This window comes from Thermobia domestica, chromosome 16 (assembly GCF_964235325.1).
Source record: "Thermobia domestica chromosome 16, izTheDome1.hap1.1, whole genome shotgun sequence".
NCBI lineage: Eukaryota > Metazoa > Arthropoda > Insecta > Zygentoma > Lepismatidae > Thermobia > Thermobia domestica.
Window position 1 is genome coordinate 5,939,743 of NC_137469.1, and position 288,358 is coordinate 6,228,100.

A 288,358-nucleotide genomic window follows, 5' to 3' on the forward strand; every position below is an offset into this window, starting at 1 on the left:
TCCATCGAGATAGTTTTAGATGCTCTATCGAATGGATGCTCTATCAAAATTGAAATATTCGCAAATAACAGATATATATATATATATATATATATATATATATATATATATATATATATATATATATATATATATATATATATATATATACAGAATTCAGCAACTTTTTAAGATCGTTGACAATTTTTTGTTAATATTAAGGGTATAATAATTATAGTAGAATAACGATCAAATATTGTTTATATTAATGTTAACCATATAATAATTATAATGAAGACAATGATTAATTACTTTTAGACTAAATTTAATGGTGTAATAAGTAGAACAAAAATAGGAACAATCATTGTTAATACTAGTATGTAACCTATAATAATTCAATCTAAGTTAACAATCAATCATTATCTATATATTATAATATAATCACACAATGATTGACATTCAAATAATAAGCAATCAATCCTATATTAATATTAACACATAATGATCGATATTCAAATTTATTTATTTATTTATTTCATAAGGACAACACAACAGGCATAATGCCCACTTATATGAACATAATTATTTAACATACACTATTATACATATATTATTATACATACAAAAACATAAGTAGTTTAATTATGTAGAAGTTATTGTCTGACAATTGTTTTGAACTTGTTTTCGGACATAATCATTATATCTACTATATGAAATCTAACCTTCCATTATATGAAACACACAGAGGAGACTTATGTAATATTTTTGTTCTTGCTTTTCTACAATAGAATGTGCCAGTGTTTGTTGTTCTAGTCTTACCTGTTGGGACACGTAATAACCTCCTAAAACTAATTCTGGACAATCAATTTTACTGTTTAAGGTGGATCACCACCCGGAAGTCTGTACATATTTTAGCTCATTGTCTTAACTACTGCGCAATGAAACGTTACTTATTATAAATGTTGAAAGATAGAGTAATGTTTCAGCTACAGCACAAGATATTGATTCATTTGGTTGTGTCTCCTGATATCGAAAAATGTAACAAATAAAAGAAAATATTTGATTCGTTTTACAGTGAGCACACAAGATAGCATTTGCTGTAAGATCTTACTAGAAGTGCCCAGTTTTAAAAAATGTTTATTTGTATGTGTAAAGTATTTTAAAGTAAGGATCTTATTACAAAATAGATATATTGTTTGACCGTTTTTTCATGTTATGCTTCATATTTTATTTAAATATTAATTTACATTTAAGGAAATAGATTTTGAGAAGAAACTTGCACAGAACGCCATAATGCTTTGTTGCCAAATTTGTACGTTTACTATAGTGGTCACAATAAGAAAATACCTGGGTTCTAGCATTGCAGTTCGAGAAGCGGAATTGCGATAAGGGTCGAAAACTAATTTCTCTACTAAGTATCCAAACAGAATTCCATGATTACTTCCTTTATTATCTGGCATCAGTAAACACTTGACACTATCTGGCAACGCCACGTTATTCAAGCAACGTTTAGCATAGCACTGAGAACACCTAGTGATCCACCTTAATAATTTATGTAAGAACAAGAGATCAAAAACCCGTCTCTTTTTTTCTAATGTTTGAAAACTAAAATTCGTTACTAAGTCTTCATAGGGGACATACTTTGGGTAGAAACCGGTTTTCTTGTGTATAAGCATTTTTAAAAGTTTAAGCTGTATATTTTCTATTGCATCAGAGTATTTAGTGACATTTAGTGTCCAAGCAGTTCAACAGTATTCTAATTTTGACCTCACATACGAAAAATATAACCTTTTAAATATTGATTCTTTACAGAAATAACAATAACTAGAAATAACTATCAATTAAATTCTTTATATAATCACTAACCTATAACAATTGGTTTTATTTTTTTTCTTTTTTTTCTGGTAGTTTGTCTGGTAGTTATATAGATAGATTGTGATTTGTTTGTTGAAAATAATATTGTAGTTCTAAATTGATATTTAAATAACAGTCAATCATTGTTTATAGTTATCATTGTTAACCGTATAACGAGAGATATTTAAATAGTTGTCAATCTTTCTTGCATTATCGTTAACCATAGGGTGTATACTAGTAATTTATATTCAAATAAAAGTCAATCATTGTGATTATCACTATTAGCGTGACATTCAAACAATATTCAATCATTGTCTGTATTATTAGGCTATTATTAAACTATATCAATTGAAATTCAATTAATATTTAAACACTATATTTAATAGATATTATTTTTAAGATTTTAGTTTCACACATTTTGCATCATACATGCAGTACACTAGTTATTATCTGTACATACACATACACACACACACACTTTAACAAAATATAATTATCAAATAATACATTATTGTGATAAGCTTTGCAACAGCACTTTCAAACTTTCGCCTAGATTACAAAAAAAAGATCTCCTCCAGTTCCTTACCAGAGGGTAGCGTTCCCAAAACTGATGCAACGTTCCCTCTTTGTACTGCCATACTGATGCGTTGTAGTAGAAAAGAGATTGCTCTAGCGTCTCCTGACGATAAATAAATGCAGTGACCGACTTCTTTTATAAAGTTAAGGCCTTCGGGACCCCATGAACCACCTGATTCGATAGCTATAGCGATTAATATTTAAATGTATTTAGGTTAGCACTGATAACTATATAATAAATGTAATTCAAATAATAGTTCATAATTGATCTATTATTATTATTATTATTATTATTATTATTATTATTATTATTATTATTATTATTATTATTATTATTATTATTATTATTAAGCGTACAATAATTTAGAGCAATTTGTGACTATTTGTATTAATACTAACCTTACAGCAACTTATATTAAAATAATACATTGTGTTTATTGTAATATCACGATTACTGTATTCTTTATGTTACTCTGATGTGCATTTAAAATAAAGTTAGGGCAGCATATGCGTTCTGACGTAAGTCAAACTATATTTTGGTTTAGTTGCTGATTTTGTACAAAATATGTGGCCCGAAATGTGCTTTCGGTTACTTGAACAGTCCTAGAATTTTGTGATTCATTAATCTCTTATATCTACAAAAGAGATCCATAAAATGCAATGAGCTGCTGCGTACAAGAGGTAGAGATAAGCTTTATGACACACTTTGCGTCACTAAAAGGTTTTGTGTTTGGGTGTTCAAGAAAATATTTGAAACCAACTAATAATTTATATAAACAACATGTAATTTATAGGAAGTATAGCATGCTATAAACACGTTCATACCTATATGAATTGAGGGATGGACATCAGATGTATTTAGTGTTGCTTATGAAAGAAGACTTTTCTAGTCTCGTCTCGATTTCTCGTTTCAAAATCGAGACCAAAACTACATTTTCATATTCAAGACGAAATGAGAAACAAGGTAATTTTTTTTCTCGTTTTGGAGACGAGAAATTTCTCAAGTTTCGTGAGGAACAACTAGTTTACCCAAATATTTGATCTCAAACACTGTTTTAGTCTTATATGATTCATCGTATAAAAACTATAAATAGATAAAATGATGGTACGATAACACAATGGAGAGAATTTATCAACGTTTAAAGATACAAGTCATTACACAATATAGTCCAATAACGAATATGAGTTAAATGTTGTTATATCTCAGTCCTCGTGGACCTCCCGTGACACTGAAGAATTCTGATAACTTCTAGATGAAAATAAAGACATAAATTTTGTGTACATAAATTTATGTACACTCATGTCCAAAATAATTGTCGCATATCTATAACTGTCTTCTTCTAAGAATATAATTTAAAAATGATTTTGCAGGGTACTTTTAATACTGATACTATGTGTTTAATCGGGAAATGTATATTTGTGGTAAATTTCATAGGAAAAGAATCATAAATATGAAAATTAGAATGAATAAAACAAAATGTTGGTAAATGGACAAGAAAGTTTTATTTTCATTTTATTGTTCTTATTTACTGCTCTTTTGACATAAAATTTGTCACATATATGTCTTTGCCGATTATACACATACTAACATTATAAGAAATACCGGGTGAATTCGTTATCAAATTATATTCTTACAAGAACATATTTATAGACATGCGACAATAATTTTGGACATGAGTGTACATAAAAAACGATTAGTGAAAATCTTTAAGAGAATCAAGACACCACAAGAAAGGATTAGTGGAAAATCCAGAGGATACGAAACGTACAAAATTATGAGACGAGACGAGACGAGACGAGGAAACACTATTTCTTGTCTCGTTGGCAACACTAAACAACACTATATCGGTTAGTTCGGCACATTTAGAATTTAATTAGTAAGATTTTTGTACCTGCAGCGATGAACTTTCGCTTATCTTAACTCATGGAATTGGTTAGTGGGTTTACGAGCGGAATTTCTGTTCTTTTTCTTCTTTCTTTCTTTAACACCAATACTTCTAACAGCATGAATCTACATAATAAAACGTTTGACGGCCGACCGACCGACAAACACCAGCGAAAGGAGATGAAAATAAAATCCAATTCCCTATTTCTCCAATGCTCTACCCTCCTAGCCTCACCCACCCTGTGTGTAATATGTGGTCACCGCCCATATCAGCTTGGACAATGGGAAGAGTGTTGGATTTCATCCGCCTGCCGCTACAAGAAACCCTGTTAATTAAAAAAATAAGAGAGGAACGTATGTCTGCTCAGCAAGCAGCCTCTTCCCGAATGACGAAGCACAAATCGGGGATCCATTGACAGAGAACAAAAGTTAAGAGGGATTGAGGGACGGGGGGAGGGGAAGGGAAATTGGATGCAAATTGAAAGGAAGTTACCAGATAAATCTTCAGTTTAGTTTAACAAGAATAACTGCCGCCATTCATTTTTAACCCTGAGTTCCCTTCCGTGAAACGTGATGGTTAAAGCGTTGTGTCTTTAGCGCTGATGGTTCTGGTTTTGATTCCCGGTTGTGGTACTCAGAGACGTTTTCATAAAGGGGGGGGGGATCCGTGACATGAAATACTTTGGTCATCACACCAGTAGCTCTATCAATCTAAACTATTTTACTGGCAACATATATTGGTTTGTTAGAACAATTCCTTTTCTCGTTTCTTTTTGCTTCATTCTTCCTATTTTTTTTTCATTTTTGGTTTCAAAGGGAGATCCGGAGCTTCTTTGGGGCTAAGCGGTTAGCGTACGCGCCTTTGGAGTGAGAGACATGGGTTTGATTCCCGGTATGAGGTCTTGTGGTTCGAATTCGACATCAATCAGTAGGTCCCCTCTCATATAGCCTTTCTGCTGAAAGGGACGTTAAACTCAAAATCAAAATCAACTCGAAGGGAGTCCAGACCCCCCTTGGCTACCTGCCTGTGGTACTGAATTGCCTGAATTGAATCAGAATCATTTAAAAAGTAACGGGGAACCTCCGGTGCAGAGAGACAGATTGTATGGCATAAAAAGAAATCTATTATGCAGTTAAGCAAAGTTGACGTCTGAAAGCTACGCAGTGTTGTTCCCAAAACGAGAAATTTCTTGAATCTCATGGGCAATGCTAGTTCACCCAAACCTTATATTTCAAACATTGTGTAGTGTTGCATAGTTCATAGTAAAAAAAACTATAAATTGATAACGTGATTGTACGAAGACAATGGAAATTATTTCGTTGCACAATATATGTACACACTGGAATAGTAAAAAATATGGTTTAAATGTTGTTATATGTTTTCTTCGTGGAAATCTCGTAACGCAGAGGCACTCTGTTAGGTTCTAGATGAAATAACAGTAGTAAAAATATCTGGGTATAAATTTTGTAGATAAATTTATAAAATGAGACGTGATTAGAAAGAATTCTTGAAAAACTGAGACGAGACGAGACTTCTATTATATTTGCGAGAAAAGAGAAATTGTCTCATGTGCAACACAATTTGAAAAGCATACGTTAAAAATAATTGTATTATAATTACGATTATAGAATGATGACTTGTTAAACTTTTGTCTTCAGAGCTATTATTTCTATTATTGCAGAGTCTTTGGAGGCACTTTGTGTTCTGTTTAACTATGAGACGCCAGCTTTCCTTAACAGCACAATAGTTTAAGAAAGAGTTTCTCAAACAAAGTTTTATTCTAATTATACCGCTACTATTAGAATATTCTAGAGATAATCGCATTTTCTATCTTTCGAAAGCAAATATATATATATATATACCTTAATATAGTTAGGAATTTGAAGTTCTAGTTTCAACGATAAGAACGAAAAAGTTGCAGATAAGGTTGCCAACTAGTCGGTTTTTCACCTGCTCGGCCGGAAGTATTGCTGTTATTTTGGTTAAAGCCAGTGGCCGGTTCAAACTTCTTACCAGCCCCTTTATGACCGTTTTTTTTTTCAAATTTGTTTCTGATTCGAAGCAATTTCATCTAGTCCGAACTATATATTTAAAAAGTAATTTTCATTCTGTACATCCAAAACTTTCACCATCTATCAACGATTAGTATATTTTGTTCATCTGTTTAGATAATTTTAAAGAGTTGACAAAGGACTGTATCAGGGAAAATTTGAAATTTATTTGTAAGGAATTTTATACATTTATTGAGAATGAAAAAGGACTTCTTCTAGTTCAAGTATAAGTTTAAAGACTAAATTTCATTTTGTAAATCCAAAATTGTCACGTAAGGGTTAATATAGGTCTACTTTTGTTCATCTGTTTCGATTATTTTTAAAAAATGGCGGTTACTGGTAAATACAATAAAATGATCAATACCGATTTCAGTTTCTCATTTATAGCACAATGTATCTATTAAGCTTATTAGTGAACGTACTAAGGATATGCAGAATACAGGTGCTAATGCACTTGTATTCACGATAGTACATTTCCTTCCCACGGATGAGTCCGAACAGAGATACTTCACACTTACACCTATATCATAAAGAATTTTGAAAGTTCCATTTTTTTTTTTTTTTTCAATTTTCCAGAGTTGGTAACTCTAGTTGCAGAAAGCAAAATAAATCTTGCATATACGTTTAGTAACAGTGAAGGAATCTTTTTTTTTTTTTTTTTTTTTTTTGCTGTATTTGAAATGCGAAATAAAGTGAACACAGGTAAATTGTCAAAATAAAACCGAATTTCACCTAATACAAAAATAAAATTACGAAACATAATTATTTAAATCAATTAATTTTAATCAATCAATCAATCAATCAATCAATCAATTAATCTTAAAACTGTGATGTCTCAAGAGCAAAATCTCGGAAGAAAATGTGAAGGAATTAACAATTTTATCCTTCGAGAAGTCAGGACACGAAATAAACTCCATGATCAGTAAAAAGTGAAGCATAGAAAGGTGTATCCACTTGAAGCAAATAATTAAGCTTTTTGTTTGTTTGTTTGTTTGTTGTTACACAAGTGCAATTTATGCTTGTGAATGTTTCTTTGTAGAATTCTGAATGGGGCAGGGAATATATATATATATATATATATATATATATATATATATATATATATATATATATATATATATATATATATATATATATATTCTCTATTTGTAAGCAGGGGCGGATCCAGGGAGCAATCGGAGCGATCGTCCCCCCCTTCATCAGAAGGGGAAACTTTCTTATTTTGTATATAAATAAAACCCATTACAAAGTTTGGAGCTCTTAAAAGTAGCTCTAAGTAGCAGTATTACACCCCCTCCCCCTCCCCAGAAGTCCGTCCTGGATCCGCCCCTGTTTGTAAGTGAACTGCACAACATATTAAACTATTTTCTGTATAAGTGAACAGTTTAAAGTTTGAAGTATTATATATATAAGAACCAAGAAAAAATATTTATTCCTGAAAAATAACACCGAATTCAGGAAGAAAATAAAACTGAAGTTAAAGTGAAAATAAAACGAAAAGATCTGATCATTACTTACAGATAATAGTAATTAAAAATGTTATTTTAAAGATGTAACTATACAGATGTTAACATGCACTGAATTCCACTATATTCTATTTTAAAAATATTTTAATTAAAATTACCTCATATAATTTTATGTTGATGTTAATACAAGAAAATAATCATACATACTAATTTTCTTCTTTCAACTGAATGTAATTTCCAAGTTTTGTTTAACATACTGAACTCTGGATTATGATACCAGTTCGCAATTCACTTGGATTTTAGTCGTTCTAGCTTTCTTAGACTACTGTTCGATCTAAAGCAGTGGCGTCATTTGAGGAGGGTACGGAATGGCAATTAACCTGCTTACTTTGAGTTATACGGGGTGTTTCAAAACAACACCGATAACGTTTGGGAGGTGATTCCTGACACCAAGATAAGACAAAAAGTATAGACCAACCTGGGCGCACAAATGCTTCTTTTCGGAGTTATAGACTGCCGAAAATATGAAGAAAATGAACTTTAAAGGTCCATAGTTCCAAAACTATGGGACCTACCGTAGCCAGGTCAAGACTTCACTTAGGAAATAATATGTGCGCTATCCAAAAATACATGTTTCATAATCCTAAGGTACTCACACAACAATCTTTATAGAGGGAGTTTGGCTAAGGGCGTATAATTTGAAGTACTCACTAACTATCTCTATAGAAATTGTTGCTGAAATACCACAGGATTCTGAAACTTGGATATTTGGATAGGGCACACACTAGTTCCTAAGTGAAGTCTGGAATCCATTATGGTAGGTCACATAGTTTTAGAACTATAGACCTTTAAAGTTATTTTTTTTTCATGTTTTCGTCAACCTATAACTCCGAAATTAAGTATTTGTATACCAAGCATTAAGGTTGGTCTATACTTTTTGTCTTATCTTGGTGTCAGTAATCACCTCCCAAACGTTGTTGGTGTTGTTTTGAAACACCCTCTACATATGTTTATTAAAAATATGGCAATATACTAGTAAAAAATGTGATGCCCTACATCTACTTATATGAATGAACAATCTTGTCCTATTCTCCCCTCCCCCCATTCCTAAGTAAAACCTAAAATGAACTTCTAATCTATGACTGGTATTATCCACGCAGTTATGGTTGTTGGACCACCACGAGTCCGCTCCTGTCGTCCCTGTTATTCACACAGTAGTGGTAATGGTTGCTCAACCACCGCGATCTTCTAACTTCACTGAATCAAATACATCTTCGACGCGATCCGAACCACTGTGAATTGAAGGAACCATATGATATAATGTAAATAAAAACCGCCCAACCACCGCGAATCGTAACTATCAGCGGTCGGATTTTCAGGCCGCACCGGTTGGAGATCCACACCGCCGTGAATAAAAGCACTCATCTGACTCAATGTAGTTATAGAAAACGCGGCGACTGAACAACCACTATCCGGAAATACGTGGATATTTCCTCCAGGCTTGAGAGGACTACAAGGATGGACCTAGAGGATCACTTGTGCCACGCGAATCAGTTTGAGAAATGCTCGTTTAAATATTATTCACTTAGTATTTCAAGTACATTTACAGTGGAATATTAAAATATGGTGATGGGTCATTTTGACCCATCCGGTCCCTCTAGTGTTAAGAGAAAGCAATGCTTTGGGGAAATTGGAGCAAATTAAAAATATAGTGTTGTCAATTGCATCGAGTATTTTTCGTGGAAAACATTGCCGGCTGCCGGACTCGAATCTCGGACTACACCATTGAAACCTGAAATTTTGAAGCAACAACGCCATCTAAACTTCACCCGATACTATAGACATCCCGAAGTTATTATACCTAAATGATATTTGATGACAAATAATCTTGCTAACTCAACAGCAGTTGAGACCACAATGGCTTAGTTGTAGAGCGCTCAGTTCTGGTACATGAGGTTTCTGGTTCAACCTCAGTTCTCGCCAAGTAGACACACACCGTCTTCGTGGGTTTCTTCCGGTTCTCCTGTTTCCTTCCACTTTCTTAATTCCACTAATTCGTTTATTATCATAATTATCATCGTATCCAGTAGCCTTGGAACATAACAGTGGAAAATTAAACTAAAAAAAAAAAAAACTCAATTGTCCCAAAATTATTTCCCTCAAAACTTTGATACAGAATAGACTACTAAATATTTAAATAACATTACGTAATTTTCATTTTTAAATTCAACGACTACGCAACTTATCACATTAACAACCAATGATAAATGGTTGCTTAATAGTGCATCATTATCGTTTTCGTGTGAAACTCGCCTCCCCGCCCGCCAGCAAAAAGTTTTTTTTTTTTTTTTTTTTGTTTCTTTTTAATGAGGGTCCGTCAACTGGTGCAAACATCGTGTCACACAATGGACGAGCAATGTTTTCGTTGTCAACTTTGAATGATTTGTGAGTAGTTACAATCTTCATTAAAAGAGCTTAAAAGTCAATGCGCGATTTCTACCCAATGCTTTAGTTTGTTAGAGTTTAATTTCACGTATGTCTCTCTCTCTTTCATACAAAACAGAACATATGAAGACCATAAATCTGAAATGGGATATGAGTTAAACATACATTACACATTCAGTCTCCCGTTCATGCATATACATACATTATTTCTCTTTCTAATGGGTTTGCAAGATATATAGAATAAATTGAAGCGTTAACTAGGTCCGATATGGAAGCATCAAAATACCTAAACACAAATCACATATTACTAATGTATCCCATAATTTTTCTAAAAAGAAATCGCATTTGAATCAAACACTTCTCTCTCTCTTTTTTTAAAGTAAATTTTATTAAATCATTTTAGCTTTAGCTCTTTTTAAAAATTGTTTTTAATTTCAATACATTTTGAGGCAGATAATTTTTGAATAGATTACTTCTGAGCTGTAACTTTTTCACTTAAAATATTCAAAACATAAAAGAAATAACATTATTGCGTTTTACGTTTATTTTTACACTTCCAAATGTAACATTAAAAGAAGATGTTAAACCGAATTAAAAGTAACTATAAAAGATAATCATAGTGTCATTGTTTAATAAGGCAAAATTACGTATTTGCAGGATGCTTTTACATCTGACTTTTACAGTGCACTACGAAGATTGGTCACGGAAATGTTTGTCAGAATAGGTGCCACACAGTCAAGCACGTGCACAGAATTTTATTTTGGGAAGGGTTCGAAGAATTTGGGAGGTCCAAATTCAATATGAAGATCAATTATATCATTTTTTTAAAAAAAAGAATCACTCCTAGAATTAAGACTAAATTTACAAAAATGTCCAAATTTCGGGGGTCTTCAGACCCCCAGGGCTGTAAGGTTCGGAAACTTGGACATTACGAAAGAAATATTTAGAGAGCTTCGAAACGTGGTGTTGGAGGAAGATGAAGAAAGATAACATGGACAGAGAAAGTGACAAACGAAAATGTTTTAAAACGGATAGGAGAGAAGAGGACACTTTTAGCCAACCTCCTTCGTAGGAAGGCCAATTGGATTGGACACATCTTACGAAGAAATTGCCTTCTTCATACCGCCATAGAAGGGAAAATTGAAGGAAAGCGAGGAATAATAATAAGAAGAACACAAGTGACCAATGATTTGATAAATAGAAGAAAATATTGGGAGCTAAAAGAAGAAGCTGAAGATCGAGAAACGTGGAAGAAACATTTCCATGCCAAAACCTAAAATAATAATAATAATAATAATAATAATAATAATAATAATAATAATAATAATAATAATAATAATAATAATAATAATAATAATAATAATAATAATAATAATGTACTCTATATGTGGCAAAATGCACTGTTTAGTGGCGTTATTTCTTCTTTTATAACGGTGACACGCATACCCTTTATGCATATACTACTTTTAATGAGTTTGCGATTGTGGATAAAAATCGTTCTTCTTTGATTTAAAGACATCTTTGTTGTGTTTGCAAGTACACATTGTATATACTTAAGGTTAAATACATTGAAGTTTTATCTAAAATTAATATTTCACAGGCTTATCTTCTAATTCTTGTTCGAAATTAAAATTAGTGGGTTTGTTGTGACAGAATCTAAACCTCACCTTTTGACAGTCTGCAACTCAGGCATCGAAAGTTTACACAAGAAAATATTTCACATGCCTACTAAGCAAGACAAGATCAAACTCTATACCAAGATCAATAAAGTTCTGTAGATGGCGCACGATATATACGAGGGTGTTTCCAAATAACCCGGCCTAGCACTAAAATATAGCACCACTAATAAGCAGTTAATGGCATCTATCTATGGAAGAAATAATGTATGAATTTCAAGTATCTACAGTGATCGCAAGGAGTCGTGAAGTTTGACCTAGATCTAAAAATTTCACCACCCAATAGCACACGAAGGTGCAATATAAAAAATAAAACACTATTGAAACACTTTTAATGCAGATGTTGAAGGGAAAAATTGTTGAAATAGTGTTCATAAAGTGTGCTTCGCTAGTCCAAAAGCGTCAATTCTCTAAAAACGCTATCTAGTATGGCATATTTAAAACACTTCGTCTCGGCAGACAGTTCGAAAACAAAGTGTTGACATACATTTTGCACATTTTGTACATACATCTGCGACATACTTGGACAACACAGTATCTACAAGGGGTAAATACGTATATTCATCTGGAGATGTTCAAAGGATGTTAGTAATGTGTACAGTGTTCTAATGTGTCTAAAAGTAGTTTCTGTATTTCTTGCAGTCTATGTCCCGGTCGTCAATCCAAAATCTGTGAAATTTTGCCAGTGTCGTTTTTGGTGTTGCACGAAAAACATCTCCTGATCGTGCACTGTTGTCAGACTGAAGCTAACATTGTCATTTTGCTTATTTTGTTGTTAATGTTTTATATTCTTGCTAGGATTATTGTTACCGTTTATTCGAATAATTTTTAGTGTTCGTCTTGTAGTTCGTTAAACACTATTTCTGTCGTTCGTTTGCCATATCTTCTAAGTTTGACAACATGTTATAGTGCTGCCAAAATGTCTTCAGCCGTGGCAAAAATTCGAACTAAAGCTCACACCTTCGACACACCTACGCGTTGAGCCAATAAGAGTTCAGCTGTTGCTAAGCGAGAGAACCTTGCAGCCGTCTACGCCAAAGTGAGTGGAATTCCTTCAGCCGATAGCAGCGCTTGGAACAGTAGACTAGATATCAAGTCAATGTGATATATCTATAGTGCACTTAGTTGTTTCACGTGTTCTCAAGTGTACGTTAGGAAGGCAGCTCCAGGAATCGTGCCGAATTCTCCCGATGTATCCCCCTTTAGTACAAAGTAGTTCTATGATTGATATTGGGCCGAGATTTCACGTGTATTCGCGCTCACAATAGCTGCATTTATTCGTTGCCTTCAGTAATTTGTTTAACTCGCAGTGAGTTGACTGGTTCTCCAGTTCACACGGCTACTGTTCAATGGGTGCTCAATATTCTCAAAGCTACGAGTATTTTTTACTTGAGCCTTGGCATCAACAGCCGTGTGGACTGAAGTATTGTCATATGGTACCCGACCTTAAGGCACAGCAGCTGATTAAAATCACTGCCTTTAACGAAGAAACGCAGCAAGACAGTTGAAACTGATACATTATTTCTTCCATAGATGGCACTATATGCCATGAATGGTTTATTACCAGTGGCGCATATTTCACTGTAAGGCTGAAAAGTTTTGGAAATTCCCTCGTATATTCTCTCTAAATTGAAACTCCAAATTTGATTATCTATAACCCGAGAACCAAAAGTACATATACACAGAAACATATTTTACATATTTCTACATATTAAGCATGTCAAGGTCTAAATTGAAACAAAATTTGATAAATATCTGCTGGGCTCTGTAGACTGCGTACGATATTCTACGTCCTTGTAAGTTTTTTTTCTGAAGGATGAAACTCTGTCATCTAAAAAAATAAATAAAATTACAATTTTTTTTAAAAAAAAAAACTTCCAATTATTTACACAATACTTGGAAGTTAATTTTGTATAAACAGTTAAGAAGAAAAAAAAGGTTTAATTACAATAGATGCATGCGATTCATATAGAAGGTAGCTATTCTCACGGCATAAGCTGAACTTGAGTGGATAACGAGGTTCCATATTAAAAAAAAAAAAAAAAAAATGATTAATGCGCGGAAGCGTCACTTGTTTAGCTGAAAGGATTAATGATTTTTCTTCTGGAAAAAAATAAAAATACCTAAGTCATTAAGACAATGAGAAAAGGACGTCAGATATTAATACATCAGTCATTCGAAACTAGCAAGGAAGATGGTTAATATAAAACACACACACACACACACATACACTATGTAAATAGAGATTAGAGGGGCCGCGGTGGTCATACTGGTAGAGCATTCACCTCTGGTGCATGGGTCCTTGGTTCGATCCCAGCTCAAGCCAAGTGAGCTTTGTGATGGACAAATACCGTGTGCTTGGGTTTTCTTGGGGTTCTTCCATTTCCTCCCACTTTCTTCATTCCACCATTTCATTCATTTCTCATCATCACCGCCTCCATTAGCCTAGCCGGCATAATCCTGGAACTTAAAACTTAAAAGATTTCGTAAATAGGGATCCCAAAGATAAATAACCGTCCTATTCATCCGATAGTTTTGGAATTTTAACCTCTTGATCCGTGTCCTTAGTAAATTTTTCTGGGACGTCTGAAGTGCCGATTCTCTTGAAAGGGGACTTTATATAAACACAAAATTTCCTGAGACTCCACTCCGCCAGTTATATATCGAGAACACTCTTCCTTTCGGGGATTGTGTAGACTATTCTTCAAATAATTTGTGAAACCCCCCTTCAAATTTCCATTACTCCATCTTGCTTAAAAATTCTAAATATAGAGGGAATGTCTGGTATTATGGAGTAGTTGGTAATATGAGACTTCTGTGCGCTACATTCAAGCGGGGGGGGGGGGGAATATCTACTCTTGCATGTATTAAGTTCTCCACACTCAGTGTTTGTAAGTTTATCACAGTGTGCAGTATAGTTCTGACTTAAAATCAAAAGCTCGATTTATCAATATTCCTAAATGAATGTGTTTTTAAAATGGAATCATATTCGTATTTTACCAATAATAATTTTATAAATAGTCTAACGTTACAGCGTTACTCATATCTCTCATAAAATTCCTGAAAGAGTAATTTGTTGGTGGGGGTGAGTTTGGTTCTACGAGTTTCTAGAAAACGGCTCAGTGTTGTTTATGTTTCGTAAACTAGTGTCCCTAAGCACTTTACAATATGAAATTCGTTATTCTTCTGAGAAAATCCGAAAAGTAAGATTGCACAGGAGACGAGATATTCTCCTCTGGTCTCGATTCTCTTCTCGAAAACTATTTGAGAAAAGTTTCGTTCCCCACAGTCTCCTTGGTACATCATTGTAGAGTATTAATAATTGCATTTCATAACACAGTGAGACCCTTAATAATGCATTTTAAAACGAACTATGAATGTGGTTAGATATCGTTTGTCAATGTTTAACCTCGTCTAACTTCAACATCGTAGACATTGAGAGACAGGTCTTATGAAGATTCCCATACACGTTCAGAGCACAAGGGAACCAAGTCCAATTATCAATGCTGTGAGAATAGGAGACATACAGTTTCTGGAAAAGTGATGGAAAAGTCAACATTCCTTTTTACATTATGAGAGCTATTGCAATATCTAGACAGACACACCACACACACATACATCCCTCTTCACATACATCCTTCGGCAATCACACTATCCGAGGAAAGGGAAGGGAAAAAGACCTGTGACTATTATATTTAGGGATGCACACGAGACGAGTCGAGACAGGATTTTCCTGACAAAATTCGAGTCGACACACGGCTCTTCCAATAGAGAAATATACATTTTTCGAATCGAGGCATCACTTTTACAGCACATTTTCAAGACGAGACAACCACAAATCTTGTCTCGTGCGCATCCCTAATTATATCAGGTAACACCGTGGCATTTGCCTGCTGTGAATGCGGAAAATCCAGGAAAAAACCTCACTCAAAATGGCTGGTCTGAAAAAGCTTTTACAAGCTTTCGACCGAGTTTCCCCACTGGGAATCGAATATGGGACCCCTCGCACGGAAGGATTTTCAGATATAAATCTTAAAGAAGTGTCCACAAAATGACCAAAAGTGGATTTGACTCTTTTGTGTATCAAACGCACCAATTATGAGTATAGTTTGTAAAGAGTATTGCTGTCTCTATAGAACTCTCACGTCTTGTTTAAGCGGTCCTTGGTTTGATCCCAGACGCTGAGAGTTTGTGCTGATTTTTCCTTTTCTATCACATTCTTCTTCCCCTAAGTCTTCAATATACATAAGGAGCACAGTGGCTCAGTGGCAGAGCCCTTATCTCTGTTGTGTGGGGCCCCTGGTTCGATCCACGGCCAAGTAAATTTGTGGTGGGCAACATTGAGTCCGTGGATTTTCTCGAAGTGCTCCCGTTTCTTCCGACACTCTCATTCCACAAATTCCTCCATCATCATTCACTTGCCTTAATCATCCGTCTCCCTTAGCCTAAAGGGCATAATCGTGAGATGTTAAACTGAAGACTTTTGTTTCATTTCATTTTATTTCATATACCTTCCATGCATTAAGAGGCTTCATCGCGGCGAAATTAAAATACCGCAAATTTTACAGTAATTATGTGGTATCTTCAAATTGATAAAAGATAAATGAAATGTGGAACCAGAGCGCCCTAGACAATACTACTTTGCGTGAGGTACCGTTATCACAAATCACCTAGTGGCTTTTGGTTTTCAGCCGTTTAGAAACGCGAAAATAAATGCCGATTTTCTAAATGGCTCGAAATCGAAAGCAGATAAGTAAGTCGTGATAACGGTATCTCATGTAAAATGATATTGTCTAGGGCGCTCTTGTTCTACATTTCGATTATCTTTTATCTATTTGAAAATATCATATAATTACTATAAAATTAGCGGTATTTTAATTTCATCGGGATGAGGACTCTTAACCATTCTTATTCTCTTGCCAAAACAGTATAATTGTGAGACGTAAAATAAAATATGTTATTTCATGCATATATTTGTACTTTATGGTAGCCTATAAGTTCCATGAACTCTCTTGACAAGATTTGTCTGCAGGCTATGATCAATCAAGCAGTGACATCAACAAGGAGTTGGTGTTATCAGTCTATCGTATTCTAATTGATTACGATAAACATCGTCCCGCGGTACACTTCCTTTTCTACTTGAATGGGAACCAAAACAAATAGGCGTGTATATCCACACAGACAGCATTTCAAACAAGTTAACGATATAAAAAAGCAAGCAAGAAAAAAAAAAACAAGCTAGCTCTGTAGGACAATCGATCACATAATCAAAAGATAGATTGCGTGCATTAACACTAAAATCACGTGATTTTGATTAATCTTAAAATCGTGACAAGGAGGCGTGTTTCAATGGGAAAGGCCAATGGAATGCGTGAAACTCGTACCGTCTCTCAACCTGTGGGCGTTTCTTTGGAAGCTCTGTAGGCGCGGCTATATCATTCAATTAAGGCTACCATGACAATTCCACACGTCACTTTCAACAATAAGATAGAGAAAAAAATAAAAGGAGAAAAATATAATAATGGTGTTTCGTAATATCGCTGCCATCTTGATTTGCCGGATCCTATCGTAAAGGGATCTTAATTTCAGCCGCATTCTATGCTTTCTAACATCAAATATCTTTCGCTGGCTACAAATTATTTTTTTAAAAAATCTTTAAACTAATATTATTAAACTTTTTATGTAATTTGATAATACGATTAGATTTTTTTTTTTTTTTTTTAAAAAAAGATCTTTCTGAGCTTCCTTATTGGTTGGGTTCTTGAAGGTTTTAACCTGGCTTAGACTATATGGAGAGTTGCGCTTTTTCTTATTTCAATGACAGTCTTTGGGTGGTCTAGTGGATAGCATCTTAGGCATCAGATTTTCATATTTTCGTTGAAGAGATGAGGGCAAGAGCACTGAATGATGATGATGATGATGATTATTATTATTATTATTATTATTATTATTATTATTATTATTATTATTATTATTATTATTATTATTATTATTATTATTATTATTATCATTATTATTATTATTATTATGTGAACCTGCTTTATTTGCACAGCGTACAGTTCTAATATGAGGGTGATTCTCCTTTCCACTTCTCACTGTATCTGTGCAAGTCCTTTTACGAACACAAGTAAAGGACAGGAAGACTTTCAAAGGGAGTGAATTGCTATGGACAAACATATAAATGTAGTACAATATTTTAATATGCAAAATGTTGGGGAGAGTTTGTGGCAAACTTCGATAAGTGATAGATGATACCAAATGCAAATATTTTTTCCCCTTATAATTCCATATCCGAGTACGCCTCATTGTGGGTCCACAAGCCTTCGGAGTTGCCAGCTTGCAATAAGTTTTGTCATTCAGATTAAATCAAAGCGCCTGAAATGTCCATCAACCCGCTATACGTAGCTCCTCTACTGGTTGCCTTCCACAAGGATATCAACCTAGTTGCAATGTTAAAACTAATAGGGCCAAAACGACGGCTAAAATGTGCAATAGAAAAATAAAGACAAGATTTTTTTTTAAAAAAAAAATTGAAAATCGACTAGCGAAAACGGCATGTTTTTAGCACTTGTGATTTTCGAGATCTTATTTTCGAAAGGATGGGGGAAAAAATGAAATGAAATCTTTAAGTGTAACGTCCCATGGTTATGCCGTTTAGGCTAAAGGAGACGGTGATGATGAGTAATGAATGAAATGGTGGAATGAAGAAAGTGGGAGGAAACGGGAGAACCCCGAGAAAATCCACGCACACGGTGTTTGTCCACCACAAAGTTCATTTGGCGGGGGCTGGGATCGAACCCGGGAACCCTAGAATCAGAGGTGAACGACGGTGATAATGAGAAGTGAGTGAAACGGTGGAATGAAGAAAGTGGGAGGAAACGGGAGAACCCCGAGAAAACCCACGAGCATGGTGTTTGTCCACCACAAAGTACATACGGCTGACCAGGGATCGAACCAGGGACCCCAAGCACCGGAGGTGAACACTCTATCACTGAGCCACCGTGATCCTTTAGTTATCACAATTTTGATATGAAAACTAGTCTTGTCTTTGTCACAAACAAGTTCCTTATCATTGGAGGTGGAAACTTTTTGTTTCTAAATTTTAACAGATGTAGAAGGAAAATCAAAAAATAAAGATAAAAGAGCTAAGTTTAGTTGCACTGGAATTGCAAAGTGATATATTGAGATCGAAGCTCGATATTGAATTCTATAAAAAGTATTACTATCTTCCCTCTGCAGATGTGTTTGCTTAATCTTCTACAAACATAATAGAATATTATTTCAAGAAACAAGGCACAACGAGATTGTATTTGTAGTGTTTAGGCCTTTTTGAGTGCGTGCACTTTTCCTTCCTTTCGTTGTTTATCATGGATTAGTATACATAAAATCGTGGCTTTTAACATTTCTTCTTTCTGGAAAAAGGGAGCTGCAAATGTAATTACATGAAGCATTCAAATTGCCTACGGCCGGCCCTGGTTGTCGGTACAATTCCTCTTTAGTGAAAGCAAACAAGAATAAATTAGCCAAATACAATCTCAGTGCATCTTTGGAATTCCTTTGGAACTTACTTATTGGTCAGAAAACAGTAACGATTTGGAACGGTGTATAGAAGACAGAGAGCACAATTCTATGAATTGTTACAAAGCAAGAACTTCAGTATCTGATTTGCTTTGGCCATCATTTGATTCACTTTCGATGACTCATGACTTGATTTTATGAAACCCTACGGAAAATAGCTGTATCCTAGGACAGTAGCTAAACTAAAAGTGTTAGTGAAGTTCTAAAACTAAAGCGAAATGAAGTTATTGAACACAGACGTTTCCTAGACTTTCTGATATTGTGGAGCCCTTCTATGAATTATAATTTTCAGCTGCTCCACATGAAATCAAATATGATTTGTGAAGAAGTGACTTTCGTTTCACAGTGTGAAACTACTGAAAACTTCTAACCTATGCACATTCAATGCCTAAACTTGAAGTAATACATCTATAACAACTGGCTTCAATAGATTAACAACACCAAAGATTGAATCTGTTTTTCTTTTCTAACGCGAAATTCATATCAAAAAGCCATTATTTGCTATTCCTTAGTTTTTTTGTTCTACGGTGATAAATGTTGAAACCGAACATGGTTAATTTGAACTACTTTTGTTTTGAATAGAGGCTTAAGGGAGGAGATGGAATCTATTCTTGGTATGCTGAATTGATTGCAAAATACCACATCTCTGTATATCTTATTGTTTGTGTTCTATGGAAATCTATTGAAACCGGCAGTAATAGTAAATTTCAACCATTTACGGTTTTGATGGAGTGATGTGAGTTCTGATGATATACTCTCTTGAGATTCTGAATTGATTGCGTAAGAAAAATTGTCGTTACCCATCAGCATTTTCGTTCCATCGCATTTAATGTTGAAACTGGAAATGGTTAATTTGAACCACTTCCGTTTCGAATAGAGACTTCAACGGAGGAGATGAAATCTATTCTTGAGGTGCTGAGTTAATTGCAAAAAAACCGCTTCTCGATACCGCTTATACTGTGATACCTGTCGACAGATCGATGGACGGACGGACGGTCATACAGTACAATACTGTTATAAATGGAAACATCAGTGGCGACTCGTGCGTTGAATTTTAGGTGGTGCACAACATATGACCTCGCCGTTTTCATTATTATTATTATTATAAATAACAATATTATTATTATTATTATTATTATTATTATTATTATTATTATTGTTACTATTCTTAATGTTAATAATAATAATGACAATAATAATAATATTACTAATATAAATAATAATAGCGATTTCTTCATGGCATTCTTCAAGCATGCAATGGAGAAGCTCATTTTATATCAAACGCACTTCTTTAAGAAAAGATTATGTTGACAATAAAACGAAAAGTTATTTAGCACAAATAAAAATTGAAAAATATTGAAAGGAAGTTGGTACAAACATGCAAACATTAAGAGAAACCGCCACTGGGAGATACTCAGAAAAGTACAATTATACCGGTTAGGCAGCCCCCTCCGCCATATCTTCCGAATTTCACCAAAATAATCTCAAATCATTTGTGTAAAAGGCAATTTTAAGGTATTAAAAAAAATTAAATTACTTTTGGAAGCCTCTCTAAACTGCAGCCCTACCACCCCCACTGATTGGCAGCAAAATATTCTCAATCGTTAGTACATCATTTTTGCACAAGAGGAAGAGTAAGATTTTGACTTATTTAGTTTAGGCACCAATTCCTCATTAAGGCTGATTGGCTCCAAAATGGTCTCAATCGATAATGTATCATTTGTGCACGTTTGTGGAACAAAAAATCTCGTTCGTGAACCAAAAAAAAAAAAAAGTGAAATTTTGATGTATCTCTTTCGAGCACCAACTTCCGACTCCTACTCTTGGGTCTAGCCTAGAAGGACTAGATGATTGGAGCCTAACTTGCAGTATCCACAGTTCTCTAGTTGATGATTAAAAACCAACTGTAATAATTAATAAATAAACTTATTTATTTACCTACACAAAGGAAGACAGGTGTCATACTTCATAAATTTTTCATAATGACACAAAACATGCAGAATTTGCTCTCCATGATGCTCTGAAAAAAACTCTAATTTTTCGATTTTTCTTTTCTATTTGGACAAAGCAATGGGAAATATTTCCCAAGTATGCCACCACGATTATGACTCTTGATTCTAGTATAGAACGACGAGAATGTTTCGAATCAAACTTATAGCTCTTCGGCTACAACTTAAAACAAACTGGCAATAATAATAATAATGCACATACCTATTTACATACACAAAACATCAGGGGAGGGCATATCCGAGAAAACTTGTCCAAATGGAACAACATTTGCAGAATTTGCTCTCTATGATACTCTGGAGAAAAATTAAAATTTATTATTATTAATTAATTTTTTCTTTAAAAAAAAATTAAAATTTTGATCCTCAACAATTACTTAAAGATATATGATTATATGGAAGCTTAAACTACCGAGGTGGAATGTTTTCTGTACTTCTGAAGAGCTTCACCCCTGGAAAACAGTGTTGCCATATTGTAATTATTTTTCTATTATCACATGTATTTTCCCATTTATATGATGTTAACGTTTAATAATATTTAAAATGAATTAATTACATATGTTGGAGATCCAATGCAGACAATTTGTAAAACTCCTGTATTTTTCTTTTCCTCTAAATACCTAGGTAAATAAATATTTTTTTCACAGACGCCGACTGAGAGGCCTAAAAGATCATCTTGCATCACAGACTACTGAAATAAAATAATGGCCTACTCTGCCAGATAACACAGAACTGGTTTTGGGGACACTGCGTGCTGTGCATAAGTCTCCAGTGTTTGATCCAGTATGCTGGACGTGGCTGTCCGATCCGTCAGAGCCACACGCACAAGCCATATATTGTCCCGGTCCCTGGTATACATTGAGATCTGAGTAATGGAATCCAGCATATTTCAATATAGTTCCTTACTAAAACCATGGAATCCATATGCACTGCACTGTGGCCGCGTTTCCTTCAATATGGACACAAATGTCGTGGAAGGACAAACCATACTCGCCATACACCACTATTAGTACGCTATCAAAGGAGGAGACCTCTGAAAGGACTGCTGTATTTGACGAGACATCTTATGACCGTATGCACGCACTCATGTCACACCAACCTTTGTCTACCACTGAACCATGTCTCCTTAGCCGGCCTCCGCTTGCTGTCAGCAGAGGGTATTCCCAGCGCCTCCGCTGCTTCAAGTCGCTGTCGCGCCAATCAATTTTTTATCCTTTTATGCTCTTATATTTTGGAAATGTTGACTTCCTACGACGTCTCCATTTTGATGTTGCACTTTTTATGACGAGCAGTATATTTTTAATATGTACAAGATTATAAAGTGTTGTTTCCCACAGATATGTAATGGCAAACAGCAGCAGATGTTTAAGAGGCTTTATCAGAGGGAAATTAAAATACCGCTAAATTTATATCTTATGTGATATCTTCAAATAGATAAAAGATAATCGAAATGTGGAACAAGAGCTCGCTAGACAATATTATTTTACATGAGAAACCGTTATCACGACTCACTTATCTGCTTTCGATCTCCAGCCATTTAGAAAATCGGCATTTATTTTTGCGTTTTTCTAAATGATTACAAACAGAAAGGTACTAGGTGATTCGTGATAATGGTACCTCATGCAAAGTAATATTATCTAGCACGCTCTTGTTCCACATTTCAATTATCTTTTATCTATTTGAAGATATATAATTACTGTAAAATTAGCGGTATTTTAATTTCGCAGTGATTAAACCTCTTAACAGCTCTTCTGAAAATTTCGGGATAAACAGTCTTAGGTTGGAACTGCTTCAGTGTCCAGTGATGGTAACGAAGGAAGCAGCATTTTGAACGTCGAATCTGAAAGACACCTTGATAAGTTGTTCTTTGACAGGAAAAGTCTATATTCCAAGTCTAGAAAGAAAGTCTTCATTCAATGCCCCTCCCCCTTTTTTTCAGAACAAATCAGAAAATACGTATGGTTCTAAAATGCTAATGACCTCAAATATTGAATCATACTTTCAGCAACACCACTAGAAAGGAGTTGTTCACTGAAATCTATGAAATCACTCCATGTGTGAAAGGAATCGCATTTTCCTTTCCCCAAACAGTTGCACATCAAATTTAACTTCTTGATTGTTTTCTTTGCCTTCTCCTAGGCAGAAATCACCGTTCAAATGTATCTCAAAGACTCGAGTAAAGAATACTCAAGACTTTAAAAACAACCGCCGAAGAAATAAGAGACGACATCCACATGAAATCGTTTAAATTCTGTGTTAATTCACACATAGAATTGGGGGTTCAGAGTACAAGAGAATTAAGTCCAATCAACAAGGTTGTTAGAAAAAGAGACTTAAATTCTACACATGGGGGCGCGGTGGCTCAGTGGTAAAGCGTTCAACTCCGGTGCTTGGGGTTCCTGGTTCGATCCCAGCTCGCGCCGTGTGGACTTTGTGGTGGACAAACACCGTGCTCGTGGGTTTTCTCGGGGTTCTCCCGTTTCCTCCCACTTTCTTAATTTCACCATTTCATTCATTTCTCATCATCACCGTCTCCTTTAGCCTAACCGGCATAACCGTGACGTAAAACTAAAGATTTCATTTAATTTTTTAAATTGTATACGGTCTGTTTAAATATAATGGAAAAGTGAACACTGCTTTTACATTATAAGAATTACGTATTTACATTAAAGAATTATTTACAATATCTGGACATAAATATTTTAAGCTGTGAAAGGAGCTTCAGGGAGAGAAATTAAATATGAAATATGTTAAAAAAGACCAAAAGCTGGACTTGATTCCTTTGTGCACTGAACGAGCCAAATTAATGAGAAACGACCTTATTTCGTCAGAAGCTCAAACAATCGCATCGGGACCTTACCCCTGAGAGAATCAACGAATTCACAGTACGATTATAATTGTGCTTGTCACTTGCTACTTTATAACAAAGAGCACGAAATAACAAACTGTTAAGAGGTATAACGACCCACAGTTCGTATATTTATGTATAACTAAAGCTACTGATTTTCATTAAAAAAAAAAAAAAAACATTTACACACGGCATCATGATATTACCTTTTATTGTAAGATATGATACATTAAGCTTTTTACACACCTTAAAAATTGTACATATAGTGTTTACAAGATGGATCCGCAATTAACCATTATTTTTTTGTGTTGCTATGACAACCAATTTCACATCGTTGAATTACTATATTAACAAAAATAGCAACGTATAACAACTGAAAAGGAGAAATTACATCTATATCCTCTTTTTTACATGTTCTTCTTCCTCCTTTCTTAAAGAGCTTGAGCATAATTTAAAAGTGAGTTTTGCCCACAAATACAAGTAAGGATTGAAATACAAATATAACTACAAGTATCGTTGTAGAGGAGGGTCCCTAAAATAAATTGATAGTTTTACTGACTCGCGAAAAGTGGTTTTCACTTTGGAGGGCTATAGTGTGTAGTTAGTTTAGTTTATTAATCCTAATAAACATGTTGCACCACATGTTGCTTGCGTATTAATTCCTTAAGAGTCTTCATCCCGGCGAAATTAAGAAGAGAAAAACCTCACTAGTCCCAGGACCTTCCAAAAGGCAGAATACTTAATAATAATAATAATAATAATAATAATAATAATAATAATAATAATAATAATAATAATAATAATAATCTCTAAATTAGCCATTTCCCACTGGCCGATGTATGACGTAGAAGAGTGGTTTTACAATTCTCAGAAAACCAGAGAGAAGACGATGAGGAAAGGAAGGGAGGAAATGACGTAGGAGAGGAAGTGTTGGCAGTGTACGCGAATCAAAGATCTACGAGTAATATGACTACGAAGGCACCAACCACATTATCGATTCTCTATTTTGTCTATACCAGTCTGTTTTCTTAATGTCAGGTTATCTGACAGCTTCTTCTTATCTCACTCAGAAGATGAACACTCTGTGACGTCACAGAACTTTTAGTTTAAAATAACTGCTGTAAACTAGACTATATGGTTAGGTACATCTTTCGGAGCAAGGTCATGGGTTCAATTTCCGGTGAGCTCTCATGTGGTTCGCATTCTACATTTACCTGTAGTCTGGTTCTGAAAGGCATGATAGACTTTAACCAATAGTGGCGTATGTAGAGTTTCGTAAAGGGGTGGAGTTCAAGCTAACAAGTTCATGTCACTGCAGGTGTTGTTTGTATATTTTAATATGGTAAATGTTTATCTTTGCAAAATATTTTGGTCAGGGGGGGATTAAAACTCAGCACTTTCATTCAGGCCCTTATTCATTAGGGAGCATGCGGGCCGGCCCCCTAAATTTTTACTGGTTCCCCTAAAATTTTCACGGTAGACTTGCAAATGAACTAAAATATGGTGAGGAACTATAATATGGTTGGATCGGGCCCCCATAACTTCTATTGGGCTCTCCCTGCATTTTGGGGCTGACTACAGCCCTGTTCTCCTTGGGTACTCCAATGCAACCAACTAAACTAAATAAACAAAGAAAAACAGACATGAACACAGAAAATCAATAACTAAAAATGAAGTAGAAAATATGGAGGTACTTGTAATTTATATAGGCAATAAGTAGATATGCCTTTATAGATTAGCGGCATATTTCTTTCTATAACCATGATACGATTGGCAATTATCGCTTCTAGTTGTTGGACGTATCTATTATGCGTTGATTATTGTGTCAGAAGAAGTCATTTTTCAATGTTCTCCTTAATCAGATGGGTTATATATCTTTTATCATAACGTATCCCCTATTTAAACCCACACAGTTCCCCACAGTTAATAGTGTTTTCGTAGCGTCAGAGACAGACAGCTATATTATCGTCGAAAAGGATAAAGATGAGTTTTTTTTTCATTGCGTACATAAAAGAATGCACGGAAGAGAGCTCTATCATAAAGGAAAATTGCATTATATTATATCGAGATAAACGCTATATTGATATAATGTTCGCTAAAACAAATTATTCACATAACAAATATAGCTATGATTCTTCAAGATTACGCTCAGAACGCGATAAATTGCTTTGCTTGTTTCCGTTCCTGATGACGGGAATAAAATTGTCCGTTTTCCAATTACGATTCTTATATTCGGTTGCTTGCTTTGTTCCATTTTCTTATTATCATGGTAAGACTTAACACAAGTGCTGTGTTATTTCTTTCTTGTACAAAGAATTATGATATAAGTATATTGCGTTCGTAACGATATCTGTTAACACACTATCTCCCTTCTAATTTACCATCTACGGAGCGTCACAGTTGCTAAGAAAACATGCTTTTACGAGATAGTAGAAATAATACGATAATGTCATATTCTTTACTTTATCGCTAGTTTTTCATACATTTTTTTTTATTATTTACGATCTATCGGAACATTTTTTTTATCCCACACAATGGTTCTGAACGTGGCAGGCGGGGGGGATGGAGGGGGAGGACATGAAAAACAGAGCAAATTTAGGCGAAAGCTACTGATAAAATAAAGTGTGGAATTATGAAAGAATTGTATCACTTGTACTAACCATCGGGCGGTGGTCCAGTGGTAGAGCTTCACCTCTGGTGCTGGGATTTTTGGTTCAATCCCAGCTCGCGCCAAGTGTGCCTTGTTGTGGACAAAAATCATGTGCCTGGATTTTCTCGGGGTTCTTCCGTTTCCTCCCACTTTCTTCATAGCACCATTCCATTTATTTCTGTCCATCACCGTCTCCTTCAGCCCACACGGCGTAACAGTGGCACATAAAATTCCAAGATTTAATTTATTATTATTATTATTATTATTATTATTATTATTATTATTATTATAAACTCTAACTAACTAACTAACTCTATGGCCTATGGAACCCAGAGGTTCAATACCGCGTTCACAAAAGCTCTCCACTGACTTCTATCCTTAGCTAACTGCATCCAGTTTCTACTTTGTATTCCAATATCTGCGAGATCCATCTTAATATTGTCCTCCCATCTGCGCCTAGGTCTTCCTAATGGTCTTCCAGTCAAGACGTTGAAAGCGTTTCTACTTTCTTCCATTCTAGCTACATGACCCGCCCACCTAAGCCTCCTAGACTTGACGACCCTAATAATGTTGGGTAAACCATATAAATTATGTAGTTCCTCGTTATGAAGTTTCCGCCATTCCCCATTCCCGTTCCTCTTGGGTCCGAATATTCGTCTCAGGATCTTGTTCTCAAATACTTTCAGTCTATGTTCTTCCCTCAGAGTAAGTGACCATGTTTCGCAGCCATACAGAACTACAGGCATGATTATCGTTTTATATATTTTAAGCTTCAAATTCCTCGACAGAATTCGGAACGACAAGAGATTTTGAACCGAATAGTAACACGAATTTCCTGCTTTTAGTCGACATTTAATTTCTCCGTGAATATGATTTTCCTCTGTTAATATTGATCCTAGATATTTGAAAGTATTCATTTTAGCAAAAGTATTATTTAATATTTTAACGTCTCCACAATTTGCCGTATTAGGTCCCGACGCACTTCCATGAACTTAGTTTTCTCTGCATTTACTTCTAAACCCATGTCCCTGCAAGCGTTTAATAAGATCTCTGCATTTCTTTCTATTGTTCTCCTATCATCCTCTATTAAATTTACATCATCAGCATATGCCATAACCTGGTGAATACCGTTCAACTCTAAGTCCTTGTTGCTATCTTTGATTTTCCTTATAGCGTATTCCAGAACGAAGTTAAATAATAATGGCGACAACGCATCTCCTTGTTTCAGGCCACTTTCGACGTGCAAGCTCGTGAACAAAAATTTTTCTACCCTGACTTTACTTTGGGATTCATTTAAACATATCTTAATTAATCTAATTAGCTTTCTCGGTATTCCAAGTTCTGTAAGAACGTTGTATAATGTTTCTCTCCTAACCGAGTCGTACGCCTCCCTAAAATCAATAAATAGTTGATGTACCGGAGTATTGTATTCCCACTTTTTTTCGGGTATTTGGCAAATTGTAAATATTTGGTCGATAGTTGATCGATTTTGTCTAAATCCGCACTGTTAATCTCCAATAATTTCATCTGCGTATGGGGGTCAGTCTTGCTAATAGAATATTTGAAAGGATTTTATAGGATGTTGACAGAAGAGAAACCCAGGAATTCCTATATATAAGTAGATCTATATTGTTATAGCGATGTTTTGTTTTTACGACATTTTCGCCTGTGAGTTTTGGCTAATTTTGGATGCGAGGTTTCGGGAAGCCACGCGAGATTTTGGATTTTGGGCAGTGATGTTTGGGCCGCTAGATTTTGTCCGTGTACCATAAAATTAATTATAAAATAAAATCTGTTGTTGTTTTGTAAAAGTTTTACAACCAAACTCCTTATCGCTAGTCTAGTGTTTTGTGTCCTTGCCTTTGGTGGACGAAATGCGGGGTCCAATTCTCGGCGGAAGTCCCTTGGAAACATTTGATCGCATTAAAGACAGTTCGAATTCTACTCAAACTGAAACTCAACGTCTCATATAGCCTCTGTGGTGAAGAGGGCTCTTAAACTTCAAACCAACCAATTTTTAAAAAATGAACGATGTCTATAGCTTAACATTAGATGACTCAGTGGCGGATCCTGGGGGGGCGATTGCCCCCCCCCCCAGAAGAGGAACGTTTTTTTTTAATTTTATATATGAAACCCACCCCACAGTTTGAAGCTCTTAAAAGTAGCTCTAAGTAGCAGTATTACAATCCACCGCCCCCCAAAAGTACGTCCTGGATCCGCCCCTGAGATGACTATGTACCAAAGCTCATGGAGACAGTTATGATAATAATAAGTGCAATAGTGGAATGAAAAAAGTGAGAGAAAACGTGAGATGCCCGAGAAATTCATGCACACGGTGTTAGTTAATCACAAAGTTGTCTTAGCGGGAACTGGGATCGAATCTGAAACCCCAAAATCCAGAGGAGAGTACTCCGCCACTGAGCCACCGCGGTTCCTAGTCAAATCTCTTGTTTTCAAATGGTTGACATATGGAAGTTCGCCACGGTGAACACGAGTTAGATTTGCAGTAAGAGGACATGTGGTTGAATTCCAACATTAAGCTATAAGCCCACGTCTTTTTTAACCTTGGCGCTGAAAACAAGGGGTAAAACGAATCTATGCTAGAAAACGAATAGATTAAAATGCATATGTATGAAAATGCTAGAAAAATTCATATGTTTGTAGGGAGACCTTTCGACAGTGAGTTCTCGGAAACCATAGGCTCTAGGAAAACGCCGTTTTCACTGCTCGATTGTAAATTTTGTGTAGATTGTTCAGTTCTGATTGAATATTTAAAAAGCATGACCGTTTTTTCTTTATTGCATTTTTAAGGGTACACTGGAAGTGTGAAAATTTTAAAAAATAAAGCACCATATCCTACGAGTTATACATTCCAACAGTACATATTTGTGTACAGGGGTTGTATATCTCTTAGGCGTTTGTTTCATATCCAAATTATTATGAAAAATTAAATATAATCAATTCTCCAGTCTAAGATGCGTCTTTACTGTTTGCAGAGTTTTTGCCCAACTATCACTAACATAATTAATTGTGTGTGCAATGTACGAGTATTTGCTTATTACATACTGCATGCAAGAAGAAAGAAAACACTGATCATACATGAATTAGAAACTTCAACCGGAAATAGACTCAAATCTTGCAAACGGTGCGAGCTATTGAAAAAAAAAATAATCGAAAAAATCACCCCTTTATGGTACCCCTTGCCGATTTTTATTAAGATGCCTTTCACTTGTGTCTGTAGAAAAAAAAATAAAGGGACATGTACAGATGTTGTGAGGAATGACGGAAATTTATGCTCGTATATGAATGATGTGCTGTGTAGAGAGCACACGCTCAGCTAGTAAATAATAATAATAATAATAATAATAATAATAATAATAATAATAATAATAATAATAATAATAATAATAATAATAATAATAATAATAATAATAATACTTGGTTCACGCTTGAAGTGGGAGATTCGGATCCTAAACTCACATTTCCTACAGTATTCGTGCTAACATTTTCCTAAACAAATGAGGAACAGCAGGTAAACAAAACTTATAACTTTTAACCAACCTAATAGTAAGGTTAAGAAATTAATTATATCCACTTACCTTAACCACTATTCTATGAATGAGCTTGAATAGCCTTCAATAAATGCTTCCTCGCGTGATCACCGCCAGGGGCCTGTGAATACGTAATTAAGTGGAAGCCCTAAAAAAGAAGAGGCACTTCTCTGGAAGAAGCAGGTGATACAAAATAACCATCATCCATTCCACGAGACACAAGATCTTCATTAGCAACTAACATGTCAAACGGGTCTCTTCTCTGCCGTACGTTGCGTTCCTAACACACATTTATTATCTTGAATAAGAGAAAAAAGTATGTTTCTTTTTTTTTTTTTTTTTTTTAGCTAAAACAAAGCATTGGCAAAATCAGAATTTATTTATTTATGATCTCAACAGGTGTTCAATACTTCTTGATTTTGTTTTGGCTTTTATGACAGAGTAACAAAATAATAATAATAATAATAATAATAATAATAATAATAATAATAAAAAGAAATAAGATATGATCGGGATTTCACCTTCATAAATAGTACAAAATAATTCTGCTTAGATATTTTCTTAGAATAGTCGTTGCCTTCACGAATCAAATGAAATGAAATGAAATGAAATCTTTGAGTTTTACGTCCCACGGTATGCCGGTTAGGCTAAAGGAGACGGTGATTATGAGAAATGAATGAAATGGTGGAATGAAGAAAGTGGGAGGAAACGGGAGGACCCCGAGAAAACCCACGCACACGGTGTTTGTCCACCACAAAGTTCACTTGGCGGGAGCAGGGTTTGAAGCCAGGACCCCATGCACCAGAGGTGAACGCTCTACCACTCAGCCACCGCGGACCCCCCCCCCCCCATCAACATCTTAGCCGCTGTGAAACACCACTTTCTGTGAGAAGAGTAACGTGAAGCAATGCTGGGTCTGATTAGAGGAAGATAGGTGATCGCTCGTGCTCACCAGACATTGTTGCGATTACTGCGTCCACCCACGTCGTGAGGACAATTGGGAAGCTCCTTGAGAAAGAGAAGTAGCGAACTCCTGTCTAAAAAGCCATTAGCGGCGAGAAGTGCCGATGTGCTGACCAAACATCACTCTAAAGACGTGAGTGCCATAACCAGACGGTAGATAACTGGGAGTCTAAAGGCTGTTACGCCAAAAGTTTATTTTTTCAATTATTTTAGCTTATAGTTGACTTAATGGTTTATTTCCATATATTTTGGGTGTACAGTGGCGAAGTGGTAGAGAGATAGAGTTCTCTCTGCTGCTTGGGGTTCCATGGTTCGATCCCCGACCAAGTAAATTTGTGGTACACAACATCGGGTCCTTAAATTTTCTCCCACGTTCTCATTCCACTAATTTTTCCATCATCATTGCCTTAATCATCGTCTCCCATAGCCTAAAGGGCATAATCGTAGGACGTTAACCCTTTGGGGATCTTGGCTTTTTGGGCTATTTTTGAGACTTTCAGTCAAGCAGCTACTGCATCGTCACTATTTATCCTAGGATCATGGTTCATATTTCATTCTCTTCAGAATAGAGCTGGCTTTCAAATGGTACTACTTGCATGCTCATACCATATACCAGAAGCGGGAAAAAATTGTCAAAGTCAAAATTTCGGAGGGAAAATATTTTTTCTCGAACTTTGGCCCCCCTGGACCCCCCCTGTGTGATCGTAGCCATCTAAAAAAAATCTGATAAATAGTACTTGATATACTGAATGTTTGTGCGAAATTTCAATCTTCTACGTGAAAAAATAGGCCCGTCAGAAAAAAATTCCCTAGCATGCCCCACTTTTACCCTATACAGAAGTATATTTGGATAAAAATTCACTGAGACGGCCCTAATTACCCAAGAATAATAATTCGACCATCGTTCTCTTTAGAATGGAACGGCCTTTCAGACAGTATGACTCACGTGGTCCTATCGTGTATGTGAGGCGGGAAAATGACGAAAAACGGGATTTTTGGGGTAAAAATATCCCTTTTTTTAACCCTTTGCCCCTCTGGTTCCCCCCTGTTTTAACACTGACATCGGAACAAAAAATCTGGTAAATACTACTCGGTGGACTGAATGTTTGTGCAAAATTTCAATCTTCTACGTTCAAAAATAAGCCCGCAAAAAAATAATGAACATAGGCTTTAAAAGGGAAAAAATACATTTTAAGATTATGACATCATCACCTCCCATGTCTGGACGCAGGACGGTCTGAAGCCATACGTAATGCCTTCTACAATGTCTCTGGACTTGAAAAACAAAAAAAAAAACAACAAAAAAAACCGGACGAAAAAGCTCAAATAGAAGAGAAATAACGCAATGTACCATGAAAAACGCGTATGGTACAAAATGTACCATAAGATTCCCAAAGGGTTAAACTGAAAGATTTCATTTCATATTTACATATTCATATTAACACACCTATTCTTGAGACGCTGAACGCATTTATTTATTTATTTATTTATTTATTTGAGTTTAATTACCCACAATTATGATCGGACTTAAAGGAGACGCTCATATGATGACTTAGATAAAAATGGTGGAATGATGGAAGGAAAAGAAATGGAAGACAAAAACCCACGTACACGATATTTGTCCATTACGAAACCCACTTGGCGGGAGCTGGGATCGAACCAGGGATTCTACACGCCAAAGATGAGCGCTCTTGCACTAAACCATCGCAGTCCTCTGAATACATTTTTCAAAAATACTAACATATCTATATATTACCACTATATATTACCAGTTTACTTTATGGAGATAGATATTGAAACCGGAAATGGAACATATTTCTAGCACTTCCGGTTTAACTCCTCTAATGATAAAGTTGAAAGTAGAAGCTGTTGCTTCTTGTTATCCGTGGCCGTATCTGCTCTATAATGACCAATGTGGAAACCGGAAATGATTGTTTTCCATAACTTCCTGTTTGAAAGGCAGAACATTCAACTTTTTCTTGGGATACCGAATCCATATAAAACAAGTATTTCTTGGTATCCCTTATTGCTTTTGTTCTGGTACTTGTTGACAGACAAACAGACAACCATAGTTATGTAAAGAGTGGTCTATTAAAAATCACTTGCTCGAACGCCATCTGTTAGCAACCGGCTGAACTACGTCCAAGCTAACGGGGAACACGTGGTCAGCACGCTGTGTCGTCTTGTCTCTAACAGTCATCTAAGGATGTTTCTAGACCCATCATGACTTTTATTCATGTAACTCCCCAGTTTGCCTCACGACGTTACGTGGAGGCCGAAAATTGGGAGGCACCGGCCGGTATTCGAAGCCAAGACCACGCGGACGTGAGTTCAACGCTCTAACCACCACAGTGTCCCATGTAAAGAGTGGTATGGAAGTAATATATATATATTTTTTAAAAAAAGTTAATTCCATGATAATAAAAATTTCCTTATCTGCTACAATCCTCCCGAAGATTCTAGTGTCTTTTAAATCTATTTGCTTTATACAGTCAAGGTAAAATGGGCTAAATCGACAACTTTTAACATAATGGTTTTATAAGTGCAAGATTTCCAAGAATGATTAAGGTTAAAATAGAACAGACGAGAACTTTAAAAAAAAAAAGTCTATGCACAAAGTGTTTTAGTACATTAATGCATTTTTCTATATCATAACAGTAGAGTATAAACCATGTAAAAAAAAAAAAAAAAAAAAAAGCCTCTTATCCTGGGATAAGGAACCTTAAGACCATCATAATGATAAATAGTTGACTTCCTATTATTGTCTTTTTAAAAAATGAAATAAAACATTTTTTTAGAATGCACAGTTGCATGTTTATTTCACATTTTTCTTCTTATCTTGAAAGAAAATCCTAAATATTGATAATAACAAAATGGTTCACGTAATGCAAAACTGGACTTTGAACTGATAAGAATTTCTCAGAAAAACAGAGCAGATAACGATTTCTTTATATTTCTCGGTATCATACATTACTCACAATTTGAAATTTGCATAAACTAATTATTTATAATAAACCGGACGACAACTAAGATCGTTGTCACATGAGACAAACTAACATTTCAGCGACAGATTCATTTTACCATAAATTTAGATGGTACCAGTGGCGGTTCCAAAATGCTAGAAGATAGAAATCACATCAGCAGTGACAGCGAAACTAGTTTCACCTAAGGATGTGCACGAGACGAGTCGAGACAGGATTTTCCAGACAAAATTCGAATCGAGACACAACTCTTCCAATAGAAAAATATATATTTTTCGAGTCGAGACAATACTTTTACAGCACATTTTCGAGTCGAGACAGTCATAAATCTCGTCTCGTGCGCATCCCTAGTTTCACCCCACTCCCTTGCAAGTTCCTTCCTCGGCTTTTGGGTACCTAGTGCTTCTTTTTGCTCCGAATAGTTTCTTTAAATTCTGATGACAGATAAAAACATTACAAAAAGAAATGATAACAAATTTGCCATTGTATAATCACATATCCAGTAAACATTTTATATACAGAGTTATTGAAGTTAGTTTTAAGTACTTTACTCGACATATACGATAGAACTAAAGCTATTGAAGACGTAGAAGGGGAGAAAGGTAGCTCAGTGGTAGAGCACATACTTCTGGTCTTTGGGGTCTCTCGTTCTATCCCCCGCCAAGTAAGTTTATGGTGGACAAAGTGGTGCTATTTAGCAGGTTCGCACCGGTTCCATAGAACTGCTTGTTAAAATATTTCGAATTCGCAGAACCGTTTGTTATACCCAGATATAACACTGAATTTTACTGAGTTATACCCGGAAATAGTCAATTTTAGTTTCGATATCTTTGTTTTTGGAACTTCCTACAGCTACAGGGTTAAACATATGATCTTTTAGAACAAGGAATAAGCGATTATTTCTTAATCTCAAATGCTCAGATATCAAGAATGAAAACTGGGTTCACATGAGTGTGGTGGTGAGAGTTATTTATATTTGAAACGCATATCATTATCAACAATTGTCGATCCAATGCTGGAGTAAGGTCTTTAGAGTACTTTTTGGCAACCATCTATCTTGGATAATTTGTTTCCTAGATATTCGCAGTGCTACCTAATTTCGTCACACTACATTGTATTAGGATGCTGTGTAGGTTACTACTTCTCACTTGTCGTATACAGTAAAATTTTTACTTTTGTCTCCTTGTATGGATTGCCTCTTAAGAGAATTATATCTATCTACCTGTCAATCTACTCTCTCTCTCTCTCTCTCTCTCTCTCTCTCTCTCTCTCTCTATATATATATATATATATATATATATATATATATATATATATATATATATATATATATATATATATATATATATATATATATATTAGATGTTTCAGAATCCTAAGGTACTCACGCAACAATTTTTGTACAGGCACCTCACTAACTACCTCTATAAAAAATGTTGCGGAAGTACAGCAGGATTCTGAAGTATGTATTTTTGGATAGAGCACATATTAGTTCCTAAGCGAAGTCTTGACCCAACTATTGTAGGCCCCATAGTTTCGGTGCTATGGACCTTTAAAGTTCATTTTCTCACGTTTTCGGCAGCTTATAACTCCGAAAGGAAGCATTTATGCACCCAGGTTGGTATATACTTTTTGTCTTATCTTGGTGTCAGGAATCACCTGCCAAACGTTGTCGGTGTTGTTTTGAAACACCCTGTATATATATACAAATAGAAAGATTTCATTTTATATTTGAAGACTAAAAGTGGTTAAAATGTAAGTACGAAAGAAACTATTTTTCACATTAAAGTGTCAATGAAAAATGCTAAAAAGTGAAAAGTGCTTCTTTCCAACTACTTCGAGGCCTACCAGGCACTTCTCACAATTATCACATTCTGCAGTACGTCTCATTTGACACTTCAATGTTGGTGTTTGCATTTCCTTAACACTTACATTGTTTACCGCTTTTAGTCTTCGTTTATTAGCTTATAAAAATTTATTCTATGACAAACTTACTAGTTCCTCAATTGCAAACATGTGCTTCAGATTTGCCAATAATACTTAATACAAGGCTAAATTTGAAATTCCTTTAAATGGACACACCAGCCAAGCATGACGTAAAATTTACGCTTAGCTAAGCCATATATAAAGAAACAATATCTCAGGCTAACATTTAAGTCTAACGTGCATCGCTTTTCCCGCAGCCTTTATTCTTACATCTGGTCCAGGGATGCAAACAACCACTCGCCCGGGGAAAGTGGTTCATTGCTGCGGGCGAGTATTTAATATCATACCGAAGGTAAATAAATGATTTCTATTGTGGTATGTAGGCTAGTAGCTTTTTTTCTTGGGCTAGTAAAATTTTGTTGTTTATTTGCATCCCTGATCTGGTCTAAGCGTATACAGCTTTATCACCAAACATTGGGGTTTCTCATGCCTGGAAAATAATTTAAATGACTTTTCATACAAAAAAAATGCTCGTTATACAGCGTGGTCCGAAAGTGGGCTTACCCCTAATTGGTGTTTTCTGACGGTTTTAGGTTTTACCCACATTTGTTTGGTAAAATTGCTTGACATTGTCTGGCAACATTGCTATCCATGTTCATTTATTTTCTGCTGTTTTCTGTTTGATAACAGTTATTTGCAGTGAAGTTGTGGAAAAGGTTGTGCATCTTCACCAACTCCCTTTGCCTGGCCTCCAAGAAGTCCCGATCTGACACCAGACAATGCTCTCTGGGATTTATAAAGCAACAAGTAAGAAATACTCGATATCACACAATGCAGGAATTACGAGCAGCTGTGGAACACGCCTTCACTCTAGTGACTCCGGAGTATCTCCGCAAAACATCGGCGAGAACTTGGCGCAGAATTCAGCTGTGTTATTACATGGATGGTGATCATACCGATAATTATGACTCTTAAGACTTCAAGGTAACTGTGTAGAGACATTCTACCATAACTAATACTACACTGTTGAAACTAAAGGGGGGTACGCCCACTTCCGGACCACCCTGTAGATCAATGTTACTGTTCAATTATCCCAGCATCCCCAATAGTGGTCAGATATCATCATAAACACTCTCCTTCCAGTTTGGCTGCCGGGAGAAGTCAACAGGAAATTGAATGTTTACTGTGAAAAGGAGTTGGAAATAAAACAATGAAATGAAACCTTTGAGTTTTACGTCCCACGGTTATGCCGGTTAGGCTAAAGGAGACGGTGATGATGAGTAATGAATGAAATGGTGGAATGAAGAAAGTGGGAGGAAACGGGAAAACCCCGAGGAAACCCACACACACGGTGTTTGTTCACCACAAAGTTCACTTGTCGGGGGTTGGGATCGAACCCGGTGTCACAGGGATTTTTTACCCCTGGAAAGTTTTACCCCCTGGAAAATTTTACCCCCTGGAAATCTTTACCCCCTTGTCGGTTTCTGGTAACTTCAAAGGAAAAGTCAAAAGTCACATTAAAAATTCATATAATTGAATGTGATCTCTCAGTGTATGCACTCACTTTGGTCAAGATGGCTTTAAATCCGAAGATTTGGTAGGGGGGTAAAAATTTCCTAGGAAATTATTACCTCCCTGTCGGTTATTGGTTACTTCAAAGACAAACTCAAATGATACATTATAAATTGATACCACTCTGTAGTATCTCATAACAGACACAGTCACTTTGGCCAAGATGGCTTTAAATCCGAAGATTTGGTAGGGGGGTAAAAATTTCCTAGGAAATTATTACCTCCCTGTCGGCTATTGATTACTTCAAAGACAAACTCACATGTTATATCATAAATTGATACCACTATGTAGTATCTCTTAACAGACACAGTCACTTTAGCCAAGATGGCTTTAAATCCGAAGATTTGGTAGGGGGGTAAAAATTTCCTAGGAAATTATTACCTCCCTGTCGGCTATTGATTACTTCAAAGACGAACTCAAATGTTATATTATAAATTGATACCACTCTGTAGTATCTCTTAACAGACACAGTCACTTTGGCCAAGATGGCTTTATATCCGAAGATTTGGTAGGGGGGTAAAAATTTCCTAGGAAATTATTACCTCCCTGTCGGCTATTGATTACTTCAAAGACAAATACAAATGTTACATTATAAATTGATACCACTCTGTAGTATCTCATAACAGACACAGTCACTTTGGCCAAGATGGCTTTAAATCCGAAGATTTGGTAGGGGGGTAAAAATTTCCTAGGAAATTATTACCTCCCTGTCGGCTATTGATTACTTCAAAGACAAACTCACATGTTATATCATAAATTGATACCACTATGTAGTATCTCTTAACAGACACAGTCACTTTAGCCAAGATGGCTTTAAATCCGAAGATTTGGTAGGGGGGTAAAAATTTCCTAGGAAATTATTACCTCCCTGTCGGCTATTGATTACTTCAAAGACGAACTCAAATGTTATATTATAAATTGATACCACTCTGTAGTATCTCTTAACAGACACAGTCACTTTGGCCAAGATGGCTTTATATCCGAAGATTTGGTAGGGGGGTAAAAATTTCCTAGGAAATTATTACCTCCCTGTCGGCTATTGATTACTTCAAAGACAAACTCAAATGTTATATTACAAATTGATACCACTCTGTAGTATCTCTTAACAGACACAGTCACTTTAGCCAAGATGGCTTTATATCCGAAGATTTGGTAGGGGGGTAAAAGTTTCCTAGGAAATTATTACCTCCCTGTCGGCTATTGATTACTTCAAAGACAAATACAAATGTTACATTATAAATTGATACCACTCTGTAGTATCTCTTAAAAGACACATTCACTTTAGCCAAGATGGCTTTATATCCGAAGATTTGGTAGGGGGGTAAAAATTTCCTAGGAAATTATTACTACCCTGTCGGCTATTGATTACTTCAAAGACAAACAATAATGTTATATTATAAATTGATACCACTCTGTAGTATCTCTTAACAGACACAGTCACTTTAGCCAAGATGGCTTTAAATCGAAAGATTTGGTAGGGGGGTAAAAATTTCCTAGGAAATTATTACCTCCCTGTCGGCTATTGATTACTTCAAAGACAAACTCAAATGTTATATTATAAATTGATACCACTCTGTAGTATCTCTTAAAAGACACAGTCACTTTGGCCAAGATGGCTTTAAATCCGAAGATTTGGTAGGGGGGTAAAAATTTCCTAGGAAATTATTACCTCCCTGTCGGCTATTGATTACTTCAAAGACAAACTCAAATGTTATATTATAAATTGATACCACTCTGTAGTATCTCTTAACAGACACAGTCACTTTGGCCAAGATGGCTTTAAATCCGAAGATTTGGTAGGGGGGTAAAAATTTCCTAGGAAATTATTACCTCCCTGTCGGCTATTGATTACTTCAAAGACAAACTCAAATGTTATATTATAAATTGATACCACTCTGTAGTATCTCTTAACAGACACAGTCACTTTAGCCAAGATGGCTTTAAATCCGAAGATTTGGTAGGGGGTTAAAAATTTCCTAGGAAATTATTACCTCCCTGTCGGTTATTGACTACTTCAAAGACAAACTCAAATGTTACATTATAAATTGATACCACTCTGTAGTATCTCTTAACAGACACAGTCACTTTAGCCAAGATGGCTTTAAATCCGAAGATTTGGTAGGGGGTTAAAAATTTCCTAGGAAATTATTACCTCCCTGTCGGCTATTGATTACTTCAAAGACAAATACAAATGTTATATTATTAATTGATACCACTAAGTAGTATCTCTTAACAGACACAGTCACTTTGGCCAAGTGAGCTTTAAATCCGAAGATTTGGTAGGGGGGTAAAAATTTCCTAGGAAATTATTACCTCCCTGTCGGCTATTGATTACTTCAAAGACAAACTCAAATGTTACATTATAAATTGATACCACTCTGTAGTATCTCTTAACAGACACAGTCACTTTAGCCAAGATGGCTTTATATCCGAAGATTTGGTAGGGGGGTAAAAGTTTCCTAGGAAATTATTACCTCCCTGTCGGCTATTGATTACTTCAAAGACAAACTCAAATGTTATATTATAAATTGATACCACTCTGTAGTATCTCTTAACAGACACAGTCACTTCAGCCAAGATGGCTTTAAATGCGAAGATTTGGTAGGGGGGTAAAAATTTCCTAGGAAATTATTACCTCCCTGTCGGCTATTGATTACTTCAAAGTCAAACTCAAATGTTATATTATAAATTGATACCACTCTGTAGTATCTCTTAACAGACACAGTCACTTTAGCCAAGATGGCTTTATATCCGAAGATTTGGTAGGGGGGTAAAAGTTTCCTAGGAAATTATTACCTCCCTGTCGGCTATTGATTACTTCAAAGACAAACTCAAATGTTATATTATAAATTGATACCACTCTGTAGTATCTCTTAACAGACACAGTCACTTTAGCCAAGATGGCTTTAAATCCGAAGATTTGGTAGGGGGGTAAAAATTTCCTAGGAAATTATTACCTCCCTGTCGGCTATTGATTACTTCAAAGTCAAACTCAAATGTTATATTATAAATTGATACCACTCTGTAGTATCTCTTAACAGACACAGTCACTTTAGCCAAGATGGCTTTAAATCCGAAGATTTGGTAGGGGGTTAAAAATTTCCTAGGAAATTATTACCTCCCTGTCGGCTATTGATTACTTCAAAGACAAATACAAATGTTATATTATTAATTGATACCACTAAGTAGTATCTTTTAACAGACACAGTCACTTTGGCCAAGTGAGCTTTAAATCCGAAGATTTGGTAGGGGGGTAAAAATTTCCTAGGAAATTATTACCTCCCTGTCGGCTATTGATTACTTCAAAGACAAACTCAAATGTTACATTATAAATTGATACCACTCTGTAGTATCTCTTAACAGACACAGTCACTTTAGCCAAGATGGCTTTATATCCGAAGATTTGGTAGGGGGGTAAAAGTTTCCTAGGAAATTATTACCTCCCTGTCGGCTATTGATTACTTCAAAGACAAACTCAAATGTTATATTATAAATTGATACCACTCTGTAGTATCTCTTAACAGACACAGTCACTTCAGCCAAGATGGCTTTAAATGCGAAGATTCGGTAGGGGGTAAAAATTTTCCAGGAAATTATTACGTCCCTGTCGGCTATTGGTTACTTCAAAGACAATCTCAAATGTTGCATTATGAATTGATACCACTCCGTAGAATCTATTAACAGACATACTCACTTTGGGTAAGATGGCTTTAAATTCGAAGATTTGGTAGGGGGGTATAAATATCCTAGGAAATTATACCCACATGTCGGTTTTTGATTACTCCAAAGTAGTGCTCTGAAACGCGTCTCGGGTCGGGTTACGGGTCTGGTCGGATCAGGTCAACTCAGGTCGGTTTGTGGGGTGGGGTCAGTCGGGTCAGCAAGGGTCGCGTTGTCGGGTTAGTCTACTCGGGTCGAGTCAGTCGGGTCAGCTCGGGTCGGGTCAATCGGGTCAAGTCGGATCGGGTTATCGGGTCGGGTCAATCTGGTCAGCTTGTGTCGGGTTATCGGATCGGGTCAATCGGGTCAGTTCACTTTGGTCAACTGAGTTTAGGTTGAGCTTAAACTCGGCTGCAGTCGAAAACTGCTGTTTTTTACTAGCTGCCTAATTGAAAATAGCAATTTTCTATTGATTTTATAGAAACCATAAATATATTTTGAACACTTGAAGCTAGTACTTTTATGGTAAATGCTTATTTTTTTAATTGTGTGTACTTTAATTTTTAAATATGGAAGATTGATTTTTCCAATCGACTGTAATATTAATATCTACGCCAATATGGAGTCTGGATTTAGAACAAAACTAGAAGTTGTTTAAGTAAGGCCAAAAGAAAGATTGGATATGGACGACCAAGCCCAAGCAGGGCTGCGGTGGCTCAGTGGTAGAGAATTCATCTCTGGTGCATAGTGTCCATGGTTCGATGCCAGCTTGTGCTAAGTAGGCTTTGGGGTGGAGAAACGCCGTGTAGTGGGTTTTCTCGGGATTCTCCTGTTTCCTCCCACTTTCTTCATTGCACCGTTTCATTCATTTCTCATGGTCACCATATCCCTTAGCCTCGGTGCAGAATCTAGGGACCTTAAACTGAATATTTCATTTTATTTCACCAAGCCCAAGGACATCGATACAAGAACAAGATAAAGATTGGATATGCAAGACGAATTGCATAGTAATCTTGCTCTTGGCCTTCTTTTGGTGATCACCAAGTAGCGATGAGCGTATTTTCTTGCTTTCCGTATAGTATGAAAGACCATAATCAAAATCACACTTGGTCTTCATTTGTACCGATGAGGCGAGCATTCTTGGCTCTTATATAGCATGAAAGACCACCAAGACTACGAAATGCAGGACCAATACTTGACTGCAAGACAAAGAATAAGACGCAGTATTGATGACCAAGACCCAGGGAGCGAATCGTTTGAATTTTATTTGTAGGGCTGAAAGTGATGAAATAAAATTAGTACTTTATAATTAAATATCATACTGTATTTTTAAATTTTAAATTACAAAATTCATTTTATGTATCTTGTTACGTGCAACTATATATACTGTAAAATACGTTTTAATTACCGAGAAAGAAAAATCAAAGTAGCACGGGTCCCGGAATCATAAGAACCTATTTTGGAATGAAACTTGAAGGGTTGGAAAAAATCACAGGTGTTCTCCTGTTTCCTCAACCCTTATCATTGTAATTAAACGATTTCCTTTTGTCTCCGCCAAGAGACTCTTGCTACTGCATTCCGAGAAGACCCCCTGCCGTCCGAGCAGGTGAGAACACTGACCTTGAAGAAAATTTTCGTCACATAGAACTAAAGCAAGAAAAAAAATATTTTTTTCCCACGTCGGACGTTGATAATAGTTATAAAAAGAAATAACCAATCCTCAAAAGTGCCAAATATTCATTAAAATGCATATACAAATCCCCCGTTCGATCTAGCTAGTGGTTAACGTGTAAGACTTCGGTACACGTGGTCCGGGCTTAATTCCCAATGTGAGTGCATTTTGGCGTTCACCCAGTGTCGTGACCATAGTGCTCTCAAACAGATCGGGTTGACCCGACGCGACGCGTGACCCGACCCGACCCGACTCGGATCGGGTGAGCTCGGGTCGGGTTACGGATCTGGTCGCGTCGGGTTGTCGGGTCAGGTCAATCAGGTCGGATCACGGTTCGGGTCAGTCGAGTCTGGTCAGTCAATTCGGGTCACGGTTCGGGTCAGTCGAGTCTGGTCAGTCAATTCGGGTCACGGTTCGGGTCGGGTCGGTCTTCAACCCGACCCGACCCGACCCGACCCGTTGAGAGCACTACTCTAAAGACATCAAATGTTACATTATAAATTATTACCATTCTGTGTTGTTCGTTAACGGAGGCATTCACTTTGGTCAATATGACTTTATGTCCGAAAATTTGATAGTGGGTAATATTTTCCTGAGATATTTATACCGCCTGTCGGTTATTTGTTTACTTCAAAGATAGTATCAAATGTTATATTATAAATTGATGCTACTCCGTGTTATTTCTTAACAGACGCAATCATTCTGGTCAAGATTGCTTTATGTCCGAAAATTTGGCTTTCCGGTATTGTTTTACCGAAATTAGTCGGTATTGTTTTCCTAGGAAATAATTGCTTTTCATGTTTTGCACGTGATTTGCTGTCTGACGAGGGTGTCTTAAGAAAAAAATGAAATGAAATCTATTAGTTTTACGTCCTACGGCTATGCCGGTTAGGATAAAGGAGACAGTGATTATGAGAAATGAATGAAATGGTGGAACGAAGAAAGCGGGATTAAACGGTAGAACCCCGAGAATGCCCACAAGTACGGTGTTTGTCCACCATAAACTCCACACGGCGCGAGCTGGGATCGAACCAGTGATTCCAAGCACCAGAGGTGAACACTCTACCACTGAGCCACCGCGCTCCCCAGGTGTCTTGAGATGGTTGCAGTGTCAAAGTGGTAATTTCTATTAATTGTTTTCTTATTATATCAATGAAATTTGTATAAGTTGCTCTTCAAGAGGAACAATTCAAATCTTACATATTAGCGGCCTAGTATAAAAGGAGGAAGAAACTTTCCTCCGAAACACTGCACTGTTAAAAAATATTTCATAGTTTCGTTCGTGAAAGCAGCTCTTGACTTGTTCTACTAGTAATCGAGATTTAAGGATTTAGTAGCGTCGAAAGGAAAATATTGATTTTGAAACTCGATTTTACTCTTTTGACAGTGTGGAACACGTAGGAAGAAAAATATATAGAGAATAAACAATCTTTTGAAACAAAGGTAAGTAAATCTAACTTTAAATTTTGTTATTTGCAACTGAGAAAGCAGACTTTGATTCCAAAATATAACCTAGTTTGCAGTGTAAAATATTAGATATTAGTTGCCTTATAATCTTGATAACTACTATTACACAGTTTATAACATAAATGATTGTAAACATAAACACATCTTTCAATTAAAAACAACGTTGTTGCAATTTATTCCTCTCTCTGTCCCTATATACACATGGTAGACAATTTATCGTGATCATCCGCTATAACGGGTTTAGACAGAAATTCACAAGTGTTGCCAACCAAATATAAATTTATATTTTTTCAAATGGCACTACGTCAGTTTATTACACATTTCTAACCATGTTAAATATAAACTTAAAATACTACTTTTATTAATCAGTGTTACAAGTTAAAGATATTATGGTATCACAAACATCCGAAGTTTGGAAGCCTCTAACGCAGACACAGCCCAACAGAGATGCACAGGATAATATAGTTCGAAAGAACTTTAGCGCTGAATATCATGGTCATGGTATGACGTTTTTCGAATGAATAGAAACGAAGTTACAGGGGTTGAAAATTTGAATTTTTTGAAAGTCTTTATTTACAAAAATCTTAAGTAAATATTATATCTAGTTACATGTGTGGTTTGCAAGGAACGTTCAAATTATTTTACCGTTTACAACACTTCGATTTCTCTAACCGTACCGGAGATATAATAAACATTGATGAAGTTGTCAACACTGTTGAAAATGGCGTAGCTAGCTAGTGCGAGCTAGCCACCAGAACAACGTACAAGGCTTGTAAAAAGAAGATTCTCAAGTCGTATGTACAATCGCTGAACTTAGAAACTTAAAGCTTGGTCAGTACATGGGATCTGAGACGTGATATATCACAGAGAATCGATTTTTGGAATTTCAAAGCGGAAGCGAAGAATACGTATGAAAATTATCTTATAAAAACGTGTACATTTTCGAGGTCTATTAAACCCGAGTCATCAAATTTGGTATTTCAACATCTCCTTTAAAATTAAAATAAGTTTTAGCTTTCTTTATATATTACCTCCCTATGAACTTTCGAAAATAAAACCATCCTTCATCGTCCCCAAAGTGAGTGCGTCTGTTAAGACATAAATCGGTATAACATCAATTTATAATGTAAAAATTTGACCTTATCCTTGAAGTAGCACAGAACCAATACAAGAGTATAAGCACCCCTATAAAATTTCTGATATAAAGACATCTTACCGACAATCAGTACGTCTGTTAAGAGATAACAGGGTATAATATCAATTCATAAAATCATATCTTGGCTAAAGTGAATGTGTCTGTTAAGAGATATTACAGAGCGGTACCAATTTATAATATAACATTTGTGTTTGTCTTTGAAGTAATCAATAGCCGACAGGGAGGTAATAATTTCCTACGAAATTTTTACCCCCCTACCAAATCTTCGGATTTAAAGCCATCTTGGCCAAAGTGACTGTGTGTGTTAAGAGATACTACAGAGTGGTATTAATTTATAATATAACATTTGAGTTTGTCTTTGAAGTAATCAATAGCCGACAGGGAGGTAATAATTTCCTAGGAAATTTTTACCCCCCTACCAAATCTTCGGATTTAAAGCCATCTTGGCCAGAGTGACTGTGTCTGTTAAGAGATACTACTTAGTGGTATCACTTTATAATATAACATTTGAGTTTGTCTTTGAAGTAATCAATAGCCGACAGGGAGGTAATAATTTCCTAGGAAATTTTTACCCCCCTACCAAATCTTCGGATTTAAAGCCATCTTGGCCAAAGTGACTGTGTCTGTTAAGAGATAATACTTAGTGGTATCAATTTATAATATAGCATTTCAGTTTGTCTTTGAAGTAATCAATAGCCGACAGGGAGGTAATAATTTCCTAGGAAATTTTTACCCCCCTACCAAATCTTCGGATTTAAAGCCATCTTGGCTAAAGTGACTGTGTCTGTTAAGATATACTACAGAGTGGTATCAATTTATAATATAACATTTGAGTTTGTCTTTGAAGTAATCAATAGCCGACAGGGAGGTAATAATTTCCTAGGAAATTTTTACCCCCCTACCAAATCTTCGCATTTAAAGCCATCTTGGCTAAAGTGACTGTGTCTGATAAGAGATACTACAGAGTGGTATCAATTTGTAATATAACATTTGAGTTTGTCTTTGAAGTAATCAATAGCCGACAGGGAGGTAATAATTTCCTAGGAAATTTTTACCCCCCTACCAAATCTTCGGATTTAAAGCCATCTTGGCCAGAGTGACTGTGTCTGTTAAGAGATACTACTTAGTGGTATCACTTTATAATATAACATTTGAGTTTGTCTTTGAAGTAATCAATAGCCGACAGGGAGGTAATAATTTCCTAGGAAATTTTTACCCCCCTACCAAATCTTCGGATATAAAGCCATCTTGGCTAAAGTGACTGTGTCTGATAAGAGATACTACAGAGTGGTATCAATTTATAATATAACATTTGAGTTTGTCTTTGAAGTAATCAATAGCCGACAGGGAGGTAATAATTTCCTAGGAAATTTTTACCCCCCTACCAAATCTTCGGATTTAAAGCCATCTTGGCCAAAGTGACTGTGTCTGTTAAGAGATACTACTTAGTGGTATCAATTTATAATATAACATTTGAGTTTGTCTTTGAAGTAATCAATAGCCGACAGGGAGGTAATAATTTCCTAGGAAATTTTTACCCCCCTACCAAATCTTCGGATTTAAAGCCATCTTGGCTAAAGTGACTGTGTCTGTTAAGAGATACTACAGAGTGGTATCAATTTATAATATAACATTTGAGTTTGTCTTTGAAGTAATCAATAGCCGACAGGGAGGTAATAATTTCCTAGGAAATTTTTACCCCCCTACCAAATCTTCGGATTTAAAGCCATCTTGGCCAAAGTGACTGTGTCAGTTAAGAGATACTACAGAGTGGTATCAATTTGTAATATAACATTTGAGTTTGTCTTTGAAGTAATCAATAGCCGACAGGGAGGTAATAATTTCCTAGGAAATTTTTACCCCCCTACCAAATCTTCGGATTTAAAGCCATCTTGGCCAAAGTGACTGTGTCTGTTAAGAGATACTACTTAGTGGTATCAATTTATAATATAGCACTTCAGTTTGTCTTTGAAGTAATCAATAGCCGACAGGGAGGTAATAATTTCCTAGGAAATTTTTACCCCCCTACCAAATCTTCGGATTTAAAGCCATCTTGGCCAAAGTGACTGTGTCTGTTAAAAGATACTACAGAGTGGTATCAATTTATAATATAACATTTGAGTTTGTCTTTGAAGTAATCAATAGCCGACAGGGAGGTAATAATTTCCTAGGAAATTTTTACCCCCCTACCAAATCTTCGGATTTAAAGCCATCTTGGCTAAAGTGACTGTGTCTGTTAAGAGATACTACAGAGTGGTATCAATTTATAATATAACATTTGAGTTTGTCTTTGAAGTAATCAATAGCCGACAGGGAGGTAATAATTTCCTAGGAAATTTTTACCCCCCTACCAAATCTTCGGATTTAAAGCCATCTTGGCTAAAGTGACTGTGTCTGTTAAGAGATACTACAGAGTGGTATCAATTTATAATATAACATTTGAGTTTGTCTTTGAAGTAATCAATAGCCGACAGGGAGGTAATAATTTCCTAGGAAATTTTTACCCCCCTACCAAATCTTCGGATTTAAAGCCATCTTGGCCAAAGTGACTGTGTCAGTTAAGAGATACTACAGAGTGGTATCAATTTATAATATAACATTTGAGTTTGTCTTTGAAGTAATCAATAGCCGACAGGGAGGTAATAATTTCCTAGGAAATTTTTACCCCCCTACCAAATCTTCGGATTTAAAGCCATCTTGGCCAAAGTGACTGTGTCTGTTAAGAGATACTACTTAGTGGTATCAATTTATAATATAGCACTTCAGTTTGTCTTTGAAGTAATCAATAGCCGACAGGGAGGTAATAATTTCCTAGGAAATTTTTACCCCCCTACCAAATCTTCGGATTTAAAGCCATCTTGGCCAAAGTGACTGTGTCTGTTAAAAGATACTACTTAGTGGTATCAATTTATAATATAACATTTGAGTTTGTCTTTGAAGTAATCAATAGCCGACAGGGAGGTAATAATTTCCTAGGAAATTTTTACCCCCCTACCAAATCTTCGGATTTAAAGCCATCTTGGCTAAAGTGACTGTGTCTGTTAAGAGATACTACAGAGTGGTATCAATTTATAATATAACATTTGAGTTTGTCTTTGAAGTAATCAATAGCCGACAGGGAGGTAATAATTTCCTAGGAAATTTTAACCCCCCTACCAAATCTTCGGATTTAAAGCCATCTTGGCCAAAGTGACTGTGTCTGTTAAGAGATACTACAGAGTGGTATCAATTTATAATATAACATTTGAGTTTGTCTTTGAAGTAATCAATAGCCGACAGGGAGGTAATAATTTCCTAGGAAATTTTTACCCCCCTACCAAATCTTCGCATTTAAAGCCATCTTGGCTAAAGTGACTGTGTCTGTTAAGAGATACTACAGAGTGGTATCAATTTGTAATATAACATTTGAGTTTGTCTTTGAAGTAATCAATAGCCGACAGGGAGGTAATAATTTCCTAGGAAATTTTTACCCCCCTACCAAATCTTCGGATTTAAAGCCATCTTGGCCAGAGTGACTGTGTCTGTTAAGAGATACTACTTAGTGGTATCAATTTATAATATAACATTTGAGTTTGTCTTTGAAGTAATCAATAGCCGACAGGGAGGTAATAATTTCCTAGGAAATTTTTACCCCCCTACCAAATCTTCAGATATAAAGCCATCTTGGCTAAAGTGACTGTGTCTGTTAAGAGATACTACAGAGTGGTATCAATTTATGATGTAGCATTTGAGTTTGTCTTTGAAGTAATCAATAGCCGACAGGGAGGTAATAATTTCCTAGGAAATTTTTACCCCCTACCAAATCTTCGGATATAAAGCCATCTTGGCTAAAGTGACTGTGCTGTTAAGAGATACTACAGAGTGGTATCAATTTATAATATAACATTTGAGTTTGTCTTTGAAGTAATCAATAGCCGACAGGGAGGTAATAATTTCCTAGGAAATTTTTACCCCCCTACCAAATCTTCGGATTTAAAGCCATCTTGGCCAAAGTGACTGTGTCTGTTAAGAGATACTACAGAGTGGTATCAATTTATGATATAACATTTGAGTTTGTCTTTGAAGTAACCAATAGCCGACAGGGAGGTAATAATTTCCTAGGAAATTTTTACCCCCCTACCAAATCTTCGGATTTAAAGCCATCTTGGCCAAAGTGACTGTGTCTGTTAAGAGATACTACAGAGTGGTATCAATTTATAATGTAACATTTGAGTTTGTCTTTGAAGTAACCAATAACCGACAGGGAGGTAATAATTTCCTAGGAAATTTTTACCCCCCCTACCAAATCTTCGGATTTAAAGCCATCTTGACCAAAGTGAGTGCATACACTAAGAGATCACATTCAATTATATGAATTTTTAATGTGACTTTTGACTTTTCCTTTGAAGTTACCAGAAACCGACAAGGGGGTAAAGATTTCCAGGGGGTAAAATTTTCCAGGGGGTAAAACTTTCCAGGGGTAAAAAATTCCTGTGACACCGGGACCCCAGAGGACCCGGGCACCAAAGATGAACGCTGTACCACTGAGCCACCGCAGCGAGTTGAAAATAAAGTAAGATTATAATGATTATTAGTTTAAAACATACAAGTGATTGCTAATGTTATGCTGCTGGAAAAGTTTATCTTATGAGACTTAAACATGAAATGTACCCTTTGGAAACTATACATATATTGTAACTTTACGTTAAAAGAATAAAATACGTGGATTCAGACTTGGATCTACACTTTAGCTTCGAATCCGAACCACCGTATTGGCTTCAAATTTAAGGCTTTTCCATCGAGAATCGAACTCAGAACCCTTACACCATTAATAAGAATAAGAATATTGAAGGTCAGATAGAAAAGAAATTACGCACTGTCGAGAAAAGTTTAATTCTTAACTTTCTTGGGTTTTCGCGGGATTCTTCCGTTTCCTCCAACATTCCCCAGTAATACTGCCGGGGAGATGGTAATTTTTTGTTTCGTGTCAGAAACGAGACGGGAACTATATTTTTTAAAAATTTGTACAAGACGAGAGGTAAGGCAATTCTCGTCTCGTTTTAAGATGAGACGAGACATTTTCTTGTCTTGTCGAGAACACCAATTCCAATTCCACCGATTCCCTCGTATCGCTTTCGTTATTCGTTGGTCTTCTTTAGTCTACAGGGCAAAATCTGAGGCGTAAAACTAGATGTAAATGTAATTTTTAGCTTATTTTTGCTTTGTTAATAAAGATAGGGCAACCATTAAATTACCAGTTGGAATTTTATATGGTTTGACATATCATAGAAATAAGTCGTAGCATACAAGAAAAGTCTATGTCCAATAAAAATATTGTAACCATTTTACCAAGCAATGTTATCTTTCCAGATCACTCTTCTGAAGCGAAAGAGAGAGAGAGAGAGAGATTAATGGTTGATGGACAGTTAGATGATGTCCAGCAAAGACAGTTAGTTATTTCTGCTAAGCACGCAGGCAGTCGAGAATATGTTTCGGACACTTTTTTCTTCTTCTTTGTTACTTTTGTAGACTTATTCTTTTTATTTTTTTTTTTTGGTTGCTTGTGGTAAAAAAATAAAAAAGAACATAAAATGATTGAAAACTTTGCTTAGTAAATGGGCTGTCATAAAACTGACTACACGACATGTCAACTGTTGCTACCAGCTTTTCTTTGAAACACAAACGAAAGATGCGTGTCTGAGTCACATTATACACAACCTACCTGCTACTACAACATACATAACGGATAAAATATATTTCGCAGCTAACATTATTCTAACGACGCCTTCAATAGAGAGAGGGGAGAATTGCCAACTACAATGTCTTTTCAATATGAAAATCATTTTTAAAAAATGGCCTGTCAATTCTCTTGAAATCTTACGCCTAATCATGATAATCTCGAGTCTTCTACCATTAAAAGCTAGGATTACTTGTCAAAAGTATTCAAATGGACAAGTATTGTACTTCTAATATTAGTCTGTACCACAGACCGATCCAAGCGGGGGGGGGGGGGAGCGAAAGATTGTTCGAACCCCTCTCCGCAAGCGACATAGGCACCAGTGTTGCAAACGTCCGAAGAGAAGGAAAACAAATTGGAATGAAATCTTTGAGTTTTACGTCGCATGGTTACGCCGACTTGGCTAGATGAGACGCTGATGAGGAGAAATTAATGAAATGATGGAATGAAGAAAGTAGAAGGAAACAGGAGAACGCCGGTGGGTGGAAACAGGAGAACCACGAGAAAACCAACGCACACGGTGTTTGTTCACCGCAAATTTCACTTAGCCTAGCTCGAGCCCACCACTGACCCCATACACCAAAGGTGAACGCTCTACCACAGAGCCACCGCGGCTCCCCGAACTTGGACTCTGTCGGGATGTGGTCACACCATAGGATTCGGTAGCTGGTACTTGTACTGGTTGAATGTGAGCTTGCCTTATTGACGCTCTGGCACCATGCCTAGAAGCCGCAACCGGCAGCAGCTCGTCAGGACGGGGCGTGTGAAATGTGGCGGTAGACTAATCTCCACGTAATATCCCTCGAAAATGGAAATAATTGTGTGTAATTATATACTGTGAACTACTTTCTTAATTACGAAATTATATTATAGTTTTGTCTGGAATAAATTATTCTGTGTATAAACTAACTTATTCACTTAATGCACATCTTTTCTCTGCATTTATCCCTAGATGCCTAAAGACCATAAGTGGAGTTAAAAAAAAAAAAAAATAGCACTACAAACTTTGAATTCCCCTGCGAAAAATCCTGTGGACGCCCATGGTTACGGGTGATGTTTTTTTGGAGAATACAGTATAATTGCGAACATACTGTTTCATTTCATTTATTGAAATTACAAACTAAGGATGTGGTCCCGTGTACTGTGGTCGGTAACGCTCTCGCCTTCAGCGTGAACGATCACGGTTTCGATTACCGGTGAGGGACCTCGGTCAAAAAAGTGTAAAACGGTTTTTGAGGCCAGCCATCCTGAATTAAACAGCATCACAAACCTCTTGGCATTTGAAGGCGGCGCTCCAAGTTCCCTTTAAATGCTGCTAGCAAATGAGAGGCCAGCGGTATAGCCACGTTTATTTTGTACACATCCACGTCTATCCCCTGCCACCTGATCGCGCTGTAGTTTGTCTGCTTAGCCATAGCCACACCCCTTTACCACTCGACAACATCGCGCCAGAGCTTGCGTTTTATTCGTTTATCTGAAATGCCAGGATGTTTGTCACAGGCTTTAGGTATTCCTCGGTTTTACTCATTCACACCAGGCAAATGCCGGGATGGTATCTACCATATAGGTCCCAGGCTGCTGTTTTCCTTCCCCAATCCTTTCTACCTTCCCTTTCATCGGATAGTGTGATCTCCGAAGGACATCATCCCTCATATGTGACGGGCTAACATGGCCATAGATGCCGAAAGCACAGCAACCTAAATCCTAAATCCTACAATTTAAAGATAGTATTTCCTTCTCTAAGCTTCAAATACCATCACAGTTAGCAACGCTGTAATTTATTTATAGACACGTGTGTGATTTATGTATCCTGATAATATATTGTACTATGTATGTCGTTTGCAGTTTACATATATAGCTCCTATATTATAGTAAGAAAAATAATGAATTTTAGCTGAACTAACGAAATAATGATGTCCATAAGTAATAAGGAAACAGAAGTAAAAAAAAAAAAAAAAAAGTTTCCGGAGCGTGACATAGTCCTTCATTCCACATATATTTTAGGTTTATCTTTTTTTCTGATCTCGTATGTACATTTTCCAGTCGTGTGACAGCCTGATGATTAAGTAAATATCAACATGTAAGCGTAGAACATACCTGTAAGAACATTGTATGTATTTAAAAAAAAAAACAAATATAAAAATGCATGATAAAACAATATAGATTTTCGTCAACATAAGCATAGAACAATGTTTTTTTTCTCTCTCTCTCTACGAAAAGAAAAAAGTGCAAAGCTTCATAAATCTTCGCTACTAACTTAAAGTGTTTGTTTCCAGACATATGAAAACGTCTGGTGGTCTGTAACTACGTAAAGAGCTTGGGTACAGTCCTTTTAAGTACATGCAATGTGCTTGTTTTTGCAAGTTGCTCCTTTAATTTTTGGCCTACAATTTCAGGAAAATATATTTGCGTTTATAAGTGCAATTACACAAATAATAATAATAATAATAATAATAATAATAATAATAATAATAATAATAATAATAATAATAATAATAATAATAATAACGAAATGAAATATTTCAGTTTAACATCCCACGAGTAGGCCTTTAGACTTAGGGACACGATGATTAAAGCAAGTGAATGATGATGGAAGAATTGGTGGAATGAAAAGTGGGAGGAAAGGAGAGTACCGACCCCATGCACCAAAGTTAAGCGCTCTATCACTGAGCCAACTTACCTTCAATAATAATAATAATAGGGCCTACGTACAAAATTATTATTACGTCTTAGGAGGGTGACAACCAGGGGCGTACGCAGGGGGTGGGTCCTGGGGGTCCGGACCCCCTGAAATCCCGACTTTTTTTGTAAATGTAGTCTACTTTTAGGGGCAATTTTAGAAATTTTCATATAATTTAGCCTCAAATTGTATTTTGACGCCCCCTCCCCGGAAACGCTTAAGACCCCTCCCGAAATAAGTTCCTGCGTACGTCGCTGGTGACAACAACTAAAAACGAAATCACTAGGCATGCTTCTCATCTCATACTAGGGTTGTCATCTTTCCAAAACAAAATGTATAAGATCCTTCATGCAGTTTGCCACGTTTCCGAAGCAAATATGTAGTAACATTTCATGCAGCTATTTCGGGGGAATAAGAATAGGGTCTACTATTGAGCTATCAATTACTATTGTCTAATGTTTCTTTTTCCACAATGATGTGCTAATATAAGTATTTCTATAATGAAACGCTAATAATACATGGAGTTTCAAAACAACACCGACAACGTTTGGAAGGTGATTCCTGACACCAAGATAAGACAAAAAGTATAGGTCTAGACTAATCTGAGTGCACAAACGCTTCCTTTCAGAGTTATAGGCTGCCGAAAACATTAAAAAATGAACTTTAAAGATTCATAGTTCCAAAACTATGAGATCTACCTTAGTCTGGTCAAGATTTCACTTATTAACTAATTATTATATGCGCTATCCAAAAATACATGTTTCAAAATCCTAAGGTACCCACACTACAATTGAATAGAGAGAGTTCGGCTACGGGCATATAATTTGTAGTACTCACGAACTACCTCTATAAAAATTGTCGCTGAAATACCGCAGGATTCTGAATCATGGATATTTGGATAGGGCACACACTAGTTCCTAAGTGAAGTCTTGATCCGATTACGGTAGGTCCCATACTTTTGGAGCTATGCACTTTTAAAGTTTACTTTTTTTTTTCTTTTTTCGGCAACCTATAACTCCGAAAGGGAACATTTGTGCCCCCAGGTTGGTATTTTTTGTCTTATCTTGGTATCAGAAATCACCTCCAAAACGTTGTCGGTGTTGTTTTGAAACACCCTGTATTTGTATAATTGATAAAAGGAAAGTGAGACAATTCATATTAGACAAGGCCTGTAAAATATTTAATTTGAATTGCAGTTTAGCGTCCCATTCAGCAGCGAGGGTATATTCTATTAGACGTGAACCTACAGCTTAACGTGGGACCCGAACCAGATGAGCTTCCGCCGGAAATTAAACCCTGGTCTCGCATAGACCAGGGATGCAAATTGTATTCCAAAACTACGGTGAATTGCCATTAATACACATAGTCTGATAGGGCTACGTCACGAGAACACAAGTTCAAAGGGGTAGGGGGCCCCAAGCACACTTTCATGGATGATCAATTAAAGCGCCAACAAGGCTTACACAGAAAAATACAGAAAAAACAAGGAAACAAAAACCAAGATCAGTGATTACCGCAATATAATATCTGAAATATTCTTTAATATAATTAGGTTTAAAAAATCTAATCATGAAATCTCAACATGAAAATCTAGAACAGGGATTAGCAAACGATGATCCGCGGCCAAATATGTAGCACTAGCACCACCACTTTTTATCTGACCTGTGGAATTCAGTTTGGGGTTTGATAACACTAACTTGTGTGAATTATTTGTAATGTGGTTCTCCAAAAAGAAGTTTGCTGATCCCTGATCTAAAGGATTACGTTATAACTGTACAAAATGAGAAAACGAGAAAAAAAATCAGAAAAACGGTAGTAATTAAAAGGTGAGGGAATGCAAAACCTGTATACCGTCTCTGCTAGGTATATATTACAACATAAAGTAGAATTTTATAGAAAGGACAGTCGTGACAATCCAAAGAGAACTTGGAACAGCATAGAGTCAAACGAAGAAGACCCATTTCTGCAGTGATGAACCACCAGTTTTCCTAACCCATAAAATTTTTAGACTATATTTTTTGAGCTTCTATTTGAAAAAAAAATGAAATCGTTGAGTTTTACGTCCCACGGTTATGCCGGTAAGGCTAAAGGAGACGGTGATGATGAGTAATGAATGAAATGGTGGAATGAAGAAAGTGGGATGAAAGGGGAGAACCCCGAGAAAACCCACGAACACGGTGTTTGTCCACCACAAAGTTCACTTGGTGAAGACTGGGATCGAACCCGGGACCCCAAGCACCAGAGGTGAACGCTCTACCACTGAGCCACCGCGGCCCCCTATCTTCTATTTGGTGTACGGTACAGAATTATTCCATGCAATCTTTTTATTCGTGGTTCGTGTGTAACATTGTATTACGTTGTTAGTGCGTCTTATGAAACTAGCGCTAATTAAATTCCAATTGTAGATCATAAGCTTAGAAGTTTGAAAGCCGACCCAGTGAACAAGATCGTGCATTGCCTGTAAATTATTTATAGCTAAGCCATGCACCATCCTCGTCCAACCAAAGCAAAAGCATCGAGCGCGAAGCCAGCGTAATCCCTGTCCATGTTTGGATTAACAATGAAGCCTGTCAGATGTCAGACGACTGGACGGGGATCGAAGATCAACTGCATGGATGATTGTGTCAATTAATACCCAACACACGAATTGATTAACAGATTCACAACTTTTGAGCTGGGAGAAAAAGAACACAAAGAATCAGCTAGCTCTTAATATAGACAGACATGCGAGAATAAACAGGTTTCTCTATTCAGCTAACTGTAACTGAAAGCTTTTACGTGTCAGAATTAATCTAAATTGGAGATTAATCTAATAGAAAAATAAAAAAGTCTCTACAATTATTTACTTTACATTATTACGTATTACTCTCATAAATATGATTGATGTAATATACATATCCCATTCTTACACCGATACTTCTCACACTTGCTAAGTGCACGACGCCTACACAGTTGAACCACGATTTTTTTCTTGACGTCGTTCAGTCATAGCATAGGCGTGGCCATCTGGGTCATAACCCTTGTCCGGGTCAGTCGAGGTCTCTCTTCTTAGACACGACGGCCCAGAAGCAACCGAAGTATTACCTTTACAGCGTTATTTTGGAATTTTATAGTTCCTTAAGAGGCTTCATCCCGGCGAAATTAATATACCGCTAATTTTACAGTAATTAAGTGATATCTCCCAATAGATAAAAGATAATCGAAATGTGGAACAAGAGCGCCCTAGACAATATCATTTTACATGAGATACTGTTATCACGATTCACTTTTCTGCTTTCGATTTCGAGCCATTTTGATAATCCATTTATTTTCGCGTTTCTAAAAGGCTGAAAACAGAAAGCCACTAGGTGACTTGTGATAACGGTATCTCATGTAAAATGATATTGTCTAGGGCGCTCTTGTTCCACATTTCGATTATCTTTTATCCCTTGGGAGATATCACTTAATTACTGTAAAATTAGCGGTATTTTAATTTCGTCGGGATGAAGCCTCTTAATAATGAGTAGAAGCGCTGACGAAAGAGAAGGGGGCTTATAGGAAAACTAGGCCAGAGATTGCTTCCATCAGAATTTTTGGGGAAACTAAGTTTTCATTAATAAAAGTAGTTCGTACAAACTGGTAAATGGTAAATTTAGGAATAGAAATATAAATTTTGGAGAATGGTAAATTTAGGGGGAGAATGTTGAATTTTAAGGAAAGATAGGTAAAGTTTTGGGGAGAATTGAAAATTTGAGGGGAAAGGTAAATTTGAGAGAAGAGTGATTTATTAGAGGGAAGAAAGGTAACTTTTGAGGACAATAGTCAATTTGAGGAAAGAAAGGTAAATTTTTGGGCAGAAAGCTAAATTTGGAAGAAAGAAAGACACTTTTTGGGAAGAATGTTAAATTTGAGGAGAGAAAGGTATAGATATAAATTTGGAGGTAAGTAAGAAAGATATATTTTGGGAAGAACGGTAAATTTGGGAAGAGGAAGGTAAATTTTGGGACAAAAAAGCAAATTTGGACTAAAAAACGATACATTTTGGGAAGAATAGTAAATTTGAGAAGAAATAAGTAAATTTTGGAGCAGAAAGCTAAATTTGGAGGGAAGAATGGCAAATTTAAGGAAGAACACTACATCTTGGGAAGAATGGTAAATCTGAGGGGAGAAAGATAAAGTTTGGGAACTAGCCTAATATCTTCTACTAGACGTGGACAAATTTTAAATGTTCCATCCATTACTATCTTTTCGTTTCTTTCACTTTACGGTGTGCTTCTATACCAACCATCTTGACTTTCTCAATAATTTATGAAATAATTTGTTTGTTACTCTACAATTTGTATATGTAATTACAATTTTACGATGGAATCAATTTCTCATCATGTAATACAGATATCGTCGTACTTCTGGTGCAATACAGGCTTTCCACAAACATATACAAACAAACCTCTCATTCTGCGAAACAGGAACACACTCATTGGATTATAATTTTGTTTTTCGAAATATAGCAATGCTGAGCATGAAAATCCAGTTTGAACCTCTTTCTGCGAAACAGGAACATACGCAGCGGATGCCAGTAAATTATAAATCAAATAATAGCTATTTCTAATTTTACGTACCTCTATTTGTGATTTGATTTGATTTTTAGTTTAGCGCCCCGTTCAGCAGCGAGGCTATATGAGAGGTGGGTTTACAGATCGACTTGGAATCCGAACCACATTAGTTCCCGCCGAAAATAGAACCCGGGCCTCTCACATCCAAGAGCCTTACTCGTGCTAAAGCATACAGATGATTAGTGAAAATGAATGTTTATAAGATAATGTTGCAGGAATGAGAATTCGAAAAAACTCACGGACACAGTATTGTCCAACACCACTCATTTGACCTGGTATCGAACCAAGGACCCATGATACCAAAGGTGAGACTCTGCCACTGAGCCATTAGCAAATTAGAGACCATTATTTGCTTCCCCTCACCTTTTAACCAATGTACTGGTTCATATGACATGTAGAATACCTGATATCTTCATTAAGAATGTGTACAGGACACGCATCTTACTCTAATTAAATGAAGGTGTCACTGTATGTAAGTTTTTGTTTATTAAGGGAATTTCTTTTACGGTAGGTTTCATAGTTATATAGACTTCTTAATGCTGGTATTCTTTTTTCTCAGACACATTTTTAATGTATTCTTTTTTCGTTCTGTTTTGTAACGAAGAATGCATTTCCTTTAACGCGGTCCTTTGTACAAAATATAACAACCAAGAAATGAGGAAAAAAACTGCTCTTTGAAGCATGCTACACGTCTTTTCCCCTACTCTTGGCAAACGTCTGCCTCATACTCAAGCCCTCATCAAAAAAGTCCCCCATTCGACTGAGAAGGAAACTTTGACAGGCGGCTGAAAGAAAACTCAGTGGTTGCCAAGCGACCAGTTAAGGAAAGCTGATATGATTGGTTGTCTGCTTAGTGCGGGGGTGGAGTTAAGTCTATTTCAAGCATTTCGAGGTTGTAGGAGGAGGAGGGGAAGCACGAAATAGTGGTGGGAGTCGCTAACTGCGAGGGAATGATTTGTGCCATTCTTACAGTACTCTGTAAGTATACGAAAACTCTTTTTTATATATTCTGCTTCGAAAGCAAGTTAAAAAAAAAAAAAAAAAAGAGAGAGAAAGAAGTACAAGATCCAGAATGAAAAATAGCACAAGGTCCCATAAAAGTTATGCTTATTTTCTTGGAAGTGTTGGGAGCTTGCTGAGCCCGTTTGATGAATGTTAATAAAATGGTAACAAGTCATTCCCCCCTTTTTTTGTGGACAGCATGTTAGAAAAAAATGGTAGACAAAAAGAGTCACTTTTTGTTTTATTCAATTACTAGCTGAAATACCCATTTTTCGCATGGGTCAGATGAAACATCTATATAAACAAACTGAACAACGAAAGGAAAAATCGGTCATTTTCTAATACTTTTACATATGCCGGTTAACACCCCCCGAGACCCTCTAGTTCGAATTTTGGAAAAAGAAACGCCTCTGGGCTCTAGCTGATGAGGGCTGTATTTGGAAGTCAACGTCTGTGGGAGTATCACCATTGATCTCAGCGACCTCGGAAACTATAGATTTGACACTAATATCGATCATTTTGGATTATTTTTCACATGGCTCGGTAAACGCCCCCCTGAGACTCCAGTGGCTCGAATTTTGAAAAAAAGGTTTCGTCTTGGTATGGGACCTTGACAAAGGAACCCGTGATCAAAATTTGGTAACTCTCAGTCCGCTCGTCTGGTCCCCAGGCCGCACACAGACAAACTCTTTACTTTATTTATAGTTCCTATTAAAAGATCAGATTGAAAATTATATATATATATATATATATATATATATATATATATATATATATATATATATATATATATATATATATATATATATATATATATATATATATATATAATTAATTTCCGAACCAAAATTAATGAAACCCCCACCTTCTCTCGTTTTAATTGAAGAGTTCACCTTTATCATTTAAGTAAGTTTTTATTTAAGTCCATCTCCTCCTTTCTTGTGAGGTAAAAGGGATTTTTTTTCAGGTTTTCTTGTTTTATCGCGATTGATAATCAAAGTCATAACAAGTTTCTTATTGTTCGTCAATTCTTTAAGTATTTCCAGTGTCTCTTTCTTCTTTTTACATTGCGATACAATAATAAAAATTTATCAGGGTGAATTTTTTGATATTATTGATTATTTTTTGTTTATTGGTGAACATATGGTAGCTGTACTGATTTTTTCTGGTGTTTTTTTCTTTTAAAATACAATTTACTGTCAATAGGGTAGTTAGTGATAGATAGTTCCGGAACAGTTCATTCCAACGAATCCTGTTCTACAATGAAAGGATTGCATCTCTGCAAGTGAACCGGATTGACTTCAGTTCAGTGAAACCACTGCAACGGCAGACCCTATAGCTAACAAGTCGAATTATACTGATATAACCAGTTTTGAACTCAGGCTGTTATAACCGGGAGGATCTGCGGTTCTTTAAAGGAAAGTAGTTCTCCTGTGAATACATTCTGGAACTGTGAACCATGGAATTAATCGTGAAACCAGCCCAAGTCCGTTAGTTGGGTCGCCAGGGGAAAAAAAATGAAATGAAATCTTTGAGTTTTACGTCCCACGGTTATGCCGGTTAGGCTAAAGGAGACGGTGATGATGAGTAATGAATGAAATGGTGGAATGAAGAAAGTGGGAGGAAACGGGAGAACCCCGAGAAAACCCACGCACACGGTGTTTGTCCACCACAAAGTTCACTTGGCGGGGGCTGGGATCGAACCCGGGACCTCAAGCACCAGAGGTGAACGCTCTACCACTGAGCCACCGCACTAGTGCGTGGGATCTCTGGTTCTATTCCCAGCTAAGTGTAGGGTGGACAATATCGTTCCCGTGGATTTTCTCGGCGTACTCCCGTTTTCTTCCACTTTCTCATTCCACCAATTCTTTCATTATCGTTCACTTGTCGTAACCTCGTCTCCCTTAGTCTAAAAGGGCATAATCATGGGACGTTAAACTCAAAGATTTCATTTCATTTTTCCGTATCAAAAATAATTTTATCGTTTACAATTATTACTATACGTATAGGAATCAATATTGGAACCGGAAGTCCTACTATTTCTTACTACTTCCGGTTTTAGTAGAATAATAAGGTTCATATGAAACCTTCGGATACTCAATCCACATTTTTTTTAAATATACATATGTCGCCTCCAATTATCGTTGTCGCTAAATAGCAAATAGTTTCTAATATCAAAACCGGAAGTAACAGTAGGTTTGTACCATTTCCGGTTACAATACAGGAGTAAGTTGGAGATTTAAGCTATTCATGTGGTTCTAAATCCTGCTTCTCGCATCTATATTATTGTTTTTCATTATGATTATCAGCGTTAAAATCAGAAATGAAAGTTTTCCCTATTACCCTTTTCAGTAGAGATATAGGTGTAGATAGAGCTTATTCCTGAAACTCAGAATGCACACCAAAAAGTCATTACTCACTATATTTTACTCTTTTCGCTCGATGGTGATCAACACTGTAATACCCTCACGTGGTCTGTTTTTGTAAACTCCAACACTTGCTTTAATTTGCTTAACATAACCACGTGCTTTTCTATTACAAGCTACATGAATCAAACGACAGGAATCTTCGTCACCACTTAGTCGTGAAATAAGAAAAGGAACACCTGCGCCACTCCTTCTAGGAAGAAGGTATATTTCTATATAAGATTCCTAGCATTGCCTCAATCGACATCCATTTTGTTTGGTCAACTCCTCCTCCCTAAGCTTACTTGTAGCTCTGAGCCCACCTAGCTTGGCTGGAACTTTATGGATCAACGCCTCTCTTAGCTTGACTCGAGCTCTGAGAGACTCCTAACCGCAACCACCTAGTTTGCCTGGAACTTTGTGGATCAACGCCTCTCTTAGCTTGACTCGAGCTCTGAGAGACTCCTAACCGCAACCACCTAGTTTGCCTGGAATTTTGTGGATCAACGCCTCTCTTAGCTTGACTCGAGCTCTGAGAGACTCCTAACCGCAACCACCTAGTTTGCCTGGAATTTTGTGGATCAACGCCTCTCTTAGCTTGACTCGAGCTCTGAGAGACTCCTAACTGCAACCACCTAGTTTGCCTGGAACTTTGTGGATCAACGCCTCTCTTAGCTTGACTCGAGCTCTGAGAGACTCCTAACCGCAACCACCTAGTTTGCCTGGAACTTTGTGGATCAACGCCTCTCTTAGCTTGACTCGAGCTCTGAGAGACTCCTAACCGCAACCACCTAGTTTGCCTGGAACTTTGTGGATCAACGCCTCTCTTAGCTTGACTCGAGCTCTGAGAGACTCCTAACCGCAACCACCTAGTTTGCCTGGAATTTTGTGGATCAACGCCTCTCTTAGCTTGACTCGAGCTCTGAGAGACTCCTAACCGCAACCACCTAGTTTGCCTGGAATTTTGTGGATCAACGCCTCTCTTAGCTTGACTCGAGCTCTGAGAGACTCCTAACTGCAACCACCTAGTTTGCCTGGAACTTTGTGGATCAACGCCTCTCTTAGCTTGACTCGAGCTTTGAGAGATTCCTAACCGCAACCACCTAGTTTGCGTGGAGCTTTGGGAGACTGCAAACACTCTTTGCTTGCGTGGAGCACTGAGAATCTTAACCCACCTTCACTCAACTTGCGTATAGGTTTGTAGGGATCCTTCCTTTGGCTGCATGGAGCCTGGGACAACTTTTCTACGCTAACTACTTACTGGATGTTATTTGTCTTAGGATAACACTTATAATGATTCTGTGTTACATTATTTTATAACTTCAACTTTGGTAATAAAAAAAAAGGTTATGAGAGAAGAGAGAATCTCGACTGTAATTTGCTCTTTTTTCTACTTTAAGAAGGTAACCTTACAATATTGAAACCGGATGTAGTAGAATACTGCTACCACTTACGATTGTAATTAAAAAATAACGGCGAAGATGTAGCAGATTCTTACGTTATTAACTTGATATTATGAAACCTCTTTTCTCTCTGTTTATTACTGCTTATCAATAATAGCATGATCCATTTACAAATTTTTCGTTTCTACTACTTCCGGTTGACATACGAGGAATAAATACACAATTCAAAGTTTTTCTTCAGACGCCCAATTGATTTTAAGAGTCCGCTTCTCAACACTTCTTACATTTTTTGTTGCATGAAGATCAATATTGAAACAGGAAACGGTTAATTTCAACAACTTCCGGTTCGAATAGAACTTCGACGGAGGAGGTACAATTTTGGGATGCTGAACCGATTTCAAATAACAGCTCATTGATATTTCTCACCGTTTTCATTATATGATTATCAATATTGAAACCGGAAGTACTTGTAAATTTCAACCACTTCTGGTTTTAGTAGAATGTTACTTGTGTATGGTTACCATTTTTAAGACGCTGAATCGATTCCAAAAGGACACATTGTCACTACCTATTACCGTTTTCGTTCTATGGCGATCAACGTTCAAACTGGAAAATGATGATTTCTTTCACTTCGGGTTTGAATTGAGAGTTAATGCAGGATATGAAACCTTTTCTTAGAACACTGAATAAACTCCTCGCGAGCACCCCCATTTCTATTTGGACAGCGTACGTACCTTTGCCGTGGGAGACCCGGTTCGATTCCCGGATGGGGCTCATGTGGTTCGAATCTAACGTTAAACTATAGATTGAAGTTAAAATCTATACCAAGAGCAAAAGATGAATTACACCCATCCCATTATATCTATCTATCTATCTATATATCTATCTATCTATCTATATACAGAGGCGGATGCAGGATATGATCAAGGAAGGGGCTAAACCATATTTTGCCGTTTTATCCAGTGTAAAGCAGGATTGAAGCTCATTTTATCCAGTGTATATCTCAGCGTTAAGGGGGAAGCTATAGCCCCCTTGGATCCGCCACTGTATATATATATATATATATATATATATAGATAGATAGATAGATAGATAGATAGATAGATAGATAGATAGATAGATAGATAGATATAGATATAGATATAGATATAGATATAGATATAGATATATAATATATACACATTTTCTTTCATTTTCCTCATCCATCTATTCTGCATGAAGTATCAGTAAAGAAAAAGGTACTGGTTTTACTTCCAACCAATTTTTTTTTTTTTTTTTTTTTTAAGATAGTGTTTCAAGATAACGTTTGTAAAACTCATTCGGTTTCGGTACAATATTATTCATATTTTGTTTGACTTTTCTGTAATATCCAGTAACTGGCATTAAAATTAGTAAAAAATAAGCGGTAAAGGACCCCTTGACACAAGGAGCTCAAAATAGAAGTTTCGAATTTATGCAAAACTCAAAACTCTGTTGCTATCAGGAAGATGTGGGGTTGACACATCATGAAAAAATATAGTTTCCGAAATAAAGAAATTATCATGGCAGACAGGGGCAAAATATAAAAGTATTTTTTAAAATGAAGTATAAGGGAGACTATATGTGATGAATGGATTTTGTTTAGGTACCTTGGGTTCAGCCTAGAGAGCTGGATTTTGGACAGCGTGTAAAGCATAAAAAACGGCAAATAATAGTTTGAAACAACGGTGGAGACTTTCATAGTTTCCAGCCACTATGGCGGACAAAATGTAAGAAATTGAGCATTGTTATCCATGGAGATGCGTAGCAGTTGACACCAATTAAAATTAATATTTTCTTCGGTTTCTTGTCGTACGCATAAAATATAACTAATTGACAGCAAACCAAACGAAGAAAGCGAGAACATTTTGTATTTCGTATGACACATGGATGAAACAAAGTTAAACTGACTCCAGAAATGCATATAGTTTACACCAACTAAAATTAGTATTTCTTTGAGATCTTGTTGTACACATCCGACTAATCGAACTCAAACCAAACGTAAAAAAAGGAAAACATTGTATAATCCTTATGACACAAAGATGAAACAAAATGACACTGACTGCAAAGATGTGGAATACTTCATATCAATTCGGTGCTGTCAAACTCACAAGTCTTTGGTGTCAACGAAAAGATTATTTAAATGGGCAGCAGGAAAAGTAAATGGTACCTGCCTATTGCCAAGTACCATAGAACAGAAGCGATATGGGAACAACAACCAAGCACTCCAGTTGGGCACTTACATTACCAACTAGTAATGGCTTTTGACCCAACCTGGGTGTTGTCAAATTCTACGAAAAGAACGTAACGTAAGGACTGCACATGTCGAAACTGTATTTTAAACCTCAAAATGTTGGGAGCAATTGTATTATAAAATAAGGCGAAGTTACCATAAGTTTTCGTGTGTTCAGTCTCGTAGGCCTGAGCATTCTCGATTTGGTAGATATCTAATGCTATTTCATATAAATCACCTGCAGTTAGACGAAGAAATTCAGTGAGTGAAGTAGCATCACATTGGCGTCTAAACCTGCGATGTCTGCCTAGCAATGTCTCCCGAATCAGTAAGTTTTTGTTGCAGATGATTTGGCAGATTAGTACGTAATAGCATAATAGCAACTTCTTCTTACATTTCGTCGGAATCTTTACGGCGAACTGGTTTTCTATGGCGCAAACAATCAGAAGATGTTCACGAATACGTGTCAACGCTGCTACGGGAGCTATTTGTCAACAATTTGAACTTGTGCCCATTTTGGCCTCTACTGGCCATCTGCTTTTGGATGTGAAAGATTTGCATCTGCTGCTTCATGTTGTTTTGAACCCTTTTGAATAAGAGCAGGCATGTTGGCAAGTATTCCTGCTTCCTGCAATACAGGTATGGAATCCCGAAATCCTCGATCGACCAGGACGCAGTCACCAGGCTCTATGAAGTCATGTAAATTATTAGTAGCATCTCTGAACAAAGAGTTGACAATGTTGGCATCATTATTCGCACTAAGGAATGGGCCTATAACATCGACAATAAACTCAGATGGTATGACAATCATTATTGGCTTTGCAAAAGCACGACACTTTTGTACACTGTATAAGCACCTCTGAACACTGTAATTATTTGACTTTTCAGTATATATGTAAATACCATCCATAACTAACACAAGTTTATTTGTTGGAATTTCATATAATTGTCTACTCCACTCCGGAACTTTGGTGAGAAGGAGACCACGATATATGATTTTAATCCCTAGAATAGTGGGAACAAACTTTTCTACCAAGACCTCGCGAACAGATTGCAGGGTTCTACATACACCACTTTCGTTTTTGTATTTAAATAGTGCAGCTAGAAAACTGTCTGACAAATTAGGTCACAGTTTCATGAGGAGCATTGCCAATCTGCTATCGACACTCGTGTTGGCATTTGGTCACAGAATAATGTATCTGGTTCTATTGGGAGAGCTATGTTAAGTCTAGAAAAATGTGTCTGATTCTATTGGAAGAATTATGCCGTGTCTCGAAAATCCATCCGTTGTATAGGAAGAGCTATATCTTGTCTGGAATTTCGTCACCAAAATTGTGTCTCGTCTCGTCTTCTACAACCCTATGTTGCATGCTTGTTAAGTAACAAAGTACTACCCAAAGAACTGACGAAGATGCATAAACTATTCGTTTTTTTACACCAGTGACAGCAAATAGGTCATTGTCCGAAACACAGGTGACATCAATGGCGTATGAACAGGGTTCAGTTTGTACACCATAACCAATCATATCCGCTTTAGCCGAAACAGTTTCGTCACAAGCACCACTAGCCACTGGAACTTCCTTAAGTTTCTGACTTTTCTCCACATTTTGCACAGAGATAATTAACTTCCGCTACAAAAAAGAAAGATTTCTCAAGCGAACCACGCAGGCAGCTTACGGCCTGTAACTCCATTTGACCTACAATGGCTCGTTTCCATTTGCCTCGAAACCATTTTCTACATACTCCACACCCTGATGGCCGAATACTCGCCATTCTTACAACAAATGTTTCAAACAATTGTACGAAATGAATCAGCGATAGAATATCCTCGGTAACTGACGGTCATATCACAGCAATGTCACTCTGAAATGGCCATTTTCAGATTGAAATAAATCAAACGCATAGTCCTGTAAACAGACATAAACATTCTGTAGCATTCCTCTACATGTAAGCGATAGCACAAATACGATTCGCAGTAAGTAAAATAATCGACCGAATGTGTATTGGTGGTTTTCGTTGCTCCAGTTAATTACGTTGCACTATCCTCTCTTCCTACATTAGTTATACAACACACTCCTGCGGTGATGATGTTACTGATCTGATGTTATTCTGCCCGAAGGTAGGTTTTTGGTCCGAAGGTTCTTTGCGAAAGATGAACCCCACTTCAACATTATTGTCTGCTACATGTTCTATACGCTGCACGTAAACATTCTCGATTTATCACTCTTTGTGCTGCATAGTAGCTGCAAACTATAAAAGTCTCCACCGTGGTTTTTAACTGTTATTTGCCGGTGTTTATGCTTTACACGCTGTCCAAAATCCAGCTTCCTAGACAGAACCCAAGGCACCTAAAAGAAATTCATTTGTCACATAAAGTCTCCCATATACTCCATAACAAAATATTTTGATATTTTGCCCCCGTCTGCCATGATAATTACTTTATTTCGGAAACTATGTTTTTTCATGATGTGTCAGCCCCATACCTTCCTTATAGCATCGGAGTTTCGCAAAAATTCGACACTTCAACTTCGAGCTCCTTGTGTCAAGGAGTACTTTGTCGGCAATTGTCTTGTTCAAGTGTATATTTGTCCTTCATGTATCATTACGTGTATGGTCCAATTGTTTCTTTTCTCGTTATTAATGAAAATCCACAAAAATGGTTTTGAGTCTTCCTGGATATTATTCTCTACTTTCTGTGCAAATTATTCGAATTATTAATTGATTATACTTTTTAATTTCCAACGTAATTCAACAAATTTTCTGTACTGTAATGCGAATACTTTTGTCGATACTTTTGTTTTGAATAGTGTTCCATGTAACTGGTTAAAAGTCGGGCGGGAATCCTTCGACCAAAGTCCCGCGAAAGCTAAGGCTGCCTATGCTGAGGTTTAATTCTTGTGGAAGCGCATTAATTTAATTTCACAATAATTCCTTTTCATTAATCAACTATTTCCTTTAGCGTAAAGAGTATAATCGTAGAACATTAAACTAAAAGAAATTCATTTCGCATTTCTTATATTTCAGTAGCCTACTATTGATTAAGTCCAAAGCCAATTTCAAACCTTCCTAATTTGTTTTAACGTTATCACTTGACATTTTCGTTTTATAATGGGCAGTACTTTGTTACTTAAGGAGCATGCAACATAGGTTGCGAAAGACGAGATGAGACAGAATTTTGGTCACGAAATTTTAGACAAGACATAGCTCTTTCTATACAACGGATGGATTTTCGAGACACGGCATAATTCTTCCAATAGAATCAGATACATTTTTCTAGACTTAACATAGCTCTCCCAATAGAATCAGATACATTTTTCTGGACTTAACATAGCTCTCCCAGTAGAATCAGATAAATTTTTCTAGACTTAACATAGCTCTCCCAGTAGAATCAGATAAAATTTTCTAGACTTAACATAGCTCTCCCAATAGAATCAGATACATTTTTCTAGACTTAACATAGCTCTCCCAATAGAATCAGATACATTTTTCTAGACTTAACATAGCTCTCCCAATAGAATCAGATACATTTTTCTAGACTTAACATAGCTCTCCCAATAGAATCAGATACATTTTTCTGGACTTAACATAGCTCTCCCAATAGAATCAGATACATTTTTCTGGACTTAACATAGCTCTCCCAATAGAATCAGATACATTTTTCTAGACTTAACATAGCTCTCCCAATAGAATCAGATACATTTTTCTAGACTTAACATAGCTCTCCCAATAGAATCAGATACATTTTTCTGGACTTAACATAGCTCTCCCAATAGAATCAGATACATTTTTCTAGACTTAACATAGCTCTCCCAATAGAATCAGATACATTTTTCTAGACTTAACATAGCTCTCCCAATAGAATCAGATACATTTTTCTGGACTTAACATAGCTCTCCCAATAGAATCAGATACATTTTTCTAGACTTAACATAGCTCTCCCAATAGAATCAGATACATTTTTCTGGACTTAACATAGCTCTCCCAATAGAATCAGATACATTTTTCTAGACTTAACATAGCTCTCCCAATAGAATCAGATACATTTTTCTAGACTTAACATAGCTCTCCCAATAGAATCAGATACATTTTTCTAGACTTAACATAGCTCTCCCAATAGAATCAGATACATTTTTCTGGACTTAACATAGCTCTCCCAATAGAATCAGATACATTTTTCTAGACTTAACATAGCTCTCCCAATAGAATCAGATACATTTTTCTGGACTTAACATAGCTCTCCCAATAGAATCAGATACATTTTTCTGGACTTAACATAGCTCTCCCAATAGAATCAGATACATTTTTCTAGACTTAACATAGCTCTCCCAATAGAATCAGATACATTTTTCTAGACTTAACATAGCTCTCCCAATAGAATCAGATACATTTTTCTAGACTTAACATAGCTCTCCCAATAGAATCAGATACATTTTTCTAGACTTAACATAGCTCTCCCAATAGAATCAGATACATTTTTCTAGACTTAACATAGCTCTCCCAATAGAATCAGATACATTTTTCTAGACTTAACATAGCTCTCCCAATAGAATCAGATACATTTTTCTGGACTTAACATAGCTCTCCCAATAGAATCAGATACATTTTTCTAGACTTAACATAGCTCTCCCAATAGAATCAGATACATTTTTCGAGACGAAACATAGCTCTTTCAATTGAAACAAATATATTTTTCGAGGCAGAACACTTTCATGACAAATCTTCGACACAAGACTCCTCAACGTTTGCCTTATGCGAATCTTTTTATTCAAAATTTCGTTATTTTCTATTTTTGCCAGGCGAAACCAAAATGAAAGTTCTGAAAATGTCACGTGCATTATGATTTAACGAAGCTAAATTGAAATAATGTTACCACTAATAAATAAAACCTTTCTGTGGATAAATTTATGACAGAAATGTATGGGAGCAATCTAAAATAATATTGTAAATGCTGTAGTGGTGACACGAAGCCGTAATGTTGAAGAAATAAATGCTTTGTTTTTCCTCAACCTCCTGAAGATAATTTATTTTACTAAACGGAAAACTTTTAGCGATTTGGGAATTTGAAAAGATTACTTTTACTGTTTTTTCTCTTTTACTCTGATAGGGATCCAGGCATAATCTATTTTAGAATCGAAGTCTCTAGTTATCTTCATTATGATAATTCAGACCTTTTGTTTTCGTAAACGAAACACATACACATCTATCTTTGCTGTAACAATTCAATCCATGGCATGTTAAAATCCTGTTTACAAACTATTCAACAAGAGTATGATGTGTATATGTATTCCCCGTGAGTTGCTCGCTCCCGAAATTTCTATTTTTCTTTTGTTTTTTTTTCTATTAATCTTCTTTTCGCGATAAATATTCACACTTAGCTTATCTAATCCACAATCCGGCCAATTCCCCCCAGGCACAAAACGGCTCCCAACACCCCTTCTATTGCACATAATTCCCCCCGCTCTCCCTCTCTCAAATGCTGTTTCTCCCTACTCCTATAAATGGAGTTGGTCCCAGCATCTATGTAATTAACATGGACGCGAGTCATTCAGCGCTCAAACATTAATCCAAAACCTTCGTCTATCCTCCCTTCACCATTGAACATACACCTAACCACCTCTCTCTCTCTCTCTATTACGCATCTATTCCCTTCCCTACCAACCCCAATAAGGGTCTAGGGATGAGGCATAAGTGGGGGAGAGGCATTGATCTCGGCTGCCCTTATCGCGAAAGTTGCGAATCTCTAGGCTCAACTGCATAATGTTATCGACATTGGTCGGAGCATGTCAAACAAGCGTTTAGGATACCATGGGACCTATAGCGAAGGCCTTATCACCACCACACATCTATCATTATTCATCGCTTCAGGCAAGCATTAGAAGGGGGAGGGAGCTTTGGGGGTGAGGAATTGGTTATACACTTATATATATAGATATAGGTTATACATATATGTGAGTAATAGAGAAGAAACCTGTGGGGGAGAAACGGTAGCCTATACGAGAGATCAAAATCCTCTCCATCTCTGTAGTCGACCGTTTCTGAACGATGCAAACTTTATTCTTTGTAATGTTTGAAACAATGCTTCTGTTTGTTACCCTCTGGTCTCTACATATAGACTATGTATACACACATACACAAAATTTGTCTCCCTGCGTAGCTATAAGTGCATACACACTGTTTATTAACAGATCATATTTTCCTAAATAGTATTACAAAAAAGAATGTATGGTTTTAAATAAACATTTATAGAGAAACTATGTTTATGTTTCAGGTATGCAAGCGCAACACTTTACCCTTGCATTCTAAATTAAATACTAGTTACCTTATACACAAACCATAAAAACAAATTACACATTTATATATTTGTTAAATTTGGGTCAAATTATATTATTTATCCTTATAATATGCAACCCAAATTGCGCATAATATCTTTAAAATATGCAACCCAAATATCACTATTATGCTTAAACCACACCATTTTAATTATTATACCAGGGTTTCTCAACTTAGGGGTCGCAAAGATAAACGGAAGATATAAATATAATCAGAATCTAATACCGGAAAGTATTTTTAAATATTATTTTGAATTTTGTTCTGATAGGATGGGCGGCGATTAGGGGGGCAAAGGGGGCAGATTCCCCCACTTTTTTGAAGTAACCCACTTTTTTGATATGTATAGTTTCATTTGGAAATGTAAAGTTTTTGTATGTATTACTGGTTCTAGAAAAAAATATGGTACCATTTAATATTTGCCGTTGCGTGAGTACGTATTAATTATTTGTCTTCCCGTGTAGTTAAGAAAGCTATAGGAATTGCGTTTTAATTGCCACGGAAAATGGTCCAAAAATTAACCTACTGGAGTACAACAATTTCAGCGTATTTTCACTTCTTACAAGGGCTCGATATGTTAGTCAGCCGCTTTGAAACTAAGTGACATAACATTTTTCAAAATAAATAAATTTTAAAAAAGTTATTCTTTAATTCCACAAAAATTAACAGTTCATAAGGCGTCTTTTTCTTCTTTCTAATAATAAGGATTATTGATTAAAAAGAGAGTAATAAGAAACAACTTGTACCTTTTCCATTGTTTTGTGCTGTAACATAGGAGTGAAGTGGTGTTTTTAGGAGTGTACGAGTTTATATACAATTGAATTTAGTGAATTCAACATAATTCTAGGTTTTAGGATTATTTTGGATAACTAGAGTGTGGGGCGTTTTAATTCACCTGAATGTATGCATCTTTTGCTCCAAATATTATTATCAACATTTTATTTTCGAAAATCCGCAGTTGTCGTTCTTGTATTCGTGTTATGGATCAACTTCCACATTCATACAAAATTGGGCAGATTAAGCTCTTATTGATTTTAATGTTTTCGATATTTGTTAAGACAATAAAATGTTTTACATTAGGGTAAACTTTAGTACATAAATAATTATGCAATACTTTTCTAGAAGACAAAAATTAAAAACAGCAATTGTTTGTTACTCGGGATTGATAGCTATAAGGAACAGCAGTGCTTTCTCAACATAAGGTGCGAACGAATTAACGTATTAATTTAGAAAAAAAAATAAAATGAAATCTTTGAGTTTTACGTCCCACGTTTATGCCGGTTAGGCTAAAGGAGACAGTAATGATGAGTAATGAATGAAATGGTGGAATGAAGAAAGTGGGGGGAAACAGGAGAACCCCGAGAAAACCCACGCACACGGTGTTTGTCCATCACAAAGTTCACTTGGCGGAGGCTGGGATCGAAACCGGGACCCCAAGCACCAGAGGTGAACGCTCTACCACTGAGCCACCGCGGCCCCGTACTAATTTAGAGTTTACACGATTCTGTTTATTAGAAAAGCTTCCCTCCCTGTAAAGGTGAACAACTGACTTTCCCCTTCTGCAGTGGTAAGTGGTGGGAGGCAGGGGAGTTTCCTATCAGGTTGCCTGGAACAGACTTTAATGAGAATTGCATATTGAAATACCAGAAAAATACAAATGCAACAAATCCTGTATATTGAAATACAACTAAAATTGAAAGCTAATGAGATACCTGAGCATGGTGTGATTTCAATAGTGCTGCCCGGCAATGTCCGGTTCAATTTTTGTGACGCATATTATCAAGCCATTTTCAAATAATAAGCAATTTCTTGTCTTTGCTTTTAATTCTTACCATGGAAAGAAAAAACATTTTCGCACAGGTACGATATAGCAAATGGAATGATTACTTTTAAGAGTCTTCATCCCGGCGAAATTAAAATACAGCTAATTTTAGAGTAATTATGTGATATCTTCAAATAGATAAAAGATAATCGAAATGTGGAACAAGAGCGCCCTAGACAATATTATTTTGCGTGAGGTACCGTTATCACAAGTCACTTATCTGCTTTCGATTTCGAGCCATTTTGAAAATTGGCATTTATTTTCGCGTTTCTAAACGGCTGAAAACGGAAAGCCACTAGGTGATTTGTGATAACGGTACCTCACGCAAAATAATATTGTCTAGCGCGCTCTTGTTCCACATTTCAATTATCTTTTGCCTATTTGAAGATATCACATAATTACTGTAAAATTTGCGGTATTTTAAATTTCGCCGGGATGAGGCCTCTTAAAGCAGCAGATACCAGACCAAGATATGCTTCTCTCCTCTTCAGCCAGAACTTATCCAAGTCTTCGTTGCATAATACCAGTAGCAAGGACCTTGTAGCATGATAATTCTATTGGATGGTCAAGGAATTGTGGACTTAGATCAACTACTTTGATGGCCTCTTCAATGAAGGGTTTTAATATCCATCTTGAACCAGCACTTTCATCATAGTTACTGTTACTGTATCCACTTTATACAAGAAATGAATTGTACTGTTATAGAAATAGATGGATATCGTGAGATCTCCGCAATAGGTAGTGCCTATATTAAATATCCCACACAAGATTACTACAAACTAGAAATCATAAAGGGGTCACTGTCAAGAGGATGTGATAAAATGGGGGTCGTGGTAGGAATTAGGTTGAGAATCGCGGACTTATATCATTCTTGAGATATTTATACCAACTTTTGCATACATTGATGGATTAAATGCTTGTCACATTGTACAGTTGTTAGCTGTATAATTGGGCTATTTACATAAACTTTATACAAGGGATTAGGAAAATTGAAAAACCTTATGAAAACTATGCCGCGGCATCAAAAGACCGTAGAAACACTGATGCACGTACACTCATGTCCAAAATTATTGTCACGTGTCTATAAATATGTTATTGTAGGAATAAAATTTGATAATGAATTCGCCCGGTATTTCTTATAATGTTAGTATGTGTATAATCGGCAAAGACATGTATGTGGCAAATTCTATGTCAAAAGAACAGTAAAGAAGAACAATAAAACAAAAATAAAACTTTCTTGTCCATTTAGCAACATTTTACTTTACTCATTCTAATGTTTGTATTTATAATTATTTTCCTATGAAATTTTCCACAAATACATTTCCCGATTGTACACATAGTATCAGTATTAAAAGTACCCTGCAAAATCATTATCAAATTATATTTTAACAATAAAACAGTTATAGATATGCGACAATCATTTTGGATATGAGTGTACCTAGCTGGAAGTGATTTCTTCGTGGTCAGTCTATTCAGCCCCTTGCCTTTTTACTACACGTTGAATGTTTATATGACAGTGAGAGAGAGAGAGAGAGAGAGAGAAAGAGAGAGAGAGAGAGAGAGAGAGGCACTAAAGGGAGAAGACGTAAAAAAAACGGACTACTATCTTCTCCTGGATTAGATAACATCTATTCTCTCTCTACAGACACAGCTTCCCGTTTCTTGGGTGGGAATGACGCGAAGGGAGGTCTTTTGCGACTCTGGCGCCAATTTAGACGCCGAAACGACGAGACGCCGTTTCCTCTTGTGTGGTTCCTTACGAAGTGTGAGTTTCTTCGTCGCTTCTTCTGCATTTTCAGGGTAAAAAGAACACCTCAGCAACTGTTGTTGCACATTAAGACATGCACAATGCAAAGCCGTTTTCTTTTTCTGTAATGTGTTGGAACATTCAGATTCTTAGAAAACAGTGCGTCAACAGTAGTTAACATAGGGGAACTTCCACCAGGGCTAAGGGAGAAAACATATTATTATTATTATTATTATTATTATTATTATTATTATTATTATTATTATTATTATTATTATTATTATTATTATTATTAGTAGTAGTAGTAGTAGTAGTAGTAGTAGTAGTAGTAGTAGTGGTAGTAGTGGTAATAGTAGTAGTAGTTGTAGTAGTAGTGGTAGTAGTGGTAGTAGTAGTAGTAGTAGTACTAGTAGTGGTAGCAGTAGTAGTAGTAGTAGTAATAGTAGTAGTAAAAATAAAATGACATATTTCAGTTTAACGTCCCATGATTATGACCTTCAGATTACGGGAAACAATGATGATGGAAGAATTGGTGGAATGGGAAAGTGGAAGGAAACGGGAGTACCCCCGAGAAAACCTACGGACAGGATGTTGTCCACCAGAAACTTACTTGGCTGGAGATCGAACTAGAGACCACACGTACCAGAGGTATGCGCTCTACCACTAAGCCACCGTGCCCCCTTAGTAGTAATAGTAGTAGTAATAGACTACTACTACGGTGATCATGAATGATGAACTTAAAACTCCTGAAGGCTCATCGCCGCAGAACCAATTTCTTATTTTTGGATTTTATCCTTGGCCAAACATTTCTAGTCTGAAATACTATTACACACTCCCTCATCTTGCCTTATGTTATTCTTGCAATGTCTTCTGGTCTATCCAAAGGTTCATTCTTACAATCTTTTAGATTATAACTTGGTGTACTAGAACATATTTTATTTGCGAACAGTGTTGTCCGGTCTGAACTCTGTTATTGCTATGTGCTTCGCGTCTTGGGCGCAGAAGACCTGGGTTCGATCTCCGGCAGAAGCTCGTCTGGTTCGAATCCTACGTTAATCTGTAGATCCACGTCTCATATAACGGCATTGCATTGTATATAACTCTCTCTTCAACCGTTTGATCACCAAAACCAGTCATTTCTAAATCAGTGCTCTACGACGTCACAGTTTATTTGCTCCTCTTGTCAGTAAATTAAACGGAAATGAGAAGGAGCAGACAGAAAAACTGGTGTTGATAAAGACAGTGTTAACAGATAAACAGTATCATTATGCTAATACACTATTCGTGGATTCATGACTACTTGTATACTTTCAACAGTTGTTTGCTCCATTCTCCTACTTAATTCCTCCTGTCCTTTGCTGTACCTGTTTCTCTCTGTCGTTTCTCAGGTGATAAAAATATGCTCTTATATCATCCATCGGCCAATTAAAATAGATTTGTCTAAATTCAAGAAATGGTTTCCCTACGAGACCATAATTTTTGAAACACTCTGCTTTTCTTCTTGTTTGTCATTCAGCACAATAATAAGAAAGTCCTGTGGTAGCACCCAATCCTAACCTGTACCACTGGCTTGCTATGCCATGTGGTTAGCGCGTAGTTTTTGATGCGTGTCAGGGCTGGATTAACCATTAAGCAAAATAATTACGTATGGCAAGATATCCCCCCCACTTTAGAAAATTGAAACAATGACTAGGTCATTCGTTTGTACTACTTTTGTACCGCTTGTAACGAAAATATTTTCGTTTGTACCATTTTCCTTATAGGGTTACTTGAGAGGTCAACTGGGGGGGGAGGGGGCTATCTTGGTGCTAAGATAGCCCCTCTGTATCACAGCACAAAAAATTGAAATACACCATTCCGAAGCAAATCGTTTGACCGTTTGTACCGAAAAAAGTTTTGTTTGTACCCTGATAGTTTTCGAGAAAGAGGGGATGACATTTGGGGGGCTACCTTGGCGCCAAGATAGCCTCCCAGTTGACCTCTAAGTAACCCTATAAAGAAAATGGTACAAACGAAAATATTTTCGGTACAAACGTAGTACAAACGAATGACCTAGTCATTGTTTCAATTTTCAAAAGTCGAGGGGCTATCTTGGCATATGTAAATAAGTACGCGCTTTGGGTATCGAAGGGAAAAGAGGTACGGTAGAAATTTACCATATCCGAATTTACCATGGTTCATGGGGCATATGGTTCAATACTGATAAAGGAAGATGGTAATGATGATTAAGATGAAAGAAATGATGGATTGAAGAAGGCGGGAGGAAACGGAGAAATCGCGAGGAAATCCATGCACACGCTGTTTGTTCACGACAAAGCCCTACTTAGTGTGAGGTGGGATCGAACCTGGGACTTTGGAACGCTCTACCGCTGAGCCTCCGCGTCACTTTGACTAAAGGACATATCCTAAGTGGGGTAGGAATTCGTGATTTCTGAGACAAATAGAGTACCTCACGGGATTTTATCAGTACACTTTCGTTAAAATTCGTTATTAGGGTGGAGCGAAAAAATCAAATTTTCGAGTATCGAATTCTAATAGGGCTCACAAGTTGCGTATCTGCGATGTAAATCAATGGGAACATAACGAAAAAAATTCAGATCTTCAGTTCGCACAAACGGCCTAAAGTTTGAAAAAAATGACAAAAAGCACCAAAATTTACCTTTACGGAAGAAATATACAGATTACTTTTTTCTTTCATTTCCATAGCGTCCAAGTACTTTATTTTAGTTGTGTGAGGTCATGTTTGTTAATAATTCGTTAATGTGAGTGATTTTATACATTTTATTTTCATAATCCCAGCTCCTCGCCAATTTCTAACGTTTTTCCTCATGAAATGGTCCAGAACTCACCATGAGGAAGTGCCTGCAATTCGAGTTCCACCCACATCCTACACAATTCTCTTATAAATTAGGATGTGCTAAATTATATTGATTTAGCCAAGGACACTGCCCTAAATTCACATTTTTTAAAATCAAATTTTCGCATTGTGAGCCTTGACAGCAAAGTTGTTCTAATGTAGTCATCTCTGTTCTCTTGTCCACACACTTTTCCTGAGGCTCTGAGACAAGTTCGACACAACTTTCAACTTCTTGAGTATGGCATCAAAAATTTAAGAAGTAAAACTCATGACCAGATTTGTCATACATAAGTGATAAGATAAGTTTCTGTTGTTAAGCTTTCGAGCACTGGAGGGGGCGACAGCTTTTCCAATTTATCAGTTTACTGTAGTCCGTGGCATAGTTTTACAAAACTAAGTCTGTGTCAAAAGTGCGACGTTTATTTTAGACGATACATTACTGTTGATCTCTGCACGTTCTCCGTAGTTCGCACTGTCCACTGTTCGCATGACCTCTATATCCCACATCCAACACACTCCCAGTCTCTTCAAACTTCTTCACTCAAGTCAATATGGTATTGCGAGACTGGAACCTTATAATGTCGACCATTTAAGTTTCTTCTAAATAAAGTTGCACTTGTGACACAGACTTAGTTTCGTAATAACTACAAACTGACGTAACACGATGTTCTGCGCTCCAATGCCCCAATGCAACTGACCATATGACATGGCTTTCTTTCCTCTTTCCGTTCCCATCCCGCTAACAAATATAAGTTATCACGACTGCCCAATATTTAAGTATGAAATGTGTCAGTCGGCTCGGCACCACCCTGTATATCTTCAAATCATCCTAATATCTTACATTATTTAATATATATTATATACATTAAAATCTTACATGTTATTAGACACATTATCAGTTACCCTTTTATTTCTTTAAACCATTCTATGTTGTATTCATTATTTCGTAATAATAGTAATAATAATAATAATAATTACAGAATTATCTTAATAAAATAATTCTAAAATCCATCTGCTATTTAATAACGATAACACACACATTTACATACGTATATATATATATATATAAGGAAAGAGAGAGAGAGAAAGTAAGAAAGAAAGAAAGAGGCAGAGACAGACAGACAGACGGACAGAAAGAGAATATTGCTTAATAATAACACACGTTATCATGCACATTCTGAGAATTATCTCTTTTAAAAATTCTAAAATCGATTTACTTTATCTGGGACATAGAGGTGAACTATGCCAAGTCACTTTTTGGCCGAAACTGAGTTATATTTTTTCTTACCTAAAACGAAGGACACAAGGAACGTTTTGAGATGTGGACAATTGGAACGGAGAAAGTGAACAATTTTCCCGTCAATAAACAATCGACAAAATATTGTCTTGAAAACACTTTTTCACTTCTGTGAAATTAGTATTTTATGACTTATACTATATTTTAGTTCTCAATCCCAGATATAAAGTTAGTGACATAATACTGTATTACATATCTTGGAAAATTAGGCCTTTTTTAGGATTGTAATAATTTTTGTAGGTATTGCCTGCTTCTATTTCTCTTAAGCTCCCTTCGTATGAGGGATGTCGTCTCTCGGCCATTACACTACCCAGGCAAGTGGGGAACGTAAAAAACAGTTTAGAATTTTGGGCACCATCCTAGTATTTGACTGGTGTGAATTGAAAAAACTTCACGCACGTTGCCTGGCCTTAAAAAAAAAGCTTTTACACCTTTCCGACCGAGTGTCCCCACCAGCAATCGAACCCGAGAATGCTCACACCAAAGACCAGAGCATTAGCGACTACGTTACGCGATCCAGAACTTACGTCTTTTATTATCCTTTAGAAATCTCCCTGAATAACAATATTCATTATTACATATACTACGCATTATAGTCACATAATTCTTACTGAGAAAAATCCGTTATCTGGACAGTGGTATATTGTACAAATATAAGGAATCCATATGTTTACTACAGAATTCTGTACGTACCATATGTTATCCATATACTACATACGGACTGCTTTTTACCCCCTTAGATGTTACATCATTCCGCTGTAGGATGGCTGACATCTAACAGTCTTCCGTATATTATATACGTATCCGTATGTTACATACGTCAGCTATATGTTATATACGTTCATCTGCATGTGAGATCCTGACTGCCTATAAACAGTTCTTTGTTTTATACAGAAAGTACGTATATATTGAACACTTATACAAAAAGTATTATAAAACGTAGTTTCAGTTACACGTTTGCAACAGAATATTACCTACATATAGTCATACGTTAAGTCCAAAAAAAACTACAGGATTTACGCATATATCCTACCTATTTCCGTACGCCACATACGTTTTTTATCTGTGTAAAATGTACTGTATATGTTATTGAATACCAAGACTTATATTACATAAACTCCGAAAATGGTTTCTAGAAACAGAAATCCATACATTACCCACAAACATACTTATTACATATGATTGGATAATATGAGTTTCTAAGAACAAAATCTACCATAATTTTATGAACTGAAAAAAAAATAGTCAGGGAATAAGAAAAACTGACCTATAAGATTGTCTTTATTCAAGAACAGAGGGGAAAAATAATAAAATATACTCGATGCAAGGAAGGCCCAAATGATGATGACGTCATAAATTTAGTTCTTTTCCTACACAGAGAGACAGAGAGAGAGAGAAATATAAAAACTTTATCTCAGTGTTCTTACCTCGTGGAGATCTTCTTTTATTTCCTGTTTCTGCCTGTCCGCCATCTTTAGTTATCATCATCTCATAAGGAAGCAGAGACGAGATAGAGATGTTGATGTCCTCGAGAACAAGGAATTATGGGTATATGTTTCAGTGGCGGGAGTGTGCTAGGGAAAAAAAATAAGAAAGTGAAATGAGAGTAATATAATGTAGAGTTAGTGGGGTTAACAGGGGGGAGTATATAAGGGGAGGGATTCAAGAAGGAGCTATAATAATTTTATCTTAACAGTTTCCCAAGAAAGAAAGGAAAAAATTAATAGTGAAAGAAGTTTGTAGAAGGGGAATAAAATGTATGCTTGGATTTTTTGATAATGTTTTTTTTCTTAAAAGCATTTCTCTAACTCTTTTTTTGATACTTTTTTGATTCATTATTCTTTACGAGTTGTCAGTTTTGTCTTTCTGTTTCTTTATCGATATGTTTTCTTTTTTATTTTATTTTATACCATTTCGTAATAACACTTACCATAATTTTTTAAAAAAGTTGACTTTACATTGGTTCTGGCAACTATGCTTACTAGACTGTTATTTCACTGTCGGAACACATATTATAATCACGCTCGATCCTAGGCATAGGAGCTAAACACGGTTCTAATTGGTTGAAGTTATCCGTTTCTAGCCACGTAGCATGATATAACACAAATCAAACGCCACATGCTGTTTGTTCTCGTGGCCGAGTATGCTAGCACACGGGTTAGTAATAAAAGTTGCTTATGGCGTGGGTTCAAACCCGGTCCAAGGAAATATATAACACTTTTATCATTAAAATAAAATAAAAATAATACGCATTGGCCCTTGCACTTAATATATAATGCATAAAAAAATATTTATCTACTTATGTTACTAAACATAGCTGAGCGAGCATCAGCGAGTGAAGGGAGTTAGAAGCCCCGCAGGACTCGTTTTGTTCCACTTTGACCCCTATAATAATACCACGTGACATTACGTCACATTCGGGTGGATTTACTCGGGTGATGTAAATCTACCCTCATCCGCTTCCTTGTGACTTTTAAACTTAAAACAGTTGGCTAGAGTAGCGCGTGAAAAATGCGTCTAACAGATGACTAGGGTAGCGCGTGAAGAAAACAGATGGCTAGGCTAGCGCGTGAAAAGTAACAGTTGGCTAGGGTAGTGCGCGAAAAATGCGTCGGTAACTGGTACCATTTTGCTACTCTTTTTCTTTTTTCGTAAAAGGGAGATTTTTTTTTCAAATGATGTCACATCTATGCCTTACTATTATCCACCACCATTTTTTAAAAACATGAACTAATAATACTGGAAAACTGTAATACATGGAATAATAATAATAATAAACTGGACTATTATCTGGTATCTCTCCGCATGCCTTGACACTTAAAAAAAAAAAAAATGTCTGGTGCAGCGAAAGTACATAGCTGTGAATTTTATAGTAGTATAAAGATTGTAAAGCCTTTGGCTTAATTTCTCGAGGGCTGCAGCTAAAATATTGATCAGAGTAGGTAGTTCTTCGTTTTGCATTTTTGTTTTTCTGTTTTTTTTTCTTTCTTTAAAAACAATAAAGAGCAATATTTAGAAAGTTTACATTTTACATACTGCAAATTGTTCCTGTCGTTTATTGTTTTTGTTGCGGTGATTATTTTGTTTGGAAACAATTGTTTGCGTTTGAAATTCAGGTCTCTATAGAACAAGCAAAAGCAATACTTTTATAACAGAGATCTAAATAATATTTTATTGCGTTTCTTAGTATATATAGGTGTTATATGAAAGAAAATCTCTATAATCTCTCGTGGTTATATCCAGGAGCGCCATTTCAGATTTTGCTTGGGGGGCAAGACCCCTTGATATAAGTAAAATTTCGCGTTTTTCACTGATTTACTTCTATTCTATTGATAAAATCTATATACATCTCAAACTCAGGGGGGGCAAATGCCCCTCCCTGCCCCCCCCTAAATGACGCCCCTGGTTATAGCATGTAGATAGTACAAGGAAAACCAAAACCAAACCATTTGGCATAACAGCCCATTTGTGAGCCTAAGCCTCCTTCAGCGCCATCTGCTAGCGAACGGCTGAACTACGTCTAGTCTAGCGACGAACAGGTAGTCAGCGCGTTGCATAGCCCTGTCTCTAACAAGGATTATCGGGAGCTTTCTAGACCTAGTGGTCATCACGTCTTGTTTTCACGCGACTCCCCAGTTCGCCTCACGACGCTCGGTTGAAGCCAAGAATTTTGAAGCATCGGCCGGAAATCGAACTCGGGGCTACGCGGACATGAGTCGAACACCTTAACCACTTGAATACGATGTATTAACAAAGAGAGCTAATAAAATTATTAAATATTTATTCACAAATTTTTGGAATTGTATTAATGAAAGAAAACAGGAAAAATTCAAAGAAAATTTAGAATTTAGATTTCTGGGCTTTCGGCATCTAACACCATTTAGCCCTTCACAATTTGAGGGATGACGTTCCTCGGCGAGCACACTATCCGGAGAAAGGGAAGGAAAAAAGGATTGGGGAAGGAAGGAAGCGGTCTAGGACCTATAAGTTAAATACTAGGGATGGCCACAAAGTTCCGGTTCTCGGAGATCCGGTTTTCAGAACCGGTTCCAGAACCGGATCTTTGGAACCGGTTCCAGACCTGGATCTGAAAACCCGGTTCCAGAACCGGATCTTAGGAACCGATTCCAGACCTGGATCCGAAAACCCGGTTCCAGAACCGGATCTTAGGAACCGGTTCCAGATTTGGATCTGAAAACCCGGTTCCAGAACCGGATCTTAGGAACCGGTTCTAGAACTGGATCCGAAAGCCCCCAAAGACCCGGAAAGGAGGCACAAAGTTCACCTTCAAAAAAATGCAAAGAGGACCATGCACTTGTGCCTTCCCCGCCCAGACCCGCTTGTGCCCCCCCCAAAAAAAAATGTTGGTCCACAGTGGGTGTTTAGCCAAATGAGTTTGCCAGTTTGCGTGTTTAACCAATGAGTTTGCCAGTTACCCAGTTTATTTAGCCAAATGAGACAAGCGGCCGCCGCCTGGGCGCCTGCCTGTCGCTTCCACTATTTCATCTAGCACACTGTTCACAGCCTGCTCGGGTTTAGCGTAGGGATGGTCACAAAGTTTCGGTTCCAGCGGAACCGGTTCCGCGAAGAACCGGTTCCAGACCTGGATCCGAAGAACCGGTTCCAGACCTGGATCCGAAGAACCGGTTCTAGACCTGGATCCGAAGAACCGGTTCTAGACCTGGATCCGAAAAACCGGATCTGGAACCGGATCTTCTAGAACCGGATCCGTTCAGACCCGAAAACTGGTTCCATCAGGAACCGGTTCTGGCCATGCCTATTAAATACCATTCCGGCATTTACCTGGTGTAAATTAGGAAAACTCAGGAAAACCTCATTCAGGGTGGCTGGCCTGAAAAAGCGCTTTTCATTTTTTTCCACCTAGTGCTCCCACCGGGAATGGAACCCGGGACCACTCGCACCGAAGGCGACAGCATTAGCGATCACGCTACACGGGGCCACCCAAGGAAAATTTTTATGTGCACAACGTTGATTACAAAATACACTTGAACTGATATCCATTCCTTATCACAGTGATTCATTTAATGACGTACACAATTTATTACTAGCATGATAAGCGTTTGTTTAAAAGTTGACAAATTACAGTTTTAGAGTAAATAATAACTGTAGGTTATATTTAATTAACCATACGGTTTCCAAATGATATGACGACTGTTGCCAAATTTGATAAGAAAATCAATAAGACGTTAGGAAAATCTGAGGGTGAAGGGTTGTGAAGAATATGGGATGAAAATAAGTGTTAAGAAAGACAAAAGTCATGGTGATTGGGACGTAGCAGTGTGTGTCAGAGATAGAAGTAGAAGGGAAGCAGAAAGAACAGGTGACTAACTTACGATACCTGAGTTGTATTATTAGTGATGATATGAAGTGTGAGCGTGAAATAAAAGCAAGGATAGGAATGGCGAAAGAAGCCTTTCGGAGGAAGAAAATTCTATTTCGTTGGACCATGAATAAAAAGTTGAGAAAAAGATTCATAAAGTGCTTCGTGTGGAGTGTTATACTGTATGGAGCAGAAAAAGTGGACGTTACGCAGAAATGATGAAGGACGATTGGAATATTTCGAAATGTAGGTGTAGAGAAGAATGGAGAGATTAGCTGAATCGAGCGCAAAACGAATGAGAGGGTCTTAGAGATAGTAGGGGCAGAAAAGAACAATTTTAGATATTATTAAGAAGAGGAAGAGAAACTGGTTGGGACATGGTTAAGAAGGATCTGTATCATGAGGAACGTTTTAGAGGGTATGATGGCTGGAAAGAGAGGGAGGGGCGAAGGAGACTAATTATAATTAATGGACGATATCAAAACAGAAAAATCGTACATGAAATCCAAGAGGTTAACGGAAGACCGTGGAACATGGAAGCTTCTGTTGTGGTAAGTGAGCTGCCAATAATGGCAGAATACCTATGATGATGATGATGATATCTCCCTTTAGGATACGCATTCAAATCAAAGTGCTCCCCACGAGATATAAAGCCTAACTTGAAGTAGCACTAACTACGTTCGAAATTCTTTTCAATCGTTTTTGCGTGGTCACAAATCAACAGAAACACTTTTAATGTGGCAAGGAAAATTCTCCCGCTTAACACGAGAATTTTCAAAAACGCTAGGATGCGATTCCCTTTATTTTGAATGAGTACTTTATATATGCAAGTGATTTATCGGTACTTTATAAATGTTCGTTAGCGTAGGTGATCTATTTAGGCGATCCTAAAGGTGTATGTTGCCACGCTACATGAATCTTGTAGCTGTCATAAAAGAAAGTCTTGAAACCCTACCATATTTCACCATGTAAATATAGTCTTGAATGGGTCATACAACATTATTTTTCCATCTTGCAAGGAGTTAAACCATGTGCAAGTTTCTGGGTCGTCTTGCTTGCTACCTGCTATCACCCTTGCGCTGACATAAAGGAAAAACTAGTTTCGCCGCTTGCGAAACAACGGATTTTTTTAGACAGGGAGGAAAAGTGCGCCAAAATACACGTTTTTAATGAGGAAGTTCACTATTTGTCCACTAGAGTGCAGTGCTGCATGGGTGGAGACACCTTTCTTGCTTTCAAGAAGTTGCAAAATTTAAACAGTAAATAGAAAGATTAAGAAAGATGCAAGGTTTTTCTTTTTATGACAGCTACAAGATTCATGTAAAATGGAAACCTGCCATAATATATGGGCAATGAGAAACCGGTTTCCCACGTATTCCTATAACTTCTTACGAGTACTTATGGACATCATCCTTACTGGTTAGACTACCTGCACTGCTGTTGAGATTATCGGTGTTCAGGATACAAAGTACTAATCTGTTCGTGAGATATATAACATTAAAATAAAACTAAATAACTTTTTATTGAACAAAATTGAAAGACCTATCTTTTTTTATTATTATTTTCAAATATTCATTCATCTTACTATGCATTCTTATGGAGGTAATTATAAATTTCATCCTTCCAAGATAGACTATCCGAAGTGCTGTTGAAATTAGCCGGTTAGTATAATGTTCAGGATGCAAAATACTAACCAGTTCGAGGAATATATACGTAACATTAAAATGAAACCAAATGGATTTACTCTTACCATATAATTTCGTTCATCCAATAACATCTCTAGATTAGTGTTTGTCTCATCATTGGACTTTTTTCCCTTTTTAAGTGAATAATATTTAGTGGCGGACATAGAAAGTAAAAACTGGGGGCGCAGCCAGAACCCAGACTATGATGAATATATCATGAGCTTATACAAATCATTTCAATTTGAAATCCGTTTCCGCACTTCGTTAGCAGAAACTAGAAATAAAAACGAATCATTCCTTTCACCAGTTACAATTAGATATGAAATATGAATTAGCAATTTGTAGTCATAGATAAGGTAGGTAAAGAAATCGTATCTGTTTGCCAATTGACTTACTATTTTTCATGTATTCTGCGGAACTTTTAAATTAACTCTGTCCCGATGGACATTATGGACCTCAAGTAATGAAAATGAAATCTTTGAGTTTTACGTCCCACGGTTATGCCGGCTAGGCCAAAGGAGACGGTGGTGATGAGTAATGAATGAAATGGTGGAATGAAGAAAGTGGGAGGAAACGGGAGAACCCCGAGGAAACCCACGCACACGGTGTTTCTCCACCACAAAGTTCACTTGGCGGAAGCAGGGTTTGAACCCGGCAACCCATGCACCAGAGGTGTGCGCTCTTCCACTGAGCCACCGCGGCCCTTACCTCAAGTATTGTTTAACACATTGCCTAACAGGAACACTGCAACTAAAAACTACATTTAATATTTCAAAAATTTTTCAATAAAGAATAAAATTCAACACTTACTATAAACCTTCAAAAATACATATAAATAACAGCTTCAAATATTTTGTTACTCAAAAACTGGTGGAGGGCTAGGACCCCTCGGCCCCTTGCTAGAACCAGCACTGATAATATTGAACAATTTTAAAAAGAAAAACCATGTAAAAAAAAAAGTAGTGAGAAAATGACGAATATATATACTAAAGAAGATAACAAGATTTGATCGTTGGTATCAACCAAAAGAAGACCAAAAAGGAGATACGTACACAAAAGTGGTTGAGCCGGACTCCAGCTGTTTTAGGTTTATCTTGGCGGGCGCAGGTGAGGCAGTGTGTGCTAACAGAAGCGCTGAGGAAGGAAAAACGTGATAAATTACTTAGTCAAAACCTTTAATTTACTCTCAGGTGGCCTTTATCACCTATTTTGTATGTAGATCGACGCATGCAATAGCCTGTTCTTATTCTTTACAAAGTTTTTTTTTTTTAATTTCTTTACAGAGTATGTAATAGTAAGTAGCGGTAGTATTGGAGGGGGTAGAGAGGATAATAGGAAATTAATGATGTGTTTATTGTTCTGATGACTACGAATCAAAAGTATTATTATGCTTATACACTCACAAGCTCTCTCATTCAACAATTTGCAATTTTATGTCATCAAGGCAGATAAAAGACAAGGACCATTTAAAAATAAAATGAAATAGAACTCACAATGATACATGTTCAGTAGGTATAGAATTGCTAATTATAGTTCGCAGAAGAATGAATATATTTGTGTGTCTATGTGTAGGTAATATACAACTGGCCTTCAAGTGTGTGAGCTTGTGTTTTAATATCCTGAACTTAAAACAGAAGAAAATATGATAATTGGATTTGAAAGACTTTCTACGAAGCCTATTAGAAAAAGAAAAGACCTGTATACACTGCGAAAAAAAAGTACGTGGTGCATGTAAAAACGTAGGTTACATGTGTAAATCCTATAGATTTTGGACTTAACATACAGCAAACGTATAACGGAAAAAGTATATTTTATACGCACATCCCATATAAGTGTTCCGAATAAACATACTTTCCGTATGAACGAAAAAACTGAATATTTGGGCGGGGCGAACTTCAAGAAATGTAAACAGAAGTTTTTGCCTCTAGTTCTAAAAGTTGATACAGGTAAAGATAATTTCATATGTAAAATTTCAGATTTTTATCTTTTGATTTAAGGGTCCCAACTTTGAGTTAATAATGAAGTTATTATTGGCATATGATAAAAAGTAGTTTTTTTTCTGTTCAGTAGGTTTATTGTTCTAAAACATGCATTATTTTTTTTAAGAAAGAAGTATTACTTAATTATTTGCTTTCAGAAACGCATGCTTAGTATCCAAATTTCCGAATTTCCTTCTTGATTCCTCGGATGAGCAATCATTCCATGTCTGCCTTTATGACCAAACACTTTTGTGGAAACCCTGGAAACTTCTTTTACGACTCGTTCAACTGCTTGTGGATGACATTAAATTCCTGTAAATTCCAGTGGTCCTATTTCAATCTTTGCCAGCAATTCTTCATCTGACATTGAGTTTACAAGTGAAGGTGGCGTTGTGACGGAAGCATCCCGATCAATCATCTTGTAGTAGTTTTCTGCTTCGAGATGAATCATAATATTTGATTTACAAAATGTTCTCACTCCAGCTTGATTGGTCGTTCTTGCAACAACAATCTTGTTTACTGCATCTTTTCTTACTTCAATGTCTGGATCTGCAAGAGCTGCAAGAAGAATATTTTCACTCTGGGCAAAATAATAATTTAATTTTAGAAATCTTATTGCAGCTTCCTTCATCTCACTATCGGGTAAATTTCTAACTTTCTCCAAAATAAAATAGAAGTTACGTGATCCATCAGTGCAGTTGGAATGGGTTTTTATCTCGAACCAACTAGGAGCATACACTCTAACGATGTAGGTTACAAGCTGCAATAGGTTTTTGGATGGATTTCTTGTGCTCATGAACAAACGAAGGGTTCGATTGGCGAGCGTCAACCACCTGGCGTGATTAAGGGAACCTGGAGAAGCAGTTTGTAAAAATTTTAAAATATAACAGCAGCATCAGCGTTGTCCTTTCCCTTTTGTACTGTAATGCAAGCCTTCAGCAAATATTTTTGATCAGCGCTAAAGTCTTTTGTGATATTCACACAAAATTCCTTGACATTTCCAGTGACGGGCTGGAAATCAACTATTGGAACATTCCGTGGATCAAAACTTAGCATCTTTCCGATATGCCCCGAAAATCCATTTGGACCAGTTGTTTTGCCATCAATATTTTTAAAAATTTCTCTTAGTGGAAGCTCATTCAGATGCAATATACAAATGAGCCACTGTAAAGGTCGATTTAAAGCTGTTTCCAGTCGACGTATAATTCCAGAATGTTTGCCGGTGTTTGTATTTGTTCCATCACATACCACAGCACGCAAAGTAGCTGTCGAATACGTGTCACGTATAACAGAGAGTATTTTATTTGAAATATCTTCTGCTTTGCCACTTTGTGGAGCAAGATGATCCACGTATTGCTCACTAGGATATGCAATAATAACGTAGTGATCCTTCTTCTTTGTTAGTTGTCCTCCATCTGGTCCAAATAGTCTGGTTTCATCTATGCGCCCATCAAAACCAACACAAATTAGCCTGCGCGAGTCAAACGAACGAGATTATGTTTGTATCAAGTTTTAGGATAAAACTGCGTTAATTGCATCGAACAAACATTTATTTTAAGCAAAACAAGAGAAAAATGAAAATATGTATAAACTATAATTAAAATATGTGGTAAGGAAATTCTGCAACTACACGCAAAACCTTTTGTTTTACAAAAATACACTGACATTTGTGGTGCCATCTAGCGAGAAATTGGAAAATTACAAAATAATAAAATTACTGAATCAAATTCCAGTTGCGACAAGTAGAAGTGTGATTTTTTTTTTTTTTAGAAATCATACTGAAAGTGTGCTTAGCACATGCATAAGCAGCGATCTTCATTAAATTTGCATCAATTAATTTTTTTGCCCCGCCCTACTGTATATAGGAGGTCAGGATCTCACATACAAATGGACGTATGTAACAAATAGCTGACGTATATAACATATATATGTTTGTAATATATTGAAGACTGTTAAGAGACCCATAGACGCAGACACATGCATGAACGAACTTTGCAACATGAATGAAAAATGATAAAACCACAGACGGGTTGATCGTGTATGGCCTAATTCACGCATGTTGAAAATTTTCAAAATCTTCTGTAAACATACATGATGGTTTTGCTGTTCTTCCTGCATGTTTACCATGTATGTGCTCGCTCATGCAAGTTGGTTGTTTTATATTTAGGTCCGCCAATCACAACAGCGAAAGAAATAACGTGACTCTTTCCTCCGTAATGCCAAGGTCGTTGAAGATGGATGTTGGACAGCATGTTGGTACGTGTGTGGGGAAAAAATTCTTCCAACATGCATGATGAAACAAATCTTTCATGTATGTCGGTCATGCAAGTGTGTGCATCTATGACTCCCATTAGATGCCAGATATCCTGCAACTGCGTGATGTAACATCTAAGCGGGAGAAAGAGCAGTATGTAGGTAGCATATGGCTAACGTATGCTCCGTACTGATTTCCTGTATATTTGTAGAATAAGGATCCTGTATATTTGTACAATATACCGCTGTCCAGATAGTGGATTTTTTTCAGTGTACAGAGGCATACTTTGTTTAGTTGCCTGGGCAGGAAATCTAATGACATCATGTAAATATCTGAAGAAAGCACAATATTATGTACTATTTCCAATGTTTCTGTCTATGATTATTCAAACTGTGGAGTTATGATTAAGGACCTGAAAGTACATACAAGTAATTTTATATGTGTTTTTTTTTTCTAGTAAGTAGGCCTACACATGCTTTCAAAGCGACACACGTTATATTTTAGTGTATCCAGGGTCGAATCGAGACGTTTCTTGCTACCTGGTACGATGGCTCAGTGTGGAGCGCTTATTTCTGGTCATGGGTTCTGTGGTTCGATTCCCGGTCAAGTAAGTTGGTGTGGACAACATCGTGTCTGCGGATTTTCTAGGGTTTATAACGTTTTATGTTATATAATAGCCCTGAGTTCGTTGTATTCAAATTATAGAAATATTTCAAAGGTAATTCATATACCAATTGTTCAAATGATAACACAAGAAATCAAATTTATTTGAACTACCGTATTTTTCGTAGATTTTCTGCATCTAACTTATTATTTTTAAAATTATTCTTCTTTATAAACGATCTTACATACATTCACTGTGGCTTCGTCATATACTATATACAGAGTAGCCCAAAAGTAGGTACCGTATACATTACCGTACTGATCAACTCATTGCATTTTATATGATTTCTTATTGTTATCCATCAGGTAGACTTAGTTTCTTTATTATGTGTTCTTACATACATTTTAAGCTCGGAAGAGCTGAAGCAAGTATATAAACTAGGATGTTATATTTGATCAATGCAGGGATATATACCTACTTTTGGGTCACCCTGTATAGAACTACCCTGAAAGAACAAGTTTCTACATGTTTGACCACGAAGAAAAATGATACCATACGATACAGACCAAGGAAACGATATCATCAGATACGGACCATTATCCTTAATAACATATACATATTTCTACAAGTTATCGTTACAGGATACTTCTGTTTCCTCCCATATTCTCATTCCACAATTCTTCCCTCATTATTCACTTGGCTTAATCATCCACTTTCCTTAGTGTTAAGGACATAGTCGTGGATCGTTAAACTGAAAGATTTCATTTTATTTGGGCCCAAGTTATTTCCAGAAAAAGTCCGGGAAGCGATGTCAAAATGTGAAAGGGGCCTGCACTGGGACTAAAAGATGCGTCTGGCACAAAATTATCATGTAATGTATTTTAGCTTCAAAGAGGATAAGAAAAGGGCCCCGGAAATTGTACCTGATGAGAATCTGGTTTGGGTGGGAAAGAGGAAGTTCAGGCCTATATCATAAGTATCTGGTACTCATTTCTTAGTAATTTCATTTTAGAAAATGAATATTCACTGCAGATTTTAATAACCATTATTGAATGAAATATCCTCATAACGATATTCAAATTACAAAATACTCAAGATATATGCTCAGCGGCGTATTTAGGATTTTGTTTCGAGAGAGGCTTGAGAACCAGTAAGAAGCATTTGTGTTGTACGTATAGTGCCAAAAAATAATAATGAAACTATTTCGGAGGAGCTTGAGCCCGATAGGTACTCCTCTAAATACGCCACTGTATACGCTCATTAGTATACATATAAGAGTAAATTTTAAATTTTATTAATGTATGCACCAAATTACTTTAATATTAATTCCTTAAAAATGCGCCACTTATAACTTAGCAATAAAACTAATCGAGGTTAAATAGCAATTTTTGTTTAATGGGACTGTTTGTAACAGGAATTACAAAATGACAAAGTGCGAAATTAAACTGAGAAATATAACAATTCTGACAAGTAAACCTTACGTTTGGGTGAATCGAGTTGCTGACTGAGACACATATGAGAAAGTAGTACTACATGTGGTAAGTATTTCAGTGAAGTTTTAGGTGCGAAGCTCCAGGGGTTTAGGAGATACAGCTACCAGAACATCACATGGAAGTACAGAATAGTTGGAGTAAAAACAACAGTTGGAGGTAAAAGCTCTGTAAGACATCTTATAACGACAAAAGGTGAATAACAAATATATTGGTACATATTAGGACTAGGGGGAAGTCATATAGTAAGGGTATATCTGACGGCGGCCATCTTGAAATCCGCCATTTTGAATTAAGGTTAAGTTTTTTTAAATAGGAATAGGGTCATGTGATACATGATTTAAGGCGCAAATTTAATCAGAAGAACAATGGTGACGTTAATTTTGATTTACGCGCAATTGGTAAAAAGTTACAGGGAAATTAAATATTGTTGCAGCATATGTATTAGTCCTTTACCCCACCTTGTAAATTTTGTGTTAATGATAATAATTAAATAAAAAGCAGGTGGATAAATATTAGGTCTATGGTAAGAGTTGCCTTGATGGCGGCCATGTTCAAATCTGCCATTTTGAATCAGACAAAAGTTTTAAACAAAACGTATAACAGTGACACCTTAAGGAATAATACATATGCTGCAACAATATTTCATTTCCCTGTAACATTTTACCAATTGCGCGTAAATCAAAATTAACGTCACCATTGTTCTTCTGATTAAATTTGCGCCTTAAATCATGTATCACATGACCCTATTCCTATTTTAAAAACTTAACCTTAATTCAAAATGGCGGATTTCAAGATGGCCGCTGTCAGGTATACCCTTACTATATGACTTCTCCCTAGTCCTAATATGTACCCAAATATTTGTTATTGACCTTTTGTCGTTACAAGAGGTCTTACAGGGCTTTTAACTCCAACTGTATGAAGACTATTCTGTACTTTCATGTGATGTTCTGGTAGCTGTATCTCCTAAACCCCTGGAGCTTCGCACCTATAACTCCACTGAAATACTGACCACGTTTAGTACTACTTTCTCATATATGTCTCAGTCAGCAACTCGATTCACCCAAACGTAAGGTTTACTTGTGAGTTATTTTCTCATAGTATTTATATAAAGTATTCGGATCAAGTATTATTATGATTGTCTAATATTTTAACAAGTCTGTAACTCCTATTTTAACAGGACTATTAACGGTGACACATATATTCCTAATAGTGACACAGATACTCTTAACAGTGATAGACATTCCTATGGTGACATATACTTCTAACAGTGGCACGTAGGCCTATAGTCCTAATAATGACACAGATACTTCTAATAGTGACATACATACTTCTAACGGTGACACAGATATTTCTAACAGTGATATACATACTTCTAACGGTGACACAGATACTTCTAACAGTGACATACATACTCCTTAATAGTGAAACGGATACTCTTAACAGTGACATACTTGTAATAGTGAGACACATACTCCTAACCAGAGATAGCGTGGGTCAATGAAACTTGACCCATGACCCATTGACCCACCATCCATCGTGACCCAGTACCCATAATACCCCCTCCGATTCACCACCCACCATGAACCACTCTGACCCACCAAAACCCATCGTCATCAACTCTGACCTATGATCCACGACCTCCTCTCCACTGACTAAAGAGTTAACACTTGTAATAAAACAAGGCTGGGGAATTATCACTAATCGGAGTTTGAATTTCTACGGTGAATCGCTTCAGCACGGTTCTGTTACAATACCTGTGGATTTGACCTTTACAATATAAAATGGTAAAGTGTATGTCATTGGCCAAATTATGATGAATTTCAATTTAATTCTCATATTTATAATTATTTCCTTCTTTAATTCCAGGTACTTTGCAGTGGAAAATACGACGAAATTTAAAAGTCTCAAATCAAGGTAAAGTAGACCAACGTAAGGAAAGAATAGTGTAAACTTTTCCATATAACTAAGCATACCGTATAAACTTAAAATTTCCACGTAAATTAAGCTTACAGTACAAATTTTATGTCTATTTTCCTCACAACTTTATGACTTGATTGTCTTGTGTTCTGAACACTCCATATAATAAACACAAGCTTCAGCAATGCAAAGCACTGTATTTTTTTGCTTCTCAATTAATACTTGTTTCAACTAATATCGATCGTTTTCGATTATTTTTACAAATCAAACCACTACCAGTTTCTCATATATAAAAAGTGCCTCTTTCGTAAGAGAGAATTTAAAAAATATTAGGATACGTTCCGCTTATTTTCAATAAAGAGTTAATATTCTGGTCGAACGGCTTGTGAGATACTCAATTCTTTACCAAAAAAAAAAAAAAAATCAGAACCCACTCCTCTCTTAGGATATGTATTATAATGAAAGCGATAGAATGACATCTCAGTGGAGATTGAGGTCTAACTATATATCAAAAGTTATTTCATTTAGCTATAGCATTTGGCCGTGATGACCACGCACGCATAGTTACATTCAATTTTTTATACCTAGGTATAATAATTCGTATATTAGAAGTGGTTCAATAATATTTTTCCCAAACTAGTTAGCTTCTCTAAAAACTCGACAGGCTTTGTCTCGAAAGCCAAGTAGTAAGTCCTATTGCTATTATTACAATTACAAATATCAATATTCAAAAGTACTTGGAGTTCTTTTTTCACTTACGAGATATACTCATCCCACAAGGGAACATTCCGATTTGGTGAATTCAACTGCTGAAAATGATTGCTAGCACTGGATTCAGCACCGAAAGAAACAGAAAAAGAGGGTAGCAGACCGTATACAGGGTGGGAGATAAGTGAGGGCAAAGTGCGAAAATAGAGCATAGAAAATGTCTAGAAATGGCATGTTAGTCTTGAAACGAGAAGAGGGATTGAGGTCAAATGTTGGATATGAGGAATGCATGTAGAGCTCCACTGAATAGTCATAATGTGAATCATGCGGGACATCTAGAAAGCCGCCATGTTGGATTTAGCGCAAGAAGAATATACGGGAAAGAGATCATGTGGCATATGGCTCTTGACGCACACTTGTCTATTGAAACCAATAGTGGTCAATAAATTTCGAGATCTCTGCAACAGGAGTCGTTCCACGCTATGGCAACATAGCAATACTGTCGTAAAGGTGACGTGAATGAGGAACAACCACAAACATGAACGAGGTCACTTTCCGGCCAACAAGCGTTCCGATCCACCTAATATTCGTTCATATGCTGGTAAAAACGCAAATATGACCAAATACAACCAGAAAGAATTCATGACTGACGTTTTCTGGCCTTTTATGCAGCATATAAAACTTTTGCTCCTCGCTGATTCATGGAGAACCAACAAAGATGAAGTGTTGGTGCAGAAACCGAACAATGTTGAACTTACCCGACTCCTTATCCCTGATAGTGGCACGTCACTCATTCAACCGCTGGATGTGTTCTTCTTTCGTCCGTATATGAATTTCGTAAAATATAAAATAGACACCGTTTTTCTGTCTCTGACTTCAAAATACGACAACGGGACAACTTCATTAACTTGCAATCATTCACCCACTTCCAGTTTACAACACCAAGGTTCCAAGCTATGATTAGATATACTTTCAACAAAACTGGATATTTGCAAACAGCACCTGGCGCATTCATGACACTTGTCGACTACTGCTTCAATTTCAATACCGGAGACAGCTGTGACGAGCCCAATTGTCCATCTTTATCGTTTTTCAAATGTACACATTGTAGTTTCCATTTTTGTATCAACTACACAATCATTCTGAAGTTCCATAACAGTTATCATTAAACAGAGGTCTCAAACTGTATTGACCACTATTGATTTCAATAGACGGTATGGTCAAGAGCCATATGCCACATGATCTCTTTCCCGTATATTCTTCTTGCTCTAATTAATCCATGGCGGTTTTTCAGATGTGTCCAATGATTCACATTACGTCTATTCAGGGGAACTCTACATGCATTACTCATATCCAACATTTGCCTCAAGCCCTTTACTCGTTTCAAAATTAACATGGCATTTCTAGACATGTTCTACATTCTATCTTGGCACTTTCCCTCACTTATCTCCCACCCTGTATACGGTTTGCCACTAAACACCCTCTTTTTCTCTGTTTCTTTCGGTGTTGAATCCAGTGCCAGCAACCATTTTCAGCAATAGAATTCACCAAATCAGAATGTTCCCTTGTCAGGTAAGTAAACAGAAACAAATGAAAAAGGAAGAAAAATCAAGGCGTTAAAACAAAAGTAAAACGTAGACCCACTAGTGTTCAGAAGATCTACAATACACTGAGCAGAGTGGGTCTGTGGATTAGGGGATCACGGTGGGTCAGATTAGGTCATGGTGGATCGGTGGGTCAGAGTGGGTCACAGTGGGTGATGGGTCGCAGTAGTCACGTCTGTTGACCCACGACCCACTGACCCACACACAAATATTGACTCACTTAACCCACTGATCCACTCCATCTCTGCTCTTAACAGTGACCGACATACTCCTAACCGTAACACAGAGACTATACTTTTAACAGTGACACAGATACTGCTAATAGTGACACAGAAAGTCTTAAGAGTGACATATACTCCTAACGGTGACACATGGTCTATACTTCTAACATTGACACGCATACTCCCTACAGTGATACGTATTGTGTTTGTAAAATTCAGAAAAAAAAACTTAAGGAGTATAAAGAATAAACTCTGATAATAGTGACTTAAAGATTATTTTGACTGTACTTTTATCAGAGAAAACTTAGGGAGTTGTAGGAAGGCGTGGTTCCTAATATATTCTTCTGCATACATTCTTGTTTCGAAGTAATATGATGTGTATATATAATTCAAATCTTCTAGGCTTGTAAAACAAATATATATTTTCTGATTATTTTATTTTATTTTTTAAGTTTCCGACTCCTATTTTAAGGACAGGCTACTAGCCATACAAGTTGGATATAATCTCCTATATGTTACTTGAAATGGAACTACCCTCGAATCTTCAGAATCATTTTGCACCCTTGTTCTAGAATCTGAGCAACCAGATTGTTAAGTTGGTATAGGGCTTAACGTTTTTCTCGAGCATCGAGGCTTTATAAGAAGTACATCTATAATTTAAGGTGATATATTATGTAAGTATTGCCACGAGACGAGACATTTTTCGTGTCTCGTCTCGTGTCGTAAATGCAACGAGACACGAGACATGAACCCTTCGAGACGAGACACAAGACGAGATGAGCACATATTTTCGAGACGAGACATGTTTTGCACGAGACGAGACAACCTGAAGCCTCATCTCGTCTCGTCTCGTGGCAACACTAATTATGTAAACATGAGCTCCCATTGGGAACCAAAGGTCAGTATTTTTTTTTTACAATTACATTGATTCATCAATATACATATATCCGATACATTGATAGTTTATATCGTTATAGATGGAAATATCGTTTTAACGTTCCAGAAACAACCACAAGCAATATACCAGGTACTGTTAACAATAAAATTTTGGAGGGAAATCGACAGGAACTTATCTATTTTAAAGGGAATCATCCCAGCATTCTCCTGACAAAACTGAAGAAAGATTTGGAAGAATCTTAGGAGAGCTGACGGCGAGATAAGAACGTGAGACTTTACATTTTCGAAGCAAAAGTGCTAATCATCCATCATCCATTATTTGGAAGTATCTCAGTATATTCGACAACACTTTCTGCAGGTGGGTTCTCTCCAACCTTTCTCTCTTCGATGATATTCTCCAAATTATCGATGCAAACACACATGTCACCATATGCAAATTACTACGTTCAACATCAGATGGTTCTTCTGTTACAAAAACAAGGCATTTCGTTTTAGGCTGTATTAATTATGCTTCTTGAGTCCTACAGCACTAAAAAACTATTTAGAGCCTGTGCATCCTCTACATAGCTGCATCTAAGAGGTCTTTTTTTTTTTTGCTGGAGGGTAAACATTAGGTCCACGAAGATCAAAGGTTGTTCAATATTCCAACACCTGCTTCTGTAGCTAACGCAGTGTATTTGCGATTCCCTCTAAAACACAGATGATAAATGGGAAGGAGAAGGGACAAACAGGAGAAAAGAATTTATAAGAACATCATCTTAAATATAGGCTACTAAAACAAAAAAAGTAATTTAAAAATTATATACATTATCATTTATTCTGTGATGTTAATGTCTAATTTGGAAACCTCTTCATGTTTTGCCCAAAAGAGATGATTTTCTTCCCCCTTTTTTGTGTTTAACATAAGGAAGTATATACATAATCAAGAGTTGGTTTAATTATGTTTTTAATATTCAGGTAACGTAGGAAACACACGCGCGTTTGTGTTATATACACATACACACACACACTCACACACTCACATATGAACGCTTCGTATAGGCATGTGTTCTCACATATCAACCTCAATGGCTTTAATTGACCTTAAGCAGCAGTCTCTTTGGAACTCGAACAACGTCGCAGACCCTTTCACTCGGGTTTACTTTCCAAGGTGGCTTCCGATAGCAGTAGTGGTTCTTTTTTAGTTAATATGTGATAGTTTTAAATATTGAACATTTCGAAGAGAATTTGTGGAAGGTTTACGTATTTCTTGTGGTAAGTGCAGTACTTTTTTTTAAAAAAAAAATTGTGTTATTTTTCTTGTCTGTAGTATTTGCCAATGAGACGAAATGAGAAGGGACTCGTCTTGCCTCATAAATTTTTGCAACTTTCGTATCGTCTAGATTTTCAAAAAAAATCCTTCTCGCCTCGTCTCGAAAATATCTCGTCTCATTTTATAAATTTATGTTAACAATTTTAAACTGTTTGTTTTTCTTAGTTTCATTTGAATGTTATCAGAATCTTCCGGTATCACGAGAAGTCCGCGAAGGATGTGATATAACAACAGTTAAACCATATTTATTATTGGTATATATTGTGTAATGACTTTCGCATCTTTTAAACGTTGCTACATATACTCTTCATTCTGTTCGTAGAATCACTTTATCAATGTGTAGTTTTTATACTATATACAATGTAAACTATTTAAAACAGTGTTTCAGATGTTATGCTTGAGTTGACTAGTATAATTCACAAGACCAGTGAAAATTTTCTTCTCGTCTCAGAATCGAAACGAGAATTATAATAATTTTAGTCTCGTCTCCGATTTAAAAATGTACTTTCGAGACGATACATTTTTCGTCTCGTGGACATTACTTGTCTACGGTAGTCATATTATAAAAAAATTCTTTTAGTATGCACCAAAAGATGCATCTTTTAGTAGGCCTACTATCTCGTACGTCTAGAACAGGGCGCAAAATTTCAAAGTTAGACGCATTCGCCAATCCAAAAATGAAAGTCTGCAGTACCTCTCACGTACGAATTATGAGAGGTCCTCTTCCCCCCCGAGTCTTTAGTTTGACAAAGAAAGAGATTATATCAGCGCATAAATTTTAGAACCAGACAAATAAATTCAGGATACTCAATTTTGAATTGGACAATTCATATACATGTTAAAAAATATACTACATGTTTGTGTAACGCTCTTTCTCTCCACACTGAAGTACCAGTTGTCGATTGCAGTTTTCGGATCAAAATCCTTATGTGACGGGCCATTGATGGAAATTGTCAGCAAATCATCCAATAAGGAAGAGCGAATTACAACAGTGTGAAGGTTTCACTTTCCATGTCCGTTGTGAAGACTTTATATTCCGTCTTTTCTCTCACTCAGTGACAATTTATTTTCGTGCGAAACAGAAACTGCGCAGCCCTGTGAGTTAGACAGGAACTATTCCTATTGAACACTGGTCGCCAGCTCTAAATTTTTAGTCGCCAGTGGCGACCGGAAAATTTTGCGCCCTGATCTAGAAGGTATACAGTATTCTCATTGCATTGTCAAGGGGCTCAGTGACTCAGTGGAGATTCATAAATCATGAGACAAAAGCCATCGTGGGGTGAAGTCAGGACTTTTTCCAGAAAATTTTGTCCTGGTGTTTAAATCAAAATATGAGGGAATTGTACTGCGAAACTATTACATATTTGCTAAAGAATATATCCTGCATAAAAATAGCATGTAATCGCAATTGAATTTATCTTTATTCCTAAATAATCTAACTGCTATTTACAGAAACTTTTACTTAATGGGAAAGTTTAGTGCACACTGTGATTTCTGAAGATTTGAGAACAATTATTATTAGGCATTTAATAACATTTTCGAGATACCTTCTACGTTACTTTCTACACTTTTTCAAGTTCGTTATCGCCTTTAAGTGTATTACTAAAATTCAAAACAGGGGCAGGAAATATATTGCCAATTTCTGTTCAAGTCAGTGACGGATCTAACCCGGGGCCAAGGGCACCTAGCCCCCTTTCAGTCTTTGAGTGACAAAAATAATTTAAGATATTAGCCTATTTCAATATTTTTGAAAGATTGTAGTAAGCGTTTATTGAACACTTCTAGGATAACAGTATAATAGTGAGTTGTATATTTATGTCCATCATTTTTATTTTGCCCGACAATATCTAACTTAAATGTTAATTACAATTCTTTGCCACATAAAGCATCATGTCTTGTGACTAATCTGTTTAGCTAGCGTACCTGTAAATGCCTACAATTTATTAATTGCTAATTCGTACGTATTGTCTAAGTATATACTGGTGAAAGGAATGATTCGTTTCTTATTCTTAGTTCCTTTTAACGAAGTACGTAAACGGATTGTAAATTAAATTGATGCGCGTAAACTCATGATAAACCTATCATAGTTGGGTTCTCGCTGCCCTCAACCCCCAGTTTTTACTTTCTAGATCTACCACTGGTTCAAGTCCATTTAAATACCCTTTAAACCAGTGTAGCTCCTAACTGTGAAGATGAGACATCTTGTGCTTGATGAAGTTTCTCTTATAATATCAAAACATTACGTTGTATACATTTTTGTTACCGTTCACCAAGCATTGTTAGGGTCATCAAATCTAGGATTCTTAGGTGGGAAGGTCATGTAGCCAGAATGGAAGAAAGTAGGAATGCTTTCAAAGTCTTAACTGGAAGACCAATCGGAAAACGACCATTAGGAAGACCTAGGCACAGATGGAAGGACAATATTAAGATACAGTAGATCTTGCAGAAATAAGACATACAAAGTAGAAACTGGATCCAATTGGCTAAGGATAGAAGTCAATGAAGAACTTTTGTGAACGTGGCATTGAACCTCCGGGTTCCATAGGCCATAGAGTTAGTTAGTTAGTCAGTTAGTTAGTTAGTCAGTTAGTTAGTGCATACCTTATTCATAACTATATCAAATTAATATTACAGGTTCAGAAGGTCAAATAGTGGTTTAATATCAGTGTGCTTTTAAATCGAAGTTTATTATGCAAGTATGTTTACTAGGTATTACTCCATTTATTGAAACAAAACAAAAACCCAATTACAATATTCATCTTTCATGATATAATAAATTCATAATTTCACATTTAAACCTCATAAAGCAGTAATTATAAATATCTATATTACTTGATATTTTTGTGAGTCTATTGCAGGTTATATTCATCATATGTGGTGATGGCTTATGTAATATATTTGCCCGTGTTTTTGTACAATAATAGAAATTATAATATTCTATGCATAGTTTTCTATTTGATACGTTTATTTGAAAACTCCAAAGCAGTTTCTTGCACACAAGAATGTCCATCTCATACAGTATAATGGTCTTCTTTACTTAACGGTTGATTTCAAAATTCCTATTTTATGAATAAGAATCTTCAGTTCTTGGAAAAGAACGTTTGTTTGCTTGTAAACCCAAATATCTCAGAAATTTAGATTTTTTTTTTTTAATTAATGGGTTTGCTTTTGTATCTGGGTTCCTCATGAGCATCGCGTATTCAAAGCTTGGAGCGTACTTGTAAATATTAAAACCTTCTGTAACAAAACTTAATTTTTCACGAAGTAAGAGGTTTGTGGTGGACAACCACCATCTGCGTGAGTTTTCTCGAGGTTCTCCTGTTTCTTCCTACTTTCTTCATTCGAGTATTTCATTCATTCTCATTATCACCGTCTTCTTTAGCCTACACCATGGCATAACCGTGAGACGTAAACCTGATATTTATTTTATTTCATTTATTTATTTATTTTATGAAATTTGGACATATCAAAAGAGCTGACGAAGAGAATTAAATAAACTGAAACCACTAAAATCCAGACTCATTTCAAGGAAAAAGGAAGCGTACTTCCGTTATAATTCAATGGACTGAAAATTCAATGGCGTAGTTAACCAACAGTATTAATGACAATACAATAAATCATCTTAATAATGTCGAGTATCTATGACATTCCACTGATTTATAGCGGGAAAGATTTTTCTGCTTTCGTTCGAATAAGCTGGAATTTATTGCTTTGATTCTACGAATAAAAATAGAATTTTATAGCATGTAACTTTAATTCAAGTAACATTAAAATTTATGTATTGCATAAATTCATTTTGGAAAGACAACGGACATTATAACTAGATTTAAGCAAGAAATCAGTAAAATCATTAAAATTTCTAGGGAATTTTAACAACAATAGAAAAATAATTTTCTATGTAAATCAATGGGCTGAGAAAATAAAGGTAGCATAGGTATTCAGCACTGAATCAATTCCCTAAGTTGTCCCCTGCACATTGCAGCCTCGTATATATGAGACGGTACAGGTTCAGTGATGTCCTGTTAGTGGGACTACGCTCTAAAATTGAACATCTTTTAGTGAATACCAAAGCATTTAAGCAAGACTGAACCTCATTATATTTGTCATTAGAATACTGGCCTTTCAGACAATCTACAGTCAACTGGAGCAATCTAGATTTACGTAGTTTATAGGATAGGACAGGATTTCTACAAAGAATCAACATTTATTAGGTTATATTTTTCGTATGTGAGGTCAAAATTATAATACTATTGTACTGTTTGGACACCAAATGTCACTAAATACTCTGACGCAATAGAAAATATACAGTTTAAATTTTTAAAGAATGCTTGCATACAAGAAAACCGGTTCCTACCCAAACTATGAACATTTAGTAACGAATTTTAGTTTTCAAACATTAGAAAAAAGGAGATGGGTTTTTGATTTGCTGTTCTTACATAAATTATTAAATGGTAAAATTGATTGTCCAGAATTAGTTTCAGAAGTATTATTACGTGTCCCAGCAGGTAAGACTAGAACAGCAAATACTGGAACATTCTATTGTAGAAAAGCAAGAACTAACATATTACATAAGTCTCCTCTGTGGAGAATGCTTCATATAGGGAAATGATTAGATTTCATGCAGTAGATGTATTTAATATTCCGAAAACAAGTTCAAAAGAATTGTCAGGCAGTAACTTCTGCATAATTAAACGACTTATATTTGTGTATGTATAATTATGTATGTATAGTAGTACATGTTAGATAGTTATGTACACAATACGATAACTGGGCATTAAGCCTGTTGTGTTGTTCTTGTGAAATAAATAAATAAATAAATAAATAAAATCTTTAAGTTTTACGTCCCACGGATATACCGGAAGGCTATAAATAAATATAGAATGTGTATGTAGTCGGCGCATACATTTCGAACTAGGATGGCCTTAATTTGATCCTCTCAAATATGGTACGTTTCGTAAGAGTAACGTGCAATATATTAAAAAGTGAGAATTTTATACTGTGTCAACTTCGAATTTAAATTACATTACTTTCTAAAAATTTTGAATATAATTCAATTACAGTACTTGTTCTCTAGTAATTTATATTGAGTTGGTCAATCATTGTCGTATTTTCTATTGAGTTGGTCAATCATTGTCGTATTTTTAATTGAGTTGGTCTATCATTGTCATATTTTCTGTTAAATTTGTTAATAAATTGTCGTATTTTCGCGAATATACTCACTATATTACAAGCAATTCTCAAATCCCACGAGATACAGCATCACTTAATAGGATTAAAACTAAACATACAATATTAAATATAACAACTGAAAATTATTTTATTGTTTCTGATACTTCACAACAAAAGAAAGCTAGATCTTCGTCACGTCCTAGAGTAATTATTTTCATGGTTAAATATTTCAAGGATAAAAGCAGAGGTAACTTAAGGACAGTTTAAGGGATTTTCTTTGATCTATTTACTTTACAATAATCTTTGTTAAAACGAAAAGTAATTACTTTTATGCCTAAAGTTAATTCAAGCATAAAATCTAATGATAACTTAAGGGTATAGAGAGTGTTCTCTAAAAAAAAAAAAAAAAAAGTATCTGATACGTTACAATAAGAAATATTCTATGTTTGTTAAAACCTCGAGTAATTACTTTTATGGCTAAAGATAATTCAAGTATAAAAATAACTGAGAGGCCTAATCACTGCGAAATTAAAATACCGCTAATTGTACAGTAATTATGTGGTATCTTTAAATAGATAAAAGATAATCGAAATGTGGAACAAGAGCTCGCTAGACAATATTATTTTGCATGAGGTACCGTTATCACGAGTCACCTAGTAGCTTTCCATTTGCAGCCATTATTATTATTATTATTATTTTTTTTTTTTTGCTAGCCGCGGCTAGCCACCCGTGCGAGGGTTACGCCCTCTATGGGAAGGTAGATGCATGGGAACTGATAGGAAGAACAGTGGGAGTTGGTCTATGTGATATTTGTATACTGATATGTGGATGGTGAAGGATAAAGAGAAAGGAAATGGTGAAACAATGAAGGAAGATTGTGGATTGCATTTATTATTTATTTATTTATTTATTTATTATCTCACTTTTCGGAGGGACATTGTGATCTTTGGATCACAATCATGAAGTGATGATGGAGGTGATGAGCATGATGTGATGAAGTGCGATACACAGCATACACAATACAGGGTTATGTTAGTGGACAGATGCATGTTATTCTTCTCGCTTGGGGGCTACTCCAAGCATTGATGAAAAGACAGCGGGAGCCCAGATTAGTTACAAAGGAGTTACTGTGCGAATGATGGACATATGAAGGGTGGGATGACGTCGGCCTTCAATTCTGCGGCTAAGAGGAGATGATGGTGATTCGGAGGAAGAGTGTAGTGATAGAGGGTAAAAAGCAGCGCCAATGGTGTATGGAGAAGATGGGCACGAAGTGGAAAGTCGATGTGTGCTGTCATTGTATCGATGAGGAGTGGGTGGTGATCCTCAAGACGAGTGGTGATGTACTTAAGACGGAGAGACTCAAGATGGAAAAGAATATGTGGAAAGGTCATGCGTTGATAGAGTTCATATGTCGGACTGGGTAGTTTGATTCTGTAAGCAATGCGCAGTGCATGTCGTTCCAATATTTTCAATTTATTGTAGAATGAGAGTGGTGCGGCAATCCAGGCTAGATGAGCATATGTGATGACCGGACGTAGAAATACTTTATAGGTATTGAGTACAGTTTTTGGACTGAGACCCCAAGTAGTGCCAGTAAGACGTTTGAGTAAATTAAGACGATTGTAAGCTTTGGTGGTAATGTGCTGCAAATGGGCCTTCCAGGTGAGATGTGTGTCTAAGACAAGTCCTAAATATGTTACTGTTTTGCTGAGTGGAAGACGTGTATCGCTGACTGTGAGATGAAGGAGCTTGGAATTTCTCTGTACTTTTGTGCGCTTTTTAGGGTGTAGGAAAACTATAGTTTGTGTCTTGAGAGCGTTGATCTTTAAGCGCCACACTTTACACCATTGGACAAATGAATCTATGGCGGATTGCATAGAAGTATTTAGTTGATGGATGGTTTTGCCCAGCGCTAAGAAGGCGGTGTCATCTGCGTATTGAAAAACGTGTATATTATCGGGCAGAGTTGGAAAGTCGGCTACATAGAGAAGATACAATAATGGAGAAAGAGACGATCCTTGCGGCACACCAGAATGAAGAAATATTGGATGAGAGAAGGTATGATTAATGGTAACATATGCTAGGCGACAGAACAGGAAATTATATATGAATCTGATGTAAGTAAGAGGAAGACGAAAGTTGAGAAGTTTATAAACAAGGCCATGGTGCCAAACCTTGTCAAAAGCTTTTTCAAGATCAAAAAGAGTTAAACAAGATGGCCAGGAAGTATTATAGTGATTTGTGATGTAATTGAGAAGGCGGAATAACTGATCATTAATACTGAAATTTGGACGAAAACCTGCTTGATGTGATGGTAATAAATTATATCTGGAAAGATGTGTATGAAGACGGTATACTAGAATCTTTTCTAAGATTTTGCTGAAGACTGGAGTCAATTGGATAGGTCGATATGAGGAGACACAGTCGGCGGGTTTGTTGGGTTTGAGAAACATCAGTACCTTTGAAGTTTTCCACTGTAATGGTATATAGCCAGTGCGGAGGATGAATGTAAAGATGAGAGAAAGAATATATAATACTGCGTATGGACTTTCCTTGATATGTCGATATGAGATGTTATCAGTGCCAGGTGCGGTGTTTCGTTTTCGTGCAATAGCTGTGCTAATATCTTCTGGAGTGATGGGCTTTGTAAGAGGACGTGATGTATTAAGCGGGTGAGTACTGTTTGGCTGAAGATGAGGTGAAGAAAAGTCGAAGTGATCCACTGGGTGATTGCGAACTGGATGTTCAGGAGTGAGCGGTGTAAAGATATCTTGGAGATAAGTGGCGAAGGCGTTTGCTTTGTCCAGATCAGAGTCTAAAGGCGAGTCATTGATGATGATCGGGTATGAAGTTTTGGTATATTTGCCAGAGAGAGCATTTAGCCGTTTCCAATATCGAGTAGGATGAGAGGTTTCGGAGAGAGAATTGCAAGTTTTGATCCATTGTCTTAATTTAAAGGCTTTAACATAATTGTGAACAGTGCGCTGGAGTGCTCTGTGATGTCTAAGTGCCTCTCGATTTCCTGTGCGAGTATATTCACGGAAGAACTGACGTGATCGTTTTACCATGGCAAGATATTGTGGTGGAAGTTTAGGTTTGTGTGGTGCATATTGAGATTGAGGTATATATTGTGCAGATGCTTCATTGATATGATTGGTGATAGTCTCTATTGATTGGTATAACTCTGACTCTGTTGTAGGAGGATTTAGGCCTTCGAGATGTTCAGTGAGGTATGTTCGATATTTCTCCCAGTCCGCTTTGTCATATCGAGGAATCATGCGAGGTGGGGGTGCGTCGAGAGGTTGGGGGTTACGGCATTTGATACTGAGTTTTATGGGCACATGGTCACTCCCGAAAGGATCAAGGACATCTATAGTGGAGCGTGGCGTTACAGAGGCAGACGTGATAGCGATATCGGGTGTGGTATTTGATTCAGGTCTGGTTGGTTTAGGTAGGTGATGAAAAGTGCCCGTCGTATTGGTGAGAATGAAATTCAAAAAATGAGTTTGGTCCCTATTGGAACGACTATGGAAATTGATATCGGCTAGAATGATGTAACGCTGAAAAGTGTTCGATATGTATTGAAAAAATGACAGAGGAATTGGATGCCCTGGGCGGACGTAGATAGTGGCCACTGTAATATAATCGGATTTGTAGTAAAGAGTGATTACTAGATTTTCTGGAAGGTTCTGAATTGCTGGAGTGTGGATACGATATGGATGTGAGGTGAAAACCCAACAGCTACCCCGCCATTTGCCCGACGTGCTGGTAAAGTATTGTCCTTGCGAATGATCGTATATCCTGGTAATTTGCATTTCACTTTGGGAGTCAGATGTGTTTCGTTAAGAAGAAAAGCATCGACTTTCTCTTCGAGTAACAGTTGTTCAAATAGTATTTTGTGGGTGCAGAGAGAGCGTATGTTAGCAAACAGAAAGATAATACCCATAATGTCCATACTGAGATGATATTTAGAAGGTTTGTGAAGATGGGAAAGTATGAAAGTAGGCAGTTGGACCATTGTAAGTCGCTTGGAACTGAAGATGGAAGACTGATTGAGCAGCATACTGGACGTGTTGTAGAACTAAGGGACGTGCAAACGGATGGATATTTTGTAGAGTAAGAGTAATGAAGGCAAGAAGCTGTTTAATAGTAATTGGTTGATCAGATGTGCTGGGTTCGGAAGTTTGATTCTGTGCGTCATGTATTCTAAGTGGAACTACTAGTTCAGGTTTGGCTTCTTCTGGAGTAGGTTTGGCTTTGCATTTATAGCTATAGGCTGGATGACGTTCATGACAGGTTGAGCACTCAGGTGGCCGTTGCATATTTGGACAAGAGCGGGTAGGATGAGGGCCACCGCAGTAGCCACATTTAAACGGATTTACGCATTTAGGCGTAGGATGAGTGTATTCCTGGCATCGATCGCAGCGTATGGGAAGAGGAGGCGATGTTTTGGATGGTTCCACTCTATGTCTTTGCTTGTATATGAATGCTCCGTGTTCAAGCAGGTCGTCAATAGTTTCCTGCGACTCTGTCAGTACCCTGACCATATAAGTAGCTCCTTGATTATTTCTAATGCGTATGCATTTTTTGAAGGTGTATCCCTCTTGGTGTAGTTCCTCTTCGATTTCTTCGTCACTGTAAGACGGATCAACACCGCGGATGACTACAGATAGAACAGGAGTTCGTCTCGGTGGTGGCATTTGTTTCTTACGGTTGTCGTTCAGTTTTGTGAGTTTTGCTGTTTTTCCAAATATCTCAAAACTATGTTTGTCTCTGACTGTTGTTGCGAAGTTAGGTAATGGCGATTTAATAATGTATCCGTTTTGAGTTTGAATGATCTGTGTGATTTCTGAACGAGGTCGATATTTGAGAAGTTGCTGGAGTAGAAGTTTGGTGTTCCGGAATTTCGGATCGTAATCCTGGAGTAGAAAGTTATGAATTTCTGTCTGTGGTTTCTGAGGAAATTGTTGAATGCCATCAACAATCATTAGGCGAGAGCTGTCGTCTGAACTGGCGATGCTGATATTGTCATCATGATGTTTTTTGTGAGGAGGAAATTTTGGATTAGTTGCTGGGTCGCCGTCGATAGGATTACCCACTAATCCGCGATCGTGATCTGAAGTGATAAAAGCGTCCTTGTAACTTTTGCGCTTCTCTACTTTCGTAGAGACAGTAGAAGCTGTAGGAACTGCAGGCGGAAGACCAGGATGTTGTCCACTGGCCATAGTAGCCGGACAAGATAATTTCCAGAACGCTGTGTATGTAAGTGTAGCAGATGTCTATTGCAGTACAGATGATGTGATGAGTGATGAATGATGAAGCAAAAGCTTCCAAAAATTAGTACACTAATGTGTACGGTAGTGCAGCCTCCACTCGGGTGAAACCCTTGATCTCTCTCACTCTCTCGCCCAAAAACTGAGAACTGCCACGCTTGCGTCCACAAACGCGTAATATTCTCAGCCTAGACTTGACACTACAGAAGTGCCTCTAGTGAGAAAGCTGGAAACCAGCTAAGTATGCAGCCATTAGAAACACCGATTCTATAAATAGCTGGAAATCAAAAGCAGATAAGTGAGAATTGATAATCGTATCTCATGTAAAATGATATTGTCTAGCGAGCTCCTGATCCACTTTTGGATTATCTTTTATTTATTTGAAGATATCACATAATTACTGTAAAATTGGCGGTATTTTAATTTTACCGTTAATACAGCATTTATTTGTAATAATTTAACATTAAATTCTTGTTATGATTTAGAGTAAGTTGCTGTTATGGCTAAAGGTAATTCAAATCTAAAAACAAAGGATAACTTAAGAACAATTCAAGGAATTAACATTTTTATTTTTATTTTTGATACTTCACAGTAAAAGAGGATTATATCTTTATTATAGCTTGGAATAATTTCTTTTATTACTATAAATCATGTAGGGGTCTCTATAGCAAAGGACAACTTGAGGATATTTTAAGATTTTTTTGATACCTTATACGATGAGAGAATTACATCCTAACTATACATAAAACTACATGAACTTACAAATTAAAGAGGTATTTCCGGTTGACGTGGAAAGTTGAAATTTGGCATGACTGTAGCTTTCTGGGGCTAACCGATAAGAAAAATGCCAAAAGTGAATATTTTTATTTTTTAAAGAGTCTAAATGAGTGATGAAGAATTTCCCCATGTTATTTAAATGGGTCATCTCTGGACTTAGGTTTTAAGTGCTTGGAATTGGAATAAAACCTTGAAATTCGGTATACTTGTACGTTTTCGTTATCATTACCTAAGTAAATCAGTAAAAATAAAAATTTCCAACTTTAGAGTGGTTTTATGGTGAATTGAAAAATCTTTCCTATGTTATTTATAAGTGACACCTTTTACACCCCCAAATTATTGAACACTTCCTGTAGGTCTACAATGATTAAATTTGACATGATTGTAGTTTTTTGGAACTAACCAACAGAGAAATTGCCAAAAGTGAATATTTTTAATTTTTAGGGGGTCTAAAGGGGAGATGAAGAAATTCCCCATGTTATTTAAATGGGCCTTCTTTTGGACCTATAATCTCATAGTTTAGGTAGAAATATACTTGAAATTATAATACAAACATGACATTCGGCATGCTTGTACGCTTTTGTTATCATTACCTATGTCAGTAAAAATAAAAATTTCCAAATTTAGAGTGGTTTTATGGGGAACTAAAAAACCTTTCCCATGTTATTTATATGGGACGTCTTCTACACCACAAAATGTTTAGGCACAGGATTAGAATGATGCACTTTAGCACGATTGTAGACTTCCGGGGATTAGCCTACAGGAAAATTGCCAAAAAGTCAATATTTTTAATTTTTAAGGGGTCTAAAGGGGGATTAAGAAATCCTCATGTTATTTAGATAGACGTTTTCTTGGGATACAAAATCTTATCTTTTAGATAGGAAAATAAACTTGAAAATCGGTAGAATTGTGGGTTTAAGAGGTGCAAGGCCGTAGGCCGAGCAAAGGCGGGGATGTGGGGGCGAAGCCCCAGCTGGGCAAATTCAGGAAATATGAAGAGCAAATGCATGAAATTCACTGTTAATGCAAAGGCTGATACATAAGAGATGCGAGGCCGTAGGCCGAGCAAGCGCGGGAGTCTGGGGCAGAGTCCCCAGGTAGCCAAAGACTAGTCTTTATTAAAGCTGGGAATAATTACTAATTCAAATATAAAATCAGAGTATAGCTTAAGGATATTTTATCAAATTTCCTTTAATACATTTGTTTCTTGTTATTTCCACATAAGAGAAGATTAGATTTTAAGGCTTGGAGTAATTGCTATTCTAGCTAGAGGTACTTTCATCATAAGAACGAAGGACATTTTAGGAAATTTTCTCTAAGGTTTCCGCAATCCCACTTTTTGAATTTTGGTAAATAATTGAGAAAAACCATGAACAACATCAAGGACGTAGAAAGTGAGGTAGATAATATCAGCAAAATGCTTTTGTGTGAATTAATAATTGTTTTCAATACTTTTCGCATAGTTGAGGGTTTCTGAACATGCGAGTCGCAACCCCTAAGGTGGTCGCGAAGATAAGTGGAAGAGATAAATATAATTAGAATCTAATACCGGAAAATGTTTTCAAATATTATTTTGAATGTTGTTCTGATAGGCATATTTTTGTTTTCATACATAGTGTTAAGGACAACAAAAAGTAGGTTTACTAAACATTTTCTACAGGGTACGGAGTTGTCAATTTAAATGAAAGAGGTACGATATGAAACTAATGAGAACTGCATATTGAAATACCAGAAAAATACAAATGCAAACAAACCTGCATATTGAAATACAATTAAAATTGAAAGCTAATGAGATACCTGAGTATGGTATGATTTCATTAGTGAGGCAATGTCCGATTCAATCTTCGTGATGCTCATTATCAAGTCATTTAAAATACTCAATATATATCTTTTTTTAACAACTGCCAAAGACTTTTAAAACCAAAATTAGAAATCACTTTATTTTTTTTTTATCATATGACTCAAAATTAAGGGAGTTATGAAGTTTTGAAATTTTCAAACTGCCTCCATTTTGAAACAGTATGACGGATCGGATTCGATATTTATAATATGAACAAACTGACCAAATTTGGTTTTAATCCATTCGCTTTTAGGGAAGTTACTGTATCCACTATATACAAGAAATGGATTCTAATATTATAGAAATAAATGTATATAGTGAGATCTCCGCAATAGGTATATTAAATATTTCACACAAGCTTATTACGAACCAGAAATTATAAGGGAGTCGCTGGCAAGAGGATGTGATAAAATGGAGGTCGTGATAGGAATTAGGTTGAGAATCACTGGTAAAGTTTATAAATTTGTGTGGCTGTTAATTATGACGTCATGAAATGCGCACCCAAATTTCCGGTCTATAAAAAAAGTTTTGTTATTACTTAATTTAACAGCAATTTGAAGATATAAAATCTACAGTTTTGGCCTTGTTCATTGTGTTTGTTACACACATGTATATAATTAAATATTGCGATCCCAGTTCGATTAGAGTTACTTTAATAATCACCAAAACTTATCACTATAATTATTGCAATAAATTAAACAATTTTTGTTACTTTTAAACTTTGTGTTGCTTTAAGAGGCTCTATCACTGCGAAATTAAAATACCGCTAACTTTACAGTAATTACGTGATATCTTCAAATAGATAAAAGATAATTGGAAAGTGGAACAAGACCTCCCTAGACAATGTTATATTGCATGAGTTACCGTTATCACGAGTCACCTAGTACCTTTCTGTTTGTAGTTATTTAGAAACGCGAAAATAAATGCCGATTTTCTAAATGGTTGGAAATCGAAAGCAGATAAGTGAGTTGTGATAACGGTATCTCATGTAACATAATATTGTCTAGGGAGGTCTTGTTCCACTTTTCGATTATCTTTTATCTATTTGAAGATATCACATAATTACTGTAAAATTAGCGGTATTTTAATTTCGCAGTTGCAGAAATTAAAAATGCACTTCAATCACTTATGGATTTCTCAGTTACTATATTTTTAACAGCATAAATAAAACAAGTTTAGACAAGTCTGGCCATAAGATTTATTATCATAAGGTACCGGACTATTGCCCTGGTTGCCCTATAACTAAATGTACATTCATGTCCAAAATGATTGTCGCATATCTATAACTGTATTCTTGTAAGAATATAATTTGATAATTATTTTGCAGAGTACTTTTAATGCTGATACTATGTGTATAATCGGGAAATGTATATTTGTGGTAAATTTAATAGAAAAAGAATCATAAATAAGAAAATTAGAATGAGTAAAACAAAATGTTGCTAAATGGACAAGAAAGTTTTATTTTCGTTTTGTTGTTCGTATTTACTGCTCTTTTGACATGAAATTGGCCACATACATGTCTTTGACGATTATACACATACTAACATTATAAGAAATACCGGGCGAATTAATTATCAAATGATATTCCTACAACAACATATTTATAGACATGCGACAATAATTTTGGACATGAGTGTACATAAACATTATCGTTGCATGTTCAAAAGTTTTGCTCTAAAACTTTAAGAAATGGGGATCAACTTAGCAAAAGATGTTTGATATGTTTTACACTCCTTAGACTTCACAATACGAGAGGGTTCAATACTTAGGTTTAATGATAATAAATCTAACAGATTTATTGAAGATTGGCATATAATTCTTTGTCATAAATTTAATATTTTCATTAATCTATGTGATAAATACTCTAATTTTTTTTAAGTATATAATTATGCTGTTTAAATTATAACATTTTGTAGTTCATCTTAGTATATCAGGTTTCGAATATAATGGGACCAAGGACAATTGATTTTTTATTCTATAAGTTTGTATTCTAGGGACTTATGTAAGGCCAGAGTGCTTATTTTTGTTTATTAATTGTTGTTTGTAACGGTTAAAATTTAAAGATCCGGCGAAATTTGTGCCAGCTGCCACGGTGAGACGAGAGGATCAAAAGGAAGAATTTGACAGTTAAGGTGTAGTTATCTATATGTTAAAATGCTAGGTTTATTTGTTTGTCTCCAATCCTTTCGACAATGAGATCTCGGAAACCACAAGTACTAGAACGTGCCCTTTTCGCTGGTCGATTCCAAATTTTGTGTAGATTGTCCAGTTCTAATTGAATATTTAAAAAACCTGGTCAATATTTGTTTATTACATTTTTTAGGAGTACACTGCAAGTGTTGAATTTTAAAAAGTAAAGCATCATATCCTATGAGTTATACATTCCAACACAACATCGTTGTATATACAGGGTATATAACTCTCAGGTGTTTGCTTCATAATCAAATGATAATGAAAAACGAAGGATAACTATTTCTCTACTCTAAGTTGAATCTTTATTGTTTGGAGTGTTTTGCCCAATGAACACCATATACCACTGACATAATTAATTGTGTGTGTAATGTATTTGCTTATTGCACATTGCATGCAAGAAGAAAGAAAGCACTGATCATACATTAATTAAAAACTCCAACTGGAAGTAGGCTCAAATCTTCCAAACTGTTTGAGACAATGAAAAAAACTCCCCTTTGTGGTACTCCTTGCCGATTTTTATTAAGATGTCCTTCAATTGAGTCTAAAGGGCCATGTACAGATGTGAGGAATAACAAGGAGATTCATCCTCATATGTAAATGATGCGCTGTGTAGAGATTGCAGGTTTAGCTAGCCTATATATTAAAATGCTAGATTTATATGTTTGTCCAAAATCCTTTCGACAATGAGATCTTGAAAACCACAAGTGCTAGAAACGTGCCGTTTTCATTGGTCGATTCCAAATTTTGTGTAGATTATCCAGTTCTAATTGAATATTTAAAAACATGGCCGTTATTACATTTTTAGGGGTACACTGAAAGTGTTGAAATTAAAATAAAGGATCATATCCTACGAGTTATACATTCCAACACCACATCGTTGTACATAGGATTTGTATATCTCTCAGGTATTTGTAATGAAGGAAACGAAGGATAACCATTTCTCTAGTTTAAGATGAATCTTTATTGTTTAGTGTGTTTTATTCAATGGACACCATATATCACTGACATTATAATTAGTTGTGTATGTAATGTATTTGTTTATTACATTTTGTGTGCAAGAAGAAAGAAAACACTGATCATACATGAATTACAAACTCTAACCGGAAGTAGGCTCAATCTTGCAAATGGTGCAAGATATTGAAACATAAGAGAAAAAATGTCCCCTTTATGGTACCCCTTGCCTCTTTTTTTTTTATCAAGACGTCTTTCACTTGTATCTGTAAAGTGACATGTACAGATGTTGTGAGGAATGACAAGGAGATTCATGCTCATATGTGGATGATGCACTATGTAGAGAGAGCAGGTTCAGCTAGTATTTGTAAATAAGGACTTTATTTTTTTTATTTGTAGATGAAATTACAGTATTATTTAATGTGAGAAGTACGTGGTTAGGAAATTATTAATTAGATAAGATTAGATACCCTATTATTTATCTAATGTAAAATAGAATACCTGAGTAATAGTAGCTATGTTTTTTGAAACTCAAAAGATTTGACGGTAACCTGAACTATTTAGAGGAACCTGTCCCGTAATCGACAATCCACGATGTAGTTTACTTACTGTTGTGTGAGTAGTTTGTATACCGCCTTAGTTGATGGTATTAGTAGTAAAAGATAGTGTGTATACTTACCACAGTCCTATTATCTAAAGCCATTTGAATAAATGATTTATCCATGCAATTTCTTCTGTCAAACAGAGTTTGGAGTTCCCAACAAGTAACCCAATATTCACAAATTATGAGAATTGTTTTATCTATTTTACTGAAATTGTATAATAATAATAATAATAATAATAATAATAATAATAATAATAATAATAATAATAATAATAATAATAACAGAGAGAAAATTATGGCAATTTAGAACATTACCATTTATATATGAAATGGCACCATTCTATTTAGTTGAATTTCGAACTTGTAGATTGATAAACTGGTAAAATGTATGTACGAGTGGCAAGAAAATTCACGGAATATGCTTCAGTCTTTCTGTATGCGAAATTAGTGAATGTCTATTGCTGACAATTTATGCAACTAAACACTATGTCAGTGTACTTATTCTACCAATAGTAGAGACGTGGTGTAGGCATAACATCTCGTTAATTAATTACACATATTCTTAAGACAGAAGCGTTATATTATTATAGAATATCTATATCAGTGTTGATTTTGGATATAAAGTGCCAGAGAGTGGACATAACTTAATCCTACTTTTCTAAAAAAAAAATATTATGTTTCCATGGTAGATACAGTAAATAAATAAACACATAAATTTATCACGTGCTGTTTTATGTTTCAGCATAAACATAATTCTATTATAGATTAGGGTATATAAAGATGAAATATTTCTGTAATTTTTATTATTTTATTTAATGGCCACTTATTTCTGTTATGAAGAAATTTACTATTTAAGTTTAAATAGTTATTTGCATTTGTTTGATATATTACCACCAGTTGGTAAAAATACACGGTAGTGAGATTTTTTTCAATATCAATTTTAAAAAAAATATTATTAAAAACATTATTTTTATTACTGAAATGTTTATTTTTCTTAAAGATCTTGTACTTATTAATATTTTTGTCTTTATTTCATAACTTTTCACTTAATTATTTTGTCTTAAGATCTATCAAACTACAGATATACCTCTCAGCTACATCTATAAGCCTAGACGACGGATGCTTGTAGGATTTTTTTCCAAGCGGGAAATGGACACAAAAGCGCAGCTGCGAATACACTCATAATGCATAACTTTATTAACTCCAGTAAATATACTATAATACCATAGTATTTAATAGCCCCATCCAAACATGTAGAGTGAACAATTGCATCAGCTTGCTCCCCCTTCCTCTGTGGAAACCATGGCCTAGACAACAATAATTCGAAATTTTAATAAATAAAAGAAAATATACGAAATTTGCACGCAATATGTAGAATAAGTCATTTCATAATATTAAGTCGAGTTTGTTTTTGTTTCTTTCCATTTTCGCTAGACAGTTACGTTATTTCTTTGGATGTGCAATTTGATGCTGTGGAATTTTAACAAAATTTATTTATTGTAAGGAATTTCATATTAACTTCTCGGAAAAATATAATTTATAAACATAAGTAAATGTTCAGTATTAATGCAACATAAGGACATTTAACAAATAGAAAAGTTGACAATATTTGGTATGCACATAACCCTCTTTTAACTATGACCGATTCAATTTGAATCTGTTTGCATATTTCAAAAGAAGTACAATATTAGGGGATTTGAGTTCTGTATTTCCGTTGTGTAGAAGTATTTAAGTAGTGACTGAAGTTGGTCGGCCAATAACGATTCATTGTGTGGCGGCAATAGCAAGTAAACAAAAGAAAATGTAATCCTGATTCGTATATTACTTTATGTATTCATAGTGATAAACAATATACAATTGAAGTATTTCAAAATGGTTTTACGTGCTGACAATTTTTAATACAGTTTTTTACAAATTTGAGTTCACTAACTTTTAAGTATTTACAAAAATATTTTGCAAATATTATATATACAGTTAATTACAAACAAAGAATTAAACAACAAAATAGGTAAGAATTGACATATAATGGAATTCTCTAAGAAGCAAAGAATAGACGGTATCTTAATTTATAACAACTTACTTACACACGTGAAAAATACATTTATGGAATCATTATTTGCAAAAGAATTGAACCTCTCCCCCTTTAGGATACGCATTTTAATCTAAGTGAGATCATAAAAATCTAGGTCAGATGTTCAAAAATTTATTTCAAACGGTTGAAACGTTTTCTTGCTTTGGTCATTTTATGAACACAAAATGGGAAAGTAAGACATTTTAGAAATTGCACTACCTAGAGGTGGAATTTTCGAAAACGATGGAGCACGTGGTTACAGGGTTTAAATGTAATCGAAATTATCACTATTTCAATTCAGCAACCCCGATAACTATGAATTCAATATAAATATATAGGATGTTATCGATTACTTTTACATATCACATCTTTCTACCTCTACCTCTAAGGATGATTGTCTTATCACCACAGTATTTTATTCAGGTTGTAAGTCATACATGTATAAGTTGGTTGAAATTGCATGAGGTGTTCCAGAGTTATGCTGGAACATATTTATGTATTTATTGCCAACACAACAGGCTATAGCCCAATTACAGTGTTGTAAATTACGCAATTGCATGTTCATAACTCTTGATAACATAACTTGAGTTCATAACTCTTGATAACTCATGATAATGGCATTCCAAAATTTCTCAGGCGACATATCAAATATATCAAATGCATTGTTATTTGAACACATTCTATTATACAAAGCTGTTGTCCTCCAGATTGGTGATTTCATCATTATATTAGTTTTTGATTTTTTGCAGTAATAAAGACCAGTGTTTCTACGTACTTTTAATGTGGGGACATGAAAATTCAATAAAGAAACTAAATCAGGACAATCCAAAATATTTTGCGTTACTTTTTGAATGAATAATAAATCCATCATATGTCGCCTTTGTTCTAGTGTAGGAAGATTAAAGTTAGCAAGTATGGTTTTACAGCTGTCAAATGTAGGATAAATGTGAGTTTCTTTATATGTTAGAAATTTAAAAAAAAAAATGTCTGTATTCTTTCTAATTGCTTACGATGTTTTATGTGAGTCGGATTCCAAATAGTAGAAGCATACTCTAACTTTGAGTGAACATATGCATTGTACAACTTCTGTAATGTTGAACAGTTCTTAAATTCTTTTCCCGTTCTAATTATGAATCCTAATAGCTTGAATGCTTCACTTGTTATATTTACAATGTGATTGTCAAACGTTAACTTAGCATCAAACGTAACACCAAGATCTTTAACTGAATCATGACTATTTACTATATATTTATTAATTTCATAATCAAAGTGACTAGGTGATTTGCTCCTAGTGAATGATAATACTTTGCACATGCTTGCATTGACCCCAAGTTGATTCGAAGAGCACCAGTTACCAATATGATCTAGCTTTAACTTGCTGCAGCTTTATGTTGTAGTCCACAGAATTGATTTTAGCATATATTTTTAGATCCGGCATATAGTAATTTTTCATGGTCAGGAATGAAGTCAGGTAAATCATTAATAAACAAGAGAAATAACAATGCTCCTAAATTTGAACCCTGAGGGACTCCTGAGGATGCAATATATTCTTTAGACTTGTATGCATTAAAAAGAACGGATTATTTACGATTAGATAGGTATGATGAGAAGAATTTAATCAGGGACGGAGAAAAGTGGAAAAGCTTTAACTTTTCTAGTAATATGCTATGATTAACTTTATCAAAAGCTTTTTCAAAGTCAATATAAATCACATCTACTTGGCTGCCTATATCTAATGAATTCGCTATAAAATCTGTAATAATTGCGAGATTCGTTATTCTGGATCTTTGAGAAATAAAACCATGTTGTTTAATTGAGATAACCGGTTTGATGTGATTAAGGATTCGTCGATACAAGATATGCATATATATACATACATACATGTACAATATGTACAGATAGATTATTAATTAATTATTAATGGTAGGTGACTTGGACGTAGGTCTATACCTAAAAGAAAGAAAAGTCTATACCTGTATTTAGAGTGCAAGCTTAGAAATATAAACCCTTTTCAGATGCCGATATTTCTGGTGCATGGAATATGAATTATTTGATGTTACGAAAGTGTACGATACAGAAGAAATTAGTATTAATAATTATTTATTATAATAAATGGAGTCAGAGTAGATATTCAGTAGCCTAATCGTGTTTGCTACCCTTTCTATATCTCCCTCACACCTTGCCTTTTCACGCTCTTTGCTTTTATTTCTCTTAAACTTATTATTTTGAATGACTGTCGAACATTATTGAAGCAATTATTTACTATATTATTTATTTATTTATTTATTATGTATTTATTTATTTTAGTTTATTAATTTTTGGTATAAATTAGTTTAGTTAAGATCGTCATGTTGTGTAATTAGCAACAGTAGAAATCATCTATATAGGAATTTTCAAATAAGTATACTTGAAAGGGATTTGCTGCTGCCAGGAGCCAACCAGAAGAAAGATCTCTCAGCTGTTATATGTATATAAGATTGTACAGTTATCCTGTTTCTCAGTGTCTGATGAAGCCAAAGAGTTAGTTGGTGAAACTGTAATACATATTTAATTTTTAATGAAAATATATAGTTTTGCTCAGCAAATAACTAGGGTGTATTTAATTATATACAAAGCAAACCTTCTACTTACGGAAAGCAGTTATTGTTTCTAGACATTTTCAGAGCAAAAGAGTTTGCAAACTTGTCAAGAATACCACTTATTTAATTAGAGTTTATCATCCCTTTCCTGTTAGACTTTTCTTTGTAGTTACAATAATCACAAACTCTAAGACACAAGGGTAAACATCAAAAGTCGACGATCTCAGGATATATCCTTTTACAAAGACACTTAAGAGTCTTCATCCCGGCGAAATTAAAATACCGCTAATTTTACAGTAATTATGTGATATCTTCAAATAGATAAAAGATAATTGAAATATGGAACGAGAGCGCCCTAGACAATATTATTTTGCGTGAGGTACCGTTATCACAAGTCACCTAGTGCCTTTCCGTTTGCAGCTGTTTAGAAACGCGAAAATAAATGCCGATTTTCAAAATGGCTCATAATCGAAAGCAGATAAGTGAGTCGTGATAACGGTTTCTCATGTAAAATAATATCGTCTAGGGCGCTCTTGTTCCACATTTCGATTATCTTTTATCTATTTGAAGATATCACATAATTACTGTAAAATTAGCTGTATTTTAATTTCTCCGGGATGAAGACTCTTAATATAATACATGTTATCCAAAACATATAATACACGTTATCCTTGTACTAACAACTAATTAATTGTTCTTTCCAAGCCTTTAGCTTGTCCGCAAATTGCTTCCACGCTAGCGACATCTCTTGACATCAGTAAGACAGAACTGGTGCTAAGTATTAACCTGATTGACAAACTAAGGTGTATTGGTTTGATATATTGTTATAAGAATTCAGGAAATATTTTTTATAGGAGAAATTTGGTTTTAACCTGCAAGTACATACAGAAGTCTGTAGGTTCTGATGAAAAATTTTCCAATTCGCAAAAATTGTTTCACTTATTAATTGTTCCTATATCGTTATCGTACCGTAAAATTTATCTGTAATACTTAGACGTCGCACGAAAAAAAAAAAAAAAACAATTCCATAAAATCTAGCAATTCATCATTTCTGGAAAATAAATATGAAAGAAAAATAAATAATGTACTTTACTCTTAGAATTTACCTTTGATAAAATAAAATATATCGACGTTGCATCAGTTTCATGCGAGTACGACAAATTATTTCTCATAGCTTTACTACTCTTTTACATTTATATAGTTTCGTCACATGCAGAGAAGTAGAGGTAATATAACATAGATATTAAGACTATTCATGGCTTTGGATTGATTATTTTAACAAAAGAGACACTGACCAAAGCTTAAAACCCACTTTATTTTAAATTATAATTTGTAACTGTTTCGGATATCTAGCATATCCTTCTTCAGACACTATCGAAAATAAATGAAAATACAGACATATATATAAATATTGTTATGACAAAGTTTAAATTCTTTAACCGTCATATATATAGTCATTGTTATGAAAAAGTTTAAATTCTTTTAACAGATATATATATAGTCATTGTTGTACTTTTTTATTTTTACTTATTTTCGATAGTGTCTGAAGAAGGATATGCTAGATATCCGAAACAGTTACAAATTATAAGTTAAAATAAAGTGGGTTTTAAGCTTTGGTCTGTCTCTTTTGTTAAAATAACATAGCTATTGTAACTTTTCGAGTACCCAAACTTTCAAAGTTTAACTGAAGTATCTTAATAAAACAAATACAGAAACTTTTCAGAAAATAAGCATTTATTGAGATATTCATTAAAAAACACACACAAAAAAAACAAAGTTGTAAGTAATATACAGGCTTATGCAGTTGTTCTTTCATTCTAAAAAAAAGGTGAAAAAAAATATAAAGATACGAGCCACAATAAGTAATTTCATTTAAATTTACTAAATTTAAAAAAAAATCTTAGTTTTTATTTATATCGTATAATTATTGTGTTCTTCTTTATTATTCTTTTATACATTTTTTTAAAAATAAATAATAATTATATTTTTAATACAAAACTTTTTTCTGACTACACTTTATTGGACTAGAATTCATAATAAGGAAGAAAACTAGTCACTACTATGGTAGTAAAAGATTCGAATGATATGGAATAACTATAATCAGGCCCGCAACCAGGCACAGAGATTTGGGGGGGCATGAATATATTACGGGGGCCAAGTCATTAAAAATTCTCTTACAAATAGCTAAATTGTGTTTTTTTGTATTAATAATAGCATTTTGCGTTAAGGTCTGGAAGGGCCACGGAAAATTTAGAGGACCAGGCCCCCCTAGCTCCCCTCTGGTTGCGGGCCTGACTATAATCGTCAAAGTACTAAAATTAATTTTATACTTAATTGAAAGGTTAAAATTGAGAAAACATGTACACAGTCAAAAGTTTATTTTCTTATTAACATTAGTCACAACAAAATCAATGCATAACTTCTTATTTCCTGTTACACTAATAAAATATTTTTATAAAGGTCTTTTGTGCAGTATTTTTATCACTAAATAAATGCATTTTTCAGAAGCTTTATTTTCCTTACATTTTATGCACATAGAAACACCATCTAAATATTTTATTATCAAGTGCGAAATAATATTGGAAAATAAAGCAGTGGGAGATTTTCACGCCACGGAGAATTAAACCAAATAGTAAAGCGAACTCTCGCCAGCATAGACATTCCTAGTATTTTGGAACCAACAGGAATGTTACGGGATGATGGCAAAAAACCAGATGGAATTACTTTAATTCGCTGGAAAAGAGGCCAAAGTCTAGTGTGGGATGTTAGATGCGTAGACACTTTTGCACCCTCATACATAACATTAACCAGCGAGGAAACAGGAAGTGCAGCCGAGGCAGCTAGTAAACGAAACCATTCGAAATATTCCAAATTAAAAGAAGATCATTTTTTCATTGCTTTTGCTACTGAAACCATGGGTGTTTTCAGTAAAGAAACAAGTACATTTTTGACAAATTTGGGGTCAGCTTTAATTAATAAATCAGGGGACCCTAGAAGCAAACATTTCCTGTTCCAACGGGTAAGCCTTGCCATTCAAAGAGGAAACGCAATAAGTGTTTTAAATTCATTCCCATTCACACACAAAATGGATGAAATTTTTTATTTAAAATAAATCCTAAAATATTTTGACAAAAAAATTACCGTATTGTAAGTTTGGTTGAGAATTGTCAAGAATTATACATGTGAAGCTCAGAATAAAACACGTGTACAAGATGTTCAACATGTACCGTTAAAAAAAATAACTTCTGCATTTCTATTGGCATGTTAGATCATTTATTTGAAAAAGCTGTTATACAGAATCATGTACTCCTTATAAAATGTATTATTACATTTTGATTTAATATATTGCAAAATTATAATTTACAGTTATTTAATATTCCTATACATGGATTCAATCAATTTTGTAGCTTAATTTAAAGTTCATACTTGGCCATGATTATTATTATTATTATTATTATTATTATTATTATTATTATTATTATTATTATTATTATTATTATTATTATTATTATTATTATTATTGGAACGGAAAGTTTTTCAGAAAAATATCGTCGAAAATTTTCTCTCTCGCATCATTATCTGTACGAACACCAATTACATTTTAAATTTAAATTATGAATTAAATTTACCGGACTGATAGAGGAGACTTAAATTTAAATTCAATTCACGGTCTCAACTTCCAAAAAAATATTACCGGTATTCATAATTTCTGTATGCGCTGTTTCCAAATGTATGCTGTAATATGAGTGGCGTGTCTACTTACATATGTCTTTTGCAGTACAATTCTGTGAATTGAGAACCAAACAGTAATGATTGACTTACTTTGCTTTTATTTACGCCGGTGTTTCTCAACCTTGGAGTTCATATTCCTAAAGGGTCGCGAAGGAAATAGAAAAAGATGTGTAATTAGGATCTAGAAGCACAAAAATATGTTATAAAGCCTAAGCACTAATTTACAGTGGCTGTACTGTGCAACATGGCTGATACAGGGACGTACGGAGGGGGGGGGACCTGGGGGTCCGGACCACCCCCGAAATTTCGACTTTTTTTAAATTTAGCCTAATTTTAGGGGCAATTTTAGGAATTTTAATATAAAATACCTTCATATTTAGTTTGGACCCCCCCCCCCCCGAAATAAATTCCTGGGTACGCTACTGGGCTGATACATCACCAATGGAAAAATGATTTTGTCGACATTTGGAAATTAATTCAATCAGTAGTTTTGAAAAGGTCAGAGAATGTCAGAAAATTTAGATTTGGCTTTAGTCCAATTGTTTATTTATTTATTTTGGAACACCAATTGCTCACAACAAATTGTTCATTTCGTACAATTGCAAGAAAACTCTAGTTTCTCAAACAGAAGTCGATCATTTCATATCTATCAGGATTTTCAAAAATTAAACAGTTTTTTCGATGTTCTCATAACTTTAACTTTTCTGAGTCATTACCTTTCCAAAAACTACTGATTCAATTGGTTTCGTTGAGCGTCTTTTTTTTTTTTTTTTTTTTTTTTTTTTTGCACAATTGTGTATGTATGTAAGACACACACATATACCGTATCCGAAAAATCCGGTAACACTTTTCTTAATTTATTACACAAAAACTACAAGTGACACAGCTGTCGTGTATATGTCATATGAAAGAGTATCTCAAAGAGAGTATTTTTTTTTTCAGGTAATGCTCATAGTTCCTACATTCACCGCAGTTGGCGTTGGCATCGGCGTGTTGTAAACATGGCGATTTCTGGTGCAGAGCATGCTTTCTGTGTGTTGGAATTCGATAAAAACAAGACTGCTACAGATGTGCAACGGAAGTTTAAGACAAGGTACAAGAATGATTGATGAAAATGAATAATTATGGAATTAAAATTTTTGTCCTTTCTCAACGGGAAGTACTAAACAGGAAGTCTATTCCCAGCAGGACGGGGCCCCTCTCCATTATCATCACAACGTAAGTGAATTCCCGAACAATTAATTGCCTAAACGCTGTATAGGGCGAGCAGAAAAAAATGATCAGTGTTTCGACACGTGGCCTCCAAGATCCCTGGATTTAACTCCCTGTGACTTCTTCTTATGAGGATACATAAAAGATAAGCGTTACCAGAAAATGTAGAAGAACACAATCGCAGGATTGAAGAAGTTGGTACCACTGTCTTTCAGGATATGCTCCAACGAGTATGACAAGAATTTGATTACCGTCTATGTCTATGGGTTACACATGGGTACCATATCGAGGCATTGTGAACTCATACATAGCGAAAAAAAATATTTGAGATACTCTTTCATATGAGATATACACGACAGCTATATCACTTGTAGTTTTTGTGTAATAAATTAGGGAAAATGTTACCGGACTTTTGGGACACAGTGTATAACTATGAGCGATAAGCAGCAGTAATCAGAAAGCTTATTAGAAACCAGAAATTACTTATAGGACCCACTGGCAAGAAAATGTGATAAAAGGGGTGGGTTATTATATAAAGTAAGTTGAGGAAGCCTGGTCTACGCTAGAAATTTACTTGACTGTTAAAAAAAAACGCCTACTTATTATATTCCTACAATAACTGTTACTCCAGTCAAACTAATTGCTTTCAAAGTCTTATGTAAAATTTTCCGAGAATTCCGGGGCTTGCCAAACCCCATTATGACTCTTTTCACTCAAAAAAGTACATGTAATATACACTTGCATGGTTAAAATAGTTTATGTTACGCTCCTTATTTAAAAAAAATAGTTTAACGTCTGTTGGCTATGCCCTTTAGGTTGAAGAAGACGTATGGTTAATGTAAATGAATGTGAAATTAAATTTTTTGTCTTCTCTGACCGGTAATCGATCCCAGAACCACGTGCACAAGCACTAGCCCCTAGACTAGTAAAGAAAGAACTTCTTATTCAAGTTTGTAATTGATATTTTGGATAAAAGTGTTATGGTCAGTAAAGACATTGGAAGATACATTTTTTAAAAAAAATGCCCTTGTATTGACCGAAATCAATAGCTATGTTTTTTAAAATATTATTTTAATGTAGAGTTTACATAATTTAACTAAAACAATATAAAAATGTGCACGAAATACAAGTTCAAAAATTACAAGAAAATTTTTATTCGAGAAACATACAATATCTATACAACAGAGAATAATAATAATACTAAAAATTAAAAAAAAACACTACTTGAATTTAAACATTTAACCCTCTATCATATGCCATTAATTATACATGTTAGACAACCTACATATAATCCGAACAGAACACATAAATGTCCCGTACAAACACTATACATGGCCCTCTTTTGCAAACATCACATTCGCTCCATCCTCTCTCCCTCTCTGTATGAATACACCACATATATATATACATATAAATACATTTTTTCCCTACATTGTTCTTTTTCACCCGCTATACGTTTAGGCAATAAATTTCGAAGGACTGGACTGAAACGTTTGCTATTTCAAAACTGTACAAGCGAGATAAACCGTGTTAGGATGCTGGGGAATACAGTATATTTAGTACCTGCCTGGATTCCCGCATGAGTAATGCACTGCCCCTTCACACAAACAGTACATCATAACTCCAACATCATTCCCCCTGCGAGGATGGAAGTGGCAGAACTCTGGCCCTATATGCAACTACATATATAGTGTATGTATATATGTATGATGTGTGTGTGTGTGTAGTTTGTGTGTGTGAGTGTAAGACAAAAAACCTGTACAAGATAGAATTTATGCAAGTATAGCGGAAAAGAATTGTAGAAAACCTTCCCCATTTTCTGCTGCAGAAAAATACCGTAATGTTTCTGGCTGTAGGCCTACACATATCACAGATAAAGAAATTATCGTACCCGTTTTCATATATGAATCCTATACGTTATATCTAACCATTTCTCAATCCCGATATAATACTATATTGCGGTGATGAAAATCGTCATCTGTGGATTGTTATAAATCTAAAGTTCCTATAGATATCCCACGTTAAGAACAATAGCGGAACTGCTCTCCATGACGGGAAAAGGGAGGTTTATTCACAAGGGAAAAATATTTATGCTTCTTTCGATTACGTACATATACAATCAAAGCGATATTCATATAGGGACTGAATGTAAAACCTCAGTTTCAACACAAAAGGATTTTTTTTTTTTTGTAATATCAGACGGTTATTATTTTTTTTTTTAAAAAAAAAGGCACAAGCTTTTTAGTTTGGTCACTAAGGAAAGAAAAAAACACGAAAAAATTTATGCGCTTTTCCTTTGTCATGTAGAAGATCAGTACATTACCTCCCCCTCCTTTTACAAAACGCGACAACGTCCTTTAGAATGTTATAATTAATACGCCCGCATTTCTACGAAATCTAACCACCTAAACCCATTCTCAAAAACCATTACACTTTTTTGTTTTGTTTTTTCAAAAAGTCAGCCATTTTTCCTGTCTTCTTGTTGTTATTTTTGCATTTATTTTTTTCTAAAAAAAATAAAAATCCTGAAAATAAAAAAATCAGGAGAATCTGAAAAAAAATATATATATAGAAAACAGAGCACAAAAAACCACATGCAAAAAATATATATGTAGCAACAAAAAAAATAAATAAAAACCGTACAAAAGCGTAGCGTTTTCTCGGCGTGATATATAGCCTCAGATAAGCGAAATTCTAATTTTCTCGACTACAGACGAAAAAGATCGTATATTTTTTCGTAACGTAACTCCGCGAAAAGATTTTTCTTTTTTAAATAAAGCGACCTTTTTTTTTTCAAAAGGAAAGGGTAGAATGACATAATGCTTGTTGCAGGTTTTATGTTTTTTTTTTTTTTTTTTTTTTTGCTACACATTACATTTTTTTGTAATAACATATTATGTGTTTCTGTATTTTTTTTCCCAAGCAATGAACGTACATACATACATGAAACTGCATTGTCTTGGATTTTAAAACATGTTCATATGCAAAGAAACGAACTTTCCTTTTTTTTTTCAAATGATAATAATAATAATAATATACCTAATAACGAAACACTAAACGTTATTAATCCATAAGTAATGTTATTATGTTGGAATAATCATCGAAGATATGGTTATTTGAAACGGATAATCGTCAAGCACATTTTTGAAAAAAAAATGATAATGTAAATTTTGCGCAGGATTATGTTTTAGGTGTCAATAGAAAATTGGAGAGTTAAACGTTAATGGAGAAAACTCAGTGCGTGTGTGTATATTTATAATGATATTTGACAGTTATAAAGACATTAACATCAAATAATTTCATTCTTTTAAATTCTATCACAGAATGAGCAGCTAGTCACAATTATTAAACACTAGTTGAGATGCCTGTTTTTCTCACAGGAAGATAAGTTTGTGAAAAAGATTTGAAAGCTATCTCTCAATCCACTTTTTTTTCCCTTTAGGAACCATATATAAATTGAAATGAAATTATAAAGTCTTATATGACTACAGATGTTAAGTATGTTTAAAAATTCGTTATAAACGGCTCAACTGTTTCCTTAAGCATTCGTCATTTTATGAATACAAAATGTGAAATTAAAATACTGTAGAAATTAGTCCCTTTTTTTTCCATTCGGAAGCGGAATTTTCCTAAACACTGGGATACGTATCAAATTATTTTTTTTCTTAATATGGAGTTTATTTAGGCTCTACACCAAATTTTATTAAGACATTCCTCATATTGAGATTTTAAACTAAAGTGTATATAGTAAACAGGTCACCTCCAAATATCAAAGACAATATAGGAGAGTGAAATCATTTTAAAATAGAAATGACAACATGATTTGTTTGAAAACGAGGAAGGTTTTAGAAAAGTGAAATTGAAATCACTTCATATACAACCCTAGTTTCAAATTTCAGTTCCGCGAATAGTAGAAATGAATATGCAAGGAAACAACTATATAAACCTTAGACAACTTAGTTAAATCATCAAATGTCTATCAACCATACGCCTCTCAGTGACTACTCGCGTTTACTCGTAACAGAGAGTAGTGGTTTCGGAAAGTGCTATGCAGATTCTGTTTGCAATAGACACCATCATATTGTAAGTACGCTGATAAGAACTCTGTTGGTTACCATAGTGAAATTCACACAAGAGAGTCTTAACATGAAAGCGAGAATGCGAACTTCATAAGAATCATGATACTATTATTCATTTCATAGGCACCTTGGTGATGGTTAAAATTTATATACACTTTTGTTACGCATAATTCCAATAAATCAGTTTTTTCTTTATGTCATGCCCTTAATGCCTAGTTACTAACTCTATACTACCTGTCCAATGGCTATCCTAGCATAGACTATAACACGTCTTTTTATCTACCTAATTTTATCACCACAATACGGGGATCCCCACAAGCAGATGGAGAAACTACACACTTATTTTCAATCTGTAAGGATCCCCGTTACGCAACAACCGCTCTGGTATTCTGTCAGGTAAAACCCGAGTACGAAATACATTTCATTCCAAAACTACAAAAAAAAAATATATATATATATATTCTGTCTAAATCTTATATGCAGAGAATGGATGCTTCCTACAACGTAATTGAAAGATAGTTGATATATATATTTTTTAGGATGTCGGTGATGGTTACTAGATAAATTCGTGAAATTTATTTATTGTGTTTTGGTCATAAAATATGGAAATCTACAGATTTCATAGACTGTGTAAATCCAACTGCCCTTTCTTTACGGCATTACGGATTCACAATTTAACAAGCAGCTCCATATGGACAAGGGCGCCGATTTCTCAGTAAATTTTGCGGGGGGGGGAGCATTCAGATGCAGAAGGCATATATGAGGATTTTAAGACAAATTGCATTCAAATTATGCCAAATATTGTATATTCTTAAATACAATAAGGGGGCCCACATCAGTTTTGGAGGGCCCGGGCCCCCTTGCTCCCCCCGGATCGGCGCCCTTGCATATAGACACATTCAAAACCAACCACAGCTTAGATAAATGATGGACATATGATGACTATCTTTCATCCAGACCTCCAATAAAAGTTTTTTAAAAAATGTACAAAATGTATTATTTGTTCTTCTTTAATTCCGTGCATAATAGGCAGAGTGTACCTTAATCATAATATACCTGAATCGTAATTTCACTTTTAACTGTGAAAATATTTGCTTCAAGCTTTCGGTTACCAAGTGCCCTTACTTCAAGATGATGTCGTTGAAACCATTTTTGAGTAATGCAGATTTCACAAAGTTCCTTTCAAATGTCCATATCTCAGGCTCTTATTGGCCTAGACACATGAAACTAGAAGCACAATACAAAGAGTAAAACAAAGGTACATTCGTGAATCATAGCCTTAGGGATGTGAGGAAGAAAATTTCCCAAAGTATGGTTCCTTTAATAATATGTGAAAACTGACGACAGACAGGTAGACAAACACACACACATACACTCCATTGACTTCTATACTTAACCAACTGGATCCAGTTTCTATTTTCTATTCCTATTTCTGTGAGGTCCATCTTTATATTGTTCTCCCATCTGCGTCTATATCTTCCTAATGGTCTTTTTCCGGTTCGTCTTCCAGTTAAGACTTTGAAAGCGTTCCTACTTTCTTCCATTCTGGCTACATGACCTGCCCACCTAAACTTCTTACACTTGATGACTCTAACAATGTTTTAGTAAATTGTATAAATTAATGCAGTTCCTCATCATGAAGTTTCCGCCATTCCCCATTCGCCATTCCCGTTCCTCTTAGGTCCGAATATTCGTCTCAGGATTTTGTTCTCAAATACTTTCAGTGTATATCCTTTTCTTAGAGCAAGCGACCTTCTTCCGCATCCATAGAAAACAACAGGCATGATTATCATTTTACATATTTTAAGCGTCAAATAGCTGTACAAAATCAAAATCTATAATAATAGTAATAATAAATTTTGATATATATGTAAAACATATAGAATATATTTAAATAGAAACAGGAAACCGGTTTTTTGTCATTAATTAACATTTCCTCATTGCATTTTCATGAAGTCTAATACGGTTAATTGTGTTTACGTTAGTTGCTCACAAAAGTTTGAAGCTATAATACACTGCGCTATGCAAGAGGCTTCAGTTAATAAATTATAATGTGAGAAATGCGCCTAAATCAGAAAGACAGACCTCATTCGTAATTCACATAAGTACCTATATATGTATATGATTATGAGGATAGCGTTCACATATCAAGAAGAAAGGAATGCATTTAACTTCCTTTGTCAGATATGCAGTCTCTTTACAAAGTACTTACTCATACACAACAATGAGATATGATAATACATTGTTAACTAACATATGTTTGCAATGTTTTGATATCTGCTCAGGTACTTTATTATGTTTTGTTTTTTGTAATGTGTGTGTATGTTTTCTAATTTCTATTGTTACACTAATGCTATATCTATTTAGAGACAAACAGTTCAGCAGCATCAATCTTATTAAAGTCTGACTGCAACTTTTTAAGATTATCTAAGGAGATAATTTGTCAGTCTTCATACAATTATCATTAGATTTATGATTATAAACACAAAACATACTTTTTTTTAAAATTTTAAATAACGCATCATTAAAAGATCTCAAAATATAAGAAACATAATTACAAAATTTTATGCATAGTGCGTTGGTTATGGAATGAATTGTATGTGTATATTTGACACTTTATTGTGTTATTCAGATAAAAATGCAACCTTGCTCATATGAACACACATACACACAAATTGCATACGTAGCTATTGTTTCTGTTATGTTGTTTATATATATATATATATATATATATATATATATAGCTATAACGAACACCAGTATATCTCGTCATATATAACATTATACGAACATCTGTATAACGTTATATATACATATAGCTGTAACGAATACCAGTATAACGTCTCGTTATAGATAACGTTATACGAACAGCAATATAACGTTATATCAACATATAGCTGTAACGAACACTAGTATGTCTCGTCATATATAACGTTATACGAACTCCAGTATAACGTCTCGTCATATATAACGTTATACGAACACCAGTATAACGTCTCGTCATATATAACGTTATACGAACACAAGTTATATATATACATATAGCTGTAACAAACAGCAGTATTACGAAATGTTAACAAATGCTTCATTATTTTTAAGCCTCTTCCTATTCAGTGTATATAAAAAATGTTCGTTTTAACGAATTTCTAAGTTTCAATGTAACGAATGAAAATTCTTGTCTTTCTGTCTATATTTTAAACTTTATTTTTCTCAAAATACAATTAAAATCCATTCTGTTTCATAAAGTAAATATTTTCAACGAACTCAAAAAGTTCGTTAGTGAATTCTTTATGTTTGTGTGTGTGTGTGTGTGTGTGTGTGTGTGTGTGTGTGTCTATCTGTCTGTTACTTGCATTTTTTCGATTTTGGGCTCTCCATTCGATATAGCATCAAAAACTATGTAAAGAAGTGATGGAATTTTTTTTGTGCCAGTCTTACTGTTCCCGAGATATTGGCCAAAAAAGTTCTAATTTCGGGAGATTTAAGAAGCCATATCTCGGGAACTGTAAGTCATAGAGAGGTGATATTGGTGTTGATCTTTTTAATACCTAAAAGGATGGTGAACATTTTGGTACCAAATAGTAACTGATGGCACTGATTATATCTGCATTTTCAGCATATATATGGTGATAAAAAGTGACAACTCAATATAGCTAATTCAATAGATCTTCTAATACGCAGGTTCCAAATATGTAAGTGTATCATATGTTCAATTTAAACATAAATATAATATGCAATTTCATATAAATTTCGAAAAAAAAAACTTTAAAAATTTTTCTAGGAATCCTCTTGTAGTATTCTCAACTGGTTTATTATAGTCCATTATTGTATTATTCAACTGATCTGGTTAGCCATTTTTCATACAAGAGTGTTATTGTTCTTGCAGGATAGCAATCGGAAAGTAACCAATGAGCGTTATTTCATTAAATAAGCTTTGTGCATCGTCCAATGCAAGGAATACTGTGAAAAAAAAATGTAGGTGGCGTACTTAAAAAGATAGGTTACATGCGTAATTCCTGTAGTTTTTGGACTTAACGTACAGCAGACGTATAACTGAAAACGCATGTTTTATAATATTTTCCGTATGAACCAATGTTTTATAATATTTTCCTATACGTACTTTCCGTATGAAACAATGTAGGCGGTCAGGATCTCACATACAAATGGACGTATGTAACATATAGCTGACGAAGGTAACATAAGTATATGTATGTGATATACGGAAAACTGTTAGATGTCAGACATCCTGCAACGGCATGATGTAACATCTAAGGGCAGTGCCTATGTGGCATACGGATTACGTATGCTCCGTACTGATTTCTATAGTAAGTAAGAGGATACCGTATATTTGTACAATATATCGCTGTCCGGAGAACGGATTTTTCTCTGTGAATAAGGTGCTAAGTCATATTCGAAATTAATTTTCTTCGTATTAACAGATGTTAACTGCAATTACCAAGGGTTTCTATTAATTATGTATGTGCTCATTTTAACGTACTAATGTTCCCCTTCGTAGATGGATGGACGGATTTAAAACAAATAGTTGCACAGCTAATGGATGAATAATTATATGCTTGCATTGTTAAATTGTACATTTCATTATTATTAATAATATTATTAATAATAATAATAATAATATTATTATTAATAATATTATTATTATTATTATTATTATTATTATTATTATTATTATTATTATTATTAATAGTAGTAGTAGTAGTAGTATCATTTTTTAAATTCCAATTGAAATTATGTACATCATGCAGTACGGATAAAAGCAGGATTCTTAAGAATTGATTTATTTCAGTATAGAAGTAGGTCTATACTTCACTATAACAAATTAGTTTCAGAGGTTTCCAAAATTTCATTTAACTTGTATTTTAATATGACAGTAAATACAATACACTTTGATCTTTAGAATAATTTTAACATTTCGGATTTAAATAATTATTTGAATACAACTTTCTATCCATTTATTCGACTGTAATATCTTCCATTGTACAAGCTTTGCTGTAGTAGATTTAAATGCAAATTCAACTACTCGCTGAACAGAACAATACGTTTATTGTATATATATATATATATATATTAACGTGTAACAGTTTCGAAAATTGTCCAGTTTGGCTTCATCAGACACTATGAATACACAGGTAGTGACAGAATTAATATATAAGGAGAATAACGCTTTTTTATTTTATTTTATTTTATTTATTATTATATTATATTATATTATATTATATTATATTATATTATATTATATTATATTATATTATATTATATTATATTATATTATAGTATATTATATTATATTATATTTTATATATTTTTCATTTTTTTGAAGAGTTACATATTTTTTATTATTATTTCTTTTTACATATAATGTTTCCAGTATATTTGTCAATATTCTAATTTAGAACGTTATATAAATATTAGTTTTATTAATTATCACTTATTATTTGATGAGGATTGTAGCTATTTATGTAACAAAATATACTGTCCAAAATTGGAAACTTTCGAAGTGAATGCCACAAGGAACGGTCCTAGGGCCAATTACATTTTAAATATTATGTATTATTATATTATATTATATTATATTATATTATATTATTTTATTATTATTATTATTATTATTATTATTATTATTATTATTATTATTATTATTATTATTAATAGGTATGTGGTATAAGGGCTATTGAAGATTTGTGAAATCAATCAGGATGCGTGGATTTTTTTTCGCTGTGTCTCATACGTATATTAATTTTGTTAATACCTGCGTATTCATAGTGTCTGATGAAGCCAAACTAGGTAGTTGCGAAACTGTTACACGTTAATATTTTTTTACAATAAACGCATTTATTCTAAAATTCGCATTTATTCGAATTTAATTTGCATTTATTTCATTAAATACTCGAATGATCATTTCTTTGCTAATACTTATTGTAACAATTGGTCGTCATTCATAATATGTTTATACCAATCAGTAGAATCATATCAGATTGTCCCGCGAGGGGACAAGACCGTGTACTGACAAGTGTTTCCGTTTGTTTGTTTGGTTGTTTGTTTGTTTTGTCATATTACTATAGAATTTATTAAAAAGCATGTGTTTCTCAAACACACGTGGGGGAGCAATTGCCCCCTGTTCTCCATAACTAACGTCCCTGATTCGAACAACTACTTTTTTTCTAAGTCTCGAATAACAAATATTCACAGAATGTTTAGTTAGAATGTTCTAATGTTGGATATTTCTGTATTTGAAATATTTCAACTATAGAATATTTATTTATTAGACAGAAAGCATGCGAAATGCATTTTAGAAATTAATTTTCAATACGATTAAAGTAATGTGGTTTTACCCACAGTAGTGAGTGGCATGTGCATATGGCTTTGTAACTAAAACAAGAAATAACACAGTAGGCACAGCCTTTAAATCTTTTCTTAATGTTGGTATGTCTGAATATGATTGAGCTGCATAAACGTGATCAGAATGTAACAAATAATAATACTATATAGGAAATAAAAAAGACCTAACTGAAAGAGCAAAATACCTTGCAGACTAATCTTTCATTTGGAATAGGTTCCTTTCCAAAGTTCTATAAAATAGCACAAATGTTCATGTATTTTCTTTTTCAAATAGAAAAGAATATATAGACTCTAGTAAGGATGTAATGTTTATATATTGACAGTCATTGCAATTAAATAGAAATACTTGATTTTTTTATCGAAACTATGCAAAGATGTGTGTGTAACGTACCTTACTAACAAAAGGAAGCCATATTAATCCATTTTCGACGCCATAAATTATAAAATTAACCTATAATTTTATTCATTAATTTGTAGAAAGAATTCAACACAACGAAATATGGACCAGAACTGCAAAAGTTGATTCACTGCAGTTGAACATTCCTTTCAGTGCGTACGCAAGGAACGTTTTGGGGTTTAACCTGACCCCCTTGAGCAAGATATGATAAAAATATACATTTACTATATTAAAATATGTATAAAAAATCATGATGTTCTGAAAGGATATGAGAATGAATGTTTGAATCCCCCTTCATGAAATTCTGCGTACGCCACTGCTTCCTTTTCAGGTCTAATGCCACATGAGATGAACCTAGTATTTAAAGTAGAATCCAAGTCACTACACGGTTTCTGTCTGATTTAAGCACCCTATATCGGAAATTGAATCGAAAACCATGGGCGCAGAAACACGTAAGTTAGTCATTCCGCCAAGAAAGGGCACAAGTTTTGCGAAACTTGAAAGTCATAAAACTATTGATGAATCAAAATTAAATATGTAAAGCGATCTTACATTGCTATGAGGTATGATTATGGTTTTGTATAAATACATTATCTCCAAATTTAGATAAAAATCGTGTTTATAATATTCTATAAACTACTGTAGAGAGTAGATACGTTTGATTATTTGATAAGATTAAATAAACATAAAAATGGAGATAAAAACCAGTAGTTCCTACAAAATACTTAAGATAGAATATAAAGCAATATCGTGGATGGAAATTACAAATTGCCTGCATCTTGAAGAACATTTCACCGACGATTTAAGAAATATAGAGGTTATGTAAGGTACTTTAAATTGAGTTTTACTAGATGTGAATATAATGTTTTTATACAAGTATTTTTGCATTTCTGTATATAATACTGTAATTACTATAAAAGCACGGCCAACAAGAGATGGTCTCTGACGTTTCTTACCCCATGCGGTGGGACATTGCAGCCCCTACTTTGATACCAGTGTTACCAACCACGATCACTCTGTCTTATACCATTAATTAAATTGCCACTACAATTGCACCGAAAAAAAAACCTTGACACGCGAGTAGCGGCAATGTCACTGCAAGCTGTCAGAGACGTTCTCTTACTGGACGCACTATAATCAAATAATTGTGTGTGGATTTGAGATCATAGTGGTTCACTTGAATATTTAAGCCGCCAAAAATCTATTTGCCCGACTTCTAAAAACGAGTATAGACCCCTATTACCTCCGAAGATACAAGAAACAAATATATTGTCTTCCAACAAATTAACAGTTCTCTATTAATATACAAAGAATGAATGAATGGTTACACAGTCACGCACACACATACAAATAAAAGTTCTGTGCACCAGACCCAGAGTATGGATTAAATGTATTTTGTTACACAGAATCCAAATTTCGAAATCCCAGGATGATTGACCCCAGGATATGGATTCCATGTATTTTGTTACACAGAATCCAAATTTTGAAACCCCAGGATGATTGACCCCAGGATATGGATTCGATGTATTTTGTTACACAGAATCCAAATTTCGAAACCCCAGGATGATTGACCACAGGATATGGATTCGATGTATTTTGTTACACAGAATCCAAATTTCGAAACCCCAGGATGATTGACCCCAGGATATGGATTCGATGTATGTTACATAGAATCCAAATTTCGAACCCCCAGGATGATTGACCCCAGGATATGGATTCGATGTATTTTGTTACACATAATCCAAATTTCGAAACCCCAGGATGATTGACTCCAGGATATGGATTCCATGTATTTTGTTACACCGAATCCAAATTTCGAAACCCCAGGATGGACTCGATGTATTTTGTTACACAGAATCCAAATTTCGAAACCCCAGGATGATTGGCCCCAGGATATGGATTCGATGTATTTTGTTACACAGAATCCAACTTTCGAAACCCCAGGATGATTGACCCCAGGATATGGATTCGATGTATGTTACACAGAATCCAAATTTCGAAACCCCCAGGATGATTGACCCCAGGATATGGATTCGATGTATTTTGTTATACATAATCCAAATTTCGAAACCCCAGGATGATTGACTCCACGATATGGATTCCATGTATTTTGTTACACCGAATCCAAATTTCGAAACCCCAGGATGATTGACCCCAGGATATGGATTCGATGTATTTTGTTACACATAATCCAAATTTTGAAACCCCAGGATGATTGACTCCAGGATATGGATTCCATGTATTTTGTTACACAGAATCCAAATTTCGAAACCCCAGGATGATTGACCCCAGGATATGGATTCGATGTATTTTGTTACACAGAATCCAAATTTCGAAACCCCAGGATGATTGACCCCAGGATATGGATTCCATGTATTTTGTTACACCGAATCCAAATTTCGAAACCCCAGGATGGACTCGATGTATTTTGTTACACAGAATCCAAATTTCGAAACCCCAGGATGATTGACTCCAGGATATGGATTCCATGTATTTTGTTACACCGAATCCAAATTTCGAAACCCCAGGATGGACTCGATGTATTTTGTTACACAGAATCCAAATTTTAAAACCCCAGGACGATTAACCGTGTCAATTCCTTTTTATGGGCGAAAAACTTGAGCGATTTTGGACAGAAAGAATACAGGTAACATAGCCATTGAAAGGCATTGTGTCCGCGATATCAGAAAGAAAATGACATGTCATCAACTCTCGCCTCTATTTATAGTTATACATATATAACGTCTAAAAACTGTTCCCTTAAAACTACCAGATACACTAAACATATTCAGAAATACATAATTTGATTAATATCTTTTTCTTAACTTTAGAATAATTTTATTAAGTTTTGTTTAAAATCAGTAACTTTTTATAATAATTGATTAAATTTTCTTATGCCCTTAATTGTATTGAATTAAGTTTTACATTAACAACTCAAAGACAATTCTCATTGCATAATAAAGAAAATTGTAATTTTTAATTTTAATTTTAATTTAATTAATACTGAGATTAATTTTAATCCGAACTGTTACTCTTTCTCACATTAACTTTTCAATTTAATCAGCTATTTTTCTTTACTTTAATGTTTAATTTTAATTCTTCAAATTTTTCATTAGTTTTTTTTTTTTTTTTTTCAACTATGCTTTTAAGTGTAAGGAGGAAGCACGAAACATTTTTCTGAGCAACACGATTAAAATATTAACTTTAAAATCTGATCTTGTACGTTGGATATTGTGACCTTTAAACCTATGTATCCAATGACAAACAAATTTTCGGCTATCCCTGAACACCTACATTTTTAATACATGGTGAGATGATCAAATAGTGTTGCTTATAAGACGAGATGAGACAAAACTCTTCCAATAGAAACATATATATTTCTGGAGATGAGACATCATTTACACAATCCAGACAGTTTCAACTTTTGTCTCATAGGATCAAGGAACGCTTAAACTAATAGGCCCCATCACGGCGAAATTAAAATACTGCTAATTTCACAGTAATTATGGAATACGCGACAAAACGTACTAGCGACAAAACGTACCACCGACAAAACGTACCACTTACCCTGAGGGATGCTTGTGAAAGGTTTTCTAAAAACACATTAAATAATGACAAGCGACAAAACGTACCACTTGCCTGGAGGGCTACTTGTGAAGAGTTTTCTAATCAGTCATCAAATAATGACAGGCGACAAAACGTACCACTTGATAGGATGGTATATAAGTATATACATACCGGCCAAAATAAGGTTAAAAGTTGAACAGATTGCTGGTGAGAAAAGTAGTGATGCAAGACCAAGACTAAGACTAAGGCTAAGACTAAGACCATGCCTGCAAGATTCTCTCAACACCAAGACAATACCTGCAAGATTCTCGCCAGACCAAGACCAGCAAGAATCTTCCATATGCAATATTTGAATATTTGCTGATTTCCATCACACTTTATCCAGGCTTTGGACCAGAGAGGGATAGGCATATTAGAGGGACGCGGGCGCTTTCTCCCACAAGGGCCACCAGCATCTCAATGCCACAAATCAATTGCAGTTTTCTTTCTACAGTAAGTCAATAGTATTAACAATTGACAATTAAAACCTGATATTCTTTCATCAGTATATTATTCTGAATTGTTCAAAATATTATATGAAGTTCAAGGAGAACGTATACTATATTACGAAATTAGCAGATGTTTAAGTGTACTAGTTTTTGATACTACTGTATCACTTTTGTATTCGAAATATTTATTTTCTGTAGAAGCAATTTTCTTAATTATTATGGTCGACTCTATATACAAAGCACTTTCTGAGTTCGAAAAATGACCAAACTTTTTCTGAAAAACAGTGTGTTTTCTACCATCTTGTTTCCGCAATAACTGTAAGACGCCTTTGTTAACATTTGATCTTCCAAATGTCCATTCGCTGATAAGACTCACGCATAAATATCGCACAGTCATTCAGCAGAACAATGACACAGAATCAATGCAATTTTTTTCAGATCACACATGACATGATTGTATATGAGCGTAACACCACACGTGTAACTGAGTTTCTTAGTGGTTAAGCAGTTAGCGTATGCGCCTTTGTCGTGGGAGACCTGGGTTCGATTCCTGGCAGGAATTCATGTGCTTCGGATTTCCCGTAAATCAGTATGTCCCGTCTCATATAGCCTCACTGCTAAAAGGGCCGTTAAACTCAAAATCAACTGAATCACAGTGTAACTGATCATAGGTGAATTGAAAAAAATCCGAATATTGTCCTTCCATGTTACTTGAGCCATCGGTTGAATTTGCAATACACTTCTTAATATCAAGGTTCAACTTCTGCAGAATTTCCTGCAGTAAACTGCAAGGACACTGGCCTGTGGTAGATATGCATTTTACAATGACAACAATACTTTGTTTAACAACCATTTTAAGAACATACCGTAAAACAACAGAGCACTGGCCTGAAAATACTATATCTTGAGTAGTGTCTAATAGAACAGAAAATATTGAAGCTTGAGAGACTTCTTTCGAAATATCTTCTCTGATAAGTGTGTTGATAGCATTCAAAACAAAATTCACCGTGTTTAGTAAGAGTTATGCGACAACTATCCTGCTTACTTCCTCGTATATGACTCTTCTCGGTGACCTTATCTAAATTACTTTTAAGCTGAAGATCAAATTTGCTTAAGAAAGGAATAATATCCAAAAAGTTTCCATGATCTATAGCTGTGTCTTTCAGTTTATAGGCTGCTACATTTCCTCTGTAAATGAGCCCTCTTTTACCAATGAGTTTCTACACTTTGACAACTCGATACATTACCTGTCTGTTCTTGTCAACCTTACACTGCCGTTGTTTTACCTGGTCATGAGGAAGTAGTTTCTTAACATTATGTTCTCTTTTGTTAGATATGTAAGCACCCACATTGGTCTAATGTATTTTGGAAGACTCGTGTTCTCTTACTCGCTGATATACGTGTTTAATGTTACATTTATCACGTATAGAACCTTTAAGAGAAGGTTGTTCGATCTGGAGAATAATCTGTGAACACGCTAAAAAAAAAAGCTTGAAGTGGTACGTTTTGTCGCGGTTGAAATATCCGAAATGTTTTAATTAGTCCAAGACAGGTTGTAATTTATATAAGTGGTACGTTTTGTCGTGGAATAAATATCAGAAATGCTTTAATTAATCCATGACAGGTTGTCATTTATGACAGGTCATCAAAAGTGGTACGTTTTGTCGCGAAAATTCAAGTGGTACGTTTTGTCGCTGGTACGTTTTGTCGGGACACCGTAATTATGTGATATCCTCAAATAGATAAAAGATAATCGAAAAGTGGAACAATAGCTCGCTAAACAATATTATTTTACATGAGATACCATTATCACGACTTACTTATATCTGCTTTCGATTTCCAGCCATTTAGAAAATCGGCATTTATTTTAGCATTTCTAAATGGCTGCAAACGGAAAGCTACCAGGTGACTCGTGATAACGGTATACCTCATGCAAAATAATATTGTCTAGCGTGCTCTTGTTCCACATTTCGATTATTTTTTTTAAATCTATTTGAAGATGTCACATAATTACTGTTAAATTAGCGGTATTTTAATTTCGCAGTGATTAGACTTCTTGATTGAATTTCGAATTGAATTTGTTTCCCAATTACAAGACTGGTTGAGTTCTTTCAACACTTTAAACTTTAAAAAAAATCATAAATCACAAGATTTTGAGAAAGTAATTCAGTAGCATATCATTTTTTGTCATTAAGTTAGTTTGTTAGAAGTATAGTAACGTAAAGAAATAATTTCTTACATGTACACAATACATTAAAATACACGTATTAAACAAAACTCTTGTAATATATTCTGCTCGTTTATTTGTCTATATAAGGTAATATCAAATTATAGCATAGGAACACAAAAATAAAAAACACATGTATGATACTACGCACAAAGCAGAAAATAAATGATTAAAAAAATCATACAATTGAGGTTGAAATCATGTACGATATACGAAACATAGAGGTATTTCATATCCAGTATATATACGTATTGCTATTCACTGAAAACACGTGTGTTCGAAGCCTCTTCATATCACATACGTCACAGACATAAACACACACTCACAACTACATATTTTCAAAATTGTGTGTATGTACGTATGTGTTTTCACATATGAACCAACGATCCAATCACAAAATCACATCCATCTCTCACTCCATAGTCCCAGAACACCATAGTACACTTGCCTGAAACACATGTACATTTGGGTTTAAATGCAGTGTGTAATTGAACCCCTGTATCGTAAATCAACGAGTAATTACCCGCGATCTCTCTCTCTCTCTGTCTCGGGTGTATGTTGTATATACGTGCAGATGGCCTGTCTAGTTTTGTTGGTGTCCGCTGAGAGTGGCTGTGACATGCTGGTTTCCAATATAATTGACGCTCATTCGATATCAGCTAGCATCTAGTCCCAATAATACAGCATGCATCAAATAGGGAATTGTGGGGGAAGGGACTCGATACAATGGGAGGAGAGAGCGAAACAGAGCAAAAGACAAGCTTTCTAACATATCAAATACGCAAATACAACTCCACATTCGCTCCATAGATAATTCTGGTTAATTATTGTCAAAATCAACTTTTTTTTTAAACTCTTGTTTTGGGTCAACCTTTGTGTTTATTCAAAAGAGAAAACAAAAATTAAAAATAAACATTACATCCGTCACTTTATACTTTTTTTTAATCAGTAAAGCTTTGAGCAGAAGAAAATTAATTTTTGAACACACAACCCAAATGAGGTTAAATCATGCATAATTTACCATATTGATGCACACAGTATCAAATTATTGTATTTTTAATCTAAATATGCAAAAGTAGTTCAAAGCAAATTGAAACAATATAGTAACATTATTTAAGTGTTTAAGTTAGTACCAGGATTATCAGACATCATTTTTTTTACGAACGATAAGAAATTAAGAACACATGCAAATTATTGACAATTTACTTTAGCATGAAACTTGGATGCAAGATGGACGGGGACGGGGATTGTTCCGGCAAATCAGTGTCCTATCAAAATTCACTTTCTGGGCACCCCCAACAGGTAGGCCTATTACTGAGACGCCTCTGTTTTCGAAAACTGCACCGTTTGTTTCCTCATGTGCACTTTCTTACTTCGCTTTAGTTTCAATAGTTTATTTGTTATTCCTTTTGAGTTGCAGCATGCGGAAAACATCGCATTGACGTATTAGTAAGCTTATGTAACTTCCAAACGGTAAGAGATACGGAAAAAATTTTCCTCTCAAAGTTGTTCAAAATTTAGCGATTGTTTCAATGGAGGCAAAATAAATCCATGTTTCTATTTAAAATTTTGAAGTTGCTCCCCCGTAGAGGTACTCCTGAGATGCTTCTAGTTTCAGAAGCGTCACCACATGATTTGGCACATCCACTTTGGTAATAAAATTTCTTGTTTCAAAGATTTCTGCTAGGAGCTGAACTAAAGGCCTGTTACGGATTTCACGAATCACCTGGTACAAGAAATTGATTCTACTATTATAAAACTAGATGTATATCGTGAGATCCCCGCAATAGGTATATTAAAAATCCCACACAAGCTTAATACAAACTAGAAATTATAAGAGTCGCTGGCAAAAGGATGTGATAAAAAAAAAAAAGGTCGTAATAGATATTAGGTTGAGAACCACTGGATTAGACTATTCATATACGAGCATTGAAATCATAGGTATTACCAATGAGTCTTGTAAGCTTTGTAAGAAAAATAAAACCAGTGACTGTGTAAAATAAAGTAACTGACTGTTGGCACTAGAAGGAATAAGAAAGCTCGCCTGGTAGTTTTAGTTTCACATAACAGAGAATCGAACTCGTAACCCCACAGTTCGACATACTACCAAATTAATCATTCTGTATCGTATAAACTTCTGACATGTCACGTGGGGCCAAATCAAAAGGTATCCTAAAACCACATATTGTGAAGTATTTGTTGCTGTGTTAGGGTGTAACAATACTCCCCTTTCTTCAACAGTATAAATCGTGTTCTTGTAACAACGGTTCTACATGAGTGCAGCCCCTCGTTCGCTTTGGGATGCGGATCCCCCTTCCACTACGTATTGATGGAGTCCGTATGCTGGTTTGCATATTGTGAAATGGACCGTAAGCAGTGAATGGGCTTATCATAACCTTATTAGATTTCAGTGTGTGAAAGGAAGTGGAAGAATTAATTGTGGCTTGATCGAGTTTTCAACGCCCACCGCTTGGCTTCTAAAAAGGGATCTTAGACGGCTTTCTGAGAACAGGACAACAGAAGAGGAGAATTCCTCATTTGAGATGTTTCATGGGAGATGAAAGATCACTTTGTATCTGTCGAAACAGGGTTGACAGAAGCTACAATTTTATTACTTTCATAGCTTATTATATTCAGTAGGCTACTAGCTGAGTCCACCAGGTTTTATGGACAAAAATTCTAAAATAAAAGCGCGTAACAACAACAACAACAAAAAGTTGCAATGTATATCAATCAACATATCTTATTGAGCTGAAGAACTTATATGAGTGAGCGTAAATCCTGATGCGTGGTTTTTGAGAAAAAACTATTTTTTAGTAAACCTAAAAATTGATTTTGCATTATAATTACACTGCCAATTATCCAAGCTGATATCCAAGTATGTACCAATGAAGCTTTATATTATGACACTGGCAAGAAGACAGTGTACGTGATATGTTTAATGCAGGGATGCAAATAACCACTCGCCCGAGACAAGTGGTTCATCGGTGCGGGCGAATTTTTAATATCACTATTATTATTTTTTTAAAAAAAAAGCAAGTAAATGATTTCTATTGTGGGATGTGGGCTAGTAGCTATTTTCTTGGGCTAGTAAAATTTTGTATCTTGTTTGCATCCCTGGTTTAATGGGATATAACTTGTTTGCATCCCTGGTTTAATGGGATATAACTTGTTTGCATCCCTGGTTTAATGGGATATAACTTGTTTGCATCCCTGGTTTAATGGGATATAACTTGTTTGCATCCCTGGTTTAATGGGATATAACTTGTTTGCATCCCTGGTTTAATGGGATATAACTTGTTTGCATCCCTGGTTTAATGGGATATAACTTGTTTGTATCTCCGGTTTAATGGGATATAACTTGTTTGCATCCCTGGTTTTTAATGGGATATAAGTTGTTTGCATCTCTGGTTTAATGGGATATAAGTTGTTTGCATCCCTGTTTTAATGGGATATAACTTGTTTGTATCCCCGGTTTAATGGGATAAAGCTTAAATAATGGATAACTCTAAAAGTTTAAATTTTTGTCTATTTATCGTATTCACCAACAACCCGCAGTGGATCAACTACTACCACTTTCAAAATTGAATCCTCATAGATTGTTAGCCCAATTACAGTTTTACAAAGGCAAATAAAACTCACTTCTTTAAAATTCCAAAATTAAGTTAATATTTCACAGAAATTGAAAAACAAAACCAAGCTGAATATTACCAAGCTTAGGCTTAAATATAACAAAGGTGAATTAATCTTCATATTCAACTTTGGTGTGGGAAATCCGGGTTCGATTCCCAGCGGGAGCTCATGCAGTTCGAATTCCACGTTAAGCTGTAGATTCATGTCTCATATGGCCTCAGCTCTGAAAGGGAGGCTAAACTCTCACAATTGAACTTGAACTTGAAAATATAAAATATTTTGAAGTGTTCAGACTATGTTCAGTACAAAGACATTTAATTTCATTTTAGCGTCGTGTCCCACTGATAGACTAGTATTTTGTATCCTGGGCAATAGACTAACCCGCTGATCTCAGCAGCACAGCGAGAAGTCTATCTATGAAAGATGATCCCCATAATTACTCCTATAGAAATATATGGAAGACAGATTTTTGCTTGTTCATATCTTCCGATGAACTGGATGTATCACCTCCATCAACGAACTCGTTGTAGGTAGAGAGCTCATGTGGTTCAGATTCCACGTTAATCAGTAGGTCCACGTCTCATACAGCCTCGCTGCTGGACGGGACGCTAAACTAAAAAATCAATCAATCAATCGTTGTAGGTACTCCCGTTTTCTCCCACTTTCTCATTCCACCAATTCTTCCATTATCATTCACTTGCTTTAATCTGTCATCATCTCTGTTAGCCTAACGGGCATAATCCTGGGACGTTAAACTGAGAGTTTTCAAGTTTTTCGTATACACTAATGTTCCGTACGAAAGGAGAAAAATCATGTGGTTCGGATTCCACGTTAAACAGTAGGTCCACGTCTCACATAGCCTCGCTGCTGAAAGGGACGCTAAACTGAAATTCAAGTCAAGTCAAGAAAGGAGAAAAAATTGTCTCGAAGTACCTTTTTAAGAGTCTTCATCCCGGTGAAATTAAAATACCGCTAATTTTACAGTAATTATGTGATATATTCAAATAGATAAAAGATAAAAGATAAGATCACGACTCACTTATTTGCTTTCGATTTCGAGCCATTTTGAAAATCGGCATTTATTTTCGCGTTTCTAAACAGCTGAAAACGGAAAGCCACTAGGTGACTTGTCATAACGGTACCTCACGCAAAATAATATTGTCTAGGGTGCTCTTGTTCCATATTTCAAGTATCTTTTATCTATTTGAAGATATCACATAATTACTGTAAAATTAGCGGTATTTTAATTTCGACGTGATGAAGACTTAAATTCAAAACTAGTTTATCGAAGTTTCAGATCTAAAACACTCTTTCCAGTGTTACATAATGCATACGCATAGTATAAAAGAAAAACTATAAATTGGTTTTACAAAGTGGTTTTACGAATACAATGAAGAACATTAATCAATTTTTAAAGATAAGCAAATCATTACACAATATACTCCAATAACAAATATGGTTTGAAATGAAATGAAATCTTTGAGTTTTACGTCCAACGTTTATGCCGGCTACGCTAAAGAAGACGGTGATGATGAGAAATGAATGAAATGGTGGAGTGAAGAGTGTGGGAGGAAACGGGAGAACTCCGAGAAAACCCACGCACACGGTGTTTGAACACCACAAACTTCACTTGGAGGGTGCAAGGTGAACGCTCTACCACTGAGCCACCGCGGCCTCAAATATGGTTTGAAAGTTGTTATATGACTCTTCATGAAACATTCATGACGCAGAAAGATTCCGATAACTTCTAGATGAAAATTAAGAAATAAAATCAGGGCACACATCTTGTACATAAATTTAAAAAAAGAGACGAGAAAAGCCTTTCGAGAATCAGAATGAGACGGGACAACACTTGTACAAAATTTACGGGATCAGACGAAAAATCGAACAACGCTAGCACACACATCCCTAGTGGAGAGACCCCGTAACAATTTGTAGGAAACCTGAAGAGAGAGAGAAAAAAAATGGGAATATGTTTGCTTTTCAGATTTAACAAGAGATGTGTATAGGCCTACAAAATATATTCGGTAAAGTAAGAACTTCAGTTCTTAGAATCTTGCAACATTGAGTGCAGAGGACGCGCGGTTACTGGTGTGAAAATGGTGGGATAGTGCTCCCTTTAATAGTCACCGCATTATACCATAGAAACCTTATATCATTCACTTCTGTCTCCCCCTTCATAATCCTTTCTTCCCCTGCCGGTACACATTCGCAAAACTATTATAACAGGTTTTTGGTGATGCGTTTCTCATCCAATCCCTCTCGTATGAGTTAGCCTTTTGTCAGCGGCCACTGTCGCAAAACACATATGAAACTTTTATGCAACGAACGGGACGGAGAGAAAAAGACTCCGTAGCTTAGGCAAAAACTGTCAAGGCGCGTGTCCGGCGAACGGTTTGACGGGCAGTCGAACGAGTGCTGGCCGCTTGTTGTTCCTATAGTGACCGCACACTTTCTATTCCTCTCCCTTTTCGTTCACATATATCGCTTAAGTATTCACATATCGTCTAACATACTCAAGCATGTTTAAGAATAACATAAATAACAGATTGACTCTAATGTACGGGACTTAACTTTGTGTGTGTGTGTGTATATATATATGTCTTTCACGTCGATACACACACATAGTAGCAACAAACGCTATTAGACAAGAGAGTTTGTTTTCTTCCATTCTGCCGGAGTGGATTCTTTGCGCTAATGGTGATAATCCCCGTTTCTAAGTGACACCAGCGGATCCGAAATAAAAACAAAATCCCGGGCTAAACTCTAAGTATGATAAATCTACTACGAGTGTTAAGTCCTGGATATAGGAATATTTTTTTTTCTTTCGTTTCATTCCCATATAAATTTAAGTATGTGAAAAAAAATCCCATATTTCCAGTTAATACGATAAAAAAAATCACAGAAGGATGGCGGTTAATTAATGAATACTCATGCTTTCAAATCAATGGCGAATTTCTGTTCCCCATTTTTATTTAACAAAGGAAAGGACATTAGGGCATTGTTTACATTTCCTGTGAGAAAAACATCGGAAAATCCCCTGTCTATGTGAATTCTTTCTTTCTAATTCTACTTTAACGAAAGATTTATTATTATTATTATTATTATTATTATTATTATTATTATTATTATTATTATTATTATTATTATTATTATTATTATTATTATTTTAATGTCCATTGTGGTATGTGATTAACATTCTATGTTTGAATCCCGAAGAGGGCACACCAAGTGGAAAAATATGTGCGATTGAGTCTGTTTAAGAGGCTTAATCACTGCGAAATTAAAATACCACTAATTTAACAGTAATTATGTGATACCTTAAAATAGATAAAAGATAATGGAAATGTAGAACAGGAACGCGTTAGATAATATTATTTTGTATGAGATGCCGTTATCACGAGCCACCTAGTAGCTTTCCATTTGCAACCATTTAAAAATGCGAAAATAAATGCTGATTTTCTAAATGGCTGGAAATCGAAAGCAGATAAGTGAGTCGTGATAATGGTATCTCATGTAAAATAATTTTGTCTAGCGAACTCTTGTTCCACTTTTCGATTATCTTTTATCTAGTTGAAGATATGACATAATTACTGTAAAATTTGCGGTATTTTAATTTCGCCGTGATATGGGAACCACTTTTACTAGAATTAATATATGTAAAATATGAAATAGTAGATATAATAATTATTAAGCACTTTATTGGTAACAACAGCTTGACAGTCACAAGTGTATTACAAAATACAGTAAATTCACTGTATCGTAATTGTAATATAAACAGTTTGTACATAAAATCATAGCAATAGAAGAAACATGCTGAATACATCATGATAAATTAATATAACAATAAAAAACAAACATTTAGTACCTATAATCAAAATAATACATACATACAGATTACATGCTTACATGGTAAAATTATATTATTATTATTATTATTATTATTATTATTATTATTATTATTATTATTATTATTATTATTATTATTATTATTATTATTATTATTATTATAGTAAGCAACATTTACTGCAAAAATTAGCAAGAAGAAATCAAAGATATTGAAATGTCAGAGAGTAGCAGTGAAACCAATCATTATATCAACTACAGCTATTGTCCCTAAAAGCACTGTGACGCAACTAGAACACACAAACGCAAAACATCTAACAAACTTACAAAAAATCTCTCAGAAAAAATGTTGCTGATGGTACTATTCTATTTATTATTATATTATAGATGTCTTATTATCGGTCTCCTCCGGGGAGGCACTCCCAGAGCTCCGGGCTTCAGTGCCCCCCAAAAAACATGTCTGGAAGAAACATTGCCTGTCATAGGGTCAGGAAGTTCTGCGGAGAACTTTTCCAATAACCTACACTTGCTAGAGACGACTCTCAGATTATTCAGATAAAACCGGTTTAAATTGAGATATAATGATAATAATATAGGATTTTTGTAAATACACTAACGTAAAGATTGTGAAGTTAATTTTATAAGAAGAAATATACGGCAATAAATTTTGCTTCCCAGTTCAATAAATATGTCAATCTTGTTAACCATAAGATTATTTTAAAATAATAATAATAATAATAATAATAAATGAATAAAATTTCTAAGATTAAACGAATAATGTTCACCAACCTGCTCGTCATTGCAGTCATTAATTTTAATCGAATATAATCGTGTCATAGAAAAAAAATACATTATATCAGTGGTTGCGAACCTTGTTTACCTGGTGCCCTTTTCATAAACCTTGCATACTTCAAGTGGCGGATTCAGGGAGAGCGATCGTGGCAATCGTCTCCCCCCCCCCCCTCAGGAGAGGAAACTTTCTTATTTTATATATAAATAAAACCCATCCCAGAGTTTGGAGCTTTTAAAAGTAGCTCTGAGAGGAAGTATTACAACCCACCGCCCCCCAGAAGTCCGTCCTGAATCCGCCCCTGCATACTTCACGCCCATCTCCGCTCTCCTTTTTGCTCGTTGGTCATACTGTTTTTTTTTTTTTTTTTTTAGCGGACCCCTTCTGCAACTTCAGACACGTCATTGAATTCTTAGATCTTCAATAATAATAATAATAATAATAATAATAATAATAATAATAATAATAATAATAATAATAATAATAATAATAATAATAATAATAATAATAATATCCTATTCTCACAATTTTATAAATGAAGAGCTCAATTCCAAAAGAGCCTAAGTCAAAAAAGTAAGTTTTTCAGTAGACGATATTTTGTGTGCGTTTTCATAATTCAATTTCCGTAAAAGAAAAGTAATCTACGTAAAAGAAAATTGTAATTTGCTTACGTTTCGTAAGATAACGGTGAAATTATCATCTATAGCAAGAGTTTTATAAGTGTTTGTAGGCATGAGTCAGAAAATAACTTCAGAGAATGCAGTTGACTAAGGATATTTTGGAAAACAAAGCAGTTTTCTCTTTCCTACAACTAATTTGACTTACGTAGTTTTGGCATGAAACCCTGTTCAATATACGAAGATACTGAAATCGAACTTAATAGAACCAATATCTCAAAATTGACAAAAAATGACTTACGCTCTTTTGAAATCCATCTCTTCATATGTTTTCAGCAAGACTTCTCCATCCCATTGTAGTGCAGTATTATTATTATTATTATTATTATTATTATTATTATTATTATTATTATTATTATTATTATTATTATTATTATTATTATTATTATTATTATTATTAAATTTGGTCTTTATGAAACCACAGTTCATACTCAATAGTTACTTTACGTTTGTATAGGGTGACCAACCGTCCCGTAAAAACGGGATTGTCCTGTTTTTTCACTACCATTCACGGTGTCCCGAAAAAAATTCTCGGGAGGACGCCAAAATGTCCCGTATTTACGTACATTGGGTACAAAAAAAAACTTCCCAATCTAAAAATTTCTAATTTATATTATTATTTCCTAAGCTGTGACTATATTGGAATATGTCTAATTACTGAGCAACGTCATTACGACGTTTGCGATATTTGGATGTGGTGGCTGCACTGTTTTCCCTCCTAGGCCTCCCCACTCCGCACACGCAGTGCAAGGGGCTGAAAGTCTTATGAAGAACAAATGTAAGCTGTTTTTACTCTCTGTTTCGGGCAGTGGAAGATTGAGGCGCTGTCATCAGTACAGTACACTGTTTCCGTGATTTGTTTAAGATATAACGTACTTTCATTGACGAAAGTGGAACAAAGGTATAGAACTATAAAACTGACAGTAAAAAGAAAACTAATTGTAAGTGAAATAATGTTTAAAAGTAAGAAAAAGAAAATAAAGGGAGTTGGAATCAGATGCTGAGATTAGTTTGTTTAAATTCTGCCGGTGACATATTTACTTGATTGACAGATATTGATAAATCTTTCATATACTTTTAGTAATGTTTTCAAAATTTCATTTTTTGTTAGTTGCTGATAGTTACTTGTTATTTAATTAATTCCACAACCTTTTCAATAGGTTTTAAAACGAAAAAAATGTAAATTTGTCCTTTTTTTGGTGAAAGATACAGAGAGAGAGATAGAGAACGAAGAGGCAAAAATATATATTTTGGGGAGTAACCTATTTAAAAGTAAAAAGTTGTCCCGTTTTTTCTAGTTGACGATTTGGTCACTCTACGTTTGTACAATATTTAATCTAATGCCTCTTCGTTGCAACATTTATATAATATTTGTAAGTTAAATAACTATAATAAAAATTACTATTTTAGTGTACATACTTGGCTCCTGGTAAATCAGTGATGAAATGTTTAAATGTCTCCTTTAATTTTTTTTAATACTCCCAAATACACCGACAACCCTTTCAATAATTAAAAATATAATTGTTAATAAACATTTTTAAAAATTGAAGAGTTCGGATAATGTCGAAGGAGAGCAGACCAGTATTTAGTATTATTTAGTTTTCGACACTGTTGATAACAATTAATATACAAAAAGCGTAAATTACTTACTTTGAAGCTGATTGGTGATCAATTGATAAGGGACTCTTCCTTGTTCAACAGTGTTATTGTTGTGCTTCTGAATAATACTGGTAAACATAACGCAAATTGTATACATTTTCAGTATTGGTAGGATTGCCATATTTTTTCGATCCAAAATACGGACAAACCTTAAAATGACAACCCATCCGAGATAGGTGCCCAAACACAGAATAAATATTTTGAAATTTCTTACCTAAAAGTCACCTTTTTCTGTTATCACACTGTTGTTTACTGTAATACTTAAAACACTATTAGAAACTAACATGTTTTATATATTTTTTCTTTAACACAAATATAATAAATCATGCCATTAAATTACGTATAATAAATCTAGCCAGAAAAAAAACGAATAGAAAAATGAGACACGTTTTAAAAGCATACCTACTTTATTAATAGTAACCAAAATATAAGTTACATGATGAAAACACAATTCTTTTCGCCCGAGATTTTAGCGATTCCCGACTCGGATATTTTCGGACAGCTCCAAAAAGTGTCAAATACGGCCATTTTCCTATTTCATGTTTTGTACGATACGGACACGGACACGGACCCAAAAATACAAGCAGTCCGTACAAAATACGGACATATGGCAACCCTAAGTATTGGAATAATTCACGAGCTATTGTTAGTTTCATTAATCTTTCAGGCCGGTGTTCTGTTCTGAGAAGTTTATTTTGCGGTGTTGTGAATGTTGTATTGATTGTAATTTCTCGTTTATGTCAATGTGCGTGTGAAGCAAAATGGCAGCTTCCACTTCAAAGAGAAGATTGTATAGTGAAGATTACACAAGTATGGTTTTACGTTCATTGAAAAAGATGGTATTCAATTGCCACAGTGTGTTATGTGCCACGCTGCCTTAGCAATGTTGCTCTACGCCCCGTCCGATTGGAATGACATTTATCAACAGTACATTGTCACTGGAAATTTTGTCACGCTAATTTCGTCACCGGTAATTTTGTCAACAAAATATTAGCATGTAGGTAATTTTGTCACCAGAATATTAGCACGAAGATAATTTTGTCATCAAAATATTAGCATGTAGGTAATTTTGTCACCAGAATATTAGCACGTAGGTAATTTTGTCACCAAAATATTAGCATGTAGGTAATTTTGTAAACGGAAATGACCATAATACAATGAATGAAATCGAAAAAGTTTTTGAAATTGCTTTCCTTAATCTTCAACTGAAGCAAAACGATATAGAATAATCGAAGAGTAAACCTTCCGGTAATTCTATCACAGAAACATTAGCATATAGGAAATTTTGTCACGGCTATTTTTCATCTTGTTGAACTAAGTAGAGACAAAGTAAACAACTAAAATAACTTACTTTATCTTAATCAAACTCGGACAAAAGTTCAGTTGATGTTGGACTCCGCAAAAGTTTCGGATACTCGACGCCAGAACATACACCAGTAGAAGAACATAATGCCAGCTTCAGCAAATATTAGAAGCACAATCAAAATGGGTCCCTGATGGGTTTGTATATCACTCTTTCCAAATATTAGCTTTCGCCAATAACAAAATTTCCGAACAGAAAATAGCAAACAAAATATTGCTTGTTATAGCACAGTAAGTATTTTACGTGTTCATTTTCTATTATACATAATATTATAGAAAATACTAAGCAAAATATCTAGTGTTAAAGCACGTTACGTTAAAATAATTATAAACTTTATAAATGTGATAATTACTGAAATATTGATCAATGGCATAGCTAAAAATATATCATGGAGGGTACAAAAAAAACATAACGAAAAAGCCTACTCGCACTCATACAGACACTGTTGAAATAGTGTTGGCCAGAATACTTAAAGAACTTTTGCGACATGAAGTTTAGTACTTTCGTTCAGTACAAAGAAGTAAGGTGAATTGCAGGAGAGACTGATAAGAAAGAAGTAACATTCTTTTGTTTGCTTTAGTCACATAACTAGTATTGACTTACTGATGAAATTTGCTAAGAAGTACAAAATAAACTTCCTTGCACCACAGACTATAAAGGGCTATGGCCAACCACATGGCTGACCTTTAACTGGGTTATGTTTGACCAACACATCGGTTTCCAGGAGCGATTATTTTTGGCTCTCTAGATCGGAGATCGCTACCTCTTATTACAGATAGTTCCGATAGTTCTCCAATTGTCTTATAATGCTAGATCAATACGAGACTTCCACCGATAATAGAACCAGCCACAGTCTACACTGAGGTCGCACACGCCAATAATTCGGTAACCCTAGAAATGACAAGGTGATCCCTTCAGGCTCATGACCAGTATTTTTATTAAGTAGCAACCTTAATAAAAGTTGAAGACTTTTAGTATTTTACTAGCTGAACTTGCGCTCTCTACACAGCACATCATTCACATATGAGCATGAATTTCCTCGTCATTCCTCACAACATCTGTACAGACACAAGTGAAAGACGTCTTGATGAAACTCGGCAAGGGGTACCATAAAAGTGAGATTTTTAAAATTATTTTTTCAATATGGTAAGGACGGGGCAGACGGATGGTGGGGACAGACCCACAGGAGTTAAGAAATATAGTAATAGGAAATATACTAACCTGGCAACAGTGAGTTGAGTCGTGTATGGTGTATGGTTATAGTACGTGCTTCACATTGCAAGAGTGGAATTCACTGAATATCGTGTGTGTACAACACTATTGCGAGGAAATTCGGAACAATTACACAGAAGTAAGTGTCCCAAAACGTGATTTCTAAAAACTCGACTTCAGAAATTAAGTATTTGACAAGAAGAGGATATGCAAAACTTTCGCGGGAAGACCAGCAGACAATAGCATGGATTGGCACACGCGCTACTAGAGTAAATGAACGTTGCGTGTCATCTATTAGTAGGATCAGAAATATTTGAAACCAATGTGTATGCAGGGCAGACGGACACGCAGTTAGCGGGGCAAACGGACAGTGACCTAAATGGTTAGTATGAAGTAGGAAAACAATATTTCTGTGTATACATATTACTTAACAGGCGGGTTTCTTATTAACACTACCATTTTTGCAGAGATGGTACGTCATCGACCTCACACAACAGACAGATGCAAATGGGAAGATAAGTCCATGGCCGCTGCTGTTAGAACCGTACGTAAAAAGAAGATGCCTCTGTCTACTGCAGCGACAACTTTCAATGTCCCTCGTAATACACTATGACGACGCGTTATGTCATCACACATAATCCGAAAGTTTGGAAATCGTACAACCTCCTCAGCACAAGCAGAAAATGAATTGGAAAAACATCTACTTGCCTTGGGCGAAATGGGATTTGGGTTAACTTTACGCGAATTACGGAAGTTGGCGTACAACTTTGCTGTTGCGAACAAATACAAACACACATTTAATAATGATGCAAAAAATGGCTGGTAGAGATTGGGTTTGTGGTTTTCCACAACACCACAAAACGCTTAGTGCGCGTGTAGCGGAATCCTTATCCTATGGCAGAACTAGAAGTTTAACTCGTGAAAATGTTAAGCATTTTTACAACAATCTTTTGACGTTATTAACCAAATATAATTTGTTCAATGAGCTTCATCTTCAATAACTGGCTTGTAGTTAATCTACAAACCAAAGAAACGTATTTCTAAGTGTGGAAAAAGATATGTAATTTTTCAAACGACTGGAAAGAAAGGGAAAACTGGCAGTGGAGACGTGTGTATCAGGCGCGGGGTACTACGTTCCTCCGTTCGTTATTTTCAAAGGGCTACGTCATAAAGATGAATTTGAACGAGACATGCTCATTGGTACCAAAATCGCGTTATCAGAAAGTCGATATATGAAGTCTGAACAATTTGCACAGTTTATAGACCATTTCACGAAGCACAAGCCACAGGATGACGTCATTCTAACTTTAGTTGGGCATAGATCACATTGTTCAGATGTGGATACTCTTGAAAGGCTGTTAGTAATAACATTCACTTTGCCTACCACCTCACAGTTCCCACAAATTCCAACCATTAGACGTTTCCTTCTTTGCTCCACTGAAAAGACTTTGTATTGATGCTTGTCGCTTCTATGTGCGAAAGTATCCTGGGAAAGGAATTAGTAAGGCATCGTTTGGTAGCATCTTTGAAGAAGCTTGAAACCGTGCTGCCACAATAGGGAATATAACTAATGGTTTCAGCCACTGTGGTATCTTTCCGTTCAATGAAAACAAACTCGGTGACCATGCCTTCTCTCCTTCAGCTGCGTATTTTGATACTGTTCCTAGTGCTCCACTTTCTACTCCTAGTTCAACTGTATAAAGTCCAATATCAAGTCGAGTGTCGGACGCATCAGTTTGCAGCGTAGCTTCTACTTCTAGCTCGTCAACATCGAACACATCTTCAGAGGCAATAAGTTTCGTTAATCTCAGCCCTCTACCCAGATCTTCACAAGCAGCACGAGCATCTCCAGGTACATCACGAATCCTCACAGACAAAAGCGAACTATTCAAACTGAAAGAAAAGAAGAAGGGCCAGCGGTATCATCCAGAACAGCAAACCCGAATGCAAAGAAACAATATGTAGATATAGAGAATATGATTTAAATAATATTTGTTGTAAGTGCAGGAAACGATATGTCTAGGGAGAAGAACGGGTAATGTGTAAAGGTTGTTTTCCCTGGTTCCATGTAGAATGCGATCCAAATGGTCGTGATGTGTACTTTGTATGCATTCCTTGTAACAATGTTAATGGTTTGCAAACTGTAAATGTAATTGTCCATTTGCCCCACTCTTTTTGTCCTTCTGCCCCAACCCATGGGGCATATGGACATCCTGCACCCTTGTATACTAATTGTTCAATATATCCTTGACTAATTGACAAACTGATTTCTTTAATATACCTTTACTTTGTACAAAGGTTACTGTATGTAACAAATATCTTGAGTTCTTTTCGACCATTTGTATTCATACAAGAAACAGAAAACTGCTTAGCATGTCCGTTTGCCCCGTCTTTAACATATTTCGCACCGTTTGCAAGATTTGAACCTACTACCGGTTGGAGTTTCTAATTCATGTATGGTCAGTGTTTCCTTTCTTCTTGCATGCAGTATATAATAAGAAAATACATTACATACACAATTAATTACAATGTTAATTATATATAGTGTTTATTGGGCAAAACACTGCAAATAGTAAAGATTCATCTTAGAGGAGAGAAGTGGTTATCCTTCGTTTTTCATTATGATTTGGTCATGAAACAAAAACGCCTGAAAGATATACACCCCTGTATACAAATATGTGGCGTTGGAATGTATAACTCGTAGGATATGATGCTTTATTTTTAAATTTCAACACTTCCAGTGTATCCCTAAAAAATATAATAAAGAAATAACTGACACTTTTTTAAAATATTCAATTAGAACTGAAAAATCTACATAGAATTTGCAATCGATCAGTGAAAACGGCATCTTTTTAGAGCCTATGGTTCCCGAGAACTCACTGTCAAAAGGATTGGCCACAAACAGATAAACGTCCACAAACATATAACATGCTTCAAATGAGACACATTCTTCAATTGCCATATTTTGTTTTCTTGCACATGGAAAATCACTGTTTTTGTACTGATGACACAACAGACATTCTACAATCATATGAAATCAGTTAATAAGAGAAAGAACACCTTTATTAGCAGCCGCTGTGTCTTTTGGATCCACATTCTCCATCAGCTGTTCGAAGTAATTTGCACTGAATTGACGTATTATTTTTCGGGCTCGTTTCTTCCAAACATGATGTAATTTTTAGTGTATATGGTGGCTGGAATATTTTTGCTTTCAAATGAGGCCAGAATTTGCCAATGGGACGGATTTGTGGCATATTTGGTGGATTGCGCTCTTTGCTCAAAAAATGCACTCTCTCCCAGGTACCAGTAGTTGGTGCGTCGTATTGCATAGTGAGAAGAAACTAAATTAGGCCAAAAGATGTAATGATCATTCGGATAGTTTTCTTTGATAAATGGGATAAGTCTCTTTCGAATAATTCATTTTTATATTTTTTAATGCTTATAAAAAGTATAAAATTGAATGCTTATTAAAATATGTCCGAGAATGACCGTTTCTGCTTATTGCCATCCAGATGAGTAGTTTGGGATACGGACAAAATCTCGCGGCCGAAACATCGCCGCCCAAAATCTCGCCGGCCAAAACCTCGCGTGGCCAAAACCTCGCCCCCCCAAAAAATCTCGCGTGGCCGAAACCTCGCCGCCCAAAATCTCGCGTGGCCAAAACCCCGCCGCCCAAAACCTCGTGGGCCAAAATCTCGCCTGCAGCTTAATAAAAATTCAGTGTAGTATAACAATATCTGCTGCTTTTCTTATAAGTAAAAAGAAAAAGAGGAAGAAAGAGCTTGGTGTGGTGAGAGTAGGGGCGACGAAATCTCAAGCTACGTCTCTCTCTCTCTCTCTCTCTCTCTCTCTCTCTCTATATATATATATATATATATATATATATATATATATATATATATATATATCCCACTCCCCCTTCCTTTTGTTGTGCCGACAAAGTGAAAGTATAAAAGACATCCTAGGCTCGAACCTCATCTATGTTGAAAATTTGATTGAGATCGGTAGGATGGCTCAAGAAGTATAATGTAACAAACATAGTCGTTTAATTTTTATATATATATCTAGATTTCCAAAGCATGCATTAGAATTTTTCTTGTCATTATTTTAATGTAATTATGTGTTATTACTAAATATATACATATAGTAATATATAGAACATTCTCCATTGAAGAAATCGTCGTGAAGAGGTTTTATCTTAACGACATTTCTTCCTAAGCGACACTACGTCTCGCTTAATTTAGACCAGGCGAGATTCTGTGTCGCGAGATCATTACAACGAGGTTTTGGTTAGGCGAGATTTTGTGTATGGCGATATTTTGGGCCGCGAGGTTTTGGGAGGCGAGGTTTTCTCCAGGCAAGGTTTTGGTCCGCGAGATTGTCGCCGCGAGGTTTTGTACCCAAACCGAGTAGTTTCTGTGAAAATTTAGTTTTGAATTTAAATTTTACAGATTCAAGGACAGGAATATGACTAGATTCAAAGTACGACATGTTTCCACTAAAATCATACATACCCATTTATATCAATATTGTTTTATGATTCATTATTACGTCCCTATTATGATTAGAGGCTCGAAACTCGTCCCTGGAAATTTTGTTCAGAATGACTTTTCGTTTCTCACCTGCATATGGAGCATACTTTTATGTCTTCCTTTTGATCTCCAGTTTCAGTAGCCACTTCCTCATAACATCATGGATCACTTTTAATGCAAGTGGAGCACTTGAAATGGTAAATTCGTCACTAGCATCCATCAGTGACACAATCTTTTCTTTGATTTATTTCGTCATAATCATTTTTCTATTTCCTCCCCCTTCTCTTGTTTTTCATTGAAATCCATTTTGAACTCTTTTTAATGTTCTGTATACAGTTGTATGACTCAATCCTTCTTTTCGAAAGCAGGCCCGCAACTAGAGAGGGGCCTGGTCCCTCTTAAACTTTTCGTGGCCCCTCCAGATCTCAACACAAAAACACAATTTAGATATTTGTAAGAGAATTTTTGATGACTTGGTCCCCCTTACGTATTCATGCCCCCCCCCCCTTCCCAGAAAAAACTCTATGGCTGGTTTCGGGCCTGTTTGAAAGTGCTTTACAACTCCAGCGTCAGAGAGTCCCGCATTCCTCTGCACGAAGTCCGATTGACTTCCACTTTCGACGGCTGCATGTTTCCCGCTGACTGCCTCCTCAGCTGATACCGGTACTGGCTATAATCGTATAATAGAGGACATAATGTATTGAACAGTGCAAACAGCAGTCTGCTCGGACGCGTTCAAAATAGTGTCTCAATTTAAACCACAGCAGGTTGAACTTTTCCTGACCATAAACATATAAACCTAGCATTTTAATATATAGATGAATTCTCATAGCATCTCCTGTATATTCATTTATGATTTGCCTTAATTAGCTTGAATGATATTTTAATTACTTTTTTTTTAAAGCTTAGTCGTTTTTCATATCTCTTCATGACAAGGTGAGACTCTGGGGCTCAAATAAAAAGGTCAGTACTTTTCTTTCAAATTTACTTTTTGGACTTAACGTAGAGCAAATGTATAACTGAAAAATTATATTTTAGACATACTTTCCGTATAAGTGTTCCCAATAAACGTACTGTTCGTACGAACGAAAAGGCGGTTAGGATCTCACATACAGATGGACGTATGTAACATATAGCTGACATATGTAACATACGTAAATGTATGTAATATACGGAAAACTGTTAGATGTCATAGATCGTGCAACGTTATGATGTAATATCGAAGCGGGAAAAGTATGTAGCATATGGAAAACGTATGCTCCCTACTGATTTCCGTAGCAAACATAAGGATTCCGCAAATTTTACAATATACCGCTGTCCGGATAACGGATTTTTCTCAGTGCAAATATCGCCAGGGTAACATTGTTTAACATACTCACTAATATTACCAGGTTAACAGTGCTGCCAACCCAATATAAAGTTATATTTTTTTTCCAAACGGCACTACGTCAGCTTATTACATACTTCGAATCTATACGTTAAATAAAACCTTGCCACATCATACTGGTTATATAGTGTTGCAAACTAAGGGCTCTACAATATCACAAACATACAAAGTTTGGTGACCTCTACTGCAGCGCAAGTGAGGCAGAGGGGACAATGCACATCCAAAATATTTTATTGACTAATACTATGATCAGGATATGACGGATTTCGAAAGAATAGGAACGAAATTTCAAAGGATTGAAAATCAGACTTTTTCAAAAGCCTTTATTTCAAAAACCTACTGAGATAAGTACCTGAACCTATTACATACATGACTTTAAATAGGTATGGAGATTATAATGCCGTTTACAACAATTTGGCATCTCAAGCCGTTTCAGAAGTATAGTAAACATTGACAAAATGTGCAATACTGCTTAAAATTATGTAATTCAGAGAAGTTGTTACAATTACATCTATTAAAAAGTATTATTGTAATGTTATAAAAGCAAACTAAATCCAAAATTATCTTGAAAAGTTCGTAGAAACACTCAATTTTAAGCAATATACAATTTTGTTTCACCAATTTCTTTATATCTTCCGAATGGTTTGTGATATCAAATTGCTGTAAAAGATAATGTGATTTTTATCTCCATAGAAAACCATCTACCTAATTGGATAACATATTTCTCTAAACACTTTTTTTTTTGAGTTCAAGTCCTTTGAAAAAAGTCAAATTTTTAATTCTTTATAACTTTGTTCCTACTTCGTTACCTCCTCCATCTCACTTATTATTGCATAATCATCGAAAATTTGGTTGTTTTTGATGTTTGTGTTACTGCAGCAGCTTTAATTTAAAACACTACACAAGTAATATATTTTAAGTTTCTGTTTTATATGTAGACTAGCTGGGAACTCGGCCCCCAGACCCAAGCGTTTGCTTGGCCTACGCCCTTGCAACTCTTAAACCCACAATTCTACCGAATTTTAAGTTTCTTTTCTTATTTCAGCTATCTAAAAGATAATATTTTGTGTCCTAAGAAAACACTCATTTAAATAACATGGAGATTTCTTCATTTTCCCTTTAGACACTTAAAAACTAAAAATATTTACTTTTCACAATTTTCCTGTGGATGAGTCCTGAAAGGCTAAAATTATGCCAAATTTAATCATTGCAGCTCTGCAGGAAGTGCCTAAACGTGTTAGAGTGTAGAAGATGTCCCATATAAATAACATGGAGAAGATTTTTCAGTTCCCCATAAAACCACTCTGAATTTGAAAATTTTTATTTTTAGTGATTTTGTTAAATAATTCCATAGGAAATGTACAAGCATACTGAATTTCAAGTTTCTATTCCAATTCGAAATACTTAAAACATGAAATTGTATGTCCGAAAAAGGTCCATTTAAATAACACGGAGAATTTCTTTATCGCCCCGTTAGAGCCCCTAAAAACTGAAAAATATTCAGTTTTGAGAATTTTTTTGTGGTTTAGTCCCGAAAAGCTACAATGATGTCAAATTTCATCTTTCAACGTCAACCAAAAGTATTCGTTATTTTATGTAGTTTTATATATAGTTAGAATTTAAAATATAGGTATAATAACGTGACGTAGTGCTATTTGAAGTAATACAACTAGAAGTAGTAGTAGGATTTTCTGCATGTTTCCCGACCAATTTTATGGATACGATGTACCACTAGATGCTGGGCTGGGATCGAACCAATATCCTTTCACATAAGAAGTGAAAACTTAATCTGTGAGGTAATGTATGCTCCGCGATGTGACAGAGAATTGAAGTTAGAGAAAACAATATGAAATCTTTATTTAACATTCCATGATTTTGACCTTTTGGTGAATGGAGATGGATAATTAATCCAAGTGAATAATTATGAAGTAATTGGTGGAATGAGAATATAAAAGGAAATAAAACAACTCCGAGAAAACCCATGGACATGGTGTTGTTCACCACAAAGTCATATGGCCTGGAATTAAATGAAGGATCCTTCACACCAGAGGCGAAAGCTCTGCCACTGAGCCGTCGGAGCTACTATTGAAATTAAAGTTGCAGATATCCAGGATATCCAGGGATCTCACTGACGTATTACATTTTCCGATAATATTCTCTATCCTCAAAATTTTAAGTTTATGCTGAATAAAATAATGCTTTAAAGCATCTTGTTTCTCTCGTAGACATGCTCCCCTTTAGATTTGTTTTCCGACGTTGAATCATAGGGACGTACTTTGAGAAACGCTACGGTAACGGAAGATGTGTCTTCACACTTTCATTGAAATTCTAGCTGCGTTTTCATTTGGAAAACTGCATGTTTGTTGTATGTGTATGTTTGAAATATGTGAGGAAGTTTCCGTAGCATCACGTTAATTGTCGCCGTAAGAGGAAACCCTTTGTCTTAATTACCAGTCAAACGAACAAAAGCCTTCTCTCGAGAAGTCAATGGCGGTCGCCCGTTGGGCCAGCTGAAGCCACCTGCCTTTGTGAAGTTCAACTTCTGATACCTCTGCTCTCCTAGTTCCCGCCGCTCTACAAGGAGAAGACAACCATCCTATTTCCTCTTCCGTTCTTGGTTAACCAACCTGCAAGGGGACAATTGCACACGTCTTTGTTGTCTGCCCCTCAAGGTACCTACGTACAAAGATGTCTGCAAAGATTTATACCAGTTCCCCCTTTCTTGAATCGAAGATACGTCAAAAAAATCTATATAAACCGTATACTTAATGAAGTACACAAAATCCCTGACTAGAAAATGAGTTTACAAATACAAATGTACTTAAAAAATCTCTACGTGTTATTTATTTTGATTACGAGACGAGACATTTCTCGTCTCGTCTCAAGAACAATACTCGCAGTACATTTTCAAATTTGAGACGGGACACGAGAAATTTCACGAGTCTTACGGGAAACACTAGCTCACTCAAGTCTTACATTAGATCTGAAACACTGTATTAGTGTTATATAGGTCATGGAAATAAACTATACATTGATAAAGTGATTTACGATCACAATGAAGATCATTTGTCAACATTTAAAGATACATAAGTCAGTACTCTATATACTTCAATAATACACAATGTATGAATGTTGTTATATGACACCCTTTGTTGTCCTCTCGTGACACGGAAGGGTTCCGATAACTTCTGGACAAAATTGAGAGAAAAACCTCAGATTATAAATTTTGTGCATAGCTAAATCAACAAAATGAAAATATGAAATTTCGTACGGTTATATACGTATTATAGCCCTTTAGGCTAAGAGAGACGGATGATTAAGAGTCTCTATCACTGCGAAATTAAAATACTGCTAATTTTACAGTAATTATGTGATATCTTCCAATAGATAAAAGATAATCGAAAAGTGGATCAAGACCTCCCTAGACAATGTTATTTTACATGAGGTACCGTTATCACGAGTCACCTAGTAGATTTTCGTTTGCTGTTATTTAGAAACGCGAAAATAAATGAAGATTTTCTAAATGGCTGGAAATCGAAAGCAGATAAATGAGTCGTGATAACGGTATCTCACGCAAAATAATACTGTCTAGGAGGTCTTGTTCCACTTTTCGATTATCTTTTATCTATTTGAAGATATGACATAATTACTGTAAAATTGGCGGTATTTTAATTTCGCAGTGATAAGGCCTCCTAAGGCAAGTGAATGATGATGGAAGAATTCGTGAAATGAGAATGTGGGAGGAAATGGGAGTACCCCGAGAAAACCCATGGACACGATGTTGTCCACTACAAACCTATTTGGCCGGTGATCGAACCGGGGAACCCACGATGCACAAACAAGCACTCTGCCACTTTTTTTCTTCTTTTTAACTCGCCATGGGCAACTCACGTACTTTCGACGTATTCCAAACACGACAGGGACATGAACACAAAAATGTTATGGACAGTTAAAATTTCCACCACGCTCTTCAGAGGGATTCGAACCCCTAATGGGCTTCACCTCACAATTGTCACCTAACCCCTTAGACTACTTGCTTACACCCACCGACTATCACTGATCCACCATGCTCTATAAAACAAGCCTATGAAGTCTAAACTTCCAACTTCTTGTATGCGTATAGGGTAGTTCAAATTTCCAAAATCTCTGGCATTAAGAATTGTTCTACCACGTACATGTATATAAGAACTCACTGTCAAATTAATCCTGCAAATCGATCGCTCTACGGTTTCTAAATTTTCTAGTTGTAATCGTGCTCGCCTCTGTATCAATCGAGTTAACAAAAGGTTCAAGCATTATATGAAAAACTGAGCCAGGTAGTATCTACAAAACACTTTTAAATAAAGTAGTAACCATTTCGAAAAGTTTTAATAGACAAGAAATTTATTTACGTAATTCATAACGTCATAATTGTTGACTACCCAAATTTACATATTATTCGAGAAGACTTGAAAACAACTACAGTGGGACATCGATAACTAGAAACTGAAGGGAATACACAAAATTCGAGTTTTTCGAGGAATGAAGATTTGAGTTATCAAGGTAGCCACAACACAAATTCGAAACACCGAGGTTCCGCGTTCCTCATTAAAAGTCACTATGTAACCTCTATAACTGGAAGTTTTATTCGTTCAACCTCTAGAACTCGAAGTTTTATTCATTCAACTTCTATAACTGGAAGTTTTATTCATTCAACCTCCATAACTGGAAGCTTTATTCGTTCAACCTCTATAACTGGAAGTTTTATTCGTTCAACCTCTATAACTGGAATTTATATTCATTCAACCTCTAGAACTCGAAGTTTTATTCGCTCAACCTCTATAACTCGAAGTTTTATTCATTCAACCTCTAGAACTCAAAGTGTTATTCGTTCAACCTCTAGAAGAGCTCCTTCATGGCTAAGCGGTTAGCGTACGCGCCTTTGGCGTGGGAGACCCAAGTTCGATTCCCGGCGGGAGCTCATGTGGTTCGGATTCCACGTTAATCAGTAGGTCCACGTCATATAGCCTCGCTGCTGAACGGGACGTTAAGCTCCAAATCATCAACCTCTAGAACTCGAAGTTTTATTCGTTCAACCTCTAGAACTCGAAATTTAATTCATTCAACCTCTAAAGCTCAAAGTGTTATTCGTTCAACCTCTAGAATTCGAAGTGTTGTTCGTTCAACCTCTAGAACTCGAACTTTTATTCCTTCAACCTCTAGAAATCGAAGTGTTATTCGTTCAACCTCTAGAACTCGAAGCTACGAAAGTTCCTTAACTTAAATAAGATGACTAGTAAAAAATAAAATACTAGACATAAGTAAAAACCCTTCTGTGGGCACTCCTGTGGGTGATTTAGCCATGAACCAGTGGGTGATTTAAGAATTGAATAACGAAGTACAGATATTGCTTCAGAAAGACAGTGTAATGACAAAAAAAAGAAAAGAAAAAACAAACATGGTAGAATATGGGTAGCAAGAAAATCATGGACAATTGTGCACAAGTTTTCATAAGCTAGTGTTGAATTTAAGATCTCCCTTGCAGAATTTGAAATCTTGAGGATACTTTTGTAGTCTCTGTACTGCTTATGTGTGTGGTTTCGAGTTCTATTCGCGGTGGTGGTGGTTGCTTCCAATGAACTCCTAATAATGAATTAATCTATCAAAATCAGTAACCATTGTAACATTGAACTGATTCATATGTCAATAACCATCATATATACGCCAAGTGATAAAAGAGTGTTAAATAAGTATACTTATTCCGGAATTTGTTAAAGCATTATATCCTAATTCTCAGCCCTGCTGGTGTTTAATTATTGTTTTATCGAACCGCAATGACGAGGCGTTCCAATTGATCCGTCTAAGCTGTTTGTGCTTTCTCACTCAGCGTGTTTCATTGTTTCTCATTCACACACTCCTCCCCCCGTTAGACCATCACCCTTATGCTTCAGATCATGATCCAAGCTCTTTAGCCTTCTCCCCTGGAGGGTATTACTGAATCCTCTTTGCACCGATTGACTGAATTTGCTGGTTTAACCTTTTGCCCTGTTGGAACTAAGGGCGGAGTGTGTGTACGCTCACCCCTTCGTCCTCTGTACAAAAAAAAAAAGAAAGAAAAAAGCCGTTTGAAAGAAGATCGGAATAACTATTAATCCGATTTTTGACTTCGGGAAAGTTCACCCCCTGTGAGGGTGGTGTTTATGCTTAAGAGGGGCTGAAAAGAGGTGGTGTTTTTCTGTCAGTATCACCTCTTCCCCTTGTCAAGAGATGCAAACGTCTGGGGATTAGACTTAACTCTCGCATTCTACCATTGTGCTTACTACACACACACTCCCCTAAATTGCAACCCCAGTCACATGACTCCACGTTTATACTTCTATCACTTGCGCTCTTAAATCGTTCACGTCTTTTTTCTTCATTGAATCCCCCCCCCAAAAAAAATCATTTCCAGTTGTAGGAAAGAAACATTGCGAAAGGAAATTAGCCTTTTTATAATATTCAATCGAGTTTGTTCTTTTTTTGTTTCCATTTTGACTCACATTTTAAAAATAACGCTAAGTCTATCAATCATTTCTGAAGTGGCTGTCCCATTGCTAGGAGCATAACGGAAGAGGGAAGGAAGTAGCATGTAATATAAGACGGTGCGATACCATAGTTCATAGATACAGCACTTACACTAAAATTTGTACTGATTTATTATTATTATTATTATTATTATTATTATTATTATTATTATTATTATTATTATTATTATTATTATTATTATTATTATTATCTCCAAACCTTACAATACGTAAGTGTGGGAGTCTGGTATATTAAAGGTTAGTTCGTTTTTTTTTCTTTTTCTTTACCTCCTTGTCCGGTGTCCGGCACGACCTCAAAACTGAACGTTAAATGTCCGGTAATTTTTCCTCTTGCTAACCCCATTCTCTGTTCCATTCAGATTATTTTGGAGTGTCGAAAGGAATTATTTGTCGATGAACATGGTTAAAGCAGAGTTTATAATTCTCTTTGATATCAACCTGTCGTGTGCGGAATTTGCTGAAGAGTTGAAGACAGGAAAATTTAGTGCTTATCAAAAATGCTCAAGGTTTTTTTTTTTTAATTCATTTTCAAGAGCGCAGCTATCGCTGCTTCATCCTCAGCTACACCTTGCAATTAAATAATGCATCCAGATGCAGTAAAAGTATATAGGCATTATGAAGCATTGCCAACCCCAGCGAAGCTGGTAAGACTCATTTTCAAGTATATTTTGTGTATGCCATAGTATTGCCAATTATATTTGCTTTTCTATCTTAAGAGTCTTCATCCCAGCGAAACTAAAATACCGCTAATTTTACAGTAATTATGTAATATCTTCAAATAGATAAAAGATAATCGAAATGTGGAACAAGAACGCCCTAGACAATATCATTTTACATGAGATACCGTTATCACAACTCACTTATTCTGCTTTCGATTTCGAGCCATTTTGAAAATCGGCATTTATTTTCGCGTTTCTAAACAGCTGAAAACGGAAAGCCACTAGGTGACTGGTGATAACGGTACCTCGCGCATAATAATATTGTCTAGGGTGCTGTTGTTCCACATTTCAATTATCTTTTATCTATTTGAAGATATCACATAATTACTGTAAAATTAGCGGTATTTTAATTTGGCCGGGATGAAGCCTCTTAAGAGTATATGGACTTCAGGAGGGTGTCTGGTATTTATATTTTGAAATGTTGGTAACTCTAGTGGGGAGTGTTAGTTAGAACAAATTAATTTGTCCGTCTATCTACGTGTATCATGGTAAGAACTGTAAGAAATAACGAAAAACAACTTTTTCCATTTCAGATCCTATCCTTCGATTGAGACTGGATGTTCTAGACATTAACTCCTTGTTATTATTAGTAATAACGTCTTAAGCCACACCAGTTGTATCTTCTTTTACCATTGCCAATGCCACTTCGGTGAACTATTGTGATTTTTTGTTGTTGTTAATTTTAAGTATTCCTACATCACTTCAATACTATGATTTTCTTTAGTAGTAGTTAAGGAATCACACTTGTAACCTTCGTCTCGTAATAATAATAATAATAATAATAATAATAATAATAATAATAATAATAATAATAATAATAATAATAATAATAATAATAATAATAATAAATATTTTGTGGCCCCGCGTAGCGCAGTCGCTAACGCTCTTGCCTTCGCTGTAAGAGGTTCCTTGTTCGATTCCCGGTGGGGACACTCGGTCGAAAAAGTGTAAAAAGCTTTTTCAAGCCAGACATTCTGAATGAGGTTTTCCTCATTCACACCAGGCAAATGTCGGGATGGTACTTAACATGTAGGTCCCAGGCCACTTGCTTCCTTCCATTTCTTCGGATAGTGTGATGGCCGAGGGACGTCATCCCTTATGAACGTGACGGGTTAACATGGCCATAGATACCGGAAACCCAGAAATCCTAAATCCTAAAAAAAAAATTAAAAAAAAACCTATATTGTGGAAAGTTATAGCGTTGGCACCGATTAATATTGTACATATCCCTCTTCCAAGTGCAATCACTCGTTTTAACCATAAAATTACCATTTTATGTCGACGATTCGTCAATCTGCAATTCCCTTTAATTTTATTTGAGAATTACGTACTCACAAGGAAGGGTCACGCAGTGGCTCCGCTGAGATCCGAACGAGACAATTGTGTTTGCATTAGATGTTATAATTAGACGAATCTCAAAGTTATACGTGCCACCGGGCGGAATGTCATGAGTTACAACATATTTTGTAATATAAAAGCTACATAGCTGGCAGAATAGTTTGAACCAAGTCATTTGTTCGGAAACAGTTGGGTAAATGGAAAACTCAGACAATACGTATCTCATCATTTTCAACGACAAACATTTTTGGGGTAAAAACTTTGTCTCAGGGTCCCCCGCAGGGTCCCAGACGGGGTCCAACTCAAAATTTTCAAATGGCAAGGAGGGTTAAGTGACCCACCATTTGAAAGCTGTTGTAAAATGAAAGAAAATGCAGCAAGTCTCGTCTCTTTACGACAATCCTGTACAAAATGGCGGCGGGTCAAAATGTAAACAAAAACTTAATTGAAAAGGCCATGGTCACCCCTATAAATCGGAAACGGTGAGACAAATATGAAAATAGGAAAGGGAGTGTGGCATTATTTTCAAAATACAACAATTTGAGTTAAAGTGTCTTGTCCCAGGGTGCCCACAGGGTCCCAGGTGGAATCCAACTAAAAAGTTTCAAAAGGCAAGAGAGGATAAGAAACTCGTCGTTTGCAAGATTTTGTTAAATGAAAGTAGATGGATCAAGTCTTGACTTTCTACGACAACCCTGTGCAAAATTGCAGCGGGTCAAAATGTAAACAAAAGCTTAATTGAAAAACTATGGCCACCTTGAATCCGAGATGGCCGCTTAAAACTTACGTCATTCATAACAGTAGAAATCAAAATCTCTATTTTTTTCTATTATGTATTTAGAAATAATAGGAAGACTAAAGAACAATTGAATTTCGATTCACTTCAACAAGTATTTCATACGGTAACAGCATATATATGTTTTGTTCTTAATGCACGTTCGTCACGGTTCTCTCAACATTATTTACTTGAATATAATGAATATGCGATGAGCACACAACTCTGATTTCCTACTCATACTGTTAAACAAAAGTTGAATACCTTCGGGTATTTTTCTAATTTTGTCATACGTATTCATACAGAAAAAAACTTGCCGCACCAGTAGGTTGCGGACTCGATTGTAACGTATTCGTGATGGTTACATTTGTATGTCATTCGTTGGTTTGATCGCAATGCTTCAAGCTATATCAAATATATATATATATATATATATATATATATATATATATATATATATAAGAACAAAAATCATTTGCAAGATTGGCGAGTAGTACCAAACATGTGTAAGTCATTTCAGTACATCGAGCTCCGTCAAACTTTGTTGGTTTGGTCACAGTATTCCAAGAAATAACATATTTATATACAAACTCATTTTTCACGCTGGCAGCCACATTGGATTACAGATTATACTCTTTGATATTATGTGGATATCTGCTATTAACCATGAACGTTCGCTTCTCCAATACCAGTGGTGTGAGCTGGATATGCGTTCGACACATAGTGCGGCATTTTGAACTCAAGATGCCGCGTTTTTGAACATTTTGCATATTTTAGTCACTTACTAATCAACATTAATGCCAAATTTGTTTTCGTAGCTTCAGCAGTTTGGTATGCTTATCCTTTCGATATAGGTTTTAAGCGGCTCTCTTGATTCAAGGTGGCCATATATTTTCAATTAACTTTTTCTTTACATTTTGACTCACCGCAATTTTGCACAGGGTTGTCGTGGAAAGTCGAGACGTGCTCCATCATCTTTCACTTAACAACAGCTTTCAAACGACGAGTTTCTTAACCTCTCTTGCCATTTGAAACTTTTTAGTTGGACCCCACCTGGGACCATGTGCGGACCCTGGGACAAGACGTTTTCAATTAAGTCGTTGTACTTTGAAAATAATGCCACACTCCCTTTCCTGTTTTCACATTTGTCTCACCGTTTCCGATTTATGGGGGTAACCATGTTTTTTTCAATTAAGTTTTTGTTTACACTTTGACACGTCACCATTTTGCACAGGGTTGTTGTAGAGAGACGAGACTTGCTGGATTTTCTTTCATTTTACAACAGCTTTCAAATGGTGGGCCACTTAACACCCCTTGCCGTTTGAAAATTTTGAGTTGGATCCCGTCTGGGACCCTGCGGGGGACCCTGAGACAAAGTTTTTACCCCAAAAATGTTTGTCGTTGAAAATGATGGGATACGTATTGTCCGAGTTTTCCATTTACCCAACTGTTTCCGATCAAATGACTCGGCTCAAACTATCCTGCCAGCTATGTAGCTTTTATATTACAAAATATGTTGTAACTCACGACATTCCGCCCGGTGGCACGTATAACTTTGGGATTCGTCTAATTATAACATATCTAATGCAAACACAATTGTCTTGTTCGGATCTCCGTAGGTTTCCTTAAGAAAATTTCCCTTGACTCACAAAATTTTCCCTTTTGTTTTCAAATTTTCCCTAGTTTGTTGAGTATCCAATTCCTGTGACAGAAATTACATGATAAGATTAATTTAGCTTTTATTTGTTTCCTTTTTGCTTCTTTTGTACTTTGTCCTTCACCTTTTTAAACAAAAAATAACAAATATCCTAAGCCAACAATGCATGTAAATTTTACGTTTTTTATACACATACAAAAACTATTGCTATTGTGTTGATTTATATATGAAGAACGAAGACAATTTTATCATTTAAATTGGTCAATCAGTCAATGCGAGAATTTCCCTGGATTGTCACGTTTTATGGAAAATTTCCCTTTTTTCCCATTTTGCTAAATTTACCTATGAAAGTTTCCCCCTAGATTAGGGAAATTTCCCTCAAACTATGAACACTGGTACTTAGGTTAGAAAAAAAGATTCTTTTAACAAAGTGTTGTTTTTTTTTATAAATATGTAGGTTTGCTTTCAGATATTTTTACTTTTATTTTTATTTTTTAAAGTGTAGGGTGGGAAGCAAAGTTCTCCCTTTTGGGAACGCCGAATGTACTGTCGACGTCGTAAACGCTTTGTCGTATTGTCGTAACAAGTTACTCCCGTTTTCTCCCCTTTCCTTTTAAACGTCAATGATTGATTACCGTTTTAAAAGAAAAACCTGCAACCCCATCACGTATGTCCAGAGCAAGTTGCCCTATTTGAAAAAGAAGAAGAAGAGAAAAAAAAGAAACTCGAAATTCCCAACCCCAGTTCGTTTTCTACAAAAAAGAAAAAAGGACTAAGAACATATTGCTGGCGTTCGATCTTTCTGTTGTTAAATTTCTATCGGTTGCAATTTCAATGAACCTTCTATTATGGTTCTGGTTTTTATAAAAGATCCTTGTTCACTCACTGTAATTGTGTAAGTGTATAACACAATTACAATAGGATCTTGTTACACACATGATTTTTACGCAATTTATGTTCTTTATTCCCTTTGCTGTTTTGAAATCTAGATGTACCTAGATACAAAGTCAATCTGTGGAATGGTCTTTGAACAATTCTATCACAAGTACGCATAGCGTTGAGGAAACTTACAACAGAAGTATTTCAGGGTAGAATGAGACTATAGTGCGTCCAGTAAGAGAACGTCTCTGACAGCTCGCAGTGATATTGCCACTACTCGCGTGTCAGGGTTTTTTTCGGTGCAATTGTAGTGGCAATTTAATTAATGGTATAAGACAGAGTGCTCGTGGTTGGTAACACTGGTATCGAAGTAGGGGCTGCAATGTCCCACTGCATGTGGTAAGAAATGTCAGAGACCATCTCTTGTTGGCCGTGCTATAGCCTCTTCGAGTTTTTAACCGCCTTTTAAAAAAGAGTAGGTTCTCAACTCAACCCGTTTAAAAATGTCGTATATAATTATCATACAAAGTCACAATAAAATCTTTCTCGAAGTCTCTAATCACTCTAAGTAAATGTTTTCAGTGTTAGATAAAACTCGGCGTATAACGTTGCCTCGGGTTGGTAGGAAAGTGTCCTAGCTCAAAGTGTTCTCAGAAGTAGGTATTGTAAGTCTCCGTAGCCCACAGCGGCCTCGAGAGTTGGTTTAGTAGGAGGAAGACCAATACAAGGCACTGATTACTTCTTAGTCCTGACGTCCTCTTTTATAACCGTCTTTTGGAGCGAAAACCTATGGAGGGATTGTCGGATTTCTTCGTGGTTCTCCGTGTCCTCTTCGTCCCTTTCTGAAAGTGTAGTTTCCTTCTGTCGTCTGCCACTATTTATTGTATTGTGTCCATGTTCACGTATTTTGACTTTGGTTCTTCTTCTTTTGTTTTGTTTTGTTTGAGTTTTCTTTCTTTGGCGTTATATAAATGATCCAAAAGTAATGATCTAACAGTAATATTTAGAGCTAGACTATGACATTCCAACGGTTGACACTGTTAATATTGTAATTAGCCGACTTCATTGTATGCATGTTCACACTGAACTTCAACACAGAAACCGATTTTGATTATTCTCTTTAAGGAGGTTGGTTTGCCAAAACTCCTTTATATATTTACCATGTCTTGTTTATATGCGAGGGTAATTCAGAAAGTAAAACCTCTAAGCCCACTACTTGGCCAATAGTACTGCAAACGTTCTGAATTGTTCATCATTAATGCACTGATGTTTGAGCTATAGAATGTCACTTGTTTCACCTTCCTAACTCTTGTCATTTGAGAGTAATGGAACAATCTATGGCATCCACTGGTGACGTCTGGTTGAAACAGCGGGCTGTCATTGAATTTCTGACCGCGGAAGGTTGTGCGCCCAGGAATATTCATCGCCAGCGACGAGTCGTGGACAGAGCCGGATTTAGGGGGGGTGCACCGGAGCACTTTCCCCCGTTCTGAATATACACTATCTAAAGTGAGAAACTGGCAGTGGAAATAGCAATACTTTACTAAAATTTCATGTCATGTTTCCGTTTCGGACTTAAAAGAAAGAGGTTTTGCTAAACACAATAGTTTAAGTCAGTTCCTTATACACATCACAGATGCCTAGAGGCATTTTAAAAATTTAAATTTGATTCAAATGTACTGATAGTTATTCGTGCATCCCCCTCAGAAAATCCTGGATCCGGTCCTGGTCGTGGATACACCATTATGACCCAGAAACGAAGCGTCAGTCGATATGGTACCGCCACACGTCCTCTCCTCCGCAAAAATATTCAAAGTTGTCCTATCTGCTGGCAAACAGTTGTTGACATTCTGCCTCATCATGCCTATAGTTCAGATCTTGTGCCCTTTGACTTTTGGCTATTTCCCAAGCTCACTACTGGAGCAAGTATGCTGTACAAGTGAAATATGTTCAAAAATGAACGCATTATCAAATCTGTATCTCTTACAGTTCTCTGAAGACTCAAACATTTTCAATCACTCTTCGCATACGTCGTTTAGTATTCATGTTATTTTTTATACACAATGTACATAATAGGGATTTGGCTCTATTTTATGTTAAAATTCTTACAAATTATAAAATATTACTTTTTGTTCTAATTTAAAATAGTTCTAACAATTAATATCTATATCTTACGAAGGTGAAAGGTAAAATTAATTTTCATTTCGGTTCGTTATCTATCTTGATCTTCTGATGAAACATTTGCCTTTTTTACATCTTAAAAATTACTGGTAATTACCGAAACATTTGAGTAAACTTGTAAAATTTAACTTCTGAATATCGCATATTCTCATTTCACTCAGCCGTACAACCGTGTTCGTATGACAAAGACTTACATTGATTTTGAAAGTCGAATTCTTATGCAGTCAATTTGTTCTTACTATCTTAAGCAAAATATAATTGGCAGAAAATACTTCTGTGTCTATGACACTTCTACTGATGATATACATCTGAAAAATTACAAAATAGCCGTGTCTCAATTTCAATTGTAGGCTTACATTCGTGATTCTATTTCATCTCGCATAATGACTTTATCAACCACTGATTTCTCCAAGATGAGAATTTCCGCCATTTTAGACGAGAGAGAAATTCCCATCTTGGTTAATCTCATCTCGCCTAAAATGGCGGAAATTCTTATCTTTCTTAAGAGTCTTCATCCCGGCGAAATTAAAATACCGCTAATTTTACAGTAATTATGTGATATCTTCAAATAGATAAAAGATAATTGAAATATGAAACAAGAGCGCCCTAGACAATATTATTTTGCGTGAGGTACCGTTATCACAAGTCACCTAGTGGCTTTATGTTTTCAGCTGTTTAGAAACGCGAAAATAAATGCCGATTTTCAAAATGGCTCGAAATCGAAAGCAGATAAGTGAGTCGTGATAACGGTTTCTCATGTAAAATGATATTGTCTAGGGTGCTCTTGTTCCACATTTCGATTTTCTTTTATCTATTTGAAGATATCACATAGTTAATGTAAAATTAACAGTATTTTAATTTCGCCGGGATGAAGACTCTTAAGGAGAAATTTCTGTACTAGAGCCTGTCTATTTCAGGTGTGCCCTCGGAAAATATGCGAAACATACTTCGGTCCCAACCCGGCCACCTTATGACGGATGAAACTCTCCCTTTGCTTAAGGAAAAGAAGTGAATGACCTCAGCTGTGTTGCCAATTTGTCATTCAATCATTTGGTCTTGACGACTGAAGATCGTAGGCTACTTAGAATGGCTAACAAGACAGAGCACAGCGACGTCCGTGAAATAATTCATTGTGGCAACGCTTCCGCATCCAACAATTGAAAGATCTCGGCCGCAACAACTTCTCCCTCAGAAACGAATGACCTCAGCTGTGTTGCCAATTTGTCATTCAATCGTTTGGTGTTGACGAGTGAAGATCGTAAGCTACTTAGAATGGATAACAAGACAGAACACAGTAAATCCTGTGAAATAATTCATTGTGGCAACGCTTCCACATCTAACAATTGAAAGATCTCGGCCGCAACAACTTCTCCCTCAGAAACGAATGACCTCCGCTGTGTTGCCAATTTGTCATTCAATCATTTGGTCTTGACGACTGAAGATCGTAGGCTACTTAGAATGGCTAACAAGACAGAGCACAGCGACGTCCGTGAAATAATTCATTGTGGCAACGCTTCCGCATCCAACAATTGAAAGATCTCGGCCGCAACAACTTCTCCCTCAGAAACGAATGACCTCAGCTGTGTTGCCAATTTGTCATTCAATCATTTGGTCTTGACGAGTGAAGATCGTAGGCTACTTAGAATGGCTAACAAGACAGAGCACAGCGACGTCCGTGAAATAATTCATTGTGGCAACGCTTCCGCATCTAACAATTGAAAGATCTCGGCCGCAACAACTTCTCCCTCAGAAACGAATGACCTCAGCTGTGTTGCCAATTTGTCATTCAATCGTTTGGTGTTGACGAGTGAAGATCGTAGGCTACTTAAAATGGATAACAAGACAGAACACAGTAAATCCTGTGAAATAATTCATTGTGGCAACGCTTCCACATCTAACAATTGAAAGATCTCGGCCGCAACAACTTCTCCCTCAGAAACGAATGACCTCCGCTGTATTGCCAATTTGTCATTCAATCGTTTGGTGTTGACGAGTGAAGATCGTAGGCTACTTAGAATGGATAACAAGACAGAACACAGTAAATCCTGTGAAATAATTCATTGTGGCAACGCTTCCGCATCCAACAATTGAAAGATCTCGGCCGCAACAACTTCTCCCTCAGAAACGAATGACCTCCGCTGTGTTGCCAATTTGTCATTCAATCGTTTGGTGTTGACGAGTGAAGATCGTAGGCTACTTAGAATGGATAACAAGACAGAACACAGTAAATCCTGTGAAATAATTCATTGTGGCAACGCTTCCACATCTAACAATTGAAAGATCTCGGCCGCAACAACTTCTCCCTCAGAAACGAATGACCTCCGCTGTGTTGCCAATTTGTCATTCAATCATTTGGTCTTGACGAGTAAAGATCGTAGGCTACTTAGAATGGCTAACAAGACAGAGCACAGCGACGTCCGTGAAATAATTCATTGTGGCAACGCTTCCGCATCCAACAATTGAAAGATCTCGGCCGCAACAACTTCTCCCTCAGAAACGAATGACCTCAGCTGTGTTGCCAATTTGTCATTCAATCGTTTGGTGTTGACGAGTGAAGATCGTAGGCTACTTAGAATGGATAACAAGACAGAACACAGTAAATCCTGTGAAATAATTCATTGTGGCAACGCTTCCACATCTAACAATTGAAAGATCTCGGCCGCAACAACTTCTCCCTCAGAAACGAATGACCTCCGCTGTATTGCCAATTTGTCATTCAATCGTTTGGTGTTGACGAGTGAAGATCGTAGGCTACTTAGAATGGATAACAAGACAGAACACAGTAAATCCTGTGAAATAATTCATTGTGGCAACGCTTCCACATCTAACAATTGAAAGATCTCGGCCGCAACAACTTCTCCCTCAGAAACGAATGACCTCCGCTGTGTTGCCAATTTGTCATTCAATCGTTTGGTGTTGACGAGTGAAGATCGTAGGCTACTTAGAATGGCTAACAAGACAGAGGACAGCGAAGTCCGTGAAATAATTTATTGTGGCAACGCTTCCGCATCTAACAATTGAAAGATCTCGGCCGCAACAACTTCTCCCTCAGAAACGAATGACCTCAGCTGTGTTGCCAATTTGTCATTCAATCGTTTGGTGTTGACGAGTGAAGATCGTAGGCTACTTAGAATGGATAACAAGACAGAACACAGTAAATCCTGTGAAATAATTCACTGTGGCAACGCTTCCACATCTAACAATTGAAAGATCTCGGCCGCAACAACTTCTCCCTCAGAAACGAATGACCTCCGCTGTATTGCCAATTTGTCATTCAATCGTTTGGTGTTGACGAGTGAAGATCGTAGGCTACTTAGAATGGATAACAAGACAGAACACAGTAAATCCTGTGAAATAATTCATTGTGGCAACGCTTCCACATCTAACAATTGAAAGATCTCGGCCGCAACAACTTCTCCCTCAGAAACGAATGACCTCCGCTGTGTTGCCAATTTGTCATTCAATCGTTTGGTGTTGACGAGTGAAGATCGTAGGCTACTTAGAATGGATAACAAGACAGAACACAGTAAATCCTGTGAAATAATTCATTGTGGCAACGCTTCCACATCTAACAATTGAAAGATCTCGGCCGCAACAACTTCTCCCTCAGAAACGAATGACCTCCGCTGTGTTGCCAATTTGTCATTCAATCGTTTGGTGTTGACGAGTGAAGATCGTAGGCTACTTAGAATGGCTAACAAGACAGAGGACAGCGAAGTCCGTGAAATAATTTATTGTGGCAACGCTTCCGCATCCAACAATTGAAAGATCTCGGCCGCAACAACTTCTCCCTCAGAAACGAATGACCTCAGCTGTGTTGCCAATTTGTCATTCAATCGTTTGGTGTTGACGAGTGAAGATCGTAGGCTACTTAGAATGGATAACAAGACAGAACACAGTAAATCCTGTGAAATAATTCATTGTGGCAACGCTTCCACATCTAACAATTGAAAGATCTCGGCCGCAACAACTTCTCCCTCAGAAACGAATGACCTCCGCTGTATTGCCAATTTGTCATTCAATCGTTTGGTGTTGACGAGTGAAGATCGTAGGCTACTTAGAATGGATAACAAGACAGAACACAGTAAATCCTGTGAAATAATTCATTGTGGCAACGCTTCCACATCTAACAATTGAAAGATCTCGGCCGCAACAACTTCTCCCTCAGAAACGAATGACCTCCGCTGTATTGCCAATTTGTCATTCAATCGTTTGGTGTTGACGAGTGAAGATCGTAGGCTACTTAGAATGGCTAACAAGACAGAGCACAGCGACGTCCGTGAAATAATTCATTGTGGCAACGCTTCCGCATCCAACAATTGAAAGATCTCGGCCGCAACAACTTGTCCCTGCTCTTTCGAGGAAAACACACATCTACAGCAGCGTCAGAAGGGGCACAGTTGAAATAGCAAGGTTTTAGCTTATTAATCATTAGGACTATGAAATTGTGAAATCATATACACATTTGAAAAATCTACACTATTTGCTAATCTCAATCAGAGATTGAATATATGAAAATTAATATCCAAAAGGCCTGAAATTATCTTTTTTACTTCCAAAAGTGTTCAAATTGTTAAAGTTCAATGTAAATCAAATTTTGATTTTAGATTTACACTATATTAGCCTTATTCTTGGATGAAGAACTGAAAGTTGAAGAAACAGTTCCTACAATCTGTTGAAAGCTTTAAGGTATGGCACCTTAGCAAAGGGCTACACGGATACCAAAGGGCTACCCGTAAAATAGACGACTGGCAAACAGACAGACAGACAGACAAAGGAAATAATTTCTTTAGGAGTACGGACCATGAAACATGTAATTCGGTTGAGATGCCGAATTCGACTTTGTTCCAGAAGCAAACAAGAGGAAAATTTCCAACTGCCTGATTGAGCTCTAACAAATGTTTGCAAGTTGTAACGGAGGCAATGGAAAACCTGTTGAAGATCGTCTTTTCATGCGTTTTAGTACTAACTATGTAACCATTTTTTCAGTACTTTACCAAATTTTGATGCTTTTTTTTTACAGCTAGTGATGTAATGTATTGTAGAAGAGAGCGAAAGTTTTTTCTTTGTATTATTATTAGAGATTGTTTTCATCACCTTCCCCTTTATCAGTTTTATTGTGTTTCATAAAAATCGGAGAATTTTTACGAAGATTTCACATAACATATTTGACTGATTTAAACTTCAAGCAGTAGAGATTGTGGGAAAGGTTCATAAAGCATATACAGCATATTCTATCAAAATGGGTGGTTTGGAAGCTTGACAAAAATATATGCCATATTAAAAAAGACAAATCGATTTAAAAATTATAATAATAGTAGAACACATTTTTAAATGGGGAAAGGTAAATTCACCTGTTTCTTAAGCACTGCTTTTAACTTCATGTAGTTGGAATCATTGGGAAACAGACAAAGAAATATGCCGCATTGTTTCAAAATCAAATATATGCTATACATATATATATACAGTATATATATATTGCAAGATAACAAGATAATGTTAAATGGCAGGAACGGGAGAAGTTAATTGCCCTTTTTTTCTTGACAGACTTTAAAGCGAAGCAATGGAGATTACTGATAAACCCCAGAGAAAACGTATGATATATTGCATTAAAATATAATAATTTTACTGAAAGTTCTTTACGGGAATCACTTTTTATCATATACTTTAGATAATGAAACATCGAAATTTCGGTTTTCCTATTGTGTCCGATGTTTGATTGGTTTCAACCACAGCCAATGAGTTTCTAATATTGTAAGTTAGTACGCGTATTAGACTGAAAGTATCCTGAGACGAATATTCGGCTCCGAGAGGAACCTGAATGGGGAATCACGAAACTTCATAACGAGAAACTACATAATTTATACCGTTTACCAAACATTGTTAGGGTCATCAAACCTAGGAGGTTCACGTGGGCAGATCATGTAGTCGAAATAAAAGAAAGTAGGAAAGCTTTCAAAGTTTTAACTGGAAATCCAATCTGAAAACGACCATTAGGAAGAACTAGGCGCAGATGTGAGGACAATATTAAGGTGAATCTCGCAGAAATAAGAATACAAAGTAGAAACTGGATCCAGTTGGCTAACGATAGAAGTCAGTGGAAAGTTTTTGTGAAAGCGGCATTGAACCTCCGTGTTCCATGGTCCATAGAGCTAGTTAGGTATTATTATACAGCTTAAAGAAAAACTTTATTAATACATCCAACTATTAATTCCTGCAAAACTAATCTTAAGCAATGATTTGAACTATGTTTCTTCTGGTTACATTAAAATCTTCCTTATTTACGTAGGTTTTGGGGATAATGCATTTACTTATTTTTAAATAATGATAACACAGAAGCAAGGATCACAAAGGGTTATTTGGTGTATTTACTTATTTTTAATATGGAACAATTTACCACCTTCAACGAAAGGAAAACTAATGGTTGTGATTTCAATTTATGATTTCATAAATCAGTAACCATCGTAGTGTTGATAGTTATGAATACTGGCGCAAATCCCGGGGGGATGAGGGGGACATATCCCCTCCAATCTTGCAACTGGGGCGACTGTCCCCCCCAATAATCCGATTTGAAATGTGTTTTTTGGGGAGAAATGTGATTATTTGTGTCCCGTTGCCGCAAAGGAAAGAGATGAAATTGATGTCCTCCCCAGAATAAGCATCAAATCTGCCCGTCTCCCAATGCTGAAGACTGAAGACAACTCTGTTCCCCTGATCTTCCACAGCATAGTTTGTTTTTCAGTTTCATAAGGATTTTGAACATCGCATATATATTCTTTATAGGGTTTACAAATTCAATCAGTTATAATTCTTTATTGGAACCACAAACAGACTTGGTTTATATGTCATTATACAGCATAACACTTCAAGTTTTTTGTGACAAATCCATTATGGCTCAATGTGTGAACCTGCGGTCATCCTGGACACATCCCAACGAAAGTCGATTTCCTGCCAAACAGTAGCCAGCATTTCAAGAGTAACGTCCGCAATGGCTGTTGTGATGCGATATTTCAGTTCATTAACATTATCGGTAGGGGAGGGGTGTACACCTTATCTTTCACAAACCCCACGGTGGCTCAGTGGTAGAGCGTTCACCTCTGGTGCTAGGGGTCCCGGGTTCGATCCCAGCCCCCGCCAAGTGAACTTTGTGGTGGACAAACACCGTGTGCGTGGGTTTTCTCGGGGTTCTCCCGTTTCCTCCCACTTTCTTCATTCCACCATTTCATTCATTACTCATCATCACCGTCTCCTTTAGCCTAACCGGCATAACCGTGGGACGTAAAACTCAAAGATTTCATTTCATTTCTTTCACAAACCCCTACAGAAAGAAGTCAATTTGCGTGTAATCTGGAGACCGTGGCGGCCAGGCAATTTGTCCACCACGAGCTATCCACCTATCTGGGAAACGCTGATCAAGAAATGCCCTTACTTCTATCAGGTAGTGCGACGGGGCGTCATCTTGTTGCCACCATATGCGACCATAATGGTCATCTTCATCTAAGTGTGGAACAACGAAGTTCTGGATCATATCAAGATAGGCGATGCCGGTGATGATGCTCTCAGCAAAGAAGAATGGTCCATTCACGCCCTTGAGCCTTTGTGTGTTGCACAGAACAACATGTTTCAACAAATATTTGGTGCCATTTGTACACTGTTGGTCTACTGGGTGGTTCCTTGCTGTATTGTGTGCAAAACTTACGCTGTACACTCGTTGCTAGCTTCATTTCTTCAAACCAAAACACGCACTTAGCTCTTTCCGCAGCAGTGAAAGACTCCGTTTTCAACGACTGACCAGTGTCTCCTCATGTGGTGAACTCTGCAAATACTCACTATGTGAGTCAAACTTGAAGTTTTTTGCAGTATAATGACATATAAACCAAGTCTGTATGTGGTTCCAGAAAAGAATTGAAGGGTTTGTTGCAAGAAGGAGGCAGCTCTATTTTTTCCGGTATGTAGGAAATTAAAAAAAAAAAAGTTAAAAATTCAGTTTTCACCGAAACCAAACAATATTCAGGCTTATGTTAGACTATGGGGTATCAAATACAATTGACCAGAAGACACACCAATGCACGCGCTCAGGTGCGTGGCAGCTCAGGGTGTGCAACTCAATAGCGGCACAAAGTGGAGCTGCCTCCTTCTTGCACCAAATGCTTCAATTATAAGTAATTGAAGTTGTAAACCCTATAAAGAATCACCTTGTATTATAATTCATTTTTACAACAGTTTTTTCAGTGCTTTACAGGACATTGTAAATATATCAATTTCATCGTATTTATGACATAATTTGTTATAGAAAAAAAAATATTTTCCAGATTAGTGACTTCAGCATTATGTTTGTCCTAACCTTTTTGCAATAAAAGAGACCTGTATTGTTAGTTCTACTTCTAACTGAAGAAACATGGAAGTATAATGAAGATATAAAATTTGAACAATCGAATTCATTTTGAAATATTTTTTGGAGGAATACCAAAACGACAAGATTACGCCTTTGTTCTAATGAGTAAATATTAGGCTAAAATTGCCTATCAGTATACAAGTCACGGACATTAATAAATGGAGGTTGGAGCCATAAGATATAATGGCTTCAGTCTCCATTTATTAATGTTCGTGACTGTACAATGACTTTCAAGTGAGGGATAAATTCCAGTTATTTTGTAAATCAAAGATCTTTAAAATTGTCACTAAATTCTTTCAATTTGTAGGCGATACTTTTGTTGCGAGAGGTTCCAAATCACGACAGCATATTCCAACTTGGTACGTACATATGAATTATGTACATTTTCAAGAGTGTTTCAATATTTCTGAAGTCTTTACCACTACTAATTATGAATCCTGATAATTCAAACGCCTCATGAGTGTTTAATGAACGTTAATTTAGGGTCAAATGTAACATGTAGATCAGCCTTTCCCAACCTTTTCCACACTGATTCCTCCTTTAGAGTCTATAATACATGTGGAGGACCCCTTGCAACATATACAGTTAGTATTCATATTTCTTCCCCGTTTTACTGAATATATATATATGGATAAAAGTGCGGGGAACGCCGTCCCCCCACCTCGAAAATATACGTACGGCGTCTCCCCAGTTCCTAAAAATTATAATGGGCAAAGATAGGCCGAGGGAACGGCAAGGCGTCATGCCGCTACCTACCGTCCCCCCACCTTTTCAGATCCACTTTTATCCCTATGTATATATATCCAAGGGGAGGACTATAGCCCCTCTTGACGCTCAAGTGTACACTGGATAAAATGGGCTTCAAACCTGCTTTACACTGGATAAAAGTGCAAACTATGGTTTAGCCCCTCCCTTGATCACATCCTGGATCCGCCACTGTATACACACACACACACACACGCATATATATATATATATATATATATATATATATATATATATATATATATATATATATATATATATATATATATATATATATAGAGAGAGAGAGAGAGAGAGAGAGAGAGAGAGAGAGATTGTCGTTGTTTTCACGAACTGGCGAATATACAAAAATGTGGTTTTGAGAAAATTGAAGTTAAAAATTGGATGATTTCATTCACTAGTAAATCTATCTAAAAATTTACTTAAATGAAAAATGTTAATAGAGGTTAATAAACTATATCTTAAAATACAGTTCATGATACATTTGCCTTACCATTGACATTGTAAGCTGAGATTTATTCTTTTGAACCTATTCGTCGATTCGTGAAAATCTTTTTTACAAATTTGCCACTTCATCACTCGTTTGAATAACACTTTTTTTTCACAATCAAGAATAGCGAATTCATATTCTCCGCAATTCGAAGGACACTAGTGACGTAGACTTCGAACAACTAAATAACAATTACTTCAATTCAAATGCCTACGCTACTACTGTACAGAGTGATCACACAAGTCGCGTTATCTTTCAATCGCGTGTCCACATATTCATAGATGGTCGCAATGTGTTAGTATGGAATAATGGCAGAAGACAACCTCGAGATAGTATGATTATTTTTTTCTTTTTTACTATTTATTCCAGAGTGTCTGTATGTACACCATCGTTTTCATAACAGAGTATGATTCTTCTCCATGTACGATATGAAATTCCCCACAACATTGTTCACGTGATGGCAGTAATTCCATAGCATCCTTAAGTTCATATATTGTCGAAAAAATGTAAAAGCCATCCTGAGTGAGATTTTCGTTATTCAGGCCAGGCAAATGCCTGAATGGTACCTTATATATAGGTTCCAGGCCGCTTCATTCCTTTCCCAATACTTTCTTCCTTCTCTTTCCTCTAATAGTGTGCTTGCCAAAGGACGTCATCCCTCATACATAATGGGCTAACATGGGGCATAAATGCTCAAAGCCCCAAAATCTAATTCCTAACGTAACGCAAAACATTGTAACTTAGTGGCGATTTTATGAGGACCTTCGTGCCAAAAACAACCGTCGTTTACAATACAATTCCCTATGCTTGGTACGAGGTAACTTGTATTACCTGCTCCATATGAAAGCAAGTAGCAACGATCTTCGGATCATTTGAGGTGTGTTTTTCAAAATATTTAAGTTCTCTTACTCTATCCCAGTAGTTCTCAAAGTGGGGTCCGTGGACTCCCAGGGGTCCGCGGGACCTAGCCAGCGGATCCGCGACGGCTAAAAATTGAAATATGTTGTAATAAAATTCAACTCACAGCTGTTATGCAAGAAGTATTTTTTTAAGATTAAGAACCTGCATCTGTAAGCAGTACAAAACAATAACCATTCAGCATTTCAAATGCTCAAGGATTTCATGATTCATCAGATTTAAAAAAAAAAAAAAAAAAATCTGCTGAAATGCACAAAATACTTATAAGACAGTTGAAAGCATTAGCTGCAAAGTTTCGAAAATATTTCCCTGTCCCATAACCAGGTAATGGTTGAATTGAAAATCCTTTCACTGGTGTAGAAATCCATGACATACAAGTTATGCATCTCTCTAACACAGAACAAGAACAGCTATTGGAACTATCCTGGGATATTTCATGGAAAAACGTTTTCAAAGAAAATGAACTTTGTGGCTTTTGGTTGCGTGTGCGTTGTGAGTATGAAGAATTTTCTGAAAAGGCATTGCAACATTTGATGCTTTTCTCTACCACTCATGTGAGAAGACCTTTTCTGCTCTTTGTAGTATTAAAACCTTAAAGCGAAATCGTCTTAATGTGGAATCGGACCTAAGATTGATAGTGACAAAACTTATTCCAGATTGCAATGCAATTATGGAAGAACAAAAAGAATTTCATTCCTCACATTTGAGAGCATTGCTTATCAAATGGATTTTTTTTAAAAAAAAACTGATTTTTCAGTCTTGAAAGTTACTGTATTTTCAATTGAAATTTCGTTCATTAGGAAACAATCATGTATCTTTAGAATAAATTACTTATTGCATTATTTTTCTTGTCAGTAATAATTCTAATTAGTATATTTTTTTTAATACCATGTGGAATTTCAGATAACATTGCAAGGGGTCCGCAGATCACTTTCCGAATGAACAGGGGGTCTGTGTTATCGGAAAGTTTGAGAACCACTGCTCTAGCCTTTTGTTGAATATGTATATATCTGTCAGTAGCTAAATTTCGTTTCCGTTTCCTTTGCGAATTGTTTCACACATGGTGAATAAATCCTTCCTTGTGCACTAAACTTGTTTCATAAAAACACAGAGAGTACGATTAGGAGACTGATTTCAGATTGCACATTTTAGCAATTGTTACTTCGTTTGATAAGTATTGGATTCATTTGCATGAGATACGGTTTAAGATTAATGTACTTACGATACATTGCATTTCGTCAATGAAATAGTAATGAGAAACAAAATGACAGATTATAATACTAGAAACGTTTTCATTTTGAAACAATTGTTGGTGTACAAAGTACAACATAAGCATTTAATTACAAGTAAGAAAATAAAGTAAAAAAGAGGAAAGGTTACTTTTGCTAAAGTTTGCTTCAATTACTTTTGTAAATACATCCACTACATCTATTGCCCATAAAAAATAAAGAATGTGGTAAATGTGAAAATTCTCTCTTTATATGTTTTACGAAGAAGTCAATTAACATTCGCCAGTTCGTGAAATTATGGTTCTGATTTTCTTGGTATTCGCCAATATGTTATTGCCAATATCTCACAAAATAAGCAGACTCCAAGTCTGTTTTCGTTAATTAATAGTACAGACGTATCTAACAATTATCGTAACATAAACTAAAAATGTGCATTTTTTCATATTCCCCGGTTCGTGATATCTTGGATCAATTAAATTCGCCAGTTCGTGAAAACAACGACGACACACACACACACACACACACACACACACAAGATATTTTACAAACACGGACATTAGTCCCTATATACTTGTTGGCTCTGTCGTAAAGAAAAATTCCGGTTGAGTATACACAACTTGATGTACGTCGAATATCACTTCTTATGCAATCGATCATTTAACTTAAAACGGTGTATCTCTCTCCACTGTGTTTGCCTTTCTCAGATTAGCTTACAGACCCCCTGGGCCCCAGGTTGAGAAAAGCTGATGTGTATCTTTCACTGCATTAAGTCTACTTATCGAAGTATTACAAAGCTTATAATCATATTTAAGGGTACTTTCGTTTCTGCTCAATGATAATACGTTACATTTGTGTATGTTTTCTCCAGGTTTATTTACTGAACACCAGTTCGCAATACTCTCTGAGTCGTGTAGTAAATCAAGACAAGTCATGCACAGATTTTATTGTATCTTGGCGTATATTTTGAGATCATCCGCGTGAAATAATTTTTCATTGTTCTTTATATGATCTGTAAGATCGTTAATAAATAATAGAAATAGTAAAGGGTCTAGACTGGAACCTTGTGGAACTCCTGATAACACGTAATACTCGTCCTATTTTATCTAAACTTCTATTTCGCCTAAAATGGCGGAAATTTTTGGAAAAATCAGTGGCTGATAACCCGTTAGGTGAAATGGGAGGATACCGGATTTGTATCTTATTCTGATTCCCAAACCCTTTGTATTGTATAACAGAAACCTAAGAATAAAAGCCGCAATATCAATAAGTAAAATAAAATAATACTTCTTTAGGGAATGCCTGTAAATTTCAAAGAATTAATCTATTCAGATCAAATATTGGTATCTATTCCATTTCTAAAATTGTTTGTTTTTTAATCTTTTTTTTAAATATATAAAATATATAAAAGATAATTTTTTCTCAAGAAAAATCCGTCTTTCCCATCATTCTATCTTTTCACAATTTCATTTCACGAAGAGAAAAAACGAAGAATAAAAAAATCTTATGATTTAATTTTCACGCTCAGATGACCTGGATAATGGCACTGCATTTCAAGCACAGACATAACTTCCAGAAAATATTTTTTTAATAAAAAATTAAGATCTTCAGGAGATAGCCATATCCTCTTTTTCGTTTCTTTTTTTTAATAAAAAAAATTACGGAGGTAAAAAATAGTTTTCTTTTAGTTCCTCTGCCCACTAGCGCCACCGTCGTTGTCGTGATGGAGCCATTTTGTGTGAGGCTTCCTGTCTCATCTCCTCGTTTTTTGATATCCCGGGGCGAGATTGCGCCAGATTATCGAGCAGTCTAATCTGGAGAGTTTTACCCCCTGTCATGATTAAGCGATTACAAACTCAGTGTCGTTTAGGCATGAGAGATTAATTTTTTCTGAGCTCGCAGAAAGAGAGAGAGAGTGTGAGAGGAGAAATAAGAGAAAAGAAACAAAAGAGAGTAGAAAAAAATATGGCGGAAGATAGAGTAAAAATAAAAATATCAGGTTTAAAATCCATAAAAGTTTTTTTTTCCTCTTTTAAAGCTGTTTATGTGTTAAATACTTCACCCTTCCTCTGTTAAGATATCCAAGTGATTGATTACATTTTTATATCATGTTTGTTATGATGCATCTAACGATACCTAGCAAAATTATGCCCTCAATTTCACAGCAAACACTTAAAAATTGCACATTAACATATATTAATATATTTTTGCAAATAATACGTGTCGTACTGTTAGGAATGTGTATTACTGTAAGAATTAAATATGTCACTGTTAGAAGTACTATGTCACTGTTAGAAGTACTGTGTCACGATTACTAGTATGTGTGTCACTATTAGAAGTATTGTGTCCCTGTTAGAACTACGTGTGTCACTGTTAGAACTACGTGTGTCACGGTTAGAAGTATGAGTATCAGTGTTAGAAGTATGCGTGTCACTGTTAGAAGTATGAGTGTCACTATTAGGAGTATTGTGTCACTGTTAGAAGTACGTGTGTCACTGTTAGAAGTATGTCTCACTGTTAGAAGTATGTCTCACTGTTAGAAGTACGTATGTCACTGTTAGAAGTATGTGTTACTATTAAATATATGTCTGTCATTGACAGAAGTACGTCTGTCACTGTAAGAAGAATATACATACCCTATCACTGTTAAACGTATATGAGTCACTATTAGGAGTATTATGTCACTGTTACACTGTAGAAAATAAAACATCACTGAAACACTTTTAGTACAGATGCTGAGGGGGAAATATATGAAGTATGTGTTTATACTGTGTGCTTCGCGTGACCAAAAGGGTTACTTCTCTAAAAACAGTATCTAGTATATGGCGTTTTTAAAACATTTCTTCTCGGCAAACAGTTCGAAAACAAAGTGTTGACATACATTTTGCACATTTTGTACTGTACATACATCTGATATATACTTGGACAACACAGTATCTACAGGGGGTGAATATGTGTCATGTGGAGGTGTTCAAAGAGTGTCGGTAATGAGTACAGTGTCATACTGCGTCTAAAAATAGTTTCTGCGTTTTTTGCAGTATAGAGGTATGTCTGTTACTATTAAAAGTACATGTGTTACTGTTAGAAGTTCGTGTGCCACTGTTGATGCGAGCGGTTCCACATGGTGATGTTAATAACAGGATTGCTCAACCACTGTTTGACAAAATAATCCACGTAAATATCTCTGAAATCTGTAATGTAATGCTTCTTCCATAAGCAAGCAACCCAGCGTCTACAAGGAGGAATACTAGACCAGAATATATTCTTATACAGAACTTCTTCAAGACTCATTTATAATCATTTATATTGTACCATAAGTCAAAAAATTAAAATTTTAAAGAAATAAAAATCAAAATAAATTGTTTCATATCGTAAATTGTGTTATATAAATTACAAAAGGAATAGCGAATTTGAACCTCAATTAAAGAGTGAAATTAAACTAATGGTTGCAATCTCTTATTGTCATGAAATGACAATATTTTATTGATGAAACAACTGACTTACAATGGTAGTATAGTGGAAATTTTTGTAACAATATAAATTATTTAACAGTGAACATCCAAGAGTACTGAATACAGATTATCAGATTAGTATGTCAGATTAATTGTATAACAGATCATTATAATTTTTACTCAATGCTTAACCAAACGTGTGCACGCCGATTTGATTGATTGTGATAATTTGGAAAATTATCCAATCAATAAAACCAGGGAAACACAAACCCTGAACAATAAACAAGTTTATTGTCGGTCTCGATAGCAACAGAGGTTACGCAAGATGGCAGAGAGAAATACCACACAGAGACATAGGCCGTGAAGCGGCTACCTAGACATAAAAGGCACACTGTTTCAATAACTAAACAAGAGAACTGTTTAGGTATTATAAACTATTTATTTGAACTAAGGTAAGTTAGACACAAGTGGAAGTTAAATTCTGTCTGCAATACTGATGTCGGCTGACTTAATGAAATAATAAAATGGACAGAATGCAAAGAGAATGGAGGGTGATAAAATTATGAATGAATTTAAGAAAAAAAAAAGGTAATTTAAGGTATTCGTCCACCGTTCCCAAGAAATCGTTTTACTTAACTTATAGTTGCTGGAAGACGCTCAAGGACCGCAATTATGTCTGCCCCTTCTTAGCCCACGTGGTGGATTTCTTCTTGGAAGCTGTCTTCTCCCGTATAGTTTCCTCAGCTTCTTCTTCGAATGATTGGTTCTTCAACTGGAGACTGCGTTGGACTGATTAAAATTGACTTTATATATCACTGATGCTATGAAGAATTGGAGCTTCTCACTGGTTTCTGAGAGACGAATCCGAGTCGAAATGAGAGTCGAATAACCTGAATCGCCAAAAAATGAGAGCGAGGCGTGGGTGTCTTCTCTTTTTCTTTCCGCTGAGTGGCTCGCTCTTAGGCTTCGTCGCGCTAGGCTCGCCAACTTCCAACTGGCCTTCCAGTTACCCTCAAGTGAGTTGATGAGTTAAGGACATCATCCTGATCCTTCTGTGAGCGTGGACGCTCACAGATTGGTGCTCCGAGAGGAAGAACTCACGACGAAGATCCTGGTATACTTGACAAGATGTGGGTGAAGATTTCTTGGTCACGGTGTACGGTTTGAAATTAATGAATAGAAATATTACAATCAATTTGAATGTAAAGAAAAAGTTAATTACAAAGGTCACCCTCTTACAAATTGAATTTTGGTTAATGGGCACCACCCTTACATAATGGCTTGAGAGCCTTCAAAAAAAATATTTTACTTTATATGATTTTTAATTTAATTGGTGTTGGTTGTGGACATCTGTCGATGCTGGCTCGTTTCTTGTCTTGTGTGATGGATGATCTTGTTCTCTTGATGGAGTTGAAGCTGTGAATAAGATCAGAACGAAAACGAAGTTTTGAGTTCGCTGCACTGTACACTGATGGGGGGGGGGGTAAAAACAGGTGATTATTTACACTTATACATATAGATTTACACACTTTACAATATATATATGTTGTATGCTGCAGCGCATTTTGGAGAATAAATTATGCGATTCCTCTCCAGTTACACATTATTTCATACACTCATAAATATGTGGTTAATATAGTATGCAGTTTATGAACGGAATTGAATGCAATGATTATATAGTAATATACAATAAACTTGGAGATAGAAACAACACTAATTAGATCTACTCTTATAATTTTTGTTATTTATGCACTTAGATGCAGGTTTGTCTTTCTCTTTCTATCTTTTTTTTTTTTTTTTTTTTTTTTTTTTTTTTTTTTTTTTTTTACTGACAGCCGGCACCGTTCGTGACGCACTAACATGATGCACTATTGGGAATGTTTGTGCTGTAGTTCCGTGACAAAATGTGAGTTCGACAAAACTCGACGCACTTTGAACTGGATACGCTTACGGTTGTTGCAGAGTAGCGTATGAAGCACTGTTCGGAGTGACATGACGATGCACTGAGGAGTTCTGACCACATTGGCAGATTGTACTGCACGACACTTTAGTGAGAGATGACACTGATGTTCTGTTGAGCACAGTTCGAGGCACTGTATTACACTTTTGTTGGGTCGGTTTGGACGTTATACAAAGGACCAGTGGAGGAGAATGGGGGGTATGCGCTTAAAATTAGTTATTAAATGTGAATGTTATATACTACAAGGGAAGGTGACAGAGGTGGAAAATTGAAGGAGGAGGGGGGGGGTTGAGTTTACTATCTAACCTCGCTCAAACAAAATGCGTGTCCTAATCGTCTCTGTCAGCCGTATTCGTCGGTCCCACGCCCTGCAACCATTTCTCTCTCATCTCCGCTGATGGCTTCCAAAGCTTCAGATTGTCAACAGAGTGAGTGCCATGCAAGGAACCATCTCTTAAGTCTAACAACTCGAAAGCCTTATTTCCCACGCGTTTGTAACAGAGGAGGGGCCCCAGATACACGTCGAAAAATTTGTAAATTTGTTTATTAATGGCGCTACTCGCTGGATGTGAGCGTAAGAAAACGAGATCACCTTCTTTGATTGTGGGCAGCTTTTCGCCTTTTTGCTGCAATTTGTCGTTGCGACGCTCGATCTTACGTCGTCTCTTGAGATCGGCCATAAGTAAACGTTTACGCCAAAAGGAAGAGTTATCATTGGAGTCTTTTTCTTTTAATGTGGTTTGCCATATTCGAGCGATGGCTATACTAGGGTCGTCGTTAAAATGTATCTCTACTGCTGACATTCCAGTGGACGAGGAAATGGAGTGATTCAGCAGTATAATTATTTGAGATACAAAAAGCGTCCAGTCTTGATGTTTCTGTGAACAAAATAGGCGAAACAAGCGTGACATGTCTTGATGAATGCGTTCTACCGGTGACGAAGCCGGATGGTAAGGAGTTGTCCGCAGATGTCTAATGTTATATCGAGATAAGAAGCTCTTAAAATGATTAGAAACAAACTGTGGACCATTATCCGTTAACACCTTTAATGGTACTCCTAGGTGTTGAAAATATTTGCTCTCTAAACACTTTACTATGCTCTGAGTGGTTGCACTCCTCAGACAATATGCCTGGACTAATCGTGAGTAGCAATCCATGACAGTGAGCAGAAATGTTTCGCCTTGCCTGCCACGTGGGAGAGGACCATATAAGTCTATAGAAATTAATTCGCCTTTAGAGCTAGGAATAATGGATCCCATGGAAGGTGCGGTGGGGATCTTTTGGTGTTTCGTGCGCATGCATGTGACACAATCATGAATGTATTTTGCAACATCCTTGCGCATTTGTGGCCAGTGAAACGCTCGCGAAATGCTGGAAAGAACTTTGTCTCTACCGAAGTGACCCATGTTGTGGTACGACTCTATGACTTTGGATCGTAACTGGTGTGGTAGACAGATGCGAAAACGATCTGGGAAGCGAAAGTCTTTTATTGTGAGAATGCCATCTTGCAGTTTATATAGGGTGTCCCAAGATCTTTTACCACGGTGGGTCGCTGCGTTCTGTTTGGTGTCGCTTGACGCAGAAGGCATTTCAGGTGACGCTGTTTGAGACGCAGACTTTGCTTCAATATACTGAATGATGGGGTGGTAATCAGATTCACTGCGTTGCATGTCAATAAGTTCCTGTCTGGTGACACGTGTGACGTCATCGTTCAGCACATTGAGAGCGTGAGTTCTCACAATTTTGTGTTCCAATGAAGGAAGCAAGCGTGTGAATGCATCAATACATTCGTTCTGTCTTCCCGGGACGTATTCTATTGAAAAATCAAAACGTTGAAGTTGGATGAACCAACGTGATAACCTGGGGTTCCATGAACAAACATTGTTCAGCGACGTGAGTGCCTTGTGGTCTGAAAGGACCGTGAAATGCGTGCCAAGTAGATATGCTTCCCACTTCTTTACGGCGCACACTATTGCGTAAGCCTCAATTTCCGTTATGGTATATTTGGACTGAGCGGGGGATAACATTTTCGAGAAATATTCTATGACACGCTTATTGCCGTTCTCATCAAATTGAAATAAGGCTGCAGCGACGGCTTGTAGATTTTGGATGAAAAATTGTCTGTTATGGTCTGGAAAGGACAGCATAACGTCTTCAATGACGAGATTGACAAGCTTATTCAAAGCGATTTCACAGGTCTCAGTCCACTGCCAGCGTGAGTTCTTTTTCAATAAATTAAAGAGAGGTGCTGCTAAGACTGAAAAACTGGGAATGTAACGGCGGTGCCATCCAATAATGCCTAACCATCTCCTAAGAGATTTCACATTGTGAGGCTTGGGGAGGCGCTTAATGGCGTCTGCAGCCTGGGGATTCTTCTTGTATCCTTGGGAGGTGATATTGAAGCTTAAAAACTGTGTTTCATTTTTAAAGAAATCACACTTCGACAAGTTCAGTGTCATCCCTGAACATTTGATTTTTCCCAACACTTTATCCAACAAAGAAAGATGCTCAGTGGGACTAGAATTCGCTAAACATACGTCGTCGATGTATCTTATGGTTTGACGTGATAACTCGTCACCTAGCACATGGTTCAAACACATGTTCAGGGCAGTGGAGCCGTTCTTCTGACCGTTAGGTACTACAGTGTACTGGTACTGCGTTCCGGCATATAAAAATGCAGTATACGGTCGGGACTGGGGAGAAATTTCGCATTGTAGATAGGACTGAGAGAAATCTAAAGTACTGAAGAGATTTTTGCCACTGAACTTGGCGAGAAGCTCGTCTATTTTCTCTGGCCTTTGGTGATGTAACGGTGTAACGGCGTTAGCACCTCTTAAATCCGTTACTAAACGGATGGATGGCAGTCCATTTTCTTCCGCTGATTTCTTCAGCACCACGTGAAGCGGATTTAAATGTGGGGAAGAGGCCTTTTCGATCACCCCAAGGAAAAGCAATTTATCTATCTCACGGTTAACAGCTTCCCTATATTTGTAAGCAATGGGATAAGGTTTTCGTACTATCGGTTCAGTATGTGTGATACCAAAGTCATATTGGAAGTCTCGACACAAACCGGGAAACTTGGCGAAAACGTGACGATGTTTGATTAGTATATCGGTGAGATCCTGTTTGTATTCGGGTGGGACATGGGAAGATTCAACCGCTTGAAGTATTTCAGCATCAGTAGCAAATAATTCTGGATGCTGTTCTGGAGATATACCCCGTCCATTAAAAATGTTATTACTTTCTTCTACGCAAGTACGACCTAATGCTACTAACTTCTGGGAATTTACATTCAAAAAAGTTTCGTCACCCTCAAGAGTGACATCGTCAGGATCGTAATGCAACTCGTAGCTCTCGTCAAAACGATGTTCGTGGTTAGAATTTGACTGAAAGTCAACAGACGTACTGACACATATGTTGTTACTATAAAACTGAGCATTATCACTACTTTTGTGTTTTTCTTTCGCACTGGCCACTGGCAAAATATTTAAAATAGCGCAAAAGTCGGAATGATGAAAAGTAGCCGTGCAATTACCATAATCAAGTATAGTACGCAGTTGTGAAAGTGCATCTAGTCCAAGAATAATTTGCTCGTTAATATTAGGCACTACAAGAAATGGTATGATAATTTCTAGTTGACCAAGCTTCACGGGAATAGAAATTCTACCCTTTACATGGGCGCGTTTGCCTCCGTGGAATCCGACGAGTGATACGTGAGGAACTGGTTCGAGTCGCGGTGACGAGACAATAGTACTTATTTTAGACCACATGTCTTTGCTTATGAGGGAACATTCACTTCCTCCGTCCAACAAGCACGTATATTCTTTACCTAGAATATTTACTACGACTTTCGAACTGCACGTGCATTCGAGAAAGTCTAACTGCTTATTCGAAAGGGTCTGTATTTCATCCTTGCTTTCGTTGTCATCGTCACTAAGGTTAACAAACTGAGAAGTATCACTTCGTGGGTCTACACATAGCAGTGACTGCCTGACGTAAAAGGTCTTATGTTCAGTTTTACATTGGAAACTAGTTCCTTCACTGGAGGGTTCACTACCAAGATTCACGGTGTCTAAGCTATTCTTGACCTCCGTACCAAGAAAGCTGCGAGTCAGTTTAAATGCTGCTCTTGTTGGTAGTACATTTCATCGTCACTTATAGGGCGTCGTGGGGATGGCCTGCGATTCTCGTACTGGGAATCGTTTTCCGGTTCCGATGCAGGAGACTGAAATCGAACCTGCGATTGTTGGGAACGGGAAGATTCCTGTGTATCACGTGGTTGTAAGCTATGGTTACGGTTACGGCGTCTATTACGTGCAGCCCGTGCTGGACGTCTGAGGGAAGTACGAGAAGGCTGTGATTCAATTAAGTGATCACGGTTCCTGCGATAGGTTTCGTCATTCTCAAGCGCAACGTGATTAACTTGCCTCTGGAACGTGCGGGAAGGAACGTGACTATTTGATGCTGGAAAATTCTGTATGTTATTATTACGGGGAAATTGAGACGAATATGCAGGACGAGGGTTGTTGCTGAGGCGAGGCGCTGAATATCTACTGGAACCGGGCGCCGCGGAACGGGTGTCTGTCACTGATCCCTGTAACGCTTCAAGCCTCTGAACACAGGAAACAAAGTCATGAAACCTCTCGTGTTGTGTTGCCACCAGGTAGGTCTGAAATCGCGTAGGCAACAAAGGAATCAGAGTGGAAATGATTTCCGTGTCAGAAATAGAAGGACACAAAGCTCTAATGTCTTGAAAACGACTCACTACGAACGATTCGACGGAGGTGTGACGAGATGGCGAAAAATGTTGCGTTCGCAATAAAGTCAGTTTATTTGCGACTATGAAGCTATTCTGATAGTGTGCTCTTAACTCAGTTCGGAATTCCTGGTAGTTTCGAATGTTCGTTCTGTTTAACTGAAACCATGAAAGGGCGTCACCTTCGAGGCAGAACTGCAACAATTCTAGATACTGTGAACGAGGAACTCGAAGAAATGACATCTCGCTCTCAAATTTGGCCAAAAACGTGTCAGGTAATAGAGAAGCACCAGTTCCCGAAAACTTCGTGAGGTGGGCCAAATCAGAAAAACGGACATTGACGCGAGGTGTAGGGTGACGGTAACTTTCACTTTCTGACCCTGAGGATTCACTTTCATAGGCCTCATCCTGAAATTTTGGGCTAAGGTCACCTTCGCATGCGGATGTCGCCTGTGAAAACTGGGCGGATCGAGAGGGTGTGCGACGTTGCCTGGCACCGAACAAGGGCACAGTGGCGGGTTCCCTTACATTCAGAAGATGCTGGTTTTGGGAAAAGTTGTCCCCTTGACCCTGCAGTTGAGCGTGTTCCGAAGAACGATAGTGCCGTTCTTGTCTATTTTCTAGAGCTAGTAAACGCTGATGCAGCTCGAATTGACCGGTAAAAGTTTCCTGGCGTAGTGCCTGGACTTGTGCTAGCACAGATTGAGATTGGCGGGTGCTAGCATCACGGTTTCTCTCCATCTCGCTTGTAAGATTCGATATGCAGTCGTTAAAGTTCTGGGCGAAATTTGTAAGGGAATGGTCAACTTCAATAACTCTGGAAGAGATATGACTGTAGGCGTTCGCGCAGTCAGATTGTACTGATTGTGTGGCTTTAAAAATGACACCCGTTTTGTGCTCCAAATTAAGAATAGCACTTTTATTGTTAGCAACTACAGTTTCTAGGCTAGAACACCGGTTATCAAGGGATTGGATACTCTTCCGCGTTTCTTCCAGAGCTTGCTCAGTGTGTTGCATGATTGAAATGACGACGTCGCACATCGTCGATAGTTCGCTTTTAATTTCCTCATTCGCGTCACTAAATTCTGAGCGCATATGGTTCTCAATAGCTGTCATTGTTCCGGAAAGTTTTCGTTCTGTGGCTTGTAGCTGTTCATTGAATTCTTCCGTGAGCTCTTTCTTGTTTTCGTTGAGCTGGTCAACGAGCTCTTCCTTATTGGATTGCAATTTTTTCGTCAATTCTTTTGACTGATCATCCATAAGGGACTTCATTGCTTCTTTAAAAGTGTCGATGTTCATCGCCATTTTCCCACAACGTAATATCATACACTAATGAATGAGAACGATCTTTCTCTATTTGGGAGAGCTACTCGAAGAATTATGAAATGACTTAGTAATACCACGAAAATAACACTGTTTGAGAAAGATGAATTAGGAATGAAATGAACTTATGAACGTGATGCTTGTGGAAACAAACAAGGCGATGATGCTAGCCACGTGGTCGAAAACTTTCCTTAACAAAAACTAACTCTGTGCCTAAATCAGCGGACATAGAATGCACTTCACTCACGACTCTAACATATTCCATACACATACATACATTTGACTTCTGAATAAAACACCATAACATGAAAATAATGCTCTACAACTACTAAAATGGATGGAAAAATGGACGAATGTGAATGAATTACCTGAAATACGGAAACAAAATGCAGAAAACAGTATAGAAATTTTGAGATGTTCGCAGTAAATATAGAAGGTGAATCAAAAGACGTTAAAACTATACTGTATCGGTTCCCTCTCTCTATAACGAAGCGTGAAATGGTTGTTCTCTTTATCTGATGGGTCCCTGCAAAATCCCACACTGTGTGCTAAATTAAAGCTTTTTTTTTTATCGAGCACGGCCCTAAACCTGCCTCCTTATAGTAAAACTGCACCTAAGTCTCATAATCTTCATATTTGTGCACGCCGATTTGATTGATTGTGATAATTTGGAAAATTATCCAATCAATAAAACCAGGGAAACACAAACCCTGAACAATAAACAAGTTTATTGTCGGTCTCGATAGCAACAGAGGTTACGCAAGATGGCAGAGAGAAATACCACACAGAGACATAGGCCGTGAAGCGGCTACCTAGACATAAAAGGCACACTGTTTCAATAACTAAACAAGAGAACTGTTTAGGTATTATAAACTATTTATTTGAACTAAGGTAAGTTAGACACAAGTGGAAGTTAAATTCTGTCTGCAATACTGATGTCGGCTGACTTAATGAAATAATAAAATGGACAGAATGCAAAGAGAATGGAGGGTGATAAAATTATGAATGAATTTAAGAAAAAAAAAAAGGTAATTTAAGGTATTCGTCCACCGTTCCCAAGAAATCGTTTTACTTAACTTATAGTTGCTGGAAGACGCTCAAGGACCGCAATTATGTCTGCCCCTTCTTAGCCCACGTGGTGGATTTCTTCTTGGAAGCTGTCTTCTCCCGTATAGTTTCCTCAGCTTCTTCTTCGAATGATTGGTTCTTCAACTGGAGACTGCGTTGGACTGATTAAAATTGACTTTATATATCACTGATGCTATGAAGAATTGGAGCTTCTCACTGGTTTCTGAGAGACGAATCCGAGTCGAAATGAGAGTCGAATAACCTGAATCGCCAAAAAATGAGAGCGAGGCGTGGGTGTCTTCTCTTTTTCTTTCCGCTGAGTGGCTCGCTCTTAGGCTTCGTCGCGCTAGGCTCGCCAACTTCCAACTGGCCTTCCAGTTACCCTCAAGTGAGTTGATGAGTTAAGGACATCATCCTGATCCTTCTGTGAGCGTGGACGCTCACAAACGGAAATAAGCTAAATATTTAAACATTCAAATCTGCCTGTCACTTTCAGAGACCTCCTAATTTCATGTCACATGCAAAATAGACAGTTAAAGTTCTCTGTAGTCATACTTTACCTTATTGCATATTTCGCTAGGTCTTGACTGGACAATGATCTTTCTCGCGGTATTTGTAATTTCGTATAGACCATTCCATTGCGATGCTGGATACTGGGCCCAGAATGCAGAATGCAGAATCCGAATGCAGAATGAATTTTTAGTTGCAAACTTGGTCATTTTATATGGACTATTGTCCTTGTTTACTTTAATTATTTTTCCTTTTAACTTTGCCAAAAGCCACCATAAAAATTTACATAATCTTAGGAAAGTCCTAATTACATTTTCTGACAAAATATTGTTGTTATCTAATGATGTGAAAATAAGTATTTTTGAATTTTAATTTACCCTGAGGTTTGCTTTCATCTTTTTCATGATTTTATCCGAATTGTTAATTACTACTGACAAGCAATGTTATTTGACTACAGGTGATTCTTGACTATGTAATGAAACCATGAAGTAAGAATTTTTAAAAAAATATCATTTTTATTCCTAAAAATTATAATAGCAATTTGGTAGGTGAAAATGGAAGGAAGTTTTTTGTAATATCTTAACTGCTGGATACGTGCATAACATTATTTTCAAAAATCACAAGGACAGTATTTGTAATCAAGAAATCGTTGGAAGCAGAAGCAAAATAGTCAAGAATCACCTGTAGTCACATAACACTGCTTGTCAGTAGTAATTAACAATTCGGATAAAATCACGAAAAAGACGAAAGCAAACCTCAAGGTAAATTAAAGTTCAAAAATACTTATTTTCACATCATTAGATAACAACAATATTATGTCAGAAAGTGAAATTAGGACTTTCCTAAGATTATGTAAATTTTTATGGTGGCTTTTGGCAAAGCTAAAAGGAAAAATAATTAAGGCAAACAAGGACAATAGTCCATATAAAATGACCAAGTTTGCAACTAAAAATTCATTCTGCATTCGGATTCTGCATTCTGCATTCTGGGTCCAGTATCCAGCATCGCAATGGAATGGTCTATACGAAATTACAAATACCGCAAGAAAGACCATTGTCCAGTCAAGACCAAGCGAAATATGCAATGAGGTAAAGTATGACTACAGAGAACTTTAACTGTCTATTTTGCATGTGACATGATATTAGGAGGCCTCTGAATGTGACAGGCAAAGTTTGAATACTTAAATATTTAGCTTATTTCCATTTGGTTAAGCATTGAGTAAAATTATAATGATCTGTTATACAATTAATCTGACATACTATGTCTGGTTATGAATTCAGTACTCTTGGATGTTCACTGTTAAATAATGTATATTGTTACAAAAATATCCAGTATACTACCATTGTAAGTCAGTTGTTCATCAATAAAATATTGTCATTTGTGACAATAAGAGATTGCAACCATTAGTTTAATTTCACTCTTTAATTGAGGTACAAATAAATTACAAAAGGAATAGCGAATTTGTACCTCAATTAAAGAGTGAAATTAAACTAATGGTTGCAATCTCTTATTGTCATGAAATGACAATATTTTATTGATGAAACAACTGACTTACAATGGTAGTATAGTGGATATTTTTGTAACAATATAAATTATTTAACAGTGAACATCCAAGAGTACTGAATACAGATTATCAGATTAGTATGTCAGATTAATTGTATAACAGATCATTATAATTTTTACTCAATGCTTAACCAAACGGAAATAAGCTAAATATTTAAACATTCAAATCTGCCTGTCACTTTCAGAGACCTCCTAATTTCATGTCACATGCAAAATAGACAGTTAAAGTTCTCTGTAGTCATACATTACCTTATTGCATATTTCGCTTGGTCTTGACTGGACAATGGTCTTTCTCGCGGTATTTGTAATTTCGTATAGACCATTCCATTGCGATGCTGGATACAGGACCCAGAATGCAGAATGCAGAATGCAGAATGAATTTTTAGTTGCAAACTTGGTCATTTTATATGGACTATTGTCCTTGTTTAATTATTTTTCCTTTTAACTTTGCCAAAAGCCACCATAAAAACTTACAAAATCTTAGGAAAGTCCTAATTTCATTTTCTGACAAAATATTGTTGTTATCTAATGATGTAAAAATAAGTATTTTTGAATTTTAATTTACCCTGAGGTTTGCTTTCATCTTTTTCGTGATTTTATCCGAATTGTTAATTACTACTGACAAGCAATGTTATTTGACTACAGGTGATTCTTGACTATTTTGCTTCTGCTTCCAACGATTTCTTGATTACAAGTACTGTCCTTGTGAGTTTTTAAAAATAATGTGATGCATGTATCCAAAAGTTAAAATATTACAGAAAACTTAGTTCCATCTTCACCTACCAAATTGCCATTATAATTTTTATGAAAAAATCATTTTTTTAAATTCTCAGTTCATGGTTTCATTACAATATGATCTAATTCTCTAACTTTCCCTCACAGGCACTGATTAAAATATAAATTGTACCTACTAATGTGCGTTTTTGGGAACAGTTTTCTTAGAAGAGTGATTATAGATTGTTCGAAAACCAACTTCATTACTTTTGGAATTCTATAATTAATATTCGCCTTCAGCAAACTGAAACATCTTTAATACGTCTTTACTATTCTTTGTTTTTTAATTTCGCAAATATCCCTTCTTTAAGGAAGTGTTCTGAATAGTACAAGAAATGTCTCAGGAAAACTCGCTTTGACTTTGTATTGCTAATGTCCAGCATCACACCTGTCTCGGCAAGAAGTGAAATGATACAAAGCTATCTGCGATTTGCATTAATTGAATGTGTTTAAGAGGCCTAATCAGTGCAAAATTAAAATACCGCTAATTTTACAGTAATTATGTGACATCTTCAAATAGATAAAAGATAATCGAAATGTGGAACAAGAGCGCCCTAGACAATATTATTTTCCATGAGGTACCGTTATCACGAGTCACCTAGTAGCTTTCTGTTCGCAGTCATTTATAGACGCGAAAATAAATGCCGATTTTCTTAATGGCTGGAAATCGAAAGCAGATAAGTGAGACATGATAACGTTATCTAATGTAAAATAATATTGTCTAGAGCGCTCTTGTTCCACATTTCGATAATCTTTTATCTATTTAAAGACATCACATAATTACTGTAAAATTAACGGTATTTTAATTCCGCCGTGATGGGGTCTCTTAACTAGAGTACTGAGCTAAAAAAAATTATACATTTTTACAGATTTGTAAAACTAAATGATTCACTGATAAAACTGTAAATAATCTTAACAGTACGTTAAATAACATTTAAACAAATTTGTTAATTTTAATGATCGTTATGAAAAGATCAGTGAATCTTCATAAAAAAAAAAACAGAAAAAATAAAGTGTTGAATTTTGTATGTGTCAAAAATGGGAACGAAGAAAAGAAAATGCCTGTGTCAGACATGTTCCGTTCGGAAGGAAGTCGGCGAACGATTTCATTTAGAAGGACGACGGTTTTAGCTTTCTATATACTGCATTTGACTTTTAAATATGTAGTATACAAAAGGGTATGAAAAAAATGTTTAGGAAAAAAAAGTATGTACTGATGCTTCCACCTGGCGGACAGCAACCCATTGACATGTCAAATGATTAATGGCCAACACGCTTTAGACAGGATACAGCAACACAAGATTTTTTTTAAAAAAAAAAATAAAGTTTATATATAAAAAAAGATGGCTGAATCGAACCCGTGTGAAGCAAAGGCAAAATAAAAAGAAAAGAAAGAATACTAATAAAATGAAAATAAAATAAACGTCAGAAACTCAAGGAAATAGTGATATGAATGAGCAAAAAATAACTGATGTTGATTTTTCATTTTTTTTTCTTCATAAGAGTGGTGCAAGTGTCAGGTTATCTATCAAAGAAGTATAAACGTCAGGGCCTCAGTGCACTGGGGCCTTAGTCTGATTATTGTATTTCCATGTAGCTGTAGAGTTGGCAGTCTACTTTTCATTCGAAAAAATGAAATGAAATGAAATCTTTGAGTTTAATGTCCCACGATTATGTCCGTTACGCTAAGAGACACGATGATTAAAGTAAGTGAATGATGATGGTAGAATTGGTGGAATGAGAAAGTGGGAGGAAACGGGAGTACACCGAGAAAATTCACGGGCACGATGCTTGTCTACCACAAACTTACTTGGCCGGGGATAGAACCAGGGACCTCACGCACCAGAGGCGAGCGCTCTACCGCTAAGTCACCTGCTGTGTACTTTTCGTTCGAGTGATCCTGAGTTCGGTATCAGCAAGGGTAACAAGATGAAGCCTGACTCACCATCATGGGAAGTACAAGTGTTGCGGATTAACAAAAGTGGATGTATAATGGCGCCAGAAATCGATGCACTCACTGCTTATAATGTAATTGGCCATCTCAACTATAATACGTTTGTTCAACTTTGATGCTAGGTGTCCTTGGTTCGATTATATATCAAGTGAATTTATTGTGAACAATATTGTGTCTCGGGAATTTCCCGTTTCCCCCCACATTTTCATTCGCTAATAGCTTTCATAATCATTCACTTCCATTTCTCATCTGTCTCGTTTAGTCACAAGACAACCGAGAGAATTAAAATTAAAAAGTTTTATTATCAACAGTTGAAAGTTATTACCATTACTATTACTATCATAATAATAATAATAATAATAATAATAATAATAATTATTATTATTATTATTATTATTATTATTATTATTATTATTATTATTATTATTATTATTATTATTATTATTATTATTATTATTATTATTATTATTATTATTATTATATAGCAGCTTAAAGACTTTGTTCAGAAACTAGGCCTAAAGATGTATACAAGACAATTACTAGTCTACATGCCGGGAATCTAACTCAAGACCACGCCAATAAGAATATGACTTGTCAAATACAAGTATGTGGCTATTCTGGAAAAAGATCTATATATAGATTTTGCTGTTATGTGATTCTCACGCTCTTACACTTCGATGCACTTGCTGTTATCTTTCAGTGTAGTGCACTGTAACACATATGTACAGAGTCACGCTTCTTAGAAGTACATTAGAAGCCTCATATAGCTATTCCCTTCATATGAATGGTGATTTTTCTTTGACACCGGGTCACTCTGTCTCTCTAGGCCATTAGTTCAAACCGGGTCAAAAGTCTAACTGCTGCCGGATTTTCGAAGCAATGGGATTCCTTTAGTATTGCTCAGGAAGCAAGCAATTTCTCCTCTCGTATCGAAAAACGAGACTACCAATACATATATTTTCAAGTCCAAAACGAAGCCAGAAAAACAGGACAATTCTCATCCGGTTTTCGAAACGAGACAAGATGACAAATTTCACGAATTGTAGACAACACTAGTTCATCCAAGTCTTAAACTTTGTTTTAGTGTAACATGATACATAATATAAAAAAACTATAAAATGATAAAGAGATTGTAAATACAATAAAAGGTCATTTATCAATGTTTATAAGATATACCAGTCATTACACAATATACTCCAATAATAGATGTTGTTTCAATGTTATTATATCACACCCTTCGTGGGACCTCTCGTGACGCAGAGGGATTCTGATATGAAGAAAAAAATGTACATAAGTTCACAAAACAAAATGAGACGATAAGTAATTTTTCGAGAATCAAAACGAGACAATAAAACTTATTTCTCGTCTCGTCTCGTTTCGTCTCGTGATCGAAACTAGTTTTCGCTCCATCGCTGTAAAGAATAGGTTTCGCTTTATGAAAAGTCGGTAAGAATTCTGACGGGACAGCGTCAAATGCACGACAATAGTCCAGATCACACTTTAAACTGGAGGTTTTATCCTATATAACAACGGATGTAAGTACGAATGAATGAAGTAAACCATCTATAAAATTCAAGAAAATGTTGGAGAGCCTAGGAAAGAGCTGTAAGGTTGGTTTAAAGGGACAAGTTTTGTCGATAGATGGCAGTACAATCTTCGTATCTCTTCCATGTGTTTTTTACCTTTCACGAAAATTTACAACTTCTTTTACAAATTTCAACGTAGAGACTTCAAATTTTTAGAGAAGGAACTTCATAACCTATTAAAGGGAACAATCCGTGCCGATTTTTTATTTAGAATTTTCTTCGTTGTTGAAATGGTTTGATTGTTGAAATGAATATCCACACCTTTAATGATGGAACTGTTTCAACAATGAAGAAAATTCTAAATAAAAAAATCGGCACCGATTGTTCCCTTTAATAGGTTATGAAGCTTCTTCTCTAAAAATTTGAAGTCTAGAGATTGAAATTTGTGAGATAAATTGTAAATTTTCGTGAAAGGTAAAAAATACATGGGAGAGATACAAAGACTGTAGTGACATCTATCGGCAAAACTTGTCCCTTTACACTAACCTTAACATGATACAAGAGTTATAGCGTTGAAAATCAAATAGACTGTGATGAACAGCAACCCTTCCAGTACGAAAGTAAAATATACTAGGATAGAATTCCATCAAAAACAAGTTTCACGTTATTATTATTATTATTATTATTATTATTATTATTATTATTATTATTATTATTATTATTATTATTATTATTATTATTATTATTATTATTATTATTATTATTATTATTTACAAATAGACCAACTCCACGATAAATACAGTTTATTTGGTGGTAGCATCACAGACGAAAATAAGTAAAAGCAGTGGAAGAGGGAGTTGGGAAGCGAGTGAAAGGGCTACCAAACTCCGCATACCCTGAAGTTTTTTCTTAACAGCAGCGAGGAGGTAGCAGTAACTGATATTATCTTCCATACTCAACTCATACGGTGTGAGTTGAATGGAGGGCGTCGTGCCTCGACGGGGAGCATCGCTACGTAACATCGGGGTCATCATCAAGCGCTCCCGTTCGAAAGCGTCATTAAGCCACTCGCTTACAGCCGTTTTTATGGAACAGTCAAGGAACGCGATGAAACGCTATTTCGGAAGAACTGAAAAGCTACGTCGCTTCAGGACCCAAACACAAAATATGAGTTTCATTTTTATGATATTATACTGTCATTAGGAGTAATGTATCAATCGACATACAATTATTTGCCTCCATCTATCTCGAAAGAGATTAGTATTATATTTATTTCATTACTTTATATTATAAAATGGAATGTGCAGCCTTGGCGAGCTCCCAAGCATCGTGTGATTGGAAAGAGTCTTTTCAGTATGCGTGGTTCTGAGTTCGATACTACTTAGGGCACACGTAGTTTGAAGCTAAACTGAATTATATTATATCTATATTTCAGATAGGTTTCGTGCTCAATATACCCGTTAAACTGGTGGCTCATTGGTAGAACGCTTATCTCTGGAGCCTGGAGTCCCTGGTTCAATCTCCGGCTAAGTAAGTTTGTGGTGGACGACATCCTGGCCGTGGGTTTTCTAGGGGTACTCTCCTTTTCTCCAACTTTCTTATATCATTAATTCTCCCATCATCATTCCTTTGCCTTCATCCTTATCCTCCTTAGCCTAAAAGAGCATAATCGTGGGACGTTAAATTGAAATATTTTCCGACGTTAAACTACAGTAGAGTTCCGATAAGAACAAGTCTACTATAAGGAAAAGAAAGCACATATTTGTTTCACAGACTCTTAAAAATACAATAAAATTTACATACAATGCATTTAATTGTAAACAAACATTCCAATATATACATGAAAGGGTTGAACTCTTATCGTTAGAGTGACCATGGTAGCTGAGTGGTAGATTTTTAAACGTTGGTTCTAGGGGTCCCTGGTTCGATCCCAACCTATGTAAATTTGTGGTGGACAACATCGAGTTGGGAGATTTTCTCGAGATTTTCCCGTTTCCTTCCACATTCTATTAGTTCTTCAATACTCATTCACTATCCTTAATCATCCGTTTTCTTTAGCCTTAAGGACATAAAGGTAGGACATAAAACTAAATAAGCGGTCCACAGTGGCTCAGTGGTAGAGCGTTCACCTCTGGTGCATGGGGGATCCTTGGTTCGATCCTAACTCTCGACAAGTGAGGTTTCTGGTGGATAAACCCGTGTGCATGGGTTTTCTCTAGTGGTGGGCACAAAAACCGGTTTTTCACCGAAACCGGTTTCGGTTTTCTTCAAAAGAGGTTCGGTTTTCCACCGAAACCGGTTATCGGTTTTCTCCAAAACCGGTTCGGTTCTTTACCTGGTCCGGTTTTGGTTTTCTTCAAAACCGACCCCGGCTTTTTTTTTTTCAAAATTTGTTCTATTTCTGATCAGAATGGTGTTTCGTTGTTCTCCGGAAACCGAATCCATTTCTACAGAAATAGTTTTATGTGTTTTCGAAAAGTTTTCACCGAAACCAGTTTCGGTGAAAACCGAAATGTCGGTTTTTCGGGTTTCGGTTTTTATAGAAACCGGTTTTCGGTTTTTATAAAAAACGGTTTTGCCCTCCCTAGTTTTCTCAGGGTTCCTTCCTTTCCTCCTACTTTCTTTATTCTACCATTTCCTACATTTCTCATCATCACTGTCTCCTTTAGCCTAGCCGGCATGAGCACGCGACGTAAATCTTAAAGAATTCATTTTATTTAAAACTGAAAAAGATTAAATTTCATTTTTACTATCGTTGTTTCGATCTTTTTTTTCTTTTTTTAGGTGTTTAAAGTAATTCGGCACATGACAAGAATGAGATCATCGTACTGTTTAAGAAATTGAGAATTTGAATGAAACCTACTTTGTGTTAATCGAGTTATATCATATTCTGGAGTAGTTTCTTTTAGAGTTTCGCCTTGGTGAAGTCTTTATATTGCATCTTTATTTCTAAAGGAACAAATATATTTTATTATTTGCACACATTCTTTCAAAAATCACTCAGTCTATACAAAATTTGCTGAAATATAAAACAAAAACAAAAAAAAAAAAACTTTACCTTACAAATCTTTAAATATTCTGAATCTCAAGAATGAATTAGAAATCATAAACTTATTACTTTCTCTGAAGTGTCTAACCATTTCCTCCTATAGTGCGGGGTCCTCTGGAGCGCTCGGCTGGGGTGACCACTTTACTTGGCCAACCCTTAAATGGCCCTACTTTAATATATGGAATACTTGACTATTTCCACACACCTTTCAAATGTAATCATTTTGATTGCATGAAATATGAAATTTTGAATTCTCTCCACTATACTCGCTACAAGAACCTCTCGGAACATCTTAAGAGCAAACAGAATATTCTTGTAGGAGCTCTTACTTTGTATTCTGTATTACATTTGTAATGGTTAATATGTGTTTATCAACATGCCAGTACTTCAGATTTAGAAATATGTAAGAAGTGATGTGATGCAGTCATGTGCAAACTGGTTTCAATTTCAAGTAACGAGTTCTATTGGTAGGATTTAAAGAAAGCATCAGATCCATGACATTGCCTTCTGACAAGGCTCACTCCTAGTCTAATTGCTAGAGTGCATGCCTTTTGTGTACGTTCGGATTCGATTTCCAGTGGAAGAGCATTGAACGCCTCACTATGGTTCAGAATCAGATCCCTTCAAATCCTCGTCCAATTTAGCCTCGCTACTGACGTTTTATTATTTATTCATACATATTTGTGAGCATTACCAACATCAACGGCCGTCATGTATGAGGAATGACGTCTCTGACGGAGCACATTATTCGGGAAACTAGGGAAGAAACAAAACGGTCTGGGACCTGTAAGTTAGGTACTATCCCGGCATTTCCCTGGTGTGAATGAGGAAAACTCAGGAAAACCATCATTTAGGATGTCTGGCCTGAGAAAGCTGTTACACATTTTGACTGAATATCCCCACCGAGAATCGAACCTCGGACTGCTAGCACCAAAGGCGAAAGAGTTAGTGACTGCGCTACGCGGCGTCAGCCTTGGTGCTAGTAAACAACCTAAATACGAACTAATCAATTAATCTATACATAATCTTCTAATCCATGTCATTTTTTTTAAAGGTAAATCCTAGCAGACATCTTAACATGCTTCGCTGTGTAGTTGGAGATTGTGAATGTCTGATTTTCATAGTGTTGGTGTCTCCAATCCATGTGTTAAATCAGATAAAATATGGGAAATTGTACCTAATTGATTGCTCCGTATGTCAGCAGCAAGGTTGGATATAAATGAAATGAAATGAAATCTTTGAGTTTTACGTCCCACGGTTATGCCGGTTAGGCTAAAGGAGACGGTGATGATGAGAGATGAGTGAAATGGTGGAATGAAGAAAGTGGGAGGAAACGGGAGAACCCCGAGAAAACGCACGAGCACGGTGTTTGTCCACCACAAAGTTCACTTGACGGGGGCTGGGATCGAACCCGGGACCCCAAATACCAGAGATGAACGCTCTACCACTGAGCCACCGCGCCCCCCAAGGTTGGATATAGTACGAGACCTAACATTTTTAGTGTTACCTGAACCGTTTGAACCCGGGACTTCATGCATCAAAAGCATACTCAGAAGCCACTGGAATTGATGAGGGCAAACATTTTACGCGAATCCAGGAGGGCTAGAACCCCCATGAAGTCCAAATTTACACTGGATAAGATAGTACTTCTGATAATTAATAATCTACTCTTCTTCTATATAAAGAGCTGAATCTTTGCTTGTCCTTCATAAATCCACACCATTGCCTTGGCACAACTTTAGTTTCGCATACTTTTAGGTAATTGTCGGAGAGAGATAGTAGGTTTTTTAGAATTTTAAAAATGGATATCCCAATGAAAAACAGGGTTCAAAATGAACGAACGCTTATCACAACCCCTCAAGTTACGCAACCCAATATTCTCTGCAGTGGTTTGGGTTGCATACCATTCAGGCTATGCTATGAACGACCAATTCTGCTGTTACTTTGTAATGATGGAAATAATAAGTGGAAATACTTACCGCTCGTCTTGAGCAAATTTTGAATTCGTATCTATATACCTAATTTCTTGTTATATTCAATTTGTATTAATGTATTTAAAATTTATATTGCCTTCCATATTTGATTCATACGTTTATGTTTTTTCTTTTATCTTTTTCTAGAACAAGAATCTGATCCAGAAGGCAGACAGAAAAAAAAAGAAACCATCGTGGAATGGAGCCAGTGGTTGTTCCTTCTTCCAGAACCCAACGATATATTTTGCAGAGGCATCGCTTCCTTTTCTTCTCCTGGCTACAGAGAAGGAGAGAGATTCTGATTGCCATGGCAACGAACAAAGATTGAGCACTCCTCGTGACGGGAATAATAATAGCTCTGTGCCCCATTCGTCTTATCTGAAAGGATGCGTTTTTATATCCCGAAGGAAAAATTCTTTTAGACAGACTTGTTCCAAAACACCATTTTCTTTCCAGCTTCCTTTATAAACTTATTCTCTTTATTTTTTGTATATGTATTCTTTTTTTTCTTGCATCTCTATTTCCCTCTTATGTTATATAATACAAAATAGCACGCATGCAAGTAACTCACATGAAATATAAATTGCCCACCACTGATGTTGCAGAACTTATCCATTTGAAAAAAGTAACCAAAACAACAGGGTAATAATAATAACACGTGCTACACTGGAGGGTTCTTATTATATTACAATCATTTTCTAACTAACTGTAGGAAGAATATCTTTCATAAAACAAGTAGAAGTGTGACGTGCAGAGATGGCGTGGGCCAATGAAAACTTGACCCATGATTCACTGACCCAACGTGACCCACCACTTATCATGACCCACTCTGACCCATCACTATGACCCACTGTGACCCACCAAAACCCATTATCATCAACTCTGGCCCATGATCCACGCCATCCTCCCTACTGCAGAGATGGCATGGGTCAATGAAAACTTGATCCACAACTCACTGACCCACCCCTGATCGAGACCCACAACCCACTGACCATCACCCACCATGACCCACTCTGACTCACTACCAACTATAGCTCATTGTGGCCCACTCCGACTCACCATCCACCAAAACATATCTTCATGAACTCTGACCTATAATCCACTCCGTCATTTACACTAATTAAAGAGTTTACACTTGTAATAAAACAAGGCTGTGAAATTATCACTATTCGAAGTTTGAATTTCTACGGTTAATCACTCAAGCACCGCCCTGTTTCAATACCGGTGGATCTGACCTTTACAATATAAAATGGTAATGTGTTTGTCATGGGCCAATTTACGATTAATTTCAATGTAATCACCATACATAATTATTTCCTTCTTGAATTACAGATACTTTTCAGTGGAAAATAGGTTGAAATTTGAGAATCTGAAACCAAGATAAAGTAAACTAACGTAATATATATATATATATATATATATATAATTCGACTGTGTCTCGAAAGCCAAGTAGTATTTTATATTGTCATTATTACAATTACAAATAAAAATATCCAGAAGTGCCTGAAATTCTATTTTCAGTCCCCCTAAATATGCTTATCTCAGGCAAATAAAGAAAAACAAATGAAAAAGGAAGAAAGATGGAGACCTTGAAAGTAAAACGTAGACAAATTCACCAGTGTTCAGAAGATGTTGTCTACAATGCAATGGGCAGACTAGGTCGATGGGTGATGGGTAGCAGTGGGTCATGTCCTGATGGTCCCATGACCCAGTGACTCAAGGCCCACCGACCCACTCCATCTCTGGTCACATATATTCCACGTGAGAGAATTTTGTTTGTATGGTATGATATTATCTCAATTAATACTGAAACGGAAGTGGTAGAAATAAATATCACTTCCGGTTTTAGAAGAGAGATCAGGGTGGAGATTGAATCTATTGTTGGGATGCATAATTAATTCCATGAATCTCCTTCTCGCTGTCTATTAACGTTTTTAGTGTATCGTGATCTACGTTAAAACCAGAAATGACCTGAATAGATCACCTCGATCAATGAATTTAGTTCCTAAGTTTTGATCCTCTTTTTCTAGAACTGAAGTGTCTAATTCAGAAGACAGAAAGTGAGAGTGAGAGAAAAAGAAACCATCGTGAAATGGAGCCAGGGTTTGTTTCTACTTCCTGAACTCAGCGATACATTCTGCAGAGGCATCGCTTTCTTTTCTTCTTCTGGCTAAAAAAAGAGAGATTTATTCTGATTGCTACGGTAACGAACAAAGATTGCAAACTCCTCGTGACGGGAATAATATTAGATTTGTGACCCCATTCGTCTTATCTGAAGGGGTGTCAAAATCGATTATAATGCATTAAGCAGTTCCTGAGATTTTTTTGTCTCTCCCGGGCGACCGGATACGCATTTTTTGTCCGTCAAACGAAGAAACGGACGGACGGACCGGATAAACGAAACTCCTTACAAATTGACAATAACTAATCATACTCTCCTTAATAAACCAAGTAAGTTTCATTTCAGCTTGTGGTGCCTTACTGAGTCTATGTAAAAACAATTTCTTGCATACATCTTACATTGGTGAAAATCCAACAGACAAACCGGAAGCGACACATTTTTGCAACTTCGGTTTCAATAGACGGATTGAAATTAACATTGAACGTATTCTTGGATATTAAATTCATGTCAGAGGACACTTTCTAGTCATCTATTATTATTTTTGCTTTATGAAGATGTGGAGGTGCTAATCGATACCTACTGTATTTCCGATTTGAATATAGGCTAAGGGCTACCGCTGAACTAATTTTATGTACACTTAATTTACGCCTAAAACAATTGTACATTATGTATGTTCCTTTTGGCTCTATAGGGATCAATATTGAAAACGGAAGAAGTATATTTCTGCCATTTTCGGTTAAAATAAAGGGATTGAAGCCAAAATTGAACTTCTTTCTTCGACATTAAATTCATAAATATTTTTTTTATTTACTGTATGAAAATCAATTTTAAAATCCGAAAGTTGCAGCGAATTTAAACCACTTCCGGTTTAAGTAGGATAGTGAATCCAGAGAAGCAATTTTTCACTAGCTTTCAATATTTTTTTTGTTTATTGCAATTAACAGTGAAACTAAAAATTGTTTCTATTACTTCTGGTTGAACTAGAGACGTAATGACGGAGATAGATTCTAACGCTGACTGTCTCCTAACGTTTTGCCTCTAGTACTTGTCGACAAACAAACAGACAGACGGACAAAGTCGTTAAGTTTTCCTGTTGTAAAATTCTGTAAAAGCAGATAGAAAGTGGAGCAATTACACACAGGAATTGTTTTTCTCCCACAACCAGTTTCATTATTAAACTTCTTGTTATAAAACTGTATAATAGAGTTTTGCTAAATAAGTACAAAGTTTACTAATAGTAAGGGTAAGTAGATATTCTCCCCTAGTCTAGTCAATTAAGAAGAGGATTTTTCACAAAACTCCGCTGCAAGCTAAGTGAGATGGAGTATCATTCTTAGTACTCTGCTGCGAGCAAAGAGGGGTTGAAATCTCTCAGTACTCCGCTGCATGCTAAGAAGGAAAGGAAACTACAAAGGGCTACTACAAGTTGGGTGGTTGCGAACAGGAATCTCTCAGAGCTCCGCTGCAAGCTAAGAGAGGGGTTAAGTTCCCAACATGTTCCACTGCAAGCTAATTGGGAAAGGGAACCATAAAATTCCACTCCAAGCTGAGTGGTTTGTGGACAGGAATCTCTCAGAGCTTCACTGCAAGCTAAGAGAGGAGTGGAGCAGGCGAAACTGATATCGGTTGTGGTGATCCTCGGAGTTTTATAGCTTCTTATGTGTAGGGGTGGCGCTGGTGTTCCTTTACTATCACGTGATCCAGTGATGACGATGGTACCTGTCGTCTGCTTACTATAGTAACTTGTAGTAGAAAATGCATGTGTTGTTGTACTTAACTTAAATAAAAGCACAGGTTGATGTTTGTAAAGAGAACCATGTGTGGCATATTATAATAACCATGTGCGGTATAATATGCAAATGCATAGCACAATTTGGAATCCTAAACAGGCGAGTTTTGTTTCAGATTGTAAAACTAGGGTAAAATTCCCAACAATGCAATTTCAATACACAATCGGAAGTAGCTAATCTACAATTTCCGCTTCAAACAGAGAGAAAAAATCAGAAAAGAAACTTTGTTTGCGATACTAAACTGCCATCAACAAACTCCTTCTCCCTATCACCGTTCTTTTCTCGCTATAGGTAGGCTTTCAACACTTCTGGTTTGAATGATAAACGGATCTTACTGCTTTTGCTGTACGAAAGTTAATATTGAAGACGTAGATTGAAGTATTAGATTTCTAATATTTTCGGTTTTAGAAGAGAGATTAGAATGGACGTAGAATCTGTCCTTGGGACGCATAAACGATCGCAGAAAACTGCAAACAAACTATTTGCTGAGCAAAACAACATATTCGCATTAAGAAACTACATACGTATGACAATTTCCCCAACTAAGACTTTGGCTTCATCAGACTCTATCTCGACACTATCCAGATAGTGTCTGACGAAGCCGAAGTGTTAATTTGTTTTGCTCAGCAAATAGTTTTTTTTGTGTGTTTAATTAGATACAAAGCAAAGCTACTATTTATGGAAAATTTTGGATAAAACCGCTTGTCAGCTTCTATCGTCGTTTCACTCTATGACAATCAATAGTTAATTTCTACCGTCTTTTGTTTGAATAGAGAACTAACGAAAGAAACAGTAGCATATCTTGGAAGATGAATCTATTCCAAAAAATTTTCTCTCACTATCTTTTACCATTTGGATGGGCATGGCAGCTCTACATATAAGATTTCCGATATTTATCCTTCTAATTGCAATTTGAAGGATATTTATCCTTAGTTTCAAGCCTAAAACGTAAACGTAATGCTGGTACCATTGTGGACAAACATGCATTTTCATTCTAAATACGACCAAAAAGATCTAGAAAATCTGTACGGAATATATGTACAGTAGAAAGATAAGGAGTACTTTTTATCCTGTAGGCTGAACTGCCTCCAACCAAGTACAAAAGAATCTACACCTCAACACAGATTGGAATTATCCGGCCGAGGCAGGAGCAGCCAGGAAAGCCGCCTGTAGCCGGAATCTATGAATTTTCATTCTAAATGCGACACATGGATGCTTTTCAGTTGCGGGCAAGTGACCTGCCAATATTGACAGAATATTTATGATGGTGATAATGATATATTGCCTTTTCAACTTATCCTCATGGCTCTCTTTTCCAACATCTTTCTCCATTCCTCCAACTTCTTCTCTACATCAATTTTGGATGCTTCGCATATGACATCATTCTCGAATAATAATAATAATAATAATAATAATAATAATAATAATAATAATAATAATAATAATAATAATAATAATAATAATAATGTTCTACAACACACAAGATCTCTCTCTGCTGGTCTAGTGGCTGCCGCACACATCTTCAGTGCTTTTAGTTTATTGTGCATAGGGTTACCTATTAGACAAGAGTTGAAGCTGGCTCGTCTCGAAAACGAGACGAGTCGAGACAGGATTTTGTTGACAAAATTTGAGTCGAGACACGACTCTTCCAATAGAGAAATATATACATTTTTCGAGTTGATACATCACTTTTACAGCGCATTTTCGAGACGAGACAGCCACCAAATCTTGTCTCGTGCGCATTCCTAAACTATATAATCTTGTTTCTATTCGAAAAGCTCTCTCATGACACGAAAATTCTGCATCGTTTCTTGGACAATTTAATTATCCACACTGAGAAAAAAACATATGTGGCGTATGTAAAAACGTAGGTTACATGCTTAAATCCTGAAGTTTTTGAACTTAATGTACAACCCTATGCAATATCCTACAGCAAACGTATAACTGAAAACCTATGTTTTATTCGTACTATCCGTGCAAGTGTTCCGAATAAACGTACTTTCCGTGCAAGTGTTCCTAATAAACGTACTTTCCGTGCAAGTGTTCTTAATAAACGTACTTTCCGTGCAAGTGTTCCTAATAAACGTACTTTCCGTACAAGTGTTCCTAATAAACGTACTTTCCGTACGAAAGAAAAATCTGTATATAGGCAGTCAGGATCTCAGTACAGATGGATGCATATAACATATAGATGACGTATGAAATGTACGGAAGACTGTTAGATGTCAGACATCCTGCAACGACATGATGTAACACCTAAGCGGAAAAACGGCAGCACGTATGTAGAAATAACATATGGATAATGTTCTTCCTACAGATTCCCGTAGTAAACATAAGGATTCCGTATATTTGTAGTTTGTACAATATACCCACTCTTCGGATACCGGATTTTTCTCAGTGCAGTATTCCTGTGGTGTACCTAATTATGCAGCGTTTTCTGTAGAGAACCTAACGGCAATTTCCGTTGGCAAGCTAATTATGTAACGTTTTCCATAAGGAACTTAATTATTCAGCACTTTCTGCTGGAAACCTAATTATACGGAGTTTTTGCTTGTCGGGAGAAGGACCTAATTATGCTGCGTTTTCTATGGGAAACCTGATTAAACGGCTTTCGACATTTTCTATTCTACGTTTAATTGTCTTTAATGACGTCACAATACTTTGTTAACATATAATTTGTTCTCATTGTACTGTCAGCTATGAAACAGGGATCACGTAATGAAAGGTTGTTATTTCTGCGGTGATAGACTTCTAATTGGTGGGATTGGGAATTCGATTTCTGAGGTTTCAGCATCTATGGTCATGTTATCCCGTCACGTATAAAGGATGACGTCCCTCGACGAGCTCACTATCTGAGCAAAGAGAAGGAAGGAAGCGGCCTGGGACCTTCATGTAAGATACCATCCCGGCATTTGCCTGATATAAATGAGCAAAAACTAGGAAAACCTCAGCGCGGATGGCTGGTCAGAAAAAGCTTTTACACTTTTTCGACCGAGTATCCCCACTGGAAAGAGGATGGCTGGTCTGAAAAAGCTTTTACACTTTTTCGATCGAGTATCCCCACTGGAAAGAGAATGGCTGGTCTGAAAAAGCTTTTACACTTTTTCGATCGAGTATCCCCACTGGAAAGAGGATGGCTGGCCAGAAAAAGCTTTTACACTTTTTCGACCGAGTATCCCCACTGCAAAGAGGATGGCTGGCCAGAAAAAGCTTTTACAATTTTTCGACCGAGTATCCCCACTGGAAAGAGGATGGCTGGTCAGAAAAAGCTTTTACACTTTTTCGACCGAGTATTCCCAGTGGAAAGAGGACGGCTGGTCTGAAAAAGCTTTTACACTTTTTCGACCGAGTATCCCCACTGGAAAGAGGATGGCTGGTCAGAAAAAGCTTTTACACTTTTTCAACCGAGTATCCCCACTGGAAAGAGGATGGCTGGTCTGAAAAAGCTTTTACACTTTTTCGACCGAGTATCCCCACTGGAAAGAGGATGGCTGGTCTGAAAAAGCTTTTACACTTTTTCGACCGAGTATCCCCACTGGAAAGAGGATGGCTGGTCTGAAAAAGCTTTTACACTTTTTCGACCGAGTATCCCCACTGGAAAGAGGATGGCTGGTCTGAAAAAGCTTTTACACTTTTTCGACCGAGTATCCCCACTGGAAAGAGGATGGCTGGTCTGAAAAAGCTTTTACGCTTTTTCGACCGAGTATCCCCACTGGAAATTGAACCCGAGACCGCTCGTAGCAAATACGAGAGCGTTGGCGGCTACGACTCGTAGGGCCACGAAAGACTTCCAATTATTTTAGGTCATAAAGTTAGTAGGTTAGTCAATGTGATTAGAACTCGGGTTAGTTATGATTTGTTAAAGTTTCAACCTGAGATGCTAAAAGGGATACAGCTATTCTTTACACAAACCGAAACTTACATAGAATACGATATGCAAAGACTATGCAAAAAAAAAAAAAAAAATAGCATGAATTTTCCTTCTTTATCAGTAAGTTGTTAGTTGACAAAAATCACATTAAGTTGCCCTCACGTCTTAAATCAATCTTTTTCTACTGAAACCATTATGATTTCTTTTTCTCGTCATTCAGGAAGTGAAGGATGGGCATCTAAGATAAAATGGAGAATAGGGGGAGAAATACGTATTATTATTACATTTTTTATTTTTTATTTATTTCTTTTCACTTCTAAAATTGGATAAGATCGTCCCCTACATACTGTACGTATTATATATGAAGTATATACTTTTCATCTTCTTTAATATCTAAAAAGAGACTCCCTTACACCCTTTGCCTCTTTGCTATACATTCATATTCGCTTCCTCTTGCCTTGAGTTTCCACCCCTCCCTCTCCCAAACCCTGATGCTCCAATAGTGATTCTGCCATTGTGTAAGACGGGGTCCATCTCTAGGCATGTCGCATCCTCCAATATGGCAAAGATAAGAAAGTAGAATGCCCATGATGGATGTCTGCGAAAGAACCAGCTTCTCGTGGATTCGTGAAGAGGGAGGGGAAGAAGAAGAAGATGGTGATGGAGTAGCTGAGTGGAAGGGGAGGGGGGTTTGAAAGTGATATCACAATATGATGTGATTATCCTGCGCTTCAATGACTTTAGATGAGCGATGGCTGGGATATTAGGTTTGGCTCCACGCACTCCCAATTCAACCGACTCTCCCCTGATCTTATTTTTTTCCTCATCCTCACTCTCCCCTCAAACCTCAAGTTTCAGCCCCTCCACCTTCTGTCTCTCTCAACACACATACGTATATATACATATATATATCTATATATGTGTACGGCAGTCTTCTCGCAGTTTCCAAACGCGATCTACGTCTCCGTGAGTCGTTGGTCTCCCCCTGGAACAGTCACCCAACCCCCTATTTGAGGATCAACTCCTCTTCGTCTCTCTCGCCTTTCCATTCAACCAACCCTTGACGTTTCTGTAAGCGATCCACCCTCTTTTGGTACCACTACTGTTACTATTACTGTTATTATTATTATTATTATTACTAGTACTACTACCACCACCACATCTCAACCTAAGCGAAATCTGGGTGTCTGCAAAAGATAAGGGAGATGGCATCCGGAGAGCCTTTCATCTCGTAAATAGGTTTTTTGGAAATAGGGGGAGGGAACATACGAGATGTTAGAACGAATGACAGATTATCTCAGTTCGGGAGGGGGGAAAAGAGGAACCCAAGGAGATGGGTGGGAGTGAAAACCGAGAAAGAGAGATGACGGAACTAGAAAAGACGTGGGATGAGGATTGTTCCAAAAAGGAGAGACAGAGAAAGGCGGTTTCAGAAAATCACAAGGATAGAAAAAGCGGACAGGAGAGAAAGAGAGAGAAGATCCAAAAATTGGAACTGTAGAGGTGTGGAAAAACCCAGGAAACGGTTTTCTCCTTTTCTTCTTGTTCTGTGTCTCCCAGCATCCCTTCCATAGGAGGAGACCACTCACACCCGATCTATAGCAGCGCCCAAAACAGGAAATACGCCCGGAGATGAAACTGCAATCGCAGTGTGTCATAATTTCCGGTTCTTCTCGTCGTCTCTCTTCGGTCTATATCAAGACATAACGTTTTCGAGGGGTTCACCCATGTGGAAAGGAAAACTCGGAAAGCAAAAGACGGAATAGAAAAAAAAGAAAGAACGTGTAGATAGGAATAAGGAAGAAAGAATCATAAGAAAGAGGAACACACGCACAAACACAATGGAAACGAGGACATAAAAATTGTGAAGATAAAGTTAGGAAGGAGAGAGGTTCTTTTGCACCCTAGAATTCATCTTCGATTCAGAAATAATAGAAATGTATTCAATTACTTGTCTTTGTGCGTACACTAATGTATATGTTATAAGCTACTACTTCATTATTTATTTATATCAGTAGTGGTTGATAATATGTGAAAGCAGAGGCTACAATATCAAATGCAAGTGTCCACAGAGAGAGAGGACGTATTGGTGACCTATGCTTCTGAGAGTTACTTAAGTATTTAAATAATACGTACGTCTTCTCTATGTATACTTATAGATTTATGCGTAAATTCCTTTATCAATTTAATATCCATTTACTATTGATTATGGACATCATTACCAATAACTTTTCAATACGAAACACCTAGTCAAATTTTCTTAAGCGATACGTAACGAGAAGAAACAACTTGAAGGCACTTTTGTTTTCTATTATTAAAGAAATTAAATTAGAAGGTGTGATCAATGGTACGGGAATGTAGTTGCACAGTGCCATATGTCCATTTCAACTAGAAAGCCCGATAGTCTAAACCTTTAGTACAGTCAGTGTCGAGTTTGAACTAGTTGTAACATGTTAGTTGGTTTCCAGAGGCAGAAGAGTGAGCCTACATTAAGTTTTGTTGTAAGCTTTAAAAAAGGACTATAGATATACCACATTGACTTGACACCTGGTCTTCTGTTTCAGGCGCTGCTATCGGCTGAAGGAATTCCACTCTTTTTTGCTAAGGCTCTCTCGCTTAGCAACTGCTGAACTCTTATTGGCTCAACGCGTGGGTGTGTTGAGGTGTGAGCTTTAGTTCACATTTTTGCCACGGCTTAAGACATTTTGGCAGCACAATACCTAAAAACCTCACAAAACATCAAAATGAGTGTATGAAGAAGAAGTGATGGCATTGAAGGCTGTTTACGACTGGTAGACCTATGAGAAATTCAAAAGCGGCAAGGAGGCGATTGAAAACGACCAACGATCGAAACATCCTTCGACGTCAAAAACAGATAAAAGAACGTGCAAAAAAAAAAAATAACACAAATGATTTGTTCAAACAGGTGAATGACTATTCGAGAGGTTTCCGAAGAACTAAACACCTCGTATGGGTCCACGAAAAGCATTTTAACCGCCGATTAAGTGAGCAAATGGCTTTCTTCTTTACCACAAAAACGCGCCGTGCCACACCTTGTTTTTGATCCGCGAGTTTTTGGCTGAAAATATATTCCGGTTCGCTGTACTATAGTACTCGCGCCCAGTCGTGAAGCTTGGGCTCTAAACCAATCACAACAATATTTTGTTTGAGCTTCGATGCATCGGAAAACTTCGGTACAATTCGTTGAGCCGCTTCCCGAGTGCACGCTTGGGGAAATGTCAAACAGCTGAAATTCACTAACAATGTTGCCAAACTTTGAAGACATAGTAAACGAGTACATAAAAAAGGCATTTAAAATTACCAATAATAGCATTGCACAACAATAACTATTGTAACAACTAGTCTAAAATGTTAACATTAGCACAAATAGTAACAACGAAAACATAACGCAATAACAAAACGGAACTTGAAGTCAATCCGACAACACTGTATTCTCGGGAGATGTTTTCCGTGTAGCGCGAGAGAAGATACTGACAAAATTTGATGGGTGGGGGTTGACGACTGGAACACACCCTCGCATTCTATTGGGTGGTGAAATCGGTAGATGTAGGTCAAGCTTCACGACTCGCCGCGAGTACTATATCCAGATGTAGCACCATGCGACTTCAGGCACTTCCCCAAAAATTAAAACCGTGCTTAAAGGAAAACGTTTTGACACCATTCCTGACATTGAGAGCTCCACAACAAAGCAGCTGAACGCCCTTTCAAAAGAAGCCTTCCACAAATGCTTCCAGTCATGGATTCAACGTTGGGATAAGTGCATTGTTAGCCAAAGACAGTACTTTGAAGGAGATTAAATCAAATTCCATGTAAGCTTATTGCTTTGTTTCTAATAAAATTCCATGTAAGCTTATTGCTTTGTTTCTAATAAAATTCCATGTAAGCTTATTGCTTTGTTTCTAATAAAATTCCATGTAAGCTTATTGCTTTGTTTCTAATAAAATTCCATGTAAGCTTATTGCTTTGTTTCTAATAAAATTCCATGTAAGCTTATTGCTTTGTTTCTAATAAAATTCCATGTAAGCTTATTGCTTTGTTTCTAATAAAATTCCATGTAAGCTTATTGCTTTGTTTCTAATAAAATTCCATGTAAGCTTATTGCTTTGTTTCTAATAAAATTTCATGTAAGCTTATTGCTTTGTTTCTAATAAAATTCCATGTAAGCTTATTGCTTTGTTGCTAATAAAATTCCATGTAAGCTTATTGCTTTGTTTCTAATAAAATTCCATGTAAGCTTATTGCTTTGTTTCTAATAAAATTCCATGTAAGCTTATTGCTTTGTTTCTAATAAAATTCCATGTAAGCTTATTGCTTTGTTTCTAATAAAATTCCATGTAAGCTTATTGCTTTGTTTCTAATAAAATTCCATGTAAGCTTATTGCTTTGTTTCTAATAAAATTCCATGTAAGCTTATTGCTTTGTTTCTAATAAAATTCCATGTAAGCTTATTGCTTTGTTGCTAATAAAATTCCATGTAAGCTTATTGCTTTGTTTCTAATAAAATTATTCACCGTATTTTTGATCATACCTCGTATACGAAGATTCACGAGGTATCTATTCTTTCTTTTCACGAGGTGTATTTGTGTGTTGTCAAATATTATCTTCTTTTTTTTTTTCAAGTCATAATAACCTACTTCTTGAATCTCTTCTCTGTCATAACCATGGCCTTCGGCGAATTCTATTTTTCGTAGGAAATTATGTGATTCGGATCCCATATTGAGCTGTAAATCCGAGTCTCATATAGCCTCGACGCTGGGGACACTAAATTCCAAACCAACCAGCTAACCTTCTTCCTGTATGTAGTGTTCCACTCGTCTCGATTCTCGTCTCCAAAAGGAGACGAAAGTACATTTTGAAATTCTACAAGATACGAGAAATATGGCAATTCTTATCTCATTTCTGAAACGATCAGTTTCTCGAGTCTCGTAGTTTTAGTTCTCAAACACTACCTTAGTGTTACATCACTCATAGTATAAAAAGCGTTGCGAAGTAGCTCAAGTAGAAGTAGTTACCGAGCGAAGTAGCTCAAGTGGTAGAGCGTTGGCTTCGCATTCGGGAGGTCGTAGGTTCGAATCCCGCTGCCGACCATCTTGACTGAGGTTTTCCATGGTTTCCCTCAATCCTACCAGGCAAATGCCGGGATGGTACCTACTAAACAGGCCCTGGCCGATACCTTCCCAAATCCTTTCCATTGTTATTGTTGTTGTTAGATATCCCGTGTAAAATGGCCTCTGAGCTGAATCTGGTGATTGTTAAATAAATAAAAAATAAATAAAAAATAAAATAAAATAAAACTATGAACAGATAAAATAAAAATACACAAGCCATTACGCTTTATGTTCCAATAATAAATATGGTTTAAATGCTGTTATATCGTACACTTTGTATACCTCTCCTAATAACACCCAAATGAAATTAAGAAATGAATGAGAGCAAAAATTTGGTACATAAATTTACAAAAGACTCAAGAAAAACCTTTCGGCAATCGAGACGAGACGAAAATTGTACAAAATTTAAGAGAAAACCTTATTATTTGTCTCGTCTCATGAACACCACTACCTACGTCACTCGTACCAAAGATACAAAGGGGTAATTGAGACAAGTTTTCCTAACAGAGAGCCTGTTACTACAAATATTACGGAAATTGATTCTTAGTTGTCAATTGACTTCTACTACTTGTCAACAACAAGTGACTACTACGATGCCGATATGAATAGGGAATACAAACTGCCTATCATGTGCTCAATATTGTTAGGTGCTGTTGTAGCGTTTATGCAACTGTAAATGTAAAACAATACTTTCCTTTCTGATTTTAAATAGAGCTTATTTGAAAGATATAAAGAAGATTGCTTTGCGCCTAGAGAGTAATGAAGTTACTTTCGTTTTCTAATACTCTACAACATTTTGAGGAAGTTTACAAGTAGGTGGTTACAAGCTATGCAGGTTAGAGAACAGCCGCGCCTGTAAACCTATAGGGTGATCCATTATTATATCCTTATTTTGAGTACATTATAAATCTGTCATTAATGAAGTTACAAGCTTTCTTTCAATTGTATATTACTGTAGGTATTGTCATATTTCAACATGGCACCAGCATTAGTAACACACCGTTGCAGGCGAAGTATAACATTCTTGATAGGCTGTCACAACATATTACTTGGACTGGCGCATACTCCTCCCTAATCACTGTTTTCTACGTATCCAAACCGCACGGAAATTTGGTCAGACGAAGCCCTGATTCATGTGGATGGATTAGTAAAACATCATAATTGCGATTTCTGGGCGCCTGGTACAGACAATTCTGACGCCAGAATTGAAAAATTGCAGTCACGTTCTTCGTAAAAGTGTTGTGAACGATTCCGGTATTCGTGATGATTATCTTATTGATCTATATCATTCTTCGTGAATTAATGAATACAGCGAGGTTTGTGCATATGGTAGCAACTGTTTGTCCATCCCATTGTTGCAACCGGAATGATATGGATAATATGCACTTTATGCATGATGGCGCACCTCCTCATTTTGCATTGATTTCACGAGAATGTCTTTTTAGGCCGCATTCTGAGATGACGCGGGAATGTTAGGTAACCATTACGAAGCCAAAATTTGACTGAATGGACTTCTTTTTCTGAGGGAATAGTTGAAAGAGAAACTGTGTGTCAGAAAACCGCGTGACTTTGATACTTTGGAAACAGTCATTATTAAAAAGTTGTAAGCAATATGTTGCTATGGTCGTTCACAAACGCTGGACTCCATTTAGAACGGTGTCTTACTAATGCAGGTTCCCAAGTTGAAATAAAAATGGAAACAAGGACCATAGTACATTGTACAATTGAATTTCATTAATAGCAGATCTGTACTCAAAATACGAACATAAAAGTGGATCATTCCGAATATACGAGAAACAGTCAAATGTAAACTTTAAAAGTATACTAAAATATATATATTTGGATGTATTATACAACAGCTTTAAACGATAAAAAACAAGCGACAGAAAGACAACTTCTCTCATAAAATCATTGATTTCCGTTAATCATTTGGTTCCTTTAGCCTAAAGGATATAACCGGAGGATCTTAAATATTTCATTTTCATCAATAGTATTGATCGTTTTGTTAACGTATATGGAGCCATTCCCGCTAGTCTAGTGGCTAGTACGAACGCCTTTGGTACCAATGATGAAATGGGTCATGGATTACCGGGTCACTTGAGTCATGACTTTTGTCCGGATCATCCAAGTCTGAGTCTCGCTTCTCGAACCCGGTTTGACCCGAACAGACCTTCAAACTCAGACAGATTCAGTGTCTCAGACAGGCTCAGCGACCCAGATAGACTCAGTCACCCAGACATACCCGATGTCTCGCACAGACTTAGTAACCCAAACAAATCCGGTGATCCAGACAGACCCGATATCCCAGACAGACTTGGTGATTGAGACAGACCTGGTATCTCAGACAGACTCTATGACCCTGACAGACTCTATGGTGTCTCAGAAAAACTCGGTGACCCTGACAGTCCTGGTTTCTCAGAATCCAGGAGTCTCAGACAAACCCGGTGACCCAGGAAGACCTGGTGTCTCAGACAGACTCTGTGACCGGAATAGATTCAGTGACCCAGAAGCAACCGAAATATCATCTCTGCAATATTACAAGATAATTTTATAATTGATTAATGATAGTCACTGCTTGAGATCGAACATTCATTTGTTTGATTCTCAGTGTGATATTTCTTAATCAAGATAACATGTTTTGGATATTTCAAATATAATTTCGTGTTTATTCGTCTTTCCACACTGACAAATAATGCAGTAGTTTTTGAACATACCCTGTACCAAAAATAAATAATAAAACACTGTTTGGGCTGAGTGATATATTTTATATTCTGTACAGATCGATTAAACTTTGACGATTCCTCATAAGTGAAACATGTAACTTAAATTTCTTGTGATTGAGGCGCGTTTGTATTACGTTAAACCTTACAGTTGGCGGGAGCTCATGTGGTTCGGATTCCACGTTAATCAGTAGGTCCACGTCTCATATAGGCTCGCTGCTGAACGGGACGCTAAACTAAAATCAACTCAACAAACCTTGCAGTTATCTTTCAGTGCAAAGTTTGACACACGAAAACCCAAATAACAAGCGAAAAAAATTATATTTAGTGAAGGAGCAAATGGAAGAAGAGAGGATTACGTTTATTAGCATTTTTTATTAGTAGTCTTACACATAAAGTGACGACATTTTGTCTGCGGGTCATGAGTCTGTCCTGGTCATATCAGTCACTTTTTTCTTGGGTCTATCCAAGTCACCTTGTCCGATGGATTACAGGTCTGAATGCCTCTGGGTCTTCTCGGTTACAGGTCAAGAATTTCGTGACCAATTTCATCACTGTTTCATTCACGTAAATCCGGGCTCTATTCACGGTCGTAAAGCATTGAATGCATTACTGTGGTTTGGATTGGTTTGGATACTGTAGGTTGTCGTCTCATATAGTCTCACTGCTGAAAGGAAGCGTTAAGTTTCAACAAACAGAAATTAACGTTCATGGAATCGTCCATTTATCTCATTTAATTTTTAAGAATTCACTTAACCAAACAATCTCAATTGTTGATTAGTGAAACCTGATAAAACTACTGAGGTTACCTAACCATTCTTGAATTTCATTCAACTAATCATCACTTATTTTCATATCCACCTCTGTGTGTAAGCATTACAGCCAAAGAAAGAAAGAAAAAAAGATGACTATGAGATCAGTTGATGACTTTTGGAGATATCTTCGCGTAAACGAAAGAGATGTGGTTGAAGAAAGCCGAGAAAGCCATCTGATGCCAGAGTAGCGAGTAGAGCGAATTCCTTCTTAGCTTTTGTAGTTTAGTGCTCCCTTAAGGCTCTGTCATGGGGGCAGTTACAGAAGCGAATAGGGTCCTCGCAATCCTGCCCAAGAGGGCTGTGACTCCGTTCGTGAGTCAAGTGACGAACCGACCGCCGTTCCCCATTCATCAAGCTTATCTTAAACTTGGGAGACCCAGTCTCTCCTACAATCGATCTCCAATTCTCCTCCCAATGTTCCCCCTCCCCAGCCCACCGCCCCTTCCTCAGCCTATTGTGTTACGCTGGCGGGTGCCCGGATCTGAAATCTCCCGATAAGGCGTCTAATCGGAGAATACTTATTGGGCGATTTGCATTCCATTATTGCTTCGGCTCATACGACTCTCGTCTTCTCCAGACTTGGAAAAATGGGGAAAGAGGAGTCTCCAATATTTGACTACGAAGATTCTCTATAGAAGCTTATCCAATATCTATTTATGATTTAAATTCAAAAGAGTATATTTTAAATTTTAACAAAACAATTGGAGATAATTGAATTTATTCCTATATATTATATATGTTTGATTCTCCTTTCAGTTGCGACGCCATTGGTTACGGCCCATGACCTGCAGATCCAATACGTTAAAATAGATCCGGTGACTTCCCACTACCAGCCATAAACAGTGTCTTGAGAAAAGGAATGATCTAGACAGAGTGTGAGTCACGAACAGCGGCGGATCTGTCTTATCGGACTAATAACATCAATTAAGAGGTCTAATTATTGCGAAATTAAAATATCGCTAATTTTACAGTAACTATGTGATATCTACTGTACCGTAAGCTAAGAGAATTTAAAATTTTAAAGAAATAAAGATCAAAATAAATTGTGTTATATCATTTACAAAAGGAATAGCGAATTCGTACCTCAAATTAAAAGAGGAAAATTAAACGGATGGTTGCAATCTCTTATTCTCACAAATGACAATATTTTATTGATGACCCACTTAACCCTACAACGGTCGGGCGGAAAAAAGTTTCATGAACGGTCGGGCTGGGTCTGAGAGACCCAAGAAAATAAAACTGCCTAATTAATTTGTGAACGAAGTTTTTTGAATAAAAACACACTTTTATGTAATTACAAGTATTTTTAGAACAGAAAATAGCATTTCAGCTCAAAACTGGCGTTTGTGCTTATTTTTAAAAATATTTGTAATTGTCTACACATTTTTGTCAGTAAATTATACGAGCTTTTCTTAAAAAATATATAGAAAAGAATACTTGCTTTAATGTTGTTAGAGATAAGTAATATTGTAAAGTACACTTATAAGTTTATTTAACAACCTACGGCACTACTTATGTTAAAAGGTACTGAAGTTCAGGGGATAAAGTTTATTAGTTTTCACTGTTGGCAAGATCGTTATCTAATGGCAAAGTGGGTGGAGTTTTCTCAGTTGCTGCAGCAGATAGCAATTCTTTACTCTTATCATCATCTTCACCACACTCACTGTTCACTTATCATGGTTACTAAATAATTCAAAATCAGGATCTGCATCGGATCATCCAGTTCACTTTCATCATCATATAAAATTTTATGATTTTCACTCACAGAAACGATTTCAAGTTCCATTTAGTTCTAAAGTTGCTCAAAATACCATGTGAAATGTTTTTCGTATATACACACTCAAAAAAATGTCGAATAGGAAATCACAATAAAAAAGTAAACTTCTTACAAGATTCTTGACACTAGCAAAAGAAAAAAAAAAGTTACGTGAACGGTCGGGCTGGGTCTGACAGGCCCACGCGATATTCAAAGCTCTATTAAAAGCAAACACAATAATTCAAACTGGTTTGTGACACTAACGTCTCTTATCAGGCGTTTGAGGAAGGTATACGAAGTTACAACTCAAACATCTACCTTTAAGTTTAAAAATTTATTTAAAATATAAGTAGATGGGTCTCACAGACCCGGTCCGACCGTTCTAGGGTTAACTGTATAACAGATAATTTTTAGATTCATTCAATGCTAAGCCAATAATAACAGAAATAAGCTGAATACTTAAACAATCAAATTTTTGCCTGTCACTTTCAGAGACCTCCTAATATCATGTGACATGTAAAAATTCTCTGTAGTCATACTTTACCTTATTGCAGATTCTGCTTAGGTTTGACCATACAGTGGTCTCTGTCTATATTTGTAGTTTGTTAAAGAATTTTCCATTTCGATGCTTGATGCAGAATCCAGAATGCAGAATATTTTTTTAGTTGCAAACTTTGTCATTTTATAAGGAATATTGTCCTTGTTTGCCTTAATTATGTTTCCTTTTTACTTTGCCAAAAAAAACAATATAAAAATTTTCAAAATCTTAGGAAAGTCCTAATTACAAATTTTTGAAGAATATTGTTGTTGTCTAATGATGTAAAAATAAGTATTTTTGAACTTTAATTTACCATGAGGTTTGCTTTCATCTTTCTTTTGTGATTTTATCCGAATTGTTTCACTGCAGGTGATTCTTGACTATTTTGCTTCTGCTTCCAACGATTTCTTGATTACAAATACTGTCCTTGTGATTTTTAAAACTAATGTTATGCACGTATCCAACAGTTAAGATATTACAAAAAACTTCGCTCCATTTTCATCTACCGAATTGCGATTACGATTTTTATGAATAAAAATGATGATTTTTAAAATTCTTAGTTCATGGTTTCATTACACTTCAAATAGATAAAAGATAATCGAAATGTAGAACAAGAGCGTGCAAGACAACATTATTTTACATGAGGTACCGTTATCATGAGTTACCTAGTAGCTTTCGGTTTTCACCCATTCAGAAACGAGAAAATAAATTGGTATGTCCATGGTAGCTCATGTTATGTAATGACGTATATTTTGAAGGATACTAACCACAATAAACTTAAAAGCTCCGGTTTTTTTTTTTTAAAGCAAAGCTATCATATTTATACAGATAATTACCAAATATCGTCATTTTATATGATACAGCAAACCTAGGAGAAAAGAAAATACTATAGTAACTCACGTTACATTTTTTTTCCTACATTCAGAACCTGTGATTTTTTAGTACATTTTCTTTTGTCCTGGCATAGCTACTGTATGTGCATGAAATTACTATGTAAGATAGGGACACACATAATTTAATTATGACAAAAATATTAAATTTTTATTTGCATTTTATGACTACTTATTTTAGTGGAATATGCACAGAGTCGGGTCACTCACGTTACATTTGTCAACGGTCTTTTATTATTAAGTATAAGCAACATACATTTATAATAATTTGAAATAAGTACCATTTAATTAAGTTGAACATTGAACTTTCCTTTAAGAAAAGGTTTTATCAGTTATATGAAATTTTACTTGGGATATCGACAGAATAAAGTAGGACCTATGTAATAATAAATAAGGCTTGTATAATATAATCAACATTAAAACTTAGTACATGAAAGGTAACCTACGGAAAAAAATAAGAAAATAGTAATTCTCTGAAAAAAAATTTAATGATTCTAGCTACATACAATACAACTATATTTTTATCAAAAGAACAAGTTGACTAAAAATTATAACTATATTTCTTTCATTAATTTTTGTCCCTGTTTCCGTGGACATACCGAAATGCCGATTTATTTAAATGGCTGAAAGTCGAAAGCAGATAAGTAAATATTTTGTTTATTTATTGATTTCACCAGTAGTGGTTTTTTAATTTCACCGTGATGGGGCCTCGCGCCTACCTGCCACTTTCTTTCTCTTCTGCTGTATGAGTGAGTCAAGCTTCACGCTAAACAATGCACGAAAATAATAATAATAATAATAATAATAATAATAATAATAATAATAATAATAATAATAATAATAATAATAATAATAATAATAATAATAATAATAGAGAAAGAACGTACAATAAGGATGGCTATTTTCAGAGGTCTTTTCGAAAGCGCAGAGTGGATTTTTTTTTCATGGTACGCAGACAGAACAACTTAGATATTACTATTTGTCTGTGACAGACTATAACCATACAACTGCGCTCATTTTGACGGACTAAATATTAGTAAGTGTTTTGTCTTCATTTTTCTGGTCATCTAGAAGTAGGGATGCTCACGAGACGAGTCGAGATAGGATTTTCCTGACAAAATTCGAGTCGAGACACGGGTGTTCCAATAGAGAAATATACAATTTTCGAGTCCAGACATCACTTTTACAACACATTTTCGAGACAAGACAGCCATAAATCTTGTCTCGTGCGCATCCCTATCTACAAGTTGTCGTGGCATAATTATCTAGGATAATGGCCGAGAATTGAATACCAAAACTTTCAAACAAAAGACAGGTATAATCCCAAAGGCAGATATCCAAAATCTAGATAAGAAGTAGTCTGTCCAGTTCCACGTAACACTGTCCCCGTAGATAATTGGTATTCGTTACGAGGATTCTCATATATAAACCAGCTTAAATCTAAAGCAATACCTCACCTCTCCTATTAACCCATCATATCAGATAGGTTTATAATTCATCCCGTCTAAACGCTACATGATCATACAGATAGGAATATCGTTGAAAAAAGCCATAGGATTGTACTGTCTTAATACAAATTTGTTAGGATTTCTGTATCCGGTGTCCATGGCTCTGCTTGTGCCTAAGGGTCTATGAACATACTCAGATTGAGGAATAAAACTCCTGATAGCATAGTTTGGAGGTCTAATAAATAAGTGGAATTAGGTTTCATATGTTCTCCTATGAAGCCTTTAGGTCTCTACATACAGACGGAAGAAGGACCGGACAAACAGATAAACGGACTTTCAAAAAACTACTTTTCGACATGTAGTAGGTGTAAGACTATCAATTTTCGGAACACGACCGTAATGGATGTTGTTGCTGACCCTCAAAGTTCTGCTTTTGCTGATGTTTGTAGAGCACACGTAGAGCAAATTACAGTCTGCAATTATTTTTATCACTATCAGTTTTTATTATAAAATTCCACTGTAATACAAAGTTGCTACAAAATTCTCTAATCTTTGAATTAAATAGGTGTCCCTTCGATCTGACGGTCTCGGGAAGGAATCCTCTCGAAGTGAGTTACGTGAAGAGGGGGTACGATACTCACTGCTCCACTGCAAACAGAGAGGGGTTAGAGTCCTGACAAAGTTTTACTGCCAGCTAGGCCGGGGTTTATGATCGAAGAATGTCCCTATGTTCAACTGCAAGCACAGAGAGAAATGAAGGTTCCCGCAAAGCTCCACTGCAAGCTAAGGGGAAAACGAAACCAGTAGTTCTACTGCAAACTAGGGGCTTTGGGTTTAGAAGAGGTACTTCCTAGGCTCCACTGCAAGCCAAGACAGGGGATTTGACCAATCGAAACTGATTTCTGTCTATGGAAACCTCTTGGTTATATAGATGATCCAGGTGAAGTGGTGGCGCTGCTGTTCCCTCGTCTTCATGTGAGCCAATAATGTCACTGTTGGCTCCGTCGTCTGCAGCCGTAACAAACCATACTAAGATGCACATGGTTGAAGTTTGTAAACAGAAGCACTTCTTGGATTGTAAACACAACCACGCGGAATATTACACTAGACAATCAGAGTGGCTGAAGGCAACGCTATTATTGGATAAATTTCGTGAAGGACTATTGCTCTTATCAATGGTAAAAGTGTCCATACTCGAATGCATTTCTCATTGCGCTTTTTATAGAGAATTGAGGACGCGAAATCCCATAGAAGTATCTTGAAACTTCCGTCCATGAATTGATAAAGAAGTGGACATATTTATAGGTCTATTTATTTATTTGGGAACTTTGAGGATATTGTTTTTGTGACTTCATAGACGGATACACATAAAAAATAGGTTTATTGACTTCAACGTCCTCAAAGTACTATAAAAGCACATCTAGAAATTAACCCAAGCATGGGACCTTTAACCATTAGCATGGGAACTTTAACCAGGTAGTTCAAATATGCCAACTTTGAGGTCATTTTTTCCTCAGGACCTAATCGACAAATTCACTTAAAAATAGTACAATTGTATTTCGTGTTCTCAAACTAATATAAAATGAAAAAATTAGAAACTAATCCAAGCAAGTGCACTTTTATTATTGTATGAGGTGTGCTTCTTCAGTCGATTTAGGTAGATATGGTGCTTATGTTCTTTCAGACTTATCTGCAATTCATGTTTTTAATGTAACTTACGTTAAATACGAGGATCAGTCAAAAACTTAGTTGTACTGCTTAAGAAAATAAAACAGGATAGAAACTTTACAATAACTTTATTTATATCCTTAAGTTCCATTCACAATCTACTTTTCAACGTAATTACCTCCGTTATTTAAGCATTTGTCGTGGCGTGGTACAAGTTTTTCTATGCCTTCTGCCAAGAAATCCCGTCCAATGTGCAATAACCATTCTTGGGCTGCAGCTTTCACCTCGTCATCCGAATGGTATCGTTGCTTTGTGAAAGTTCGTCTTTTATGGGCCCAAACACATAGAAGTCACACGGTGAAAGGACTGGGCTGTATGAAGTGTGATCCCACACTTCCCACCTAAACTTTGTCAGAAGTTCGCATGTTTGTTGTGCTGCATGCGGCCTTGCATTATCTTGAGGGAGCACAATTGCATTGCATTTTCACGATACACTACATGCAAGTGCTGATAAATTTCAGTTCAGTTACACGTTTTCGCCCACAAAAAACGAATCACTGCACGCATTTCCAATTTGAATGCCACTTGCAGCTGTCGAAACATGTTTACGACTGATTATCAGAACACCTCCACTTGCCTCGTGAAAGCCGCTACGTCAAATAATACAGCTACATGTCTGCAGTGTTGCCACACAGTTTCATCAAAATAACCTTTGACGGAAAATATTAACGGAGTGCAACTAACTTTCTGACTGACCTACGTAAATAAAGAACAAATAATATGAAATTACCTCGTACTTCAGTTCCTTTGGAATTAAAATTGGTGAACTTTAAGATAATAGAAATTTAGAATTAAAGAAAAAATATTCGGTTCTACAACCCTTATCATCATAGGTAATTTTGCAATTATTGGCAGGTCACCTACCTTCAGCTGAAAAGCTTCCATCCACCACGGTCCTCAGCTAACTTCATCCAAGAATCTAAAATCTTTCTGTTTCAATAACGTCCATTAACTGTTTCTACCTCTTCCTCTTTTTCCTGCCTTTGTACCTTGTTATCATATCTGTCTCGTCAGAGTTCTTCTCACTCAATGTCCCAATGTATTTATTTTCCTCTTTTCACTTTCATTTAAAATAGTTCCTTTCACCTCCCATCATTTCTATACTGCTTCCCCATTTATTTTGCGTTCAACCAACCTTATTCTTTCTATTCTTCTTCACACTCACATTTCAAAACTTTGACATTGATCAACACAGACAGGCGCGCACCCAGAATTTTTTTGTTGGGAAGGGTCCAAATATTGGCAGAAGCAGGGCCGCCCACAGGGGGGATGTATGGCGCAAGCTGCGCCATTGAGAAAAATTTTGGGGGGGATTTTACTCTACTTTCGAACTAGCAATTTTACTGTCGGAATAGCATTAAAACACGATTTTGAGAAGCTAATTTTCAAAAATTTTCCGGGGTGAACCCCCGTACCCCCTGCTTCGATACTCGATGAATGAAGTACCGCGGAAGTTGCTATATGAAAGGATGGGCTGGTCGGTTTATCGCTTTGTGTAGGTAATTTACCCATTTTCTGCTGGGAGCATTTTTATTTATACCATGTACGACACTTAATAAGTAATGCTGTTCAATTGCTACATGATGTATAATAAATGAATTAATGATAATATTTTGTATAGTTTTCTGTTTGTGCGATTACATTTTCCAGGGCCTGCGGTAAACTGAAAACCAGCTCAAAAGTGGAATCACTTTGGGGGGGAGTGCGCCATCAGCTTTGGGGGGGATGGGCACCGCTGGGCAGAAGGGGTCCAATACCACAAACTACCACGTTTATGTAGTATTAAACGGGTATTATTCTGCACCCGAAAGACGATAAGTAATTGTAAAATACTTCCATCTATAATGTCAGAAAAAATTATAGAAATATATTATTTTTATACGAGGAAGAGTACAGACGAAGTGCAAGATTAAATTTTCATGCTACGTTAGTCATTTCCCTGTTAAAGAGGTGCTGTTTTATTGAGAAAGTGTACAAATGTATGGAGTTTTTTTGAGGGATCCGGAACCGGTGGAGCCCACTGTGGGTGCATCCAGTCCCAGGTGTTTCGAGAACTACTTTAACTGGAATACTGCGAGATGGAAAGCAATAGGAAACTACCTCTCTTACCGTTATTTTACTGACAGTAAAAAGAGAACATATGTTTGGTCTAAAAAGCACATTACTAATTCTTCATCTTAAGATGCCTCATCCCGGTGAAATTAAAATACCGCTAATTTTACAGTAATTATGTGATATCTCCAAATAGATAATATATAATTGAAATATGGAACAAGAACGCCCAAAACAATATTATTTTGCGTGAGGTACCGTTATCAAAAGCCACCTAGTGACTTTCCGTTTTCAACTGTTTAGAAACGCGAAAATAAATGCCGATTTTCTAAATGGCTCGAAATCGAAAGCAGATAAGTAAGTCGTGATAACGGAATCTCATGTAAAATTATATTGTCTAGGGCGCTCTTGTTCCACATTTCGATTATCTTTTATCTATTTGAAGATATCACATAATTACTGTAAAATTAGCGGTATTTTAATTTCGCCGGGATGAGGCCTCTTAACAAACAGAACCTCAGCTTACGTGTAACGCTATGCACAGTCATTTGATAGGTGTCACTACCTACATTGCTTGCGTGCCTGACAATAATAGATGGCGGTAGCGTGAAAGTGTTAATTAAGTATGATTTAAGTTTACAGCGTACAATGAGCCGAAGGCTAATCTAGTGCCACTGGTGGATCTAGAAAGTAAAAACTGATCGGGGGAGGCAGCCAGAACCCAGAGTATGATAAGTATATAATGAGTTCATAATTTTTAACGAGTCTTGGATAAGTTTCCAAGTTAACTCTCTCCCGATAGATCAGGGCCATGCCGTGGGGGGTGGGGGTGAGCGGGGCGACGGCCCCGGGCGCCGAAGTAAGGGGGTGAAAAAATTTGGAGAAAAGGGGGCAAAAGAAAGGGAAAATTACTTGGAATATATGTATGGGGGCGCCGTCGTATACTCTCGCCCCGGGCGCTGATTTTCCACGGCACGGCCCTGCGATAGATATTATAGCTAGGTTGGACTTTGACATTGTGGATCTTAAGTATTATTTTACACATCGCATAACAGAAAAAAGTGCAACTGAAACTATCTCTAATGTTTCGAATATTTTCCAATAAAGAATAAAATGCAACACTTTTTATAAAGTTTCAAAAAATATCTAAATAATAGTTCAATTGCCTTCTTCGGTCAAAAAGCTGGAGAGCCCAGGCCCTACAACCCCGGCCTAGATCCGCCACTGACGAGTGCTAATATAATTTGCAAGTAATGTTCTATTCTTTCGAAAATAATGGGGAAAGAGGTTGATTTTAATGCATTTTCGACTGTATGGAGATATTTATATGTTTTGCTTGGCTTTATTTAATTACGTGGTCCTAAGTTTTCTAAAGTTTACACATGGGCCTATTCTGTTTTCTTTTTTTTGGGGGGGGAGGAGGGGCTGAACAAATCCAGAAAGGAAAAGGCAAAAGAAAAGAAACAAGAATCAATTTTAAGTGAAGTGAAAAAGTTTTAAAAGAGATAGAAACGCGCGTATCGTGTGTTAAGAATGAGAAGAGCCATTTCTTTGACTCAGTGACTGGGGCGAAACAGCCGCTGCGCGAGTGATGAACGAGGAACTGCAGAGAGAGCAGATAGCCATCGCAACATAGTTACTCGTAGCCAGACTTCAAACTTCATTAACAGTTTAATTATTTTTTTTTCTCTTTTCCCCTCAAACACCTCCTTCCTCCAAGTAAGTGACATTCCTTTTCCGAAAAAAAAAAGTAGGGAAACCCGTATATATACTCACAGATGCATGTGAAGTAGTGGAAATGCTTTCTCCTTTGTATCTTCTGATAAACAGAATCACACAAGATAACTCCTACAGAGAGACATCTGTTGAGATATCTGTATCATCCTTCCTATCAGTGCCAAGACAGCTAATTGTATCTCAAATCAAAAGAATGAAGAACAACAAATTGTTATATATCTATATACAGGGTGTCCCAAAAAAAAGACAGCTTAAGCTTATAGGCGCGAAGGTTCCTCGCATTAGAATGAGAGGAAAATGGTATAAAAATAATCACCATTCTCTGTTACCTACGAGATGAGAAAAGGGTTTATTCACAGTTTCATAGAAAAGGGCCCCAGAAGGTAGATCTTGACCAATAATTGTAAGAGGAAGTACTCATAAAGCCCTATCTAAAGGTACTGTTATTTTGACCCTAAAGCTTCAGGAAGTTGGTCAAAAAGGATAGCAAAGGTAAGAGGGTCATTCGTGATTTACAGAAACTGAGATATTTTTGGAATGAAATCAATATAAGGAATAAGATCAGAATGCAACCGCATTTAGCATATATGAGAAGCATCCATAGAGGATAGCGCTAAGCTGGGATATCTGCATAGATGATGGGTCGAAAATTTGTTCGAAACTAGATATCTCGAAAGGAAACAAAGGAAGACGAAAGAAAAAGTATGTCTAGTATAGAGCCTTTCAAGAGCTTGCATATGACACGCAATTTGTTTTAAGGAAACCTTAGGAACAGATTGAAACTAGTGGTCCGGTGGGGGTGGGGGGGCTGGATATCCTACAAGAAGAGAGAAGAATGATCCTTAAATGATAGCAGAGCCCGATATATTCATATAGCGGAGAAGGAGGACATAAAGTTTGGGTAGAGTTTATCAGGGATAAAAACACGTAAAATTCCGAAATTGTGCCTCTCATGATTTTTTTAAACGGACAAATTGAACGAGCGTTACTCCGTACTATTTTCAGCCAAAGTTTTTCATTTTTTTTTTTTAATCACAAACGGTCGGCGTTCAGAATGGCGTGATGAGAAATTAGATCGACGGCTTAGAATCTTAGAATCCTAGTACCTCACTGCGGCTCTGAACGGATCCGGATCTAGGAGATCCGGTTCCGGAACCGGTTTTTCGGATCAAGGTCTGGAACCGGTTCCTAAGATCGGTTTTGGAACCGGGTTTTCGGATCCAGGTCTAGAACCGGTTCCTAAGATTCGGTTCTGGAACCGGGTTTTCGGATCTAGGTCTGGAACCGAGTTTTCAGATTTAAGTCTAGAACCGGTTCTAAAAATCGGATCTCCAAGAACCGGTTCGTCGCGGAACCGAAACTTTGTGGCCATCCGTAGTTACGACGCCATACTCTCATTCAAGAATATATATATTTTCTACTTTTTAAAAAAGAAAAGAAAACCAAATACAAAAAATCCACTTTTATTCAAAAATACCTAAGAGTGCTTTTTCAGGAGAGTCAATTTTCAAAGTTTTCCTGGGGAATATCCCCGAACTCCACTGTGCCCAAGTGATATTATATACACCATAATCGTCCAATCGTTGTTATCATATAGTCCAACCCATCAAATGTTATTTTCTTAAAAAATAATTTTTTAACTGAACCTCGTACAAAAACACATTTAAGAATTTTTCTCTCAGTACACAAACAAATGTGAATATGTGTGTGTACGTTTTATCTGCGACGGAAGTTTAGGTGAACTCTCTCGTTTGTCCAATTAAGGTGCTAAAATTCGGCATATCGTGAACTGTGAGAGTATCCCCACTGATTTGTAAAAACCCGGCCCCCTTTCTTCCATGGTCTGCGGTCGCCACTTGTTGCAAATTTAAAACGTTTCAAGCAATGCAATCCTTACTAGTTGTAAATTGAAACGCTTTCCAGCAATACAGCCTTTAATTAAACTAGACATAGAGTTATCCAATTTTTCAAAGTTCTACTGCATACCATACACTCATTCTAATCTTCTTCTTCCTGCACTCTTTTACTTATCTCTGTAAAAGATAATTTCTAGACATGATCCTCTTTACTAATTTACCAGAGTTTATAGTTCTTCTGCTTTGTCGCCCAATGTTTTACATTGAAGGTTAATGGTAGCTATTGTAGCGAACATGCAGCCGGAATAGGCTGAATTATACGTTTATTTAAAATAATTTTATTATTAAGAAACTAGTATTTCTTAACGAAAGGAGGAAAACATCCGGACAGTGTTGTTATTTCAGAATAGACGAGCTATTCAAGGAAAAGAACCAGCCTAAATTCAGAAAGAGAGACGCGGGTGTACTACAAAAGCATGCTTTCAGCTAGTTATAATTGAACATTCAACCTAGGAAACACGGATATTGTTTCATATAAAAACTAAGGTTTAGAAAGTTCAGTTGTCGATTCCATGTCCATTCTTTGCCTGATATTGGTGAGTGTATGCCGCCCACTCTGTGGAGTGCATCCTCAAGTGGACCCGACGCCCAGCACTGATGATGTAGAGATTGAAACCCGAAGTCCACGAAGCTGAGTCGTTATACGTCCATGTCTCAGAAGACGTCCAGTTCCAGGAGACTTCCAACCCAGAGTCCAAATCCTAAAAGAGAGATTACAAAGACAGCCGTCAGCGAGAACGAACCCAGGACCTACAGCGTCCCGAGCCGAGCAGCATGTGAAACGTCAAGACTGAGGCAGCGCCCAAAGAAGAAGAGGAAAGACCTCCGGCAGGTTCGGACCAAGGACTTCTGCACTCGACTCCAAGCCCTTCAACAAATAATAGTGCGTCGTTAACATTGAGTGAAAGTGACACTTAAGTCTCTGTGCCTGTGAACATCAGCAAGCCAACACACATGAGTAAGCAATACCATACTTTAATGTTCTCAAAAAGGTTCTTTTAAGGGAAAAGGAAGCGAATACTCTATTTCACTACACATAGCCTTGCATTGCCATGTTTATAATTTAAACATCTCAAGTGATTAGCCCTCCCGCTAACAGAGACGGCCGATCTATACCGGGACCCTTCAGGTCAAAGCGTTGATCGGTTATCAAAATTCAGTTAATTTCTTTAACTACTTTAATTACCCCGGACCTTTCATTACTTCATTCCATTAACTCATCATCATCCCTTTTGTAATAAAATACAAAATCCAATTTCCTATCTTTTATTCATAATACTTGCATCATTCTGATGCGTACTTTATGAGTTAAGTAATTTAATAATTTAAATAAATAATCTCCTACAACTCTCTGAGGTATTGTTTTATAACTCCCCTTGTAGAAGGGCTTGTTATACTATTTTGCCGCGTGAGTATTACTCCCACCAATGATAAGTAAGTATATTATAATTCTTCGAAGAGACATAAATACTATTAACAGGTTGACTGCCATGAGCATCATATGTGGTGCTCACCTTATTTTTCTCTGGGGTCATGAGCACCATATATGATGCTCATGCTTGATATCACAAGTTACTAACTTATTCAGGTTCTTGAGCATCATATATGATGCTCATTGTCACAAATTACTGTGAGACAATGAGAATCACATAAGGTGCTCGGCTCCCATTGGTATATTTTCGGGAGAAAATATCGCGACAAAAATGTGATATAATTATCAATAATCGAGCCAAAGGTAAGATGAAATTTATGGCCTCCTGGGACCAGAACCCTCAAATCACCTTGGCAGTAAACCTGTTAATGGAAATGGATACGTTCATAACGGTGTGAAATTGTGAACTTGTATTTCTTTCATTCGGCTATGGTGAAGAATTACGTAAATACCTAACAGTATGCATATGCCTTAATTTTACTACTATTATTATCTTCTACATGTTACAGCTGATGATTGAATGTATTAGTGAGAAAATTTACATCACCACTTGAAACAGTCTTTAAAATTAATACTACCACCGAGTCAGAACAGCTGTTTGCGTTTGTATAAGAACAGGTTCGTTCCATTAAATTCTTAAATTATGACATCATTAACTTCGAGATCATTTTATCTTCGTGCATTTTTCTAAAGACTAACTAGTTTCCAACTAAATATAATGTGCAATTTATTTATTTATTTGAGAACACAACAGATAATTCTAAACAATTACAGTGTTCGTATATCCGAGTTACAAAGAATAGCTGTAATACATTTGCGAAATCTATCCTGACTCATACAATGTATATCCAGAACATTTTCACATTTACTCAGTTTGTTGTACTCTGCACACAGTAGTCTAGTGGTTGGTGCGTTGGATTCATGTCCGCGTGGTCCCGAGTTCGATCCCCGGCCGGTGCTTCTCCAACTTTTGGCGTCATGAGGCAAACTGGGGAGTCACGTAACGACCACTAGGTCTAGAGAGCTCCCGAGATACGCCGGTTAGCGATAGAGCGACGCGGCGCGTTGAACACGTTTTCGTAGTTAGGCTGAACGTAGTTTCACCAATCGCTAACAGATGGCGTGGAGTGGCTCAGGCTCACAAATCAGGTCATTACGTCAAATGGTTTGCTTTTTTTGTTGTACCCTGTACCTATCCTCCACGTTGGTGACTGTTTCATTGCATTTGTTCGAGATTTCTTGTAATGAAAGAAACTTCCATTGCTGACATGTATGTTACTAATGGATACCTTAAGATGAAAGGCAGACCAAATCTTTACTATTTAATTTGTTATTTAATATTTTGCACAAGAAAATCATGATAATTAACACTCTTCTGTGATTGAAAGACATTGTGTTAAAATTCTCATTCAGCGAAGTACTATTTTCATATCTGAAGAAGATGCCTGTTCTCTTGTACACCAAAAACCGTAGAAATTTATTTTGAACTCTTTCTATTCTAATAGAGTCTCTCCTCGTGTGAGTGTTTCATATAATAGACTCGTATTCTAATTTTGATCTCATAAATGAAAAATATAATTTCAGTAAAGCATTCGACTTATTAAATTCCCTTCCCATTCTCAAAATAAATCCAAGCTTCCTGTTTGAATCATATACAATTTGCTTTATATGATGCTCAAATGATAGTTTGCTATCATATATTACACCCAGATCTATGACAGTTTGCTCCCCTTTTATTTGTTTACCATCTATCGTATATTGAAATTTAAAGATCTTCTGCTTCTTGGTACAAGATATGGTTTTGCATTTATCTGTATTTATGTTTTACAAATTGCGTTTACATCATTCATTTACTCTGTCTAAATCTTCCTGCACAATCCTGTATTGTTATAATTCTACCACCTAGTATATAATTTTTCGATCATCTGCACATAGTAGTTTATGTGAGGTTTTGATACAATCAGAAAAGTCACTAATGAATATTAGAAAAAGGTAAAGGATCTAACTTAGATCCTTGTGGAACTCCAGAAACTAAGATTTTCTTTCTGGATTGTATTATTATTATTATTATTATTATTATTATTATTATTATTATTATTATTATTATTATTATTATTATTATTATTATTATGTTACTATTATGCAATAAGGATATATTTTTATTCATGATTTGAACCCTCTTAAGTCTATGACCACCCTCGAATTAATTTAGTTGCAGCACCACTGGAAGTAGCACGCTCTAATCTCACGGGAGGCACCTTCGCTACATTTGCTACTTGTAGCCACAACAAAAAGAGTTGAATGGTTATGTGGATGTCGAAAGTGTATTGCAGATGTTTAATAGGAACCATAAAATTTATTACCGACCAGAAAGAAAACAAAAATCTATTCATTAATGATTCAACAACAAACAGGAGGGAGGAAAAAAGCAATAATGGATTTAAAAGAAAAAAGTAGTTAAAGATGAGTGTAAGCTGCAGAAGGAAGTGAATGGATTGCTCTTCCAATAAACTATTATATGTCAAAACGGAACACTGTGATCCTATTTTTATGGTAAATGTTATTTCAATAGCTGTCCTGCTTTCTTTTTTTTCTTTCGATTACCATTCCTTCCCTATCACAGTGTTTCTAAAAACATTCTTCCAGTAGAGCTAACTCAAGTATTATTATGTGAAATTGATCTGTGTATAATGTTTACTTCATTGTGAGTTCCTTTGTTTCTCTGGTGATGCTGGTTCGACGGAAAATCTCCAGGAACCTCTTGGTTTACCATATGAAGGACTGAAAATGTTCTTTTTTTCTCTCTTTTTACTTCCAAACTGCACAGCAAAAAATGAGGTGTTGAAATAACACAAAATGACTACCACTTTAGAGTGTTACTTGTGTATCAATTCAACACCAGCCACATTGCCTTTAGAGCATATCAGAAATACCTCGTTACTGGCTGTGTATTTGCATTGTTTTTTATTGTTTCGTAAGAGCAAAGTTTTGCGAAACATATTTCGCATTTATGGCAAGTAACTAATAACATTGTATGTTTTCTGTAATCGGTCACAATAATTTTGTTGTAAACCTGTGAATCATCTGGCAACAGTTACACGGATAGCTCTGCTTCCATCTGTTTTCTTTATCTGTTATTCTTGTGTCTTAGCATATATGAACAAAAGATGGCAGAACTGTTGCCTATGTAACTGTTGTCAGACGATTCACAGGTTTACAACAATATTGTGACCGATTGCAGAAAACATAGAACGTTTTTCGTTCCTTGACATGTGTCAAAAATTATTTCACAAAGCTTTGCTCATATTAAATGATAAATACCAATGCAAATTCTCCCAGGTAGTAACTAGTTATTTCTGACATGCTCAAAGACGATGTCTTGGTGCTGAATTAACACACAAGTAACACGCTAAAGTAGTAATCATTTTGTGTTGTTGAATACCGCATTTTTTACAGTATGTGCTGTGTAGAAATATAAGAAGTTTCATAATGGCTATTTCCATCCATCTATCTGTCGACCAATGATAGAACGGCTCACGAAATTCATGAGCCGGAAACAGTCAAACTCGGTAACTCGGACAGAAACTCATTATGATCAGAAATGAGGAACATATTCAATACGTGGAATGTCTGCATGAGAATACTACTGTATTTGATAATATTTTTCCTCTCGTGTATATCTGTGTATATGAAAGCATTGCACTGAAAGATAACTACAAGACTTATCACAGTACAAATTTTGAGAATCACTAAAATGAAAAGCTACAAGCTTTTCTTGTGAGGGATCTACAAAATTTATTAGAGTAAAAGTGTAAAAACTTGTCGTGTAAAATATATAAAAGATACCGCTGAATTCAAACAGTCTATATTAAAACCTTTGCGTGTAGTTTGTAAATCTTGAAATAAAATCTTTGAGTTTAACGTCCCACGATTATGTCTGTTAGGCTAAGGGAGACGATGGTTAAAGCAAGTGAATGATGATGGAAGAATCGGCGGAATGACAAAATGCGAGAAAACGGGAATACCCCGAGAAAGCCCACGAGCACGATGTTATTCAAGACAAACTTACTTCAACGTGGATCGAACCAGGGACTCCACGCACCAGAGATAAGGGCTGTAACACACAAGCCACCGTGTCCATGTAGTTCGTGTTCAAAACAAGTGCATTATTTACTTTTCAGTATGGGAGAACGAATAAAGATAAAATGATATTTGATATAGCCAAGCTATAGGGTATGTTACCTTGATTAAAAAATATCACACCGGGAATCAAACAAATGAATGTTCGAGCTCGAATAGTGGAGATTATTTATTCATAGCTGTAATACTGTACAGTTGACATTTTCGCTGCTTCCGGATCATTGGGTGTGTCTGAGTTGCCTATTATAGAAAGCGAGACCCAGACCAGGATTACCAACACAGAAACATTTATCCAAGTGAAACAGTGACCCGTGCCATAAGTGCTGTCAACAGGTACCAGAAACAGAGCAAGAAACTAATATTTTGGAATGGATTCAGTGTCCCATGAATAGATTCCACCTTCTCTCGTAGCTCTTTATTGAAACCGGAGGTAGTAGCAATCGATTGTTTCCGGTTTCAACGTTAACCACTACAGCGCAAAAATGGTAATACATACATAACGAGAAGTGGTTTACTGGAATTGACTTGGCGACCCATCCTTATGTCTGTACTGAAACCGGAAATTGTTGAAATTCATTACGACTTCCGGTTTCAGAATTGATCTCCATAGAGCAAAATCCGGGAGAGATACCGAGAAATTGTTTTTTTACCTTTTCTTATATGGATTCTTCACGTAAAGAATGAGTTTAATCTTGACTTCTATTCCAGAGAGGTACGGTGGCTCAGTGGTAAAGTGCTTGCCTCTGGTGTGTGGGTCCCTGGTTCGATGCCCGGTCAAGTATGTTTGTTGTGGACAAGGTCGTGTCCGTGGGTTTTTTCGAGGTACTCCCGTCTCCTCCCACTTTCTCATTCCACCAATTCTTCCATCATCATTCACTTGCCTTAATCATCGTCTCCCTTAGCCTAAATAAAGGACATAGTCGTGGGACGTTAAACTTAAAGATTTTTTCGACATCTATCCCTTTATTAAACCAAGAAGTAGTGGAAATCTATAATTTTCTGGTTTCAACACTGATCGAGATAGTTATTCTTAGGGAAGCACAAATTTAGGATAAACCTGGTCGCCAAAATGCCTACATAATTAGTAATAGTAAAAATAGAATTAGCAAAACACCATACCATCAGAGCTCCTAGAGCTTGTTGATCTCCTAGAGTAGCGCCTTTCTAGTTTAAGAGCCGCTTCTTTACCTGGTCACCTAATTGTCTACATAATTAGTAATAGTAAAAATAGAATTAACAAAACACCATATCATCAGAGCTCCTAGAGCTTGTTGATCTCCTAGAGTAGCGCCTTTCTAGTTTAAGAGCCGCTTCTTTACCTGGTCACCTAATTGTCTACATAATTAGTAATAGTAAAAATAGAATTAGCAAAACACCATACCATCAGAGCTCCTAGAGCTTGTTGATCTCCTAGAGTAGCACCTTTCCAGTTTAGGAGCCGCTTCTTTACCTGGTCACCTAATTGTCTACATAATTAGTAATAGTAAAAAAAGAATTAACAAAACACCATATCATCAGAGCTCCTAGAGCTTGTTGATCTCCTAGAGTAGCGCCTTTCCAGTTTAAGAGCCGCTTCTTTACCTGGTCACCTAATTGTCTACATAATTAGTAATAGTAAAAATAGAATTAACAAAACACCATACCATCAGAGCTCCTAGAGCTTGTTGATCTCCTAGAGTAGCGCCTTTCTAGTTTAAGAGCCGCTTCTTTACCTGGTCACCTAATTGTCTACATAATTAGTAATAGTAAAAATAGAATTAACAAAACACCATACCATCAGAGCTCCTAGAGCTTGTTGATCTCCTAGAGTAGCGCCTTTCCAGTTTAGGAGCCGCTTCTTTACCTGGTCACCTAATTGTCTACATAATTAGTAATAGTAAAAATAGAATTAGCAAAACACCATACCATCAGAGCTCCTAGAGCTTGTTGATCTCCTAGAGTAGCGCCTTTCCAGTTTAGGAGCCGCTTCTTTACCTGGTCACCTAATTGTCTACATAATTAGTAGAGGAAAGGGGGGCAAAGTGGATATATGAGGCAAAGCGAATAACGCAATTTACAGTCAACTTAAAACAGAGGGCAGGAAATGTTTGCCCCAGTTTATGACGTCACTAGTGAAAGAAGAGAAGGACGTTAGTGTTTTGTGTGTACGTGTTGTTGTTTCGACGAGAGAGGAGAAGAAAAGAAAATACGCATTTTGCTAAAAAATTCAAGGGGTAAGGATTTTGAAATCATTTCTTACTATTCCGTAGAATGTTTGCGAACACACTATGCATGGATAGGGTGGGATCTTACCTTTGTTATTATGTTTGAGAATTATCGTAAATACGTCGTCCATATGCTGTAGACAGTCTTTTGTCTCATGTGGTAGTGTGGGGCAAAGAGAATAATTTTAGAAGGGGCAAAGCGAATAGCGATTCACTTTGCCCCAAGCATAATGCAGTACTGTTTTAGAACATCTGTTTGGCACTAAATGTGGTATTGACGGTACGTATACGTTGCAACACAGCTAATTTGAATATTGAAATTCATATTGAATTTCTTCCGTTAACACTCGCCGAACAAAAAAATAGCAGTAGTAATAGTAGTAGTGGTGGTAGTCGTAGTAGAGTTGAGTTGATTTTAGTTTAGCATCCCTTTCAGCAGCGAGGCTATATGAGACGTGGACCTACTGATTAACGTGGAATCCGAACCACATGAGTTCCCGCCGGGAATCGAACCCTTCCTATTCGTAGTAGAGTAACATCAGTAGTTGTTATAGTAGTAAGTTGGGTTAGGATAGGAGTTCCGTTAAATAATCGCAGCGGCTATTAACGCAACTTATCCTATATTAAACTATGTAATTCTATACCACCGTTAAGAAACTATTAATTTGATTTTACATCTTTTAAAATTATTTTAATTAACTTCAGTTCTTTGTTTCTTTGTTTCTCTACTTTTTGCCTCGAATCAATTTACGTAAAATGTTCCATACATGTTCAGTACTAATGACTATATTGGCGTACGCTGAAATTTTGTTCGGGGAGGGGGGAAGCTCGAGGTCTGTACGTGCAGAGGAACTAACGAGTACCCCTATCAAGGAATGTTTAAAACAGAAGAGTGCGAAGAAGTATAGCAAGTCTACTATGTCTACCGAACCAAGTACTAGTGCAACTTTCGTAAATGAACTACCAGAGAAAAGAAGGAAATCTACCATTCAAAGTTCTCCTGCAAGAAGAAATGTTTTGCTGCGGCTATAGCTCTACCAAGTACATCTGGAATTACAAAGAAAAAACCTTCAAAATCACCAGAAGGAGACGGTAGTTACCAATGCAAGTTCTGTCATGAATATTATTCAGATCCACTTAATGAAGACTGGATTCAGTGTTCTATGTGTCTGTCATGGTTTCACGAAAAATGTACCGATTATTATAAGGGACAAGACATTTACATTTGTGATCTGTGCAAACCAAGCGTGTGATGTGATATTATTTTCAGCCCTAAGCCTTATTATTGCTTTTTTTTTTTTAAATCTGTTTGCTACTACGTAGATTGTACACACTAGGGTTACTATAGTTTCAAAGAAACTAGATACTAGATGCCTACTTGATAAGAAAAAAGACTTCTATGGACTTGAGCTTTTTAAACATATTTAGGGATCATGTGTATGCAAGCTTTGTCTAGACTTAATTCTATATTTATATGTGTTAGGCTAATACTAACAAAACATTAAACATTTTAATCTTCGGGTAGGTAAAGCAGTTCATCTAGATGTCATTCTTTTATTATCTTAGACTGTGTACACATATATTGTTCTTCTATACAATTTCTATTTTGCATATCTGTATTAAACCCTGACTTTTAATGTATGAGTTTTTGCTTATTCACTTTGCCCCACTATCATGATCCGCTTTGCCCTACCGGTGGGGCAAAGTGAATAAATTGCAGTAGTTCAGTAATTAAGCAATATAATTTATGTATATGCAATTCTCGTTATTATTGTATTGTTATTTGAAAGTTTAATAATCATAAAATATTTCCTCAAAACTTTGGTTTCCTAGTCTTAATTTTAGTTGCCATTTGAGGCCTTTGAAGTTAAGTGATCCGCTTTGCCCTCCTTTCCTATAATAGTAAAAATAGAATTAGCAAAAAAAAAAACATACCATCAGAGTTCCTAGAGCTTGTTGATCTCGTAGAGTAGCGCCTTTCCAGTTTACGAGCCGCTTCTTTAGATCATATTTTCAACAGCACATGGACAAAATTTTGCACAATATTAAAAGCTTCTGCTTTGATTGGGACCACAACATTTTCTGTTACATAGTTGGCCACACTGGTTCCCAGTCTTAGCTAGCAAGCTTATTTACTTTTACAACAAGGAGCCGATGAATATGGAAATAGTGCGTCATAATTTTAAATAAACTCGTAAATGTGTTAAGAGGAACCACGCCTGCTGCTGTGAGAGGCACCCAGACATTGTTCGCTGCGGAGAAGGAAGAGTTGATGCTGAAGAATGGACACGGAGAAGAATGAAAGAAAAGAAGAGAGAAAGAATAAAGATGCAAAGAAAAAGCAGATGGGTGTGCTTAAACTCAATAAACGTCCAGGATTAAAAATGGAGAACTCCAAAGCAAGGTGCTTCACTGTAAAGACAAGTCTATCTTCAGATTTCACAGACAAAGAGGGACGATTGCATTCAGACGAAATGTAATCCGAAATATCGAATATCCGGAAATGACAGGAAAAATACCTTCCATATGCTAATATATTCTTTAGAGTACATTATTACTGTAAGCGACTCTAATTTATATCCTTACGTAATAATGCGGTTGCCGCCTAATATCTATTGAAATAAAATGAAATTTCTATTTTAATGTCCCATGATTATTTGATTACGTGTTGTTTGCCCACGTGGCTTTTGCCACGACTTGACTTTGGTGTTATTTGTCATGGTATTGTTCTCTCTGATTTATTTTATATCATAATCGTGAAGATTTATTTAAAAAATCGACTCAGAAGCTGAGGGTTTCTAGATGAATATTATAACAATCAAATCTAATATAATTATAAACAGAATACACACATTACAAACGGTCCCAAACATGTTATTGGGTTACTGCTCCTATTCCGTAACCCTAGTTGTGAGTAACTGCTGCAAGTGACTTGCCAGTAAGAGCAGAACACCTCTGATGATGATGATGATTTTTGAGTATTCATTAAACATTTCTCTCCAAAGGGGTTTTAGGAATGTTTTAGTTTATTCTCAAAATTTAAATTATATCTGAACTTTCCATTTCTGACTAGGGATGCGCACGAGACAAGATTAGTGGCTGTCTCGTCTCGAAAATGTGCTGTAAAAGTGATGTCTCGACTCGAAAAATGTACATTTCTCTATTGGAAGAGCCGTGTCTCGACTCGAATTTTGTAAGGATAATCCTGTCTCGACTCGTCTCGTGCGCATCCCTATTTCTGACTTTGACCGTAAGCCATTTTAGAGAATTTATATTTTTGATCGTTTGATATTAGACAACAGTCGATTGCTTATTAATTTATGTTTTAATGAGTTGGTAGAGGGTGATTCTATTGAGATATATTTATATTTAAGCATAGTTTAGAAGGAAAAAATTTAGAAGGATATTGTTACGCATATTATCTCCATTTCATCAGTTTGAAGTGTGATCTTCCGTTTACATTTGTTTTTATTGAGGTTTTCTATATATATATTTGTTTGCTGTTGTTTCATGCTATCAGAAAATATTTTAAAATATGGTGTCTATAAATCTGAGTTAAATAAATGGTCTTCGTGAAATAAGAACTTTTTTTTAATCTTTGGAAGTATAGTTTTGTTACAGTAACATTTTCAATATTTTATATACGTTCATGCATTGAAAACAACAATTGTTAGAAATAATCACTGGCGTATTTACGATTTTGTTTCGCGGAAGCTTTGCCTGAAAATGTGAAAATTCTGCAAGATATTTCATATACTTTACTATAGTAAGTAAGATTTCGGGGGGGCTTAAGCCCGGAAGCCCCCTCCCTAAATACTCCACTGGAAATAATAATAGGAGTTTTAGTTTTTCATAAAATAAAATGTATATTATTATTATTATTATTATTATTATTATTATTATTATTATTATTATTATTATTATTATTATTATTATTAAAAACAAATGTGTGGTGGGCCTCATTTCTTCTATCAGATGCCATATCGGAACAACACTTCTGAGGCTACAAACTCTAGAAGTCAAACACAGAAGACAAAAGTAACTTTCCACATATACAAGACTCCCTAAAGAATAAGAAAGCAAAGGAAAAATTTAGCAACTCTGCTTTTAATTTTTCTTTGGGGTTGCTTTAATGTGCTACATGGCTGACATTTGAGAAATTGTTCTCCATAGGTGCATTTACCCTACATTCATATTCATAGTCTTATTTGCTGTGCAAAATTTACTATATGCACATCTACGTATGAACAGTCTAATAAATTCAGTAATATGTAATAATTACAATTTTTTCTAGAATTCATTTCTCTACTTAATCCTTTGTAAGGGCTTTCTATGACCTACATAGCAATGACTGTTGATCTGTTTATCTTGAATTTCAGAAGGCAAGTATATGAGAAATACTCTTAAGTTTTAGTACTCATAAACGTCCTTAAAATGCATTTTTCTGAGACAAAAATGAAACACATTTAGTGTTATATATATATATATATATATATATATATATATATATATATATATATATATATATATATATATATATATATATATATAACAGAACAACAGAAAAATGGCACTCCATTGTTTTCATCATTAAATTAAATCTGCAATATTTACATTATGTCATTAAAGTAATGTATGTTACTTTTTTCAGCTGTGTGCAAATAGAAAAAAGAAGGCTGTCCAGGACCAGCGAGATCAGAAAATGAAACTGTAGCCGTCACGTGACTTAAAACGCGACTCACAATGTGCAAGGAGAGAGCACAAAAAAAAAAAAAAAACTGTACATCAGTTTCTTTAATTTTCAAAGATGAAGTGGCTATGTCTGTACCCTTTGCTTCCTGATAAAGCAGACAACATTTACAGACATCTATTTTCATTTGTGAAAACTTTATGTGAACAAAATCATAAAAGAATTTTGAAAGTGGATTTTGAAACTGCAGTAGTTAGTGCATTACGTTTTACCTTTAAAAATGCAGGGATTTCAGGGTGCAACTAACACTTCAACCAGAACATCTGGCGGAAAGTAGAGCTAGTCGATGACTATCTTAAGAATAAGGAGGTGCGCCGCCATATTGGGATGTGTGCAGCAACGGCCCTAATACCAGTAGAATATATAACTTATGGTTGTTTGATCATAATCGAGAACTGCTCAACTGGACAAAAAAATCGAGGATTTTACGGAGCAATGACTGGAAAATTCAAATCTTCCTATGGAAAGTTGAAGTTGTAACAGTCAGAGGAATCGAACAAATAGTACCGTAGAAGGTTGGTGTAAATGCTTAAACAAAATGACATCCAGAATCTCTCCGCACATTTTTTAGCTTTGTGAAGATGCTGAAGGAAGGTACTAAGTTTAATTTTAATGTTTGCAGAAGAACGGAGATGCAGAACATTCATCAGAAGAAAAGAAAAATAATCTATATAAGGCTTGATGATAGGATACAGTCAATACTTCATTATCTGAGAGAACAGATGACCTAAGGAAATATCTCAGAAGCTTGAGCTTTGTACATAAATTTCAGTAGTTATTAGCAGCATTTTATTTCGGATTTATATTTTTCTTCATGGACGACGTGCAGCTTGTACAAAATGCAGAGGACAAAGCTCTAATATGAGCGACCTAAGAGTACGAGCCAAAGTGATATGGTGTTATAGTAATTACTTCATTTCATGCTCCTGGGCGCATAAATTGTACTGTATATTATGCTATATCTATAGAAAACCTCCTGCGGGATATCAGAAATGAACAAGAAATAGCAGGAGAGATATATGACATCAACTTTGAGCTTCGTAAGTTTACATATTTGTTTTACAGTTGACATTTTGTAACTTTTCCTATTCTTAAGACCGCCTGAACCAATATATTTCTTAAACATGTAGGGACAAAGGTGGCTCAGTGGTAAAGCATTCATCTCTGGTGCTTGGGGTCTCTGGATAGATTCCAGTTCGCGCGAAGTGGGCTTTGTAGTGGGGAAACACCGTGTGCGTGAGTTTTCTTGGGGTTCTTCTCTTTCCTCCCACTTAATTCAATACACTATTTTTTATTCATTCTCATCATATCCTTTAGCTTACACTACATAAGCGTGGAACATAAAATGGAAATATTTCATTTCATTTTTCTTAAGTATATAAAATCCAGTTCTTTAGTCGCGTAACATGAAAAACAGAACATTATGTAGCAGGAGGTGATATTAAGAACTCTGTTAAAAGAGAAAATGGAATTATATCAATTTCCTAAGCTATTGTGATATTAATGATGTTTTGTGTTCCTTTATTTGGAGCTTAATATTCTCGTTTAGCAGCGGAATCAAAAACAAAAGTGCCTGGCAACCAGGGCCGGATCTTGAATCCTGCGAAGGCGCCAGGTGAAGCCAAACTGGAAAATGAATTTTGTGTGTTAAATGTAAATATTTATTAGAGAAAATGTTATGATAAAACTTTTCCAAATAGCTTGAAATAAATATTGTAAAAACTGAGATACAGATAAAATACATCAAAAGGACAATAATGTTGAATGTTTTTGTGTTTTTTTGTAAAACACCTATTTATAATTAAAATAGACTCGTACATCAATTGGTGCCAATGCTACACTCACAAGTGATGCTACTTTGAGGAAAAATTCCCGTGGGAAATTTAGGTAAGATTTTTTAAAGTGGGAAAATGGAGATTTTATGAATATGAGATAAAAATTAGGGAAATTTAGCTTTTCAATATATATTATATTAAGCACTACGTCAGTGCGACTAAAGATAGCGGCATTCTTTCCACAATTCCACCATATACACAAAATACAAATATAACAGACTCTTCATTCCTCTCCCAACAACCTTTCCGCGAACTTGCTAAAGAATATCATTGCCAAATATATTTTTGAAATGTGAATGGATCAACAAACAAAAGGAAGTCAACTGCATGTGTTGCTTATGGATTGGGGGCATTACCTCAGTGGAAAGAAATGTCTTCAAGAAATGCCATGTCATAAACAGTGTTCCAGCATAGTGCTTCGGTTCAATGACCACAGTTAAGGGCTGAGAAAGGTCAGCGTAAATGAAATGCACATTATCGAAGTTCAAGCGACTAAGTTTTTGTTGTCCATTGGTCCAGGAAGGAGGGCGAATACTAAAAAAAAAATGAGCGGTACAAATGGAATTTTTGATCATTTCTGAGGGAAATTTTAAGTTCCTAATATCAGTGCCTCATGATGTTTTCACTTTTCAATAGTATTTGTTTTTCATGTAATAACAATGGCCAACAATAAAAAGGTGGGCATTTTATCGGAAAAGAAAGCTACAAAACTTGAAAAAAAAAGACGAGAGGCACGCGAAGGCTCTAAAAAAATAAGTTTCTTTCGACTTTTTTTCGAAAGTGATAATCATGCAAATGTTGAGGTGGGGGAGTTGTCAATACCAGTTACTGTTAATGAAGCATTTGCAAGTCGACAAACTTTTAAAATTGTAAGTTTATTTTACTTGATTGCAGCAATTTAATTGTTAAATTAAAATAGAATCTATACGATCTCTTCGGTTACGGGTCTGAGTTACATTTAAGAGTCTTCATCCCGGCGAAATTAAAATACCGCTAATTTTACAGTAATTATGTGATATCTTTAAATAGATAAAAGATAATCGAAATGTGGAACAAGAGCGCCCTAGACAATATTATTTTACATAAGAAACCGTTATCACGACTCACTTATCTGCTTTCAATTTCGAGCCATTTTGAAAATCGGCATTTATTTTCGCGTTTCTAAACAACTGAAAACGGAAAGCTACTAGGTGACTTGTGGTAACGGTACCTCATGCAAAATAATATTGTCTAGTGCGCTCTTGTTCCACATTTCAATTATCTTTTATCTATTTGAAGATATCACATAATTACTGTAAAATTAGCGGTATTTTAATTTCGCCGGGATGAAGACTCTTAATCTGTTTCAAAATTTGTTTGAATACAATTAGTTTTCACACAGTATACGCGTATATAACTCGAAAGGGTATCTATAATCGAAATCGAAACTGTAATTGAAATGTCATTAGGATTATAAGTAGGCCTAACACTTTTTCTTCAGGACTCTCATTGTCAATCACAGCAGTGTATACATATGCTTGTTGTATTAGAAATATAACAGTGTAACAAACATTACAGTATCAATCCATTTTCTTGTATTACATTTAGATGTAGCGATATTTTTAAACATTTGGTAATAATCCTAATGCCATGTAGACTTTCGATTACTAGTTACTTGTGTTCAGGGCTGCACCGACGGAGGTGGTCCGAAAGTCTGGATTCCCCAAAACTTTTAATTATTAAGAAAATCAGCACAATTTCAGGGAGCAAATACACAAAATTATTTGTATTTTGTAGTCTACTCCGAAAAATCTTCGGACTCAAAAGACAAATCTCGGATGCGCCACTACTTTTGTTTACATTGTGTTACTTTGTGTTGATTTCGAACGTCTATGTTAGAAAGAGACGTGAAAGGACTTAATTGTTTAATAGGCCTAAGGGGCCCTGAAAATAATTTTTTCTGGGAGATCCGATTTTGAAGTTCTGCTATTGGATCGAAGACAAATTAAATAGCCTGTTGATTAGTTCACACATATTTGTCATTTCTTGAATATTAAACAAGTTCAGCTAAAACTTAATAAAGAATTATTTGAGATCAACTATACCTCAACAACGATTAAATGGACTAGTTTTGATGGCCATTGAAAATGACACACTCAATGAAATGGATACGCAATGCATTAATAAGACATTTTTGCCAAATTGAAAGCAGAACAGTGTCTTTATAACATGAACCTTTCGGTAACAAGGAAAATGAAAAATTAAGCTAATTACCATATTTGTATCACTAGAAAATACCATGTAAATATGCTTTTAATGAAGCATAAGAGCATAAGACTCTTTGTCAAAATCAAACCTCTGTTAAACTTTCAAGCTCATGAGTTTTATTCTGTTTCCACTCTTATGATGCAATTGCACTTGCCAGAATATATCTTACACAGGGGTGCCCACAAGGGGGGCCTATGACGCAAACTGCGTCATTGAAATATTTGGGGGGGTTGAAAATCTATATAAATATGTTTGAGGGAGTGTAAAAATTAATCGAAAAGATTTTTTTTTCATGGAAGAACACCTACGGATAGACAATTGAGGGGGGGTGCGTCATGGACTTGAGGGGGGACCACTGTCTTACGTATAAATCTTAGTTGTGTCTTGTGCTTATTTAATTAAAAATGTTATTAATTATTTAAAATAAAACTTTGTTCAGAATTCATCCACAGTCAATTAAGTTTAGTTATAATTTCGCTATTTTTCGTTAATGTTCATAGGGTGAATACAGATTTTGAAGAAATTTTGCAATTGTAACAATTTTTTGTGAAAATTTTGTTCATGACAACTTTCTACACTTACACTTCTATTATCATTTAGGTGTGTGGGGGGGGCGTTTAAATATTGTCTGCTTACACTTAAGAAATGCCTAGAACCGGCCCTGCTGGCAACCCTTCCTTTCACTCCAAGTGTGTGTGTATGTGTATCTTCACGATAACCAGATCTGATAAGATCGGAATTCAAAGACTGTGGCAAAATCGTGGCAAAGAGTACCAAAATCGAGTCGTGACAAAACAACACGCCACCAATTATTTCCCTTATAGCAACAAGGAAGAGAGATAACACAGTCACACACACACACACACACACAAAGTAAATAAATAAATAAATAAATAAATAAATAAATAAATAAATAAATAAATAAGTGAAATTTCTGTACACCAGAGCCCACGGTATGGATTCGATATATTTTATTACACAGGATCCAAATTTCGAAACCTCAGGACGATCTACCATGTCAGTTTTTTGTTATCGGCGAAGAATCAGGCCAGCAACCAGAGGGAATGGTTAGGGGGGCCTCCCCCCAAGACTTTTGGTGTTCCCTCCAGACTTCAATAAAAAATGCTATTATTAATACATAAAGCACAATTTAGATGTTTGTTAGAGAATTTTTGATGACTTCCCCCCCTCCCCAAACCTCTGTGACTGGTTTCAGGGCCTGAAAAGAACTTGAGCGATTTTGAACAGAATCAGAGATGTAGTAGCTAAAAGTAAATGCTTAATGGGTCTTTGATTGCTTTCTAATACTAAACACACTGTCACACTACACTGCCAAAAAAAAATCAATTTTTAGACATGATTTGAACGTTTTATAGAAAACGTTATATCATTATTTCATATGTATAAAGATGTAATGAATTGTTCCATTAGTTAACAAAAGATGTCTAGAGTGTCTCATAACAGTGGTTAATAGAAACTGCCCTCAGAGTGTTCAACATACATCTGAACTTCTGATGTGTGCAATGGGTATACGGTCACAGAAACAACTTTTAAACAGTATTAAAACACTTTACATATTACCTACACCGTAAAAAAATAAAATAGCATTAAACACTTTTAGTACAGATGTTCAGGGGGAAATACATTACCAACTGTGTGTTTAAAAAGTGTGTTTCGTGTGTTGAAAAGCGTTCATTCTCCGAAAACAGTATCTAGTATGAGAAAATTTAAAACACTTCTTCTCGGCAAACCGTTCGAAAATAAAGTGATGATACAGAGAAAATAACAAGATGTGATGACATCCCTAGAGAAAATAACAAGAAGAGATTTTATTTTCTCTGTGATTATGACGTACTTTCATGTTCAAAATTATTGTCGCATACCTATAACTGTCTTCTTGTAACAATATAATATGTTAATGATTTCGGAAGGTACTTTTAATACTGATGCTATGTGTATAATAAATAAGGAAACGTATATTTCTGGCAAATTTCATAGGAAAAGAATTATAAATACGAAAATTAGAATGAGTAAAATAAAATGTTGCTAAATTGACAAGAACATTTTATTTCTGTTTTATTGTTCTTATTTACTGCTCTTTTGGTATGAAATTTGCGACATACATGTCTTTGCCGATTATACACATACTAACATTATAAGAAATACCGGGCGAATTTGTTATCAAATTATATTCCTATAACAACATATTTATGGACATGCGACAATAATTATGGACATGAGTGTACATTTCACACATTTTGTATATACATTTGTAACATACTTGGACAACACAGTATCTAAAAGGGATCAATATGAGTCATCTCGAGGTGTTCAAAGAGTGACGGTAATGTACACAGTGTCCAACTATGTCTAAAAGTAGTTTCTGTATTTTTGCAGTGTAGTGTCTAGAATGCCTCCTCACAGTGAATAATAGGAACTGCCATAAGGGTGTTAGTAGAAAATAGCATAAATGTATTCAGGATATCAGGTCTGATAAGACTGATTTATCAATGTATTTCCGGTATTGGTATACACTATGTTATAGAGACCCTATGTTTTTGTTATCAATGTTTTCCGGATGTTGATAATGATAAAGGTTAATTGGATGTAGTGGAAGGGGGTGAGTGGTATGTTGTTGATAAGTAGAAAATGATAATAATAAATTATACACAAGATAAGTTTCGGAAAACGCGACGCGGCGCGGGGTGTGGGCGCAGGGACGCGAACGGGAAATATGTGCGGGCGCGGGCGCGAGCGCGTGACGTCATTGAAAATTTTTCTTTAAATATTACTGTTAAAATTTGAGTGTATAATTTTGTCAGCCATGGACAAGCATCAGTTGGTTGAAGAACTTGTTGAGAAGCGAAAGTTTGATGATGAGAATGATACATCTTGTAAAAAGAAATCAAAAATAGAAGACCATCCAGATTCTCCCGATTCATCATTTAATGAAACGTTGTTAGAAAGATATGCAAATAATGTAGAAGTTTATCCTTGCTTATCATCAGATAGTGAAGAAACTAATGATTTATCCGATGACGAAGTGTACGAGTTTTCGGAGGATCAATTGGATTGTGAGGCGGAATCACACGAAGCCGTGGTATCAAATGTGGATACGTCGGCATCATTACCTGCTGCATCGGAATTAGCTTGGAATTGTGAATGTAGTGATAACCAGGTGGATGTAAATTGTATTAGAGATTGTATTGTGAAATGGATTCCCGATGGTTATGTGATATGTTATGCATGTTATTGGAATGAAACATTTCAGTGGGCCCATGAATGTTTTTATTGTGAGGATGACATTTTAGGTATACGTGCATGGTCTGTGTTGATGACTCCTCGTGTACAAGACGAATTGTTTTATATTTACGGATTAACTCATGCTATTGGTCCATTAACAAGAGACTATTTTAATATTACATATGGTGAACTGACGGTTGATATGAATGCACGAGAAGATCTCGTACGCATATTACTTGAAAAAGACAGATATAATCCTGATAGTGAATGTGATTGAACTGTGTTAACAAAATGTCTTGCGAAAATAGTATATGTGTATATTGTAGTGATGATGAAATTAGTGAACAATGTGTTTTGAGAACTATAAACGTATACTTACTCTTTAATCCAATTGTACTGAATCCTGAGAACGTTGGTGATTTTGCAGTGCAGTATTTATCCAATGAAATAACTCTTATTGATTTGTTTGAAGTGTTTGAAGAAAGACATAGTGAAATCTCAAGTATAAACTTTATACGAAAAAACGCGTGAATGTTTAAAGAACACTGAATTTGTTGGACAAATTATTCCATTTTTATTGCAACGTAAACATGAAATTTCACCATTTGCTAATGAATACATTATTGACATACAAGGTTTTAAGATTTCAAACCATGAATTTATTATTCGTGAATTTTGTTTAACTGCATGTGATGATACAGTAAATTTGCATTGCTTAATAAGATCACCAATAGAATATAATTTACTACCGTTAGGTTGTCAAAAACAAATTGATTGGTTAACATTACACTTACATGGACTAAGTTGGAATGATAAATGTGGTTATACTGTATCACACATACGTAACCTTGTATATCAACTTTGTAAACAAGATGCAACCTTTTATTCGAAAGGTGCAGAAAAATCAGTTTGGATTAAAAAGATTTTTGCATTAGATAATGTTATTGATTTAGAAAGCAAACAATGTCCATCATTAAACACATTGCATGCGAACGTATTTAATGATTTGTGTTCGTTTCACGAACAAAATATTAAACTTGAGAAAAAATCCGGATGTGCATTTCGTAATGCACAACAATTATGTTCTTGGTGGAAACATGTAAGATCAACATCATTAACTAATGCATTTGCAAGAATGTGATTTTTATTGTTGTTGTAAATAAAAACACAAGATTTAAAATTGTAAATAAAACATTTTATTAATCTAATCTACTTGTTTTTCTTTTTTAATATTTTGGTTACATGGTTAAATACAATTTTATCATTTTGTTTAAGATTATTTTTATTGAATAAATTTAAACATGCTTCAAAATTTTTCTTGCGTACAATATGATGAAGAAAATATAGAACGAAATATCCACACAAGATTGAATTTCCATCTTGATATGCGGAACTGTTTGTAAAATATATTTTACAATTTTTATTTAAAAACGTTTTTATTTCTTTTGGAATTGGTAATGCCAGACTATCAAAGTAATAGCCTCTTTGATTTTCATTAATGAATACACACACCCAATGTGATCCAGTAGAAGCAGAAGTGTCCAAGTTTATGATAAGTCCACCCGGTGGTTGCACATTTTTAGGTATTCTATCAATTGCATAAATTCCAGTAACACTTGCACCAGTGAGTTTATCACGAAGTAACACTTTTATTATATCATCCGTGTACATGACTTTTTGGAACACATCACATTTTATACACACGTGCGTATATGTTGGAAGACTTAGTGACGTATATGAAATATTCTCATGAATTCAATTAACATATTGAAAATATTATTGACAGATATTTTTATAACTTTACCAATAATTATAAATGGTGCTAACGATAGGAAAATACTTTTCACACACTTCATGGTATGACACCTTGCAAACTCTTTTAATAATCAGGCAGTATATTACAATATAGAATGTCTAGCGCCAACTTTGTACCAGTAGAACACATGTAATTTGATTGATTGATTAGAAGTTTACAGTTATACTTCTTTTAGTAAAATGATAATTTTAAAAAGTATTATCGGTATATATATTCCTATCTTTATCAATTTGAATTAAGGAATCGAACTGTGCATATACAATACAAGTTATAGGTTCAGTTAAATTTTCAGAAAAAGAAACTTTGATATTTACAGGTGCATCATGCACAAGGTCCCAAGTGCAGTCATCTAATGTTGCTGTAGGTGATAGGATAAATGCATAAAGAGTATAGCCGTGTGGATATTCTTCAGGAGTAATAGTATGTGCATCATCTTTATAATATAAACCAGTACCGGAAAACAGAGAATGGTAGCTTAGAAGGTACAAATCATTTTTAAAATCGGGGGTAAGAGGGTTGGGAGGAAAAGATTTTGATCCGACCTGTAGCTGCAGTTTGTTAACGTTAAAGTGTTGAAAATGAAATGGATTTAGTTCAGATTTTCCATTAAATGCCGAATTAGAAACAAACCCAATAACGAGACCTTTAGGTACGTTACCCAAGAAAATATTATCAAGATTGTATGAATTAACATTTGCAGGAATAGTATAAGATCTGGTTTGAACTCTTGTGAGAGGATATTTTGTTGTTTCCCGAACCATGTTAGTATTAATTTCCATTGCTAAATGGGGTGCAACATCTATACGTCGAATATGTAAAGTTACATCTTCAAGTTTTACTTTATAAGAAGTATTTGCAGGAGACATTAAACAAAAAGCATCTTTAGTACGATGCAATTTTATACGAAGACCTACTTTATTTACCAGTGCTCGTGGCAATCCAGCAATGTCTGTATACAAACGACCATACATTTCAAACGATTTACTATTTTTAACATAATTAGCACGGTGTTGAAAACCTGTATTATCAGCAGTTAATGTATTGAATTGTTTTGCGGTATCTTTGTACCACATACCTAATTTTAAATGTGTATCAGTAGCATCACGGGAATAATTTAATAATGTTTCAATGTATGCACGATAAGGATAAAATCCTGATGATGAAGTAATTAATTTATCATTTAATGAAATGTCAATTTGACTAAATAATGAATGTAAAAAATTATTGGTTGGTGCTACCTTATCATTTTCACCTAAAGGTGTATCATCGGGTTTTGTAATTTTACAACGAACATATAGATAAAGATATGCAGTATGAATAAATTCACCTGTTTCACCCGGTATAAAAAATTCAATAGGACCATCAGAAGTTAATGTAGAAATAGGACGATATTCAGCATTGATTGAAGACTCAATTGCAGTTTGTGTCATTGGCGTACTAAATAAATCAAAATCATTGGTGCAACATTCTACACTGCCTGAATTAAGTAATGCCATTATGAAAATATATCTTTAACACGATTTATTTTCCTTTTTCGTTTGCTTTTACTTTTGTTTGTGCGTTTATGTTTTGTTGGAGGCCCAAATCGAATAATGGTTGGAGCTTTACGTTTGCGTGCCCGTCTCTTACCACTTCCAGTTAATAACTGACCAACTTTGTTAGCAGCTTTTGTCTTTAATGTTTCACCAGCTTCTTTTACACGTGCGCGAACAGACTCTTTAAACGGTTTTTCTTGTAATACATCACCCGCTACTTGTATTCCCGTTTGTAATGCTTGACGACCTATCGTTTTTGCACCTTGTTTAAGAAATGGTAATGCAAATCGAAATAAACCTTGGAAAAAACTACCTATGCCATGTCCCCGTTGATATACAGGTCCTGAAAAGTATGGGATACCATGCCCGTAATGTCGTCTAAATTTCATGTTTTAAATAAATTATATTTTATTAGGAGCACGCTTAAAATGAAGTGTTACACTCAGCGTCCCAGAACGAAATGGCAAATTTCGCCCTGCATGGTCTTTTAGTAGTATTTCAATAGTGTTGAAGGAAAATTTTGCAAGTGGTAAATAATGAATATCTTGAAATGTTAATGTTCGCACTTTACCGTATTTCACATTTGATATTGTTCCAATACGTAATAAAGGTGCTTTTGTATCACCTAAAAACTGATATTGTATGATATCAGTATAAATAAAAATTTGATGTGGATAACCAATATCAACGTACGGTTGTTTAATTCCGCGAGGATAAATTACAAGATTTTTATTTTCAGGAAAACCTAATTGTAACGCTAATGTTGGTGACAAAGTAACCGATTCAACGCGTTCATTACAATCTACTTGCACAATAGTTGATAGAGAAAATTTTATATCTTTTGACACTTTATTTAATTCATCAATGATATGATGTACAGATGGATAATATCCACTTACAATTTTACTTTTTTGCGGTTCATTGTTCTTTAGTTTATACCAAATAACATTTTCACCATCGGTAACATTATAACATGTTAAAGGAACGTGTAATTCAGTTAATCCTACATACCAATCGGTTTGTGATAATTGAATATTATTTTTTAGTTGATTTATAAAATGTGACGGATTATTTTTAGGATACACATCGGTACTAGCATTTGAAACTAATGTGATGTAAAAACTATCATCTATACTTTCAGAAATCATTTTCGTTTAAAGTGAAGTGTCAAGTTTGAAGTTCCAAATTGAAATGGCAATTTTAAACCGTGCTCATCTTTTAAGTTTACTTCAATTGTGTTAAAATATGATTTTTCAACTTTTACATAATGTGGTGTGTGAAATAGAAAACATTTTACATGCCCATGTTCAATATTATACGCACTAATTTTACGAAGTATCGGACCAATATTTTCTTGCTGTTTTACAATATCAACACAAACATTAATAATGTTTGGTATATTGTACTCTAAATTACATGGAAATTTTGCTCGTGTTATTGATGGCACTTCTATATTAAAAGGTTTTAGAAAAACAGTATCGTGAGCATAGCTTGTATTTTCATTTAGAAATCCAAGGATATGTTGTAATCCTTCTGTTATACCAATTATACATTGATCTTTTAATTTTAAAGAATGCTTAATGTTAATTTGATTTTTATTTTTATAATATTTTAACATGCGTACATGTTCCGGAATCATATCTAAAATAGATTGAACGGAAGAATAATATCCTGGTATTATATGAATATCATTAATTTCAAGTTCATCATCAATGATGCTTTGAATTACAATTTTTTCCTTTTCACGAACATTATAAAAGCTAAATGGTATATTAAGTTGTGTTAATGCAACATACCATTCTCCTTCATTTAAGTGAATAGGTTGTGCAAGCTTTACTATAAATGATGACGTTGTATTATTACTAAAAATGTCACTACTAGCATTTGAAGGAAGAGTAACATAGAAATCATGTTTTATCGTTGAACTCATTTTGAAGACTGAACAGAACTCGTTTTAATCCATGAATTCATACTTGACGGATAACCTAACCATTTTACATACATCATATCTTTCTTTCGTTTTAAGACTTTTTCAATTAAAAATGTTTTGTTTGAATTAAGATTTACATTTTGTAATTCTTGTGTATAAAATATACCATTAATTTCTTCCCCATTCCAATCTTTTAATTTATACGTAATAGGATTTGTTGGAATACATTTATCAATAATAAAAATTTCCTGTGACCATTTTGGTAAATACCCCTTTTCAAACTTATGTTTATATTTACTAACACGTACATAATCACCTGGATGAAATTTACATATTAATTTCTTTTTATTCAGTTTATTACCGTATAACGTATTCCACACTTGATCTACATTAGAATCATTTACTTTAGCAGGTGCCATTTTAATACTTCTGTGATAGGTATGATTATAATTTTTTACAAATTGATCTAAAACATCTATATAACGATATGTATTTTTAGCAGTAAAATAACGATACAATTTTTCTTTTAATGTTCTTATAAACCGTTCTGCTAATGCACATTTAATTTCTGAATGCACACTATAATGATTAATTTCATATTCTTTAAATAAACGTTTTACATGACGATTATAAAATTCTGTACCTAAATCAGTTTGTACATTAAACATGGGTAGTTTAAAGTTTTTTAAAATTTTTGTGATTGCTTTTACCATTTCAGGACCTGTTTTTGTTTTTAAGGGAACACAATACGCGTATCGTGAAAAAATATCTATACAACACAAAATATATTTATAATTGTTGTTATACTTTGCAATATTTTGCATATCTGCTAAATCCATTTGTAATGTTTCATTTGGTGCACTAACATAATATTGTATACGTTCAAATACTTTACGTGCTGGTGCATGCAATGTATAAGCATCTTGAGAAGCTAACCAATCTTTAATTTTCTTTTTTGATAATTTGGTTTTCTGTTGTATTGTTTTAATACTAGATAAAGAAGCAGGATTGGTATAATCATAATATAATTTTGATAATTTTACCATTTTCACATTTTATAATCTTTCCAATTTTTAAATATATTGGCTACTATTGACGGACTTCGTGATTTTTTAATTTTATTATGTGATTTTACTATAGGAGTAGAAATAAATTCACGTGGTACATTAAGATCATCTAATAAACTTTTAAATTCATGAATGCCTATTGGATTTCTTGAATATTTTCGTGTACGTACAACATCATTTATTAAATCTATAATATTAGAACCTGGTATTGTTTTTCCTTGAATACGCACTGTTCCTGATTGATCCCAATGAATTTTATTGGAACTTGTTAACTGTTTTAATAATAGGTCTGTTTTCCTTCGTTGTGTTTTTGGTACTGATTGTAAAATATCAGATACAAAGGGTAAAATAGAATTATTCTTTTCTTCAGTTGTTGTTTCAACAACATCTTTTTCAATAATAGGCAATGTGATAGGATTTTGTGAAACTGATGAAGTATAATTTAAGTACTGTTGCAATGCTTGTTGATACAATTTCCATTTTTCATCAATACTAAGATCATTACGTTTTAAAATATTATTCATTTCTTCATCTAAACGAGATTGATGTGAATCTATTGATTTCATATTTGTATGCATTTGTTGCATAGCATTTTCAGGAACTAATATCATTTTACGAAATTCTGACATAACTACCTTCCAAATAAACTACTTGCTACTGCACCAAGTAATGGTCCTAAGATTAATGGTAAAAATGCACCTCCTTTTTGTAATAAAATTTTCTTTTTCTTCTTAAGTGATGAACGTTGCGCAGATAAAGCACGCAAGATCTTTTTATGTCTACGTAAACGTTGCTTCTGACGCGAATTTAACGGAATGTTTCCTTTTATTGTATTTTTAGCAACTTGTGAAATAGTACGTATTAAATCACCAGACGCATGTTGAATCATTTGTTTCCGCTTTGCACTTTTGCATTTGCACAAAGCACGGAGACTATCAATGTGTTGTTTCACCTTCAACATCTTGAACTAAACTAAACGTAAACTACAGAATTACTGTCTTTTACATTTGCATATACGTGTAGTGTTTCACCAGGAAAAATATTTGTACGTAATCGTAATGCATCACTTGTTTTTTGCGTTAAATCAAATAACAAATAAGTGTGAGGTTGGCGTGTTACTTCTTCGAAAACATTTACAACTTGTTTACTATATCGGGGCATGATTTGTCTAGCTAAATATTGTATTTGTAATTTATCACGTGGATTTTTAAATACTATAATATAATGTGCATTTAAACTTATATCACGTGCATGTTTTCCTTTTGGAAATAAATTTTGTACAATGAATATAACAGTTAATTTTTTATGATGTGCATATTTTGTGAATAAGTTTGCAACATCCCCATTGGTTTCAGACATTAAGTCATCTAATATTAATAATGATTTTTCTTGTATTTCAAAATTATTCATATCTGGAATTCCTTCTACGAATCTAATTTGTGCACTTGCATCCAAATTTGGTATTACTGCACCGTAACACCATACAATTTCATTAAACTTTATAGTAAACATTTCATTGCGTTCATTTAATAAACGGTTCACAAAACAGGTTTTACCTGCACGTGAAGGACCAGCAATTAAAATAGTAGAAGGATGTTGAAACTTTAACATTTTGTCTTAAACTGAATGCATACAACAAATACTTTACTTTATATACATTCATTCAAATACACACACACACACATACACACACACACACACACAGACTTAACATTTTACAATGAGCTCTTAATATAATCACACATTTTAGTATTTTCGAAACGTATAATTTTATTCGATCACAATCAATTTTAACAACGAGTGTTATTATAAATAACACGAATTATTTGTAAATTCACACTGTAAGTGTTCTTACGACTTTTCAAAGAAAAGGAGAATATAAAATATAAGAAACGATCAAATAAAATAATCACTTATAGGTCAGGCTAAAATTACTGTACATAACCATGAGGTAAACTTCGTATCTTTGGTATAGGTCCAGTATAATGTATGTCGTCAATTCGTTTTCGTTTTTTGTTTACCTCCTGGTGTGTTTTTGTTTCTTTACGTGAAAAGATCCTGAACCCCTGTTTTCGCACAATACTATTTGGATTCTCTATAGTTGTTGAATTTATTTCACCACTAACTAATGCATAGAAGCTCTCAAAGTTTATTTTTTGAGAAGTTCTATCATTCAATGTAATTCCCCTAATTTTGTGTATATATCGAAATTCCCCAGAGGCATTTTTAAGCCTAATACTGTAGTTTTTGGGCCCAAGACCTATAAATGTTACAAACTCCCACCCTTCTTCTATTTCATCAGTCAGATCACCCAAATAGCTTCCAAGCTTTAACGGAGGTTCCTTATCTTTTCTGCACGTAAACATAATACTGTCAGTGTCACAGTAAATAGCGTCATCAGGTCCTACAGTTACAAGCAAGTCATATAATTCTAGCCTAGCCCATGAGGTAATAAACCCAGCAAGTATGACGTTGGAAAATTCCAGAGGTACATTCTCAGTTTCCAGGTCTTTATATGTGAGAATAAGATGTTCATCACCAACTGGAATAACACTATGAACCTCATATCGCGGTGTTGTAAGATACCTATGGAACTCTGCCCCACTATCAACAATCACACACTGCGTCATATCTGTACGTTGTCCCCATTTTCCATATAAGGAATTGAGGTACAACTTTGCGCATTGCCTAAGTCCAGGGTTCGTCCTAATATTTTCTTTATTTAATTTGATGCCTTCATGAGCATAATAATCGTCAATGTATTTTTGTTTGTCTTCTTCAGTTTTGCACCAAGCAGGATAGCCTGAAGCTTCCTGCTTCATTTGAAGAAACGTATTCACATAGTCCCGGAATAAACAAGGTGAATTCCGATCTTCAGAACCCATAAGTTCGAATTCCCAAATTTCATATATTTTGACGATTTGATAACCGTTTTCAAGAGCACGGTGAAGCTCTGGTGTACAAAAAGTTCCCGTCATTGCGCGTTCAGAATCGCTATGTGTGCAATTGTTAATACTTTCTTCTTCCATACATGTTCTACAAAGTCCAAATAGTAATCGACCTTGTGCCACGTACGGGAGAATGGGAAAAAAGAGTTGTTTTGGAGCCAATACAGTACATTTTATAATCCCATTTGTTTTTCCCACATTTGGGAAAACTGGCCCCTTATGCACCTTAGGTGGTCCCACCGGAAGAGGTTTCCTTGCCATGACATGGGGGTATAACGATGTAATATCGTAATATTTTACGGTTTCATTATCCGTACAATCCACATACGAACGAAAGACTTCTGTACGTCCTCCGTTATAGCAACTCTTAGGAATAAGAAAGTCGCTTGCATTAGTGCAATGTTCTTTAAGGAACTTTTGCAACTGTACATCTGTGCGAACTTTATCATCCCAAGAGCACTCCCATATTTCATACAAATTCATTTTTAGAATTTCTTTGAAATATTTACGACGGAGTTCCGTATGTTCGTATCTTTTTTCGAATGTGTTATACGGTCCATGTGCGTTATCTACTACGGCATTACGGTTATACGGGAAACAAAGCCGGCACCCGTGCCAAAAACAGCCCAGAAATTCAAAAACAGCGTTAAGCTCTGCGTGGTATCCGTCAACATTATACCTTCCAAAAGATTGTTCTCCGTTTCGTCCAGCATGCTGGATTTCTATACCCAATTGGTGTTCCATATATGTTAGCCATTTTATTGCTTTTTCACTAGTTTTAGTTTTATGATGGAACCCCAAAGGTGGTATAACAGAAATACTTTCTTCAGGAAGATATGATGTACGATACGTTTGCATGGCTAAACTTGCAATTGTAGACGAAATAAGAAAACATTGTAACCCATCCGTTTTCTCTTCTATAATATTAGTAAATTTGATAACAGCTTCTGTGAGAATTCTCACGTCGTTTTCACAGTACTCCAGCATTTCCTTTTGCAAATTAAATTGCTCTCCCAAACGCACACGTTCTTCGTGCCATGCCTCCAACCGCTGTTTTTCTTCAGCACTCCGCGATTCAGGGTCATAGTATTCTATTTCCGGATATGGTCCTACATAATTTTGATTTTCTAAAGTATTAAACAAATATGGGAAATCTCCCTTCTTCAAATTTCCAGAAAGACCTAATGTCTTTGGTAATTTGCTTAATTTGCATCCAAGAAAAAGAAAAGAATCTCTAAAAATGATTTTATCTCGAATAGAAATACTAAAAATCTTTTGACCCTGAATTAAAGTTTTTGGAATAATATGCTGGGACTCAATGAGAGATCTCAAACAGAAAATGTTGTCATATTTACCTCCATTATGTGCCACTACGCAAATCTTAATAAATAGAGGTCTATCTAATAAAATATGCGTAATAAACTCATCAATGGTTTTATAAGAAAACGAACGATTACCGTTTTCATCACCACATGTAGTGCAGGGCTCATCAATGTTTTTGTTTATGCATACATGGCAAACATGTCTAAGGCAAACTAGGCAAACTTCATGTTCCCTTTCCCCACGCTCATTTTCCGGCTTGAGCATGGTTTCCACGTCATAAACAATATAAAGAAACCTCTTGATATGAGTTGGTTTCAGTTTCTTCACATAACATGTGTGACCTTCCTGTACATGTTCATGACATGTACTACAAAAATATTCCCCACATGTATGATCCGATTTCCGTCTTCTTAAATCATAAATTGCATTACAGTTGGTGCAAACTTTAACATATTCACACACACTTTTGCCAATTTTATTACCTTTTAAGTGATTGTCAAAACATTGACCTCTAGTAAAGTATCTGTTGCATGCATTACATTTCATTTTATACATGTTAATATCTCGCTGATGACAATGTTCACAAGATGAACACACTACTTCACACTTATGTGTTCGAGGATTTCCATTATAACCAACTAAACAATGTAAACAATACTTTCTACTTCTTAAAAATGAAGTAATGGTTCTAATTGGCCTAAAATGACCAATACTCCCCCTTTCGTCATAATAAATGTAAATTGGTTTTGCACCCTGTAAATTTGTTCGCTCTACTTCTGTTCTTGGGTAACGTACTCTAAATTCACGTATTGTTTCCGGAACTTTTTCATAAATAATAATTTGATAGTTTGGGCTTAAATGTTTTTGCAATAATTCAACATCATTAAAATCACAACCATTTCTTCCTTTAACACTAACACCTGCACGCGTACAGAGGGCAATAGCTCTATGCTTTAATGTGTTTCGATCAGGGTTTGTTAAATTACTTAAATTTACACGGTTTTCAGTATGCTTAGCTATGCCCCAAGCGATACTCTTTGGCAAACAAAGTTTGTCCGTATCGCTCCCCGGAAGATCTACTAAATGTTGAACTAAAAATTCGTTCAGGGGTAAATATTTGTTCAGTGAGGAATTATTACTTCTACTTTTTCCAGCACCAAACATTACGTTTACTATTTGAAAACGAAACAGGACATGATGACCTAAAAGGAAGTCTTCATTACTATTTAACACTCTAGTAATAGAAGCTAAGATGGATTGTGCAGAAATATCTTTGCGGCGTCTCCACGGAACATACATTGCCTTGTTATCCTTACTATTTGAGGAATCAATGTACATCCCAACAAAATCATTAGGTCTCGCATCAGTAAGTACATTATTTAATGCGAAGTTCATTAAGTTTTCAATATAGGCCGCAGGATTTCTAATGTCTTGATTTCCCCTTGGCCTAACCGCAATTTCATGTCCCACCAAGTTAAACTTAGTGAAACTTTTTCTGCTTTCACGTACCACTTCAAAGTTACCTTCCCCTGTATTTTCAACATCTTTTTGTGCGCTACGTTGCACCATAGGGACGTACCCAGACGTCCCGGGCTGTGGAGACCTCATCCCGTAACCCCGAATATCGCGTGAACATTGTAAACTTGATTGTTCTATTTCCTCAGGTACAACATTCACTTGATTTTGTCCAATTTCAGATAATTCATTAAACAAGGCCTCCACATAGTCAGATGTTCCATATTCATCACGATTCACAACCACAGCGGAATTTTGATTGATGTGTGTACCATCTGTCTTATTTAGTAATTGTTCATTAAGAATTTCATCAATTAAATTAAAGTCTTCTTCTTGAAGTGTATTTTCCAAGGGTTCACTTTCTTGGTGGACCGAAGTTACGGGATTCTGAACAACAGATGGCACCACATTATTAATCGAAATAAATCGCGAACCATAATTACAAAATTCGGCTACCTCTGCTGCATTTATTCTATCAACCTGTCCTTGATTAAAATAATTTAAATGTATAAATTTATCATGTGCCCACTGGTACATGACTTGTTCACGGAAAAATCCGTGTGTAAACAAATCAACAATGTCAGCACTAGACATTGCGTACTGTAAAATTACCGCCTGATCATTTTGATAAAATTGAAACAGAGTGGAAAGCAAGGTATCATACCTTTCAGTTCCCCGTAGGCCTTGGCGTTGCTTATCCATAATACGCCACCAAGTCTCCAACACGCGCTCCTTCGTGTGCAGGCCTTCTATAACAGCAGCTAAGTAAATTTCGTCAATTTCATTAAACTCGTTTACCATCGATGCGCCGAGGAATTCCATCTGAAAAACATACATAAAATAATTTTGAGTATTTTATAAACAAATACATACAACATATACAATAGAATTTTCATCTTGAAAAAATCAACATCAAAACAGCTATACTGTGGAAATATTAAAATTTTAATAAAACACTTAATGAGTGTAAACCAAAAAAAATATTTAAAAATATGATTTGAAAATAATAAATACATGTGTTCGCTAAAATCGTTATACATAAATGTATTAAGTTTAAATAATTGTATTGCATTATTCAAATACTCGCATATATATCAAACCTAATAAGTATAATTTTCATTAACATTCAATATTTCTTTCAAAATCAACCTTAAATAATCAAGTATGTAGAATATAAATGTACTTACGATTTTCTTCTAATTTAATCTGCTAACTCTGCTGGAAGTCTGACAACAGTTCTTCTTTTTCCCCTTTAGCGTTTTTTATGATGTCTCTTGCACTCTCTGCTATTCTTAAAATCTTCCTTTTATATGTACAACTGCAACAATATAATGAATATTAGAATACTTCTTTTATGTATTAACTGTGATATCTTTATTATAAAAATATTAGCTTAAATTTGCACAAGCAATAAAACACGTCATACAGCTATCCTCGCCAACAAATCTATGATAACATTCCCTGAACAATGCAGTATATATACACTACAAGATAATAAACTGGTTCAAACCAGTTTCAGCATGTTTCAACACATCTGCCAACACAAACAAAAAAAAATCGCTGATAAAACAATAGTAAGGGAGAAAAACAAACAAATACCGCGCCAATGAAAATACTTTACTAATAATAAGGAGGAAAAATACCGAAAACAATTTTTATACCGTCAATCAAAATCTTTATTAATGGTAGAAAAAAAAACAAATTATTTATTACTTTACTTTTACAACTTTCAGTATTTTTCAACATTTTCTCTTTATGAGCTTCTATACAAGCGATTCAACTATTTGTAGGTTCACACTGTAAGTGTTCTTACGAGTTTGTATAACAAACAATCCGTGAAAAAATAGAAAAGGGGAATATAAAACATAAGAAGCGATACGTAAAAAAAAAATCACACTGCATGTGTTCTTAAGACTTTGTGTAACAAACGATCCAACTAAAAATAGATTGTTCGGAGCTTCAACATGAAGTGAACCAATTAAAATTCAATAAAATACTAAAACAGTATTAAATAATCAACTCAATTAAAATATGTATATGTACTACATCCTATAGTACGCACAACATTCACATTAATACTAACCGGTACGTATCCTGTGCATTCCACTTACAACAAACTAATATATTCCCAATACAAATTAATATGCACTGTACGTATTTGCTATACGTACTATAATTAAAAGTCAAACGTAAAATAAAAATGATGGAAAATTAACTAATTTATACTGTACATATACCAATCACTATGACTATTTTAATACGTACAACATGTAAAACAAATGAATATAAAAATGGCGAAACATGAATATTAATTAGTAACCAATTGCTATACATAAACAGAAGTTAATATTTATTTACTATAAATGTTATCGTTACCCACTACAGTGTATAATATAACGGATAAAAAAGGCAATAAAATATGTTTGCCGTATAATGAGCCAATAAACCTCATACAAAGTGTTAGTGTGTATACGTGCAATGGTATATTAATATATGTATTATAAAATGAACATGTAAGCTTCATACAAAGTGCTAGCCAACCATTGTATATATTTCCTATACCTAAAAAGTAGAAAATCTGTTAATATTTCCTTGCTGTCTACAATATGAGTCGGTATGTATCACATAAAGTGGTAGCTGGTATACGTTCATTCAAATAGTAATATATGTATGCTGTAAACCTAATACAAACTGTTTTGCTATCTATTCACTGACATAGTAAAATTCTACGGCCCGTATGGCATCCACTACGGTTCTGTGCTATGCTTTATTCCATATACTGTAGCAAAGGTAAAAATGTTCACATTAATATTAGTACTAACTGATATCCGGTATGCATTGATCATATCTACTATACTTTATTACATATAGCGCCTAAAAACGTACTAATATAAAAAATGGCGGAAAAGTTTCACGATTACTAAAAGCTAGCCGGGCAATGTATAAATGTACAATGGTCTACTAATACTTTATTATAGTAACAAATCTCCAATACTTTATTATATTCTAATATAAACCCTTCATGCTAATATTACGTATTATACGGTATATTTCACATGTATTATGTATATCAATATATATATATATACGAGGCATAAAAATCAAATTGTGCCAATACTAAGTGGTAACCGCCCCTATTTGCTATACATAAACAAAATCAAACTAAATTATAGGGTATCCATGCCACCCAGTGTACGCCAATGTCTGTATTATGCATGGTCGCCATGTTTATTACACATAATGCATATAAGGAAATTCCTCACGCTATTGTTTTCTTATGTTATACGTTTACTGATCATCCATTAACAATAATGTATACTATGTACACGATAACAGTCGCTAACATTAATAGTGTGGCACCTACTGCGTATACTATCAGCTGTACGTCTACTTTCACCATTCATAGGATCTAATGTATACTATGTACACGATAGCAGTCGCTAACATAAACAATGTGGAAGCTATTCCATTTAGTACGCGCTTTGCGTCTATTTTCCGCATCCATAAAATCTAATGTATACTATGTACACGATAGCAGTCGCTAACATCAATAATGTAAAAGCTATTCCATTTAGTACGCGCTTTGCGTCTATTTTCCGCATCCCTAAAATCTAATGTATACTATGTACACGATAGCAGTCGCTATCATACCGCCGCTGTGCTAATGCTGTATCTTTCATACCATGTTACTCTCACCCGCTATACAACTAAGTTACATATCCATAAGTATAATTATATACGTCATCCCTTAATATCATTCTCAACCATCATATTTACTAAATGCTAAATTTGCATTTTCATACGCTATATACGCCATCCGTTCATGCTGTTGTCACCCAATTCATGTACTAGTTCTTATCCATCTAATTTTGCCCTTCCGTACGCTATATACATCATCAATTAATACTAGTGTCACCCAACACGCATTATATATGTATTTTGCATTTTCCATACGATATATACAACACATTATGCCTTCCTGCTGTCATCCATTGAATTTGCTATATACTGTTCACCCATTTGCAATATTATATGCTGCATATAGCACAGCATCTATTGTTGTGGTCATTTATTACCATTACTACTCACGGTGTACTTATATGCAATATAGTATACTGCATATAGCACAGCATCTATTGTTGTGCATATTTAATGCCATTACTACTCATTATGCTCCTATACACAATATAGTATACTTTTTTTTTTTTACAATGTGACATTTATTACCATTAATATTTACTGTACATAAAACTTGGCAATGTCGGCCATCTTTGTTTTTAAATCTGCAACTTTGCATACTATAAGCGACCATTTCCACACCAGGTCTGGTCGCACGCTTCACCATAATACGCCACCGTCAAAACCATATACGCAATGCCCGCGTTTTTCATCGCACCGCATCGTAAAATACTTTACAAAAATAGCAGTCACAAAAATGGCAATAACGCAAAACAAATCAAGTTCCATACACAAAATCATTCACAAAAGTATATTCCGCATACATATAAAATCAAGTAAATTCCTGTGTTCTTTCATTCAAATCATGTACAGTTTCTACTATACATTAGTATCAGTTACCGTAACGTAAAGTGTGTTCTGCCATATGAACATTAGGTAAGTAAACTATTTCTTGTTTTATTCCACTATTCATAAGTTCGGACCAACACAACAATATACTAACTTAAATTTCATTATTGTCTGCAAGCTAAAATGTTAAAGTATTCGTCTTTGGTGCTTGGGGGTGTCCCCCGCCAATTATTTCAACATTTTTTCATGACAAACACCTGCTCAAAGGTTTCTCGTGGTTCCTACCACTTTCTATATACTTTTTTTTTCTTTACAAGTTTCATAAAACCAATAAATTGTGCCTTTTACCTCACCGGCATAATCGTCGGACGTAACACAATAAAATCATTACATAGTTCTCTCAATATTTCCCCTTCTCCGCCCATCATCATTCATTTACTTTAATCATACGTCTCCCGTTAAACTCACACATCTCATTTCGCAAATGTACCATACTTTGTATGCCAAAACAGTCTCTTTTTTTCCTACATATTTAAATAACGCAATGTCATTTAAAACTTGTACACCATTTATTCATTCATTCAAAATCTTTATGTTCGCCATTACTTCTTACTCTGCTAAAAGAAAAACAAAATGGTGGAAAACCACCAATAACCAATCTATCTTAACCGACACTCCACCCATTAAAGTCAACCCTTCTGTCAATGTCTTCAACACCCTCTGTAAGATAGCACTATTTTCAGCCCCGCCTTCCTGTTAATTTTCAACAGCTTAAAACTCCTTCAGGTCAATTTTCAAGAGCTCTGCAAGATACCAGTTTTCAGCCCCGCCTACTGTCCTTTCAACAGCTTAAAACTCCTTCAGGTCAATTTTCAAGAGCTACGCCCTCCTGTCATTCAACGCTACTAATAGTTAACAACACTTCAGCCATTTTAAAAATCAAACAAAGTCTCTTCATTATTTTTATAATTCTGTTTTAAAATTACATGTAAATAGTTTCTTTTTCAAATAAAGCTCTTTTAACTTCCAAGTTTAAAGCGCTTAGCTTCAAACCCCAGCACCAAAATAAACATCCGTTGTGGCTAGCGTACGCATTTTTTTCCGTAAAAAATTCAAATTCCATTCCCCGCAACAGCTAACATACGCGTCTTTGCCGTTGCAATGCCGGGTTCCATTCCCGGCATTAGCTAACGTGCGCGTCTTTGCCGTACAAAAGCCGAGTTCCATTCCCCGCGGCAACGGCTAGCATACACGTCTATGCCGTAGCAAAGCCGGGTTCCATTCCCGGCATTAGCTAACGTGCGTGTCTTTGCCATAGCAAAGCCGGGTTCCATTCCCGGCATTAGCTAACGTGCGCGTCTTTGCCATAGCAAAGCCGGGTTCCATTCCCGGCATTAGCTAACGTGCGCGTCTTTGCCATAGCAAAGCCGGGTTCCATTCCCGGCGCCATCTTATGTCTTTCAAATTATTAATATAATCATTACAAGCAAAGTCTTGTAAGCATATACAACAATATAGCCTCGCTGCCAATAATTAATAATTGCCAATAATTGAGTTAATTCAAAAGCAACTCAACAATCAAAGTACTATCATTATATATCTAATAACAGGGCATTTATCTCATCTTATATTTTTTTTTTAATATTCAATTGATATAAATAAATAAAATTCCTTACCTTCAATAATAAATCCAGTCGATCCAATCAAATTACACCGTCTACAAACAACTTAGCACTTAAAAACACAACATTAAAATCATGTAAGGCAATATACTTTATTTATAAATCAGTTTTTGCTTCTTATCCACAAAAGGAGGAGGGATTTATCTTCGCCTACGTATTTCATCCCACGTTCATGCAAACGAAATCAATATCTCTATGCTTATTATCCAAAAACTTCCCTTTTGCCCACGCAAAAGGAGGGAAGTCTGCTCCAATTAAAACAATATGATACACATATCATTACTTCCTTTGATATTCTAATCGAACACACAAGTTACGTGACTCAAAGCATATATTGTTTTCCGTGACTTTATTCATATCTTATATTCAGTTTCCGCTACAAGAGGGGAGAAAAATCATATCACAGCCTCTTCCGCTCTAATTAAAATTATCATTAAAGATTTTCAAAGTATCAAACTTTCTTCCGCTCCAATTATCGACTCACAAAATTAATCATTCTTGATAATTTTTTATCACTTCCGGGTCTAATCTCCCCCCAGTGCTATTCAAGGGAACACACAATGATAATTTCCACTCTATACTATACGATTTAATATGGGAATTAAAGTCTTATCAAAGAGAACTTCCTGAATACATTTATGCTATTTTCTACTGGTGTTTAAAATGTACCTGAACTTCTGATGTGTCCAATGAGTATACCGGCAGAAACAAAAGTAAATGTGTAAAATTTCCTAACGCCGTTTCTGTGCCCGTGTACTCATTGGACGCATCACAGGTTCATGTACATTTTGAACGGTCTTAGGGTAGTTCCTATTAAGCACTGCTAAGATGGATTCTAGACATTTTTTTTTTCATTGCTAGAACACTTTATTACATGTTTGGATATGTTAATTACCAAAAGCCTTTGGTAAGAGATGTACAAACATTTATATTTTGCAGAATATGTACACTCATGTCCAAAATTATTGTGGCATGTCTATAAATATGTTGTTGTAGGAATATAATTTAATAACGAATTCGCCCGGTATTTCTTATAACGTTAGTGTGTATAATCGGCAAAGACATGTACGTGGCAAATTTCATGTCAAAAGAGTAGTAAATAAGAACAATAAAACAAAAATAAAACTTTCTTGTCCGTTTAGAAACATTTTGTTTTACACATTCTGATTTTCGTATTTCTAATTCTTTTTTCTATGAAATTGACCACAAATATACATTTCCCGATTATACACATGAAATCTCTTTTAAGTTTTACGTCCCACGGTTATGCCGGTTAGGCTAAAGGAGACGGTGATGATGAGAAATGAGTGAAATGGTAGAATGAAGAAAGTGGGAGGAAACGGGAGAAGCCACGAGCACGGTGTTTGTCCACCACAAAGTCTACACGGCGCGAGCTGGGATCGAACCAGGGACTCCAAGCACCGGAGGTGAACGCTCTACCACTGAGCCACCGCGCCCCCCGATTATACACATGGTATCAGTATTAAAAGTATCCTGCAAAATCATTATCTAATTATATTCTTACAAGAGGACAGTTATAGATATGCGACAATCATTTTGGACATGAGTGTACCTTATTAATTTTATCCCAACTTACGTATAGTTCTACAGTCTTATAAACAGCAACAAAATCATAATTTACCGCATTACATCCCAGCAGACAATGAAGATTTGACATTATCACGCTTCTATATTAATTTATATCTTTGTTCTGCTTGATATGATATTCTCACGTTCCGAAGAGAAGGATCAAGAAAATTTGTTTCCGAAAATAAGTTGTAGAACACTTATAGGACATGTCTTGCTTGAATATGTTTGAAAAGAGCAAAGAAAGAAATATGGATAAAGCGTACATTTCAAATAATAATAATAATAATAATAATAATAATAATAATAATAATAATAATAATAATAATAATAATAATAATAATAATAATAATAATAATAAAAAAATAAGCATCAACCCTTTTTCGTTTCTCTCCCCTAAACGACCCCTTTCAGGTCTAATCAAATACGTATTTAGGACAAAATGGGATTTATCTATGGTTAGAAGATGTAAAAGAGAATGCTATACTGTAGGTTTTTTTTTTTTTCACAGGGTTTGTTATTATTATGTTGACTCCTTTTGAAAACTTCAGTGGACGTGAGCGTCTGCTATTGATGGATTGTACGATGATCAATCATTTATAGCAAAAGATTGAAGCCATAAGCAAACTGGTGTTTTCTCTTCCGTTTTTTAAAAATATATCTTGCCATTTTCCTAGTACGCTTCTCTTTATATATTTGAAATGAAAAATACAAAAAAGAAAGAAAGAAAGAAAGAAGAGAACAGAAAATTAAAAAAAAAAAACAGAAGTACAACTACTCCAGGTTGGCGATATATAGTTCTATAGTGGCGGCGATGGAAGAAGCATGAGTAAGGTTGCAGAATTTGTGTTATTCAAAAGGTGGACACTTTGTAGGGGCGCTTACTTTCAGCCTTTCCATCGATAGAAAGTAAAACCAGCACACGAGCCATTTTTATTTCATTTATGTTGCTGGTGTCAGTAATGGTGGTAAGACAAATAACATGTATTAGATCCAAAGATTATATTAATAGATGAACTGTAGAATAATAATAATAATTCTAATATATATATATATATATATATATATATATATATATATATATATATATATATATATATATATATATATTTGGTCTAGGAATTAATTCGTGCGGTTGGTACGCACACATTGAAGCTGTAGTACAAACACAAAATACATAAATACCTTAAGAAAAATATTGTCCATCGCTAGCCACCACTTTCGCCCATCTGTCAGGCAATGTACGGATTCCGTGGCGAAAGAAGCCCTCATCCTTGGAAGCGATCCAGTCAGAGACCCATGTTTCGATATCTTCTGAAGAAGTAAACCGCTGTCCAATCAAATCGTTGTTCATGCAATCGAACAAGTAGTAGTCCGAAGGAGCAACGTCTGGTGAATACGGCGGGTGGGGTAAAACTTCCCATCCGACATTTTCTAAATAGGTTTTGACCGGTTTTGCGACATGTGGGCGAGCGTTATCATGTTGAACAATAAGTTTATCATGTCTGTTCTCCCATTCTGGTCGTGTTCTGGCCAGAGCTTGCTTCAAACGCATTAATTGTCGTCGATAACGTTCTCCATTCATAGTTTCACCCGGTTGCAGCAGCTCATAGTACAACACACCTTTCATATCCCAACATATGCACAGCATAACCTTTGCACAGTGAATATCTCGTTTTGGTTGTGATGGACCTGGTTCACCTGGTTTCACCCAGGCCTTTTTTCGTTTAGGGTTCTCGTAATGGATCCACTTCTCATCACCCGTAATAATTCGATGCAGAAACCCCTTTCTGCTCTGTCGTTGAAGCAGCAATTCGCAAATGGTTTTTCGTCTTTCAACGTCTCTGTCTTTCAATTCATGTGGAACCCAATGTGACATCTTTTGAATCATTCCCATGGCTTTCAAGCGTTTGGAGACTGTTGTTTGATCAACGCCTAATGCTGCTGCAAGTTGTTCCTGCGTTTGACACGAATCCTGCTCGAGCAATGCTGTCAATTCTTCGTCTTGAAATTTTTTAGGCTGTCCAGCTCGCTCTTGGTCTGCCAAGCCGAAATCACCACTTCTAAACCGTGCAAACCACTTCTGACACGTTCGCTCAGCTAGAGCATGGTCACCATACACTTCCACCAAAATACGATGACTTTCAGTCGCACTTTTCTGCATGTTAAAGTAATGCAGCTGGACACCCCGCAAAAACACTTTATCAGGCACAAATTGCGCCATGTTTACTTAACTACAAACTGGTGTTGTTGACGCTTTAATCCACTGCCCTATACTACGAACGATACGCGATGACAGGGGTTTGCAACACATGTATGGATACACGGAACTGTGGGACGCTCCGTTCGTTGCACCATCTCTTGTCCACCCGCACGAATTAATTCCTAGACCAAATATATATATATATATATAGAGAGAGAGAGAGAGAGAGAGAGAGTGAGAGAGAGATGGCTGCTAGGGTAAAGGTAAATAATACCAAAAATAAGACTTTAGAATACTGCAATGAAGATAGGCCACACACGCACACACATGTGGACAGGTACAGTTCGAGAGGAATGCTGTCTCTCCGCAACAGTATTTAATATGTATCTAGAAGTGATAGTGGAAAAGAGTCTACAAAATGAAGACGACCTTTCAGTAGGCGGTATTTCAGTTGGCGATAAAGAGATTGGGTGTATACGATTTTCAGATTCTTTCAGTAGGTAGGTTACATTGTATGCAATATATGTTTATTTTACGAGGTCATCTAATGTCTCTATTAGGCTGTTCGTAGCACAGAAATAAGCATTATTATTATTATTATTATTATTATTATTATTATTATTATTATTATTATTATTATTATTATTATTATTATTATTATTATTATTATTATTATTATTATTATACAATCTATAATTCTGACAATTACCACACAATCAGCTTATCGTTTGGTTACTACATTTCCCTCTATCATCTTTATTGGTTGAAACTTGAGTGAAAGTTTTCGTTATTCGTTAAAAAAAAAAAAAACATGTTGATAATCTATAGAAATAATCTACGGGTAGTGGAGGATAGTCGTTGCAGGTGGGAATGTGTGGAAGAAGCTACGTTGCTGAAATTCTTGGCGTTCGTCGGGACGGGACTTCCAGGTTCTGTTTGTTATCTGTTAATCTGCGTCTTCCATCGCCTCGAGATACAGAAGAGATGCTTTCAGTTAAGCAATGAGACAGCTGCGAATGGTCGCAGCCCTTTTGCCAACTTACCCTCCCCGCTTCCTTACACACACGTACACATATATAAACACATATATACACTCATATACGTACTTGTACTAACTTCTCCTGAAGCCTTTTCTTCACACATGCTAATTAATACTTGTTTCTGGGTTGGAAGGAGAAAGAGTATATTTAATTTTGTCTTGCATAATCTTTTTTTTTTTTTTTTTTTTTTTTTTTTATGCATCATAACATAAACTTACTAATTGAAATTGCACCAACAACTTTGAAAATTTTTCATGCATTTCTGGTTGCATACAGCCAAATGATTTCGCATTTCATTCCGGACATGCTAAAGGTCAGGACCGGATCCAGGATTCCTTGACGTGGGTTCCACCAATAACTGCCATTACATTTTAATTAAATTTGAATTCTTTAATGCCTTGAGGCATCTATTACTTTGCTTAGTGAACCCTGTTTCTTCAACCTTCAGAAAATTGACTTATACTATTGCTTTTGCAAAACTCCGCTTTCTTTTAAGCCCGAAACGGACACATGACAGCAGAATGTTTCGGAAATTGTTGCTATTTTCACTGCTAGCTTCTCATTTTAGATAGTGTGTGTTTATAATGAAGGGGGATGCATGTGCTCCGATGCACCCCCCCCCCCCATTAAATCCGGCCCTGCTAAGAGCACAGAATTTTTGGAATGATCAATACTTATTTTAGGCTCGGACAGACCCCCAGCGAGAATACCAAAATAGAGGAGGAAAAGAAAGTGAATTTAGTTCATCTTACGTTCGTATACATATATACCAACAACAACTGAAATTTCGGGAAGGCTGAAGGTGGTTGCGAATGGGAGAAAAAGATTGAGCCTCTAGCTACAGTCTGGGGTCCTGGGCAGGGACGTATGCAGGAGGGGGGTCTTGGGGGTCCGGACCTCCCTGAAATTTTAATTTTGTTGTAAATTTAGCTTAATTTTAGGGGCAATTTTAGTAATTTTAATATAAAATACCTTCATATTGAGTTTGGACCCCTCCCGAAATAAATTCCTGCGTACGCTACTGGTCCTGGGTTCAAATAATATTTTCACTGGAATATGGAGACTTGTTCGTAAAATAAACTTGCAAATTAAAAATTTTAAATTTGTATTAATCTTTGATGTAATTTCTGGTTCTGTGTAGCCAAATGATTTCGCATGCGATTGTTCATGATAGTAATTTATATTGTTAATACAGCATTATGAAGCAAGTGTGCACAATAAACTGGGATAATAACGTGATTTCCTGACTGTTTTCGCGGTTGAACATATGGAGATAAACAGGAAATTTAGTATAAACAGTGATTATAAAACTATTCAAAACTATAGGGTCTAGAATATCTTGATGACAAAGTAAAATTGCTACGGAAGGTGAAAATACCCTGTTTATAATGCATAACGTAACATGTCAATATTCTTGCTTCGTGTTTAGTATTCTTTGCTTATTTTTACTAATAGTTTATATTAATTATGTAATACTACTGCTACTACTACTACTACTACAACTACTACTACTACTACTACTACTACTACTACTACTAATAATAATAATAATAATAATAATAATAATAATAATAATAATAATAATAATACATAAAACACTGGAGTAAGAGGTTAAAAAAATCTTTTTTTTTAAATAAACTAATTTCAAAAATTGTGTAGATTTTAGTTCTCCTTAGTTCTGCTAGGGTCGAAGAACAGAAGAATCTAGGGGAAACTTCTTATGGGGCCAAAGAAGATGGAAACCCTTGAGTATATATCAGACGACAGAAAATGAAATATAAAGGAGGGGACTAAAAAAGATGACAAAATATGTAGCTACGTATTTATTTTTTCTTAATAAATTACCCTTTTTTCCGAATATTATACTTGATTCATTTTTTTCTTTCTGTGACGAGCCAAGTGTGTGTGTTCAGAATGTCTTCTCTCGCTTACTACAACACATGCACAGAGTAAAAACTGCGATATTCTTCTTTCTTCTTCTTATTCTTCTTCTCTTTTCACATTTTTCACCATCACGTGTCTAATGTTCTTTTGCTTTAGTTCTCCCATCTTCTTTGTATTCCATAGTTGCTTCCTATAATGGAACAGAAATAATAATAATAATAAAAAGAAACATCATTTTCTTCTTCCTTTTCGAATTGCCCGAGTGGAAAAGAAAAAAAAATCCATCACACGAAGAACAATAAAGAATCTAGACGCGAAAGCGCTCCTTTTTTATCTTGATTGGAGTGACGCACCGTCCATCTTATTCTGGCGTTCCTTAAAAAGATTTTTGTTTCTCTACTTTTTTAGTTTTCATTTTCGACGCAAGAGGCGCTCTGGTTGAAGCCACAAAAATTACCATCGTTTGAATGAAGGGTTAAAGTAAGATTTTGCTGTTTCTTTTTTTTATTATTTGATTTTATCTATGAGTTGATAAAAAAAAAGTAAAATATATATTGTATGGTAACACGTCAAATTTGTTTTAGCGTGCTATCTGCTAAAAATATCTTATTAATGTTATCAATGAATAGACAAATTTACTGTCATAGTTTGTTACTTAAAAAAAAAAAACAACTCATAAATTGTTTTCCAATGGCAATCTATATCAGCGTTTCCCAACCGGTGTGCCGCGAATGAACCGCTGGTGTGCCGCGAGGAAATCGAAACAAAATTATTAATTCTATAGCAACCAAATTGCAAGACATAGGGAAAAAATGTATATTTTGGTATTTCACATTACTATGAATTTCTACCATGGAAAAAGTACTGTAATTGTAATATATTATTCTACATCTATTACTGTGTAGCAGACAGTATTTCGGCTCGTATACACTTCCACGGTTAGCTGCTACGTTACGCTTCAATTGAGAGTCATACTAACACCGAGAAATAGAAGCATTTGTACGGCACGCGTCAAGTGAACGTTCGTAGAACACTCTTTCGCACGTGAATGACAGAACAACACTTTATTCAACAGCTGTGTTTTGACTTCGACGCATCACAAGCTGTGTGATTGCAATAATATGCACCGGTTTTGATTAAAACAGCTAAAAGTACAAGACATTTGTCTGTTTGTTCGTTATTTAGTGATCTTCGTTCTTAGTGAAAGGTTGGATACAGTTTTCGAAAAAGAAAGCATATTTTTTAAAAATCTGAGTCCTATGTTTCATTGCAATTGTTTTCTATTTTAAAATTAGAATTAAAAAAGCATAATGAATTAGCATAGGAGAAAGCCAGTGATCGAGCTTTCATCTCTGTGAGAAGGAGATCAGTAATCACAGAAAAAAAAAATTACCATGGTATTTTATATTTGCAAATAATAATATCTATGAGTGTGCCGCGAGAATTCAAGTTACACCCGTAGTGTGCCGCAAGTTGAAAAAGGTTGGGAAACGCTGATCTATATAATAGTTTCATATAAGGGTGAGACAAAAATTAAGTAACATAACTAGGGCACCTTTAGGATTTTGCCAAGGGGGAAACGAGCCACAGTTTTTTAAATTTTACATAGCGGCCCGCCTAGCTTAGTCGCTAGTGCTCTCGTCTTTGGTGCGAGCGGTCCTGGGTTCAATGTCTGGTAGGGACAGTCGGTCGAAAAAGTGCAAAAGCTTTTTCAGGTGAGTCATCCAGAGTGAGTTTTTCCCGGATTTTTCTCATTTACACCAGTCAAATGCCGAGATGGTCCCTAGCATACAGGTGCTAGGCCTCTTCCTTCGTTCCCTAATCGTTTCTTCCTTCCCTTTCCTCGGATAGTGTGCTCACCGAGGGACGTCATCCTTTCTACATGACGGGCTAAAATGGCCATAGATGCCGAATTTATATATATATATATATATATATATATATATATATATATATATATATATATATATATATATATATATATATATATATATATATATGTTTCTTAAATGCATAGATTTTACATATGAGGAATGACGTTCCTCAGCGAGCATACTATCTAGGAAAGAGAGGAGAAGGAAAAGAAATGGGGAGGGAGAAAGCGGCCTGGCACATGTATGTTAGATACCATACCGGTGGCATTTGCTTGGTGGGAATGAAAAAAAAAAAAAAAAAAAAAAACAGGATAAACCTCAGAATGGCCTGGCCTGAGAAAGCTATTACATCTTTTCGACCGACTGTTCCCTCCTAGAATTCAACCCCGGACCGCTCGCACCAAAGCGAGAGCGTTACCAACAGGATCGACCAACATATAAGAGCAGTGACTGCAAAACTTCTTTGAGCTACAATATTGTAGTGTACAAAATTATTTTTAGCTACAGTATTGTAGTATATAAGACAGCTATTGTGATTTGGACCAAGTAATA

General features: G+C 35.8%; 1 long non-coding RNA gene across 3 annotated transcripts; it reads left to right on the forward strand.

The window, feature by feature from the left end:
* Positions 1-99,797: 99,797 nt before the first annotated feature.
* On the forward strand, positions 99,798-230,008 carry LOC145672894 (uncharacterized). 3 transcript variants are annotated; one of them, XR_014128696.1, is made up of 4 exons: positions 99,798-100,019; positions 126,212-126,362; positions 212,660-224,125; positions 229,716-230,008. It is a non-coding gene; the product is annotated as an uncharacterized LOC145672894 (long non-coding RNA). The 3 variants fall into 3 exon arrangements; XR_014128694.1 differs by lacking the exon at positions 229,716-230,008 and having other exon boundaries at positions 212,660-224,291; XR_014128695.1 differs by lacking the exon at positions 229,716-230,008 and having other exon boundaries at positions 222,860-224,291.
* The last annotated feature ends 58,350 nt before the right edge of the window (positions 230,009-288,358 follow it).